Source organism: Durio zibethinus, chromosome 9 (assembly GCF_047325235.1).
Source record: "Durio zibethinus cultivar Kanyao isolate XHJ-2024 chromosome 9, ASM4732523v1, whole genome shotgun sequence".
Taxonomy (NCBI): domain Eukaryota; kingdom Viridiplantae; phylum Streptophyta; class Magnoliopsida; order Malvales; family Malvaceae; genus Durio; species Durio zibethinus.
In genome coordinates, this window is record NC_143170.1 from 6584813 (window position 1) to 6873170 (window position 288358).

Sequence of the window (288358 nt, forward strand, 5' to 3'; positions counted from 1 at the left end):
GTAAACAGAGGGTGAACATGGTTTATAGGGTATGAGAGTGGTTGTAGAGACCTGGTGAGGGGATTGGACAGGGGTGGATGGTATGATGGCTAGGGCAAGGGCGTGGGTGATCGGTGGTGCCATGCACGGCACCTATTGGCACCAGCCTCTATGTTTTTGTTTTTTTTTGTTTGAGCTTTTCTGTTTATCTTTCTCTTTTTAAAAAAAAAATAATTTTTATTAATTTTTAATAATTAATTGATTTTTAATTTAAATTAAATCAATTTTATTGTTATTAGTATTAAAATCATTATTATTATTAAAAAAAAGACCAGACAAAATCAGTGTCTACAGCTACCACACTTTGCACATTACTGAGAATCAGAAATAGGGCAAAGACAAGGATAACAATTTTGTTCGAAAGCAAATCATGGATTTCTAAAAAAATTTTCTTTTTTTTGTGCTTTTTGTTTTGTTGTTTTGTTGTTGTTTTTTTTTTTTTTTACTACAAGTCGAGTGAGAAAGCAAATAACCAAGACGATACCACGAGTTGATAAATAAAGAATCGATCGAGATAACACCGCAAGTTAAGAAGTAAAGAAAATGATCGGGACAACATCGTGAGTCGAGAAATAACAAGATCAGGATTGAACCATGAGGCAAGAAAAAAAAGAGACTAGGATTAAACCTTAAGTTAGAGAAATAATAAAGATCGAGACTAAACCGTGACTTAAAAGTAAAGAGATCGTGATTGAACCATGAGTTAAGAAAAATAAAGAGACTGGGATTAAATCGTAAGTTAGAAAAATAATAAAGATCGGGATTAAACAATGACTTAAAAGTAAAGAGATCGGGATTGAACCATGAGTCAAGAAAAATAAAGAGACTGGGATTAAACCGTAAGTTAGAGAAAGAAAGAGATCGAGATTAAACCGTGACTTAAAAGTAAAGAGATCAAGATTGAATCAGGAGTCAAAAAAATAAAGAGACCGAGATTAAACCATAAGTCAGAGAAGTAGTGAGGATCGAAATTAAATCGCGAGTCAAAGATTAAAAATGACTGAGACTAAATGACAAATCAAAACAATAAAAGCGACTGGGATTAAATCACAAGTTAGGAAACTATAAAAATGATCGGGATTGAATCACGAGTCAAAGATTAACGATGACTAGGATTGAATTGCAAGTCATAAAAATAAAAAAGACTGGGATTAATTCGTAGGTCAGGGAAACTATAGAAATGACTGGGATTGAACCACGAGTCCAAGATTAACGATGACTGGGGGTGAATCGCAAGTCAGAAAAATAAAAGAAACTGGGATTAAATCACAAATCAGGGAAACTATAAAAATTTTCTAAATTAAACCAAGAGCCAAATATTGATGATGACTGGGACTGAATCGTAAGTCAAAAAGATAAAAGAGACTAGGATTAAACTACAAGTGAAAAACTATAGAAATGACTGGGATTAAACCATGAGCCAAATATTAATGATGACTGGGACTGAGCCACAAGTCAGAAAGATAAAAGAGACTGGGATTAAACCTTAAGTCGAAAACTATAAAAATGACCGGGATTGAACCATGAGTCAAAGATTAGTGACAACTGGGGCTAAACCGTAAGTCAAAAAAATAAAAGAGACTGAGATTAAATCGTAAGTCAAAAACTATAGAAATGATCGGGATTAAATCATGAGCCAAATATTATTGATAACTGGGATTGAACTGTAAGTTAGAGAAATAAAAAAAGACTGGGATTAAACTGTAAGTCAAAAACTATAAAAATGATCGGGATTGAACCACGAGTCAAAAAAATAAATAAGATTGAGCTGTGAGTTTAAGGGGATTAGTTATCTTATAGATTGACAGTTTTGATTTTAAAGATTCTACAAACATACCATCTTCAAGATCATCATCTTTATTTTGAAAAAGAAAAATATTGATTCTCCCTGATGTCTCATAAAGAAACCTTCTATGCAACTTATCAAGAGGTATGTAATGCATGCAATGATTATGATGAATGAAAAGACAAAGATGCCGTCAACGAATTATATCATGCATTTTCATCCAAACTTTAAAAGCTGCTTCCAGTAATCTCATCCATTTAAATTTTTTAATTTTTGACCAAAAATCTCTGTCTTATGACGGACCCATTTGGCTTTTAGTTGCTCTAAAATCTTTTATTTTTATTCTTTATCCCTTTTCTCTTCTTTGTTTTTGATAATAAATCAATTTCATTTCATTCTTTCTGCCCCAATATTACTATTTCTGTCATCTTCATATTGCATTCTTTTTTCGAGTGATGCATTGGTCTATTATGAACTTTATCAATCATTATCTTAATTTTAAATGACAAATGCAATGATTTCATATTCAAAGTTAGGTGTGAAAAATGGTTAGTAATGGGGTATTTTTGATTTAGAAAGATAAGCCTTTCGAGACGTAAAGAATAGTTAACTTAAAGTATTTTAAAAATCAAATGTCAATTCTCTAGATAATGAATATTTGAATGACCTCGACCTACTCAAGCTAGGTCTTTTCCAAAAACTCATTACATTTGTGATCTTGTCACGTTTGATTTCATATAACCAATCCTTAACCAAAATCTACGGCTAATGAGAATTTGCCCCTAAAAGTCATCCTTCTTAATTTTGGCGACGATTCATCCATTTGGTGCCACTCTTTCGTTCTTTGAAAGACTTTCTCCTAGCTTCATCTTCATTTAAGATGCCTTTTTAGGTTTTTAGCTTAAATGACCCTCTTTTGGTTCAAATCACCCTTTTCGGGTTTTCAATCTAAATCACTTCCCTTTTTTTTCTTTTTTTTTTAAGTAAAATATTTCTTAACAGTGTTCAAATTTATAGGATTTGATAATTCATCACCGTCCATTTCTACAAGGATCAGAGCTCCACCAGAGAAGGCTTTTTTTACAAAATATGGATATTCCTAATTGGGCATCCATTTTCCTCTATTGTCATGCTGATATGGCAAAATCCTTTTCAAAACCAATTCACCTTCATGAAAGCATCAAGGTTGTATATTTTTATGATGTGCTCGCATGATTCTTTTTTGATACATTTGTCCATAACTGAGTGCTAAGAGCCTCTTCTCTTCAATAAGATTCAGTTGCTCGAAATGATCTCGAACCCATTCTGTTTCATCTAGTTTTACCTTCATCAACACTCTTAAAGAAGGAATTTTTCACTTCAATTGATAGTACAACCTTTATCCCATATACTAGCAAAAACGGGGTACCCCGTGAAGGTTTGAATTGATGTTCTATAGGCAAGTAAAGCAAAAGATAACTTTTCATACCAGTCCTTATATGTGTCAGTCATTTTTTCCAATATTCTCTTAATGTTTTTATTCACAACTTTCATCGTACCATTCATTTTTGAACGATATGATACTGAATGATGATGTTTTATCTTGAACTGTGCACATAATTCTTTCATCATTTTATTGTTTAATTTGCTAGCATTATCTAAGATGATCTTTTTTGGGAGCTCATACCGGTATATTATCTCTCTTTTTATAAATCTACACACCACTGATCTTGTAATACTAGCATACGAAGCTGCTTCCACCCATTTTATAAAGTAATCGATTATCACAAAGATAAATCGATGCTTATTTAAAGCTTTTAGGGGTTATGGGTCCGATCACATCCATTTTTCATATGGAGAAAGGCCATGGTGGTGCTAAGACGTGCAATGGGATTGGAAGAGAATGAATTTTATCTGTATAAATTTGGTATTTATGGTATTTTCTAGCATAACTGATGCAATCATTTTTCATTATAGACCAGTAGTAACTAGCTCTCATAATTTGTTTAGCCATCATATGTCCATTAGCATATGTGCCATAAATTTCTTCGTGTACTTCTTCAAGTATCTTTCTTGCTTCCACAACATCGATGCACCTTAAGAAAATTTGGTCTCGACTTTTTTTATACAAGATTTTTTTATCAAGCATAAAACCTGCTGCTAATCTTCGAATGATCCTCTTATCATTTTTTGAAGCCTACTCTGGGTAGTTTTGACACTTGATATATTGTACAATATCATAGTACCATGATTGTTGATCTACTTCTTCTTCCACATTTGAACAATGGGCTGGTGAAATTTTCATTTGTATTGTGGTAGGCTAAATTCTTGTACTATCATTTAACTTGAACATTGCTACCAAAGTAGCCAAGGCATCAGCAATCTGATTTTTTTTCGAGAAACATGTTGAAATTGGATCTCTTTAACATGTTTCATCAAGCTAGTTATGTGCTTTTGATATAACACTAATTTTGGGTCCATAGTCTCCCATTCACCTTTTAGTTGATAAATTACCAAGGTTGAATTCCCATATACTTCTAGTGTTTCAATTTTCTTTTCAATGGCCATTTGTAACCCTATGACAAATGTTTCATATTCAGTAACATTGTATGTATATTTAAAATCCAGCCTTGCAATACAGGAGTAGTAATTTTCTTCTAGGGATATTAGCACTACCCCAATGCCATGCCTTATTATATTGGATGTCCTGTCAAAAAAAATTTTCCACACTTTTCTTATAGGTTTTTCATCTTCATCTTGTAAGATTACCATCAAATCTTTATTTGAAAACTCAAAGTTTATAGGTTCATAATCTTCTATAGTTGATCAGCAAGAAAATTAGTAATTATATTTTTTTATGGATTTTTGTGTCACATACACAATATCATATTCTGAGAGCATGACCTGCCATCTTGTTATCCTGCTCGATAAAGATGATTTCTCAAAAATGTACTTGAAGGGATCCAATTTTGATATTAGCCAAGCTGTGTGATAGAGCATGTATTATTTGAGTCTACAAGTAATATAAGCTAGGGCACAACACATTCTTTTTATTTGGGGGTACTTGGTCTATACTCCATAAACTTTTTAGTCAAATAGTAATGGCATGCTCTTTCTTGCCAACTTTATCTTTTTGCCCTAATACACATCCCAGTGATCTTTCTTGGACCATTAGATATAAAATCAATGGCCTTCCTCCAACTGGTGGTACTAATATTAGTAGGCTTGTCAAATACTCTTTAATCATTTCTAATGCATTTTGGCATTCTTCATCCTATTCACCAGGATTATTTTTATAAAGTAACCTGAATATTGGATCATATTTTGAAATAAATTAAGCTATGAAGCGAGAAATATAATTCAATCATCCAAAAAAACCTATCACTTTTTTTTACGTACTTTGTGTTGATAACTCTTGAATGGCTCAAATTTTATCAGGGTCTACTTTTATACCTCTTTTACTAACTATAAACTCTAACAATTTTTTAAATTTAACACTAAAAGTGCATTTGGTTGGATTCAGCTTGAGCTGGTATCTCCGTAATCTTTCAAAGAGCTTTCTAAGATTAACAACATGATTTTCACTCTTCAGAGACTTAGCTATCATATCATCAACATATACCTCTATCTCCTTATGCATCATATCGTAAAAAAGAGTAACCATTACCCTTTGATATGTGGCACGAGCAATCTTTAGCCCAAAGGGCATTACTTTATAGCGAAATATCCCCTACATTGTCACAAATGTAGTTTTTTTCATATCTTCACGAGTCATTTTGATCTGATTATAGTCGAAAAGCCCATCCATGAATGAAAAAGTAAAGTGCTTAGCAGTGTTATCCACAAGGGTATCAATATAGGGTAATGAAAAATTATCCTTTGGGCTAGCCCTATTTAAATCTCGAAAGTCCATGCACATTCTAACTTTTCCATCTTTCTTAGGAACTGGGACTATATTAGCTACCTATTCAAAGTACTTGGCTACTTCTAAGAAACCAATGTCAAATTATTTTTTTACTTCTTTTTTTATCTTTAGTAATATTTCTGGCTTCATGCGTCTCAACTTTTATTGTACTAGTCAACACTCTGGTTTTAAAGGCAACCTATGCTCAACTAACTCTGTGCTAAATCCAGGCATATCCTAGTAAGATTATACAAATATATCCACATACTTTTGTAGCAAATTCACCAACTTTTACTTCTCAATTAGTGATAATGAAGTATCGATCCTAACTTCTTTCTTATTCTCACCATCTCTCAAATTTAATGGGTCAGTTGATTCCTGGTGGGGTTCTATAATTTTTTCCTCTTGCTCCATCCATTTCAATAGATCATGAGGCAAATCATAGTCTTCTGAATCAATATCGTTATCATGCTCGCTAATGTGAATCAAATTTTCAAAATCAAACCCAGTATTATTGCCTTGGTAATCCATAATGTTTATTATTAGAAAACCTAAAAATGAGTATAATCACAAAAAATATATATTGATCTTGGCAAGGGCAGAAATAATGGCAATAAAAAAAAAATAAAAATAAAAAATAGGGAACATGGTATAAGTGAAATGCACTGCATCCATCATTTTATTAAGACAATGAAACTAAGCCCATATATTTAACCTCCACATGCTTTTGGGCAGAAGCAATTAAAATTTTCAAGTTAAAAGGTTTAAGGACAACAAAATGGTATACCATTTTCGAGCCTCTTAACCTACAAAAGAATCTTTTCATCCTGCATCACTCTTTTAACTGTTTCAACTTGAAATCGAGAGAAAGCTTCTTTCAATCCTATTACCGATTCCTTTTGTTCAACCTTCATTGACCAAGGATAGACATGCCTGGCTGAACGAAAGGTTTCATACAAATAAGAGAACACATTTTTCTATCAATTGAATCTTATCCTTTGAGGCATGCCATTCTCTTTTCTTTTTTCTCTAGCATTATGTTCTTTTCATAAGCAGCTATAGGCTTATAGCCTAACCCTCATTTTTTTTTTATTTTTAATCGAGCATAGTGCTCTTGCGATTCCTTATAGAGCTTTTTCTAAACCCTGCCCGACTCGTTAACCCTTACCAGCAGTCTATTTGATCATTATATTTGTAGCTTTAGATAATTGAGAGATCGGTATGTTTGACCCTTCTCTAACATAAGTAACGTTTGCTACTTCAAAAGCTCTGAATAAACATTCGATAGCTTCTTCTGCCGCCTCAACATAAAAGGTAGTTAAGGTCTTTGTTACTAATAAATCCTCCTTACCATCCACACAGACTTGTTTTCCTTTCATGATAAAATTTACCTTCTGGTGTAAAGATAAAAGTATAGCTTCGATCGTGTGAATCCAAGGTCTTTTCAGTAGACAACTATATGCAAAAGTTATGTTTATTACTTGAAATATGATATTGAAGGTACAAAGATCGATCTGTAATGGGATCTTTATATCACCAATTACCTCTTTTCACACTTCATCAAATGCTCTTACAATCATATGGTTATTTCACATGTGAGAAGGGTCCATCGAAAGCTTTGACAATGTCATCAGAGGTATAACATTAATAGACGATCCATTGTCAATCAGCATTTTGGCCATAGAGTGGGACTTGCACTTGACAATAATATGTAAAACCTTAACACTACCACATCCTTCTAGAGGTATTTTGTCATCATTAGAGGCTATAATATTTCCAACCATGTGATCTACCTTTTCAACAGAAATGTTATATTTGACATAAGCTTAGTTGAGCACTTTCAATAAGGCATTCTTATGTGGCTCAAAATTTAATAGTAGTGATAGTAAAGAAATATGAGCTGACAGTTTGTTTAGTTGTTTAACCACATTATATTCACTATGCTTAATGATCTTTAGAAACTCACAAACTTTTTTTTACACCGATTTGTTAATCTGCATTTTGAGCTTACCATCGACTGAGAATCTTAGCTTTCTCTTATGCCTTCTTCTTTTATCTTACATTTCCCTTTCCTAGCCCTTTTGATATTTTAAGAGTGTAAATTAGACTATTTCGGGTCATTTTTCCTACTCCCGTTATATTGGTAGTATTTTTTATACTTAAATTATTCGAGGTCACATCAGGCCCTCACATCACCATATCATAATCATATCTCTATGGGATTATTTTGTCGGTCTGATAAAGGAATGGACTAGGGACATAAATGATCATTGATGTCCTGAAAGAAATTATGGTTTTCTCAGTTAGGCGCTTTGATTTCTCATCATAATAAACAGTGAGAGGTTTTGCTATAAAAGGTTTGCCAGGATGCTCGTCACCCATTGTATTCATACTGTTTTTATCACATTCATCAAGCTCTGTAGTCTTCGTTTAAAGACCTTATAACTTTGGGTCGAATGTCTAACTGATCTTCTGTGGTACTTACAAAAATGATCAAAATTTTCATGACTTTCATTGTTATTCCAAGATAGCAATTGAATCATGCCTGTATCACATAAACAGTCATACACCCGTTCAAAAGGGATCTTTACTTCTTTCACGCATCTTTTAACCTTCATTTTTTTTTAAATTTACTGTTTTCTTTTTAGGCCCTTCAATTTTATCATTTTTAACAGCGTTTTTTATCATTTCTCCCTAAATTACCATGTCAGAAGAGTTTTTCGTGGCTTTTTCCAATAACCTGTCATAGTACGGGGCTTTCAGTATGTTGACAAATAGCACAGTTATCTTTTTTTAGTCAATGGTGGTTGGACTTGGGCTACTGCATCTCTCCATCGATGTGCATATTCCTTAAAGCTTTTTTTTAATTTTTTCTTCATATTTTGTAATGACAACCTATCAGAGGTTGTATCGAGGACATGCTTATATTGAGCAATAAAAGTTTTGGCTAACTTTTTCCATGAATGAATTTTGCTTCGATCTAACTGCATATACCATCTTGCTATTGATCCAGTTAAACTTTTTAAAAATAGTGTATCAAGAGTTTATCATTTTGAGTATGGCCCATCATATTTCGACAGAACATGGTAAATGAGCAGAAGGGCATTTTGTTCCATCGTATTTCTCAAAATTTGAGGTTTTCAATTTAGGTGAAACAACAAAGTCAGGTACTAGGCTCAGCTCATTAGTGTCACCAACTCCATAAATATCATTTTTTTATTACTTTGAGCCTTTCTTCAAGTTGATCATACTTGTTTCGTATTTTTGAGTTTGTAATAAGCTCTGACATTTCACGAGACTTTTTTTTATTCAACAAGGTCATCAAGATTTGGTACTATGATGGGATTGATTGGGATGGGTCTCGAATTAGTATTCAAGCAAGTCAATTGTTGTGTTGCTGAATGATTGATATAAGGGTATGGTTGCACACTTTGTGGCTATACGTGTATACCCCGAGAAGCTTGAACTTAAGCTTGAGCTGGGGTAAATCCTTGATGGTATAATGGCTCTTTCATATTAACCTTTTCCCATGTCCTTGACGCGACAGCAACTCCTTTTCCTTTCATTGAACCTAACAACAATTGTCTTAATTCAGCTATTTGTGCTTTGATACTTTATTGTATTTCTATCACTCTTTCTCGTATCTTCTCATGTGTCCTTTCGACCCTTTCAAATCTGGTTATATTCTCTTCTTCCATAGCTCAAGTTTGAAAACGAGTATTATATTTATACGAAATTGATTAATTTCAATTTCTCGATATTGCTATCCTTGAACCGTAGTTTATTAACTATGAATTAGATCGCATGATATAATATCGTTAATATTGTTGTTAGTATTTATTTTTATTAAAATGCATGCATGAAATGAATGAAATACAAATTGAGGTATTGTCTTGGATCAATCGAAACAAAAAGATACTTTCATTAATCATGGGAGTCTTTATACATTATCCGATCATCTTTGCATTAAAACCATAAAAATAGTTGATTTGAGAAAATTACTCCTCAGCTTCATATAAAAAGTTTAATAATCTCATACTGTGGCCTTGGTTTAGTACAATCTCTCGTTCTAGTGCTTCTACTTTTTCGACCATGTTGCTTGCTTTTTGAACAGCCTTGTAGATTTGAGTAGTTAAATGTTTGACGTATTACTGTCTCCCTAAACTTTTCACTCTCCACATCTCTCAAGCATCCATTTTTATGTTGTAAGTGCGAACCCAATAATCGTTTCTCTCTTGCCATTCAGCCAAAATATTATCTATGTGACTCTGATTGCTTGTTAATTAAAGCTTCAAGCTCGTTAATTCCTGCTCTTAAGCTTTTTTCTCATTTTACAAATTGGAGTTCCTATTATGTTCCTTTTTAGTTTGATTTTTAGCTTTTCACTTTCTTTTTGGTACCTTGTTACCTTTTCAGAAGCTCCTAAAAGTTTTTCTTTCCATTTATGCTATTCTTTGGTGAGTGCAGAGATCACTTCTTTGTTCTCTTAAGCTTTATTCTTTCAATACTCCATCATATCTTTTAGTTCTTCCACATCCTTCTTGGATCCCTTCAAAGGTCTATGTCCAATCTTAATTTCTTATTTTCTTGATGCAAATTTTACAGATCTTCTTTTAATACATTTTGTTTCTTGGTCAATTTTTATACTACATCATTTTTTATCATCAAATCATGTCTCAATTGGTTAACTTGATCCATCATGGCCATCTTCTATTTCTCTAACTTTTTCCTTTCAATCTCAAATTCTCATTAGGCAATTTCAAAAGTTGACAATACCAATATTGAAATAAGACTTGGTAACTTTTATTGAAACATCTGCTGGTAGAGGCCTAATTTCATTAACCTTTTTCATTCTCTATGTAAGGTAACCTTTTGTAACATTATCTGTAAATCTAACTGGGCCCATTCGATTGACTTGCTTTCATGCTTTGATGATTTCATGAACCTTTTTCACGTAATTAGGTGCCTCATAATCAAACTCGAGTAAATTGAGTCTGAGTCATAGGAATGAACTATCGTGAGTCATATTATCTTTAAACCATAAGAGTTGTATAACTCACTGCCCCTCATATTTCTAACAAATGTACCTATGACTCATCTTCATAACTATACAAGATGGTCATAGGAAGCATCCATGGTGCCTTTCATGTTACATCCTCACTAATGAGTTTAAAAAAAAAATGACATCCATTGACCTTTTGTGTAATCCCTTCTCCATTCCTTGGCAACAAACTCCTTAATGGGAATGAAATGAATGGAGAATGGTCGAAACAATATCTTTTCTTTTCTTTAAAAATGACATTTGAACCAAACAAAAAGCAACTGAGCATATCCTATAAATCATCTTTTACCCTTTTTTCGACGAAAATTAAGTGATCTAACAGTCTCTGCTAAAATAGTTGGTGAAGAGTTTATACCTTTATCCAATTGCTTAAAAAAGTCAACCACTGATGCTTCTATATGTCCTAACACCTTAGGAAATATCATCAATCCATACACGACCAAAGCAAATACATCCAACCCCTGATTAGTATCAATATATTTTTTATATACTCAAGCAAAAAAGCTAATGGAATAGTCTCAACCCCATTTTTTTCTTTCTTATGCTTGTCTATCTCTTCAACCTCTACTTGCATGATCTTAGCTAACTTCTTTCTATATTCGATAGTCTTATGCTCCTTCCAATAGATCTTATCTTGATGGATAAATTCTATCTGGAGTAAAAAAAAAAATTCTTTAATCGTGGGGGCTAAGTCTTCTTGGTTAAACACAAAGCATCGATAAGATGGATCTCAAAATTGTATTACAGCTCTTATTAATTGTTCATCAATCTTTACCGACCTAAACAGTGCCACATCTCCGTATTTCTTAGTAAAAGATTCATTTCTTTCTGTTTACCACTATTTCTAAATAGCTTGCAATTCTGATATATCATTTTGACTGAAATCTATATGCACTGACTGTGGCAGCACCGATATATGATCATCTACTAAACAGTCTCTTTCTTTTTCTTGAGTACTTTTTGATTGGTTCTTGACCTCTAAGTAGCTCTTACACATGGATGACATCCCTTAAGTTTTTTTGAAAGTTTTTTTTGCTGAAAATTGGTCCAAAACAATACCCTCTAAGAAATATGGTACCTATATGATGCATGCAACAAAATTGAAGACAATAAAAGAATTAAATAAATCAATAATGTAAATAAAAAAATAAATGAACAAGTATAATATACGACATAATAAAATATACATAGTATCCTAGTTTAGGTAATTTTCTCGTAAAAGGGACAACATGGCTTTATCCTAAAGTTGGACCTTACGGCTCACTATATGCTGGGTTAAGATTTATGTGTCTAAAGGTTCCCAGACTATTCCTTAGATCATCATCCATTATAGACTAGTAAGGCTCTCTGATCCTCACCTATTATAGGCTACTAACAAAATGGGTTCAATCTGAGTGAAAGTGTTTCGCTAGCAAATGCGAAGGTTATTACCTCTCAAGAGCGTAGCTACTTCACTTCCTCCTAAAAAGAATAGAGCCTGGGTTTAGAGCTCATGCATGAATATGCAAAATATATGCAAAGTGATATATTAATCAACATAACATAAATAAAGTATAACATAAATCTAAAATAAAGTAAAAACTAACATATGCTTCATTTTGTTCATCAACCTCTATATTTTTGAAAAATAAAATAAAAGAATTAAATTAAATACTAAATAAAACCAAATAAATCCAACCATTGTCAATAGCGCATAATTAAAATTTTGGCCTGACTCTCAACTAATTTAGTCCTCGTGGAGTCGTCAAGCTACCGTAACGATTTTGGAACCGCCAGACGTAAAGTGTTTTATAATAAAAAAAATAAAAGAGAGTCGTCACCAATCTTTATTAGGGTGTAATTGACCACCCAAAAGTTTATCTTTTTAATAAAACTATAAAAGTATGTTTAAAGTTTATCAAAAAGATAAAATTTGATCTTGAAAATTTTGGTTAAGTCCGGGAGTCATTACGTGTGGGGAAGGATTAGCACCCCCACAACGCCCATAAATTGGTACCATTTAATTACACATTATTTTTGGTGTTGGATAAAGATGGTTTCAATTTGAAATTTAACACTAATTTCTTTCACTTAAAAAAAATAAATTTTGGTTAAAATTCTTTTTTAGGAATATTTAAGAAATTTTTAAGTTAAAAAATTATCTTAAAATTCTTCAACATCTAGGCAAAATTTAAAATAACTCTTTTCGCCTAAGATTAAAATAAAATACTCCTTAAAATAAAAATAACACTCTTTGTGAAAAATAATTGTTGGTGACTCTCCAACATCTAGGCAAAATACCAAAAATTATTTTCTTTAAAATGCTATTTTTGTTTTATTTTATAATATCATAATTTTAAAAGTAAGTAAATTAAAAAATATTTTTGTGCAAAAGAGTAAATGATGGTATTATCAGATAGCAAATAACAATTAAAGAAAAAAAATGAAAACAAGTGCAAACAGTAACAAATAAATGTATGTAAGCCAATAAATGCTATGTATGATAATGAAGTGCAAATTTGAAATTAGATTCTTAAATATAATGAGACCACATAGACTCACATCATCTAGGCGAAGCTTTGGTGCAACTATTTATATTTAAGATCTCATTATACCATTATACTTTTTATATATAAATCCCATTATTAATACGAATTAAGAATACGTGTTAAAAAACTTAATGAAATAAAGTTTCCTAAATACCCCATCATCTAGGCGGCATTTGGGAACAAATTACTTCAAATGAGATTTTCACCCATGTCCTTAGGATTTTCAGAATGGATTTAGGGTTTTAGAGGTTTTGGAGTTTGAACAGTCTTTTCAGTGACGGTTCGGAGTTATGTACCAAATTTGGAATTTTTGGATTTGAATTTTGAGGTTTTTGGATTTTAGGGTTTGACATTTTTGATTTTAGGGTTAGGTTTTCGAGTTTCAGATTTTGGGGTTTAAGATTTTTATTTTAGAGTTTAGAGGGTTTAGGGTTTTGATTTTGAAGATTGAAGGTTCGAGATTTTGATTTTAGGGTTTGAAGGTTTAGGGTTTCGACTTTAGGGTTTGAGGTTTGGGATTTCAATTTTGGGGTTCGAAGATTTAGGGTTTGGGGTTTTAATTTTTTGAATTTTAAAACGCGAATATCTCTAACAATCTTCAACATCTAAGCAGACTTTCGGAGCAAGTTCGATTTTGATGAATTTTAAAAATATTATACTTTATACATATTTTAATGAAGATTTATTATTATTATTATTATCAATTTTTTTATTTTATTAATCTTATTATTATTGTTATATATTTTTAATAATATAATTTTTCAACATCAAGGCGAAATTATATTTTTGGGGTATGTTTTTATTCCCTCCAACATTTAGGTAAGGAAAATAAAAATATTTTATTCTTGTTATTATTCTTTTAAATTATTATTATTTTTTTTTAGCATTTTAAAATTTTTTTAGTTATTATCTTGTTTTGTTTCATTTTATTATTAATAAAAATAATAAAATAATTATTCTAATAAATTTAAAAATTTATCATGCATAAATATAAAAAAAATTACTCAAAATAACAAAAATAATAATATAAAAAATTCAAAAAAAAATTTTTTTTACTTGAACCGGACCGGTCAACAATGATTCGATTGGACCGCAAAAGGGTTTAGTTTGGCGTGTGGTTCGATTGAGCTGGATAAGGAGCGGTTTGGTCCGATCTGGTCAAATCGATTCAAAGCTGAATGAGGGGTCGGGTTGACGAGTCGGATGCATAGACCCTGGGTCAGGTTCGAGTTGACGCACTGATCTCCTTAGCTAAAATGACGTCATTTTAGGCCTTTCTCTAAACGACATCGTTTTGAGTTTTAGCCCTCTATAAAAGCAAAAAAAAAAAAAAAATTTGCTTCATTTTTCTCTCCTCTCTCTCTCTCTAGCTTTCCTTTTCTTCAGAGCCTTTTTCTCTAAACTGTCGGACGGTGACTATCCGTCCTTTCGACCACCGTCTTCGATCGTTAGTCACCGATCGTCGACGATCGAAAAGTCGTAAAAGGTCCAAAAAAATTTTTGTATTCTTCTGAGCTTCAATCCAGCCTTCCTTTCGTTAGAAACTGCCCAGATCGATGTAGATCGACGTTTGAAAATTTTTGTTTTTTTTTCTTTTGTAAAATGAAGATTGATATTTTTTTTTGTTCTTGCAGGGAGCATCAGCACTAAGGTTCCTCCCTATGGGGAGGACTGTGTTGTGATTCTGTTGTCTTTTCTTCTTTTTTTTTTTTTGTATTTGGGTTTTGGGTATGGGTATATGTATTTGATTGCATTTGGAAGTGTTTGGTGTAAGGGATATAGGGTGTGATTGGGACTAGTAGGTTTTCTAATAGTGGCCGAACTGGCCATTTCTCTATGACAGGTCTGGGGCTTTAAAAGGGTTGGTCGAGGGGTTTTTGGTAAACAGAGGGTGAACAGGGTTTGCAAGGTATGGGAGTGGTTGTAGAGGCCTGGTGAAGGGACTGGACAGGGGTGGGTGGTATGATGGCTACGGTAGAGGCGTGGGTGACCAGTGGTGCCGTGCACGGCACCTACTGGCACTAGCCTCTATGTTTTTGTTTTTTTTCGTTTAAACTTTTATGTTTGTCTTTCTCTTTTAAAAAAAATAATTTTTATTAATTTTTAATAATTAATTAATTTTTAATTTTAATTAAATCAATTTTATTGTTATTAGTATTAAAATCATTATTATTATTAAAAAAAAAGACCGGACAAAATCGGAGTCTACAACTTACTTTTTTCTAAAAATATTTTCTCAAAATGATTTTTTTTTTTTTTTACTTTATAAGTAGCCCTGATTTTTGTTGTCTTCATTTTAATTCTTTAAATTCTTATATATTCATCAATAAATTTTTAGAGTAATATATTTTAAATTAATATTTTAAACAATGATATTATAAAAAGATGCTAAATTTAAATAGTTATACTAATTACTAAGTACTAACCTTTGAATTGAACATCTCTCTCAAACTTTACTTTTGCCTTGTTATTTCTTCTAACTATAAGGAATGAGTGGCAAATCGGATAAGAGTAGGATGAAATATTTGCTTCATTTGTGTATATTTTTTCATCAAATTAACAGTCCAAATATGATTGTATATAAAATAAGTCATTTTTTTTACATCATCCAAAACCTTTGCCACATTTTTTTTGCCAATATCTTTAAGTCACAAGTCCAAACAATGAGCTAAACATGTTGTCTAATGCAAATGTTTTCTCTTTTCCATTAGTCTTTTTCTTGCAGCCTTAAGTATTGTCTTATTGTTAGTGACTATTGGAATAATGTATTTTTTTCTCAATTTCTTTCACAGTTTCATCCAATAATCTGTAGTAAAAGTTAGCATCTCTATTATGAACACTTGAGACATTTATAGATTTTCAAAAAATGATACTTTTACTACAGTAAACAAGGAAATTAATGATATGTATTTGATTCAAACTGTTGGTCCAACCATCACACATCAAAGTGACACCCAATTCATTTCAATGAGCTTTTAATCCATGAATCCATTCATGATTTTGTTGATACACAAACTCTAAATACACATTTAAGACCTCATAATGTGTTAGAAGTTTTACATATTGGCCAACTTCTACTGCCACAGAAATCAAATTATGCAATCATAGCGAGTTTGCTAATTGAAAATGAAGTCAATCATATATCAAAAATTTTGATACTGATTTATCCATTTTTCTTCTTAATATCTTTAAAAATGAATGAATTATTTTTAGTTGTCTTGAACTCTTACTTCCATCCAATTCAAGAATAGCTATTCTTAATGAAAATTTAGACTCATTTGGAGTTAATTTCTTTGTTCTTTCTTCAAAATATTCAGCAACTGAACAATGAGAGCTTCATACATCTTCATATATGTTACTCCAACCACTAGTTTTTTATATGAATTTTTTTCTTCTATACCACTCATGTTGTGATTGGATACTATCTCGCATTGCTTGTTTAGTAGTAGTGTCTTCATCAATAAATCCTTCATAATTATCTTTTCCACTTAGCTGTGATAAAAATTTATCTTTTCTCTTTTTGTTGTCAACTTTTGTTAATTTACTTTCTTAAAGGAGTTTCATCATACTTTTTTTAGTATATCTATTAACAATATAGTTAAAAAAAAGGGAAAAAAATTAGTTGTACATGCTTATGTTGTGATTGGATACTATCTCGCATGGCTTGTCTAGTAGTAGTGTCTTCATCAATAAATCCTTCATAATTATCTTTCCCTCTTAGCTGTGATAAAAATTTATCTTTTCTCTTTTTGTTGTCAACTTTTTTTAATTTACTTTCTTAAAGGAGTTTTATCATACTTTCTTTTAGTATATCTATTACTAATATAGTTAAGAAAAATGAAAAAAATTAGTTGCACATGCTTATGTAATTTTATAATTTTTATTGAGAAATTAACAATAATATTTTCAAAAGAATTATGAAAACAAAACATACCAGTAACATTAAGGCATGGTGCAACATTGTCAGTTTTATGAGCAATGTGTTCTTTGAAACGTGTCATTCCTATTTTTACAACTTTACCACAAAGTTTGCATGAAATATTTTCTTTTGTATTTGGGACAGATGTTTCAAAATGCCAACTTATATTATCACTTGGCACGCTCTTTACTCTTTTACTTAGGAACTCTTCACGTTGTGGCATATTTACTATTTTGGATAAAAACAAAATAAACTTATATTTAGAAATATTAATGTAATTTATTTCATCATTAAAAATTAAATTTACGTTAAATTTTTTTTATTTTTAGTTTTTAATCTTAAGAGTAATAGGTCATAAAATGCTAAATTTATTAAGTAATTTAATCTTTTTGATATACTAATTGATATAAAAAATTTTTATCACAAATTACTTTCAATAATTATGTAATAAATAGAATCCTCAATAATTATATAAAAATAACAAGAATTAATTTAATAGCAAAAGAATGGGCAACAATATAAATACTAAAACAACAAACAAAATTATTAAATTTCAAATACAAAATCATAAATTAATAAAAAAAAATCAATATATAATATTAATTTTAATTATTTTTCATCTAACTTATACAAAAAAAAAATTATCCAAAATTTTCATGTAAAACCTCTATATATATCATATTAAATTATTAATCTCTTAATTTTTTTAAATTTAAATCATCAATCCCTCTAATTAGATTTTATCTAATAAATTTCAAAAATTAAAAATTTTTAAACTTATATTTTAATAAAATTGATTACAAAATTAAATAAAAAAAACCCACCCTACCCACCCCATCCTTTCCCTTCCCTCCCCTCCCCTTTTGTCCCACTCCACCCACATGTTCCCAAATTTTCCCCAAATTTTGGCTACCTAATTCCCTCATCAAATCTTCTTTTGTTTTTCATGCCTCAGGCGTTTTCTTCTTTTCCCTTTTTTCTTTGCATTTTTCACTCTCTCTCGCAAACTCTTATCACTATCACATGTCTAGTACTTACAGACTACCTCCCTCATCTTTTTTAAATTCTCACAAAGATAGATATTTTTTTATAAAAATTTTATAAAAAATAATAATTTAACTTTCTCTTCTTATTTTCTTTGATCTTAATTGTTGATTGAAGACTTGAAGTTGATTTGAATTTAGGTAATTTACGGATTGAGCTAGAATTGCTGTCAATTGAATAGTTGACAAATAATTTGATACTATTTTTTAACTTTTTTTAGATTAATTTTCAAACTAAGGCTCTGAGTTATTTATTTTTGCTTTTGCTTTTACTTTTTTAATCTTGTTACTTTATTTTAATTCTTAGCAATGTTGAAATTTTTTTTTTTTTATAACTTGAATCGATGAAGAGAAAAATAAAGATAACAATAATAACGAACCGTTATTATTATTATTCTCTATTATGCTATTTTGTAATAGCTGTTATGCACCATTTCGAATACGAATAAATTTCTCAATCGTATTTTTTTTAATTATGATGACAAATGATAATACCATCGTAATTTTATAGTCGGTATAACCACTATTTGATTCTTAGCTTTCATGGTTCAGTTTTTTGAGTTTCTCTCTCCCTTTCTCTCTCTTACTTTTCAATTCTATGTTCGCTGTGCTTACCATGCGCATTGAAATCGCCCTGTTCTGTTCATTCCAATATTCAGGCTTTAGTTGCATAGAAAGATAGAGGCAAACTCTTTTGAAGCCGAAACAAAGTTTTGCTTATCTATTACACTTGAATTTTAAGCCTCGTACCAGTATTAAGAGTTGCAATGGGATGAGTAACGAGTTCAACCAGTTTGAACTACTTTGGATACAAGTCTTTAACTTTTCCACTCATCAGGTTCACTTTTACTACTTCTTGATCAAGTCGATGGTGGGTTTTGCTCCCCCCTTTAATTAATGAGTTAATTACATTTATGGCATCTTAAAAATATATAAATTAATATCTTGAAATCTTAAAAATAAAATTTATAATTTATATCTTAAAATTTTAAATAATATATAATTTTAATTCAATTTTTAACAGTAATATTTTTAAAATAAAATAATCATAGATTACCAAAATAATTCAATGTTAACAAATTCCAAGATGCTTGTGGGGCATTCCCATGTCCACACCTCACATCTCATCGCAATGGTGTTACAGGCCTACTTGAGCTAATTTGTGAGCAGCTATATTTGTCCCCTTCTAACATGTCCCCACTCTAAATGAACAAAAAGTCTTCTCTTTTTGTCTAATATCTACAATGATGTTTCCTATGGCCGACAGATTTTCCTTTTATGATTGGACGCTAATACTATTAATTTAACTAGTTTATATAATATTTAATTAATATAATTTTATTATATATATTATTTATTAAATAAAAATATTAAATATTTTATAAAAACAGCATATAAATATTTCTTGATAAATATAATTGACAGATTCTAAATAATTTTTAGGATTCAAAGAAAAATATATTTTTAAGAATCTTTTTATTGAAAAAAAAATAAAAATATGTGTGATCAATTTGATAATATTTATTAAATATCATATATATATATAAATTTGTATATTTAACAAAATTAAAATTTGAGTTAATATAATATGAATTTTAAAATTTTAATATATAAATTATACATTTTATAAAATTTTAGATGTAAATTATATATTTTATTTTTTTAAAAATCAATTTATATAAATTTTTTTCAGAATTCAATTTCTAAAGTTAAAATTAATTCTTAATTAATTGTTGGCACTTTCGAGGCGAGGAAAGGCTTCCGTTTTGAACGGGAGAATCTTGAAAAGGATGACAACAAAAGCCCACCGTTTTCAAAAGGATGACATACCCAAATTTTGAAAGAATTGCTGCAATACAAATAATACGTTGTCAACAACAAATTGATTTAATGGTAAGATTGTCTAGTATTTTATCGTAAGTGAATTTTGAATTCTGACTCTTCTCAATATGAAAATCATTTGTAATCTACATTTTAGTATGAGAATCAAATAACTCATCTCTCCTCAACTTCTCTTTTAAAAAAAAAATTATTAAGGGTAATTTGATTCGAAAAATTTTAAATTTTGAAAAAAAATATGATATCCAAATTTTTTTTTCATTTTCAAAATATTTTATATTTAGATCCACTTATTTAATTGAGGGAACTTACATATATTAATTTTTAAATAATTATCATAATTTTTTTGATATTTATGATGTGAACTTTTTATTAGTTTTTATTAATAAAAATATCCAAACAACAAATTATACTTTTTATAGTAAAAGAAGATAAATATTTTATTTGATTACTATTTTTATTTATAAAGTATATCAATAAAAAAATATTAAAGATTATTTAAGATATTTTTTATTGAAAAACACCTTAAATAATCTCTTTTATTTTTTTAAAAAAGATTATTTAGGGATTTTTTGTCTAAAAATATCTTAAATAATCACTTAAAATTTTTTAAAGGGTATTATTTTAGGTATTTTTGACTAAAAATATTTTAAATAATACATTTCAATTTTTTGAATCGTATTAGTTAAAGTGTTTTTAACTAAAAACGCCTTAAATAATTTATTTTATTAGTTATAAGATTTAAAATATAAAATATAAAAAAATCATAGTAGCCAATTAGTTAAAACATATAGCTATTAATCATAAAGTCATAAGTTTGACTCCTCTTCTAATGCTTTAATTTTTTTGAAGGAGATTATTTAATGAGTTTTTGATCTAAAAATACTTTAAATTATCTTTTAAAAATTTTTTAAGGGCATTATTTAAAGTGTTTTTGATAAAAAATATCTTAAATAATTTTTTTATTATTTATAAAATTTAAAAGATAAAATATAAAATATAAAAAAATAGAGTAGCTCAGTTGATTAGAATATATAGTTATTAATAATAGGATCGTAGGTTTGACCATTCCTTCTAACCTTAATTTTAAGGGATTACTTATAAGATGTTTTTTGGATTATTTAAAACGTTTTTTGCCAAAAAAAACACCTTAAATAATATTGATCAATTTTTTAGAAAATTATTTCAGGTGTTTTCTAGCAAAAAAATGTTTTAAATAATCTTGTTCAATTTTTTTACAAATTATTTAAAGAGTTTTTCATGCCAAAAGTCAATAATTGCAATATAAAAAAAAATTTAGTAGTAGAAACATACAACCGACTTGCAGTCATTTTCAAACATATTATTCAAAATAATAACAATTATTTCATAATTTTTTATTCAAATCAAATTTAAAAATAACATAACTTTTTCTTTCAAAATCTTATAATATCATAAAGAGAGATAAGTTTTTTATTTTGAGACTTTAGATATTATTAAAAATTAATCACTTTCTTTCAAAATCAAATTATCTTAAATTAAACGTTAAAATTAAATATCTAACAAAAAAATTTTGAAAAAAAAAATATTTCTCTAAACCAAACTTCTCCTAAAAGCAAAGCTTATGGTCCATGATCTAATCTAGATTTGGTCATTTCTTTGAAAAGAAATTTTCAGTGTCAATAGAACTTTAGATATTGATGATAAGGTTTAATTTTTTTTTTAAAATAGCAATAGTTATAAAGGTTATTGTCTCATTAAATTATAAAAAATATGTATTATGGTAAATTTTAAAAATATCTATTTTAATATTTAAATTATAAATATATTAATAAATTAATAATTAATTTTAACATAATTAATCTTAAATAATAATAGATAAATAATTTTTTAATATTATATTAATTAATAAATTTATAATATAAATATTATATTAAAATTTTTTAAATTTAAATATTATATTTAATTTAATATTCACATCATTAACATTAGTTACAAACTTGGAACTGTACGATTAGAGTGATGATTTGACTGCCACCTGTTTTTCAATGGGGGGTAAAAAGATAGAAAAAAAGTCAATCAAGTGGCCGAAATGCTCGTCAAGTTAACATTTGTTATCCTAATATTTTCAATTATATTTAGATAATGATATAAAAATAATATAAAAATATTATATATATATATGTATTAAAAATATATATTTTATATTTATTTGTGCATGAATTTTATCGTCACATAATTTATGTTTTATATATATTAATACGTTTAAATATATAATATAATATAAATAATATATTTAATTTAATTTTATTATATTAATACACGTTTGACATATTTTATATGTTTAACATCTTTAACATATTTAACATATTTTTATATTTATTTTAATTTAATATAAATATATAAAAATTATTTTAATTTTTAAAATTTAATTATAATACTTAATTAGTTATTTAATATCATATAAAAATTATTTTAAATATTTAATTATAATACTCATTTAATAATTATTATAAAATTATTTTTTATATTAATAATATAAATATAATATTAATATTAATATTAATATTAGTCATATATATTATTATTTTATTTTTTAATCTTTAATAATTTATCATTTTAAATTTGATACTAAAAATTAATATAATTATGTAATATATATTAAAATTTAAATGTATATATTATATACATATTAAATGGGTATTTTTTATTTTTTTAATATATAAATATTTTTATATTATTAATATATTAAGTTTATTAAATTGTAAATAATTAATAATTTATAATTATTTATTAATTTAATTGTGTTCTTTTATATATATTTATGTTAATTATATTTATTTTTAAATATCTATATTAGTTATACCTATTTATATTTATTTATATCGTGTTTAAAATTAATTATATACATATTAATTATGTTATGACATATATAATACATAAAATAAATATATCATATTTATATTTAAAATTTAAATATATTTTATAATTTATATCATATCCGTATTCATTTGTATTATTACAAATGTCAAACATAACACGAGATGCAGAAACATGAATTGCCATTTGATAATCGACAAAAATTGGCCATGTGGCCAGAAACCGTAAATAATAAGCATCCACTTGAAGCCTGAGTGAAGATTGTGACTACTCGTACACAAATTTCACTCTTTATAAAGGCCATTGATCCTCAAAATTCATTTCATTTTCATATTTGCTCAATCTTCACATTATTTTTCACAGTAAAATGGCTCAGGTGATTTTCTCTTTGCTCTTTATGATTCTGCTAAGCACTATTTATTTTCATGTTGATGTTATTCTTCTTCCTTTTTCACCCTATTTTATGTCTCATGTCTACTGTTTTAGCAGAAGGTGGTCCTGAAAGTTCTAACCATGACTGATGACAAGACCAAGCAAAAAGCCATAGAAGCTGTTGCAGATATCTATGGTATATTTATGATTTACCATATACTAATTTGCTTACACTATAAAGATTTGTGAGTTTAATCTTTGTCAAAATTCAGATCTTGATTGTCTTTGAAATCTCAAGAGTAATGGGGAGTTGCTCTTAACTTCTTAATCTAATAATAAAACCGTTTGGATCTCTGGTTGCCTTTTATGCATACTATAAAAAATCAGAGCAAATAGACAATTTTTTTGGCAAGTTCGTTAATGTGAAAATTATGGGTGATAGGAGTTGATTCAATCGCGGCGGATCTAAAGGATCAGAAGCTGACAGTGGTAGGACAGATGGATGCAGTGGCAGTGGTGAAGAAGTTGAAGAAAGTAGGCAAAGTTGACATAGTATCAGTTGGACCTGCTAAAGAAGCGAAGAAAGAAGATAAGACAAAGGAAAAGAAAGAACAGAAGAAAGAGGAAAAGAAAGAGGAAAAGAAAGATGAAAAGAAGGAACAGAAAAAATAAAAATAAAAAAAACCCATCTTCTAAGGTTAAAGAAATAAGGTTTTGAGAGATGGAGGAGGCCAGGTTCCTGTCTGCAGAAGAGTTAAATTCAAGCATGAGCAATGTGAAAGGGGTTTTGGTTTAGAGAAGTTAGCGTGTCATCTTAGCAGACTGTAATTAGATGGTTGATATTTAGATAGATTATGTAATTTTTATGTAAAATTAATTTATGCAGTTTGAGTTACGAGAGATTTGCCGGTTTTGTTTTGTTATTGAACAAAGAATTCTGTTGCCGAATGCTTGAAAGATTAAAGAATATACCTTAAGAAAATCCTTAAAACAAATTGAAGTTACAAAGAAGTTACTTTGGGTTGTTGAGTGTTCCTTCCTCCCCAATAGCTCAATCCAAAAAGAAAAAAAAAAAAAAAAAAGGGGTCATTTTCAATCGTGGAAAAAGGGTGCATTGCACGTCGCAGTCAAAACACGCAAATCGTCCTTCTCTAGGAAGGAATTAAAAAGAGCACGATTAGTCTAGTGCAACATTCTCTCAGTCCTAGTCCTCTTATTCATAAAAGCGAAAGCCTCGATTATATACCGTATTAAGCTCTTACTGCGTAACCGGCGCTCAAAGAGATTTTCCAAGTAAAAGGCAAACAAAATTTTGCAACCATTAATTTTAAACTTATAGTTATTATGAAACTTATAAGAGAATAAAATAGAGCAAAAAAGGTGGATTGATGAGGATTCACGATTCATATGTTCACTTTTTTATGCATGCTATCTACTTACATAATCTACCATCCCCATTTGAACTAAACATAAAGTTAAAGAGATTAAGCTTTAGATAAGTAGTTATTATTTTCCCAGGATATTCATGTTTTTAACATTAAAATATACATAATAGAATGGAAAACTGCTTACTGTGTTCGCTTGTGTTGTTATCATTCCTAGTCTGACGAGAGAGCGCATGTCAAACCTGTTTAAAAAATATAGAGCTAAGAGGTGCCAGAGGTAACATTCCAAAATACACTTCGATCGGCAAGTCAATTAAGTTTTTGAGTGAGAGGGAAGAAGCAAAGAAGGAAGAATAAAGTGTAAAGTAAAAATGTACGTCTGATTTTATTCTTCCTTTTTTGCTTTGTAAATAGTGATGTGATTAGCTGAACATATGACTACACGTTTTGAAGCCATGTGTGAGTTGTGTTTATCTTATTTGAAAATAGCGAAGTGTGAGTTGTGATTATTTGAAGCCATGTGTGAGCACCGATGATGTGGCAGTCAAATGCTAATGACGTTACCACCAAGGTATAACAACAGCCTGCAATGTCGTTCTCGTAAAATGAGTGACAGTGATGACTCTGGTTTTCAAACCAAGGAAGAAAGATATCTGCTTCCTATCCAATCCTGTAAAGTAATAAATCATCATCCCAAAGAAACAATGACATGCCTTTACTACAGGAGAAATTGAGACATCGAAAACCCAAACTTAGCTACATACTCTAGAATGAACACGTCTTATTATTGTTGTCACTCTGGGCCTCAGCAGAGTGAAAAAGACCAAAAAGAATGACCAGCTCAAAGGAGATCAATGATATAAAAGGCTATTCCTTGTAAAAGCTAGCTATATGAACCTTTGAGCAGGTTCCTTGTAATCTTACCAAATCCCTGGAAGTCAACTACAACGAGGTATCTTCCATCTTCTCCAAATCAAAGCTTGGGACTACACGAGGATAGAGCATTGAACTTGAGGATGGCCAAATATCGCAATGTAGATGCTTGCACAAAGGCATCAAGCGCTTTTATGTAATCTAAGGGAAACAAAGTCAAAAAGCAGTTAATGTGGTAGGAGCCTGAAGGCCCCCATTCTGTTCAACCTAACCGCACATTTCTTCTTCCTTGTTGCAATACCTAAAGCCAAAAGAATAAAACCTTATTCAAGTGAGACGTTTTACACTTGTAATGAAGGATGGTGATGAAATATCATCGCCAAATTGAGGCCAACATCCTCCCCCAGGGATCAATGGCAATGTTCCATGTAACCCTACAAAAACAAAAAAAAAAACACTCAATACTAGCTGGAGATGTCATCCTATCTTCTGTCAAGTCATTTAAGATTTTCCCCTAGAAGACGGCAGCCTTGTAAGTCTAGAGACACTACAAAGATTATGAATGGGATGAAAAACCTTGCAGGCTGCTTTTGAGTTGATCCACAATGACCACAAATCTGAGATGCAAAAATAGGAACAACATAGGCTAAAATTCCTCAGTCATGCATGGAATATTTGATATCTGCATGTCAAGAAAATAGAAGAGCATAATTATTATTTAATCGCCCTCCAATGAAAACAACATTCTCTATGTTCTCAATGAAAAACAGCCTTTCTTCTTTTTCAGTTTCAGACAATATCTGAGAGAATTAAGAGACTTGACTATGAACAACATGATAATGAACAAAGTTGTGCATGTCTACATATGACTCAGATACAGATCTTGACAAGGGAGGAGCAAATAAAAGTAAAGAAGGAACATCTAGGCATATCTTCTGAAAATGCCGGCCTAAAGAAAAGGAAGCCATAATTAACAAAGAAATAACTTAGAAACTGTATAACTTTACCGCATTAGAGTTCTTTGAAAGAAATCAAATCTTACAATTGATGAATCATAAGTCACATTTCTTAGTTGGGAATTGAAGGTCTCAAGATTAGCAAACTGAACCTCTTTAATTCTTCAGAAACATCAACTTCACTGTCACTGAAACTCTCCCAGAAAAATCAAGCTCCACTGCAATACTGCCATTGTCACCTTCATGTGACCACTGCCCAGCTCACCACCAATGGCACTACCATCACCAGCCAACAGCTCACTTTCTTTTGACTCTTGGGAAGAGAAAACGCTGCTTATCTCCTGTTAGGAGAGACTGTATTTTTAGAGGAAACACAGTACGTCAGTCTACTTAAAGAAACTTCAACTCCTATATTTTCCATTTCATGCTTTTCAGAACTAACAAACAATTATTACTGATGTCTAATCCTCCAAGGCAATACCTAAGCTAGCACAACCCTTAATGGCACAAGGACTCCATTCACCATTAATTTTTAAAATGCCTAATCCCTGGCTCAAACAGGTGGCCAAGATGAGGTAAAGTTATAGGTTACAACATAGAAAGTAAAAGTATAGAACAATAAAAGAAAAGGGGAAAAGAGCACGAATCAAAAGAAAAGAAAAGAAAAGCAAAGCCAAGAGCAGATTAGGCAGATACATAGAGTATGTTGGCAGCATCTAGGATAGTTTTTACATTTTAGTGAAAATACAAAACTGAAAATTTCAACTCTCAATCCAGATCCTAGATTCTCACAATTTACAGTTCAGTAAATTAGATTTGAACAAGAAGTCAACTATCTTTAATTATTCATTCCATAAGAGACTTTTAAGAAAATTTGATTGCACACTGAAGCCAACTGAACCGGGGGGGGGGGGGGGGGGAAGGAGAGGGGGAGTTAAATCTCATTGATTAAGAAGGGAAAAGATGGATTAATTTAGCTTTCTATTGAGTATCATTGTTTCAGACAAATTAATAACAAAATATGAGACGGGAAAGAAGAATGTGCGTACTTTCCTTTCTACTCCCTTGACATCAATCACAAACAGCATGTACGCGGTGCTGGCATAGCTGAACCAATGAGTATAATGGCAATTAAGTTACAATAAACAATATTTATATCCTACAATCTACTACCTAGCATCTTCTGTATCTCTTGATTTTTGAGAGCAGATGAACATATTGCCCCTTCTCAACCATTTTTCTTATTACTTCATGAGCTTCAGAAAGCCTTCCAGCACTCCGCAAATGACTCACTAGGGTACTGTACACAACAAAATTTGGGTTACATCCTCTAGCTTCCATTTCTTCAAGCATGAAGCGTGCCTCCTCAAACTTTCCTGCCATACAATAACCACGAATCATCGAATTGTACGTAAATACATTTGGAAGTTGTCCATTGGCAATCATCTCATCAAACATTTCTTGAGCTTTATCAAGCTCCCCGGCCACAATGAATCCCGTAATGATTACGGTGTAGCAAACCACATCTGGCATGCATCCATTCTTTATCATTTCATCAAAAAAGTACCTGCAAGCATCCAGGTTTCCAGCATGACTCAAGCCATCCATCAATGTTGTGAAATGAAGAACACCTGGGTTTAATCCCACTTCTTTCATGTGATTCAATAGATTAAGTGCTGCAAGTGGTTTATCCCCTTTGCCAAGAACATGCAGAAGGATGTTATATGTATAAAAATCAGGGGAAAATCCGCATCTACCCATTTCATCAAGTAATCTGTGAAATTGATCTAACTTCCCCAATCTGTATTTTGCACACAAAAGAATATTATAAGTTAGAGTATCTGGGGCAAAACCATTAGCTAACATTTGTTGGTACACCCACTCAATCAACTTGTACTGGTTCACAGCAAGAAGTGTATGCAGAATGGCATCGTATGAATGCTTAAACGGCCTATAATTGAATGTCTTTGACTTGATGAACCTCTCCACAACTTTCCTAGCTAAGCCTGCCTCTCCACATGTGCATATCAAAATGTTAAACGTCCTCGCTGTTGTTGGGAAGCCATTCTCGATCATCTCATCTACTACTCTCCACATTGCCTTGTATTCCTCACATTCTGCGAATACCTTCATTATCAAATGATACGAGTTTGCAGTGTGCCTATAAGTTTCTTGCTGACCAGACCACACGAAAAACTTGTACCCTAGTTTTGCACATCTGGACTTATTCGCATAATTTATGTTCTTCAAAATTCCCACAAGAACTTCTCTCACGAGAAACCCGGAGACCCTCATCTGCATTTCACTAAGAGCAGCTTTTGCATCAAATTCCGGCCCATCTTGTTGTAAAATCTCAAGAATTTTCCTAGCATCATCCCTTCCACTGTCGAAAAATCCTTGCCTCGTTGAAAAACGGTCCTCAGGGCCGCTTCCATAACCCCCAAAATCATCGTGATTTTCATCGAAAACAGAGTCAAAACTGGAACCCTTCCACATTCTCTTCAAGGGTTCCTCCAAATAATATAACTCACTAACAATTTTATCCCTATCAAAACTACTATTACATAATTTTCTGGATAAAACAATAATATAACAAGATTTATAAACAATTCTTGTACCAAATAGAGCTATAGAGTTCATTTTTAGCACCAAGTAAGCAATGGGACACCCCCATTATTTTTGAATCTTCAAAATACCCAACAAATCCAAGAAATGCACAAGCAGATTGGGATATCCAAACAGGGAAAGCTCGGAAAACGTTGTGCTCTCGCGTTGAGAAATACCCATTAAGCTGAAAATATCCAGTTGCATGATAGCTGTCTATTGGGAAAGGAAATGTTCATTGATCGATACAGTTTCGTTGTGAACAATAGAAATAGGTAATTGAAGAGAGAGGACTCACCTGGGATTAAGCTAGTTGATTGGGAGTTTGTAGACTTTTAGTTCGAGCTGGTTAAAGTCTTGCCCCCAGGGGTTTTGCAGCTTTTGCTGGTGTAAAGAACAGAGGAGAAGTGCTAGGGATTAAGGAGTGTAACCAGGGTTTACTATGAAACGGCGCGTTTTTATGCAATTACTACTAAAAATTGATTTCTCGCACTCTTTTTTTTTTGTTCAATAAGTTATTAAATCCCTCTTCTAAAATAAAGAAAATAAAATAGATTTACTGTAAATTTGAGAGGATGAAGAAAGGTGTACTTCTAATTATTTTACTGATTATTATTCCATTTACTTAGGTGAAGTGCAAAAATTATACAAATAATAAATATATAATTTTGACACATATTTACTTAATTGAATGAAATATTAAGATTAAATGATAAACATTACTAAAATTCTTCCTATGTTAGATATGATTGGGGAAGATTATTTGAACTTAAAACTACACTTCTTTTTCGTAGAAAAGCCATGGTTGATCAAACAAGTCAATCAAGAATTTAATCGCACCCTCAATTGCTATGGCAAATTGTGCCCAACTGTACTGCACGGCAAGAATCATCCGTTTGGATTTCACTGAGAGGTAAAAATAATCCCCGTTGGCCACTGGTCATTTTTATTACAGTGGCTCACCGAGCAATTCATTATGTTTTTTTACTTTTTTTTATCCTTTAGCTTTTATTATAAATACAAACATATCCTTTCATTTTAATTTTGTCCGTTTTTATTTAAAATTTTTAAATAATTTTTAATTTAATATAAAAATATTATTAGATATATTATTATTAATTATTAATTATTATTAATATAATTATTATTTATTATAAAAATAATTTTTAATTTTTATTAATATTAATAATTTAAATTTGTTATTATATATATTTTAATATAATATTCTTAAAAATAATTTTTTCTTACTACAATTCATCTTACTGTTACTATTATTTTATATTAAATATATATATTTCATCATTGATTTTAATTTTATCATTATAGTAATTAATCTCATGTTTATTACTGTTTTTAATTTTACTACAATAAATCTCATCGCTCATCCAAATAGACTTTTAATATAATAATCATTAAGTTAATGTTTGAGTAGAAAAGGTTTCAAGATACTCTTTAGGTTTCCCTCTAATGCTTACTTGTGTTCTTGAATGATATTTGCTTAAAGTTTCACTCCTCTTTGTTACTTTTAACTTGTATATCAACGATAATGCCTTACCTTATAAAAAAAATAAAAAAAGACAAATCCATACTATCTTTAATTCGATTTGGACCTAGTACTGATTTAGAGTTTAATTATGATGGTCTAGGCTCAAGATCGAAACTTTAAAGCACATAGCTCAATATTTCTTGGGTAGTGTCCTCAAAACTCTTGAGCCTTATTAGATCCAAATTTTGTTGGAAAAAAGTTAGGACTCCAACCAAACGGATTGTTGAAATTAGCATTAAAATAAGATAGTTGCTATTTGCATCCCAAAATCTTCTCAACACAACCCTTACTTTTGACAGTTCATTTTTTATTCAACACATTTCAAACTTTAAATTCAAATTTACTAAAAACTCAAACACCCCATCTCATTTCCCTCATATCCTAAACCAAAAACCCTAAAAGATTAAGCCCTAATCAAGCCACATTCAAAGAAAATTTCACCCATTCAAAGTTACAAAGCTTAGCATAAGAGTTAAATCGTTTGTTCTTTTTACTTTTTTATTTGATTTCGTAAGATTTAAGATTTTAAAACTTTAGGTGCGATTCAAAAATTCCAAAAATGAATTTTTGCAAGTTATTTGAAGTTTTCTAAAATGGATGCTCGGAAGCTTTTAAGAATTTTTTAAAGTTATTTGAGATTTCCAAAAATGGATATCTAAAAGCCTTTAAGAACTTTTGAAAATCCATTTCTGAAAACCATTAAGAAATTCTATAGATCCATGTTCTAAAGTTCTTAAAGGTTTTCAAAAATGGATATTCGAAAACCTTCAAAAACTTTCGAAAATTCATTTTTAGAAATCCCTTACAAATGTATGAAAACCCACAATACTTTGATATTATATACATGTGTTATTATGTAATCGTTAGTCATGTATGTTTGCTTTTATGTTATCATTTAATATTTGTAAAAATAGATATGACACAAATGGAAGGAGCAGACATTAATCGAGGTAGTGGACATGCTACAATCGATATTCGAAAGCATTCGACTGCCTTTAAGAAAAGACGGACAAGCTAATGATTATGTACATGAGTAGGTTATTGATCCCACAGAGCAGTCGGATGTTGATTTGGCAAAGCAGCCCATAGAGCAATAGGATGTTTATCCCACAGAGTTGGTTATTCATCCCCTAGAGCCATTTCCTAGAGGGTCGATGGGTACTTTTTGCTTTCAAGCTTTCGAAACTCATATTGCAGCACAAATATGGAATGGCTAGGCAATAAATTAAATAAGATTAATGATTGATGCTTACTTTTGCTACTTACTTAATGTACTTAAAATTATTAATTAGTTTTTATTTGTTGTTGTTTTTATAATAGCCAATTATCTTAAAAGTAATTAATCATGGGGGCAAAGTTACAACATTGGCCTCTAGATACTTCTTAGCAATGTATTACTCATCACATTGTTGAGTCAGGATTGTTACATTTGATCAATTACACCTATCATATGTCCAACAATAAGATAGTGTTAACATTTGTTGAGCAGTGGCAGTCGGAGACAAATACCTTTTACCTATCATTCAATGAGATGACGATCACATTGGATGATATATATGCGATTCTCCACATACCTGTTAGGGGGGGCGATGCTATCAGTTTAAAAGTTGACGACAGATGAGGCGAAGGTGTTATTGGTGAGGTTGCTTAGAGTCTCAGATGATGTGGCATCCACTAAGATGAAGATTTCTCATGGTCAATCTATCAAGCTATAATGGTTACAGAATACATTTAGAAGTGTTACCGATAGTGCTTTTGATTGAGATGTGAAGTACGCTACCAAAGCTTTCTTACTCTTTCTCTTAGGATGCATGCTTTTTGTCAACAAGAGAAGAAATAAATTATCGGTGTGGTATTTACATTTATTTAGCAACTTGAGCACCATCAGTACATATACTTAGGGGGCATCTTGCCTAACGTATTTATTTAGGCAATTTGGCATAACAAGCAGAGCTTAGGTTCATCAAATTGCTAGTTATATTACATTTATTTATGTCTATTAATTACATTAGTTTAATGATTTATATATTAATTATATTTGTTTATATTACATTTCTTCATGTATCTAGATTATATAATTTATGTTTCTTTAATATAAATATTGGCCTAGATTTATGATCACTTTTCTATGCTTAATCCAGTAGCTAACAATGAATATTTTGATGATCAGCCTTATGCTCAGTGGTGGAAGCCATGTACATATTCTAATTCACTACAACAACTACAAGAGCAGCTAGATGACTTACCATCAGCTTGAATGTGTTAGAATCTTTATGAAATGCAACAAAACATCACCCTTTACTGGAGATTTTTTATTTTTTTGTATGTATAATGTGCGAGGCTATCATTAAGCCATATCATCTGGAGAAGGTATTAGGATAGTTCGAATATGTATAGACCATTCCTCTAACTCTTCTAACTCTGTGTGGAGCTGACTGTGGTGCGACCTCCAATATGTATGAGGTGGCGCATAACTTTTTGCATAAATTATGGGATTGATGATACATACATGTTTTGCCTATCGATCATTAAATGTGTAGATCTGCTACACCAAACAAGTCTTCATCGATTTATTATGCTTGGTATGCATTAGTTTCTCATTAGTACATTCAGAATCCAATGCATAAATCTAAATTTTAGTATATCCCGATAGCCCGATTGTTAGTAGTTATTCTAGGGATACAGTAAGTTATAACTTTGGTACTAATTACTTATACAATATACCCAATTACATGTTTTGAATATTGATTTTCCTTATTAAAATTTTGTAAGTGAGCTTACAAGCATTAGCAGTTCTTCGGACCACTATTTTTTATGGTCTACATTAGGGACTTGATGTATGAAGAAATTCAATTTTGAAAGCACATGACATTTTGTTTGGGTCGCATACATCAATTGCCAAACTATCTTTGATTCTAGTGTTTGATCCCACTTTCTCCTGACCTCCAGCCCCGACAGTAGCATGCCTAATTCCTTGCACATCTTATCTTCACCATCGTCAGGAGCATTGCTCGATTCCTTACACTCTTCTTTTATAGCATCAATAATAGCACCACCTGATCCCCAACATCAAATTTAGCCTCTTTTGGTCTATTTGCTCCATCACATCATATATATGTCCAAACTTAAAGACCTAAGGTTTGGGGAGTAGAATTTTATTATTGTAAACCTCAGACGTACATTATGTTATTATAATTATCTTTTCATATGATTACTTCCCCTACCATTATTGTTTATTTATGTAGGCATATATGATATTTGACATACAACATATGCATTAAAGAAGTTATTAAATATAAAAATATAAGATATCAAATAAAACATCTTAATAAATACAAAATATTCATTTAAAGTCATTAATCAATTTTAATTGTTTCTTAGGTGGCTACATCAGAGTTTTTGCTAAATAATAACTTAAAATCCTCTATACACACAATATATAGAGCCTCTCATCCTCCAGCACATTCATATCTAAACCTCCATCAGTTGCATGCAATTAAAAGTATTGGTGAAAATGGCTTTATAAACTCCTGCACAAAATAAATAGATATAATAAATATCAAGATATGATATGTATCAATTATAATGTGATTATAAATAATAAGAATGATAAATATCAAATCTAATAAATGGTACCTACATAAAATGATAATTATTTACAAATCCAATTGTAATGACTATATGCTCTAATGGTGCAGGCGGTACAGATCTAATCAAGAGATAGGTCAAGTACTGTCTCAAACTAATGTGAACTAATATGACATTATATCGTGAGACAATCAAATGACCCATATTAGGGAAGGTCGTCCACTTATTGTATAAGGCATAAGTGTCGAAACACAATAATTTTTTACCAATTTCTCAACATGCTCAATGGATTCATATAATTTTACATATTCACCTCGATATTGAATCAGTGCATCAATTAAATTTGTCGCACTTGTATCTAACCATCTATACCCAATCTAAGCAATCCAGTAGTAGAATGAAGATCATAATGTTCATTTGCCACAACATCAACGATGGTCTATATTTATGGATGTAACTCCACTAGAAAACGAGATAAATATTGCATTTTTTGTTTACCATGCTAACACTTAACACGAAGTTTATTTATTTGTGTCATCATTTTCACTAAATTAGCAGTGGCCGGTGGTGATTTATTATTTTGTGCAGATAACACAATCTTCCATTTTGATGGGTCACGTTGCGTAGATTTATTTATTTTAATTGCTTTGCAACCTTTTGTCTTAACAATCTCTAGTGGTGGAATCAAAGCATTTGTTAATGAATCACCTAGTTATCTTAACTTTCTTTTCATGGTTAATTTACCAAACTCATCCCATTTGTTCAAGTGTTGTATGATTCACTCAACCTTCAACGCAGTGGTCAACTTTTTTAATATGACATCTGCTTGTTTCTTTATTAAATCTAACTTTTTCTAATAAAGATACATTTTGACTAAAGAAATTGGACTTTTTACCTTTGTGTGCTCTGTAATCTCAAGAGCATAAGATAATCCATATGTCTATCGTATAACATAACCATAAAGAAGACTTATAACTATGCTCGACAATTGTAATATTTTTCTAAAAAAAAACCTTTATCTTTGTATGTTACAACTCAGTAAGGCCATTAATTATACTCCATGGTGATTCAAAATCTCCTTGGAATGATCTAAGATGTTTTTTCAATTTCGAATACACACTTTCAACCTTATATGAATTAATAATGATATATTAGAATTGAAGTCTTGTTATGAATTATGCAAATATAAATAATCTTAATAAAAAATTATATCAAATCATACTTATTTATTGTAACATTTTTAAAGTGCATTACTTTATCCGTCCAAGCAGCAACAAATCTCTTCTTATGTTTTGTCAACCATTACTTTTTGACATACTTAATTGCATCTCGATAAGTCTAGTAATCAATCTCCAATAAACTTAGATGCCTTTCATACTCATCATGGGTAGAAAAGAACACAATGACACTTTAACTTGATATGAATTCTTTCCACTTCTTTTTCATTAAAAAAATTTCTTATAGTTCACAAGCACATTTTTTTATATATGAAATCTACACAAAAGACTTGTTGTGCTCGAAAACACAATATGTATTGCATTCATCAATGTTAAATCTCTATCAATAATAATGACATTAGGAAATGTAACAAGAAGCATTAAACTTATTAATCTTAATAGTGCTCAATTGTAGTTGACATAGCGCTCGGCCTCATGAACATAAATGCAACAGAAAATGTCATCTCAGTGAAAGTCATACTAATAATCTCTCGCAAAGAAAGACGATATCTATATGTTTATATGTATAATCCATAATTAGGACACTTAGAAAGGCATGCAACAAATCTATACAAATAAGGTGAGCCCAAAACAAGTTTCTTACATTTAACTTATTAATCATATGCTACTTCACATATTTACAATCAGACAACTATTTCATGAGTTGTTGCATTTATGATCTACCAACTTTCTCAACATATTTGTTTCTTTGATGTTCATTAGATATAGTCTTTATAGTGCTAACATTCTTTTCATCATGTTATTTTTTGGTCAATAATATATTTTTTGGTTTGACCATACTGTTTGACATATCAGCCACTATTATTTTTTATTAGATAATCAACCCATAAATGAATATCCCTCTAATTGTTTTGTTAGTAAATGATTGTGAAATCCACATACTACCTTCACACCTCGCTTATCATTGCTTGTCAATTTAAACTCAAATAACTAAAATGAGCAATCACAGTTCTTTGTTCCTATTCTCTTATATTGCATTTCTTCTACATTTGTCTTATACTTTTGCTATCTATATTTTCTACTATATTCACATGCAAATCTGATTCTAGCTTTTTTGCCTAGACCTTCTAAATAAGAGTTTTTAATCACTACCACAAAGCTAATATATTTTTCTATCTATCTTGCCCAAGAAATCAATACTTCCTTATTACAAAACAAGTGCACACTAATTTGAATTGTCGCATTTTACATCTATGTAAACTAACATTAAATCACAAATCTTTATGCCTCTTAAAGTTTACTTCACAAACATAATATTAACTTTTCAGTAGTAAATGAAGAATTACAATTGTAGTTGGTATTTAAATTCTTTGGTTTATTCCACTCTATTAATGCATTTTAAAAATTATTTTGCATGTTAATCAAACAAAATTAGAATTCTAGAAAGAAATTTACTTCTGGAAATGCATTTTCAGGCTATCACATTGCTTTTCAAAAATAAATTTTTGATAGATTGAAAAAAATTATGGAAATGAATTTTCAATAACTTTTCTTTATTTCCAAAAATCAATTTTTGGTAAATAGCTTGTTTTTTCGAAAATGAATTTTTGATAAATACTGAGCCATTCCAGATATGTATATTTAGCTACATTCACATTCTTTTAGAAATTCATTTTCGATAAAGCCTATCCGAAGATATAATGATAATTTCATAAATCAATTTTTGGAAACTGAATGTATTTTTCAAAAAAGTATTTTTGGGATGTTCAAAATTTTAAATTTAGGGATAAAATCAACTTAACGGATCGTCATTCCCCTAATCTTTATTGTTGTAATCATTTCTCTCAAGTTCACTTTCCATTTTGACAGTATACAAGATATTATAAATTTTGATTATCAATTTTGACAACAATCTTGTTGCTTACCGAGAAGAAAAAGAAGAAAAAAAAGTTGTGCTAGGAAGAAAGGAAAAAAAAATATAAGAAGAAAAGTTGCATTAGGAGCAAATATGTAATTGATTAATGGGTATTTAAGTCATTTATTAAAAGTTAAATTTGGAATATAATTTTTGGAGTGTATTGAAAAAAAGTTGAGGTACAAATAGTACCACTTTTAAAATAAAAAAAATTAAAACTTTACTATTTTTCTTAAGATAAATTTTTATGTTTTATTGCACTTAAATAAGTTTTTAATTTTAAATAAATTCTTAATCTTTAATTTGTATTTATAAATTCTTAACATAAATTAATTTTTTATTTAAAAAATAGTTTATTTGAATATAAATAAAAAAAATAAAAATTTATTTAAGTCTAATAAAATATAAATACTTATTCTAAAACATGAAATACTTCAAAAACTTTTTTAATATTTTAATCTTTGAAACTAATTAAAAAAAAACCTAATTTTTCTTTGGACGTTAAACAAAGAGACCATGATAGCCTTTGTTAGGTGTTAAGTGTATACAATACACTTTATAGAAATGAGATGTATGTTGGGAAATAAGCATGCACAGTACCCACACACACAAATAATAAATTTCTCCCAAAATAAGAATAAGAATGCACAAATATATTTATTTCAGTTTAATCTAAAATCGTCTACTTTAAATTCAATCCACTAACAAATAAATCTTTACAACTAAGACTTTTGAAATGAAAAAAGTCATTAAAAAACTCTTTACTTAAAACCTAACCCAAAACCAATTACATAATTTTAATAACCTACTCACTTAGCTATTCTCTTCGTATATAACTATTTGGGATTATTAAACTAAAAATAAAATATCTTATCTATAAGGGTGAAACTCTTTTACACCTTTACTAAACTCTCAATATCGGATACAAGACAAACTCTCAACTTTTATAACTCCACTCAACTTTCGATATGGGATTAAAAGATTTAAGATAAACTTCAACAAATCCTCCATTGACTTGAATTTCCAAACATTTTAATCGTATTTATAAAGTTGACACACTTATCCTTCTTTTTTTGCTTTTATTACAGGAATTCCAATAACTAAACCTCCATTAAGCATGTACAAGTTATAGACACCTTATTTGGTTCAGGCCCAAACCAATTAGGCCCAAATTGGTCAAACCCAAAATCAACCCTAGCCCAATTATAAGATTTTTTTTTTTACATTTTATTTTTGTTGCATTTATCTATGTATATATATGTTTATTTATTTATCTATTTTTATCTATTTTAATTATTTATCTTTGTTTATCATTTTTATGGTTGATTTATCTTATTATCCATTACAAAAAAGAGGAAAATAATTAAAAATCAAGGGTTGATTATGATTGGTTATTGAATTTTCATCTCCAAAAGATAATTCATTTTACAAAAAGATTTTCGTCAGGACAAGGTGTTAACCCAATATAGATTGTTTTTTGAAGAATCCAGGATCAATTGAAATATTGATCACATTTGGACTCTCCTTTATAAAAAATCTATAATCAATAGAACAAGGGGGAAAAAAATTATGGACAGCAATACAAGGATCACAAACAAAAAATTAGCAGAGAAAGATAGCAAACCAACAAAAAAGCACACGTAAGAAAAAATAATTTGATGACAGATTTTTCTTTCTGGTAGAAAAGTATTTTTGGAAATTTGAGGTTGTGAAAATTTGATTAGGTTTAGATAGTGTTTTGGGGAATTCCAGAAGCTAGAGAAACTTGAATTATCATTTTTTTGTGAATTTTTTGGAATTTTTTGAAATTTTTTGAAATTTTCATCTTTTGGTGAATTTTCTAATGGTTTATGAATTTTTCGATCAACTTTCCAGTGGGTTTTCAAAAAAAAAACCCAGTTTTCGACATCATTTCCAAAATTCGATGGGTTTTTCCATAAATCGACTAGATTTTGACTGAAAATCCAGATTCAAACAAGCTTTTTTTACAAAAACTTACCTTTATTTAACCAATGTTCTTTATTCTTCTTGAGAAAGGAATAGAGAAAAGTGGATGAAGAGAGAAAGTAAAAGTGAATTTTGAAAAGAAAAATAAGATTTTGGCTTTATATACTTGGTTAAGACAGCACCGTTTAGACTATTTTAAAAGAGAGTAGGATCCGTGCATTTTCTAAGTGGGTGACCTGACCCTTAGAGTAACTCAGACTTACGAGCCATCCCCTTTGTGTCGTGGCTAAGTGGAGTCAAGCCGATACTTGAGTTGTCCCAACTAGATTGCCTTTCTACCTCTGCGCTCCTTAAGCTGCCAAGCTGAGCTAATCTCTTTTGGTTTTTTTTTTTTTTAATTTTATTCTTTTTTTAATGGTTAGTTTATTTATTTATTTTAAAAATATTTTTCATGATTAATTTTAGGAAAAAATAGAAAATTAATTATAAAAAATAAAATAAAACTATAATAAATTTTGAGAATAAATAATAATTATCCAATAATGAAGTTTTTAGAAATTGCAAATGACTAATTTTTAAGAAATTTCTAGGTAAGAAATTTTTTTTTAAATTTAACCCAAATGGAGAAAAAATTTAGATAAAGTTTCAATAACAATAATTAGTATTTATTTTCTGAAAATAAAAAAACTCTAAATAAATTTAATAAAATTCTTGGAAATGAATTAATAATTATCTCAATGATGAGATTTCTAAAAATTTTAAATAGTAAATTTTTTAAGAAATCTCTAGATAAGGAACTTCTTTAAATTTAACCTAAATGGTGGAATAATTTAGATGAAATTTCAATAAAAGTAATTATATTCTTTTCCAAATAAAAATTAAAAATATAACTTAGAACTTTTTCTGAAAATATTTGAAAATTGTTTAAGGATGAAATCTCAAAGAAAATCATAGATGGTTGAACTTTTATGAAATTTCTAGGTAAAGGTTTTTTCTTCTAAATTCAACTTAAATGGTAGAAGAATTTAGGTGAGACTTCAACAAAAAAACAATTGTTATATTATTTTCTTTCTAAAGAAACAAATGACAAAACACAAGGGTTTAAATTCTAAGAAAGATATTTCTAAATTTAACCTAAATGGTGAAAAACTTAGAAATGAAACCTGTAAAATAAAAAAATAAATTTCAAGGATGAAATTCTTAATAATTGCAAATTGATGGTTATCTATGAGATTTTAAGGTGACAAAATATTTCTAATTTTGGCCTAAATTGTGGAAGAATTATATATTTTTTCAATAAAACAAAAATTTAACCAAAAAATATAAAAAAAATTTTCGATGATAGAGCCTCTTTAAGAAAACAAATGGAATTCTTGAATACTCTTAAGGTGATTAAGTATTTTTAGGATTTCTACTAGATTGATGAAAAAATCTTAGAAGTTATTTTCAATATTTAAACATTAAAATAAAATATCATTAGAACCAAGATGATTGTTAGAATAATTTCAAATTGAATGGTAACATCTTAGGATGGGTGTTGTAGAGGTGCTATAATTTTTTTCACACGTAACCGAACTTTCAAACTTAGTTCTGAAATGCATACCAGAACCTATTCTTTTAGAGATCCTTAGTCAAGCTTAGGATATCCTTAAAAGGATGGATTCACTTAAGTGACCAATCACACTTTAATAAAAGATTGGTGGTGATTTTTTAGGTTATGTCTAGTGATAAGTCTATGAATTTATATGTTACGACTCAAGTGATTTTTGATCCTATTCTCTTGTAGAATCATACTACCATTTTTATACACTTTGCACCAATCATTTCGTCCATAACATGTATATCCATAAAAAGCTAACTCACCCAAAGCAATCTAATTGTAGCTACAACTTGGAACATACCTTATATGGAATAGTCTTAACAACATTATTGTAAAATCTAAGGTGAACAGTTTTAATTCCTTGAATCTACACCTTTTCATTATTGACAACCATAATATCCTCATACTTCTCATTTTCTTTCAACTCCACAAAGTAACTCATATCATTATAGATATGGACAGTAGCTGTTAAATCTAAAACACAACCTTTATCGCCCTTCAAAGTCTGAGTCTCATCCAAATAAATCATTAAAAAGATATTATCATCATCAAACACAATAGTAGTAGTATTACTTTTTTTATCTGATTTTTTCTAACCATTTGTCCTTTTGAAAGTAGCCATATCCTTTATTAGCTTTTTATAGCGTACTTAGATATGTCTTTTTTTACCATAGTAATAACATTTTACATCACTGCAATCTCTGTCTCTTGACTTGAATCTCTCTCTTGATCTATCAACCTTTTCTTAAGTTTTTTCTCGATCAAAACCCTCTACAACTAATGCACTTTTTTCAAGTGATGAGTTATATGTTCCCATAAACATTTCGTTCCCATGCAATAAGATAATTACTTCATCTAATTTCAAAGTAGACTTACCCACCAACAAAGTTTAAACTAGATCTCTATAAGACTTGGGTAAAGATGATAATAGAATTAAAACATTTTCTGTATCTTTTAACTCATCAATAGAAATGGTCAATAATTGAGAAACTAACATATTAAACTCATTTAAGTGAGTATGATGATTCATACCTTTTTTCATCTTTAAAGAATACAAATCCATCTTTAAATATAATCTGTTAGTCAATGACTTCGATACGTAGATACCTTAAAGTTTATCTCACAAATTCTTTGAAGTACTCTCAGTCAATACACTGTACTTTATCTCTGAGGCTACGGTCAATCTAATAGTACTAACAATATTCTTTTGAATTCTATTTCAATTACCATTAGACATTCCTTCAAGCTTACTACTCTTTAATGTCTGATCTAACTTTTGTTGTACTTACAAATCTTGAATTGTACTTTTTTATAGCATAAAATTACTCTTTTCATCAAATAAAGAAATATCAAATTTAGGCATACTAGATATTCCTTCAAACATTTTAAAATACTCACATTGTTTTCACAATCTCTTGACCTTGTCTCTTTTCATGTCTCAAACCTCTGCTCTGATACCACTTGTTGAGAAATAAATACACATAGCACTTATACACACAAATAATAAAGTAAGCTCAAAATAAGAATAAGAATATATAAATATATTTATTTCGGCCTATCTTAAAATAACCTACTTCAAACCTAATCTACTAACAAATAAATATTTACAACTGAAAATTTTAGAATAAGAAAAGTCACTAAAAACTCCTTATTCAAAACTTAACCCAAAATCTAATTGTACTATTTTAATAGCCCTTTTACTTCATTATTCTCTTGATGTCTAACTATTTGAGATTATCAAACTAAAAATAAAACATCTTATTTATAAAAGTGAATCTTTCTATACTTTTACTAAGCTCCTAATATGAGATACAAGATAAACTCTTACCCTAATGTGAGATACAAGATAAACTCTTAACTCCTATAACTTCACTCAACTTTTAATGTGAAATTAAGAGATTTAAGGTAAACATTAACAATGTAAGCTTTAAGAAGTCTTGGTTCAAATTTGCATCCAAATATGGTAGTAAAATTTTATGTTTTAAAGTTAAAATCCAACTACTTTTGAAGATGAGATTTTCAAAATGAGCTATTTTATTAGAATGAATGCATGGTTAAATTTTTGTTGAAAAATAAAGAACAAGTGAGATTTTATAAAATCAAACATCAGTTAATTAAAGTGATTTTGTGATGACATTTGTAACACATGTATATATGTTAATTTCAAAATTTTGAAATCAAAATCAACCCATTAGGTTTTGGAATTCAGTTCCAAATTAGCATCATCGATTTCTACATGCATTTTTCTCCTAAAACGTTTGCTTTCATCTTTCATCTCTTTTTAAACCAGGTTCATATCAACTTTAAATCCAAAATATACCCCAAGACATTATTATCTCTATTATCAGTTAAGATTTTAAATTTTATGAGTTCAATTAATATTATAACACATAATATATTAAAAAATAATTAAAAGTATATATCAATTTTTTAATTCATTTATAAAATAAAAAAAGTTCACTAATAGTGTAAAAAAAATCTTTATACTTTTGTTATTTTTTATAATGTTTTTGTCCATTGAAAATTCAATTACACTGTACAAATTCTTTCCATAATCAAAGTTAATAAAGAAAGGAATGTCAATCTTACCCATACCTAATGAAAAATCTGACTTTTTACCTAAATGAGGATGAAGATGGGTATTGTGTTAAAGGTATGGAGATAGAAATAGGTATTATGTTATGGGTATGAGAATGTGGATGGGTATGATTTTAAATTTTTATTAGATACAGGATAAGAACGGATAATATAATACATGCCCCATACTTGTACCCTACATATATATTTATATATATATTTAGTAAATAAATTTTTTATTAAATAATCTAAATTATTATTTTAGATTAATTAGAATTAATATATTTTATTGAAAAATATATATATATATACATATTTATAAAAAATTACTTAAATATACAACATAAAAATTAAAAAATTAAAAAAATAAATTTTGGTTTTTATTTTGTTTAAAAGCTATGGTTATGGGTTATAACAATTAAGATTTGTAATGACAATCTTATTATGACCATGAGTGATTTCATCACAAATATTAGATTTTTTGGGACGAAATTTTCCTATGACACTATTGTAATAAGTAATTGTGACATATTGTTATGTGGTCACTAATATAATTGTAATTGTGATAGTTTAAACTTTTTCACAATTAAATCGTTACTATAAGTATGTTCTTGTGACATAAAATTATTTGTCACTGTAGAATTGTCACTGGTAAAATGCACAAATTGGTGGCAATTTATTTTTAGCAAGTAATATACTAGTGATGACATATAAAGTGGTTACTACTATTAGATATTATTGTGACAAAAAAATAGTTTGTCACATAATACTCTACTTTTTGTTTTGAAAATTTTTGTTACCATTAAACATAACATATTATTGTCAACTCTATGCAATTACAATTACAAATTTATTACAATGAAAATTGAAATTGTCACTATTAAAAAAATTATAATGACTAGAAATTAACTTTGCCACAATTTATATTAATAATTTAATAAATTAATTTTTTATTACAATAACAATTTGTATATTATTAAATTTATTTTTTATTGTAATAACAATTGTAAAAAGCTTTTAAATATAAATATATTCAAACTACTAATATTGAAAATTCATCACTAATGTTAGCATATTAATAGATATTTACAAAACATAACATAAATTTGATACAATATTAAAAGAAAATATAAAAAAAATCAAGATTTATAATCAATAAAAAATTTATACTTAAACAAAAGTCTCAAACTGAAATTAAAAAAATAAATTATAAATAGTTATTCCAATGAGTTGGTGTTTGATTTTTTTCTTAAATTTAATGGGCTCAGTTTAAACAATGTCTAATATGGTCATTTAACTTTAAAAAAAGGCAAAGCAAAAGTAAAAGTTTGACTAAAACAGAAAAATACTCAAACGTGAATCTATCCTTTTAATAAGTTTAAGAATTCTACAAAGAATTAAAAAAACAGTACAACTTTACCTTGAATATTTACTGAGCCTTGCAATCGGTTATGACTTAAAGACTTTAGATTTGAAAGGGCGGGAAGGAATATAATTACTCTCGAAGAGATTATCAATTAAAGCAAGTATGTATTTTTAAATTAATTCAATGAATTCAATGACCTATTGAAATCGAATTAGTTTGATTTAATTGATTTATTCGATTTTAATTGAATTCCCTTTATACTTGATGATGAAAGTTAAACCAAAAAAATTAAAATGCTATGATCATTGTGGTCAAGTTACATTAAAGATCTCCAAATCACCTAATGTGGTCATTGCAAAAAATTTGTTCATAATATACTAATTTCTTTTCATGTTGAAATTATAATATTGTATCTTAATAGGAGTCTAATAAAAATAATTTAATTAATTGATGATAGTTTTCATAAATGGATAATAATAATAATAATAATAATAATAATAATAATAATAATAATAATAATCCATAATTGTTTAAATAATAATAAAAACTAAGTTTCATTATGTTAATATATAAGATTTAAAAAAATAAATTCAAAGGTAAATAAGAGTTATAAAGTTTTCTAATATTGTCAAATATTATCATGTTAATATGTAATGCAATGATAATTTTAAATATAAGAACATAAGATAAAATATAAAAATAGTTTGATTAATAAATATAAAACTCCTATTTATTTTAAATGCAATTATACAATTATAAATACGAAACAATATAATGCAAAACCAAACTATATAAAGTACATGGTTTTAATTATTTGCATAAAATCATAAATCAATTGGGTAAATAAAATGGTCATTTGATTTATTAATTTACTTATAAAAAAGTTAAATTACTTATATATATATATATATGATAATAAGCTATTTAAAAAATGATTATTGCTCCTATTTTATTGTAATTATTAATTTATTATTTGCTTTTAATAGAATTTTAAAAATTGAGAAAATATGTGAAAAAAATTAAAATATTTTAATCTGATAACAACAAAGTTAAAATAATACATGTTTTTAATAGATTCAAAAGGAGAGATATATATTTTTCATATACAATCATGACATTTTTTTTAAAGTAATGTTCATTATCAAAAAATAAGCTTATAGCAACCTGAATTTGCTCATCTGTTATTCTTTTTCTATTTATTTTCTAAACCCTTATTAGGTTGTTCTAGCACATTTCTAAACGTGTTTTATGTTAGAAACTTTAAGAAAACAAAAATAGTAAGAAAGAAAAAAATATGATTTTGAGGCATGAAGAATATTATCTTAAAGGTAATTATGCCTATATGATACAACAAAGCCTTAAAACTCTCTAAATCAAAAGTAGTGAAATTGATTAGGCAGAAAGATCTATTTATAATAAATAAACAATCACCAATCAAGCCAATTCAAAAAGTCATGACATTCTATATAGTCATATTTTATTGTTTAAATAAACTTTATTTAAATAATCATGTTTTCTTGTTCAGATATGTTTATTTGTACCATCATATTTTTTACAATTCAAATATATTTATTCAGAATCAGTAATATTCTACAATAAATAAATAATAATAATAATAATAATAAATTTAAAAATTAAATATATTTGTCAAATAAGCCCAAGTACTCCAACTGCTCAAATACCTATATTTGATTTTTAAAATTATTTGACCCACTAGAAAAACTTCTAGTAAGCCCATATGACTTCGCCGACTCTAACAATTTGCTCAATTACTTGAATAACATAAGTAATTTTTTTTAAACCACATATAAATGATCTTTCTACTTAATATGAGATACACCATATTCTAAATTACCAACAATCTCCCACTAGTTTGAAATGTTGGTGTTTAATCTTTAACCTTTCACACAAATAAATATTATGAATACAAGAAGGTATTTTTCAATTTAAACCTTTAATTAGTGTATATACCTTGGAATTCTAACAAAGTTAATAGTGTCCGTAAATTAAACCTCAACTCATAGTGTTAAAATTGAATATATAACACACATAATACTTATTTAATATTCTGTCAAAGGTTTATAACTACTTTAGCACTATTATAGCCATATGCTTATCCTTATTCATAAATATTTACAAGAAAGTTTTCAATTTTCTTATTGAAGTGATACCACTTCTATGTTTATATAGGTGAAGTTTCTTATTTATGTCTTCATTGCTATAGACATTTAATTATAAACTCCATTGAGAGTTCAATCTCATCCTCCATTTGCACAATGGCTTAAACTAGTATTCTAAATATTTAGAATAGGTTGACTAGTGTTTACAAACACATAACAATAACATGTTGTTACCTGTTAAGCTTTGCAATTAGAGGTTACTAATTCAAAGTGAGGTTCCCATTATTAGTGTCTAAAAGGAATTTTAAACCCATTCCACTTGTGGTGCTTCTTACCAAATTTCTAAGTAGCGCTTTGATAAAAGAATCTACTAAGTTGTTAGCAGATTTAACATATATTATGGTAATTACCCCATTTTTTTATCAATTTTTTGATATAATCATGTTTTAGACTATTATGTCTAGATTTTTCATTATAAATTTTACTATAAGCTATAGACATAGTAGCTTCACTATCATAATATAAGGAAAGGGCTATCGTTGGTTGTGGCCACAACTCTATATCTATTAAAAAAATTTTTAGCTATCAACTTTTTTGCCTACTGCAGCTAAAGCTATAAATTTAGATTCCATAGTTGAATGTGAAATGCAAGTTTGTTTCTTGGATGCCCAACTAATTGTACCACTTTCAAGGGTAAACATCCATCCTAAAGTGGATTCATTGTCATTTATACTAGTGATCCAACTTGCATCTGAATATCTTTCCAAAACAGTTGGATCTCTGGAATAAAATAAGCCAAAATCTTTAGTTTTTTTAAGGTAACCTAGAACTCTTCCTATGACTATCTAGTGATTTATACTAGGCTTACTTGTATATCTTGATAACTTACAAATAGCAAAAGCTATATCTAGCCTAGTATAATGCATAATATACATAATACTTTCAATAGCACTAGCATATTCAAGCTGTACAATTACATAACCTTAATTTTTTGTTAATTTTATACTTGTATCATATGGAGTATTGGCTTCTTTTATATTAAGATACTTAAACTTATTAAGTAGTTTCTCAATATAATGACTTTGATTAAGTACAAAATCCTTGTTATATCTCTTAACTTTAATTCCTAAAATGGTATCAACTTCATTTAAATATTTCATTTTGAAGTTAAAAATCAGATACTTTTTGGTTTCACTTATGCCAATCATATTAGTACTAAAAATTAGCATATCATCCTTATAGAGATATATTATAACTCCATATTCTTTAGTAAATTTTGAGTAAATGCACTTACCTACTCTATTATGTTTAAAACCATTGGCTACTATGGTTGAATCAAACTTTTCATGCCATTGTTTAGGAGCTTGCTTTAGCCCATGAAGTGACTTAATTAATTTACAAACTTTATTCTCATTACCTAAAAGAATAAAACCTTCTGGTTGTTCCATGTATACTTCTTCCTTTAAGTCACCATTTAAAAAAGCTGTCTTAACATCCATTTGATGCACATGTAATTTATAAATGGAAGCCAAAGCTATAAAAACTCTAATGGATGTTATTCTAGCTATTGGAGCATATGTATCAAAATAATTTATCCCTTCTTTTTGTTTAAAATATTTTGCAACTAATCTTACTTTAAAGGTTTGTACATAAACATCTATATTATATATCTTTCTGAACACCTATTTACATCTATAAGTTTAGAACCTGAAGGTAAATCTACCAAGACCCATGTATTATTAGACATGATTGAGTCTATTTTATCATTAATAACTTCTTTTCAAAAAACAACATCTCTTGAAGTCATAGCTTTATTAAATATTTTAGGGTTTTCATCTACATTTAATAGAACTGGTGTTTTATTAAGCACTTTGGTTTTATTTCCTTCTACTATGATACTATAGAATCTGGAGAAACAAAATCAGAAGGCAAAAGATTCTCTTTTCTAGTTCTTTTGCTTCTTCTAAGTTAAACATAATCATTACTTTCTTTTCTTTTATTTTCAATCATAGGAATCATTTCAATTTGTTTCTCTATATCAATTTCAGTATCACATATAAAGTTATTTTCAAAAAATTTTACACGAATAGATTCGACAATAACATTAGTATTTAAATCAAGAAGTCTATATACTTTTGAATTCTGTACATAACTAACAAAAATACTTTTAATACCTCTAGGTCTTAATTTTGATTTATGAAAATAAGGTATTTTATAAAAGGCAATGCACCTTCACACTTTAAAATAATCCAAATTTGGTTTTCTACCATAATTCCAAAGTTTATATGGTGTCTTTAAGAATTTTTTTGAAAGAATTGTATTATGTATATGGCATGCTGTTAAAAGTGCTTATCTCTATAGATTTAGAGGTAGTTTAGCATTTAACAACATACTATTTACCATACAATCAAGGCTCTATTTTTTCTTTCGGCTAAACCATTTTGCTGGGGTGCATAAAGGGCTATCTTTTGATGAATAATTTTATTATCTTCACAAAAAAGAGAAAATGAATCTGAACAATATTCGCCATCCCTATCAATTCAGAGAATTTTGATTTTTTTCTCCTTTTGATTTTCAACAACTAATTTATATTCTTTGAATTTATCAAAAGTTTTATCTTTTGTTATCATTAGATACATAAAAGTATAACAAGAACTATCATCTATAAATGTTATAAAATACCTTTTTCCTCTCCTTGTTAATAAACCATTTAACTCACAAATATCAGAATGTATGAGTTTTAATAATTCTGTATTTTTTTCAATTTTAGGAAAATATTTCTTAGTCATTTTTGCTTTGACACAGATTGCACATTTATTGTCATGATTTTTCTGGTATATTATATAGCCATGCTTAGTCATATGATTCATATATTGATAATTTAAATATCATAATCTAGCGTGCTATAAAGAAGAAGAATGTTCAATAATATAAGCAGAAACATTATTTATTTCATCAATGCTTTGTTTAAACATACCATCATTGGAATATCTTTTTTTAACGAATACACCATTTTTGGACACTATAACTTTATCATACTCTAATACAATCTTAAAGCCTTTCTTACATAGTAAATTTACATATACAAGGTTCTTTCTAATCTCAAGAACATGAAAAACATTAAATAAAGTTAGTTTTTGTCCTAAGGTAAATTTCAATTCAACCGTTTCTTTTCCAATCACTTTGGTAGGAACATGATTTCCCATAAGGATGTTTTCTAGTCTCTTGCATTCTTTATAAGTTTTGAATCGCTTTTTATTGTTGCAAACATGAATTGTTACACCAGAATCTAGCCACCAATCAGATGACTTATTTGCAATAGCCATATTAACTTCGATGATCATTCCAATTTGCATGTCAATCACTATTGTAACAAGTTCATTAATTTCTTGTTGAACCAAATTTGCCTTGTTTTTAGAATTAGAACCAATTTTAATTCTGACAGTTTTAAATATGCAATCTTTAATCAAATGTCCTTTTCTTTCCACAATGGAAACATATTTTATTCTTGTTAAATTTGGATTTCTTAAATCCATTCTTCTTGACTTTAAAATTATTTTGAAATTTATCAGAAGACTTGTGAGTTTTTCCAAAATTTTGTCCACTCACATAATTCACATTGGAACATTTAAGAAAGAGTGCATCTCTTGCACGATTTTTCGCTTCAACTGTATATGAGTATGAAATTCTTCAATAGTGAAAGTATCTGTTGAATGCATAACTTTTTTCCTATATCCATTCCAAGAAAGATGAGGTTTTGACAAAATAGCTTCAACTTGAAGTGAATCAGGAACCTTAATTTCTAGCCCACTTAACTTAAAAACCAACATTTGTAACTCGTGCACTTGGTTAATGATTGGTTTATCATCAGTTATTGAAAATTCAAAGTATTTCAAAGCCAAAAACTCATTCATACCTTTTTTTTTGTTCATGTATTTGTGTTCAAAAGCAGTCCATATCTTTTTTGGTGTTTTCATATTTCTGTATTGGTCATATAGACGGTCAGATAATGAATTCAAAATATAACATTGGCAGATTAGTTCATCTTTTTCACGTTTTCTTCTCGTTGCCTTAATAGCATTAGAATCTTCAAGAGTTAGTTTTGAAATTGGTTCCAAATTTAAATCAAGTACATAAAACATCTTCAATGCACTCAATAGAAAAACCATTTTATCCGTCCACCTAGTTTAGTTCTATTAAAACAATCAAGTCTGATTACATCTTTATTTTGAAAATAAATCTTCATGTTTGATTTCAAATCCATAGCAGTAGTATGGACAACAGTAGATATAGTATCCATAAATTACTTTTAAATTGTTAGAAAATTTAAGAAAACAGAAATAATAAGAAAGAAGAAAATATGACTTTGAGTTATGTTTATAGATACAATAAAAACCTTAAAACTCTTTAAATCAGAAGTAGTAAAATTAATCAGACAAAAAGATTCATTTATAGTAAACGAATAATCATCAATCAAGTCAATTCAAAAAGTCATAACATTTAGTATAATCATGTTTTATTATTTAAATAAATTTTATTTAAACAGTAATATTTTTTTGTTCAGATATATTTTTCGTACCACCATATTTTTCACTGTTCAAATATGTTTATTTAGAATCAATAATATTCTGAAATAAATAAAATAATAATAATAATAATAATAAAAAGATTTAAAAATTAAATATATTTATCTAATAAGCTCAAATACCCAAATATCTATTTTTGACTTTTAAAATTATTTAACCCATTAAAATTTTTTTATAAAATTCATATGACTTAACTCATTCTAATATTTTACTCAATTACTTAAATAATATAAGTAATTTTTTAAAATAATATATAAATTATCTTTTTACTTAATATAAAATGGATCACATTTTAAACCATCAATACTTCATACTCTGCAACTCAGGCCTCTCTTACTCTAGCGATTCGGCCCGGTCTCACCAAAATGACCCGACGTGAGCATCGGGACCTTGTCCATGATACGAATTGCCGTCTTTCCAATTTGCGATGTGCCTCCTCCTCTCCTGCGGTACTTCCACTCCATGCTTCTACGTCACCACGTAATCCCTCTCTCCACGATTAGCTCCTTCTACCCGGAGCATTAGAAATCCCCTTTTGCTCACCGGCCTTGGGACACGGGCTCACTCCAATTCAAATTCATGTTGGGCGGGGCCCCGCCCAGCCCATGGGAAGATTTTCAGTCCAATCGCAAGATCCTCGCTGTAATCGGCATATGCCTCTACCCTTCTTCACCAGATCTCGTTCTCGTCATCGATCAATTCAATGCCGCCTGCAAAGGTTACTCCTCTGCTGTCGTTCAACGCTGCTTCGCCTTTTGTCCTGGCGATTCTCAAGTGAGTTCTCAAAATTAGGGTTTTTCTGTACTTAAATTTAATCAAATGCTAATGCCGCCTGCAAAGGTTACTCCTCTGCTCTCGTTCAACGCTGCTTCGCCTTTTGTCCTAGCGATTCTCAAGTGAGTTCTCAGAATTAGGGTTTTTCTTTACTTAAATTTAATCAGATGCTGACATGCTGCTAATTATTATTATTATTAGTTCGAACAATTAGTAATTGGCTGAAAAAATGTTGTGACTTTTGTTTCTGAAACTTTTTATTTACTCCTTGTTTATTCCAATAAACTAAGCAAAAATCGAGCTTTTTGTGAATTACGTGGTCCGATTATTTTATTTTCTGCTATAGCTGGAAGATGGTAAGAAAGAGAGAACTTGGTTTTGTTTCATCTTGCAGACCGTTCGACACAGGATTTTCACTTGCAGAGTCTAACGTAGGCCTAAATCGCAGTGTATAAAGTAGGTTGAGAAATATGTTAATGTCTCATCTGATGCTTGTTCTTTTTCTATTTATTTTCTCTGTTGAAAGCATAGAGTTCAGACAATGTTTTCATATCTTTTTGTCCTCTTAAATTCTTAAATGAAAATAAGTTAAGTGTTTAAAATTAGACAAAATATGGTTGAGGGGAACAAGGAAATGCAGGAACAGATTATGTATTGGCTTTGACTCTTGAGAACTTCCTTGAGCCCCGCTCGCAAACACTTGTGTTCAAGGCTGGTATGACCAAGTCAATCCACTATGCTCGCATGTTGATTAGGCAAAGGCATATCAGGTAAAGGTTTACTTTTTCTCTTATTACACAATTGGTGACCGTTTATTTTCATATTTTGTTGGACAAGTGAAATAGTAGATATAGTTGTCAATGTATTTGGACTTGAAGGTAGTTGTGCTTGTAATTACTGTGTTGATGTTTTGACATTTAGGTTGTACTTAGAAGAGGTGCAATTATTATCTTTTACTGCACATGGTGTATCTGTTAATTATATATTGTTATTGTTTTATTCAATCATGATCATTTCCACGTTTGCCAGCCAACAAGGAATTTATGTGATTGACTGCAACTAGTTTTCTGACAAATTGCTTAGCTAGTTGATGATGTGCCAATTTGCCTTCTGGTTTGCAAGTTGTTGTGATTTATTGCCTTGTGCTTTGTTGCCTTTGCATATTCCTGTATGTGATTTTTGGTTTGCAACTTCTTGTCTGAAAGATGTTATAGATGCTCTGAATGTTGTCATTGATAGGGTTGGGAGGGAGGTTGTCAACATCCCATCCTTCATGGTGAGGGTTGACTTACAAAAACGTATCAAATTCTCTCTAACAAGTCCATTTAGAGGTGGCCGCCCTGGAAGAGTGAAGAGAAAGAAGAAGAGAGCAGCCGCCAAAAAGGCTGCTGGTGAAGATGGTGATGAAGAGGAAGACAAGTAAACCTAAGGCTACTATCACTACTAGGAACCTTTAAAAAGGCTATGTGGAACTTACCATTTCCTCCATTATTAGACATGGTTTGAGTTTTGTTTCCAGACCTTTATTGTAGTGGATCTTAGTATGTGTTTTTCATTTGTTATTATGTTTTTTCCTAGATTAGAAGTTAATTGAGTATTAATTGTGTTGTTCTAAGATTAAAATATTTTAATTGACTTTGTTTCTATCTCTCAAAAAAAAAAAAAAGTGACTACATTTTTATGTCACTATAATCATATTTTATTTTGAAACTTTTTAGTGATTATTATTTTGTGATTACAAGTGCAATTTTTTGTAATAAGAAATAATTTTAATATTTGTGACATAATTTATTTAACATTATTTTGATGAACACTAGTAAGGAAAAATTTGTCACTAATAAAAGTAATTTAAGTGACGATAGTTTTGTAACGATTGCAATACCTTTAGAGTCAATATTATCATCACAAGAAAATCATATTATTGTGATAACTCTTTTTGTCACTATTTTAAATTTTTTTAGAGTAAAAAAAAATTGTTATAATAAATTGAGCTATTGTGACAATTTGTTTTAGTTACACGTTCCAATACTTTTAGAGTTAGAATTTATGTAAAAAAATAAATCTATTGCAATGACTTAATAAATGTTGTCACTAATACAATATTGACAGAGTTATTTGTAATGATAAGTGATGACTTTAAAATTGGTCACTATAAATTTGAGTGATTAAATTTTATATTTTTGGTAATAAATTTTTTTTCTTCACTAAAAATATTTTTTTTGTAGTAAAAAATTACTCATATTCATTAAATACTCGTAGAAATAAAAATGAAGATAAATTTAAAATATTTATTAGATATGAGTACAAAAATAATATAATATAAAATTTTTTTTTAAAAAAAATGCTCTTTCTTATATTATACCTACTGACATCCTTAAACAAAGACACTAAACATGCTTATCCAAATGCAATATCCAACACCAACAACTCATCTTACTATAAATTTATAAATATATCTGAGGGAGAAATTGGCGGTGCTATGAGTTCTGGTAGACATTGAAGATTTGCAAAGAATAGGTCAATTTTCATCTAAAATGAAAAGAGAGAAAGAACAATCTGTAATAATCTTTATATGTTTTTGAAATGAAAGCAATCAGTATGTTGAAATCATAGAAAGAAATGGAAAATCTGTTTGATAAGTTACTATCTAAAGTTCACTGAACTTGGACATATACAATAAATTGTAGCCTTCTTCCATCTTAAAATTTTCATTTATTCTTTTCAAAATTCAAATATGCAGCCTCTAAAGTCTATACTAAATTTTGAAATTTAATTCTTAAGTATTTTTAAAGACAAAAAGATTTTATATTTAAGATACAATAAATTTTGAAATTAATATAATATGTTAAGATTTTATATTTAAAGATTATCAATATATAAATGTTATACATAATTAGTGCATCATAAATTATTATGTTACAACTTAACAAATTTAAAAAGAGTTGAATGGAGAAAAAATTAAAAATGTATATATTTTAAAATTTAATATTATAATATTTTAAATTTATTTATAAATGAGATAACGATTTGTGATGCATTGATGAAAGGTAATATTTATATACTAATCGTAAATCATAAATTTATATATATTAATAAATCGTTTCTTTTAACTTTTCATTACAAATTTTTTTTCTTATTTCTTGAAACAATAAATTTTTAATACAAAAATGATAATAATATAAAATAAAAAATTACTCAAGTTGAATATGGAACATTTTAAAATCTCAAACTATTAATAAATTAGTTTGTGACTCGTACGATATACGAATTAATTTTATTTATTAATTAAAATATTTTAAATTTGTGAAGTTATTAATTAAAATTTATTACAACAAACAAATTGAAAAGACTAAATTAAAATATCTATCAATAATTAAACATTAATTCACAATAAAATATTTATGTAATCAATAGATAAAAAAAATTACTTTGGATCCAAAAAGAAATTTCTTTGGAATATAGTTGATTCCCACTTTTAAATTTATGTGATTCCAAAGCCAATAATTAATGTAATACTCAAGTTACAAAACAGTAAAAAATAATATTTATTGACTAAGCAAAACTTACTATCATTACCTTTATGAAAAATAATATTTTGTGGCTTAATATTCATATGCATAATTCATGTTATCACTTCTTTTACTTAAGAAAAAATGTGTCAATATAAAAGTTGAAAAAATAAATATTTAAAAATTTAAATATAGTAGCAATAATAATTATAATAAACATTATAATAAACATAACCTTGCATGTTAAAAACCATTATTGAGAAATTTCATATGTCCAAAAAACAAGTAGTAAGATTAATGACTAACCAATTATTTGACACATAAATAGAATCTTTGCATAAAGCAAAATTTTTACAAAGTTAAACTCAACACATAATACAAAAAATCTAATGAATGAAATACATATATATTATCTATAAACGATATAAAACCAATTTCTTTATTCAATGATTTTTTCTTGGCATATATATATACCTCCAAATTTTGTTTTAATGTTTGAAAATCTTGATCTTGATAAAAAAAAAAGTAATTAAAATAATTAAAAAGTGAAGCAAATAAAAAAAAAGAGTTAAAAATAAATGATAATGTTAGAAAATAAAATTAACTCAAAAAAATTGACTTAACTTAACTTAATTGTAATATTGATCAAACCATTAAAAAATAATTTGAATAAAAATAATATATTTGTAGGATTATTAGATGTGGAAATACATACTTCATAGTTAACCTATAATTAATGCAAGTTCAATCAAGGAAATATTAAAAGATTTTGAAAATATAAAGGATATAATAAGTAAATTTAATTTGTTTGAATTTTGTTAAAAAAATACCAAATATTAAAAAATTATGAGGAAATCTATGAATATATTCAAAATTTCAAATTTAAAAAAGATATAAGTATATTATTGAAAAATTTTATTTTAAAAGAAATATATCAAAATTATATTTAATTTATATGCTTTACATATAATTAATCTAAATATTTAAAGTAATATACATAGGAAAAAGTGAAAAAGTTAGTAAAACTATAATGATTTAATTAAAAAATATTTTATATTTAAAAGTTAGCCTTTGAATTTTGGATTTAATATATATTGATGACACAAGTTAGTTGAGATTTTTTGTGATTTAAATTAAGTTAAAATTTATATAAAATTGAAATATTGGATAACTTTAATTTTTAAAATTTTAAAATTATTTGGTAAATAATTAAAATTAAAGAATTATCTTATGTAAAGATTGTACATGTAAGTGATCATGTAAAAATGCTTATTTGATTGTATTTTTAAAACTATCTTATGTGTTATCAAAATATATTATACACATAGGATTACACGTTAGCAAATTTTATAAGGTATTTTTGTAAGTATATTATAATATTATATATGATTGATTTTTCATTTAAATTTTGATAAATTTTAATCCATAAATATATTTAAATAATAATTTTATCTATAAATAATATCTAATTAGATAATAATATTTAAATTTTGATGTTTTATACCTTTATCCTCCAAAAAAAAATCTAATCAGATAATTATTTGATAACTCTATATTCAAAAATTTTCATAAAAGTGACCAATATGACTTATTAGAGTTTAAAAGTTATTTAACACAGACTTTATTTTTATTGTTATTTAGTTTGCACTGTGATTTCATCTATATAAATAAATAAAAGCAAATTTATTGAGTTTATTTTCTTATTTGTTTTTAAATCATAATAAAAAATATGTTAACTTAAGTGGGTTCTAATTAAATTTATTATGAATTGAGAAATAAAAAAAATGTTACAGCTAATTTGAAAAAAAAAATCCTATTTGATGGAGTGAATAGTATATTTAGTAAAATAGTACCTATCATAAAAGAAAAAATATGTTAGTTCCTATAATAAGAATAAATTAATAAAAATAGAGATTAAATTAATAATAAAAAAATACGTTTAACTCATATGCTTTATGGAATATTATGAAAGCTATATAACTAAAAACTACCAACAATGAGGGTTTTTTTGAAATTATTCAAGTATTTATATATTTTTTCAAATATTTTCATAAAATAATAATATTAAAAGCTTATGATAAATATTAATATTAATATTAATTTAATTTTTATTCAAATATATTTAAATCTATTTTTTAAAATTGGTGGATTGTTTATTAAAATTATCTTTATCTATAACTAATATATTTAAAAGTTAGAGATAATGCAATGATTATTTATAAAAAATATTAAAGATGTTGAATAATATTTTTAAAATTTTTGATAAATTTAAATAATCATTTTAAGTGCAAATAAATTTAAAAAATTAAATTATTTAAAAATTAATTTTAAATTGAGATGAGATAATGTATAAGAAAAAAACTTTTATTAAAATTTAAATTGATTTTTGATTAAATTTTAAAATTTTAGATAATTTAATAATTTTTATAAATAATTTAAAATTAATAAACATTTTATATGTCATAATAAAATTTTTTTAAAATTATCTTCTGTGTAAAAAAAAAAACTATTTACATAAATATTCATCTCAATAAATACTATCATGTAATATCGAACACCCAAAGCTAGAGGACTAGACTCGAAGTGCATACAAGTACAACAAAAGAACGCCACCAATCAATTGATCAACGAGGCGGTAAACCAGTGCGACATGGATCTCCATCAAACGGTCGTTTTCTCCCGACAACTGGAGATGTAAGCCAATTAGCCAAAGCTCAAAATGAAAAAAGGTCTTTCCTTTCATATTTTGGACTTGTATTTTTATCAAAGCTGTGCAGTTTTTGCTTCATTCTATCGTTTAAAACGGCCAAGAAGAAAAAGAAAAACGGAGAGTGAGCGAACATGGCGATAGGAGTTAAAGCATCGCATTTGACGGTTGTGCCTCAAGCGCTTGCAGTTGCTGGTGCTGTTATGGTATTGGTTTGGTGCATACACTTCAGAGGTGGATTAGCTTGGGAATCTTCAAACAAAAGTCTCATCTTTAATGTAGGTTTTTTGTCTTTCTTTCTTCTCTCTGTTTCTCTTGGGGTTGCATAAAATATTTGTTTACTTTTCTTGTGTTTTTATCAACTCAATTATGGCTTCCAGTAGAATTTTGTTTGATTTCTGGGATTTTGTTTCTCCTTTCGGATTAAATAATTTGGGACTTTGGGTGATTTTGTTCATTCAACCCCAGTTCATATCTATCAGTCGATGGTCCTTTGGCTGTTTGTTACAGTGGACGAATGGAATACAACTCTGCCCTTGCCAAATTATTCGTAGAATCTTAATCGTTGAGCACTTACTAATGAAGGAGAATTTAGGGCTTTGCTGTTTACCATATGGCACTAGGCAAGTTGTTTGATTCTTTGAATTTCATATATGATCATCCCCTTTTTTGTTGCTATGGTATTGGATGCCTCACAATTGTGAATTGACTTGAACGCATAATTTTTTCTGTAATTACCTTCATCAGTCTGTAAAGTCTTTAATAAATTATAATAGAGAAATAATTACAACAAAAAAGAGATCATATCTGTATGGCCTCTCACTGGTAGAGCTCTATTCATTTGATTCCCTACAAAGGAACGGTACTGCTACTCAAATTCTGTTCTGTAGCCAAAATGTAGCCAACCCAAAACATGGTAGCTACAGAAAGTTAGATTTCATATTCATAGAGGCCAGTTGCTCCTTTAGCCATCACCAAACAACTTGGAAGTTTCTTGTTGGCGCACCGATTGGGGGATGGACCATGGGGCTAGGTCAATATGCCATTTTTGTGGCAAAATTTTATGCTGCGTGGCCATTTTTCATCCCTGCAAACCAGGCTAAAACTATGCATATTAAACTAGTCTGACCCACCCATGTGTTTCTCATGAGGAAAAGACCTACCTACCCTTCTTTATAACTAAAAAATTCAATCATCTAGTAACTACATCTTCATCCCATCATTATTATTGTTTTCCTTTTTGGCATTTTCGGTATAAAAATATCAAAAACCTTTCAAGAACTTCACAAGACATTAATATACTACAACGTTTGACCTGGTTTCTGAAAATATCTTTAAAATGGATAATGTTTATAGGAACAAGGAGGATGAGAGACTTAAACATATTCAAATTAAAACTTATGCATAAATTTATAATTTCGGATTTAATTTTTTAATGAGAGACTTGGACATATTCATCGAAACTTGGATTCGAACCAAGCCATTCCCTCCCCATCCCCAAATCCTGTGGACAAAAAAAAAAAAAAAACTGCCTCTTTCATGTTGAATGCTCCATGAATTTCAGACATTTAAATGTTGCTTCCTTATGTTCAGTTCAACACCATCAATACCCTTCTCATCATGATATGTGGAATAGTTTACCCTCCTTAATAAGGAAGCAATAGGTGAAACAATATTTCAGGCAGTCCGTATTGCTTTGCTAATGTGCTTAAATCCACTAACCATTTAATATTTCTGTAGATACATCCTGTATTGATGTTGATTGGCTTCATTATCTTGGGCGGTGAAGGTAATCCAACTCACCTATTCCGTGATACAAATAGCTTGCTTCTGAATTTTGTTTTCTGGATTGAGTAACAATTCTGAGCTACAATGATCTGAACAACATACAAAATGCAGCCATTATGAGCTACAAGGCATTGCCTCTGAAGAAGGAAGTGAAGAAAGTCATACATCTTGTGCTCCATACCATTGCACTAATTCTGGGCATTATTGGGATCTATACGGCATTCAAGTATCATAATGAGAGTTCAATAACCAATCTCTACAGCTTGCATTCTTGGCTTGGGATTGGAATCATTGTCCTTTATGGCATTCAAGTAATACAATCTCTTGATTAATATATTAACTTGTTTAAACTATATATTTTGGCTTATCACTTATGCTAATTCCTGAAAACGTTTGAAATGTTTGAGCTATTGGGCTTGCCTCTCAAGAATGGAGTGGTGTGGGTCTATTGGCTAATTCACAAGACACCTGGGCAACAGGATTTTCCTTGTTTTCGTTTGGATCTACACAACATGGATTTTTAAGCATGATGAACACATTTGCTCTCTTATAGATAATGATTTTGAAATGGAAACTCTAATTTGCAGTGGATATATGGCTTTCTTGTATTCTACTACCCTGGAGGATCGACCGGATTAAAAAGCGAATCCCATCCTTGGCACGTACTGTTAGGTCTGTTTGTATACAGCTTGGCTGTTGGCAACGCCGCCCTAGGGCTCCTGGAGAAGCTTACATTCCTTGAGAGCTCAGGCCTTGCCAAAAATGGTGCTGAGGCCTACCTTGTAAACTTCACAGCTATTGTCACAATATTATATGGAGCCTTCGTAATATTTACAGTTTTTTCCCGGCCTACTCAAGATGACTCCAGCTACAAGGCTATATAAATCTATGTAGTGATGAATGGATACATCTATTATCTGTATTTTTAGACATGAAATTGTAAATAATTAATATAATAGTGGCAATTTATTGGACCAATGTTATGATTTTATCTATATATGAATGGGCTTTACAAACTTTATGTCACCCTATTATCAGTGGATTAAAGTTTTGTCTTTTTTTTTTAATGATTGAGATATAGTTTACTGGATAATCACATCTTTCACCAAAAAAAAAAAAAAAAAATCGTTGTCCTGGATGAACAATAAAAAAACAAAATGATTGACTTTTTAACTCACCGTATGAATTAGGATCGACTAAAATAACAAAAAAAAAACTTTTAAACTTTTTTTTGTTTTTATTTTTATTTAAAAATTACAAAATAATATTATTAATTTATTATAATAAATAATTTTATTACTATATAATAAATTAATAACTAAATAAAATTTGTTATTATATTATGAATTAATAAATAAACAAAAGTATTATTATATAATAAACTATTATTTTTATTAATTTTTAATTATTTAATAAAAAATTTATTATTTGTCATAAAAATAATTTAATGATTTTTAATGATTTATTTATTTTATAAATATTAAATACTTTAAAATTTTTATCTAATATCCTTAATGATCATTCTTTTAATCATAATTTACCTCACTGTTATCATTAAATTTGCATCCAAGCATATAACTCACTATTAATTTTAATATCATCAAAACCAATCTTAGTACCCATCCAAATAGTTAGGGATGTCAATGAATAAGGTAAATGGCGTATAGAGTATTCTTTATCCCTGTATTTTATATTATATCTATATCTATACTTATATCTAATGAGTATTTCAAATCTATCTCATCCCTAAGGATAGATCTAGGATTTATACTCAATAGGGCAAATTTATTACATTAACTATCAATAATATAATGTTATATTTACATTGTGAACTATTACTTTATTCAATTTTTTTTTTTAAACATTTATATATCTTTTAATATTTCAAAAGACTCATCAATGGTGGATTGAGGAATTTTTTCAAGTGTCCATTATAATATGTATAAAAATCTACCAATGAATTTATCAATTTTGTTGATGAAAAGGGTGTCAGTGAAAAAATTCCGGGATGTCAATAGAAAATTTTCTTTAAATTTTCTTTTTTTTTTTTTTAAATTTTGAGATATCCATGAAAAATTTTTAAAGGTGTCCAATTGAAAATTTCCTTTCAAACTTTCATAATTTCTAATTTTTGGGATATTCATGGACATCCTAATGTAAAAGGTGTATCCACCACCAAGACTCATACTTGAGTATTTCTTTTACAATTAATAAGGTCTAAAAAAAATAAAAATTTTGGATTTGTTTTTAGTAATTTTACTAATTTTTTTATATTTTAATGGGGTAAAAATATACAAATCATTAAAATTTTGGACACCTTGCTAATGGTGAAAATTAATTTAGGTTTTCAGTGGGGCAGTTGTCCTTATTGCCCCCATCCTAAATCCATTTCTGTACATCCTTACAAGTATTTAATAAGTAGGGTAATCTTTATACTCATAATTTTTTTTAAAATAAAAATAAAATTATATTTTTTTAATTTTTATCTTATATACTTAAGTAATTTTTATAAATATATATTAATATATATTCTTTAATAAAAATATATTAATTCTAATTAATCTAAAATAATAAGTTATATTATTTAATAAAAATATATTTACTAAATATATAAAAATATATATGTAAAATATAAGTAAGGAAAAGTATTATATTACCTGTCTTTATTATCGTACTCAATAAAAAAAAAATTTACAGAAAAAGAATTCATTTCTCCATAAAAATTTAAAGTTATACTCATTTATATTCACAATATAATGCATACTTATCTCTATTTGAGTAAAAAGTTGAGTTCTTCATTAAATATGAGCAAAATTGACTTCCCTACAAATAGATCCTTTATCACTTTTCTTAAATATGTTTTTATACTTTTAATTTATTCAAACAAACTTTTTAATTTTAATTTGTGTCCAAAACACTTTTATTACAAAAAGAATGTTGATTCATTTTATAGTCAATACTAGGAGTGTTCATAATTCGATTTTAATCGAATTAACTGACAGATCCAATTTAAATTGATTAATTAGTTGCTCACCAAATTAATTTCAGTCGATTAACAAAAATGATTTTAGAAGAATTTTGATTTTCAGTTAATTCGGTTTGAAAACCGAATTAATCGAACTAACTGAAATTTTAACATAAATATAAGATAATCTAAATATAAAAGGAAAAATACATGAAATAGATCACTTAATTTAATAACTTGTTAGAACTTTTAATATAATACTTTAGTATTTGAATATTTAATTGAATAATTTTATTTAATTTATTTAAAATATGAGAAATTAAGAGTTTAAAATATAATTTAATTTAAATGTATTTATTATTCGATTAATAAAAAAATAACCAAATTAACTGAATTAAATTCGATTGGTTAATTTTTAAAATTCATAAATTCGATTCGATTATCAAAAATAAAATAATATAATTCAATTAATTCAATTTTAAATAATTCGATTTAGTAATATACAAATTAATTCAATTTTTAATTCGATTTAGTAATTCAATTTTTATACTCTTGTCAATACCAATTGGATTTTTTTTATAAACAAAAAGTTAACGTGGTTTGCTAACGTGGATAAAAACTAAAATTTTTTTAAAAATTACTTTTTATTTTAAATTTCAGGCCACGTCGTTAGATCATGTCAACTTTCATGTAAATAAAAATAAATCTAGTTGGTATTAACAATAACAAAGGCCAACTATTCATTTGAAATAAAATATAATTTGAGTATAAATTGAAAATTAATGATTTATTTAGATATAAATTGAAGTTTTTTTTTTTTAAAATTTGGTGTATGAATATGATTACGAGAGATTACATGCCATTAAAAGTAATGGCAACATCATTGAGGGAAACAACTGTTGACAACATTACAGAGCCTTCTGGCGAGGAAATGGTAGAACTTCATCAGAGTATAAAAAAAGTTAAAAGGCAAACATGAAACATTACAAAATGTCTGTGAAGGGAAATCAACAAAAAGACAGAAAATATCATACAAGGACTCAGTTCTTGGTGGAGGTTACGGAGCCTATGATACCATTGAAGAGCAGTCTAACTGTGAGGAAATGGAGGTGGTTTCAGAAGAAGAGCAAGATGCCCCCGAAGAATTGGAAGAAGGAGGGGAGTTAAGAATCTTCCTCAACGCAGATGAAAAGAGAAGAATCAGAGAAAGGTGGGCGTTGTCCCTTATTGTGAAGGTCTTTAGGAAAACTGTTAGGTATATATACCTAACAATGAAAATCAATCTATTATAGAAACTCCAAAAGAGTCAGGACTTTTTCTTTCTGAAGTTCTAAAACGCTGAAGATTATAACTATGTCTTAAAAGGAGGACTGTGGTTCATAAAAGGGCATTTCCTGACCTTTAAAAGATGGGAGTCATACTTTGAAGCTTCTGAAGCCTCGTTCTCCTTAGTAGCAGTTGGATTAAGATTACCTGAGCTTTCAGTAGAGTATTTCGACCTCGAAATCCTGAAGAAAATAGATAGGCATATTGGGGTTCCTTTTAGAGTGGATGAACACATTCTCGTTGGCGAAAGGGGCAGGTATGCTAGAATCTATGTTCAAATGAGCCTGGAAAAACCCCTACCTAAGTATATTAGAGTGGAAGAAAGGAAACAAGCTATTGTCTACTAGAGTTTTGGCACGCTATGTTTTCACTGCGGCAGGCTAGGCTATTAAAAAGACTTCTGTCCTAATAACATTAGCATAAGCAACACCCAGCTGGTTTGCAAAGATCAAGAGCACTCAAGGCAGGCGGAGACAAGTGATACTAGTCAAAAAATCGACGATGAAGGGTTTGGCCCATGGATGATTGTACAAAGAATGAGACAACGTAACAAACTAGGTTCTAAAGATCCAAAGGACATTGCTCTTAACCAAAGGACCAAAACAACCCAATACCAGGGATCTATGCATAATCATGGATGCCCTCAAAACAAGTAAAGAAGTGAGGATAGAGCATTCTGACAAAGAGAAAAGAAACAGTACCTTGGAAAAAAGTACCAACAATGAGGAAATAAGGGACAAAGGGAAAGAATTTTTGATTTCCAATACTAGTAAAATTTCAATGTCTGTAAACAACCTGAGCAACAACAGATGGGTGGTTAGAGCCAACAAGGAGAAAGGAGAGCCTTCCTTGTGCGCAAACACGAGCCACGCTATCCTAAAACCAAACATGAAATGACATATGAACAAGTAAAGACTCTTGATAAGGTAAGGAGAGTGGATATAAATCCAACACAAACCTTTTCCATGCAACCAACAGCAAAGGATTCTGATGTACCAAGGCTGTATGCAAACACATAATTGGCACATAGTCTAAAACATGCCTTGAGGGCCCAAGCTATACCTACTTTCGTGCAAAAATAAGCTTATTTAAACATTTGTAATGCATTCCTTAGGCCAAAACCGACTCAGGAAAAATTAGAGCCTTACGTCAATCAAAAATCAAGAAAAGAAGTCAACCGAGTTCGAATGGATTAGAGAAGAAAAGAAGTTCATCTGTAATACCCTAGCCCAAATAATAATTGGGCTAGACTAATACTAAAGCCCATCAGTTTATTAAGATATTATTTAGTAAAAGAAAAATGGTTGAAGTATTAGATGAAAGAAAACCTAACTATCGTGAAACAGAAAGGAAATAGAGTTCTTTTTCCTCATCTTCTTTAGAGTTAGAGAATATGAAAAATCAAGTTGGAGATTCACAATCAGAGGCTACAATCAAGTTAATCCCTTAAAGGTGAGTACATGCCCTCTTTTTATTTAAAAAGAAATATCAAGTTGATTGCTATTATTTGAAGTTGAAGTTTTGAGAGCAAAACCATGAAAAATCATGAATTCTTTCATTAATCTTCATGATCTATTTGGGTGAATTACTGGGCTTTGTTTATTTCATGTTCTTAAGATTTATTGATGATTATTGAATGGAGTTTGAAGGCTGAAAGTAAAGATTTGAGTTTTTAAAGATTGAAGGAGAAATTCTATTTTTGGATGAGATGTTATGATTTATAATAATGAATTAAAATAGAATTTTGTATTAATGGATAGATTATTGCTGTGATTATTATATATCATTGGAAAGCATGTTGAATCTAGTTTCTAATGAAACAAACGAAAGTCAAATATGAGTTTTCTATGAAGAGTTGTCTAATTTTAACTTAAGGATAAGTAGGCTGTAAGACAACAACATCAGGGTTGAATTACGAAATTCTTCTTAATTTGTATACAAGGATTTACAGATTAAGCCATATATGTTTAGAAAGCTTATTGAGTCTACTTTCCAATGAAATAAGTGAAATTGAAGTTGGAGCTTTTTATGAATAAATATATAATTTTTATTAGAAGGTATACAGGCTGTTTAGCAGCAGTATATGACGTGGATTTCAAAAATTGTTATAATTAATCTACAAGGAATTACGATGTGTGCCATATATGGTTAGAAAGCTTATTAAGTCTAGTTTCTAACGCATTAAAGAGGTCATAATTCTGATTTGGATATGTTGAGATATAACTGTTTTAATAAAAAGAGGTCAGGTTGCCAGTATTAATTAGTTAACCCTTTGTGTAACTTAGTTGATTTTTCTATAAATGGTCTCAAAAAGGGTTGATTAAATTCTGATATGTTGAAATGATCTTGGATAGGTCATTAATTATTTTGGGAGAAAAACTAAGTGGTGGAATCGAATGGAGGTAAGCAGAATCTCACACACTTTGCTTGTTTTCAAATCTATGTATATATATATATGTTTTTAAATGAATGAATGCTTTTATTTCTTTATTTTCGATATATAAAAATAGGATCATGCATATGATTATTTTGTGTTTCTCTATGTAAATGATGGATCATGCTTATGAATGAAATGAGAAAATGATTTATGATTAAAGAATGATTTTGTGATGGCTGCGTTTTTACATCCTTGGGAAGTGGGATCATCGACACCAAAACTAGTTCTACGACCCTGGCTAACGGGTAATAGTAGTTAGCAAAGACATGATCATATGACCCTAGCTAACGGGTAATAGTAGTTAGTGTAAGCCCTAGTTAATGGGTTATAATAGTTAGCAATGATCATGAGAATGAAATTGTCGATATGGCCAATGTCACGGGTTATAGCAATGACCGTAGCTAACGATAAATGAATGATAATGATGATTTATGATGATTTTAATGATTGATCCATGATTTGATTATGATATTTGAATGATAGCGTATTTTACGATGATTTATGAAGTGACATATTTTTACATTGATTTATAAATTTATGAAATATTTGACAAAACGATGATCTTGAAATGTTTTGATATTATGATTTGATGAATGTTTTGAATGATCTATATGATGTGTAAGAAAACGATGATTGATCTGATAAGATGTGTGAGCCTATACTTACTGAGCTGTGATTTGCTCATTCTTTTTTTTTTTACTTTTTCTTTACAGATGACTAAGTGATAAGTTTGGTTAGTCTTGTGTGAAGTTAGAAGATGAAATGAAAAAGATTACTTAGTCGTCGGAGAATATGTTGGTCAATGAGAGCTTAATAGATAGTTTTGTATTTTATATGGTTTGTATTTGGATATATAAAGATATATCATCAATTGGATTAAAGATATGAATTTTACTTGGTATATTGTTTTATTGAAGAATTTTAGAATGTTTAAGAAAGAAAACTTCATATTACTTTAAGATTTTCTTCAAGGTAATATGACCGTGTTATGTCTTGATCTCGGGGTGTGACATCATCAGAAGAGGTTTGTCACTTAACACTTTCGACAGATGAGAGAGCCTGTTTTCTTTAAAACAAGTAGCAAATGACATCCCCTAACTCTATTCAGTTTTCAGTTGGGATTAGGAATTCAGCCTTTCATTTTCGGAGCCCAGAACCCCAACGCAGGGATGGTCTGGGAAAAGGCTTAGGAGGTTCATTTCTCCTCGGGATAGAAGGCGAAGTCAGGCAAGAAAGGAAGGTAGAGAGCTTAGTAGGAAAATCGATATCAATTATGCCTCTTTTCATCTACCCATAATCGATACTGACCTTGGAAGAATCAAACTCAAAACTATTTCAGACCTTCTCATGGACTGAAAAAAAGGTTGAACCCCCCTATGGATTTTGTTCATACAAGAAGCTCAACTCACAAATTGACCTCTGGAGATCATGTTGAAAAGCACACAACAGATGGCGATGAAAATAAAGAACAGCCCGAACATAAAATAATTTCACATCTGTGCCAGCTCCTTCATTTTGCTAGGGGAGAAAACTCTCATGCACAAGTTAGAAGTTTACCTGAAAATAAGGAAAGTGAATCAAGGATGGGACCTGAGGGAAGAACAATTTGCCTCTTACTTTCAGAGGCTATTGGTGAGCCACCAAAACTCCCTAATTCAGCCAATGTCGTTACTATTATGGAATTGTAGGGGTGCACGAAACCCCAATTTTGTTCGCACAGCCAGGGAATTGATTCGCATGCATGGTCCTGAGATCATGATCATAACAGAAACTAAGGCCAGAGGAGAGGATGTCAGACATATCATAGATCGGCTTCCTTTTGATGCGTGAAAAGATAATGTTACCATTGGATATAAGGGTAGAACATAGCTATTATGGAGGTCTAACCCAGTAGAACTCAATGACATTTGTGCCATGGAACAGCAAATCCATGCGACTGTTCGGGTATAATCTTCAAACTTTACTTGGCTTTTATTTGCTATTTATGTTTATCCAAGTTCTTAAGAAAGATTGTTACTTTGGGATAATCTTATGTTACTAGGTTCACACAATAACTTACCTTGGTTCTCACTAGGAGATTTTAATAAAGTTTTAAGTTTTGAAGATAAGATATGAGGGAACCTCCTTTCCTTCTCTAAAAATCAAGCATTCCATGAATGCCCCAATGCTTGTTAACTCTCCGATCTTGGCTTTGTTGGCCCGAGATTCGCATGGTCTAATTGTAGGAACATCATTGAACTAATCCAAGAAAGAATAGACATGACCTTTGCAAACCCTCAATGAAAACTTCTTTTCCCAGAAAAAAAGGTACATCATTTGCCTTGAACACATTCAGACCATTGTCCAGTGTTTCTTATTTGCAAAGGTAAATCTTCTAAGATTGGCCCTAAACTGTTTCATTTTTAAAAGATGTGGACGAACCACTCTGACTTCCTTCAAGTGGTCTAAAAGAGTTGGAACTGTACCTGACATTTTCTTACTAAAACTGTGGAAGTGGTTAAAGAGGATATGGCAAACTGGAATAAGAACACCTTCAGCAATGTTTTTCGAAAGAAAAGAAAACTCTTTGCTTGTCTGGTAGGAATCCAAAAAGCTCTCGAAAGGGCCCAAAATCAGTTCTTTCTAGACCTTCATAAACAGTTAAGAGAGGAGTACAACAGAACCCTCAAGGGCAAAGAGGATTTGTAAGCCCTAAAGTCGAGAATCAATTGGATCATTGATGGCGAAAGGAATACCTGAATCTTTCACATTTCAGCCATTGAAAGAAAAAGATTTACTAGAATCCTCGAACTTGAAAACTCAATGGGAGAATGGATTGCCGAGCTGAAGAAGATTTGCAATATAGTGTAGCTTTATTTCACGAACCTATTTACCACGTCCCACGTCACTTGTGCATGGGCCATGTATGAGGGATCCAGACACATTACTCCTATCCCTAACCATGTACACCCCGAACTTACAATGCCAGTGACAGAAATTGAAATCCAAAAGGTGTTGTGGTTGTTCATGGATTTCAAAGCCTCGGGCCTTGACGGATTGCAAGCTTTCTTCTATATGAGATATTGGAACATTGTTAGAGACAAAGTATGTAGTACCATAATCAGGGCATTCCAAGAAGTCGCCCTGCCTGAGGATTTAAATGGAATACTGATTTCACTCATCCCTAAATGTTAGAGCCTGACCTATATCAAGCAATTTCGTCGTATCAGCTTATGCAACCCACCCTATACGATCATTACCAAGATTATTGTCCAACGACTTGGACCTCTCTTGGACAAAATTATATCTTCTTACCAAACAAGCTTCATCTCGAGCAAAAATAGATGCAATAATGTCATCATCATTCAAGAGTTTATACATTCTTTCATGAAGAAAAAGGGAAAAAAAGGGTTTATGGAAATGAAACTTGATCTTGAAAAGGCATGCGACCAAATAGAATGGGAATGGAATATCCAAGTGGACGATGTGTTAAGTCAACCTGTAGTGTAAGATTAAAGGTTCAACTTGGATGCAGTGAGTATATGTGTTCTAACACCAGTATTAAAGGTTCGACTTGGATGCAGTTAAGTATATATTGTTGCAGTTGAAATATCCAAATGGGCGCCTGTAACAGAAATGAAATACCCGATGTGTTAAGTCAACCTGTAGTGTAAGCTTGAAAGAGCACTGAGACAACCTAGGTACCCCGGTTGAGTGCTGTGCCCTAACCTAAAAGCATATTAACCCAAATCATATTAGCTAAAAGCACATTAGAGATGTGAGGTTGTCTGACCCAAAGGAACTTGATTAGAACTCATAATAAATGAATGGGAGAGATTGTTGGTACCCAGGTGGAGTGTTGTGCCCTAACCTAAAAGCATATTAGCCAAAAGCACATTAGAGATGTGAGGTTGTCTGGCTCAAAGGAACTTGATTAGAACTCATAATAAATGAATGGGAGAGATTGTTGAGATATTAGGATATGGTTTATATATGAGTAAAGAATCTTACATCATTAAAAAATCTAAATGTGAGGTTGTCTAGCCTAAAAGAACTTGATTAGAACTCATAATAAATGAATGGGAGAGATCGTTGGGATATTGAGATATGGTTCATATATGAGTAAAGAATCTCACATAATTAAAAAATCTAAATGAGATGTTTATATAAGGACCTAAGAACCTAATAGCTTAAGCTTTTGGGCTCAAATGATATCCAACATGTATGTATAGGCTCTCTATATGCTCCAATGAGCTCCAAGTATGGTTTATCTTCCCAACAAGATAAGAAGAACTGTTATCCCCGAATCTCTTCATTATGTACATGGAGTTCTTTAGCCTTAGAATTTTTGAAACGTACAAGGACAAAAAATGGTACCTTTATAAAGCCTTACGATTGGGCTTTTCTTTCTCCTATATCATTTTTAAGGATGATATCATCCTTTTTGGAAGAGCCGATAAGAAAACTACTTCAACCATGAAGACCATCTCGACTAGTTTGGTAGTAAGTCAGGGTAAAAAATCAATTTGACCAAGTCTAGAATTTTTTTCTCGCCTAACACAAACACATAAAAAAAAAAGACATTATGAATAGGTTAAAGATCAAGGAAATAATGGAGCTGGGTAAATACTTAGGTTTTTCTCTTCATAAAACCATAGTAAAGAAACAGGACTACACTTTCATTGTTGATAAGATTAGAGCCAAGTTGGTTGGCTGGAAAACAAGCCTTCGTTCCTCTGAGGGTAGGCTTATTCTTATAAATTCTATCATAAAATCTATCCCTTCATACTATATATAGTGTAGTGCTCTCCCTATTAGCATATACAATGAGCTTGACAAACTTAATAGGAATTTTCTTTGGGGAGACACAGATCAAAAGAAAAAAGTACACTTTTTCAATTGGCAAGAGGTCACAATATGCAAAAAAGATAAGAGTTTAGGAGTGAAAAAAGTGAAAACAAGGAATCAAGCACTTCTAGCCAAATTGGTTTGGCATTTTTTACATGAACAAGAAACTACCTGGCCAAAGACATTTCAGGTTAAGTACCTTCAAGAAGGTAAATTCAAAAGGTCACGATCCTCGACTTCAGTGACATGGAAAGCAATGAAAAATGTAGGTGAAATTGTGGAAAAGGGATTAGGTTGGATTATAAGAGATGGCTCAAACACTAGTTTTTGGCATAATAACTAGACGGGGTTAGGTAACATCAGGGCACTTGTCCATGGTTCTTTCAATGCAAAAAAGGATATGATAAAAGTTAAACATTTTTTGAACCTCTTTTGCAATTCCCTAGCTAACCTAATATCCTTCCAACTACCCTCTAATATCCTTGATGCCATAAAGGTTGTTCCAAGTCAACTTATAGAACAACAGAAAGATTTCATCTATTAGACTAAGTCAAAGAGTAGCCAATTTACCACCCATTTGGCCTATGTATGATCAAAGAGGCATCTAATGAGCTAAAAAATATGGAATAAGAATGGATATGAAAATTTAAAATCTTATGCAAGCTTTAGTTTTTTGTCTGAGAATGTATGCATAGGGTTCTCTATACTCGAGCATTCTTATATAGATAAAGGCTAAACCTTCAAGATGTTTGTGCCTTCTGGAACCTCCACTTTAAAAGCACTGAACACATTTTCATGCAGTGCTAACAGGTTAGAAACATTTGGGATAGCTTAAGGGATATGGGAGGTTCTTGTTTAAGATTGAACGTTGTGGTGGGGGAGTAGATCAAGAGAAATGCTATTAACAATCAAGGAGTCTCTCATAAAAGAATCTTTTAAGGTGTGATATTAATACATACCATCTGGGAAATATGGAATGAAAGGAACAACCTTGTATTTAAAGGTAATTAGAGCGGGAAAAACATCACAAGACAAGCTATGGATAGCGTTGGGGAATACTTTGCTATGAACCAAAAGGAAGTTAGGGCGATTAGAAACTTTTTTATTCCTATTCACTGAAATCCTCTTAAAAAAAGTTGGTTTAAATTGAACACTGATGGATCTATGCTTGGAAACCCAAGTAAAGCTAGTACTGAAGTGGTTATTAGGGATCATAAAGGGCAGTGGATTGGGGGATCCTCTTATTTCATTAAGGTTGGGACTAACATTATCGTTGAAATATAGGCCTTTAGGGATGGGTTATTATTTGCTAAAAACCTTAACCTCAGGAATCTTGAAATTGAGCTTGATGCATTTGTTGTTATTTCTATGATTAAAAGCCAAATGGTGCCTAACCTTATGTTTCAACCTCTTATTTTTTATTGCATGCAGCTTTTGAAAGAGCTTTACAACCAAAAGATCCTTCATGTGTTTAGGAAAGGCAATAGGTGTGCTGATGCACTGGCCATGTATGGTAGCAGTAAACTATGTAATAGTTATTTAGGCAATGATACCACTTTTGTTTCTTTTATTGCTTTAGTAGAACCTCCAAACTTTATGCTTGATTTACTGCATAAGGATACAGTTAGTGTTAGGCTAGAAGCAATAATTACAATAATGTAAAAGTAATATATCACAATAAACCAACAGTAATAGATAACAATCAATAATAAAAAACACAAAAAAATAAAACACACTAAAATTTACATGAAAAATCTTTCAGTGTAAAGAGAAAAAATCACAAATTACTAGAAAAATTTTCACTATCAAATAAAAGATATACAAAGTTCTTCTCTATCTAAAACTAGAGCTAATCAATAACTAGAGAGACAATTAGAGACTCTCATTAAATAAGCGACTAATATACTTTGCATTTATTCCTAGAGAGCTTCAAACTCGATCTTTATCATTCAGAATATAAAACTTTGACTCATAAATCTGCTAACAAAATTTCAGCTCAATCAGACCACGAATCAACTTTTGTTCAAACAACTCTCTCTTTTCCCTTTTCTTTTAATTTTTTTGACTTTTTTTTCTTTTCTTAGTTTGCGACATCACCTTAAAATAGCCCCATCTCTTTTTATTAAGTAGCTAGAGCTTTATTTAAAAAGAAAGACCAAGGCCCATGACCTTTGATCGGTCTAAAACCAATTACATGGGGCTGGATCTCACTTTTCTAACAATCTTCCCCTCTAGCCTCATTAAGAGGAGATTCATCACTATAGCAATTTTTTTTAGAATTTACCTTGGCCAAGAAACCCATTCCGACCAAGTTACTACATAACTCAAGCTTCACTTTAATAAGTATCTTAGTCAACATATCTACTACATTATCATCAGTATAAATTTTCTTCAACAACATCTATTATTCTTCAATCACTAAACATAACTAGTGATATATAACATCAATGTACTACGTTTTAGCTTGGTACATGACATTTTTACACAAATTTAAAGCACCCTGGCTATTACAAAACACCACATACTCTTTCTGATTCAATCCCAATTAAAAAAATATTTCATCTAAAGTATTTCTTTACCTGCTTCAGTTGCTGTAATATACTCAGCTTTTGTAGTTGACAAAACAATACACTTTTGTAACATAGACTGCTAAGACATAGCTTTTTCTGTAAAAATAAACAAATACCCTGAAGTAGATTTTTTACTATTAAGATCATCTGCCATATCAGCATCAGTAAACCCTTCTAGAATTGATTGTGAAACTTCATAACTCGAGCACATTTTTGAAGTGTCCCTCAAATATCTAAAAATTTATTTCACTGCTTTTTAGTAAATTTTTCTCGGATTATAAAGAAATTTGCTCACTACACCAGTTGCATGAACAATGTTAGGCCATGTGCAAAGCATAAAGATACATCAAAGAATCGACTGTAGAAGAATAAAAAATACTAGACATAGCTAGTTGCTTTTTCTTAATCACTTGACAAGATTTTTTACTCAAATGAAAATGATTAACAAGTGGACTACTAACTGATTTATCATATTGTATGTTGAATCTACTAAGCACTTGTTCAACATATTTTTTCTATGACAACCATAATTTTTTAGCTCTCCTATCTCGGATACTATCCATATCGAAAATTTGTTTTGTTGAACCTAAATTCTTCATGTCAAAGGACTTAGACAATTATTATTTCAACCTGCAAACCATACCAACATCTTATTCTACAATCAACATATCATCAATAATAATAAAAAAAATAATGAAATTACTATTATAAAATTTTTTGACATACACACTATGATCTACTGTCGTTCTTTTATAGCTGTGACTCACTATAAAAAAATTAAACTTTTTGTACTATTATCACGGAGCTTATTTCAAGCTATACAAGTTTTTTTTAGTTTACAAATTAAGTGCTCTTTCCTTTTTACTTCAAAACCCTCAGACTTATTCATATAAATATCCTCCTACAAGTCACCATACAAGAATGCAGTCTTGACATCAAGTTGTTCAAGCTCAAGATTTAAACTAGCTACTAATCCTAATACCACTTGAATGGAACTCATCTTCACAACTTGAGAGAAAATTTCATCAAAATCGATGACTGATTTTTAAAAAAAATCTTTCACCACCAATCAAGCTTTGAACCTTACTAGCTTGTCACCATTCTTTTTTAACTTGAACAATAATTTATTTTTCAAAGGCCTCTTTCCTTTTGAAAGTTTAATAAGATCATATGTATCATTTTTTCCTAATGACTCCATCTTTTTTTATTGCTTTTAATCAGTGCTCTCTATCTGAAATAGTCTACACATCTTGAAAGCTCTCTAGCTCCCCCTCACTAGTAACTAAAATAAAATATAAACTTGAATACCTAGTAGATGGCTTGTGCTCTTTAGTATATCTCTTAGGTTAAGACTTTATATCACCTAATGCCGAATATAGCTTTCTTTACTCAACACTCGCTAGTGGAAAAGGCTGCCCATCCTGTTCAACACTCTCAGGTAAAAAAATTGCTTTCCCTACTCAAAACTAATTGCATCTAGGTCATCACTAACTATGGCTGGCTCATTCATATCTCCAAGTTCTGTTTCTTGCTCATTTTCACCATTTGTGGTTTTTTTTTTGTGTAACCCATATTGGTGTTGAAATATCATGCTTAACAGTAACCTGTATAGTTTTTTCATTTTTTTAAAGATTTGTTATGATTTTTTTTTCATGAAAAATCACATCTCTACTTTTAACTATTTTTCTCTTCATTGGATCCCATACCCTATAGCCAAATTTTTTATCATCATATCTTATAAATACACACTATATGGCTTTATTGTCAAGCTTTAACCTTTGCTCTTTTGACACATGTATGAATATTTTACACCAAAAAACTTTTAAGTGAGAGCATAAAGTATATTTCCTTGTTTACACTCTTTCTAGAATGTTAAAGCTTAAAGGAATTGATGGTGATCTTTTAAGCAAATGATAAGCTATGTTGACTGCTCACCTTAAAATGGCTTTGGTAATTTTGCTATCCTCAACATACATCTGACTTTTTCTAAAATGGTGAGATTCATCCTTTTAGCTACACCATTATGTTGCTATGTTCTAGGTTTTGTCATCTCATGCTTGATCCCATGCTTTAAATAGTACTTTTCAAAGTCTTTGGATGCGTATTCCCTACCATTATCAATTCGAATACATTTTAAAAGTAACCTTGTCATCCTTTCTACCATGGCATACAATTTTTTTAAATACTACAATACTTGGTTTTTATTTTTCAATATATACACCAAAATCTTATGTGAAGCATCATCAATAAAAGTAACAAAATACTTGCTATCTTCTAATGACTTAACTTCAATGGGATCACATATGTCAAACTAAATCAATTCCAATCTATTTTTTTCTCTGAGAACTCTTACTAAAAGAAACTTTACGATGCTTACCAAACAAATAATGATCACATGAATCGAGAGACATACCTTTGGTCAAGGGAATAAGAGATTATCTTGCCAAAATTTGTAACTCCTTCTCACTCATATGTGCCAGCCTCTTGTGCCACAAGTTTGCTGAAGCATCATCTTCAACAACATTCATCTAGATACTATTTAATTGTATCTATGTCTTATACATTGTGTAGCATCATTTTCCCTTTGTAACTACCATAGATCTTTTAAAAAACTTCCACTGTTCATTCTTTTGTCAACTCTCATATCCTTCTTTATCAAGGACATTAACAGCAAGTTCATTTTCATATTTGAAATATATCTAACATCCCTTAAAGTCAACATGCAGTCAGTACTAGTTTATACAACAATATCATCAATCCTAACAATCTACGACACACTCTTATTTCTCATTTTGGTGCAATCAAAGTCTTATGCTTTGTAAACAACTTTTTTTTAGAAACACAATGATATGTCGCTCCTACGTCAATTATCCACTCAATGTTGGGATCACCAATATGATTACAATCACCATGTGTATAAATCAAAGTAACTGAATCACTATCTAAATTCAATGCTATAACATTGCCATCATCTGAACTTTTACCTTTCTCATCTTTTCGCTCTTACTTCAAAATTTTAGAGTATCATTTTATATGACCTACTTTACCTCAATGAAAGCACTTCACTTTATCTTTAGACTTGAATCAATGTTTAGACTTACTACGACCTTTCGAGTTCTGACTTCTGTCAATGTTTCTACCCCTATTTTCTATGATCAATGCTTGATTCCCAGGGTCTGAATCTTTTCACTTTGCTTCTTCATTAAGCATATTATCTTTTACCATCTTCAATGTCACATTGTAATTAGGAGTTAAATTAAAAATAGTCACAACTAGAGTATTTCAGCTATCTGGTAATGAACATAAAAGAAATAATGTCTTTATTTCATCATCTATCTTAAGCTCTATAGTAGTTATCTGATTAAACATATCTTGAAAATCACTCAAATGCTCTGTAATCAATTGTTCATCCTTACACTATAAAGTTGCAAGCTTTTTAACAAGCATAACTTTATTCATACTCATTTTTCTCTCATATAATACTGTCAATTTTTTTCAAATAGTGTCGACATTTATCTCCTACGCTATATGATGAAACACGTTAATATCATCCTATTTTTTTATTATAGCCAATGTCTTTCTACCTAACTTCTTTTAGCTTTTATGTTCATATCTGTTGGTTTAACCGAATTACCTAATATCGACTCATACAAATCTTTACAGTATAAATGATTTTTCATCATAGGCTTTTAAATTGAATAATTTGATGTTGTCAATTTTATCATAAAAATTGTATCACCCTCTATGATCTCAAACAGAATTTACTTCTATCTTGGACTACTTCTGTATCGATGTCTCAAAATTTACTATGATACTACTTGTTAGGGAGATAAATCATACTCGGAGCCTATAGCAACACACTAGAGAGTTCATACATATATGTTAGATACCACTTGAACCTAAAAGCATAAGGTATTAGGTTCTTATATCTTTCATGCATATATAAGACATCTCATTCAGATTTTTTGATGATGTACGATTTTTTACTCACATGTGAACGATATCCCAACAATCTCTCCCGTTCACTTGTGAGTTTTAATCAAGTCTCACATCGATTCTCTTGTGGAATAAGTCCTATCAACACCTCATTTGAGCCAAGCAAACTCCTCATTTTGGGCCAGGTAACCTCACTTTTCTAGTGCACTTTTGGGCTAGGGCACGACACTCAACCTAGTAACCTAGGTTGTCTCAATGCTTCTTCAAGCTTACACTCTAGGTTGACTCAACACATTGCTATTTTGGTATTTCACTTTTGCATATTATCATAGACTCACTGCATCCAAGTCAAACCTTTTAATACCGACGTTTGAGCACATGGAGTTGATAGATGTGGCAAACCTCTAATCTATCAATAATCTCCCTTCCAGTAACACCACTGGGACTCGAACCCACCGTAACCTTGGCTTGATACCATTTGTTGGGCCTAAGGCAATAATCACAACAATGTAGAAGTAATATATCACAGTAAATCCGTAGCAATAAACAATAATCAATAATAAAAAACGTAAAAAAAAATAAAGTACACCAAGATTTATGTGAAAAACCTTCCAATATAGAGGAAAAAAATCACGGACTATTAAAAAAATCTCCACTATCAAATAATGAATATAAAAAGTTCTTCTCTAGCTAAAACTAGAGTTAATCAACAACTAAAGAAATAATTGAAAAAATTTCACCAAATAGGTGACTCAATAAATACATCATAGATTTATTCCTAGAGAGTTTCAAACTCAATTTTCATCGTTCAGAATGTAAAACTCTTAATCATAAATCTACTGATAAAATTTCAGTTCAATCGAACTACAAATAAACTTTTATTCAATTAACTCTATTTTCTATCTTTTCTCTCTATTTTTCTAACTTTTCTTCTTTCTTTTTTTGATTTGCAACATTACCTTAAAATAGTCTTACATTACCTTATAATAGTCTTACATCTTTTTATTAAGTAATTATGGTTTTATGTTAAAAAAAAAAAACTAAAACCCATGATCTTTGATTGGTCTAAATCTAATTACATTAAGTTGAATTTTACTTTCCTAGCAGTTGGAACCATTGTGTACGGTTATTTATCTTAATGCTAGTTGCCTCCCTGTTCGTACCAATATATATATATATATATATATATATATATATATATGATTATGAGATAAATGCAGAGAAACTGAAGCAACTGAAAAATAAGGAAGCTTAAGTAGGGAAGAAGGTGAAAAAAAAAAAAAAAAAAAGCACCGATTCAGATTGGAGCTCAACGTGATAAAGGTGAAGTTGCCATAGATGACGACAAGGCTGGAAAATATCTTGCCACTGCTACTCTCCCAAAGACCTGTGTTTTGGTAAACGTAAAGATTAATTTATTTTCGTAGATCAAATAAAATTAAAAAATTTCACCAAAGAGAGAGACGAAATTATCATATTGGGTTTAACTAATGTAAACAAGCAGCAAAATAACTAAATAAATTCATTTGGTTATTTATTTATTTATTATTATTATTATATGATTCAGCACTGCCTCATCAACATTTTATTTTAGTTTAGTACATGGACATATACGTGAGCAATGCCCAAAAGTGATTATGGGCTTTCTCAATCACAATGGGTTAGCAATGCAAATACGCTTGGTTTCCATTCAAAACTTGCATCGGTATATATTTGGCATCTGGCAAAAGAACAAGTGACTGCCGTTTTAAATTTTTTTTTTTTTGTTAATTTTTTATCAGACATAATATATAAGTTGTTAAAGTAATTTTTTTTGGTAATTAATTAAGATTTTACTAAAATTTGAGATTTGATTCAAATTGTTCACTCACTTCTTTAAAAGATAAATTTTTATAAGATTATGTTTGTTTCGCTAAAGTTAACTTTTAGAAAATATTTTTTGAAAAATATTTATATTTTCTAAAAAAATAAAATTTTTTTATTATTTGAATGAATTAATAAAAAATATTTGTTACTATTTGGTTGTTTCTGAAAAAATATTTTTTAAAAATAATATTGATATAACTATTAAAATATTAAAAATTATTTATTATTGAAATTATCAATATTCAAGAATAATTATATTTTAATAATAATAATATTTAATACTAAAATATTATATTACTATAAAATACATAAAATAGAACTTTTTTTATTTCTACATTAATATTTAAAATATTTAAAATAGTATTACTATTCTTGAAATATTATTTTTTAATATTAAAATAGTAATATTTATTACTAAAATATTTATACTATTAAAGTATTTATATTTTATATGGAAAGTATCTATTATTAAATCATAACAAAAATATTTTTTATTTATATTTATTATATGTACCTTAATAAGTAAAAATATAAAATTATATATTTTAAACTAAAAATAATAAGAAATTATTAAAAATATTAAAAATAATATTATTATATTATTTAACATTAATTATTAAAATAATAAAATTATTATTATATAATTATTATTTATTATTAAAATAATAATATAAAACTATTTATTATTGAAATACTAAAAATATTTATGTTTAATTATATACAAAATAAAAATATTTAAAATTGAAATATCAAAATATTTTAATGTTAACATTTTAATTTTTAATTAAAATTAAATAAAATACTTTTTTAATATAATAATATTTTAAGTCGAATCGAATTAAGTTCTAGTTTAAAACATTATGTTCAAAGTTTTATTTGAGTAAAATTATAAAAATATTTAAACTTAAAATATTAAAAGACTTTTAATGTTAATATTTTAATTTTTTAAAAATATTAAATAAAAATATTATTTATAAATATAATAATATTTTGGGTTAGGTTAAATTAAGTTTACGTTCAAAAAAATCATGTATAAGATCCGACTCAAGTAAAATTATACTTAAATAAATTGATAAATAATTTTACTTATAAACAATTTTTTTAAAAAAATTATCTTTCTTTTTTTCAAAAAAATAAAATAATTTTTAGAAAAATTACTTTTGTTTTGTTGATCAATAATTATTTTTTGTTGATCAATTAATTTTTTATTAAATAAATAATTAAAAATATAAAAATTATTTTTTAAAAATATATTTTTACAAAATAAATAGAGCCTAAAATTTAAATTCAATCTTCAATGCTTGTAATTCTTATTCTTTTATATTTAAGTTTTGATTTCTCTTTATAAATAAAACTAAAGTTTTATCATAAAGGAAAGAATGAAAAAAATTTCATCTAATTATTAGAATTCACAATTACATTTATTATTTAGCAATTCAAACGTTAGATTAATTTTCTTTTATCTTTCCCAATATAAAAGATGCAATTAAAATTTTAGTTGAACCTTGGCCAAGAAAGAAAAATCCCTCGTCTGCAGAATATACGTAGAAGAAAATAAATATCATAATAGTAATAAAAAAAGAGTGGTACAGATTATATAGTGCCAAAATTGGATGACAACATCAAGATGTCAGACTGACAGCAGTTGATTGGGACACATTGCGGTTTTTATGGACATTTATGGACCACGTATCCAAATTGACGTCCCAGATTGTGAATCTAAAGCTGAGAATCTTTAAGTATCAAAGAGACAACCCCGTGTCACTTTTTGATTTGATTGTTAATTCACTCTTACGACTGCCAAAACACTTTAGCCTCATTCCACCCAAATCCCCCCCTTTTTTTTTTCCCGTAACACTTTTAAAATTTAATTTAACCTTGAAAATTTCTCTAAAGTAAAAAAAAAAAAAAACCGAACAAACAATCAAAGCTCTTTAGGTCATCATGCATACTTTTTCTTTTGCTCAGCTCAGATCATGCATTTTTCACAAAGAAAATGAATTAATAAAAATATAAATTTATTTAATATTTTTTACTTTTTAAATATTTAAAATTATTAAATTTTAAATTTTAATAATTAAAATTAAAAATTTAACACCCTACCAACAAATAACCACACGATAGTTGACATTTTTTTATCTTAAATTCATTAGACATACAATAGGTATAACTAAATACTTTGTTGAAAAACAAAAAGGTTTTTATTTATCAAATGAATTTTAAGTCGTAGATGAAAAAAAAAAAAAGAATTTCATAAATTTTTTTGAAATGAAAATTCAATTAATTTATATCTTAGATAAACAAACATAATTTTCCTCAATCATTCCAAAAAAAAAAAAAAACCGTCTTATGCTATTACTCCAAAGAAAAAAAAATTAATATGTTATTCTTTTGCAAAAAATGTCTTAATGTTATTGGCAACTGGATATAATTGATGATGCAAAAAAAAAAAAAAAACATTTGACAAGGAATGGAATCTGAAGCTTATGGACAGCAATGGAAATAATTGATGATTATATCATATTCGAAAATTTATAAATAAATAATTAATGAATTCAGATAATAAATTTATTTTTTGTAGTGAATTCAATTAAATTTTGGGTAATATCTTTTAGTTACTTGATATTCTAATTCATTTAAAATTTTTAATGAATAATATTGGATATTTGAATTCGTTATTTGTTTATATATGCAAAATATATAAAAAAAAAATATTTGTAAAACGGTTGGAACCTTAAGAAAGAATCTTTATTTGTTATTAATTAAGAGTGAAATTAAATTTTTATTTATTTATGTTTTGATAAAAAATTAAATAAACAAATACTTTAAAGGATTTGGATACTTAACAAATAGTGATTATTTAATTAGATACAAATTCAAATAATAATGCTAAATTTAACCAGATAATTAAATAGATTCAGATATCATAAAAATTAAATGAATTTAAATACAAATATCTCAAAAATAAAGACTATCCACCCGTTAACATTTCCTAATAACAAGTTTGCAACTCGTACAACGCATGCACAATTTAGTTTATCTATTTAATTATATGTATATACACACAAATTAGTATTATTTATAAAGTTATATCAAAGTCTCCAATCTTTATAATATATATAAAATTTATATATATAACCGACATTTCATAAAAAAAATAAAACTTTTTAAAGGAGAATTAGATATATTTTATTTTGAAAATAATCAATCATAACAATTTTTTTTCTTTTAATGATTCTAATATATATATATATATATATAGACATCCCATCACTATTATGATCCAACTCAAAATCATAAAAAGAAATAAAAATAGATGTGTATCAAAATACAACAAATATTATTGAATGGTAAATTACATCATAAAATAAATATTCACATACCTTCACTCATGTGTTCTAACTCAAATTGCTAAACAAAATATTAAAACAATTAGCAAATGTCTATCAAAAAAATAATTGAAAAAACTATTACTTAAGATTAATAAATAAATAGCTTTGAATGTAAAGCTGCAAATAGTATTATTATTGGACAGTAATTAGGATGTATATATATATATATATATATATATATATATCTAAATTGATAAGTGTTTTTTTTTTATTTAAAAAAGTGATATGTGTGTTTTTAAATTTTAAAAGAACCAAATAGTAAAGGATTATATAAAAATTTATAAACATAAATATTATATTTGAAAATTTTCAAATTTAGATATCTCTATTGATTTAATTTGCATTTTTTAAGTTCAAAATTATATATTTCAACTGAATTTTGATTTTAAAAAAGCTAGCATCGGAGTTTCATGTTTTCATGTAATCAACTTGTAATCCTTTTTTCTTTTTTGTTTTATCCCCCATCTAATTTTATCTTGAAATTTAATTAATTTAATTAGGATAAATTTAAGTATTTTTAAAATTTAAGTTTAAAGATTTGTTATTTTCTTTTAATTTTAATTACATAATAATTTTATGTATCATTTTATGTGTCAAAATTATAAATTATCTACTAAAAGTACATATGACCATATTTATCATAATTAGATCGGACCATCAATCTAATCAGATGAACCAGTGAATCGATATTAAAATTGGTCTAATTTTGTAATTAGATCAATTTTACAGTTAAATCATTTTAAACCATTGTGAATCTACGGTTTATATAATAGACCAATAAATCAGATGATTTTTCTTTTGAACTAGATTGATTCAATACCAATTAATAAGTTTAGGTAAAATATGAAAAAAGCCCTTCAAGTATTCAAAATAATCTAATTAAATCCTTATATTATTATTTCATCTAAATAAGCCTCCCAATTTTTATTTTTTATTATCAAAACCCTTGTAATTTTATATTAATAATATGTTGGCATATTTTGAAACATGTAGATAATGACATTGCAAAAAAAAAAAAAAATTTACACATGTGTAAAAATAAGCAATTTTCAAAAAAAGGTGATCTAATAAAAATTTTATTAATTGATATCATAATTAAAAATAATTACAAAAATAATAAATATTAAATTAATAAAAAATAAAATGTTAATAAAAATGATTTATTATTTAACCATAATAAAAAATAATTAATAAAATAAAATGTATATACTTAAAATTAATTAAAAAAATCTACATTCATATAAAAATATAAAAATGATTTTAAATTTCTTTTACTAATTTGCATATAAATATAAATATTTCCTTTTTATTAATTTTATATATAAATATTTTTTTATTACATAAAGATTAATTATTATATATTAATAAATAATATTTATATTTTAATAAATAATAATTTATAATTTATTATATTTATTAAAATATAAATATTATTTCTAATTATTAAAATATAAAACATGATTTTAGTAAAATGTTAAATAATTTTATTTCTAACTATTAATTAATTGTTCTATGAATTTATATTTTAAAATTTATAATTTATGATATACTTTAAATTTTATAATTTTATGGTAGAATTATTAAATTATAATTTGAGTTAAAAGTTTGAATTTTAAAATTTTAAAATATTTATATATTTTATAATATATTTTACTAAATCGATAATTGATTCCATTAATCTGATAATTAAATTATTAATATGATAACCTGAAACTTAGTTCAATATTCAATCGGTTATAATAACTATGCATATGACATATGTTAATTATATATATATATATAAATAATTAAGATATGTTTTTTGCGGCGCAATATTAGACATTGGAATGCGTGGTGGCCACCGTCCACGCGGGAGGGTGTTTTCATGGATTAGCCCACGAACACTTTGGAATTACACCCTAATTAGCAGTAATTGCCCTTTTTAGGAGGTCCAGCCCTTGCCTTTCCTTGTTCGTTGTCATTGTCATAGCTCTTACTTTAGATATATTAGGCATCTTTTTCTATTGAAAAGTCGGCCTTTTAACTATAGTTTTAATAAATTTGTTAGGGTATATAATAGTCAAAAGATATAATAAATTTTTTTCTCTTAAAGTTTTTATCAGATAATTTTAATTATTTATCAGGTAAGTTTTATATGATTAATATCATTTCAATTCGATCTTATCTTAATTATTCTCATTTTATATTTTTTAACTTATTTATAAATATAAAGATTCAGGTATCATGAACCCAAGTTCATTTAATTCATCTTTCTCTCTTTTTTTACTTTATCACTTCTTTTTTTACTTTATTTTTATTGACTTATGTATAGGAGTGTAAACATAAAGAACACTTTCTGCATTTGTTTCTAACTATATATTTTTTTTGTATTTACAAGAATAATATCAGGTTAGAGCTCGACACCAACATTTGGTGTGTCAGGTAAGGGATAGCATTTTCATTTTACCCGTATAAAACAATGTCACCAAAAAAACGAACCCAAGAAGAAAAAAAGGCAGCCACCTTGATTGGAATAAAAACTTATCAAAGTCAACATTCTGTCTACCCAACTCAATCATTAACAGGGCCAACCATGAAGCAATTTCAAGCCCTAACTGAGTAAATACAACCTTCAGACAAATGCTGTAAACTATAACCCTATTACAAGTTTTCAAAATGCCAAACTTAGTCACACCAGGCCAAAAAACCGTTGTTGGGTGACCGAGCTACGAAAAGGGAAAAGATTTTTTGGCCTCCACAGAAGAAAAACACACAAACCCAACTTCTTATTACCCCAGCTATAATTCTACACATGCCACAACCTAAAAGTTTAAACAAACAGACTATGAACTTCAATCGAATAGAGATTTAGAAGCTCAGATACAAGCCATGGAGAAAGAGCTAAAAACAAAAATAGTAACATTTGAGGATGAGTTCAAGTTTCTAGAGACTTCACCCTTTATTGAAGAGATTGACAGAGCCATGCCTCCTAAGGGATTTAAAATGCCAATGTTAGAGATATATGACGGTAGTTCTGACTCCTTTGATCATTTAAAACTTTATAGAACTAACATGATGATACAGTGGGCAAACGAGGCTCTAATGTGTAAAGGTTTAGTCACTACAGTGAAAGGCACAACTTGATCTTGGTATAGTAGTTTGGAGCCAAGGTTGATCACTACATTTAAGAAGCTCAATCACTCATTCTTGTCCAAATTTGTAAGTAGCCAAAGAGCTAAAAAAATGACCTTGAGCTTGATGTCGAGTCACTAAGGGTGGAATGAAACTCTAAAAATCTATGTCATGTGTTTTAACGAAGAAGCTCTATAGGTTAAAGACCTATAACATACGACCGTTGTTGCCACATTGACTAGTGAACTCAATGATAATAAGTAGTACTTAAAGTTGACATTGTCATTGGAACTATCCAAAACTCTTATCGATGTCCTGCTAATAGCAGATAAATACATCAATGTTGAAGCTACAATGAAAACAAACCAAGGTGAGAGAGGCTCATCCTCTCTCATTGATAGCCAAGGTGAGAGAGATTCATCCCCCTTTATCGATCATAAAAAAGGTAAAAAATTCTATGATCCTCCCTCAAGAAGAAGACAACACAAGGCTAAAAGCTCAAGTGAAAAAATAAGCTAAACTGCACTGAATACCTATCATGAGAGGATTTTGATGCAAATCAAAAGAAATTTTGACCTCAGATGGCCTAAGCTGTTGAGACAGAACACGATGTGAGATTTGACAAAAAAAATATTTTTCACCATGACATCGACTATAATACCAAAAAATGTGTCAACCTAAAAAATAAGATTAAAGCTCTGATAAAGCGATGTCAGTTGAAAATATTTGTAGGATAAAGAAGACAAGACTACTTTAAAAAAAATTACAAAAATGACCATAGAGCACCCACTCGGGGTAGAGAGAGAAAATCAAATCATGAAAGAAGGGATACCTAAGAAGAACTGTCAAATTAGAAAAAAAGTAGAGCTAACAATAGCAAGCTAATCACCAAGGTGATTAACGTGATCACAAGAGGTAGCTCCACTTCGACGAAAATGAAGTTTAATCTAGTTATGGTAATGGTAGTAGACACTTTAACTAAAAAAAGAAAAAAAGACAAGAGAAATGACCCGATCTCATTCAACTCGAAAGATTTGAAGGGGATCCAACATCCACATGATGATGTCATAATGATCATAGCCTTGGTATATAACTATGTGGTTAAAAAAAATCCTATTTGACAATGGAAGTTTGATCAACATTACGTACTATGGTTGTTTCAAGAAAATAGAGATTGACGAAGATTAGTTGAGGTCGATCACCACCACATTAGTGTGGTTTGAAAATGAAAATGTGCCAGTAAGAGAAACTATCAAGCTCTTAATCTCCCTAGGGATAGAGTCAAAGACGATTACCTTGATCGTGGAGTTCATGGTAGTAGATATCTCATCTGCTTATAATATGATATTAGACAAACCTAACCAGTTTATTATTTAGATATCCTCTCTGCCTATAATATGATATTAGATAGACTAACCAATCTGTTATATGGCTTATAGGCTCAACTCCATACTTGAAAGTGAAATTTTCAACACCTGTAAAGGTTAAAGAAGTTCAGGAAGATCAGTCCATTGCATGGTAATGTTACGTCACAACAATGAAGGGTAAGACATGAAGCAGACAGGCAGCTCGATCGATACCGAGGTGGAAGGCAAAAAGGAATTAACATAGAGAACTGACAAAAAATAGGAAACCGCCAACAAGAGTATAGAACATAAGACCAATCTGAGAAAAATGAGCTCTTAAGCCGCTCTGAACTTCTAAACTCCGCAAAAGTTTAATTTTGTTCTATTTTTTTAATTTTAAAGCAATAGTAGAAACAACCGAGCTCCTAAGCTGGTGTGAAATTTTTTATGTTACTTAACCCAAGCTAACATGTCGGCTAAAATACAACATTAAATGAATAGCATACTTCACTTCTACTAATATGTTCAATAAGTTGTTTGATATAATAATCATCACGTCGAGATCTGTTTTTCTAGAAAATGATCCTGACCTAATGGAATAAAAAAAGATAATCTATCAAAGGCCAAACTTAAATGCAAATCGACTCAAGCCAACTGAAGACCTCATGACATTTTATTCTAAAACAACATTCCTAAAAAATACTTGCAAATCAGAGCCAAGCTTCAACATAAAAACCAACAAAATTAAAGAGTTAAAAAAGTTATCGAGTAAAAATTCCATAATTATATAAGTTTTTATTATTTTATTAATTTAAATTTTATTAAAAGAAAATTAGATAACTATCAACACAAATTTTCATCTAATTGAGCATTAAATTTTTATGAAAATAAATATTTAAAAATTCAATTAAATAAAAATAAAAATCTCAATATTCAATTGATCTAAAATAAAAATTTTTAAATTTAATTAATATAATAAAATATTAAAAATAAAATAATTATTCAATTTTTATTCAATTTTTTTTACTCTTTTGCCTTTTTAATATAACCCTTTTTTAGACTTATCAACTTTTTTTTAAAGCATATCGACTTATATTTTTATTCTAAAGAAGTGATCAAATAAAACAAAATGAATATAACAAATTATAAAAGCACATTAATTTGTTATTATATATCTTCATTAAATAACTTAAATAAAGATAGTTCATTATTTCAATATATATATATATATATATATACAATAGTTCATAGCAGTGATATCAAAGAAACAGAAATGGATAGAGTATTCTTCATTCATATCTTTACTTTTTTTTTTCTTACATTATACTTTTCTCGTATTCATAGTCACTCTTGGATAAAAATATCCATTTTATTTTCTCTAGGATTTAATAGTAGATAACTCTTTGTATCTGTGGTTCTTTAGAAAAATAAGATTCCATAAAAATTCAAGAAAAATATTTCTTTTAATAATTTCAATAAATACAAAAACGAAAACTAGGAATTCATTCAAAAATTAAAATAAAATCCAAAAATCATACTAAAATATGATTTATTGGCTTTTTAATCGTATTGCGCAAGACTTTAATGAACATTAATTTTTTAGGTTTTCTAAAAAAGATGGAAACAGTTGGATTTTTAAGATTGAACTTCATGTTATTTGAATGGTGTTGAGGACATCATGGAAAGAGGTATTCAAAGATTGACTATTGAATCGGATTCGATGCTAATAGCGAAAAAATTACTAGTCAAAAACCCATTGCATCACATTATTTATCAGTGTCAGTAGTTTCTTCACAGATATTGGAATTTTAAGATCATTGATATCTTTAGAAGTAAGTTTTGGTGCTGATTACATGATTAACTAGGCTTTTAGTGGGAATTGTGTACATTATATTTTAGCTGACCCTCTCTCTAGGTGTTATGAACTTTATGCAAGAAGATATTTTAAAAGCGGCAAGATCTAGAGCCTTCAAAATGTAAGTGGTCTAATCATACCTTTTGTACCAAAAAAAGAATGTGTAGATAAATCTAAACCTGATCTTGGAGAATGAATTTTTGATGCAACTGCAAACCAAGTGCTCTAAATTTGTTTCGAGTAAAAAAAAGAAACTGATTTCTTTTCCCCTTTATGGTTGAATTACACCATAAAATTAAGAGATAATTTCATAAATATATCATGTGATTAAGGTTAAAATAAAAATGCTCATGAAATTCAAAACGTGACACTTAACTACTTTATGATTTGTTATATTATTTTTTTATCCAAATTTGTTACTTTTTTTTATTTTTTTTTATTTTTTTCGTTTGAATTCATACTCTCTCTAAAAATTTATATTCTGTCTTTAAAAATTTATTCTCTCTCTAAAATCATACCAATTCTCTCTTTAAACCTAAACAAATCCATAAAACAGTAAATTTCAAATCACCAAAACCTTCACACCACTATCATATTTAATTGAATTCATACTCTTTCTCTAAATATTTATACTCTCTCTTTAAAAAACTCATTATTTCTCTCTAAAAATTCATACTCTTTGCTTTAACCATCCACAACCATTACCCTAGCTGCTCAATGCCACCACCAATTCAACCTAAACTACACAAAAATTAATAGCACATATCTCTACCAAGCCTTTACATCCAACACCTAATCACCACTATCGTCCAATCAAAACATAAAACCAATATCTAAACCCCACTGGCTATAAAGTCTACCTTCGTCTAGTAACCAAAGCCTAAAACTGTCTAGCAACTAACGCAAACATATTTTGTTTAGGCAAACACAATAAAAAATTTAAAAATCCATTTGGTTGAAAACTAAAGAGATCAAACCATTTTTAGAAATAGCTTTCAGGTAGACACTATAATTGGTGGACGATTGACAGTGGTGATTGATGGTAGTTGACAACGATTGCAATGGTAGAGGTATGCCAAATTCTGAAGAAGCATTGAATTAGTTAAGGATGAAGTTTGGTGTGATGTGAACTTCTAATAGTGGAAGTGGTGTGGAGATTTTGACGATTTGAAAGTTATTATTTGTAAATTAGTCTGAATTTAAAAAGAGAATTAGTTTGGTTTTAGAGAAAGAAAGTATGAATTTAGATGAAGAAAAAGGGAAAAAAATAAAGAAACGAAAAAGTAATGGTTTTGAGTAAAAAATAATAAAACAAATTATAGAGTAGTTAAGTATCACATTTTAAACTTCATGGGCACTTTCATTTCGATTTTAACTTTAGAGAATATTTCTAAAGTTTATCCTAAAAATAATAATACTTTTAATTGATCATTGCAAAATAGGGATGTAATCGATCGAGATCAAGTTGATATAGTATTAAACTCGAGCTTAAGCTCGATTCAAAATTCGAGGCTCAAAATTTTGTTCAAACTCAATTGAGTTTTAATTTTTTTATTCAAGTTTGACTCAAGATAAAAATCGAGCTATTCGTGCTCATTTGATTAAGCTCAATTAACTCATAAAAATAAATTTAACTTTTATATTCAATAAAATTTTGATTTTTTATACTCAAGTTTGAGCTCGAATTTGAAATATTTTATTAATTAAAATAATTAAAATATAAAACTTGATTAGATTTGTAAGCTATTCGAATGTGGTATAAAAATATTTAAATTCAATTCAATCGATAAATTTAACTATTCGAATTTGAGTTTAATTCAATAATAATTGAGTCAAATTTAAATTTTATTTTAATTGAACCTAAAATTTTATAAATACTAATATATCATTTATATTCTTGATATAGAATTGAACCTAATCTCCTTTTAGTTCAATGATTTGGTCTAACAACTCCGGTGAAACGATTGTGACACAAATTGTTGTTGGAGAAACTTCTCTTTGCACCTTATATCATAAAAAAATCCTAAATCAGGACAAATATTTGCACCAGCACGTTAAAAATCTTGGGTTCATTTCTGACAAATTCAAAACTTAAGGCTGAATAAACGAGTTTTTAAGCTTAAGTATCTTTCAATTAAAAAACCAATAACAAAAGGAGATTTTTTTTTAACTTTCGGCCGCAATTTTCACCTTTCAATGATTCGATCGAATGAACAGCAAAAACCAGAGGAATCGTTTTTTTTTTTAAGATAATTTTGGCTTTGGGTGTTTGGACAAAAAGATAGTTACACGTACATCTCAACGCCTGCTTGGGTCACTCTCTGCCAAAGCACAATAGACCACTTGTACCTTACCATCCAGCTCAGCTCAGTCAATCGAAGAAGCTACAGTTACACTCTCATCCAACCCCAACTATAATATCTCAGCTAATCGACCCATTGGCTCTCTCTCTCTTCTGTTTCAACTCGCCCTGTTTTCTGCTAAGGATTCTTGTTAGCACAAACACATGGCAGAGGAAGAATCCAAGAAGGTTAAAACCGAGACCCCCTCGGAGCTTCCGGCCTCGCTGCCTGCTCCCGAACCGGCCGCAGCCCCCCAAGATGTTGCCGAGGAAAAATCCATAATCCCACCTCTTGCTACTGAAGAAAAGCCTGCTGAGCCGACAGAACTCCCTGCAGTCGAAAGTATACAACTTTCTTTTTCCCTTTTCAGTTTTCTTTTTTTTTTCTTTGGTTTAGCTTGCCGTTTATCTCTTTGTTTTTTTTCTTGTGTCAATTTAATATTTTTATTTGTATTGTTTTTTTCCTTTTAATTTAATTTTGGTGTTTATGGCAGAGACGGTGGAATCGACTGAGGAGAAAAGCAAGGAGGGTTCTGTTCATCGAGGTAATCTCTCAGTCTTACGTTTATCAAAATCTTCGTTTTTATTAATAATGACCCAATAAATGTAATTAATATGATTAATTGAAAATGTTCCCTACTGGTTTGTTTGTCCAGATGTTGTTCTTGCTAGAGTTGCGACAGAGAAGCGAAATTCACTAATCAAAGCTTGGGAAGAAAGTGAAAAAAGCAAAGCTGAGAACAAGTATGAACTTCTTCACTTGGGTCTTTATTTAACTTCTATATTTTCTTTTTTTTGAAAATATAAGGAAACTTCATAGTATGAATTTTTGCATAACATGCAAACACAATTAAGCTTTTTTAACTGCTTTTGGTTTAGATTTTGTGGTTGCGATGCTCTAGATGATGTCCTTTACTTTAAAAAAAAAAAAAAAGCCAATTGAACTTGGAGCTTGGGTCTTTTATTTAATTCAGTTAGGCTTTTATGTTACTGAACTTCGAGCTTATTGAAATTGTTGAGCAGAGCTCAGAAAAAGCTTTCTTCTATTGAGGCTTGGGAGAATAGCAAGAAAGCAGCTATGGAAGCTGAGCTGAAAAAAATTGAGGTATTAATTCAGTTTTTTTTAAGAAAAGAGTTTGATATGTAATTTGAAGCAGAATAGTTATTAATAACATGACTATTAAATTTTACATGAGCAGCAAAAATTAGAGAAGCAAAAGGCCGAATATGTGGAAAAAATGAAAAACAAGGTAGCCTTAATCCACAAGGAAGCAGAAGAGAAGAAGGCAATTGTTGAAGCTAAGCGGGGGGAAGATCTTCTCAAGGCAGAGGAGATGGCTGCAAAGTACCGTGCCACCGGAACTACGCCGAAGAAGATCCTTGGTTGTTTCTGAGGATAAAATTCTTCAAAAAGTCTGGATTAGAAAATTGGGTCATTGTATATTTCTTTTGAGAGGTCATGTTAATTTTAGATGTGTTTGTCTGGTTTATATGGTGCGGCATTGGCCATTTTTCATTATTCTCTGTTTGCGTGTGTGTATATCGGAAGAAATTACTTATTGAATTTGTAAGAAACAAGTTTAATGTAATAATGTTGACTCGTGAAGATTATAGAATGAAGTAAATTATTTAAGTTTCATATTGTTCTTGCATAGCTGAAAGTCCAGAACGCAGCAACCTGGCAACTTCTAGTTTGTGACTTGAATGCTGCAATTGAAAATTTTAGCTCCTTTAGGACTAGGCGTAGGAAGTGGCATTTATGAAATCCCTGTTCCAAAGTAGGATGCTCTTACATAAGTTGAATAAAGTATGTTAAGCCTCTCCAAAAATCTTCCTAGGCCAAAAATACATAAGAATATATAGCTTCACATTCTATTCTTTGGACAGAATTTCCCAGATACAGCTCTTTTAAGCACATAGCCTTGTTCTTGTATACTGGATTATTGAACAAAAAACATCTTCAGCCATTAATTACTGACTGGTAGACCACAAAACTCGAAATTCTTTTATCTTCCCTACTTGGTTCCTATTTTAGGCTCTTTTTGATTTATGAGAAGTTGTGGGCAAGCAAACTTAGAATGAAGCAACCAGCTATATCCAAGTTTTAATCTCCTTTTAACCGTTTAACCGTACCTTCTCAAAGATCAAAAAAAAAAAAAATTAAATTTCGAATTGATTCTTGCAACCACCTTAAAAATGAGTTCAAATCCTGATATTTAAAATCTCTCTCCCTCCCTATTCTGAAGCGGTCTCCTATATATATATATATATAAAATCCCAGATCAGTATCACTAGCTAGGTTAGATCTAACAGCAGTTTCATTGCTGTATATGATGAATCCAAAAATTCATTGGAGTTGATGGAGTCTGAATAAGCTAATGCGTCTAAACCTGGGCTACAGCTATCAACTTGTTCATGGGTGCCAGAACCACAAGTAATGGTGGGTCTTTCTTCACATTTGACGTATGAACTTGATTCAAATTTTGTGGATGAAGATATTTGGGTCTTTGGGACATAGGGCTTTCACTTCTTTCTTAGGATGCTTAGCAGTGTTTCGGAAATTTTCTCCCACATCAGAATTCCATAACATAAGAAAGATGTCACAGTCAGTTTTTACCTGTTGATGAGGAATACATCATTGAGGATTCCATTGACAAGCGGCCCTCTGCCTCAAGCTAGACGCTTTTCCATTGAACAGTGTGGCGGGTTGAAGGTGACTCGGATTTAATAATGCTTGATTCATAGGTGGAAATTGGACAGGAAGGTCTGCGGTATATTGCCTGTGGAAAGGAGACGCTTTATAAGATGGGTGTTCCAGAAGTTCTTGATCTCATTGTCTGTCCTTCCTGGCAGATTAGATGCTATAGCAGTGCACCTGGAATGTGGTAAATTCGGTACATTTACTCATTTTCATCCTTCTTTTGAGTAGGGCTAAGTTCTAAAATATATTAGGTCAGCTTTGAAATCATGCTCACCTGGGGTTCTTATCTAAAATATGGTCAGCAATTTTCTTTATATGAGAATGGCCGTTATTTAACAGGAATGTGTGGACTAAGGAAAAGTCCCTCAGAGTCGGTTTATCAAAATATAATTAAACGAACATGGTTCAAGCTTGCAGCTTGCCAGATGATAACTTTCCTTGCTAATTGGCCCTCATAAAAATGGATTCCAGTGGGGGTTAGAGCAATTAGAGTCCAGTTACAAACGTTAATTAGAAGTGTGTGAAAATTGCAGTTATTCTTATAGGCATGCTCTGATAGACAGCATTGATCAAACTTAAAAGAGGAGCCCTACATGTATTTATAGCTTGCAGATGCGTCGAAAAATAAAATTTACATAAAAAACCAAAAACAAATAGCAAAAAGTAAAAAACAACATTTTACCAAACAAAATCACAAAATTTATGAGATATTCGTTAAATTATTTACTACTATTTTACTTGACCTTTTCCCTTTTTACCATAAGCTATACATATGGTCGTGAATGGAATCTGCTTCATCGTATTGTCCTATTCTCCCTATCCAAGAAAACTAGCTTTCCATTATTTGCAGGATCTTCTAAAGGAGTTTGACAAGTTTGATTATGGTCTCATTGAGAAAGTTACAAGATCATCTAGCTTTATTAGATTCGGTAATATCGCCATGAACTGGTTTATAGCTTATATTTTTAATAATTTTGAAACAGTTATAATATTTGATTGTTAATAAAGCAGAGGAAACATAGGGAGGATATAATTTAAGAAAGTCATTGTATCAATATATTGCTCCCAAGTTTCCATTTTTCCTTCCAACGTTAATCAAGGAGGGAACATATAAAGGGAGGAAACGTTAATCATTGCTGTTGCTGCTTCAGTTATTTTATGGGCTAGCCTAATCCTTACAGACGACTTCTTAATATCAACTTTGTACAATTCCTAAAATCAGGACTTGGTAGATTTGAGCATAAAGCCATGGTGCCAAAAGGAGCAAAGAAGCTTTATTCACCGCAACAACTTAAAGTATCCACGGCATGAAGCCTGCAATTGCATGAAAAAACATTATGATCATGTATGTTATATATACGTTTCGTGTAGTAAGTTTCCCATTTATTTTGAAACAGTAAAAAGGGCGGCACATTGATCTTGGTTCCTTGATCAATTTCTAAATCCAAGTTTTCAATCAAGCTAGAATGCTAGTTTGCTTGCATTACATGCTGTAGCTGACCCTTTCACAATGCGCCCTCCCCCCCACCCCCCCCTGGCGCTAGAAAGTGAACCACAAAGCCTAGGTCTTTGGCCAAACTCATTGACTTTTGGGTGAATTATTGTACTACTATTTGAGCTTCTTCGGAACGACAAAGAGAGCCTCCTTGGCCTAATGGAAATCAATAAACGTGTAGATGAGGTAAAGCAAAGTTTGGCTCCTTCAACATACCTACACCAGCTGGCAAAAATGGCAGTGGTGCTCCCATTGAATTTATCTAGAAAGTCATTGGAAACCAAAAATTCTCTACTCTTCTGAAAGATGATTAAGTAATATAATACGATAGATGGTACTAAGCTGTAACTATTTTTTTTTCATATTAAAATCCTTATGAAAAAAAAGTCAACCAAATGATTCAGCAACCAGAGATGGAAACAGGAAGTCGAGAAATATAAAAGTAATCCTGTTACCAGAGAAGCGATATCAAATACAACCTGTTGGAATCTGTACTTTGACGCAACTTCATGGAAGAATAACACAAGTCCAAATTGATATTTAAAAAAAATATATTCTTTTTGAATTTAATATAATATGAACATTATTGATTTTAAGGAAAAAAAAAATCAATATGATTTACTTGACTTGTGCTTTTATTTTTCAAAAAAAAAAAATTCTTGAGCTCTAATATTTTTTTTAAGAAATTAAATTTTGAAAAAAATATAAAGTGAAGAAAACACTTTCATATTAAGCCAAAAAGAAAGTCCAAGAAATTTACTTTGCAAATTTTATTTTTAGACTTATATTTTAAGTCAAAAATATATTTTCAAAATCTATTTAATTTTTATTTTAAATATTTGGCCTTAAATAATTGTGAAATGAACATTTCAAACTTGAGAAAACTGTGGAAAGAAAGAAAAGTGAACAAATATATCTTAAATATTCCTTTCAAGTCATTAATAAATCATTAATACGTTAGAGAACATAATATGAGATGTAGGGGATCATTTCCCTCTTTATAAGATTAAATCCCATATACGGGTAAACGCATATTTTGCTTTAAGGAATCGATCCCTTTGGGGTTTCTGCAACGGTCATTTTTTGCAGGGAAAGGTAGTTTTTTACTTCAAACCTTTTCCAACTCACTCCAAACTCATTTTGAACATTAAAGAGGCACTCGAACACAGTTGTGAAGTAAGAGAACAAACACCAGAAATACATATCTTTATTTTCTCAATGATTCAAGAGAACCCAATTATTTGAGAGTTCAATTTGTTTTCAAAAACACATATAAACTATTAGAATTTGTGAACGATACAGAAGTGAGGTATCTCTTGAAAGTAGCTTATTTCAAAAGTTTCCATGGAACGATGCCCTTATATGTACATTACATCATCGTTGATATTGAAATCATGACATATGTCGTCCCCAGATATAGAAACAACAAACTCATTTCCTGAAATCTGCGTTTCGAACTTGAATTGTGAGCTAAACATTTCATTTACTGATGCATTGCTTAGTCCATCATGAAAATCACTTCCAAATGCTCCCTCATTTGATAAATATGCATTCATGAAGGGATCCTGGAAGTTTGAACTTGAACCATGATTAAGTCCATCTGAGGAAGCCACTGGCTTACCTGAATTCGAGAAGCTTCCACCTTCTTGATCTAGCGATAGCCACTCTGCGAATAAAAGCTTTGGTAGTGAGCTTCTATGTGGCTCTTTAGCGAAGTCAAAATGCTGTGGAACAGCTTGATCAGTAGTCATTGACGATTTTTCAATGTGCTGGAAGGATTCATAGCTTGGAATTTGGTCTGTGAGATTTTGTGGAGACACAGTAGATTCTGTATTTTCAGAGCTTGAGTTGGTGTATCGAGTCCTCGTCTGAGCTTCCATTTCTTCAAATTTTGCCACTCTCTTCTTCAGATAGGAATGCCAGTAGTTCTTTATCTCATTGTCAGTTCTTCCAGGCAAATTTTTTGCAATTAGGGACCACCTGGTCAACAAAAAATAGATCATCCTCGTTAGTTCATCGTAAATCAAAGGATAATTTTTCATTATAGGAAAGGTTAAAAAAACTGAATACAGTCGGGTGTAGCAGTAAATGCAACAGCCTTCTTGCTTACTTGTTGCCTAACAAATGGTGAAGGGCCAGGATTGTTTCCTCCTCTTGCGGCGTAAACATCCCTCGCTTTAATCCTGGTCTCAAGTAATTAATCCACCTTAATCTGCAGCTCTTCCCATTCCTCTGCAAACCTGGAAGTGAAGTATTTACAAGTTTACAACTCATCAGAACAAACCAGGGTAAACTGTTGAGAGACTATTTTAGTCATTTGAAAAGGAAATCATTATCAATCTCCTTCACTTTCTTTTTCTTTTCTCACACACAATAAAAGAATCAATCGCTTTCCTTTAACCGAAGGCAAGATTTTATCACAAACTCATTGTTGCTGACTCGAGTAACGACAACAAAAATTCTTGAATGTTTTAGGCAGACAGGGAAACCAACGTACAAAAATCTTTATTCCACATCACATAAGTTACTTTGTAAGAACAACCCCTTTTTTTTTCCTCAATGGTTAGAAGAAAAGTAAAATAAAGAACAACTTGGTCCTGAAACATGGCATGATCTTACATTGAATCACTGTATTGCCATTTGCCAGTGTCGGTTTGTCACTGGTAAAAAAACTCATTTCAGGACAAGCATGAATTAGATAAATTAGTCCCAAAGCAAAGAAAAACAGGTGCATTTTAATGAAACAGCATACACAACCCTTTAAGAGAATGAAATCCATAATGTAGTTGGATACAAATAAATTCCAGAAAAATTAAAAGGGACTCAATAACAATCAATATAAAAAAGGGTTAATCTTTTAATGCCATTTCCTTTGTTGAAGCTAAAAATTAATTAAAGGGTGTAAAAGAACCTGACAAGGAGTGAAGAAAGAAAAAGAGTAATGAACTGACCTGCATTGATGGGAACAGAGCTCCAGCAACCATGGCCATGTTGGAGGACATAGTTTCTGAGCTTTAGGTCTTCTTCAGGTGACCATAACCCCTTCCTGTGCTTAGCTTTTGGCTTGTCAGCTGACTTGCAACCCATTTTTTGCCTGAGAGAGGCAGTGCCCGCCTTGTTACACGTTAAAAAGTTGGCTTATGAAAGAGAAATAAAGAGAGAGAGAGAGAAAGAGAGAGAGAGAGCCAAAAGCAATGAGGTTAAGGGCAGTTTAGAGGAGAAGAGGCAAAAGCAATAAATAGCCAATCCGAAAAGGTTTTACGAGTATTAAAGCAAAGATTAGTTGTAAGATTACTAGTTTTGGAAATGAAAAAGAAATTAATTCTACTAGTATTAGTACTTAATTATGAGCTGTGAAGTTTATCGCTGTCGAGTGTCAAATAAAGAATTCTTTATCCATTTTTTTTTTTTTTAAGTTTTTCATTGTGGAAGAAAGAGTAAACCTATAATAGTGCGTTTGATCAGATAATTGTAAAATTTGGAAAAAAATTTAAAATAAGGTATTTTGTAATTTTAAAATATTAGTATTTGTAATTATTTTGTTTAGATAAGTGTTTCTTAGAAAGGAAATTTGATGAGATAAAAAAAATAATTATAAAAGAAAATTAATTATATTAAAGATAAAAAATACATATGTACAAATAAAATATGCAACATGGATTCATTAGACTTTTAAAAAATGTAAATATTATTAATAATGCAAAAATAAAATATATATATTAAAATTTAAAGTTAAATAAAATTATATTTATTTCTTTTTTGTATTTTATGATGAGTTTTGTGCAATAAAGAGATGAATGATTTAGAAGACTCTTGACAAACCACTTATTTAATTAGAGTTTCAAGAGAGAATTTGAGCACCTCAAATTTTCTCCTGATATTTCACATAAATTTTGAAATGCCTTTTTATTTTTACTCAAATAAATAAATTTATTTTTTAATTTTTAAAAACCTTCATTGAAATAAAAGTCTCTTTTTCAAATACCACATTCAAACACACCAAAGTTTAAGAAATGTCAATGTTACCCTGTGTTCGTTCTAAAGCAATATTACTTTGTATAATCTTATTGACTTTGTAATACCTAACCTACAAAGTCTTTAATTAACGAATAAAAAAAAACTAATTATAAGCAGTCTTTGGACCATTTATTCTATAGCTAGTAAAATTAGTAGAAATATATAGTTCAATGTTCTTTTTCTTTGTTTGGCAGTACATAGCAGTGGTAGATACAATGGGAAATTAAAATGTCTATAGATATCTTCAAAGATTGAAAAAAAAAATTAAAGAAAATTTTTTTTAATACTTTTAATTTTTTTTAAAATTTTTTTATCAATAAAATTAATAAATTTATTAACAATTTTTTATTTATATTATAAACAAATAAATAAATCTTATGTCCGACTGATACGAATTTTTCATTCTTATATCTTCAAACAAGCAAGCATAATTTCTTTATACTTTGATTCAAAGACTTTATAATTTATTAAAAAAAAATTCATTTTTCAAACAAATAGACAGTTTTATTCAAATAATTAAACGCATATCATCAATAAGTGATTAATTTAATTTGTTAAGATCATTTTTTTCAATGAAAAAATTTTGAGTTTGAATCTTGTCGATGATCATTTCGAATGCATAATCTGCAATCACCTGTCTTAAGTTGTAAGATATGACACATCTTACTTTGACTTAAAAAATTAAACAGTCCATCTACCCAAATTTTTTTTACCTAAAAAGATGACATATCTTACCCTAATCTAAAAAATTAAACAATCTATTTACCCTAAATTTTTTTTACCTAAAAAAATAAAACGCGTACCAAATGCTTTGTTACATTATTTCAGAAAATCTGATGGTCGGGATTTTGGGTATAAAGATCAATTACTGCTTTATTTCTTTGGGACAGATGAACATTTTGCAATCATTAATAAATCATTGCCCTTTATGGACCGTTCACTCTTTTTATAGTTCATTAAGTTTTAATTTCTAATAATGAAATTGCTGCATATTCATAGCTTTTTGACAGATTTGTATACGTACGTTTTCAACTTGGAAGAAATATATTATTTAAATGAATAAAAAATTAAATTGTCGTAGCCCATGGATTAACATATTCTAGAATATCATTTATAGTTCATATTAATAATTTGGCTATGTCAACTTGAAGCTCCTATTTATCCTTAATAATTCACAAAATAAATTAAGCTTTTCTTCTCCTACTAACTAATCCCTATTATTTTATAATTAAAATTTAGGATCTAAGATTTTTATCTTCTCATATCTTAATACAAATAAAAGAAAAAAAAAAACTTAATTCAAAATCAAACCCTTAATATTTTTTCAAACGTTTTTAACCACTAAATCAAATACTCGAGACGGATCCAAGATTTTTAACTTCTCATATCTCTTACAAAAAATGTACTGTCCAACAAGCTTTTTCTATTACATGCACGTGCCAAAATGGAAGGGGTTGATAAAGTTGATTGAAGTTTGTTGCCGAACTTTAGAGAGCCTGTATTTCATGAAATATAAACATGCATTGCCTTAAATACAATGATATTGTTGCCGACAATCCTTAATTATTTCAAACTAAAATATATAGGTTATGTTATTTATTAAGTTGAAAACGAGATCCAAATTTTATTTTTTGAGAAAAAAAAATCATACATAATCATTAATGAATAAAATCCTACAGGTACATATAGATTAAAATCATACATATTTTTATACTTTAATGTTTATACCAGTAATATATTAACACATTGATTCAATTAGGTGCCACATCAACATTTCTCTCTTCTAAAAAGTATTTAATTAAAGAATTTATAATTTAATCAGTTATTGCTAAAGTAAAATGAACTAGTTGCGTAAATTAAAAATTTGAGATCCAAATACTTTATTTTTGTTTTTACGGTAAAAAAAAACCTTTTTCATAACTGAACCAAACACGACATTGTATTTGATTAGTGTAATTTACATGTTTGTTAAAAGGCTGCTATAAATGATTAATTTTATAATTTTTTGTAGCTTAATTATTAAATAAAATTTGCGATTAGCCAGATGTTGTTATACATATTTCTTTTGGCTCTTTTGTTCCGAGAACAAATGAAACAATTAGTTTGGTCCGATTCCATGGGCAACCAATGATTTTGTATCTGATGCGACTTTTACCTTGATAAAATTCGCGATAAATTTGTTAGGTGTTGATGGCTGACACTTTGTAACAAATTTGTTTCCATTTACGCAACTCGATGAAGTTTCTGACAAATGTGTTCATATGATGGGAAAACAAGGACAGATTTTTTGCCCGTTTGTTTTTGTTTGGTTTGATAATTTTGTCTGAAGCTGTAAATACATAAAGTATAGGAAAAAAAATTCTAACTAAACAATGTGATGGAAATACAATTTTAAGTGTACACACGTAAAAGAATATTTTAAGGCTCCATTTATGAGCGTGATGGACATCTTCTTTCGTATTGAAATTTGCATTTTATTATTAAATTTGGAGTTTAAGATTGCTGATTAGTCTGAGTTAGAAAGACCGACCTTTTTTCTTTGGCTTACAAATCAAGTAATAGAAAAAACCGTATTTTAAAAAAAAGAAAAAAACCAAATCCTAAAAATTGATTTAAAAGATTCTTTATTAAAATTTTGATTAAGTTGTTATCACATGAAAGCAACATATTTTGTTAGGATCATGATTGAAGCATAATTCCAAAAAAAAAAAAGGATCGAACATTCAGATTCGGAGATTTTTAATCTCTTTAATTATTTTTTCCATAAAATCATTAACGAAGTCTACCCAACTTGTTGTCCCATTAAACATGAGAGCTTTCACTCTTTCTCTAATTTTCCCTTAACTATGTTGGTTTTCATGCAAATTTATCGCAATTTTGATGAATATTATTAATTGATTTTTATATATATATATAGGCTATACTTATACCCAGTAACGCATGTTTGCTTAAGAAGCATTTCACTTATAAATTTTTATTACAATTTTATATAATTAATCAATTATAATAAAAAAAATTATATAAATATTCATCACTTAAAAATATGAATTTTACAGAATTTTTAATGAATCATACACAATCTTAAATTATAAATGATTAATTATATTATAATAATTATAGATAATATGTTCTGATTTACTGTGGCTAAATTAATGAAATCCCGTCGTTTTTCATGCAGTCAAGTGATCAACCTTTCCTGGCAGATGCCTTGTCGTGCTAACTTACGCAATTGCTTAAGTCAGCTTTCTGCTACCAAACTTTACATTAAAAAAAAAATAAAAATCACAACCAATGACGAAACCTGAGAAAGCCTCTCAACTTTAACCTACCTCTCTAGAGTTAGTTTTCTATTTACGAGATGACAATTTGTCAAAATAGTGGTTTTCAACAAGTAGTTCTCATAATCTGATTTGCGCGAGGGGAGAATCAAGTGTTGGCACGTTGCATTTTTTAGTTTGATATAAACATATTTGGAGCTACTTTTATTGGAGGGAAAAAATTTGTGGTCTATGCGGCTGTTCACTTGCTCGTACACATTACCAATTTTAATGGAAGGTAAATTACATACGCGGTTCTCTAATTTTAGATCCCATGTTTTTTTTTTTTTTGGTTCATAAATTTAAAAGATTAATTTGTTTGTCCTTAAACTTCTAGAATTATAATGAATAGACCTTTTTTTAACTTTATCATGTTATAACATTGCAAGTAATATGTCAATTGACGTATTATTTTATTTTGGATATAAAAGAAAATTTTAATTTGTTTTAAATAATTTGAAGTTTGTGGGTTCCTTTTAGGGCTATTTTTTATATTTCAAAATTGAAATTAAAGTTATTTTTATAATTACATTTTTTTAAAAAATTTTGAGCAAAAGAGGAAGGAACGTTTATAAAGAGAAAAAAAAAATGGAAACAAAGAAGAAGAGACAGAGGAGAGGATCAATGAAATCCAACATTTGAGGCAATTCCATCGCTCTATATTGGAAGAGGACTGGATTAGCCCTAACAGTATGGGAGGGAATCCCATTGATTTTGTTTATTAAAACTTAAATATAATAATCGAGTAGAGTAATTTCTAATTATCTTTTTGTCTTAAAATAACTAGTCACCCAATTTTTGGAATGACTGCTGATTTTGATCAATAATCATTCAATGGTGAGTAAAACTTTCACTATTGCCGCCCTTGCTATAAGACTAAAAATTTAATATAATTAATTAATAAGATTACTTTTAAAAATTAATATTTAATTAATTTAAATTTTAAATTTTAATACTTCCAATTCTTTCTGGTATCCCAACCTCTTTAATAATAAAACAATGTTCCACTCAAATTGAATTTAAGTAATTCCAGACCCCCAACCACTTGGGAAAATAAGCCAAGTAATCAACCAATGAAGATGCCTCCATCGAACAAACTGAACAGTTTCTCACAGTTCCTCGCACATCTATATTATATGAAAATTATACAATTTTCACCAGGATACAGATAATAGGAGCTTCGGTATTTTTCATTCCATCACAAAGGAACCATCCGTACCTGCGGTCCCTTTGCCCATAATTCCAATCTGTCGAGTAGAAATAATACACTCCAAAATCCAACAAACTAATTTACCTGTTTCATAACCGACATCAAGCATAAACTTCTCATTTATGGGACTCAAATACATGATTGCATTGTAAGCCCGTTTGATGAACAATCATCAACCAAGATACATAAACATCGCTAGTCATAACTAATGATCCACCTTACAAATTACACTGGGAGCAAAACAGCTCTACATCTAAACAATCACACATCCATAACCAAGATATAACAACCCATTAAACCCCACAACAATAGCTTGTTAAACATTCTTAAAGAATATAAACCATTAAATTAAACCATCTAAGTTGGGACACTAGCGTGGCTACGGACCCATACAAGATACGACTCTGATTAGTAATGACTCTAAACTTATATATAAGCTGAAAAAATGGTTTGTAATCAAATTAAAGTGCAAGAGTTTACCATAGTGTCAACGTTTCAGTCATCTTAATCAACTTAGGAAACCCAAGTAACACAAAAGTCTCTCATTAAATACCACCAGCTCCAGCTCTTGAAGCCAAGCAATATTCTTACGATGTAGCTGTCTGGAAGCAAGCAGTAAGGTTGGCACTCTTTACATCCATGCCAAAGTCATGTAGTAATCATGTTGAATTGGAATCTAGAAAGCTGCTGAGGAATGGTTGATATGACTGGTCCATATCTCTGTTCGACATTTAAGTGCTGTTGTCAGATGGAAGAACCAGATGGCCAATAAAGCTAAAAATTATTATTTTTTCAAAAGAAAAAGTAGAAACATGGTACATATAAGCCACAAAACTATAGTTTACCATTTCATTAAAATGCAGGAAATTAGCAGTAGAAATCCAGATGAAAGGAAAAGGGAGACCTAAATAACTGGGGTAATATAGTCGGCTGATAAGAGCAGAAATAATTTCAGAGAAGAAACATATGATCTGACAAGGGTAATTTGCCACAGACACAGTTCATTCTCCATTTCCTCTTTATCAAGCTTTTGAAATCTTGAATTCCAAACACATATTTATTAACTCAAATACAAAAAAAAAAAAAAAAAGAAAAAAAAAGAAGGAAGAGAAAAGCACAAAACTCAAATTATAAATCAAGTTGAAGAATGGATTAAGTGTAGGTAGACTCCCTACCTGAACATTATCATAAAGCTCAAACAACGGCACAGCAAGAAGTTTCAAATTCTTTGGTACTGCAAAGTACTCTTTCTCAGACAAGTGAACAAGGAAAAGCTTCTTGCACTCCTGCAATATTGATAATAGAGGAGGTTAAGAAAGGATAGCATAGCTCATAAAAGCCATGTGAAGTAACACAAAGACCAAGAACAACAGAAAATTACCTTGGGTTTTGTGATATGGGGAGGACAATATGGATACATTATGGTCTCAAAGTTGGGCCTCCACCAGATGGCCACACACTCACCAATCTGCAACAAGATAACAAGGAACAGAACTAAGCATTAAAAGAAATTGTTTCCAAACTATCTCTCTGCAAAGTTCAAAGGAAATTGTGAGGAAAACCTGTCCTCCTCATCCAAGTAAGATAATTACAACAAATCTGTACCTGCCAGTCTGGCACAAGAGCAGGTGAATTAGCTCCAAGCTTGCTGGTCAGCTTCCTTTTTAAACCCTCAATCTCTGAAGCAAAAAAGAAGAGCATAGGGGTTACAAGCAACATAGAATCTCCAAAATAGTACAGCAGAAAAGATGTATGGAGAAACATCAGCATTATGATGTAGGAGTAAAAAAGTTAAAAAGAAGATACCGTTCTCTCCAGGCTTCAGGCGACCACCAGGAAGTTTGCAGAATGTGTTCCCAATTTGCAGAAGAAGAATGTGAGGATGATTATGTTCTTGGACCTGAATGAGAAGACAGTATAAGCAATTTAAGAATAAGCATTAAAGCGATCATCTTAGAACCCAAATTATTGTAACCTTCACAAAGATAATAGTAACTGGTAAGTTATAGATAAAAGAGAAAGCAGCAAAAGTACAACACAAACTCAAAATGGCAAAAAGAATGCTAATTCCTTTAGATATTACCATTGTCGATCCTATACATATAAAGTCTTGTGCCTCTAAGAAGGAACCCTTCATTAATTAGGACGTAATTCCTCTTTTCTTGAAGAACAATTTCCTATTTACATATGTAAGACAAAGTTGTAAATTTCTGCCAGGTAGACTATTGTGGTCATAAGTAAACACCTTACAAGCTATAGACCTCTAAGATGCAAAAGCATCCCTTTGTATCATAAAATATGTGCAATGCACAGAAATGTTGACTGCTGATGCTTAAGTATGAATCGGGCTATGATATTGGAGCAGCATTGGTAAAAACGAAAAGCTGATAAACCATAACGACCCTTTTCCTTGTTTGTTAAACAAATAATACACAACCTTATAGATAGAAGAAGTAACGGCCTTAAATTGATAAGTAAGAGTTAAGGACGTGTTTGGTAGACAAGATTATGATAGGATAAGATAATATTATGAATAGGATTAGACTAAATAATGCCATCCTATCTTGTGTTTGATGTGTGCATGGATTATGACAAGATAATTTATTTGTTGGTCAAAATTATCCTTCCTCAAAGTTTATACAATGTAAATTATTAATGTAATTTTTAATGGTATAATAGGAAATATAAGATCAATCCTAGGGGAGGATTGAATCATCCTATACCAAGAGGATGATTAATCCTCCTTGTAATCTTATCTCTTTCTTTAGATACAAACCAAACATAATATAAAATGATTATCATCTTACCTGTCCATCATCCTATGCACCAAACATTACCTAAAGGTTTTACGCACATTTGAAAGACCTTTTTCTTTCTGAATGGAGTCAAGTTATTATTTAACCAATTACTGAACAAGTAAACCTTTAGCATTTTACATCTCTGAATATAGTAGTTTCAAATTCCTAGAAGCCATAATGTTAAAGTTACTATCTCATAATAAATTCAAACTTTACAGGGTATTCTAATTTTTCCTCCTCAGAAAAATGATGAAGCATCACATCCCCAATAAAATGCATTTATCATCTCATAATAAAGAAAGATATTGTTATGAAAAAAATTAAATATTACTAGAGCATTAAGTCTTTCTGACGTTTCAATGCAATGAATCTTTTACAAAAAAAAAAAAAAAGATTGTTACTAGTCAAATTTAAAGAAAGCAGGCCACATAGGATTATCATTTGAATAATTGAAAATAAAAACATTAAAACATGACTACGGTGTGTAGAAAAGAAAGCTAGGAGTGAAAAATATTACTATAAGTTTTCACAAAAGAGAATGAAGAATAAACATAACATTATGGCAGCATGGCAAACCAGAAGCAAATTAACATACCAGTAAAATTGCTTCAACACTAGTCCTCATGCCCTCTTTCATATAACTGCAACTCGCAGTCAAAAGAAGCAATTACAAACTTGTGCTTATATAAAGTAAAGTTTCAACATGCCAATATTCAAAGTAAACTTATTCCATCCCCATTTAAATCTTCAATGAGAACTTTTAGGCTTTGCTTGGTAGGAAAGATGGAAAGGGATGATAAAGAAAATTTATTAATCTAACATTTAAGATATAAAGTAAAAAGAATGGTTATGAATTTTAACCATCAGATTAACAAGTTTTACATCCTCACCTCTTTCCATCCTTCATACCAAGCAAAAGATTAGTTTAGATCCCGAATTTGCTTTCTTGGGTTTTTCTTTGGGGGTTTGGAAAAGGAAAAAAAGAATATTCATCGAAGCTCAAAATTAATCAATAATAGAAAAAATGTAGAAAGTTTTCCTTAATCTAAAACATGAGAAACACAATTCAAGCTCAGTTCAAATATCTATTACTTCGATCAGTAATTTCGTTTTGCTCTACAAATTCCCCTCAGTTCCCAATATGGTATAAGAAAGTGTAGAAACTACGGTTTCGAATCTTAGATCATCGACCGAACTAAGTCGAACAGTTCAGAATAAGCAATTCAAAATGAACTCTTTTTCTTTTTTTTTTTTCTTGTTTCTGAAACCGAATAACACAGAGGAAAAGCGAATCTAAACCGCATAAAAAAAAAAAAAAAAAAAAACACAACTCTAGCTCGGCATTCTGGAAAATGAAAAGGTGAATTAGGGTTTATTTAGGGTTTTTAAAAAACCTACAAAACATGTAATTAAACAAGAGAATAAAAAGGAAAAAGTGATTAAATTACTTGACTTTCATGCGAGCAAGGCGATCCGCCACGGACGTGTCCTTCTCCATCTTCGGCTCTTTGGTGCCAAAGGTGTAGCTCGACAGTGGATAAGTGTTCACCACCGATGACGTTACCATCTCTCTCCTCCCCCAAGATTCTCGTAAATCGTATAAGCTTGAACTGTATTAGATTATCGAAACGTTTAAAACTTTCTCTTTCCAGCGGCAAAACGGTTTCTTTATATTGTCTGGGTACAGAGGAGGGAGAGCGGAGAAAATACACAGGTAGGCAAAAAGGCAAAATGACAAAATGAAAAAACTAGAACTAATAGGGTAAATGATATATTAGTATTTTTAAGTTATTTGCGTTCGATTTAATTAAAATTCGAATTCGATTTAATAATTGTTAAGTTGAGCACGAACTTGAGTAGTTCGACTTATCGAATGAACCGAATTTGAGTATGTTAATACTCGGTTCGAATAACTTGTGAATTTTTTTATTATTTTTTTATTATTATTTTATTTATAAAATTATCATCTTACCCTTAACCTAAAAAATCCTAAAATTATGTTTTCTTCTTTCCCCTTTCTCCTGTCTCCCTCATCTTACATGGCACATGGCGTCTTTCTTTCTCCCTCTTTTTCAATATTTTGAAGTTAGTTTCCATAATTAACTCAAATTCAAGACAAATCAAAGCTGAAAAATCTGAGATAAATCAAAGTTGGAGCAAGCTACTACCTTTTTGCATAACTACAAAAGGTTTTTTCATTGTAAGTGAACTTTACAGATGCAGCCATGGTTCTTTCTTGTGTCTGATTATGTAGTCATCCATGTAATTTCGTATAAAAAAATGACGATGATAAAGTCTTTGAACATGATCCATTTCCTCTATTTGTCCTATAGTTCTCAACAGTCTTGACCAGAGTTTGTCCTCTGTTTGTCCACATTTTATTGAATATTTTATAGCATGATTAAACATGACTTTGGCTCATCATGTCTGTATACATTTACCTCCAAAGAGTCAGTGGACAAGGCATTGGCAAGTGTGGTGTGGAGCCATTATCATGCTTTGAGATCTTACTTTGCCAGGTATGAAGCCATTATCAGAGTTATTAAGTTGTTCTTCATCTCTCTTTTTTAGCTTAGTCTCATTAGCTACCCTAAATTTCTCTTCATTCACTTTATTTACGGAGGGGCATACCAAAAAAAAGAAAAGCGTTATCGGCTTGGATTGGAGTCGATGACTTTTTGTTGCCTATTTTTGATTTTAAAGTCTCGCAAAAGACTAGGACTGACATATCAACTACCAAACAAAAATTATATGACTGTCACTTAAGTTACAGACTCCAACCCTTCGTTCACGTTGCTTTACTTTAAACTTTATCTATGATTTTATTTTGGATGGGATCTCTTTAGAAAAGTACATAATTTTTCATACTTAAAGCTGTACAGGTGTCCATGCGAGATACCTTAACTAAGGCCTGAAAAGTGAGATAAAGTAAGAAAGAAAATGAAGATAAAGTAAGAAAGAAAACGAAGAGAAAGAGAAAGAAAAAGTGGTTCATATGATGTTGGGTACTTAAGTTAAGCTACTTCTTTTTGGTTGTTGATTAGATTTTGTTTTAGTGTTGTTTATTTCAGTTGCCTTCACTATTAAGGCCTATCAAAGCCAACAAAAAAGAAAAAAAAATTGAAGATAGTGGTTGTTTTAGAGTTTGGTTTTTCAACTTTAAGGGAATAAATGATGAGGTTTCATCACCGGGTTAATTGTGTTGCTTTTCGTAGTTTTTTTTACCTTGTTTGTTTACTCCATTTAGCCATACTTCCCCTTTTACACTTTTCGTATGTTCCTATATACTTTTGTGTTTTGCAAAAAAGTCTTTTTTTTTCTTCAATGAAAAATGGGTTCTCAGTTTTTAAAATTATTAAAAATTATTTTTTAAAAAATATTATATAAATCAATTAACTTAAAATTTAAATTCATATTTATTATAGGTTATAATTATTCAAAGAGTAAATGCTGGGTTAGTTTTCCAGGATTTCTATGCTTATAGATTATGTATATTGCTTGCGATTCCCATATATGGTTATCATTTACTGTTAAATTTCATACTCTTTCAATAACTTGTTTCTTGCAACTTGTTTTCATGTTTTTCACAAAAAAATTTACCGCACATGTTTCTAACAATTTGTTTGACATCATTATTTGATCCCAAAATTGAATTATTATTTTGATTTGTCTTTTTTTTTGTTATAGAGAACTCAACATGTCATCAACTACACCGAATATCTCCTCTGTACCAGTTCAACCGATAACAAATTCTTTTGCTAGCCAAATTATGTCAGATGATGGTAATGATTCAATGAATGAGACTTTACATATCACTGATGGCAACATAGATAAAACATCAGTCATCGATATCAATTATAGAGAATGTGATGATGCTGACCCTGAAGAGTGTGAGAAAGGTAATGAGAAAAAAAGGTAAAATACATCTACTGTTTGGTTGGAGTTCAAAAAAGTTACTCTTCCTGATGGTTTTAAAAAAGAAAAGTATGTCCCTTTGCAAGAAAAAGTTAACAATAAATGCAAGTAAAAGTACAACTTAATTTAAAAAGCACTTGATAACTTGTGTTAAGCGAAAATTTTTTTAGAATTAACAACAAATGATCAACTTTCAGCCAGTAGACACATGTGGTGATGTACAAATAGTACCTGCTCTCACAGATGACAAGTTTGATATGGCAAAGATGAGAGAGGTAGCTACACATTGGATATTCATGCACGAGCATCTTTTTTCGATTATAGAAGAGAAAGGTTTTAACATAATACAAAAATGTAGGATGCCTGAATGGAAAAAAATATCACGCAATACTATTAAAAATGATTACATGCAAGTGTATGAAGTAAAAAAGAAGAAGTTGAAGGCACTGTTGAAGACTGTTAGTAAGATTAGTTTGATGATTGATTTGTAAAAATCAAGTAATCAAAAGATTGAGTATATGGTTCTTACAGCACATTTTATAGATTCTAATTGGAGATTACAAAAGCGTGTTATTAGCTTTGTTCACATACCTCATTCTTATCGCGGTGTTGAGATTGCTGATTTTATTTCTAAGTGTCTAAAGGAATGGGAAATTGAAAACAAGGTGTTTACAATTTTTGTGGATAATGCTTCAAGCAATGATGGGGCTATTACATTTTTAAAGACATTTTTTCAAGAAATAGAAGGTTGCTTTATGGGAGAAAATTATTTCATGTTCGGTGTTATGCACACATCTTAAATCTCATAGTTTAAAATGGTCTTTCTGAGATTAAGAATGTGATTGGTGATATTTATGAAAGTGTTAGTTTTATTAATCAGAATGAGGCAAGACTTAACTCATTTTCTGACATAGTACAGCAATTATAGTTACCTAATAGGAAACTCATTCTCGATTGTAAAACACGTTAAAATTTAACATTCGAGATGTTGTCTACTGTAATCAAATTCAAAGAAGTGTTTCCAAGACTCAAAGAATGAGAATCTCATTATTAATGTTGTCTAAGTCATGAAGATTGGGAAAATGTAGAAAAAGTTTATGAAATTTTAAAAGCTTTTAATTTAACCACTAAAATCATCTCTGGAAGTGATTATCCGACTTCAAACTTATTTCTGAATGAAGTTTATCGTGTGAAAGTGTTGTTGGATAAAAGGATGAATGATGAAAATGAATTTGTTTAAGCAATGGTTGGTAAGATGAAGAGTAAATTTGATAAGTATTGGGGAAAATGTAATTTGTTAATAGCTATAGTAGCTATCTTGGATCCAAGGTGCAAAATGAGGGTGGTTGAGTTTTATTTTCCTCGAATGTACCTTAATAAAAAAGCAAGAGAAAGTATTACTAGAGTCTGAGGTGCTCTTTATGAGATTTATGAAGAATATGTTCGTGAGTATCAATTTGGCAATGAGCATAGTGCTAAAACTCAAGTACATGATAGTGGTATTAGTGGTATGAATATAGAAGCTTCTTCTTCTGGTTGGTCTGAATTTACAAATTATGTAAAATCAGTTGAAACTACTCAACCACAACAATCTAATCTAGATGTCTACCTAGCTGAAGGCTGCTTTATTTATAAAGGAGATTTCACTAAGTTTGATGTTTTAAAATGGTGAAAAACGTGCACTTTGAAGTACTGTATTTTATCTAAGATGGCTCAAGATATATTTGTTATTCCTATTACTACAATGGCTTCAGAAGCTATTTGTAGTGCGAGAGGTAGAGTTATTGATACTTATCATGCTTCTTTAGCTCCTGACACAGTGCAAGCATTACTTTGTGAAGAAGATTGGTGTCAGAATTTTCATGTAGTGAAGAAAAATAACAAAGTGAGTTTTTTTATTATTATTATTTTGTTATTGGGTGATTATCATTGTTTTAATCTAATTTTTAACTATTATTTTCTTTTACTTTATCTATATAGAAAGAGAAGTAATCAATTGAGATTGCACTCAAAATCCCCTAAAAGAAGGATATCTAATGTCTTCTATACATGTATGAAATATTATTGCTAAATATCTTTAATTTATCACAACATTACTAAAGAAAAATAGGTGGTAGCTCGTCCAGATTGAGCTTTTTGCATTATAATTTACGAATCGTAGGTTGACTAATGACAGAAACTCATTTAAGGCAATTGACAAGACATTGTCTATATTTTTTGCTTTGATTATAAGGCAATTGACAAGATACAATACATGTTGATGTTAATGTTAAAATTTTAAAGTTATTGATCATTGCAATGATATCGCAATTTTTTTTTACATGGGTGCTTCTACTATTATTCTTATTGTTAATTATAATTTGTTTGTTTTGTAATTATTCTTTTATGTAAGTTTGTTGAAAAACAATATGAGCCTAATATTCATTTGAAGATATAATATTGTAAAGGCAGCATATGTATTATTGTTGGTTTGTTGTAACTTATTTCTGAACTTATTTGCTTGGATATTTAATCTCTTTCAATTAAGACTTTAGTTTCTAAGTTTCATTATGTCTTTTATTTGTATGTTGTATTTGAATAATTTGATGAGACTTTTATTTGCTTAGATTTGGCTGTTGTGTAAGTTTTTATTATTGTTGTTGTTGTTGTTGTTGTTGCTATTATTATTGTTATTATTTTAAAAATATAATATTTATTAGGTTTGATAAAAAATAGTTGTAAAAGATCTCGAGCTTGAGTTTGAGCTCAAGCTCGAGCACCAATAATCGAGCATTTGTCGAATATATGAATTGAGCTTTATTGAGCGAGCTCGATTTTGATCATGAATCGAGCTCGAGCTAAGAAAATGAAACTCGATCGAATTCGAGCCTGAGTATTGAACCACGAGTTAGGAGTCGAGCTTGAGCTTTTCACTGTATGTACTCAATTCAACTCGATTACACCCCTAGCTCAAACGAAGCTGACGAGTGCAAATTTAGTATTTTTTGTAATATTTGTTTTTTTTAAAGAAAAAATTCGATAATAGATAAGTTACTCAGTTCCCCAGATCAAGAGCCAGGATAAAATATGTCGTACCTAACAATTTAAGACATATGACTACAGGTCATACCCACCGACAACACTCGAATCCAAGACCTTTTCATAAAAAAAAATAATATGAACTGATTGAACCAACCATTTGTTGATATATTTGTTTTTATCAAAATATAAATAAACAACAACATTGTAATATCAAACATCATTGACATTAGACCAAAAAAAAAAAAAGATACCGTATAAATTTTTACAAAAATCATAAATTAATTTGATAAAAATTAAAGGTATATTTTAAATTTGTTGGTGATACTAAGCAAAAAAAAAAAAAAAAAAACAGACACCTCGAAAATTTTAACAAAAATTATAAATTGATTTGATAAAAATTAAAAGTATGTTTTAAATTTGATGTATTAATGTAAATTGTGAATGATAGTTTATTTTATATAAGTTAAAAACCGAGTAAAAGGCCCAATGCGATTTCAATTTTTGGGCTGGGCCGATCAGTCTTGTATAAGGAGTAAATAAAAAAAATTTTATCTTCCATTCGATAACGTAATGGTATCCTAAACAATTGCATGAAAATAATCCCAGTAGCTTTGGTTGTAGGGTGTGAGTTGTGAGGCTAGCATCTGAATGGATGCATTATTTATGAATGACGGGGAATTCACAAAATAACACACAATAGAACACAAACGTTAAACAGCAGAGCAACATCTTTGGCATATTACAACAAAAAACATGCATAAGAGTTGTCTATCCACTGAGTGCTTCATGGCTCGTTCAGTGAATGTCATCTCGAATGCTGGCAAGAAAAAGTCTAAGCTCTCTTGCTTTCCTTGCATGTTCTGGTGATCTCTCAGTTTCAGAGTCACTCAAATCGATTACACTAATGTCTTGACCATTCATTTGAGTAAATCTGGAAATATTCTGGGAGTGCACCTGTGGAGAGGGGCTCGAAAGATCAATAACTTCATGCTTTAGGGCAGTTGCACCAATTTGTATGCATGACATTGCAGCTTTGCTGTCAGCATTGCCTTCTGACTCCAAAATAACCGGGGGATCTTGGTTTATGAAATTAACCTCAGTTGCTATGGTCATTTTGTCAGATATAACTTTTCTTGAAGCAATGGGACTGGACTTGCACCCTAACTCGATGTCAAGCAACAGATCTTGGAGTTTCAGATCTATTTCAGCCACAGAACAATTTTTCTCTGATTTCTTTGGCCTTGATTTACGGTGATTTTTCTTCTCTAGAGCTCTTCTATCATCAAACTCTCTAATTTTTTCAGGACAAGCACTGTGGAAAACAGGAAATGAATCATTTATTCAGAGTATACATTGATTTCAACCATGGTTTTGTTCTTATATACATACATATATATATATATATATATATATATATACACTTTTATCTTCCTAAGTATCAACTTGTCATCACTAGATACAGGTAAGCAAATGATAATGGCAACATACCTCTCTATGAGATCTGCTGAAACTACAGAGGTTTTAATTCCAACGAACTCTTCCCATGACACCTCAAAACATTCTCTCCCATGAACTTTTCTGCGCTTAATAATTGCTGATACAGGACACTTAACTGGAACCTGTAATGGGAAAGCTTACCAATAGTCTAGGATTTAAAGATCAGCCTTGACACTATCAAACAGGAATTTCAATGGAGAATTAAATATAATCTCACATATTTTCATGGTGAATAAAGAGATTATGATGCATATTCTGGTTACAGGTAATCACATTGAAACAATCTATCTAAATTACTTCATATATGAGTCCAGTCTATTTCCTTAACTAGAATCCAAAATGATTTAATGGTAGTCTAATCATTTCTTAAACCATCATTTATTAGCGCTGCTTGTGGTTCTCATCAAAAGGATGGTTTTAGCTTTTAAAAGTGCATTGGAGAGCACAACGATCTGTTGACATTATTAGCAACTCTAAGCAAACTCTCTCAATAATAACACTTTCAAAATGACACTAGCAATTACTTTTTCACAACATGAATGACCAATAAGGGTCCTTCAGAAGCAATAAGTCTTTCAAAAGCAGCAAGTCAAACAAGAATTTCAATTTGCAGATGTTCAGGAATGAATTTGTATAAGGATGTTAGATGGCAGTAGTACCTGCTTCAATGGAATGTTAACACCTAATTGAGATGAAGTTGATCGTAAATTGGCAAACCGTCGCAAATCTCTTTCAGCAATCTTTGGAAGGATGTATTCATCTGAGCCATTGATACACTATGAGCAGTGTAAAATGCATGCTTCCAACTTCCAAGTGCATGGTTGTAGTGATGAACATATAGCAAAAATTGCATGGACAAGGACATGATTACCTGTGCATGTTGGTAAATTTTGGAACAAAGGATACCTGTTTTTTCAGGAGGCCACTCAAAGAACTGAGCACATATCAGTTGAAGTTGCTGATGCTGAAATGGATGCTGCACAAGAACCCTACAAGAATAAAGCAGTTAAAAAAACTTCACAGCCTGGCTTCTAAAAAGCAAGAATTGGTGACTACGCCCAATCCCAACTATCAGTCATCATAGGCTCTAAATTCTCCTAAATCTCTGAAACTATTTTCATTAAAGATTTATCCTTGACTATCACAATATTTAGAAAAGGTCTGTATGCACAGTAAACCCAGAATCTTTTTTTAATCAAACAAACAAAAACAAGGCTTTAGGACATAGTCAACAAACACAATTCTTTTCTAGGAAAAAGTCAGACACCCTTAATGCTATAAAGAGGTACTCCATCCATAATTAAATCAAACATGCATATGTCCATGAGAGAACACATGTCAATATCAACTTCGTTTCATCCTTTTCATATGCATATACATTTTTTAAGAGGCGGAGGGGGCTAGAGAAAAGAATACAAAGAGAGATACAAAAAGTTTAAAAAAAGAAGAAGAAAAGTTAGATAAAAAAATATAGTAAAACTGTTTTTTCTACCGAGTGCCTTGTGTTGGTACAAGATTATACAAAGAGAAATTATCTATATAACTTTACCTATGGACTACATCAGAGTCTGCCGAGTAGCACTTGGGCTTCATATATGCTTCCACCACTTGCAAAGACTGATTATCTCCTTGCGAATTCTTATTGCCTCCTATCATGATCATTTAAAAAGGTTAGCTGTATCAGTTTGAGCATATGTCAATCTACTCACGTCGAGCTTAAAGTTCAATAATACTCAACCAACATTCTTCTAAATAGTAATCTCAATCAATATATGACAAACTATGTCAAGTGCTATTGTTTCCTATAAAAGAGAAAAAACCTTTTGAAATACAAGGATAAATTTACTAGTTGGACTAAAGGTACTTTATAGAATTCATCTCACAATATGATAAGCATTTTGCTGATTCCAGTACTATTTACAAATGGTTCTTCCTTTCTAGCTCAATCATTTTGTCTAGGGAACCTTAACTTGATAAAATTTGGAAAACCAGATGCACAAGCTAGTAATATCCAAATCTGTAATGGTGGAGGGTTTCTTCATTCACCATTCATGTTCACTTCATGACACAATGTGGTTGCCTTGTCATTGCACTTGACTCGACCCTGTTTCATTGAATTTTTTTTCTTCCTTGTAAAAGACAGTCCTTCCGATGCAATTTTTTGAAGAATATCATTGTCTCCAACTGATTTAATAATCTGGCATGCTGTCTCCTATATCAGCAATGAAGGTGAGTCTCATGTTCAATAAGCATTTTTAAAAGAAGCAAAAAAAAACCCACCAGGATATTAGGAGCATTTTGATACTGAAACATACCGGACCCAAACCATGAACACCCTGAGAGTAATCACTGCCAAGAAAAAGGGCCAAAGAAATCTGAAAATCCCAAAATTTTGAGTTACCAAACAGTAGAATTAACTATTAGATGATTGAAGCAAAGATAAAAATTACCAAGGAGTTCCTTCCAAATCCAAGTTTTTGCTCTATATCATCCATTTCATAACAAATAACATGGCCTCCTTCCCCTAATTCAAAATATAAAAGGGCAAGATTTATATTTTTACAAAACAATACCATAAAAAAACTCAAAAGGTAAAATAATACCCACACACTTACCGAGGCAAATGTCTCTGTACACTGTCCGTGCGCCAAAAAGGAAGATATCTGAATCAGAAGAGAAACACCCATCCTGATGATAGCAAAGTAACTTCATGAAGGGAAGGCATCTTCGAACTTTGAGTGCATTACATAGTATTCCAATTGTACTCTCTAAGAAAAAAAGAACTACTTACACATAAGGATTCTAAGTTTAATAATGCGCATTGTGCTTCAGCTTCCTCAATCCTGAATTTCAGGGAAGAAAAAGAGATGGAAGAATTATCCCTGGATTCATTTTCAAAAGATAGTGAACCACATAAAATATCGGAAATTACCCATCTAGGCAGGGAATACCAAGTGCTAATCCAAGGGATTTTGCTTCTTTGATCATGCAAGAGAATTCAGATCCCATATTCCTTCTAAGTGAGGGCAACTTTTGTGAATTTGTCCCATTCTGAGCAGCCTGCCTTAAACAACTAACTTAAGTTCCTCAAAAGGTAACTTTCCCAAGAAATTGTAGCAACAGAAAGAAATTAGAGAAGAAATATGGAACAGAGTGAAATATAACATACCTGATTCTCTATCTCAATTCCTGAGTATAACCGCCGCCTGTATGTAGATAATTTGATGGCAGGAATTGAACCATCTGACAGACGCAAAAGAATGTATTAAAATGTTACCATAAATCTACAAGACTACAACTAAAAAATGAAAACACTCAGCAAATTTTGATAAAGCATGACAAGTTCGAAAATTTATGGTCTTGTAATTCATTTGGCCACTGTCTCCGCAAATAAATGCAACAGTCACCAAATTGAATCGTCGAAATAACAAATTCAAAATCGTCAGCAAAATCCTATTTCAGGAAAAACCCCAACTTTAGAAATCCTTTAGTAAGCTGCCATTTACACAAAATCTCCAACTTGGAAAGAAAACCCATATCCTATATCACTTGAATCAAAGACTGAAGATCAAAGGAATTTACCGGTGACAAAAATAAGGCTGCAATTCAAGGAAATGAGAGCCCTTAGGCGGTGAAAGAGACCCTTGAGGTAAAGCTTATCTTTCATGGGACAGTGAGATCTGTTAACATTTTGAAGCTGCACCATCCAACAGGACAGATCTACACATACCCTTTGGTTCTGGAGATAATGAAGAGGCAAAGTTTTCTTGCATGATTCCAAAATATCCCACAAATTCTTCACCCCCATTTTTCCCTCTGCTTCTCCTTTCCCGTTTGGGAGTTGGGAAATTGAAATAGCCACAGAAAGCGCGAGATATACTGTTCATGAGCCGAGCTATTAACTCGACCCGTAATCTGACTCGTTAAGCCCAGGCTTGGGCTAACGTTTTGAGTCCAAGCCTGGCAGAACATAGAGATATTATTTTATTATTTATTATTTATTTTTATTGGTAGAGGATAAGAGATGGAGATGGAAGAATTATAACTGTCAAACTCATTCTAAATCTTCTTCCCCACTAATTGTTGAAGACATTTTATAATTTAATTTAATTTCAAAGTAATATATACTTTTTCTGGACTCTTAACGCTGAAAACTTATGTCTTTTTCATACTTTTAGTTATTATATAAAACTGGAAATTATTGAAAACAAATTTCCAATGAAAAACAAAGCTCATGAATCCCAAGATTATCTTTGTCTTAAGGTAACTGTCTCTCTTTTTTTCATATATATATGTTTAGATATAGTTGTTTTTGAGAGTGTGAGGTGAAAGTTAGATCAATATGGATCTTTTCTTTAAGGGGTAATTAAAGATGGAAGATCTACTTAAAATTGAAGGAACCTAGATTTGTTGAAGCATGAAAACTTGATTTTGTTAATAGTGAATTTTTTTTCTCTTTTAATTGCAGAGGTTGGTTCTTCCTTTGGCGTCTTTGTACTGAAATTGTTGAATATAGATCTTGTAGATGAAATTTTTACTGTTGAGAATGAGTTTTCTGTCTTGCGTAGAGTGAACAAGATAGATGTTGTTATAACGACGGACTTGAAGCTAGGAATTGAAGTGGAATGCGGTAATTAGGAGTATCAGAATATCAAATAGTATCTGTTTTGTTGGTATGGTTTCTGTAGGGTTTTATTATTGACTGTCGCTTGTTCAATGTTGTTGACGTGATATAGAACAAGTCCGTGTGAAAATACTTTCACCCTTTCTGCGTGTAAGGTCTTTACTTATAGATTGGCTTAAAACAATGAAATTTCCGAGTTAAAAGTTAGAGAATTTAACCATTTTTTTTTTTACATTACTATGTTTAATGTATTCAATATTTATTACTACTCAATGTCATTCAATTTGTAACCTTTGGTACATGCCGTCGACCAATTTCAGGTTTTTGATGTGCTAGGTAATTCCCCTTTTAGCTAGAGTCATAAATTCCATGGAATGGCTTCTTGCTAATGTTATAATTTAACAATATAAAGTATCTTGATGTTGCTGGATGAAATACAAGATGATGCTGGTGAGAGACTTGAATCTTGAAATTCCTATGATATATAGGTTTTAAGTTGAAAAGGTGGGAAAAAATGCAGTGAGGGGATAGGATGTAAATTATAAATTTTATCGAGCCTAATGGTAGGCAGTGGGCTAAAAATGTGAAGAGATAATAGGTAGACATTTGTAGCATGGAGATTCTTGATTCCTTAGATCAAGATCCATTGTCTGAGAGAGATCATGGAGGGTAATGTGATATATTAGCTGTTTGGTTATGTAGATTTCTTGGTATTGCACGGCGGTTGTATGTAAATCACACCGGAGGTTAACTTCTGTTTTCAATTTATGTTAAGAAACGAGATTTGTCATTAGCATGACAGTTGTAAAATGGTGAATGTTAAAAGTGGCTTGAAAGTTAGAAGCTAGACAAAAAGCTGGATTAATCGGGATCTAGGAGGGTATATTATCAATAATGTACATGTAGCAAAGGTGGTTGATCTATTTATGCTAATACAGAAAGCGAATATGCGGTATATTTATGAATTCCTTCAATTGTGTTGCCAAAATTGGATAATTTTATATTTTTTCGAGGCAACAGTAATTTTAAATTATTTAGACATTGACAACTTGTTGTCCATTTTCCCACATGAGTCCAATTGATTGATAACCTCCTAAGTTTGGCTGAAAGGCAAGGAACATGATTTTTTTTTGAAGCACAGTATGGTCAGGGCCTCACTTGATGGTGTAGTTATATACTTGCATGCTTGTACTTGTGTAGATAAAACACATTCTCTTGTGTATGTATTCTGCTTTCTTACATAGTAGGAAGAGTTTTGGACCAAATTTTTATTCATGGTTGTGACATGTGCATGCCTGTTTAATTGCATTTTGATTCTTCTCATATTATCATTGCTAGGCATCTTTGAATGGAAATCAAGGACCAACGGTATATTTTTTTAGTACATGGACCAACGATATTTACTTCCCTTTTTTCCTCACCATATGGATTATGGAATTTATTGCCCGCAATGCCAGCTAGGAGTATCTTTTTGGACTTTGAATTCATTTTATAAAAACACCAAGAGAGTGAGTTTTCATGCTTCCAAGCACAATCTTTTATTTTTCCTTGGTTTTCAATACGGAATGTCGCCTTGATTATTCTCTGAGGACAAGATGTAAACTTCTATCTGCTGAATGCTGATTCATCATATAATTGTCAATACAAGTTATATATATAACGGACTGAACCTTCTATATATAGTCCACGTCTTTGTAGGCTTGATGATGCTGTGAAACTCCTTGGAAATATTAGAAAACTTGGTTGAATGGAAGAAAGTCACTCTGTAGCAAGGAGATGGTAGGACTTTGGAACAGATATGTTGGTGAAGATCTTCTAGTCTTTTGACATCTTTAAGTTAACATGCATTGTTCTTGTCTGCAGTTCATGGAGTATGGCCTGTTGTGATCCTCTGTTAAAGGAAAACACTCAGCGATCAAGTCAAATTTTATCAAAATTCCATTGCAGCCTAATGTACCTTTGGATGCTAGTTCTGACAGGACATTGACCCGTTTGTTGTAAGATATCTTTGAGTCTCGGCTAGGGAAACGTAATGGCCTTGATTTGTCACTTTAATCCTTATGTGAGCAACGATCAATTGACCAATACTGCTTAAAGGTAATTTTCGTGAATTTTACTTATTTAGAATATTCTCAAGCTGGTGTTACCAATCTCAACAGTAAAACCTCTTTCTTTGTCTAGAGTTGATGATGATCTCTGTGAAATAAAAACATATTATGATACTTCATCTTAATGTTTGAAGGGCGCCTGCTAACAACGATTATTTGTTACCTATATCATGAGCATATCTAATGCTTTTCTTTGAGTTTCAATATCAATTACCATGGTGTTTTCTTGTATTAGTATCTTATGTCATGTTTAATGCATAAGATTATTAATAGGATAAAATAATAATTATTTTATACTATATCCTCATTTAGATTCTACCGCACTTCTGGTACGGTGCAATTAAGTTCATCGTACCTTCAGTTGAATCCAAACACTAATTTCAGTGAGATCAAGTCAACATAAATTTTTCATTAATTTTTTTTTAAAATCCCAACCACAGTAATATTTTTTAATTACAGTTACAATAATTTTTATTATTGTTTTTAATCTCATCGCAGTCAATCTCACCATCCATCCAAATAGAACCTATATTTGATTTGTATCTAAAAAAAGAAATAAGACTAATCATCCTCTTGACATAGGATGATTTAATCTTCCCAAAGTGGAGAAGATTATTTTTAAATAATCCATAAACTTATATGTCCTATATTTTATGTCTTTCAAAATTATATCAATAATTTAAATTTTTTTAATCTTTTTAAAAGGATAATCTTGACCAATAAATAAATTATCCTATCATAATCTTTACATACATAACAGAGATCAAGATGTTTAGATGAATATGTTGTAAGCCAAGAAGAAACAAAATAAAAAATAAAGAGATTAGAGAAAAATTACAAATAATCTAAATTGAACAAAAAATGAGAGAGGATCGTTTGCGATAATTTGAACATGTAAAATGTAAGCCTAGCTATGCACCGGTTTGGAGAATTGAGTGTCTAGATCTATGAAAGATCAAAACATCTAGAGGTAAATTACAAAATATATGAAAGCAAGTAATAAAAAAAAAATGATATGATGATTAAAGAATTAGATGAAAATGTGATTATTGATAGAAATGAGTTGCACAAGAAGATACAAACTACAACCTAACTTTCTCTTATTTAGTTTTTCATACAGTCAACCCCAGAGTATGGGATATATGGCTTAGTGTGTTGTTGTAATCCTTGCATACATAAAAAATAAGATAGTATAGCATTATTTAATTTAATGCTAATCATAATATCATCTTATCCTATCTTGCCATAATCTTATGCACTAAACACATCCTTAGCTTCTTTAAAAATGCATTTGATAATGGTATTGATGAATGGTATTGTATATATCAGTGTCTTTTCTTGCCATTAAACTGATCAAATTGCACCTTGATTTCCTGTGTCTGCGCGTGTGTTTTTTTATTTTGGGGGAGAGGGGGGGGGGGGGGGGGATTCTCCTCACAAGTATATGCTGTTTTGGTGCATGCATTGGAATGTGATCTTGTTTTTCTTTACTGCAGTTGCCCCCGCCTCAGACGCCTTGTTAGGCCGGCTTGGAACATAATAAAGAAAACTGGAATATGCAAAGCTATTCACATCTGGCGGGATCTTGAGTCGCTTACAATGCCTAGCATATCAAACCCTCCATATCTCATGGAAGAAATTGCCAATAATTGCAAGAATTTTAGTGAACTCAAGGTAATGGGACCTTTTGACAATTTCTTTGCCGCTAAGATAATAACGTATCTACCAAAGATAAAGGTTTTGAGTCTCCGCTGCTCAATGCTTGTGAAGGATGTCCTGATCTCCATCTTGGATGACTTACAAAACCTAGAAGTGCTTAACATATCTCATTGCCTTCCGATAAAAATACCACCTCCTCCTACCCCAAGAATAATTATAAGGGAGCTCGATCAGTCTATTCTTGAGAAGGCATCTCGGTTACGTGAATTCGTAACATGCATGAAAGACTCTTGCATCATGTATCAGCGGATGAGAAATGATGAAGGGCTTATGAGGTGGTACAAGTATGAAGAAGGGCTTTGGAAAACTATGAGGTGAGCTCACTTTTCCTTTGATTTGAGCCTTTTGAATTTGAATTTTAGATGGTCAGATATCTACAACTTGATAAGCTCATTCTCTATTCTTAAAGTGTAGCTCTTGTGCACATTACTTGGAGCGTCCAATATCAAAATATTATTGGGGTTGGGTTAGAACCTTAGCTATTGTACCATTTTTCCCCCATTATTTCTTTGGTTGATGTATTCCTTCTATGCTGTAAACAAAAAAAGAGGTTGTTGAGTGAAGATAGTTGAAAACTGTCTTTATCGTGCATTATGTTTCTTCAAAACATTCAACCTCCCAGTGGCTAGTTTAGATGATCTGCTCCCCTTTGAGACAGGCATCTGCCTTATTACTTACTGTATATATGGTCAATTGTCCAATTTTTTTTCTATTCACAGATGATAGAATCTTTTTTAGGTAGATTTAGAAATGGAAAAGGAAAACATTAATCAATAATTCTTATGTCATGGATTTTTATTCTTAGCTGCACAAGAACCTTGTTTTTTCTATTTATTTGTTGGTTTATTGTGTTATGATATTTATTTCTTAGTTTAAACCTGGGAGTTCTTGTAATTCGCCTAAAAAATTTTTGGACCTTTGGGATTTGCGATACTTGGATCAATTGGTTTCCCTCAGTGTTGAGTTCAGATCCAAAAGATTAAGGAACTGCATATTGTCGATTGAGATGTGTGATATCTATGGACTCCACAAAGATGCATAAAGATAGAAAATAGCTAAACTTCTAACATAAACACATGTTGGTACTTAATGTAAGCAATTGGCTCATGTCAATACATGCTGCGGCTCTTTGTGTCATTGTGTGTGGTAGTTAATAAGTTTAACTCTTTAAGACAGGAAAAAACTGAAGATGATGGTCATTTTTAGATCAGCTGTCTGAATATGAAACACTCAGTCTTCTAAAAATAATTGTTAAAATAGAATAGTACAATGGTATTCCTTTGATATAGCTAGTTTAACCAAATATGAATCTGGTCCAAAATGGTGGGAAAGAATTCAAGATTCTAACTTTTAAGGATTAGGTTTTTTGTCATATTGCTTTTGTGGCTCATTTGATTGATCTCCTGGTACCTTGATTTATTTATCTATTTACTTTTTCTTTATAGTTCTTTGAATTTCAATCTAAAAGAGTTGTTCAACTTTGAAACTTTCGAAACTTGACTATCATGTCTGATAACTTTGCCAAACATCAAATTTCAAATATATTAAAGTCAGTGCTGAGAACATCACAGCTGAAACAGCTTTTTATGTTTGAAACAGATGATAGCACCGATTTTTGCTTTGCCTTTTCATATCTTCTTTCTATCCTTTGACTCATAATCCCTCTAAAAAGTATGAGTTTATAAATACATCTATAAAGATTAGGATTAAAAAAATTTTAAATTTAATTCAGTTGATTCATTTAATTATTTTTAAAAATAACATCTAATACTTTTAAAATTCAAATTTCAGTCCTTAGCAATTTTTTTTTTTAAATTATGAGTGTATTTTCTTTAAAAAAAAAATAAAGGTCAAGAGTGAAGTCATGCTTTCTTAAAGGTTCTTAACTAGCCTTTCCCTAGTTTAAACCTAACCCTGATTATCAGAATTGATCAGGAGGAGTCCCCAACTATTTGGTGGCTCCCTGCATGTGTTTTGACTGAGCTGTGGTTCCTTTTCTTTTCGGCTTTTGTCAAATTTCATTCCTAAAATCGTATAATATTGAACCATATTATCTCATTTGTCAACTATGAATACTTGATCATAGGCAATTGGGTTAAAAATTTTCTTGAATTAAAATTTAATAATTATTCAAATTTTTATTTATTTTTTTTATAATCAATTATATTATCAAATATTTATTTTTATCAATTAAGTTTTTGTTAAAAAATATGATTAACTGTTTTTTTAATCGAAAAGTTTAATTGAATGAAAATATATGTATAAAAATTTAATTAAGTAAAAATAACTGATTAAGATTTTAATTAATTCAAAATAAAAAATATTAGATTTGATTAATTATAATAAAATATTATAAATTTAAATAATTATTAAATTTTTATTTAAAAATTTTTGTCCTTGTACTTTGATTGTAATATGCAATCATAAGAATTTAAAAAGAAAAAACAAAATGAATAGAAAATAACTTAACCATAGATGTGGACTACCCACCATTCCAAGGACTATTAGGTAATTTAATTGATTAAAAAAAATCAAGAAAAAATGTATCAATACATCATTTTGTATTTAAAAATTAAAACTAACAACCAAAATATCTCCCATAAATCAATTTATAAAATTAAAAAAAAATCAAATTCATAATATAATTCATACCAATAAATCAGATTGAGATTTTACTGATTTAATCAATTTAATAAACTAATTAAAATCTTTTATAAAAAAATAAAGTATTTAAAATCTAATATAGTATACTTGATAATTTAATAAATTAATATGTACTTGCCTAATTTTTTTATTAAAAAAAAAAAAAAAAGAATTTGCAGGAGAAACGGAGTATAAAATGTACAGGCGGATAACTCCATTTGTACGAGCATAATAGCCGTCTGCTCCAATTTTAAGACCAAAAGACTCTGACTCTGAGTTTGAGACAAAAAATCGCCAGAGAAGAAAAAGAATTTAAGCGATGGCTTTGCAGCTATGGGAGACTTTGAAGGCCGCTATAACGGCGTACACGGGTCTATCTCCGGCCACTTTCTTTACTGTTCTTGCTCTGTTGTGGGCCATTTACTATGTAGTAACGGGTCTATTTGGATCGTCCGATGATCATTACCAACGGACAAGGGCTTTGCAGGAGCAGACGGAGCCGCTTCCACCTCCGGTTCAGCTCGGCGAGATTTCCGAGGAGGAACTTAAGCAATATGATGGGTCGGATTCCAAGAAGCCACTCCTCATGGCAATCAAGGGCCAGATCTATGATGTTTCTCAAAGCAGGTTTAAATATGCTACTTTTTCTTTTCTTTTGGCTTTAGATTTTGGGTTTTTTTTCTTCTTGGGGGTCAACCGGTTTGTTGGAAAATCAGCTTTGACATAGTAGCTTTATGGGTATGAAATTTTTGGGGCTTTTATTTATTTTGTGAGATGCTGCTTTTGAGGTTTTCTAGAAATGATTAATTTTTTTCTTCTATATTATTTCTCGCTTTAATTCATTCATGAACTTTAAAGCTTTCTTGGTTGCAGATTTTTGCTGCGCTGCTGGTTTCTTTTAACTTTCAGTTCATGGAAATTACTTTCCGATTTCAAGATTTTCTTTTTGTCAGATATGACCTATATGTAATGTGTCGGGAACACTTTAGTATCACCTTTTCAAGTGATCTATAACATAATTTGTGGTGAAATTCTTTATGATTGTAGAATTTGCAAGAGGCATCGTTAATCATATATGTGCAAGAATTATGCATTAAATGAATGAGAAAGTTCTTAGCTGTTCCCTGAATTTAATATTTCTTGCAGAATGTTTTATGGACCTGGTGGACCTTACGCATTGTTTGCTGGAAAGGATGCTAGCAGAGCTCTTGCAAAGATGTCTTTTGAAGAAAAAGATTTAACTGGTGACATCTCTGGCCTTGGTCCATTCGAATTGGATGCTTTGCAGGATTGGGAGTACAAGTTCATGAGCAAGTATGTTAAGGTTGGAACCATCAAGAAGACAGTTCCAGTAAACGAAGGGGATGGCGGTGGTGAAGCCTCAGGTGCTACAGAAACTGATGCTAAGCCAGCTGAAGATGGTCCATCACAAGGTGTAGTTGCGGGAACAGAGGAAAAATCCTCTGGTGCTGATGCTAAGGAGGAGTGATATGATTGGGCTTAGTTGTCGCCGTTTCGATGGGGTGATCACTCTTTCTACTGAAGATGCCGGAAGATATTTCCTTTTGTTGTTTGAATTAATGCATTATGTGAATCTTATTCCATATATAAGCTTACGTTGTGCGGATACTCTTTTAGCAAACTTTCTTCAATATTTAGTTCATCAAAAATAAGTTGGGATGTTAAAACTTTGGGGATTCACTGTTGATGTATGCGGCCAGGAATTACTTTGTTCAACAAAATTACTATGTGCTGTAGTTGCATTAGAAGCTATTAAAAGAGGTCCTCCCCTTTCTCTCAATGCATGATAAATTTGTTCAACCAGGGATTACAGTCTTTGAGGTGCCTGCTAAATGCTGATACAGGAATGGTGAGTTTTTGAGTTCCAAGCTTTTGGATGCAAGCCAAGTGGGGCTAATTTTTTACTCGTTGTGCTTATGCATTTTATGCGGTAGAGCAAGAGTCTAGCTTAAAAGTAGGAGGCCAAAAGTGGTTTCTTGATTTTTTTTTTTTTTTGAAGGCGTTGGCAAATAGCTCGAATCGTGGAGACAAATATGTCAGAATAGAACTGCGGACAGTGAGAATCCATTCGATCATCCAATGATCTTCATGATGGTCATATTACAGATCCAAAAAACTTCCGGATCCAATCTACTGGAAAATCTGAAAAGCATTTGGTTTCGAACATTAAACTCAACTCTAACCAGGCCCAGCGGCCTGCACCTGTCCTCTGCACTTTTATGGCTGGAGGGCATTTGAGAGCTAAGAAAATGACCTCACTACATTCCAATTCATTCATTAACTGCTCGAGAGCTGCTAAACCAAAATGAATTTGTTTGGCTCAAACAAACCATGCCGAATTTTTATAATTCTGCTTTTCCCAATTATATCAGTCGAACGCTGGGATCTTATCAGCCCTTAACTAACCATGGACTTCTTTCCAGTATTGACTTAACCTTTACCGGATCTGAATTTGACGAATTATGAATTTACTTCTACATTCCAAAGCTGGTAGTTTGGCTTTTAACGTAATGTGTCACGTACAAAGCCAACGATTTACTGATATTTAATTCTTTAAAACATTTAACATGCTCTGGAGTTCGATAGGTAGATGACTAGAGGCTGAGTTGACTGTATTATTTTAGTTTTGCATGACTAGTTCCTAAATTTTTATGGACAGATTAGGTTTTAGTTGTCAATCATGCTAGCATGTATGCCAAAGCTGGCATGGGCCGTAAACAGTAACTGTATGGATGCACAGGAAATTTATAAGCGAGTCATGAACTAGGATTACTTGGCAAAACTTTTAACCGATGTGCGAAAAGTGGCTTACTGTGATCCAAGAAGCCCCGATAGGTCTTAGGGCAGCTTCCACTGTGGTAGGTACCTTCAACCTTGGTCGCAACCATTTTCACATTCTGAACCTGTCTCTCAAGCCTTTGAATCATAACAGGTGGTTAAAAACTGGAGAATATCCCCCCCACCATATTGGAGAATAGATAAAATTAGCTCCTGAAACCTCAGCAAGACTGCTTGCTGATGATAGAGATTCGTAGCCCACACAAGATATCAATTTGATGCTATACATTATAGGATCAGTGGATAGTGCATCTTAATCTAAAAGCTCCTGTTACTCAGGTCCCTCTAGCCAAGGAACAGAGTAGTTACAATGAAGGGCTAAGGTGAAAGGACAGGTGATTAAGCTATAAATTTCACTTTTTGAGGCTGGCAGTTGAGAAGAGCATTGAGCCATTGGCATATCCAATCAAGTGTACAATTTATACAATGCCTGATCTGATCCCTTAAAGACGACTAACCTCTCATTGAAGCCCATGTTATCAAATCTGTCCGGTCATGCCACTTTTGAAAATGATAGGTGGCACGTTCAATCAATCTTGCCAGGAACCTTATTTTGCGTTCCAGCATTTTACAACAAATTATCACAGAAACTTATGAAGTCTTGCTGGATTCATTAACACATGCCGACTTAAACTTACCTGTAGCTGAAGTTCATATCTAATATCAAGCTCCACCAAATTCTTGGCTCTTTGTTTAAATTCATCCCATTTGAGGCAAGATTGATTAATCCATTATGAGAGGTAGGCTTAATAATGATTGGAATATGGGCATTCATGTCATTCTAAATACTAGGAGTGATTATTAAGAACTGGTTGCTCGTTACCATTATATATAGACTTCAAACCTAGAAATCCAACTCAGAAGGTGCTGTTTTCCTAGGACTCCTTTTCCTGTCATTTCAGAGCATGAGAACTCTTATTCCTTTTCTTCCACTTCTGATTTTCGCAATTATGCTAGTAACAATCCATCTTTCTAGTTATCGGCAAGTCACCTTGGCTTCATACCTGGAAACTCAAAAAAAGTTAAGAACCAAGTTTTCCCTTTCATTTATAGAGCATTGTTCTGCTAGTTCCCCTTCTGTTTCTGAAAATCAGAAGTACAGGGCAGTTCACAGTGTTTCGCATCAACTTGTACCCGGAGGACCAAACCCACTGCACAACTGATCAGAATTCTATTTATGTTCATATGCAATCTTCCAGGAATGTGTGTTCTCTTCTCTTTTGAAGGCAGAGAGATACAGTTGGTTCTAGGAAAGAAGGAATAGAAAGTAAGGGATTTTCGCTTGGAAAGTATCTTCCCCATTTAGATCTGGAAGCAGATTCTTTCTACACTGGAACCAAAATGATCGTTTTAATTAGTTTGTGTGTTGAAAAGCATGTTTCAATGTTCATGAAATAAAATAAGCATAGGCAAAAAAAAAAAAAACTATTGAATTTGCCACGATAAGTTTGCATTTGTAGTTGGCTGTTCACTTTGTCAGGTGTATAAAATCATTTGTACCTGTGCAATATTAGAAGTAGTTCTTTTGTGACGTTTTCAGCTGGAGTAATGTATTTGAAGGCTTTTTATTGAGTATCCATGAATTTCGTTAATCTTTGCAGTAAATCAAGTTAAGCAATATGATCCTTTAATTGTATAGGCATGAACAACAAAGCTGACTGACAAAAGAATAAAAAAATCCGAGTTTTCTTCTTCACACCGATGCACATGTTAGAAGTCAATAATAGATTCCCACCAATAGAACACAAATTAATAAGCAAAAGTCAAGTATTGTTTTCCTTCGGATAAGCAATAAAAAATTTTAAAAAAAAGTTGGACTAAGCAATTTATAACCTAATAAATATGCTATGAAAAATGAAGATAGTGAGACCAACAGTATGGGACTTAAAAATCAAATCCAACAGAACGGTGCACAAGGAAATATATGATTATTATAGAGTAGAAGGGAAACTAAGAACTGATAAAATTCAGTTGCTGATTGATTTTTAATGTAAGATATATAAAAATTTATGAGTTTGACATGTAAACATTCCAACGTTTAACTCACCTCGTTTAAGCTGTTTTAAGTCCACTTCTCTGAAATTTTGCAACAAATCAATAACAACTACCAACTTCCTGCTTCACCCTGTTTGCTCAAGATCAATAACCGAATCAGGATTTCAATTTGAGGGGATGACAATCTTATATCCCCATTCGCCCCTAGTTCCGTCCATGTTCAATATTTCAGAGCAACCCCAAAGCCCAATACTTCCAAATTCTCAAACATATAGCGGGTCAAATATGGGAGTGGAGTCCTTTGTTAATTTGATTTTAGACTTTAATCAATGCAAGAAGATAACATAAGTAATCAGGCAGCCTTAAAAGTCAAATGCTCGAGACAAAGTAAGCTTAAAAACAATTGGAACTCGTCAAATCTCAAAGTATTCTTCCCTGACGTCATTTCCACGTTTTTGTTAACAGAGTAGCTTGCCCGCTGATAACACCATTTTGGCTATAAACATACAGGACGCATAATTTTTCTTTCTTTACTTTTGGTCTTCACCTATCTTATTCTCCAAGATGCCTTACTGGCTCAGGCAATCTGTTTTGGAACTTTGCTATATTGTCTTTCTCCCGATGGAAAATGATAGAATCATAAAATACTATCGTATTTGGTTTTTCTCAACAAACACATACAACAGTAACAGGAGATGCATGAACATTGGCAAATGCATATATAATGATAAAAGCTCCAAATTGCTTTATTGTCAACATGTTTTTTAAACAAAAAGAAAACTCTAATAAAAGAATTTAGCAGTTCGTTAGCATAAACAATACACAAGTGGTACCCTGGTAGGGACTTCTTCCAGAAGTCAACCTTTGACATTTTGGAGATATATACAGAAGATACGAGTGCATCAAAGGTATTATGGAGAATTCTGAATTTTTAGTCCTTGAAATGTTAAAGTTTTGCTCGTCACATGTCAGCTGAATCCTTTATATATAGACTTCTAGGCTACCAACACAGACAAACAAGAAAAACACCTTTGTTTCCTCTGCCATTAGATTCTCTTCTTCTTTTCTCTTTCCCCACCATGAGAGCTCAAAGCTCTCTATTCATTTTTCTTACTTTTTTTGTTATCCTAGGATTTATTCGAGTCACCAGTTGCCGATATATCAACCAAGCAACCAGTAAAGAAATTGATCAAAGATTGAGAGACAAGTATTCTCCCATATTCCTAAGAAGCTTTTCTGCCATCCATAGCCTTGGGAAGCCTGGAACCAGCAAAATGATCAGCTTACTGCACGCAGTTTCACATCGACTTGTCCCTGGTGGACCAAACCCACTTCATAATTGATTGTGTCTGGTTGTAACAAAATTCCATTTCTTCTCCAAGATAATAGAGATACAGAACAGGGCCTTTCTTACCATTTTCAGTTTAAGAGCTAGGTTTTCTGTTGATCAGAGTTTGTTATCCTTTTGAACTTAAAACTATATGTGCCTGAGTTTATACATAAATATAGGCGTCAAATTAGCTGCCATCTCATGACACGGCGTAATTCGGTATGATATAGGTTGTGCAAGCATGATCCATTGCTATAATCACAGGCCATATTAAGTATGATTTATATACTTGTATCATATTGGGTTAGACATTTTAAGTCTATTGAACTAACAAGGCATGACTTATTAAGGATTAGTGTCAGCATGTGTGGCACATGAGCTGACATAGCACGACTTATTAACACTAATATATTGTATTGCGTTTGCTCATAAATGTTACAAATGAATTTTGTTTATTGGTCCTTAGTTGTATTTCATATTATTCTTATCATATGATGACATTTTTTTGCCTTTTTGATACTTTATGTTTGTAATTTATAAAAATTAAATTGTATCATTAAATATTCTTATAAAGTATTTAAACTATTAGTAGATAAAGTTATAATTTTTCCTTTTGATTTATCATTTTAAAAGAATTATGAAATGTATATTTTTTAAAGATTAATTATGAAAAAATAAAAAATAAGCCAGACCACATTATAGGAATAAATCATCATTTGGTGAAAATGAAAAATAAAAAAAATAATATGATTTATATATTTTTAAAAATTTAGAGATATAATATTAGTATTTATTAATTTTCACATATTATTTTGATAAAATTTTTAACTTTTGTATATAAATATACATATTTTATCAAATTATATGAATTATGCACTACACGTATTAATTTTATATATTAATTTTTAAATATAATTAAAAAATGTTAAAATTTTAAAAAACTATTAATAAAATTGTACTTGAATTGATATAGTACAAAAAAAATACATACTAAGCATGACATGATCCATAAGAATTATAATTATATATTTGTTTAATCATACTCTTAATCTTTAAGAATCATATAAATACAACATATTAAATAATAATAATAGATTGATCCAACTTATTAACATATAAATTAATGTTTTAATAAATCATGTCAATGCAGCATGATTCATTTGATAGCTCCATAACGAAGTGCAGCAGGTTTCTATAGACCTATGAACATTTCCTCAGTCTGATTCTTCATGGATGTCATATCACCAGTTATGCTTAGATAAATACAAATTAGCTAATTTTCTTGACTCTCAAATTATTTTCCTCTAAATTTCTGTGTGCCTTACGACACGTTTCCTTGCCGTCAACGAATTTGATCTTTTACTCTTTAGAAGGAATGAGTTTGGGCCCTTTAACAACATTGCAGTTGACTTGAAAGCACATTTAGAAATGTTAGTGGATTAGAAGATGCTGAATCATAAACCCTAAACTCAAAATTGATCAAATGGGAAAAAGTTTTATGGCACTAGGGTAATCTCATATCTTGGCAGTTTCCGAATCTTATAAACTTTTGCTTTTCTTTACCATGCTGTTTCAATCTTTCGAACTTCTTAGTTTGGATTCCTAAATTCATATGTGTTTGTGTTTATTTTAAATTTTTATGTATTTAATATTATAAGTTTTTGTTATATTTATGTTAATTTCTATTTAAACTTTTTATTTATTTAATATTGTAAGAAATATTTTAAAATTTTTATTAAAAGTATTTTTACATATAGAAAACATTACCTTTATATTAAATAACAAATTTTAAGTAAATATATTATATAATAAATTTGTCCCCCATCGAAGAAAAATCTTGAATCCATCTATGCAAATACAAAATTATAAATCTATGATAGTCTAAACTTGAAACACCCAAAATGTAGACATGATTAATTTGACCATGCATATTTGATAATTTCATGCGAATAAAGAATAATTTTAATAAAAGTTAATTTGAATTAAAACTGTTTAATCTACTCAATAGCCTAACTTTAACTGTGAAAATAACTCTAAATTAATTGAGGAGAGAGAGTCAAAGAGTAAATTTTCTTCAATTCTAAGAACACTCCCTTCTAATTCTAATTATGATTAAGCTTTCAAGAATCAAAACTTTAAATCAATTAAATATAAAATCAAAAAATTACCTTAAGTATAAAATAAAAAAATTTTGAAACTTGATAAATATTGAATAAGATCACACCATCACGTGTAAATCGAAAATAAAATAATTTATCACATGATAATTTTTTTAAAAAATATGAAGTAAGAATAACAAAGTAAATGTTTAATTTTGATATCATATTAAATATTTAATCTAAACTAATTAATAAATAAGTAAAAAAATTTAACGTAATTATAAAACAATAAAAAAAACTTAAAATTTAACTGATTAGAATAATTTAACAGATATAAATGAAGTAAGATGCATTTGACAATTCAAATTTTCATTGAATTGAAAGATGATTTGAAGCTTTAATTGATCTTATTCAATGTAAAACTTAGTCAAAGATTTTCCTTAAACATCCTTTGAGCTCGAATAGTTTTTTTTTTTTTCTTTTTCTTATAATAAATTCAAGTTGAATCTTCTTAAGGAAACTAGGCTAAGGATAGTTAAGAGATTAGGCAAGATCTGGGTTTTGGGCCCACATCCTTTACACATTTTCAATCATAGGAGTCCATTGGGGCAAAGAGGCCCATCTTCAACTGAAGTACTGGACACATCACTGACTCGGTAGATAGACACCGATAAGAGTGCGAAAGTACTAGACGACAAACTCACGACTCCCAAATCTATGCGGAGAAATCATTCCCTACTTTCAAACCACACGATAAAAAAAAATTCAAAGTGTGTCAACGGCCTTCGTAATTCTGATCGGACGATATTGGACCAATCTCATCCCGTTTTCTCCACCAAATCACTTCCCTGCCTGCCATCATTGATTGTGGATACACCATTATCATTATGAATATCCATAAATAAGTTCGTATTTGACGACAACAGGGACAGTTTGGTCCAAAGATTACAACCCAACGAAGCGACTGTCACGTAATCTTAACGCTTCACCACTTCACATTTGACTGCATTTGACAGGTAAAAAATTTTAAGATAAGAAGAGAACTGAAGGAATATGCTGTTTCCTGCTAATACAAAACCGTAGGGTAGGAGAGGACACGTTTCAAACATATCTCCAATTAAACACAGGAAGTTCGGCAACACGTGGTTTCTGAGGAAACCCTTTTGTCTGAATTTACACTTTCACATTTTTTTTTTTAATTTTTTTTGAGGCTTTTGACTCTCATTGAGGCACAAACATAATAAAGAGAAACACCCATTTATTCATTTTTTCCTTCTTCTTCTTTCCCTTGTTGCCGGAAGTTGTTAGCGTGAGGTTGAGACTTGTTAAAAAAATGGAGGACCAGCAAAGTGATGACTGGCTACCACCTGGATGGAAAGTGGAGGCGAGACAGAGAAGGAGTGGTAAAAAAGATAAGGTAAGTGTAAATTGGTTATTTCAGTTAATAAAAAAATCCCAGTTTCAAAATTCTACCTATTTCTAGCTGTTTTGTTTGATATTGAGGTCTTAGCTTTAGGAATGTAAGATCCTTGGTTTGTTTTACCTAAGTTTACTTCTGGGACTTGAATTTTGTGTTTCTGTCTTTTTTTCTTTTTTGCTTCATTAGTAGTTGGTATTATTATTTTGTGTTATAAGTTTATAGCATGAAAAAGATAAGATCTTTAACTTCAACTGTAAATTTCTTCCTGATTTGACCATTGTAAATGCTGTATTTAACACCTTCAATAATAATAATAATAATAATAATAATAATAATAATAATAATAATAATAATAATAATTATTATTATTATTATTATTATTATTATTATTATTATTATTATTATTATTTAGTTTTCCCTCTTTTTTTGTGGATAGGTTAGATAAGAACGGTTTTCCTTCTCTGCTTGAGCGCTTGTATAAAGTAACAACTATTTTATGCATTTGGTTGTAATTGTTGGAGCCTTGGAGGGTTTATGATGCAGGAATTATTGGTTAATGGAGAGGTTTAGTGGATGCTAACTTGTTTCATTTTTAAGGAAACAAATGCTTCTGTTCTGGATAACTTGTGTAAAGCTTTAGGTGGACTGTGAATTTCTTGAACTTATTGAAAATCAAATTTGTGAGAGATTAGGTTTTGATAGAAAATCAAATCATTAGAAAGTAAATGTGTGCACCATCGTCATATCACTCACATAATATACTGATTGTTATATATCACATAATATACTGATTGATAAACTAAAATAGTAACTAGAACAATGTTGAATTGGAAGAGTTTTGAGAAGGAAAAAACTGATTTTCACGATCTTGGAGATATAGAAGTCAACTGTAAAAGGTGTCCTTCTAGTGCCCTTCTGCATTGCGCATGCTTGATGATAGATCTCCAATGACATGCGGGATGCCTTGTGAGAAGAATTTTTATTAGAGTTCTGAGATGCATTTAACTGCCCTTTATCCATTTATCTTCGTCTTTATCTGGAGCAGAGGATGCTTTTCTATAATCTACCTTTCTCTTTCTTCCTGTAAGATAATAGGAGATCAAACAATATTGTGTTCAAGTGAGGGGTAAATACTTGTATATGTTATGCTTCCTTTTCATAATCTTTATTTGCTGCCAGTTTCTTCAGTATAACACATTGGATCCACCTGCATACATCAATATTCTTCTCTGTATTCAATTGTCTTGTACATGTTTATTTGTTTTGGCATAGCAGTACTTCTGAATTATTTCTCTTCTTGATTTCTGAATACTAGTTGAGAGTTATGGTGGATGCATCAAACAAATAAAACATCTTATTGGCAACAACTCTTAATGCAAGATGATCCATTCAAAGCTTACATGACATTTGGGCTTATTGCAGTGTTACTATGCTCCCTGTGGTGAACTTAGATTCTTTTCCAGGGCAGAGGTGTCTCGCTATCTTGACAATTGTGGTTCTAAAACAGAAGAGAAGGAAAAAGGCTCTGGCAAGCAATCTTCAAAAAATGTCTGCTGATGAATCTGCACTTTGCCTTTTGTTTATAACTTCATATGTAGATTTTTGCCAAAATTTGTTGTATAAACAAGAAAATTTTTTATTGTTCAAGCAATATAGATTACGGTTGAGAAGGCTGCAGCAGAAGGGTTACCTCCAGGATGGACTAAGGAAGTGAGGATAACAAAGAGGGCAAATAGAGTCAGAAAAGATCCAGTATTAAAACCTTTTTTTTTCTTATATTTGTCTACATGCTTTCTAAGAAATATTACCGGTATTTTATTGTGAACATCCTTGTCCTGTGACTCCTGTCATAGTCATGAACATTGATTGGTGTTGGTCGGCGATCTTTCAGTTATTGTTGCTTTGAAATTGATTACTTGCCTTGCCTATTAGCTTTTGGTCACTGCTACATTAAGTGATATTTAATTTCTGCAGTTTTACACTGATCCTGTGAGTGGATATGTATTTCGTTCCATGAAGGATGCACTTCGTTATGTTGAAACTGGGGAGCTTGGAAGGCTTGCATTCAAGCCTAAGGACAAAGGCAGCAATGATGAGGACTTTGAAGATGATAATATCTGTGTATGTATAATCATGTTTGGTTTCTCCAAGTTTCTATATTTGCATTTCTCAGTTAATTCTATATAAAACTTTGCTCATCTATAGTCCCTCTATTTTTTAATTTTCCTGTTTATACTTATCAGTCAATTGGATTTATCAGTCAATTGGATTTATCAGCAGTACTCTTTTACGTTTGGTTATTTTCAACTATACTCTAGCCCAAGTCTTAGGATGATGGAAATTTGTATTGAAATGCACACTCTGCCTTTAGAAAATTGGGATAAACATAATGATGCCACTCCTGTGAACGGTTAATGATTTACATGTATTGGCTACAACCTGCTGTAAATAGTTGCAGTAAGAAATCTGTGAGACAAGTTCTTGCATTTCACCCAGCGTATGAAGTTGAAAATCAAGTTAATATTTTGTCTTATTACGGGTTTTCCTAAAATTGAAATTCTCTTGGAGCCATTGGTTTGTACCTTTCTCTTGATGATTGGATTATGCTTTGGGTGTGTATGTCTGGAATCGATGTATATGTATATGGATGTTTGTGTGTAATTATATACATTTTTGGTGATTTCTTTTGTACATCTTGGATGCATATGCTTACACATATTTAGAGCCTAAATTATGTGACTATGAGAAATTATGATTCAGCAAGGCTTCTAAACCTTGAAAGCACCTAGACTTGAAGTTAGTCCACAAGTACACTAGAGACATTAAAGCTTTTCATGGTTGAATTTCTTTATTCTTAGACTGCTTCTTCACCTTCTTGTCAATCATTTCTGTTGAAGTAGTGGGGCTAATGCTCCTTAATAAGAGCATACAGTTATCAAGAAACCAGCTTGTGCTGCTTGAATGTTGCCTCTTTGTCTCTTTGAAATGATAATGATTGTCAGAATCCAGTTGCAGACTTGCAGAAATACGTCAACAGTCAAAATGGATGACATGTTAAAATGAGATGGACTAGTTTTTCATCAGATCCTTTTCATCTGGTCAATCTTTATTTTAGGATTCTGCAGAAGTCCATGTATCCAAAACTTTGGTACCATCATACAATGCCACTTAAGTTGACATCTGATGTAGATATATATAACCCTTCAAGTTCAAGACTGAAATAACCAATCACTTCAAAGATTTGCCTTATCTATTGAATGGTGTCACCCTAAATTAGTGCTTGTAGCAGCATTTATATCTCTTTCCTCAAGAAATTGTTCTCAGGTGGCCTATCTGGATATGAATTATGTAAAAAAAAAAAAAAATGACCTGTTCTTGATATTTTTTCCTCCGTCCTTTAGGAGCCTGCAATTGTCGAGGGACAGAAGGTAGCTGTGAATGGAACAACTGATGAAACTGAGAAACAGAGTGCAGAACAGGTTTCAAATTTGAGTGGGAGAATAAAGGAAGAAGAGATGCTTACTTCTGCCAGTACAGGAGGACAGACATCCCTCTCTAAACGCACTCCTGATCAGCATAAAGGTTTAAATTTATGATCACCTGAAACTCTGGTTAATGTCATTGTTATTCTTTCCCAATAATTGATGTTTCTCTTCATTTTTCATTTTGCTTTATCTCTTATCTTATCATTTTTAGGGAGGTGGATCCAGAGTTCTATGGTATTGTTCTAATGAGATATGATCCGAAATTCTGAACAAGTTGATATGGAACATTTGGTGAACATATAATTGAACAAGATATATTGTTTAATCTTTGGTAATAGATTGTTTGATGTTGAAAGTTGGGGTGTTGTATTCAACTGATATGCTTATTGATGACATTGGATAGAGTAATGCATCTGATCTAATTTCTCTTTCATGCAACCGCTGGAGTAGGTGCTGAATTGAGCAGCTTGATCCTGTCAGAAGCTAAAGGCTCTGAGCAAATAGGAGTAAAAGATTCTAAAGAAGGTGTGCATGCTTCAGGCAATGTAGTCGGAGTTCTCTTAGATAAACAGTCTAGAGAAAATGGAATGACAAAGGATGAAACTGAAAAAACCCAAGAGGGAAGGGGCAAGACCAAGCTTAAAAAAGCCCTTAATATTCCTCGACGAGCTTCCAAGCGACTTGCTGGTGTTGCACTTGATCCAACACCAGAAATAAAAACTACTAGAGCTCGCCGATCTTCAATTAAGCAATTAAGTGAAATAGTACCTGATGCAGCTGAGAATTCTTTCCCTGTTAGCTGTATCCATAGGGCCTCCAAACAGCCTGATCAACTTGAGTCTGCTCTGGAAACAAGCTTCGCCTTTGATGCTTCTAAGAGTAAAGAACTGATACTGGCACCAAATAACATTCTTTCTCCTTGGGACATGCTAGCAGTGAACAGTCATGTTGGAAATTTAGAAACAAAAGATGATGAAGATAAAGGTGTTTTGCCTCTGGGGAATGCTGCTAATCCAGGAGTACATTCTGGAAAGGTTGAACGTGATAAAGCTAGTGACGTGCTAGGATCCCTTGTTGATATGCCTCTTGCAGATTTATGGACAGATCCATGCATTGCGTTTGCCATTCAAACGCTCACTGGAATACCCTGTGATACTCCAAAAATCTCTGAGTCAAACAGTAGTAAAGTTCCAGGGGTTCTGGCTACTCCAGAAGTTCATGCTGAAAGGGATGAAAATGGATATAGGAGTGTTGAAAAACATGATTGTGGTATCAATATGCCTATAGCAGACCCGGCTATTCAGAAAGAACATGCTGGAAAGGTTGAAAAAGGCCAGAAGACTGATGAGACACTTTGGCCATCCCTTGATATGCCGATGGCAGATATATGGGCAGACCCTTGCATCGAATTTGCAATAAAAACTCTCACTGGGGCAATTCCCGTTGAGTACGATCTGGAGAATCAGGATTATTTTAAGCAGCAACCGAGCTCTTCACTGACCCAATCCAGTAATCACTTTACCCTGCCAGATGTTGGTATAGATAACTTCTCCCAAACTGATTTCTTATGCCAGCAATATGATGTCACAGAGAAATCTATGTCTAAAGAACATGCTATTATAAATCCTATATTTAATTGTACTCATAGTCGCAGTGGAGGGAGGCCATGAATGCTGAAGGCTATCATCATCTTCTGTGTATAGTTCAGGAAACTTGCTAGAATTTAGAATAGACTACTAACCTTGTAACATTTCCTTCTATGTTTCATTGTTTCACATTGCAGTATAATTGTTGTTTCCCACTTGGGTACACATAGTTGTAGAATGAGGTTTGCATCGTTAAGCCCACTAGTTAGCTTGGCAGTAAGACATTTTGTGGAATTTGTAGTTAGATACTAAACTGTAGTGCCAATGTATGACTGCTCTGCTTTCTTGATTATCATTTTTTCCCCTTCCTAATTGGTGTTTAATTGCCACTTCTACCCATGAAATGTGGTAAATATTTCTTCAAACCTTTAAATTTCATCAAATTTATTTGAAACTTGTAATCTAAATTTGCTTAACAAAGCCAAAACTATTCTTTTTACTGGCAAAGCCAAACCTAAGGTTTAATTTTTTTTAATGTATAATTGTAAGTTATAAAATGAGAGTGTTTTTTTTTTTTTTATTCATTCATAAATTTTGTTATACCCAATTTATTATTCTAATTTGAGATTTTCCGTGATGGTTCTAAGTTTTAAACATTAAATGCAAGAAACCTTTTAAATCCACAATAAACAAACCAAATCGTTAGAAAAAAACACATGCACACACACAACTTGAAATCTGATACTCAAACAACGTCGTTTCAATCGTAAAATCGGTGCAGACAAAACGTGTTTCCTTATTTTCTGTCGAAGCGTCCTCCAACTTAAGACCCGCGACATTCGGGTTGTTGCTTTTCGCTATCAAATTGAAATTCGTCGAAGTAAATGTTCCCTAATTCTCTTGTGAAGAGAGGAATTTTCAATGAATCCGATCATAATTATTACTAACTCATCGCTGTCGTTTTTGCAGATAAAGTGAAAAAAAGAATGCAGATCCAGGTAAAATGTAGCTGTGGAGCAGAGAACTGCCCTGAATGGGCAATAATCGAATTGCAAGGCGTGGTTGAAGTGCAGCCTTCCTTCCAAGATTCTCTCCAAAACCTACGAATCGGACAGCTTTGCCGCCCTTCTTCCCAGGTTCTTTCTTTTTTTTTTTTAGATTATTACTGTAATAGTACTAATTAAAAATCTCATTGACAGACAGACCCTTATGTTAAATAAATCCGCAGGAGAATTACACTTTCACGGTCGGGTATCATGAATTAACAGGCTCAAAAGTGGCCCTGAAGAAGCCCATGTTGGTTCTCAAGAAAATCAAGTGCATGGGCACCGACCAAAGTGATGAGGCTACTTCTTCATCAAGGGTGGAGCTCGATGTTGTTGGAATAATTCGCCACAAGATTTTGTTCAAGAACAGGCCCAAGGCCTTGATTTCTGGTTAGCTATTTGAACATTTTCGTTTTAAACTTGCCGAATAATTTCTGAAAATTTTAAACTTTTAACCATTTGGAGTTTTTGAGGTGGAAACAAAAACCATGAAAATGACATAGAGAACCTAATCAAGCATGGATGTTTTTTGTGTTCTTTTGCTGGAGAAGTCTGTCTAACATCTCCTCACTTTGTTTGTCGATTTGAACAGGACCACAGCCTGTCGTTAAGGGAAAGGCTAATGCTGCAGCAGCTGCTACACAAAGCAATCAGTATGAAATCCAATGACGGTATTTTGGACAATTAGAGCAGTTTAGTTTTGTAAGAGGTGAATCAATTTGTGGGGTAATTCGAATTGTATCTAACTCTAACTTTCTAAAAGTCAGCTAAATTATGTTCCTTGGTGCTTCTATGTTATGAAATGCTGTCTTTTGCCCCTTGATATTGTTGGATGTAATTTTCTTGTTTGGCAAATGGTGTTTGGAGGTTAAAATGATGCTTGAGAGGGAGCTGTTTGAAGTTAGCCTTGAAGAGTTTTATGAGAGAACAAATAACGGTATTGCCAAAAAGTGAGCGAATGATTACCAACAAAATAATTTGCTCTAATGAGTTGGTTAATGGTTCACTCACTCCTAGGTTCACTGGTTACCTTAGTTACTTAGCATTGCCCCTTGATCGTCACGGTCAATACTCATCTGTGCTTTGGCATCTAAATAATGTGCTTACTCCCTACTGCGTGCAAAAACAGTTCAACCAAGACCCATTTGGATGAATGAGAACTCCTTTCAAATTGAATTCTTTTCTCGTATAAAATAGCATCTTTTACAATTAGTATGAATGAGAATTAAGAAGCCATTTCAATGGCAAGAACTTGCAAGACTCATTAAGTATAATCTGAATTTCACACATCATTAAAACAATAGAAAAAAGCATAACTTGGCAGAGGATGGAAAAAATTGATTAACTTTTAATCAATATAAAATCCAATGTCAACCCTGATTTATTTACAGAAGATACAAAAACAGGGCAAAGCAACTGCAACTTGGTATCTTTCCCTTTAAGCTCTAAGTAGGACCGGTTACACCTGCTCGAATTCTCAACGTCTCAGTTCTTTTGCTTCTCTCCATTACTTCAACCAACCACTCCACAGCTTCTTTAATCCCCATCCTGCAGTTAAAAAAAACAAAAATCTTATATGTTTATATCTTCTGTAAACTTAAGGTAAACTTGAAAGTTATAATGACAGGCAGACAAATGGAGCCCAAACTTGACGAACACAAGATTTTCATGAATAAAACTTACCCATCAAAAGCAGAAACAGCCTCAAACATGTAAGCCCTTTCATCCAATTTTTTAAGATCCAGATATTGGGCAAGTTCTTCAGCTGATACAGCTTCAGAGAGATCCTGCAATGAAGCACAAGTGTTAAAAACAGTGACTACAGTCCACTCAAATTCAAAACAGGAGATAGAAGAAAATCTTGACCATACCGTTTCTCATAAAGAATAAAAGGAAAGCAGATATAACAGTTACAAAGCTCAAGATCTTTCCATTTTGTGGAACACTTTTTCCTTTGCCCCCTTCTTTCTAAATGCTAAATAAAGTTCATTCAGGCTGACATGAAACCAGATATTTCCAAGTCCAAAAGGCATAAAAATGCCACAGGTAAGGTACTAAATGCAGAAATAAACAAGAATGATTTTAAGGAGAGATATATAATATGCAGCAAGGATTTTTCATTCATGTTTTGAAGAAAAAGGGAAGAATTTTCACTGTCAAATAAAAATATAAGTAACTAGGATTTTGGGGATTTGGGATTGGGACTAACGGTACCTGCTTGTTTGCTAATATCAGGAGAGGGGCTCCCTGCAGATCCTCATGTCTAAGAACTTTCTCTAGATACAAAATAGAAGGTATTACTAATATAATACCCTGGCACTATAACAGCATAAGCCCCATATCATTAAACAACTAGGCATTACTTACCAAGTGCAGATTTTGAATCTTCAAAACGTGAAGGACAAGCAGCATCCACTACGAATATCACAGCATGCGCCTCTTCATAGTATTTCTCCCAAATTGAGCGAAGACCAGGCTAGGAAAGATAGGAAAAAAAAGTCACATTTGGGCTTGCTTTGAATGTATGTTTTTTGCATAACATTACAGTTAAAACTACAAAATCAAATGCTAAGGCTTTAGCATCAAACATTGCAACTGTATATTGTCAGTTTAACTCCCTTATATACATCTCAATAATAGTGGAACAAGGTGCTTTGAGTTTGAGAAGTTCTATTAAAAACACATTGCAGCAAAATAAGTGAACAGACCGAAAGCTTTCAATTGCACAAAAGTTAGAAATAGCATTCAAAGAGCATAAGTTATATGTGCATTCAAATCACCATAGTAAATAATTAAAGAAATATCTTCTGTTTTTGCGTTTGTGTGTGTCTGTATGCATTCCAGTTCCACTTACCTGGCCTCCCAGGTCCCAGAATACAAGTTTCGTATTTGACACTTCAATCCGACCAATATTAAGTCCCACAGTTGGAACAATTCGATCAGGTGGTAGGCCTTCCAAGTTTGAGTATACGGTCTTCAACTTCTCTAACAAAGTCTAATTTACAAATAACAAAAGAGATTAGTGCTGAAACTTTTAGCAAATAGTTCAATATAGATGAAGTCTACACAGTCAGTAATTATCTGTCAGGGCCCAATAGAAGATTGATTTTAAAACCCAAGAGATAAGTTTAGAGACATTACTGTTTTCCCAGCCTTGTCGATTCCAAGAATGAGTACATGAAACTCTGTCTTACTAAATAGGTACTTCCAAAATCCATAAAAGAGTGAGAACATCTCTGCCTTTTTTACTCTTATCAATTATTTGTTCCTACCGACCTTCAAAACTAAAAATAACTGTCTCTTGTTGTCATAATTTACAGTCCCGACTCCTGAAAATAGAAGTGAGTCAATATTACAAGGCAAACAAGAAGAATTAATTAAAAGATAAAAGCTAGCAGAGTCAGATACAAATAACCCAGCCAAGTTAAGTCATCGACAGATTGTTCAATGTCCTAGTTTTCATTGCTCAAGTTATTTCAGCAACAACTCTTATAATCTAAGTCATCGATAACTTGTCCGGAAAACATTTCAGAAGCATTCTATTCAGCGAATTATCAGCAAAAAACAACTTTTCCTTTTACAGTTTTTCCTACTATTCAATCAAACTTCTCAAGATGCCACTAACATTCAACATTCACTGTTTCCTTCCAAAAGATTAACATGCCAAATCTAACAGAATTAACAATTAAGATGCCACGAATGAATCTCTTCAAAAATTTAAACTTTAAATTTGTAAGGAAATCAAAATTAAAATTGACAATAACTATGAATGAACTGGATCCAATTGAGCACTGGAAAGATAAGCCTGAGATCTCATCTCATAGAACAAAAAGAAAACCAAAAGTTGAAATATGAATTCAGTATAGCAGATGCGTAGATTAGAAGAAAATTAACAGCTTTGCAAGATTTAAAAAAAAAAAAATCAATGACGAGAACTACCGGATCAAAAGTGAAAAAAGTTGTCAAATATTTAGGTATAAGAAAAAAGAAAGAACGAAGAGCTTAGATCCAAAGAAAGTCACAGTAAAGCAAAAAAAATTTCCAAGAAATATGACAAAAAATCCTTACTTTCGACGGAAACAATCGCAGGATTCTGACTACTCCTGCCGTTAAGCCCTTTAAAAAATGAGAGCTGCTGCTGCTTCTAATTGGCAACGAAATCCCCTTTATGTTTTTCCTTGACAATTTTTGGCTGCCTGGGTGCCTCAACATTCATATTCCAGTGTTGCCCTTGGGCCATGTCAATGGACCACAAGTCGCTTTCTTGGCAAGATCTAGGGCGATCGTTAAAACTTATGACTCTGACGTCAATGTAAAAGTCAAACAAACAGAAGGTGGCGGTAACTCCATTGCATACGAATTCAACCCGTAATTGGGGTAAAAGGGTAGAATCGGGAAAACGAAATAATAAAATGTCAAGAAACGAGAAAAATAGTAAGGCTGACCCCAAAAACAACATTTTCGCGGAACTTTGCTACTCGAGAGGAGCGATCGAAAGGTACAAATTTCTCTCGCAAATTCCTTTTTCCTTTTTTTTGACGTGTAATTTAAATTCTTTCGGTGGAAAGAGAAAGAAATGGATATCTTTTTTGGATTGTTGATGATTGTTGGAGTTAATTTGACCGTTTTCTTGTATTTATTCCTGCATTTTCTCATCAACCAAACTGAGTTATATAGGCTTATCCTTGGATTGAATTAATGGATTGGATTTAGTTATTTCTATATGGTTCATTCAATGGATTATTGCTTCGTTTTTATCCTGGGGTTTCGCCCTTCGCTTCACTGCCCTTCTGATTCTAGGTTTAATTACTTGCATATTGTTTTAATTAGGGATTTTTAGTTTATTAGTTGTGTAATCTATGCTTTCACTTTCGGTTTCATTCTCTTTTTTTCTTGACTCATAGAATAGGTCATTGGCTTAGGCACGGTCCATTTTGCTTGTAGGTATATTCTGCCTGTCCTTGTTTTCATCATTTTGGATTGTAATAACGGTAAACCTCAAATCATTGGGCTTATTAGGGTTTCCAATCGGGAATTGAGAGTCCCTGCAACTCAACAAAGCTAGTTAGAGTAGCTGATGAATATAGCCCTAGGATAATCAGATTTCTTTGCTGCCAGTAATTCTCACGATGAAGCTGCTGTCGGGAAGTTTTTTAGTTTATGTCAGGACAATTCTGTGTTATTTCTTCCTCTCATGGATACTATTAGCATTTTCTGTTATTGGGTTTGACATAATTTTCTCCTGAGTTTATCTAGTTATGCTTTTGACACAATTTGGTGTTATATCCTCTGCTCTTTACTAGTACCTAATTTCTCAATTTGTGTTTTTATCAAGTCCAAACATTGTTTTCCTTTCAACTCATTCAGGTTTGATTCTTTCTTCACTACTCTTATGTTTTGCATAAATAACAGCCTAGACAAGCTTGATTATAGCATGAATCAGTCATATCACTCTGTAGTAGATATCTGCATAATAGTTTACATGCTTTGTTTTCCATATATTAAAGTTTTGAGTAGTGATTATTATAACATTTCAGTGGATCAGGTTTATTGGAAGCTTGCTGTTGGCACTCGGGAGTTTTCCAGATGAAGTAATTCCTGATATCTTCTCATAATCTTTTCTTTCCTTTCCTTTTTTTTTTCTTCTGGAAGGATATGGATGGGATGTATGGTTGATTGGTGGTTAACTTGTAGATATTTAAATTGTTTTTCTCATTATTCTTGATATCATATGATAGGAAGTTATTGCTATGTTTGATGCATTTTCTTGCATTTTTTACAACCCCAATGTCTTCAGCTGCAGTTCTTAGCCTGTATTCTCCTTATTTAGGTTTCAGCTAAGTAGTTCTAGATATTGCTTTCTTTAGTATATTGACCATGCATATTGTTCATTTTAACGGAGAATGGATTGTTCAAATTACTTAATACATAAGGAATTTCTACATTTAAGAAAAGGCTCTTGAAAGTATTAGTTAATGGTTTGATATAACTGTAGCTGAGCCTATTGCCCCAGAAAAAAATGGGGTAAATGTTCCCATTTTAGTTATATATATGTTGTACTAAGTGGCAATGCACTATGTAGATGTAACTCTTTAACGAGGAAGGATATGGTAAACTCAGCTAGAAATCAGTGTCTTATCACTACCTTGATTAGGCTATGGCTGGAGTTCCAGTTTCTTGACTCGAGTGGTCAAGTATTAGCTGTTTTTCAGTTTATTCTCATTTTGCATTATATTTGCTTGTTTTTCTGCTTCCATTTTTATTCCAATATAGATTGTTGCTGAAGAAAGATTTGTAGTTTTTTATAGTTACTAGTTGTGCTTTGGATCTAATAATTCTTTGTTGGGGTAACAGTAGGCGTGTAAGATGGGATGAGGAAAATCTTGGGGAAATTGAAGCAAATAAACCTGTAAGGCAGAAAATAACTGAACCCAAGACGCCGTACCACCCCATGATTGATGATGATGGTATACTCATGATTTTCTTTCTGCAGAAGCTTATTCTTTTATGTTTGGATATGTGTGTGCATATTAGAGAATGGTGTTGGTCTAGTTTTGCTTTCACTTTATTTCTGCTTTTGGTGGGAATTTTTTCTGAAAATTGGGTTACATTTCTTACCATAAAATCTGAATTTTGGTTGTAGGGTCTTTGTCTCCAGCAAGACGTAGTTTCAACGATTATATTGGTGATGCCATGGATGCAGAAGAATTACGTTGTGCTTTGAAGGATGTCTCTTCCTCTAGTAGAAAAACAACTGGGCGCTCTGGTGGCTGGGCATCTTCTGAGGATGAGGCTGATCCTATGGATCACAAAGAAGAAGGTTTTTTTACAATCATTGCTTTTAAGTTGTCTTTTCTCCATAGCATATTGAAAAATGTTTTACTTTAAGTTGGTTAGCATGTCTAATGACTGCTTTATCATTCAAGGGTTAAAAGTGAGCGAAAATCATTGTCAGTGCAAATGATATAAGGTTTGCTCTAGTAGACAGCCTTTTGATGGGTAAAATACTTTCTTGTTTTTCCTAGTGAAATTCATCATCTCAAGAACTTTTTTCTTCTTTTGGGAGGAAGTGTGGGAGGCTGATTGTTTTAAATGGTCAGGCTTTACCTGCTGTTGTGTCTAGAAAGATTCATGATGTGAACATTATCGTTACGAGGGTTATAGATTCTAAACATATGCTTTCATGCACTGCTTGGAACTTTCCATCATTTCTTGTGCCATTTCTCTTAGTTCCGATCATTTGTATGATTCTTTTGGTGTTCTCTAATGCATTTGAACTTACTGAGAAAGTAAACAGAAATAAATGACATGTCTTAAATTTCATGTTATACCCAGTTCCGAACAATTATGAAGATTCAACACCTTACATTAAATGGCCAAAAAAAAAACCTTTCATTACGCTCCACCATCCCAATGTATCTTGGGTCTTTTAGGTCATCAATAGTTTACAATTTATTATCTTGTGTACAATCTGTGGTTGATGGTTTTGGTCTGTTCCATTTTGTCAGATTCTGAAACAGATCGGAATGGTATGAGTTTTAAGGAGCAACGAAAAGCACACTATGATGAGTTTTTGAAGGTAAAGGAACTGCGACGAAAGGGTTCTTTCCTTGAGGAAGAAGATGAAGATTTGGAGGGTGATTCATCTTCATCGTTAAGCTCTGCTGTCAAAGAAATAGGCATAGAGGAAGGTACTGCCCCTTTGCCTCGAAGTCCTGCTAATGGATTGTAGAAGTCATCCGACCAGTCTGAGACCTGAAGCTGACTCTTTTGACATCCTTCTGTGGTAGTTTGGTGTAAAAAAAAAAAAAAAACCACTTTGGGTTCTGTATTTTTCCATATTTGATTTCACCTGTACATAATTTTCCATAATTTGGCATGTTTATGTGAAGTCTTGCGCACCCTAACTTTTGCTCCTTGCAAATGAGCAAAATGGCAAGGTTTGGATATATATTCCGCTTTCCTCCCAGTAATTTGTTATTTGTATTGTATTTATTTTGTATTAAATGTGTTGAATATTTGAAAAAAATAAAATTTTATATCATAATTCAGTTTTGATATATCAAATAAAAAAATATCTTTTTTATTTTAATCAAATTTATTTATAAATTTTATTAAAATTTTAAATTATATAATTTAAATATTTTTTTTATATTGTATCATATTTAAAATTATGGACATTTTCTTATGGAGCCAAAAAAAAAGGGTAGCTGGCTGCCCCCACCAGCACCCACGCCCCACGAACTGGGTTTTTTTTTTTTTCATAAAATTGTTATGAAAAAGAATTCTTATGGACATTTGCTTATGGAGCCACAAGCGACTATTTTATTCCCAAAAGAATTAAATATACAGCCTCCTCTGTTTTAGATATTTTAAATATTTTAAAGGCTAAAATAACCCCCCCAAAAAACCCCTTAAAGAGAACAATAAACGCCGCTTTGCAGACCTTTTCTGGCCTCCCACAGCAATAAAGCATTAGTTTGGATTCTTCTGTCGGCGCGGTGCTATGTGATTAAGTTTATTATATTATTAATTATATTCAAATATTAATTTTAATAAAATTTATTTAATATAAAATTTTTGTTAATTTTTTTTAATTATAATTATAATAATTTTTTTAATTATAATTATAATAATAATTATTTTTAATATTATAAAATCAATTCCATCGTTTATCAAAATAGAGTCCAAGTATACAGAAAAATACTTGTGAAAAGACAAATTAAAATGTGACTAATAACAATTTCAGACAATTAATAATGTATTTTTTTAATACAATAATTAAGAATGTATTAATTGTCTGTCCCTAATTAAAATTTACTATTAAATTGGCAATTATTATTCGATACAGTGAATTACTATACAATTTTCTGGCAAAAAGAAAAATAGTATACAATTTGTTTGATTTTAGACTTCATACTTGGTTCTTTGATAAACCATTTATCATCAAGCCAATATGGGATTAAATAAAACGCTAAGGCTGAAAATATGAAAATTTATCATAAACTTATATTTGATGCATATGTATAATTTATACCTTATCAATCCCAATAGAAAACCCGATAAATAATAACAATATCTTTATTATAAGTAGTATGTCTCAGAAATTCTACAATTAAGCTTCCATTGCTATTGAGGTTGCTCCTGCAGCTTGTTGCTTCTTTCACAAAGCCTAAAGAGGAGGGATGCTTTGTTCATTCCTGAAGAAATTTTCGGGATCAATTATTGTCTTTACATGCACCAATCTATCGAAGTTGTTTTTAAAATATTTGAGACCCCAAATACGGGCATGGCCGTAGCTTTTGTCTTTGTTATTAGTCCCAATATCAAGATCTCTGTAATTAACATATGCTTCTCGTGGAGATTTTGAGACGTATGGGGTCATGTATTTGTAAACTTTCCTCATCCAACCTATGAACCTTACTGAGTTTATATTTTGTTTTCCTTCCCAATCCAACACGTATAAGATGCTGTAGATGTTGCCAGCCCTGTGAGGATATGGAGTTTCAGTCTCAAGAATCTGATCCATTTTCCCTCCACAAGCTACCAACACCGCAACTGCAGATTTTGCTTCTTTCTCGTAAAACTTGGGCCACAACCCTTCAAACGCGGTTTCAGGAATAGGCTGTTTTACAAAGTCAGATTTTGCTTTGAAGAACAAATTGGAAAGAGGAGATTTGTGACTCCTCAGAAGTAAAATTTTCAATGGTGCTCCTTTTGGATATTGGGCAAAGAAGAGATTAGACTCAACCCAACTCATTTCCAGGCAATCTTCTTTCACCACTCCAAGTTCAGGGAATCTCTCTTGCATCAAAGGAATAAGCTTATCAATGCCTCCAAGAAACATGGTACTAAAAAATGCTTGAATTGTCATCTTCTCATCTTGAGCACTTGAGTTCACCCTCGATATTGTGATGCTCATGTGTATTTCTTCCGGAAGCTTGTGTGCAATATATTGCCAATGATGAATAAGCTTAGTCGCATTTTGTTCCAATGTTTTGCGGACTGTAAAAACAGTAACATTTGCCGGAACTGGAACTAATTTTATTTTCCATGTAAGGACAATCCCGAAACTACCCCCACCCCCTCCTCTAATAGCCCAGAACAAATCTTCTCCCATGGATTTTCTATCAAGAATTCTCCCATTAACATCAATTACATGAGCGTCAATTACATTATCTGCAGCAAGACCATATTTCCGAAACAGTAAGCCATAGCCTCCTCCACTGAAATGCCCACCAATACCCACAGTGAGGCCAATACCAGCTGGGAAGGCAAGAGTTCTACTTCTTTGAGCAATTTCATAGTACAATTCACCAATAGTTGCACCGGATTCAACCCATGCAGTTTGTTTTTCAACGTTAACGTCAATTGATCGAAGATTGACCAAATCAATCACGATAAATGGAACTTTGGATGTATAAGAAAGACCCTCAAAGTCATGACCACCACTTCGAGTTCTGATTTGCAGTCCATGTTTTCTTGAACAATAAATTGTTGCTTGGATGTGGGATGCGTCCAGTGGTGTTACAATTGCCAAAGGTGTAGGGGTAGATGGTGTGGAGAACCTGAGATTTTGAGCAGCAGACTTCAAAACTGAGAAGAACGAAGAATTATTTGGCGTGTAAATGACTTTTGCAATAGAAGAGTGGTTCTTAAAATGAAAGGAGAGGCAATGAAGAAATTCCTCTGGAGGATGATGAGCTGAAGTGCTCCATGACAACAAGAGGAGAATAACAAGAAGAAATGGAAACATTGGTAATTAAAGTGAGAAAATCTCGTTTCTGGATGACTGGATTGTGTGCATTGAAATGTGTTTCAGTAGTTGCATTATTAATAATTGCCTTCATTTGAAAACTAGTACAAATGTATTTGAAGAAGCAACCACCACGTAGGCCCCAAACCGGTTGTCTCATTGGACATTTTATATTAAAGCCGAAAGCAAGCTGGCTTGAATTATGGACTAAATATAAACGCTCCATTTCTTGCCGCAGGCTTCTTTGACCTTTCTGTAACAAAAATTAACAGTTTGTCTGTCTGACGAAGAGCTAAACTACTGTAGCTGAACTCTCAATCACCCTCGAGCATCTATAAACGGCCAATATTTTAAGTTTCATCTATAGATAACTCCTTTACTATTTTTCAGTTGTTAGAAATTATATATATATATATATATATATGTACTTAAATGAGAAATCCATGATGAGCTTGAGTACTCAGGAAGGCAATGAAGACAATTCAATTAGACAAAATTTTTTTTTTAACTGTCACTTAGGCTCTCGTTGATACTGCGGGTTCCCGTATTTTTTTTATAACAAAATTAGTGAAAAGAGATTTTTTTTTTATATGTATTTCAAGATTATGTCAGACAGCAAGTTTTGAAAAAGACAATTCCCTTAATAAGTGCCTAAAGAGATGTGTACAAGCTTAAAATTTAATTTAATTGATTAATATAATAATTTTTAAATAATAACATTCAATAAGTTAAATTTTTTTCTAATCTACTTTGTAAAAATGTCAACCTTCAAAATGATCTAAAGACTTTTTTTATGGAAGGATTAGGCAAAGACTTATCTAACCTAACTGAAGTTTATTCTCGTTATAAAATTGGATTGATGCATGGAAAATTTCCACGTTGACTATGAAACGAGGACATAATTCACACATATATATATACATTTAATATTCTTTAATTATTATGGTCACTTTCTGCTGATTTCTACTTAAATTAAACTTGCGTGTTTGCAAATCAGCATTTTCTGTAAGCTTAGATTTTTCACCATTAATTTTCAGTTTGCTTCTTCATCTTGTTAATTTGTGATAGGTATTCAAGAAGGGACGGCTAGCTTGTGGCTTAGCCTACAAGGTCTATGGTTGACTTGGACTTTGACTCCGGCTTTAATATTGCATTCAAAGAAAAAATATCTTTTACTATTCTGCGTTTGAAATATAGTATCGTCTATTTCTAAACAAAAAAATACATCTATAATAAATAGGAAAATGTTGGTAGTACGTAATAAACAAAATATTTCTTCTTACATTGTATTTTCTATATTTCTCTTACACTTTCATATTTACGAAAAGTTTGACGAAAATATCAAAGAAAATGAGATAATGAAAAAAAAAAGTACAAGGCTACCTCCATTAATTACTATAATTAATAATATACGTATCATTAATTAACTAAGTTTACACCGTTAAACAAAATATGAAGTGTATGGTCAAAGAATTTTAATTGAATGGTCACCTTTTAGGTAGTGTTTAGTAGGATAATCACTTAAAAAATTATAATAATTTATGTACGGTAATTAAATTATCATATTTGATAATCACTTAATGATTTTATGTAATAATGATCTTGAATCATCGTGTGATAGTGATCTGGAATCATCAAGTGATTAGATCACTATCTCAGTGTGTGATCTAATTTCTATCTAAAAGGATGAAAAACTTTTATCATTGATGAAATGAACAATAATTAATATTATCCATCTAGTATATAAATTAAAAACTTACATCTTTTTAAAATTAGTTGTTCTTATTTTATATTATAATTTTTATATTTTTAAACTAATATTTATTATAGTAAATTCAAAAATATTTTGTGTGATTTTTTTATTTTTTTTAAATTTATTTATTATATAATTATTGGATTTTAAAATATTAATTTTATTTTTTAATTTAAATATTTTTTAACATAATTTATACTAAAAAAATTAGTTTACGGTCAATAAATATATTTTAATTTAATAATTTAATTATATTTATGAAGTAAATATTAATATTTTATATACAAATTATTATCTTTAAATAATATAAAATTACTAATTTGTACAACTATTATAACAAGCATGATAATTTTGATATTTTTAAATAAAATAATATTTGATTTTTAATAATAACAAATACAGTGATATTTATTGTGCCAGAAATGCTAAGAAAGAAACCCAGGAACCCTTTATTGTGCAATATTTAATTGTATTGGATTAATGCCCTTTTCCAGAAGCTTTATTGCCGAGGTCACTCTACCGAGCTTTTTACTTCCTTGAAGAAATAAGAGGAGGGATACTCTGTTCGTGCCTGAAGAAATTATCTGGATCAATCATCGTCTTCACACGCACCAATCTATCGAAGTTATTCTTGAAATATTTCCGACCCCAAACACTTGCTTGTGCATAACTTGTATAATTACCCTTTTTGTTTGTTCCAATGTCAAGATCTCTATAATTAATATACGCCTCTCGTGGAGATTTTGAAACAAAAGAGCTCATGTAACTATAAAGGGTTCTAATCCAACTTATGTACCGTTCAGAGTTTATGTTGTCTTCTTCTTGCCAACCCACGCTATATAAGATTTTGTACAGGTTGCCAGCTCTGTGAGGAAATGGAGTTGCAGTCTCTGGAATCTCATCCATTATCCCCCCATAAGCAAAAAATCCAACAATAGCATATTCTACCTCTGCCTCAGAAAGTCTTGACCATAAACCCCTCAATCCAATCTCAGGGATAGGCTCCTTCACATAGTCAGATTTCGCTTTGTAGGAGGGCCTAGTAAGAGGACTCCTAAAAGTCCTGTCAAGCAAAATCTCCAAAGATTCATTTTGAATTTGGCCAAAATAAAGAATAGATTCAATCCAGCTCATCTCAATGCAATCTTCTTTTACTAGTCCAAGCTCAGGAAATCTCTCTTGCATTAATGAAACAAGCTCATCAGTGCCACCAAGAAATAATGAACTGAAGGAAGCTAGAATTGTTTTCTTCCCATCTTGACTAGAATTCACCGTATTTAGACTAACAGCGGAGTAGATTCCATCAGGAAGCTCATGTGCAATATATTGCCAACGATGAATAAGTTTGATTGCATTTTGTTCGAGGGTCTTGGTAACAGTGAATGCTGTTACAGTTGCCGGAACAGAAACCAAATTTAGTTTCCATGCGAGGACAATTCCAAAGCTACCGCCTCCACCTCCTCGAATTGCCCAAAACAAATCTTCCCCCATGGATTTTCGATCAAGAATTCTTCCGTTTACATCAATGAGTTGAGCATCAACTATGTTATCAACAGCAAGACCGTATTTTCGAAACAATAAGCCATAACCTCCTCCGGTGAAGTATCCACCAGTACCCACAGTGTGGCAAGTACCAGCTGGAAAGGCAAGAGTTCCACTTCTTTCAGCAATCCTGTAATAAAGCTCACCAAGGACTGCACCAGATTGCACCCATGCAACTTTATTTTCCACATCAACATCAACTGATCTAAAGTTGACCAAGTCAATGACGATAAATGGAACTTTAGAAACATAAGAAAGACCTTCAAAATCATGACCACCACTTCTGGTTCTAATTTGGAGCCCATGTCTTCTTGAGCAATAAATTGTTGCTTGAATATGGGATGTGCTCAATGGTGTTACAATGACCAAAGGTTTGGGGGTATCTCGTGTGGAGAACCTAAGGTTTCGGATGGTAGACTCCAACACAGATGAATATGAAGAATTAATAGGTGTGTAGATTACTTTAGAAATGGTAGAAGAGTCATTTGAACGAAGGGAAAGGCAACGAAGAAAATCGTCATGAGGCGAAGTTGCCCATGACAATGAGAAGAGAGCAGCAAAAACAAGAGGCAACATTGAAAAGTGAGGAGACTTCATTTCCTAAGCTGATTTTGTGCGTACAAAATAGATTGAGAGATTCCTTATTTATAGTGTGGTTTGCAGAGAGCAATTAACGTTTCATGTTTGTCAAAATATGTGAACTAACCTCTAGATGACATGAAGACTTGTCTTAATTTGTTTTCCTTTTGTCTTCGTAACTGCAGTCAATCAGAAGACTTGATCAAACCAATAATTTAAACTTGAACACGCGATTTCGTCCTTGACTATTATTCAAGGGTTATACATATATGCATATGTAATAACTTCTTCAAATTGCATATCAGGCAATTTGTGCTGATTCTTTCTAAGAATTTTTTATATTAATTACATGTTAAAATCAACAATAATGCATCTAACATGGACTTTCAGATCGCAAATGATAACATAAAATATATATGGGATAAAATTCCAGAAGCCATCAATTAAGATGGCGGTGGCCAGGGTAGCTTTCAGAAGCCATCAATTAAGAATGCGGCGGGCAGGGCCAGCTACCTTGCCTGTCGTTATAACGTACAAATCTACAATTAATTTTTCTAATGGACAATTGTTTTTTTTTATTTTTTTTATTTTGACAATTGTTTTTTTTTTTTTTTAAATTCTAAAACAAACCATGAGATTTTAATATCCATAATCCGTTAATTAATATATATTGTCATTTTACTTGTGTAATTTTATATGGTTTTGGCCTGAGCATTGAGGATTATAAACTAGCAAATTTTCGTCCTCACTCCTTTGTATTTCAAATATATCGATTATTCCAAATATATCGTACAAACACAGCATTTCTAGGCGCACGATTAGGAAAAGCTCTCGGCTCACGATAGCAGGACTTTCTTGAGTGGAGGATTTCCTCGCGTAAGCCATCAATTCTGGTGCAAAATTTCATCATTACGAGCTAGTGTCATTTAATTTCTTCCATTCCAGTAGTGATTTCTTTGGTTCGGGAATAAATTTGGTGATTTGGTTTTTCATTGAACTTAATTTGGGGTATTGAGAGAGTAGCGATCGGCGATGTCCAAGAAACCATCTCTTGCTTCACAATCCTCTTCTTTTGAGAATTCTGGTAAGGATCAATGTAATACTAAGATTAACAATGAGGATTGCGTGGTTGTTGGGCTGAATGCAGAGAAGATTGTCGATCTGTAAGGTAGTGAAAGGAGATCGCAAATGGATTGGAGGAATCTATTTGCAGCCCCAGTGGATCAAGCGTTGGAGTACTTTCCCCCTCAACAGACAGATGGCAGAATAACTGTAAAACCTCCTGATGATGTCTTCGAGGAAGGTATCCATCAATGGCGAAGCTCGCTGGTAGCTCAGTTTATTGGAAGGATGCCAAATTTCAGTTTGTTTCAAAAGATGGTTAATGTTTTATGGGGGAAAAGTGGTTTAATTGAGATCAAGCCTGCTGGAACGAATCTGTTTGTCATTTAATTCCCAAACGAGGAAGTTAGGGATTGGGTGATAGAACATGGGCCATGGCATATCCAGAACAAACCACTGATTGTTCGAAAATGGGAGCCAGGAATGCGATCATTAGAGTTTAACATGGAAATGCTGCCAGTATGGGTGCAATTGGGCAATATACCACTTGAGCTCTATACGAAAAAGGGACTTAGCTATATAGCGAGTGCCCTAGGTAAACCATTATATATGGATTCGATCACTGCAAATAAGCAGAGACTGGCATATGCAAAGATTTGTATTGAGATGAAGGCAAGTACGGAAGTGCCAAAGTTCATTGAAGTGGAAAGGAGGGATGGATCAATTATGTCTGTTTCAGTTGAAATCCCATGGATGCCACAGAAATGCAAGCACTGTTGTGTATTTGGGCAGAATGATAAAACTTGTACAAAGAAAGTAAAGATAGAAGCAATGGTCTGGGTAACTAAGGATAAGGGTAATACGGCTATGCAGGAGGCAAAGTTGACTGAAGTGGTTGAGATACAACCAGATAGAGCCATAAAGGAGACTATGATTCCGATTGCACTCTCAACTGTTAGATCAGGTTCTGTTAATAGATTCTCGATCCTAGAAGCTGTGTAGGAATCAGAATTGGTAGTGGATGAAGGTAATGTACATCAGAGATCAAAAAATGAGGCTGAATAGATAATTCCATACTCACCAAAGAAACAGAGAGCAGCAGCTGCAGGTGTCGCTGATTTAATGAAGGCCCTTAAAAGCAAGAAGAACGTGCGGAAAAACTAAGAAATAAATCGGTGTGAAAATTGAATGTATGTTGAAAAATTGTTTATTAAGAATTATACAAGAATCTTAGGTTTATATACAACTAACTAGGGGTTAAACTAGAAAACTAAATTTTCTTAAAAAACTAATCCTATAATTGAAGGATTGTTTATCCTAATTTTAGGGATACAATTACTTAATTCTAGAGATACAAATATAAATATACAGATTACAAGATTACAACCAGCTGTAAATAAGTGTTTTCTCACACTCTCCCTCAAGCCGGTGAATATGTGTTTTTCATTCTCAGCTTAAAAATAATTTCTTGAAATGTTACACTACTGAGACTTTAGTCAACACATCTGCAAGTTGACCCTTGGTTGATACATAAGGTGTACAAATCAACCCACCGTCTAGTTTCTCTTTTATGAAATGTCTGTCTACTTCAATGTGTTTTGTTCTATCATATTGCACAGGATTATGTGCAATGCTTATTGCAAACTTGTTATCATAGTAGAGTCTCATTGGTCCATCCCACTTGATCTTCAAGTCTTCTAGGATAATCTTTAACCATAGTAGTTCACAAATTCCTTGAGCCATTGCTCTAAACTCTGCTTCAGCACTTGATCTTGCCACCACATTCTGCTTTTTACTCCTTCAAGTCACAAGATTACCACCTAAGAAAGTGCAGTAGCTTGAGGTGGATCTTTTATCAGTTATTGAACCTGCATAATCAGCATCTGTATATGCTTCTAGAACTAACCCCGAATTTTTTTTAAATAAGATACCTCTCCCAAGATTGGCCTTCAAATAGTACAATATATGGTAGACAGCGTGTAGGTGCACTTCTTTAGAACTATGCATAAATTGACTTATCACGCTCACAGCATATTCTATATCAGGTTTAGTATGTGAGAGATAAATGAGTCTTCCAACTAATCTTTGGTACATCTCTCTATTTACAGCAGCATCTTCATTAGTTCTCTAATTTTATGATTAGGATCTATAGGGGTATTTACAGGTTTACATGCAAGCTTCCCAGTTTCCTTCAAAAGATCCATCACATATTTCTGTTGTGAGATGAAAATACCATGTCGTGAGTGAGCTACTTCAATTTTTAGGAAGTATTTCAATCTCTCTAGCTCTTTTATCTCAAATTCTCTAGCCAAACACTGTTTTAGAGATTCTCTTTCTTTTTCATCATCTCCAGTTACAATTATATCATCAACATACACTAATAGAATTGTGACTCTCCCTGAATCAGAGTGCTTGATAAACAATGTGTGATCTCCTTGACTCTGTTTATATCGCATTGCTAGCATCACTTTGGCAAATCTTTCAAACCAAGCTCTAGGAGACTGTTTAAGGTCATATAAAGCTTTTTTCAGCCTGCATACCTTGTTTGCTTCTAGATGACCTTAAAATCCCGGTGGAACCTTCATATATATTTCTTCTTCCAAATCACCATGTAGAAAAGCATTCTTTACATCAAATTGTTGAAGCTGTCAATTGTAATTTGCAGCCAATGATAACAAAATCCTAACTGTATTCATTTTGGCAACTTGAGCAAAAGTTTCCTGGTAATCTACTCCATAGGTTTGAGTGTAGCCCTTAGCCACTAACCTGGCTTTATACCTTTTAATAATACCATCTGCCTTGTATTTTACAATGAAAACCCATTTACACCCCATTGAATTTTTTTCTTTAGGTAACTCTATCAGTTCTCATGTCTGATTTTTCTTTAAGGCCTCAATTTCTATTTTCATGGCTTACCTCCATTTCTCACTGGATAATGTAGTTGAAACAAAAATAGTGTTTAGGCTCACAAGAAAATTTTTGTGGGATGGTGAGAATTTTTCAAATGACACAAAATTAGAGATTGGGTATAGTAGATGCTTGGTACATTTTTTGGTTCCTTTCTTAATGGTAATAGGCAGATCATAATCACTAGTTATAGTTTTAGGAGATTCATGCTCATTTTGAGAAACAGAGTAAAAAATTATAGTTACCTCATTTCCAGAGTTAAGATCAAGTTCTTGGACTGGCACTGGTTCAGGATTTGAAACTTTTCTTCTTGAGTACACCTGTAATTCTTTCATAGAATCAAGAATAATATTATCTTTTGTCACATCTTTCGAATTTGAAATGGGTTCAGACTCAAATTCAGTATTTGACTTGGGCTCAGTAGAAACAGGTTTCGACTCAGAAGAATTAATGGGTGTAAATGTTGAAAAAGGGAGCAAATCAAGCAAAAAGAAGTCTTTATCCTTATCTTCCATGAATGAAGTCTCCCCATGAAGATAAGGTTGAGTAAAAATTAGTTTATTTTCTTCAAAAGTGACATCTGCAGACACATAAAATTTATTGGTAAGAGGATGATAGCACTTATATCCTTTTTGAGTTGAAGAATACCCCACAAAAATACACTTAATCGCTCTTGGATCCAATTTTCCTCTGTTATGACCGTGAACATGAACAAATAATGTACAACCAAATATCCTATGTGTGAGATTGTTTGTGGTATTGAGGTTGGGATAAAATTGTGAGAGTAGTTCCATAGGAGTTTTAAATCTCAAAACTCTTAAAGATAACCTATTTATAATATGTGTGGCAGTGAGAACAGCTTTCCCCTAATAAAATTTAGGTACATTTGCTTGAAAAAAAAAAAGCTCGGGTTGTGGCTAGTAAATGGCTATTTTTCTTCTCTGTCACTCCATTCTATTGTGGAGTATTAACACAAGATGACTCATGGATAATCTCTTCTTTTTGAAAATAGTAGATAGACTCTGATTGAAGTAGTCTCTTGTATTATCAGACCTAAATCTCTTGATTCTCATTCCAAATTGATTTTGGATCATGTTTTGAAAGCTTACAAACACATTATTCACATCTGATTTGGATTTAAGTAAAAAAACCCAAGAGACCCTAGTACAATCATCTATGAATGAAACAAACCATCTCGCACCAGAAATATTAAGAATTGTAGAGGGAGCCTAAATGTCACTACGAATCAAGTAAAAGGGAGTAGAACTTCTTTTGTTACTAATTGGAAAATGCACGTCTATGCTTTGCAAGTTCACAAATATTACAATGAAAATCTTCGACATTTAATCCTTTGAACAAAGAAGGAAACATGTTTCTCAAGGTTCTAAAAGAAAGATATCCAAGACGAAAATGATAAAGCCAGATTTTGTCTTTATTGAAAGATTTTTCAGAAAAAAATGATAAAGGTAAACTATTCTTGATACTATTTGTGTTATTTGATGTCTCAAGATAGTATAGTCCATCCTTCTCCTTAGCAAGTCCAATCATCTTTCCTGAGCTCTGGTCCTGAAATTCACAATAAAAGGGATAAAAAGTTACTTTGTAATTCATATCTCTGGTAAGTTTTTGTATAGATATCAGATTAATAGACAATCTAGGAACATGAAGAATATTTTTTAAAACAAACGAGAGATTATTTAAACATCTCCTAATCCTACCACTGTGATAAGTGAACCATCTGCAACAATAATTTTCTTATTACTAGGACACAGGTTATATGTACTAAACTTTTGTAAGGAATGTGTCATATGGTCTGTGGCTCCTGAGTCAATGACCCAAGAACTCGTAATAGGCTTAGCCGAGACATTTAATCCATGAGAATCGGAAGCTTTACCTGAACTAGAAACCTTACCCAAAGAGCATACTACAGTAGGCTTTTCAAGGATTTTCAATAAGTTTTTCAACTTTTCAATCTCTTTCCTGTCGAACTCTCCTTGTTTCTGAGACATTTGTAGTACTCTAGTAATTTTTTCAGTTAACATTTTCTCAAATTGGGTGGTAGTGATATCTTTTTTTGAAAAGGTTTGGCAATGAAGGCCTAAACAGAATTCGACAATGAATGCCTAAAAAAGTCAGCAATGAAGGCTGAAAATTTTGCTTCCCAAGAAGAGCCTAAAGCTCTGATACCATGTAGAAAAACTAAGAAATAAATCAGTGTGAAAACTGAATGTATGTTGAAAAATTGCTTATTGAGAATTATACAAGAATCTTAGGTTTATATACAACTAACTAGGGATTAAATTAAGAAACTAAATCTTCCTAAAAAACTAATCCTATAATTAAGGGATTGTCTATCCTAATTTTAGGGATACAAATACTTAATTCTAGAGATACAAATATAAATATACAGATTACAAGATTACAACCAGCTATAAATAAGTGTTTTTCCATAGAAAGGTCCAATTGATAAGGGGAAGAAGGCTAAGGCGGGAACCACTGCCTCTGAAGGTAAGCCTAGTTGTTCTTCAACATGAAGAATACTAGAGGATTTAATGATCCTTGAAAACAAAAAAGTGTAGTAGATAGAATAAATAGAATAAGGGCAGATATTGTGTGTTTATTAGAAACTAGAATAAAGCATCATAAAATGCAGCCTGTGCTGGAAAAGCATTTTCGTGGTTGGTGTATTCTTCACAATTATGCAGCACCTCCAAACGGAAGGATATGGTTATTATGGTGAGATCATGTGCAAGTAGACCCATTAGAGTTTTCTGAGCAAAGTATAACTTGTGTGTTACAATATGAAATCAGGAAAGTTTATTTTTCTGCCATTTATGGGAGTAACGACGGTGTTCAAAGAAAGAATCTGTGGTTGAACTTAACTCACATCAGTGTTATATTGCAAGACGACCCTTGGATTTTGGCTGGGGATTTTAACATTACAGTCCATCCCTCTGAAAGCTCAGATTATAATAGAGATCAATCAGCAAACTCAGAGATGAAGGATTTTCAGAATTGCTTAACTCAACTAGGCTTGTTTGATCATGCTTATGTTGGACCTCAATTTACTTGGTCTAACCATCAGTTAGAAAGTTACTTAGCAAGGAAGTTGGATAGAGTATTGATAAACGACTCTTGGCTTTTAGCTCTCCTATAGTCGCATGTTGAGTTCTTAGCTCCAGACGTATCTGATCACTGTGCTGCACTTGTCAAACTCAGCATGACAATTCAATCCCCTCCAAAGCCTTTCAAGTTTTTTAACTATTGGACAGGGAATCCGGAGTTCAAGTTAATTGTGGAAAGATCATGGGAGGACCCTATTAAAGGTAGCCCAATGCTAATATTGCATGAGAAATTAAATAGGTTGAAACTGGAGCTCAGGAAGTTCAATATTCAAAACTATGGAAATTTGTCTAGTCGAGTGCAGACAAAGAGGAAAGAGCTAGAACTATGCAAGAAGCCATTCCAGCTCAAAACCCACCAAAAGAACTGGTTGTGATTGAGAGAAGGCTGTATGAAGAACTCAAGGACCTGATGAAAGCTGAAGAGAGTTATTATAGGCAGAAATCAAGAATAAGATGGCCGCAAGAAGGTGATCAAAACATAAAATTTTTCCATAATTTGGTAGCAGCAAAGCATAAAAAGAATACCATACGAGTCTTAATGGATTCAGAAGGGAAGAGATTGGATACGTTTGACCAAATTTCACAGGAAGCAACTCTTTCTTTCAGAAGTTAATTGGAACGGTGGATCAAAATGTTACAAGATGCACACGAGTTTTTGGCAGAGTCCAAGGGACCTTATCTGCAAAAGCTCAAGATTTTCTCATACAACCAGTAACTAAAGAGGAAATTCAGAAGACAATGTTCTCATTGAATGGTGAGAAATCCCTAGGACCTGATGGTTTTAATGCTCATTTCTTCAAACAAACTTGGAGCATTATCGAAGATGATGTTACTAAGGCTATAGAGCATTTTTTTTTCAATCTGGGAATATGCTACCTGCTTTCAACTCTACAATAGTAGCATTGGTTCCTAAATGCACCAATCCTAATAGTATAAGGGATTACAGACCGATTTCTTGCTGCACCACAATCTACAAATGTATCGCTAGGATTCTAGCTAACCGATTAAAGGAAACTCTGCCTGGGATGATAAGTTGTAATCAAAGTGCATTATAGAAGGTAGAAGCATCATAGATGATGTATTGCTAGCTCAAGAAATGGTTCGAGGATACGGCATATCCACTTTATCTCCAAGATGTGCAATCAAGATTGATCTTCAGAAGGCTTTTGATTCAGTGGACTGGAGCTTCATACTCTTAGTCTTGTATGCCATGAAGTTACCGAATCAGTTTATAGGATGGATAAGAAGTTGCATTACTACTTCTTTCCTCTCCTTATCAATTAATGGTGGACTTGTAGGCTATTTTAAAGGAGCAAGGGGAGTGCGACAGGGAGATCCACTTTCCCCGGACTTGTTTGATCTAGCTATTAATGTTTTGTCCAGACTATTGGATGCTGCTACCATAGATGGTGTCTTTGATTATCATCCTCAATGCAAAAGAATTAAAAGCATTTTATCCTATGTCTGGCCTACAATTGAACTGTGAGAAAAGTGAGCTCTATCAGGCAGGGGTTAGCAGGGAAGAACTTGCCAGAATCTACCAAGCTTCTCGGTTTAAGATTGGTACGTTACTAGTCACGTACCTTGGGGTCCCATTGGTGTCTAGAAGGCTCACAGAGAAAGACTGCGCACCCTTAGTTGACAAGATAACAGCAAGGATTAACAGCTGGGCGACAAGACACCTATCATATGCTGGCAGGTTACAACTAGTACAGTCAGTGCCTTTTAGCATGCAGAGCTATTGGTGTAGGCATTTCATCCTCCCAAAACATGTGCTGAAGAGGATAAACAAGTTATGTTCTGGTTTCTTTTGGAAAGGAAAAGAAGTATCAGCAAAAGGAGCTAGAGTAAGTTGGAAGGCAATATGCTATCCTAAGTCTGAGGGAGGGCTTGGAGTTAAAGATATCTTGACCTGGAATCTAGCTTGTGTCTTGCAAAAGATCTGGTCGATAATTGCAAAAGCTGGTTCTTTATGGATCGCTTGGATTGAAGCTTATGAATTGAAGGGAAAGACCATATGGCAAGTAGCTGTCAAGCAAACTAGTAGTTGGAATTGGAGGAAATTGCTTCAAATAAGGCAGATCGCGCAAAATTTCATCAAAAATGAAAACGGAGTGGAGGTATGGCCATTTCCAAAAAGACATTATGACACTGTCATGGTATGGGAAAAGATCAGACCACAACAACAGAAAGTGGAATGGCAGAAACTAATATGGTTCAAGTATCACATCCCAAAACATTTACTAATAACATGGATTGTGATTTTAAATAGGCTTCCAGTGAATGATAGGTTGCGGTCATGGGGAATGAGAATTGATAGTAGATGCAACTTATGCCACAATAAAGATGAAACAGGAGATCATGTTTACTTCGAGTGTGTCTATTGAAAAGAAGTTTGGCAAAATTTCATTCAGCTATGCGACATTGACAGAAGAGTGGGAGTTGGGATACAGAACTGAGCTGGGTAGAAAACAGATTAAAAGGGAAAGCTTTGATCTCAATTCTATTAAGAATTGCCTGGAATGCATGTATATATTTCATATGAGGGGAAAGGAATCAGAGGATATTCAAGCAAAGGGAGATGACAACTGCACAAATGGTGGATAAAGTCAAGGAAACTATAAGATACAGGCTGCATGGATTGAAACATATTACAGGAGATGTGGTAAACAATAAACTTAGTGAAGATTGGAATCTGAATGTAGAATTTCTAGAATAATCTATTAATGAATTGTTTTTTTTTTGTTTGTTAAGTTGTAGAACAGTTATATTGTAGCAGATTTTTGCTGTTTTTGGATGAATTAAAATTCAGTTTATCCAAAAAAAAAAAGGTGAGAGAATAATGATAAATTTATCAAGATTTTTATAATCTCTTATTCAAAAATAAAAAATTTATCAAAATTTTTAATAAAACTAATTATCTATAAAATATATCAAAATTTAATGAAAAATTTTCAAAATTTACATAATTTTATCAAATAATATCTTTTAATTTGTTGATTTGAATTTTTATTTAATCATTTTTAATAAAAATTTCATAAATTTTAATTTGAAAATTTTATCTAAGTATTCCCTTTTTTTTTGGCTATAAATTTGGGACCGTAGATTTCGGAAGATGACGTCCTTCATGGCGATTCAGCTGAATCTCTTCCAAGAGTTACAGAGTTTCGTAGATTAACGCGTTTAAATCAACAACAATACTTTATCTAATCTAGGGCTTAAATCACAGATGATGATGAAAAATATATAGGATCCATACAATTCCAAAACCCGTCTCGGGAATGCAACGGCCAGCTACCTGGTTTGTCGCATGAGAGGTGCCAACCAATTTGATATTAAGGTTTAATTTTAATATTATTGTTGAAAATAAATTTTATGTTTAAAATTCGTTTTTAATTCAATTTTAATGTTAAATAACAAACATTTATTTTTTAATTTAAAATTTTGATTTTGTAATCTAAATAAAAAAGCTACCATACTTTTGTAATGAAAAATATTTTGGGATAAAAAATTATTATATTATTATATATTTTTAATATTTTATTATTGTATATATTTTTAATTATTTTAATTACTCATAATTTTTTTATAATAATACTTAATATTTAAAAATTTTAGCTACATTTTTTTAACGCATTTTTTTAATTAAAATTTTTCGTATTTACAATAACAATGCTAAACTAATATTCAATCAAGAGAAGGTTTCAAAATGGCAATTAATTTTCTAGTGGACAAAATTTATTTATTTTTTATTTTGACAATTGTGCTTTTTTTATTCTAAAACACGTCATGAGATTTTAAATATATCCATAGTTGTGTAATTGATCTTTCTTATATATATATATATATATATATATATATTTGTTGTTTTAACCCAATCATAGAAGATACTAGGCTACAGAAAATTCCCATCCTCTATATTTCCAAAATGTCATTGATTATTGTTAAAAAAATAATAATAACTATGATGAATGAGAGAAAAATGATATACTAATTAAAATTTTAAATTTAGATGAATTGAATGATAAATATTTAAAAGTATATTATTTTAATAATTATGATAATTAGATGTCATTATTTTATTTTTAAAATTTAATAAATATAATTAAAATAAAATATAATTTTATAATTTTAATTTCGTGTAATAAAATATCAAAACTTTTTTTTTTTTTAATTTTAACGCATATTTGAATATTATCCATAAACCCCTTTATTTAAGCAACGTCAATGTACGTATACAATGATGCTATAGACATATATCTATTAATCATTATCATTATTTATCATGGAATATATAGGATTTAATTCTTGCATCACTTTCCTTTGAATTCATAAATAAAAACAAATCATGTGTTTAAAATTGCTGACGTCTGCTATTTGTATTTGGTGGAGTCAATAACTTTAATCACTTAGCTTATTTCAACATAATGTTTAACAACCAAAGAACATTTATATATTCTGAGAATGTTGTGCTAACGAAAATGAAATAAACATTAACTGCTTTTATTTTTTAGGATGCGACATATAGCAAACTTTCTTCTTCTACCAAGATGAAAGAGGAATGATGCCTTGTTCATGCTTGAAGAAATTCTGAGGATCAACCAATGTCTTCACATGCACTAGTCTATTAAAGTTAATTATTAAAATATTTAAAACCCCAAATGCTAGCCTGTTCATAACTTGTGTTGCCTAAATCCCTGTAGTTGACATATGCTTCTCGTGGAGATTGAGAAACATAAGCCGTCAGGTGATGATAAAATTTCCTGATCCAATTTAGGTACTTTTCAAATTCCGAATTTTCCTCTTTTGCTCGGCCAAGAGTGTATATGATTTTGTACATGTTGCCAGCTCTATGTGGGAACAGAGTTGCAGTCTCTGATATCTCATCCATTTTTCCCCCATAAAGTACCAAAAGAAATAAGGCATATTTTCCTTCCTCTTCGTAGAACTTTGGCCACATCCCTTCCAATACAATTTTTGGAATAGGTTTCTTCACATAACCGGATTTTACCCAATAAGCCAATTGATCTTTTTATATAATCAAATACCTTAATTGATTTTTTGCAAATTTATAAAAGATTAAGGCGTTTGTTTAATTAATCTTTCATATAAAATTTATAAAAAGAATCAATTAAGGCGTGTATATAGCCAATTTATTTCTTTAATGTTTTCTTTCTCTTCTTCTATTTTCACTTAAAACGAAACTTAAAATTATCAATTTTGGAATGAAATCAGCAATTCCAACTTATCCATTTTAAAATAAAGATAACTTATTTATGATGTTTAAATGATTAAATAGATTTATAATTTATAATCTATATTTTTTCATAAACTCGTGACAAATAAAAATGGTTTATAATTTAGATTTATGTGACTTTCGGATTTGTATACTGAAAATTTTCTAAAACCTTTCCAATATTCAAATTTAGAAGATTTTGAAAGTTTTTGAATATGCAAATATAAAAACTTTAGAATTTATGGTTTGAGAATTGGTAATTGAGATTTACAAGTGTTTGGATTTACATTTTCAAAAAATTAAAAAAGTTTTTAAAATGCATAACCAGCCGGATACACATTTTTGAATGGTACTTATAGGGATAAGAAAAAATTCAACAAAATAAAAAATTAATTCGAAACTATATTATTAGGTTTGATTCAGGTCAATTTTTTTATTCGATTAAGATTAAGTTTAGATGTTATATATATTTATATTAGGTTTGGATGAAATTTCAAATGAAAAGTAAAAATTAAAAAAAAATCAAATTGAATTGAATTATATATATTTTAAAATTTTTATAAAATAAAAATAATTATTTTATATATAAATCTATTTAAATATATTAAAAATTATATTAAAATAATATATAAAAATAAAAAAAATTAAAAATCGATAAATAGAACCAGTAAAATTTTATTAGAATCAGATTGTACGAAAGTTATATTTGAGTTCATATTAAAATTCAAAATTTTTTAATTTTATGCATATTTTCAAGTATATATTTTGAAAAATCTTTAAATTTTTCGGATATATATTTAGGATGTACTGTAAACAAAAAAAATGGGATTAAAGGATAATTTATCAAAATTAATTAAATAATATTATTTGAGATATTTTTAAAATAAAAATACTGAATGTATAAAAAAAATTAAGGTCAAATAGAAACTCCCTTAGTTTTTGTTTTGCCAAAGGATTGAGACAGAAACAGTAAAAAATCTTGGACATAGGAGATTGGATAAGGTTTGTGTGTAGTCACCGATAGTAAAGTCTTTTTTCTTTTCATGCTGATTTTGGAAAAGATAAAACATCTGTCAATTGACAAGCGTAAACAACCCAAGCAATATGTAACTGCTCCATCGTTTTTCATCAATCACCAAAAATAACCAGAAATCTCCTCAACTTTAACCACCACACAACCAGTCACAATTAGAATCGACACATAAATTTCCCATCCAATGAGATCGTAACTATGTAAGTTGAAAGCTATACACGTTGTTCATTCTTATCCATGTGACAGGACTGGGACTGCATTTTCATGTCCATGAATGAATGGACAACGTGCACATAAAAGTAGATTATATAGTTCAACAAATAAAGTTCAAGCCGGGATGGATAATATTATCATTGTCTTACTTTGAGACTATAAGCTTCAAACTTTTTAGGAACTTTGACCCAAAATAATATGGACAGGGAGAGAACATGCAATAATTCTAAATGAAGCAAATGTAGCATCTGGAATATGGAGGAATGGTCACCCAATAATGTATAGTTACTTATACATGAAACTAAATATCCAGGTTAGGCCCTGAAGAGGTGGAAGTATGAAAGATGAAAGGAACCAAAAATATTATATTCTAAAAGAAAGATAATCAAGATGTTTTTCTCATGTCTCATGGCATCATTACATTGGAATAAAAACTTTTGAACAGCAAAGAACATATGCAACAGATAAAGGATTGACAAGGAACAAGAGCAAGCATTTTGAATACCATACCACATGGAAAGTAAATATGGGCTCCTTGTAACATTGCCTCCAAGCTTCAAAATTTCTTTACATCAGAGTTCAGCAATGGACTACATCCAAGAGAATTGAAATGCACTGAGAATATGTAATGAAACTGGGACAGGGAAATTACATCCTACAGAAGGGAAGAGAGAAAGAAAAGGAAGTGCACCGTAAAGGCAATTTAAAACAAGATGGGTTAATAAATAAGGTAAAAGACTGCATAGGATCTCAATATTAAATGCTTTCTTTGTATATTCCACAACATTTCAACTCCTAAGGTCGTTCCCATGCTCTGCAAATGTAGCTGCAAATTCACATTACAGTTCTTGCAAAAAGTGAGTTGCATCTGAAGTTGGACGAAGTTATTAAAGTCTGTTGACCAGGCCATAATGTTTCTACGACCTCAGAAAGTGAACTCTTAAAATATCTGCAAAAACCTCATTCTCCAAAATATGTCATCACATGGTATCATCAATACTTTCTATATGAATCAGTTAAACTTGGTCGGTAAGCTGCTTCTTCATTTTCTTCTTTAAAGCCTTCTCAAAGTCACAGCTTAACAATGATAAAACCTGGTTCAGCAGTAATTTTACACCAGACTCCTTTACAATTGCAAATCTCGGTTTAATTCTCTCATCTAAGCTGTAGCCAAAACATTGAGGGAATTTAACCAGCTCTGACTTTGCATAATCCATGGTTAAAAAGAATCCCATTTTGGTATCAAGTTATCTACCAAGCTAAAAGTATATAATACTCCATATCTTGAAATCATAGTTCCAACTTCCTCCACATTGTATCCTTTATCAAGAAAAAATTCAGTTACAGGCTTCAAATTTGCCTCAATGCTAAAACCAAATGTCTGTGGACATCGCAGTAGAAGAAGAGCAACATCAGCACCCAATGACTGAAAGTACTTAGCTGTAGGCTGTAGCTTGTACTCCATACCATAACTTATTATATTTGGACAGCGTGTTAGAATCTTACCAACATTCTCTGATGGAAGGCCCATTTCATAGAGGAAATCTACAATTGTCTTAACCATTTGCCTGCTATAAGTGAGAAGTGCAGGAAACCGCCAAACCGGTATATAACTTTTGCCCAACGTTTCTTGTCCACACCCAAATTTTCTAACAATGTCATGGTGGGTATAAGATTTTCAGAGAGACTTATTCCACACAGTTGTGACCTTTTACTGAGAATGATGGGAATGTTAGACTTTGGTACACCAAGTTCAATAAGGAACTCAATGACAGGTTTGATTTCCCCTCTAGACTGTAGTAGGCAAAAGATGGGAATCTGTGTGTAATTAACTTGATCTTCTCAAAATCCATGCCAAGCTCCATGACGTAGACAACTTGAGGATTGAGCTTCCCCGCTGGGACTGTCTCACTAACACGAGTGACAGCTTTTAACTTTTTCTTATAATCAAGGACTGAATCTAGAGGAGATACCTGTTTTACAGTTTTATCTATAACTGGTGGGTTGGGAAATTTTTCAACCACATCTGCCAGCATTCTTCCACGCTCTTCAAGGAGAGATTCAAGGTAAGGGATAAGAGCATCCCAGATCTCAAGAGTTGTGAGCTCTCTTCCTGCAATGTCAAGTAGAAATTTGTCAGCAGTTTAATCAATTAGAATTGAAAATGCTGATGTGGAGAAATAGACAGTAACAAAGCAATCGAACCTACAAGATACCGAGATTTATGAACAGAATAAAGCTTTGACACAAGGTGGTCAATAAAAAGGTCTGATTTGTTGATTATTCTTGCACTAACTGCATTGTTTAGACCCTGCTTCTTAAAGAACAAGGTTAAAACAACCTTGGCTTCTTCTTTTTCTGTTGCTACCAGGGTTGAAGGAACCATTCTTAAGATAAAAGATTCATCTACCTCAGAATCAGCTATCATTATACAAAAGTCAGCATTTGTGTCCCATAGAGAAAGAGAAGCGGAAAAGATGTTGACACAGTCTCCAAAGAAAATTCGTTACCAAACTTTGCTTTGCAAAAGAATAGTTTCTCAGGAAAATGAATTCCATTCTTGTAAGAAAAATAAAGTAAATTCTCTCTTTAGCATACTGTCTTTGCCAAGTAAATGAAATGCAATTTAGTCATGCATTCTGGCGGCATCACAAATTCACTAAATAATCAGCCATTGTATCTTAGGAACCCTGTATTCCATTTTAAGCTACATTTTTCTAGTAAAGAACACCCAAATTCTCCATTTTTCATATTATCTCATCTATAGACCCATCCTGCGGTCTGATTTTTTGAATCACTTGCTCAGCTCTAAGGTTTCTGCATTAACTGGAACAGGAAATCTTAGCTCTGTGATCCCATGCTTGACTAAATGTCCAACTCTAACATCTAAACCTCTTTGGGGTTTGATCTCAAAACAGTAAATCAAATCGAACATTTGATAAAGAAAACAAACCACAACGTCCAAATCTTAATTTGAGACTGAAACCTGATACCTAATAAGCGTCTAAAATTGTTTTTCCTCTCTCCTCACCCTTAATTACTCCGTCTCTTCTTGTCAGCACCAACTTACTAACAGATACAAATTCTTAAAGTGTGAAAATTTATAAACATTCAATACACCATCTGCAATATTTCTTAAAATGTAATATATGCGTACTTCCAATCATCTTGTTCTAGTGACTCACATCCACTTATCAAAATTCATACCCTTGAGTGCCATTAGGAATTCAAGAGGAATGAAAGGTCAACTCAACAATTCAGCATTTTTACACAAAACAAATACTCATTTTCCAACTAAATAAGTATAAAAAAAAAAAAGCTGATTTTGAAACAATATTAAAAACCCAGAAGCCTTCCTAAGTTTGAACAACAAAGGCACGCAAAGTTTTCTTTTCCTATTCATTTGCTTCCAGCAAATCAAAAACCCAAATAAGATTTGTTTCATGGTTCTCTTTTTTAACAATTTATTCCTCCCAGGTTTTGGCTTGTTTATGAAAAAGCATCTAACTTCTTGACACCCTTTTGTCTAACATTACAAATAAAAACAAAAAAAAGAATTTCTTTCGGTTTATTATCTAGTAACATGTGAAAGGAAATGGTGGAGTGTTAAGGAAAAGCAAGCACCTGGTTATGGTAAGGGTCCTCTTGAAAGTGAAAAGAGGTCCAATGATGGCGGGATTGCACAAATAGCTCTCATTTTTAGCGTTCAAGTTCCAAACTCAAAAGATTTTCTATGGTCTTTTTTTTAGATATAAAAGAAAAAGAAAAGATGAACATTTTTGCCAAATATTCGGCTCGTGAAATCGCTGCCACAACTTGTAAGAATAATACGATGTCGTTTCGGTTTTTCTTCTTCATTTTTCTTTTTCTTTTGGCACATAAAAGAAATTGTTGTGTATAGTGATATTTCAACAGTTTCCCTACAAACAAGGAAAAGTTTAAGGCAAGATAAATTAGAGTTGTGACAGTATTGGATTTGGCATGGATTACTATCATTGCTCTTACACTGGATGGTAATCTAATTCCACTCGCTTTCAAGTTCATTTTATCTCCCTGGTTTCTACTGACATGATAGCACACATAAGAATAATTATAAACAAAATGTAGAGAAAGAGAGACAAGGATAAGAAAAGAAAGAAATAGAAGTAACTAATGGATAAAAAGACAAGGTGCATGATGCTCAAATATTGACAAAATTTCCCATTATAAGATGAAGCTGAGCATAATTACTATACCATAAACTAAGATTTCATCATGTATATACATAAATGTCAATTCTTGAACAGAGTCCACTGCCTCCCTAGACAAGTTTAGCTGAAAATCAAAGAGTAAGAGACAGGAAGGTAGCTGCTCTTCATTACACCTTATAATGCTGAATTTGCTTCTTTGCTTGAACGATATTCCTGTTCTACCTGACAATTTTTTTTTAAGAGATGCCTTCCTCTCTAGACAAATCATACTGCTTCATTCATTCCCTAATTTTGAATTATTTCTCAAAATAAGTCATCAATGGGATCAGTCATAGTCTCCGAAAGACAGTGGGTGCCACAAGGTTCACTGCTTCGTTCCAATGATCCCTAAATAACCCTGTCAGGACGCAAAAAGCTACACATCCTTGTATAGCAACTGATATTTTGTTATTCTCACTGGAAGAAGGGAGCAATTAACTGTCAGCTTGCCTTTCATGGCTCCCTGAAATATATATTCCCTGCAATATTGGAAGTTCAAAGCTGCAACATAAATATCAATACCCAAGTATATCCATCATGAACAGAAAAAAAAAATTGATGCACATAATTTTCATGAATTCTTCTACACTCTTGTAATAGAATTAAATGTGGCCATTTCTAACAAAGAACAAACCAGATACTCATGTGTCATAGATCATTAAAAATTAGATAACATACCTCTACAACATCTATGAAGTCCTGCTTCTCATGGAATACACCCACCCATATAGTGTGATCTGCAGTCCTGAATTTCAGGTAAACAATATCAACACAAAGCATAAGAAACCTGATATCCAAACTGAAGCCCAAGATTAAGTGCTCACCGAGCTATGCAATTAGTTCTAGCAAGTGAAAATGAAAAATATAAGGAATGGCACTCATCAAATTGTATTAAACTCAAATCTAATGCACAAGTTGAGGAGAAAAAGATGGCAACTATGGAACTAAATTTGGACCTAAAACCTGAAAATGTATTTGTTTGATTATCACGGTAACCTTATTGCGGTGCAGTTGAGAGCCTTTTTTTTGCCTCCAAATCCCGTTGGGATGTCATTAATCTCACCATTCCTCTAGTTGTACATTGGGCCTCGTAAGGTGCAGTAGGAAATCACAACCTTCTACTGCAAATTTTCAACTATAATGCCCTTGTTATTCTTTTTTTATTTTCTAAATCATTCTAACATAATTTTTTTTTTTTTGTTTTAAATTTAATTTTGTTCATTTTTGTTTGTGTCGAGCTCTAATGTGGGGGTGTTCCTGGAAGAATTGAAGAGAAAAACGATTAGAAGCAAAGGCAAAGAGTCTTCTTTGCATTTGTACTTCAATGCACAAGTCAGAGGTCAAAAGGAGAGTAATATAGGGAATTAGGAGTAGATGAAATTTGCCTTACTGATGCCTAGAAATTCGCATTTATAAATATGAGGTAGGGGACCATTGGGTAACAATAACGACGTGGTCGAGTTGACATAGCACTGAGTGTGTTAGGGCCAGGTCGGCATAAATGTCCAAATTACCCTTAGCTATCTATTGAGGGCTCCTAATAAAGAAAAAAACTACTAACCCTTTTGACCATCAAATGCCCATAGTATTCTATCCCTTCACCTAGCAGTTTAAATATCAAACTGCTGAGTGTGTAGTTGATACATTTCATGCAAGCTAGGTAGACGAAAGAGGATGATGTGAAATTTGATCTTTTACAACTGATGTCATCATGAAGGCCTGTATTGGGGGATAATTATCTTTAAGGTAAAGTCCAACTTGGTGGGAGACCAATCTTGGGCGTGTCCTTTGGGCTGAGTGCATAGCCAGCTTAAGGGTTGTCGAAGTGTCAATTATTTAGGATAATCCAAGATTAGGATAAGAGTTGATCTAGTCGATGTAGGACTTGAGTTTTTTTAGGACTTTGGATTCGAGTATTCGTTCTGAACTCTAGTGGCAAACCAAGCACTGGTCTGTCAAGTTGGTTTGGGTTGGGGAATTTGCTCGACTTGTTTTAGGGTCACATCCGATCTGACCTGAGGAGCCATCTTATCTGCACTGTTTGATGGCATTAAATGAGAAGAAAGGTAGATGGAACGAAAAAAAATCTAAAATCTAAAATGGAAAGATGAAAAAATGTCTTTCTATCTACACTCTAACATGTAACGTAGTATGGGCTGTTCATTTGATCTAAGGCACAATTATATAAAAGGTTGTTGGGGCTTTTGTTTTTCATCTTTTTGCTTTTATTGCTTTCAATCCAACTTAAATTTTTCATCCTCAAAAGCTTTATGGCCTTATAATCATTCTTTTTTTAATCCATTTTTTCTATTTTCTTTGGTATGTATTTTCCATTATATCTTTTAGTTGTAGCTTTGGAGAAGTCGGGAGTTTTAAAATAGAACCTATGAGGGTTCAGCTCAGGCAAGATGACGATGATGACCTAATTTTGCCAGTAATATGAGTTCATGATTGTTAGAGGATAGCCTACTAGTTTAACTCGATGTCTAAAGAAGGGTAGCAATGAAATGATGACGATGCTCAAACAAAAGAAGAATGGGTCCTAAACAAGGGGACCTATGTGCTCAGATAGATTTTGAACTAGAGAATCCACCTTCTTTCCCTGTCTCTTGAGTTGGTTTATCTTTTATGATCGACCTTTCTTCATTTTCGGTTATTTCTTTTTCCGAGGTCCAGTCTCATAAGTTTTCTTCTACTTTTATTCTTCCATCAATAAATGCTTCTGTTATCACTTCCATTCCCTCATAGTTAACTCTCGTTGAGATTACTTCTTCTCTCGATAGGTCTTTACCTCTCATTTTTTCTTCCAAGGTGATAATGCTTTCAGTCACGATTCTATCTCAGAACCCATTTCGACTCGGGAATGAAAGTTTTTTTGTGATGACGATTCTAACGATAATGAGGGTTTTGAGAAAAAAAAAAAGAATGGAATACCTTAGTTAGAAAAAGTGATGACAATAAGAAGAATCTTGCAAGGCATGATAAGTTGGTTGAGGTTCTCGTATATACTTTTTGTTACCTCGGTATGATTCTTAAGGATGTGATAAGGGAACTAAAAGGTAGGGCTAAACCTAAAAACTATCTTAACATGTGTTCAGCTCATCATATTCGTGTTTTGGTGACGACCTTCCATTTTTTCAGAAAAGGGTATAGCATATTAATGTTGAGCTCCTCAGATCAAGTCACCAATAAACTGAAGCCACATTGGCTCTATGTATATTAAGATTCATTAGTGGTTGATTTGAGGTTTTCACTTCATTCTTTATTTGTTTCAATTTTTAATTCTTATAATTTAACTATTGCTTAACTCACTCCTAACTTTATATGGCACATAATAGGTTTTATCATTCTTTGTCAACATTTAGATATTTTTCTTAATCTTTTTCTATTTAGAAAAATTTTTTCCATTAAAAGGCACCCCAACGATAAGAGATGGTATTACATAACAACTTGACCAATAAAAAATTACTAGTTGATTACTTGAGCTCCATCAAAATTAAAAGTTGTTCTTCTTTTTCCTTCAAAAGCAAAAAATAAATAAAGATAGTGAGATCGAGGTCAAGATTACGATCGAGGTTGAGGCATGAGAGATAATAATTGAGCCTGATATTTTTATGGATGCGTCAATAGCTCTCTCCATCCTGGATTTATTAAATTAGAAAAAAATAATATAGTATACCTATAGAGGGTGTTCGTCATTGATGCCAACGAGCTGACTTCCTCTAAAGTAATAAATGAGACAAAATACTAAGGTAGGTATTAGGTAACCTTGTAAGATTTTATTTTGACCTAGTTTTTATCTAACTAGTAGTTCGATTTTGCAAATATGTCTTACCAACAAGGATTCTAACTTTTCCTTATTCAAGCATGAATAAAGCCCAAGGTAAGAAGATTTTGCTTAAAACCCCTTTTTTGTGGAAGAAATAAAATCATTAACCCTGTAGTGGGTAAATCGTCGAGCTCTTCAACGCAGCATTCCCCTATCGGTAGAAAGATGAAGTTAATAGCTCATTGGGAGCTTTCTTTGATGACACTCTTCTTACCAAAAAATTGAGGATTGAAGTCTCCTCTTCTACCCTGGAGAATCCCGAAAGAAGGATATTAAAGCTCAACTCAAAGAAAATTTACACAAGCCTAGAGTCTACTCTCACTAACAATCCCATGGAGAACTTCGACATTATAAGAAAATTTTACAAAGTCGTAGTCTCTTTACTTAGTGAGCATTGTTGAACTCCAATTCAACCTTTTAAGTGTTCCTCATTTTTATTTTTACTTAAGTCAGAGCTCATCTTATGCAGTTTAACAAAAACTTTCATCTCAACCCCTTAACAATACCAGTCAAGCCTTACATCAAGTCTACCTCGTTATGGCTTACTTGCTTAAGGCTAAAAAAGACATGACTATTTTGAGTAAAGAGCATAAAATGAGCTTAGATGCTTTAGGCAACATCAAGTTCAACTTCAATGTGTCCTAAAAAAAAGAAGCCGAGCTAAGGAAGAGAAATGACTAGCTAATAACCAAACTGGAAGCCATCCTAATTGAGAAAGCTTTGGCTGATTCTATGAGAGAGTAGGCTGAGCTGAAGCTTAATGATACTCAAGCTGAGATAGCAAGGCTGAGGTCAGAGTTAGAGGCTAGAGAAAAAGAGAAAGAAGAACTAAAAAAAAAAGCTATTGAAGACTTTAAGGCCTTCAACAAATTCCTCTAGCTCTAAATGGAGTTTTCTAAGGACAATGTGCTTGGTGCCTTCGAGTTAGCCAAAGACGAAGTGCAATTCAAATTTGTCGACCTCAACCTCGATCTCTCTAATATTGATATCAATAATATCAAATCAATGCCTCTTTTGAATTAGCCCGAAAAAGAGGATGAAGATGAAGATGGGGCATTAAATGCCAAGCTTGAAGCTGCTTTGGGGGTTGAAGTTGAGGAGGCTTAGGTTGAGGTTATTGCTACTGCTCCTGCTTATGATGGTACTATTGCTGCTATTGCTACTGTTGATATTGCTGACATATAGCTTTTTTTTCTTTTTAACTTTTTTTTTTAACTTTTTGTAAATTTTTGTTTAGAAATACTAATCTACAAGGTCATTTTTTATTAAGACCTCAAATATAAATTATTTGCTAACAATATTTTGTACTGATCATATAATTCAATAAAAAATCAAATATATTTTGTTCAAGTTTCAATTCAAATTGGTTTTATTTTTTCTTTTAATCAAACAAGTTTAAGCTCATTCAATCATCGTAACACAAGTTCTGTGGATTTACCTTGAATCATTAAAAAAAAATTAGCTAGAATTTGATTTGATTAAAATTGATTTGGCCAAGCTTAGTTAAGTGAACTGGAGATTTACCTAATTACCCAAGAATATCTCAAATTAAATTAACTTAAAAATCCATCTAAGTCCCACCTCGAATTTTGTTAAGTCAATTAGGGTGTGATCCTAAAGTTAACATAAGCACCATCGGATGAACATAATTTGTTTTGACATCATTAATTTTTGGGTTACAAGTGCGAGTTCAGTTTAGTCTGAGCTATTAGTAATAAACTTTTAACTTATTCACGTTTCACATCCTTGGGTAATGTTACCATTCATATCCTATAGCTTGTAAGTCGAATAACGGATGACCTCATTGGCTACATATGATCCTTTTTAGGTCAAGACTAATTTAACACCTCGGTCATTCACTCTTGAAGCTTCAATTTTTCTAAGCACTAGGTAACCTTTCTTGATGTTCTTATATTGGACCCTTTTGTTATAATAATTGGACACCCTTTGTTGATAAGCTACTATCAATGTTAGGGATATATCTCTTTGTTCTTCAATAAAGTTTAGTCAACCTTTAGAGCTTTCTCATTTTTTTTTCTAAGCCTAATTTGACTCTTAAGCTCGAAAGCTGATCTCGACAGGTACCACGACCTTTATTTCAAATGTCAGATGAAACTGGGTTTCACCATTGGTATCTTAATGATCATCTTTAGGGCCCATAATACCACTGGTAGTTTATTAGTTCACTTTCTCTTTGTTTTATCTAATATCTTATTTAAAGCTTCTAACATTGTATTGTTCATGGCTTTGGCTTGTCCATTGAACTGAAGATAGGCGACTAATATGAATCTCAGGTCGATGTGAAAGTTTAAACACCATTCCTTGAACCTCAAGTTTTCAAATTGTTTACCATTATCAGTTATTACAGGCCAAGGTAGGTTGAATCTATAAACTATGTTCTTTCACACAAATTTCTCTACTTAGGCTTCTATCGTAGTGACCAAAGCCTTAGCTTTGAGCTATTTCATAAAGTAGTCTACTGTTACTAAGATAAATTTCCTCTAATTCATGGCTGTGTTGAATGGTCCAAGGACATCTATTTCTTTCTGCATGAAGGGCTACGGGCTAATGATAGGAATGAGCTTGATCGAGGGGAGATGTTACATGTGATTGAACCTCTAATATTTATCATATCTTTTAATCGGTTTAGTCATATCCCTTTTGATGGTAAGCCAATAGTAGCCCTACCTAAGCACTTTATAGGCTAATAGTTAGGGTCTGAGATGGTTTTCATATATTTTTTCATGGATTTCTCGCAAGTTGTAGTCTATTTTTTCTTCATCAACATATCTTAGATAAAGGCAAGCTAAAATATTTTTTGAATAATTTTTCATTGATCATCGTGTATCGAAAAACTTTCTTCATCAATGCTTTAGCTCAGAACCTATATTCAGGCAATATTTTCATGGTCAGGTATGTTTTGATCGAGGTCATTCAAGTTTTTTTTTCTGATTTGTCCTATGAGCTTTTTCTTGATGCTTTTTTATATGAATTCTTTCACCATGACTTAATCTAAACTTTCTGTAGTTATTCTTGAAGCCAACTTAGATAAGAAATCTACTAACAAGTTTTTGAAACTCGATATCTTTTTTACCTTGACCTTCTTAAAACTGACTATCAAGGCTAATGCTTTATCTAGATATTTTTGAATCCTTTCTTTTTGAGCTTTAAACTTTTTGTTTATCTGACCGACCACTAATTGAAAATCATTATACATGGTTATACATTGAACATTTAGTTTAACTGTCAATATTAAACTAGCTATTAATGCCTTATTTTTCACCTTATTATTAGATACCCTGAATCTAAATTTTAAGGCATATTAATATTGTAATCCTTCTGAGTTGATCAAAATAAGGTCAGCTCTTTCATTATGGTTCGTGGTCGATCTATCGACAAAAAGCTTCCACCTCTCTTTGTTTGGAGTTTTTTTTCTTTCTCAGGTTATCTTTTAGGATAGGCCGAGGTAAACTCTATAACGAAACATGCTATCACTTAAGATTTCAAGGTCAACCTAAGTAGTATATGTGGGTCAAATTTGATGAGCTCCCATTTGATTAATCTTTCAGATAATTCTAGCTTCTATAAGACCTATCTCAGTAGTTGATCTATCAGTACATAAATTGCATAAGCTTGAAAATACGACTTAAGCTTTCTAGCCGAAGTGATAATCACGTAAGCTAATTTTTCTATACCAATATAGTATGTTTCTGGCCCTGTCAACACCTTACACATAAAATAAATCGATTTTTGCTTCTCTTATTCTTCTCGAACCAAGATAGAGCTGATGGCCTGATCTATAGTGGCCATATATAAGTATAAGATTTTGTTAGACCTAGGCTTGGACAAGATAGGTAGAGAATATAAGAACTTTTTGAGTTTTTCAAAGGCTTTTTGGCATTAAAGGGTCCACCTAAAGTTAGAAATGTTTATAAAAATTTTAAAGAATAATAGACATCGTTTTGTTGACCTAAACATAAACATGTTTAGGGTGACTATTCTTTTAATTAGTTTTTGTACATTTTTTATTGAGGTAGGTGCTTTGATGTTTAGGATTGCCTAAACCTTTTTTGGGTTCACCTCTATCCCCTTCTTATTAATCATGTAACTAAAGAACTTTTCATACGTAACTTCAAAAGCATATTTGCTCTGGTTAAGCCTCATATTATACTTTTTTAAGATGTTAAAAGTACCTTTAAGATCTTCTAAATGCTCATCCAAACTTTTACTTTTAACTATCATGTCATCCACATATGTTACAGCTAATCTAATGTTTAAAGACCTTGTTAACCAACTTTGATAGGTCATCCCTGTATTTTTTTAATCCGAATGGCATCACCTTGTAATAGTAAAAGTCATTCTTGGTAATAAAAGTTATTTTTTCTTATCGTCTTTCAGTATTTTGATTTAGTTATAACTAGAGTAGGCATCCATAAAGCTAAAAATGCCATGTTTGGTGCTATCATCCACTAGTCGATCTATGCTAGGGAGAAAAAAACTATCTTTTGGGTATGCTTTGTTCGATAGGTAAAGTCAATACACATCTTTCATTTTTCATTGTGTTTTTTAATCATGGCCACATTAGCTATCCATCAGGGTAATAAACCTCCCTGATGTAGCTTGCTTGTAATAATTTGTCAACCTCATCCTTGATAGCCTTTTATTTTTTCAAGGTAAAGGTTCTCTTTGTTTGTAAAACTAATTTTACATTGGGGTTAGTGTGCAGCCTATGAACCATTATCTAGGTATCAATTCTAAGCATATTGGACAGTGTCTAAGTGAGGAGGTCAATGTTATTTTTCAGAAGTTGAATTAATTGATCTTTATGCTGGAGTTTCATTTTGATCTATATATATTTTTCAGGAATATTATCCCATAATTGTATAGTTATAAGATCATCTGCCAGTTTAGCTCGATTTTCATCTGACTTAGGTTTTTGATCAATTATCTCTTTTTATTTGGTTAAGTTGGGATCATTTTTTGTGAAGACAAATCCCGACGTAATGATTAGTATGTTATTGGTAAGTTGTTGAAATTATGATTGAATTGGTATATATTTTTCATTTCAAACTATATTTTGGCCGGTGTATTAGCTCAATTCAAATGACATGTAATTGTTTGTATTGGCTTGAGAGCTCGATTATCTTTGGAATTACTTCAAATTTTCAAAAAATGAAACAGAATATGTCTTTTCATTTGAGCTTAAAAGCTTGGAGCAACTTAAAAGCGCACTTCTGTTAGGTCAGTCTTACGTTATATGTTCTTGCTCTTGCTTTCTTACTTTTTTTTTATTTCTTTGCTTACTTTTCTTTAGTGTTCTCAATCTCGATTGAACTATTAGTCTTTTTCCCAGTCCTCTTTTTCATTATGATGACATAACACTATCGTGCATTAGAATGGTCTCCCTTTAACTCTTCAACTCTTTGAGGTGTTAGAAATTTTACTTTCAGATGGAGAGTCGAGCCTATGAACCTCATAATAGATTGGCTTGGTCGACCTAATATCATATTGTAGGTAGATAAGACGTTCATAACCATGAACTTTATGACAAAGATGACCGATTTAGGTTTTGTGCTTAGAGAGATCGATAATTTAATAGTTCTTTTTATTGGTACTTGTTAGTTTCCAAATCCCACTAAGGTTGTAGTGATCATTGTAATTGATCTTCACTGATTTTCATTTTTTTATAGTGTCGTAGTACATGACGTTGGTAGAGCTCTTGTTGTCAAACATGATCCCTTTGACTATGTAATTATATACCATGACTGTGATTATTATAGCATCATCATGTAGGTATTGAATCATTTCTAAATCTTTTGAGCTGAATGAGATCGATTCATCTTTTTAATTTTTTTTTCTTTGTCGAAGTACCTATAGCCACAATCATCTTAGGCTGAACTTTCTTTTGGTCGAGGTTTAGCTTCCTTCAGTTATTACATTAATTACTCCAACAATCGACCTATTGTTATCAGTTCGACCTTTTTCTTACCTTGACTAATCTTTTCAGACTTTTGTCCATTTGTTTTTTTCTAGCTTACCTTCTTTGCCTAGGTGGGCTTTCTTCAATCTTGTCTAGAATCTGATATGACTTGGGTTTGTTTTCGCTATTTCATAAATCTTTTCAGTTGACCTTTTCTAGTTAGAGCTTTAATCTCATTTTTTAGATTGACACAATTTTTAATATTATGGCCTATGTCCTTATGGAAGGCACATCTTTTAGTCAAATCCCTTTTCGTGATTTACCTTAGTGGCGTTGGTAATTTGAGCTTTGGGTTTCTCGCAATTTGCATCAAAATCCTCTTTTAAGAGGTATTCAGTGCTATGCAATTTATTTCTTCATTAGAGCTTCTAACCCTATGTTGTCTCCCTCTTAAGGGAGAATTATAGAAATCTTTACTTTTTTTACAATTAATGAAGGGGGATGAGCCTTTTTCACCTCGGTTACTAATGAGGGAAGATGAGCCTCTTTCACTTCGATTGTTTCTCATTATAGCTTTGGCATTTATGTACTTTTTAACTATGAGTAAGACGTCGGCCAGAGTCTTAGGTGGCTCTAGTAATAAGGTCAACTTTAGATGATACTTTTTGTTATTGAGTCCACTTATTAGGGTAGCTGCAATGGTCGTTTTGCTCCAAGTCTTTTACCCACAGAGCTTTCATATTAAAACAAGCGACATAACTTTTTAAAGATTCATTGCGACCTTGGTGAATCGACATTTAGCTTAAAGTTGTCTCTTTTGTTGTTCGACTACTTACAAATTAGGACAAGAATGAGTGACTGAGTTCTTTAAATGTTGTGATTGACCTCAATTCCAGATTGTTATATCATGATCGAGCTACACCCTTAAGGGTGATAGCAAGGCCCTTACACATCAAAGCTTCATCTGTGCCCTACATCATCATGTTAGTTCTATAAAGTTTTAGATGATCGAAAAGGTCAGAAGTACCATCATAAGTTTCTAAGGTCGGTATTTTGAACCTCTTAGGAGGCATGGTTCTGTCAATCTCTTCGATAAAAAGGTGAGGTTTCCAAGAATTTGAGTTCATCCTCGAATACCATTATTTTTGCTTTCAACTCTTTCTTTATGGTCTGTATTTGAGCTTTCAGGTCTTTTTTTTTTATTGGTGTTCAAGATTTGTTTGTTTGAATTTTTGGGTTGTGGCATGTGTCATGTTATAGCTAAGGTAATGGCAAGCTGGGGCATTATGCTCTTTTTTTTTTTAGGCCGAGTAAGCTTCCATCTCTTCATAACTTAACTGTCTTTTCGCATCCTGTTGACCAGGGTAACTAGGTCAAGCACTTTCGAAGCTTATAATGGGGTTATGGTCTATAGCATTTGTTTAAAGGCTTGAATTTGCTCGATCAGAACCTAGAATTATTCCATGGTTGGATCAGCATGTGGTGGGGCATGTTGGTCTAAGTGTTAGTTATTGTGTGTTTTTGCCTGGTCAAAGCTTAGAATTGTTCCATGGTCAGATCGACTTGTGGTGGGGCAAATCGATCTGAATGTTAGTTGTTGTGTGTTTATGTCCCAATCGGAATGACTATTTTTCCTTTTTCTAAAGTTTTCTTCCTAGGTGGCATTATTTCGTGCTCAACTAGTGAGTGGGAAAGTCCCCTACCTAGCATGCCAAATGCTTATGTCGAGCTCCAATGTAAAGGTGTTCTTGGAAAAACAGAAAAGAAAAGCAATTAGAGGTAAAGACAGTAAATGTTCCTTACATTTGCACTACAACACATAAGTCAAAATAAGTGAAGTTGAAATGAAAGTAATATAAAGAATTAAAGGTAGATGGAACTTGCCTTAGTGTTGCCTAGATGTTCGTATTTATAACTAAGAGGTATAGGATCCTTGGCGGACAATAACGACAAGGCTGAGCTAACATGGCACTAAATGTATTAGGTCGGTACAAATGTCCGAATTACCTCTGACTATCTGCTGAGGGCTCCTAATAAGGAAAAAGACCATTATACTCTTTTAACCACCAAATACCCTCAACAATTTTGTTATATGATTTATATTTATCTTTAAGATTAATATCATTTGTAATGGTAACAAGTACTATATTCCAAATGTTAAATATTTTGAAGTATTTTTGTATTTTTAATATTTGAAATTCTAATTTTTTAATATAAAATAATATGCATAAATTTTTTTTAATTTTATTTGATATAAAAATAATTAAAGTAAAATTTAATTAATTATTAACTCATAAATTTTGAAAATATACTAAAAATTTTCTTATTTACAAAATTTAATCTAATGTCTTTAATGATCCTTTTCTTCTTCACTACATTTCACCTCACTGCTGTTGCTACATTTGCATCCAAATATATATCTTTACCATTGATTTTAATTTTACCTCTATCATAATTAATTTCACCAATATTGCTGTTTAAATCCCTATGCCCATCTACATTGATCCTAAATTAACTCACACCTCGCAAGTAAAATTTCATAAACTCAAAGCCTCCTAACAAAAGCAAATTCCTGTTCAAATCTTTGCTTTAGTTTTTCCTTTAATGTAGGGAAAAAAGATAAACATTCCTTATAGTTATTTTTATCTAATGCCATTTTTCGAATGGTCAAGCAGTTTTATGTTACAATGCTTCTGCTAATGCGCTTTGCTTTAGAATGGACACTTTGAAGGCAATTATATTTTCAAATAATGCCATAGAGAAATCCTCTTTTACTGAGAAAGCATCTTATTCTTCAATTCATTCTGTAAGACTTTTGTTTCTACACTCAAGACATAGGCCAATTCAGCAGCATTTTGCTCAAGGAATCATCAAAAAGATGCAAAGATGATTTCCCAGGAAATCCTCGATGCCTTCAACAGACTGTTTATACTCCTTTCCCATTCCTGGCAACAGAAAATGTTGTAAATATTCCCAAAAAAAAAAAAAAAAATCAGATTTCAAACATACATTCCAAACAGCTTTCATCTAAACTTTTGAGAAGTTTTTAACTCTTTAAGAATTTGAATAACAAAATTAACAATTCTTAAAAGAGAGAATTCTCATGCAATTTATAGGCACCATCAACAGGCCAGATTCATTCTACATAACCTTTGCAAATCTATAGCTGCACTTAAGGCTACATTGTTATTTGTCAACATGGGCAATGCCTAACGAGTCAGGAACCCAAGAGCAAGGGCTTTCTTAACCAGTACTGCTGAAACCTCTGCCTCGCATACTCCAGGTAATCAAAATCTATCTTGTTTACATGACCCTGTACACACCAATCAGAGAATTAGTCCACAAAATCTCTCACAGGAAAGTTAATGGAAAGCAATGAAAGGAAGTTGGAAACACCTACCGAGATGATTCCCCATAAGCCCCAAAGCAGATGATTAGCAAGAGTGTATTTCTCTGCATCCATAAGTAGCTGCTCCACTTCGGCGTCACTGGGTTCATTTCCTGCATGCAATCAAGGAAAAAAGGTATGTTAGAACTGATCAACATAGAAATTTTCAAGACATGACTCATATGTACCATCATATGGGTAAAGGCTTGTTAGATATATTCAAGCCTGAAGTTAAGTTTGACAAGAAAACTAAACCGGATTAATTCAACCCCATTGCTCTTCTTTTATCCAAAGTCATTAAATAAAGAAGACCATATTCCCAATAACCCCAAGATGACAACTGAAAAGCCTAAAAGGAAACTGAATTTCCTTATTGAATGAAGTTTGATAGATAGATGCATGGAAAAACCCCACATAATTACAGACAAAAGACAGAAAGCCTAGGGATGACACTTTCACTTTATGATTTAGTTGCCTTTAAAAATACTTCAGTCTAGTAATGAGACTTTCATTTAAACAAATAACATACTTCACTAGAGTAGTCAGACTATTTTTATGCTAGGTTCTAGCCAAATACTCTTCCATACAGTACACAGAATGATAACTAACCTGAAGATGCCAGATATGCACAGATGAATCTTCGGCGCTCCTCCATATCTGTTGTCCAAATGCAGAAAGAATAGGTATGATTAGATCTAAATATGCTCAATGATTTTGAAGCCAATTAACATGGGATGCTTAAAAATTACAACAGATACTCACCAGGGTATATGCTGTAGTCCAAAATATGGGGAGTCTCAGAATGATAATTTGCTGCCATCTCACAGAAGTGATTTGCAAGATCATAAGCAACAGGATTGTAGCTTGCATACTCATAGTCCTGCAAAAAGGGATAAATAATTCCTTATAACATGCATAATCAGCACAAAATTTCATTTATCTATCCTGCAAATGTCATTTTTACTCACATCATGGAAGTTAGCCACAAATGTATGCCAAAATATGTGAAATATTTGCACCAAAGACCATGTCGTAAGCAATGCAAAAGAGAAAGTATCAGAAAAATAGTATGAAAAAAGCACGCAAATTTCAGGAAAACATGGAAAGTTCATCAAACAATAATTTTCCTTCCTGCATTCCCTATTTCAGAGAATAGATAACATACTTAGTGTTTGTAGATGATATGTAAAGAGTGTAAAGTCATGGAAACAAAACATGGCCCATTAAATATCCCCACACAGTCAAAGCCTCAAAATTTTTGAAATCCTTATCTAATATATGGGCTTTTTAAGAGATAAATAGGAATCTCAGGAAATAGGCTGACCCAGTCCCTTGGCTTCTCATCTTTTGCTTTTCTCTTTGTTTCATATACTCAGTGCAGTTAAAGCTTCAGCTGCAACTTGTTTCATATACTCAGTGCAGTTAAAGCTTCAGCTGTCACCATACAGACCTCATCTGCAATTTCAGTTTACAAAAATCAAGAAATAAACAAGATTTTATGATATATAGTAACTTGTTATTTTGAACTAGAATAAGACTTCACTAAGTGATAAAACATGAAGTTAATAAATCAGATAAACAGCTCAATTGACTAATTCCAATTTGGCTGACCATTAGTCTACTCTCTGAGCAGTCCACAGATGAAATAATATTGCCATTAAATCAAGCAGAACAATTTCCACAAAAATGCACATATATTACTTAGTAGTTGTCCAGTCTTATTACTGTTTTCTACAAGAAGAATAAAATGACCGAGATCCATTTATTGAAATGTTGACTACTAACTTAAAGAGTGCAAGAGTTTTTGGTTGAATAAAACAACTTTCTGATATGTTGATTGGAGGAATAGTAGTAAATGCATGTTTAACAATTATTTAGAAGGAAAAGGTGATGGTTATAACTTCAATCAACATGCGCATTTAGCAGTCTCCCCTTTCACAGGCCAAAAGAAAGAAAAGCGAGAAAGTTGATGCCAGAGAAAATGCTAAACTCTAGAACTGAAAGCACTGTATAGAAGCCATACTTGCAAGCAACTAATAATATCTAAAGAGAAAACTTACGATTAATGTAATTGCTCTTGTCTCTTCATCCATCATTATGTTACCGTATTGCAAATCATTGTGACAAAACCCAATCTCTTGATAGCCCTGTGTTAACTCTTTTTCTAGGATGCTGATTTCCTCTCCCAGAATATCCAAGCCAAATTCTTTTGCAGCTTCTGGGGAACTGATTTTTTTTGCCTGACTAAGCCAGGTCCTGGTATGAAGCAAAAAGGGATCATATACTTTCAACTCAAAATATAAAAGCAATAACGTCACATATGGATAATAGTACCTCAATCGCTCCCAGAGAAGTACATCCTTTGGACCAGGCATGCCAAGATTGTTGAACTCTCTCAATTTAGCTGCTACAAGAGCAGATATTCCAGGGTCACGGAGGTCAGCAGCAGAGAGCGTCTGGTAAATAAAAAAAAAAAAGTAAAGTGAAAGGGGCAAGCATATAAAAACAAGAGACAATAGCATTAGATTCTTAGCCTTATGTTCCAAAAGATTTGGCTTGAAGCCCAAAGCAAAAATACCCAAAATTAGTTACTTGAATCTAGTAGTCATTGGATGCTAAAATAGATTATCATAGCTCACCCCATGTTTGTGAATAAGAAACTAAACAAATTAATAGTTGATGTTACAAAAATTTGCATATCATTTACAGATTGAGGAAGAAGCGGGAGACCTTTCATTAAGTAACAACTGGAGGGCACAAGGAATTTTGGGTTATGCCAGTTAATTCCTTTTCCAGAGGTACTTGTTTGATTATGTTCATAGGCATGAACAAAGAACTGAGGATAATTTCTTAGTAAATCAGGCAGCTTCATGATCTAGTCTTCTTCTAATGGTTCTAGACAAATGCTCAACTTTTGAAGATCATTAAGCAAAGAAAGCATCAACTCATAAAGCATCATCTATGAACTGTAGTTAAGATGTGGTTATTCTATACTATACTATTAACATTAAAAAAAAGGTTCTATAACCCGGGGTATTGCTAAAATTAGACATCATAAAGATAAAAGTTAAGTTTTCACAGAAAACTTCACATACCCGGGCATGAATGAACTCCTCAATCCTTCCATCTGGAAACCGCCCAAGAAGCCTAGGTCCTTGACCGTGCTTGGACATGCACTCAAAGGTCCTAATCTCATCATCCCTATTGAAAAACACTTCCACACCTTCACCATAAATCCGGACCAACACTTTCTGATGAAGATCAGCATGTTTTGTAGGCCAGTTTATCTGAAAAACCTCGTTAGTCATAGCTCCCTTAAGTGGAATCACATGAAATTCTTCCATATCTTGTATCATATCTCCCCATTCGGATGCCACTGCTTTCAAAACTTTCTTCAGTTCTTCTGGTGCAGAACTTGGAATGAACCTATTTTTCTTTATAGCCATTTGTGTATCAGTAGACTAACCTTGACCTGTAATCAAAGACCCCAGAAAAGGTTACTCCTTCGAGAGACAACTTCATAAAATTGAGATAACAAGCAATTCAACCAGGAAAGAATACAGAATTTTCCTAGAAAGAACAGAACAGAACTCAGCCCAAAATAATAATAATAATAATAATAATAAATAAATAAAAGCTATAAGGATCCTACCCTCTCAAAATGGTTATACTTTTAAGTTCTAGCAATTCCAAATCTTCCAATATATTCATAAAAAGTAGTTCTTACCAACCAACCTCAGAATATCAACACCATGCATGTACCAAAAACACAAAAATCGAAGAAACAATTCGCGGAAACCTTCAAGATTTTGAGATAACAATACTCCCCAGAAAAGAAAAATTAAATAAAAGCTAAAACGATCAAAGCTTCTCAAAAAGATTACAGTTTAATCAATTTCAAATCTTTAAATATCTTCGGAGTTTATTTTAATCAACACCATGCATGTAGTAGTAACTCAATAATCAAAGAACCCATTTCAGAAAAAAAAACTACAAAAATTCGAGAAAACCGGCAAAGAACATAGAATTCACCCAGAAAGAAACATAACAGAGCTCACCAGAGAGAGACTGTATCCAAGATAGTTGCAAGCTGAGACACCAACTTTCTTTTTTCTTATTGTGAAGTGTAAATCCAAGAATCTTTGAAGAAAACAAAAAAAAAAAAAAAGGAGAGAAAGGCCCAAAGAAATGAAAACTATGATTGATTTGTATGCTTTTATTGAAAGGGACAAGAAGCAAATGCCGTTTACTTTTTCTTCGCTGGTGAAATGAGCTCTCCCGCGAAATATAGGTAGCACTGATAAGTTATATAGGGAGGGGGACCGTGTGTGACACTGTCTGTCACACCTTGAAACGCGTAAAAATGAGACAGACCAATAATTAATGGACACGTAGAAACTACTCCCAGCTGGAGTTTGAGTTTGATCGCTCTTTTCTTCTTCTTGTTTGTTCGTATGCTGATTTTTGGAATGAGAGTCTTTAGCGGTTGCCTTTGCCAGTTTGCAACTCAAAGTCTTCCAATTTGCAACTCAATTCCAATTTTCAACCAAGTTAACTCAAAGTCTTCCAGCCTATTAAAACTTGACATCTGGATTTGGATTCCATTCTTTTTGCGCTGTTTATTCTTTTCCACCGTTTGAAAACTTACCTCACTAAAAACATATTACATTTTTACTTCTAAAATTTATATTATTTATACATACTGTCAGTATTTTTATTTTTTTTAAATTCCTAATATTTTAATATGCAATCTAAAAATTATGGAGATAAAGATAAAAAGAAGAACAAAAAAAAAAAATCACATAAATGACCAAGGCCTGATTGACTTTTAAAAGGTTTCGTATCGATGACCAATAACTGGATAGTTTCTATGCAGTAATAAAAAAAAATAATAATTTTGGACCGTTTCTATTTGAGATACGGAATGCGTGGTTCTTAGTTTTCAGTTTTGACACAATTTGTGTTGACATTGAGTGTGCCTGTGTACGGTTACGGTCAGCATTGTCGGCAGTTATCCGGATATAAGAAATTTAAAGTTTAATTTATAATGATATTTAAAAAAAAAAAAACGACATCAAATAAGTTTCCAGTTTAATATTTTTAATTTTTAGTAAAAAAATCAAAATATATGAAATTGAAAAGATTTTTGCAAGTGTCTTAATCATTACGGCACTTGAGATTATCAAACATGTTTAAAACCCAAAAAGCAATAAATTCCATTCATTTCCGGCGACGAACCCACTTAGCTTTATGATGATAATTCATATTTTTTTAAAAAAAATAATAATTTATGATTCACGAACTAATGGCTTAGATTTTAGTCTTAATACATAATATTGTAGGACATATTCTTTCGTAAGGCTTGGCTCTTCCTCAGCAACAAAATAATGTTGTCTTCAACCTTTCTTTTGTTGAATAAAAATAAAAATTAATAAAAAAATTCATACCTGAGACTGTTTGATAAGAATTAAAAGTGTTTATGGATAATTAAGGTCTGACTGGATTGACATATTTAAAATTTTTCTTGTGGTTGGATTTGGTTGATAAAAAATCTGTTTATGTTCGTTTAATTTAAATTTAATATTTATCATATTAGAAATATTTTAATTTTTAAATATATTTTATAATTAAAATAAAATAAAAATATTCTTACAAGTCAAATTGAATTGGAACTTGAAAATCTTGTTCAAAATTTGATTCATCTGAACAATTCCAATAAGAATGAGAGGAGAAGGAAGGAAAGATAGTAAATGAAAAAAAAAAGAGATTTCTTTTGATGGGAGGAAAATGGAGGATTCGAAACTTTCTTTTCCTTTCAAATTTTTTAATCCAACTTTCTCTTTCAGATTTAGTCTTTTTTTTTTAATTGAAATGAATCATTTTATTTACAATTTTATTCATAATTTTTTTTTATTTTTTATTTTTGTATTAAATTAAAAAAAAAAACAATTTGCCTTCATTTTTTCACTTCCCTATATTTTTTTTACATTCCTTTCCCAAGCATGATTTAGGAGACAAGAATATAACAAGTACAATATATATATATATATACACATTTTAATAACATATTTTCCCCTTTATTACCTTTTCTTTTGATGAGGTTGAATTATTAGTCGATATCAAGAAATTAATAAGTAAATTTATTCAAAGTCATACGTCGGATTTTGGACAAACACTTTTAAATTTAAATTTTTAGAAATATTTTATTATTATATATTTTTATTTAAATTTAAAATTTATTTAAAAATTAATAAAAAAATATTTTAATATTTTAATAATAAATATAAATTAAATAAAATAGACAAGTGAAGAAAGCTCTACAAGTGTTAATCAACCTCGACAACTCTGTAAATAAGCAATTTTTATTTTTCGTGGGTATATGGAGGATAATCTAAAATAAGACATAATGATATTATATGAAAAATAAGAAAAAATATATAAAATAATATAAGTTAAAATTTTAATAAAAATTATATATAAATTTAATAAAAATAAAAAAAATTTTGTGTTTTTATTATCAATGTAAATTTTTATATAAAACTTTTAATTTTATATAAAATACGATATAATTACATATATTATTAATATTTTATATAATATAAATATATAAATTTTTAAATCTACTTATTAAATTTGAGTAATATACACTTATAAAAACAACAACTTTTTTAATGTATAAATAAGTCTCTCCTCTCTCATCTTTAGGTCGAATCAATTTAAAATTTAAAATTTATAACTTATAATTATTTTTTTATTCTCAATCTCACGTGTATTAAAATTTTCGGGAGATTAATTTTCAGTTTAGAGATAAAATTTTTCTAACCAAACTACATGTGACTTGTTATATATCTGAAGGAGCAAAATAAATGTATAAAAAAAAAAAAAACAAATTTTCTTCTCTCAAAAGTCAAACTTGAAGTGATGTCTTGTCAATAAATTAAGGAGTTTTTCAATTATTGTTTTGGCAGATAAAGGGAACTTTTGTTATTATTCAAAGTTATCCCTCCATCTAAGAGACACACAGGTATGCGGTCATCATTTCTTGTACAACTTCTGAATAGATAAAAGAAACATTCCCACGTTTGTATCAGAAAAGTAATGAACGAGTACGTTTTCTCATTACATAAAATTTTTAAAAACATGCATTTTAAATGTCATCATGATAAAATTCTTGTAAAATGTCTCAAATTACAATTTGAATATGTGAGGATTACTTCATGTGTCAACATCTTAGCATATTGGATACATTCAAGTTGTACAATGATTTTAGTGTCTCACAATCTTTTTAAAACACTTGATGATTAAATTAGTTAAAAGCCCAAAAATGATTTTAGTGTCTCACAATCTTTTTAAGACACTTGATGATTAAATTAGTTAAAAGCCCAAAAGGCTATAGAATCCATCCACCTTGGATGGCTCATGGTCACGGTTGAATAAAGTTTCCACCGTAGAATTTTTTTTCTAGTTTCTTTTCATTCTTTTGCACATAGTGCTACCTTTTGCTATTTTGTGCTCTATTTGTGGCTTAGAATTTTATGATATAGGGAGAGCGAAGGAAAAAAAGAGAGAAAGAGGGGAAATAGGGGCACTTATTAAAAAATAAAAAATAACAAAAATTTCAAAAATTATAATAAAATTTTTTAAAAATCTCAATTAAAAAAGTAACTAAAAATCTATATCAACAAAAAAAATGGAAAAATATTTGACAATTTATTAAAGTGAACTATTGAATCAACTAAAAATGAAAAAAAATATAAATATTATTAAAATATATTTAAATAAAAAATTTTGCTTGAACTTGTAATTAAAAACGTGAAGAATTGGAGTTTTAAATTAGACTTTGTCAATTAAAGTGACATTGACCATTTTATTCTTCTTAACTTAATTGCATGTATATTTTTAACTTTTTTTGTTTAAATAAGATATTCAAATCATATTTTTGGAATAAAAAAAATACTAATCAATTGAGCAACATGCTCTAATGTTATTTTATTTGGGGTAAATGCTCAATTTAGAATCTAATATTTGAATTTTTTTCAATTAAAGATATTATTTTTAATTTGATTCAATGTAAAATTAAATGTTTTCGAGTTAATTCAATATAAGATTCCATCACTACAGTATGATATATGCACATTAAGCTAAAGTGATTTTTTTTCTTACTATAAAAGTTAAAAGAAAATGTTTTACTTATTTTTTGCATTTCTGTTTCTCTATCTAATAAAAAAAGAAAGAGCATCCCTCTCTAAAAATCAAGTTGCCTAAATCCTAGTCGTCACCATTATCCTGGTCATTGTCTAGTCACCACTAGCCACTATCGACCTCCACTGGCTCGTCACCTTTCAACCCCAAAATTTCACTAGGTGCTTTTCTCAACCTCCTCTTTTTAGACCCGTGCTTGATTTTATTTGAAACATCTTCGAATCACCCAGATCTGGACCTACAGTCATGGCATAGAACTTCAAAATACTCTATTTTTTCATCGACCAAACACCTTTTCCTCCTAATGTGTTTTTCCAAGTCGAAACTCCCTCTTCACAAAAAATCTAAACCTAAAATAACCTAAAGTACTAAAAACCCAAAACTGTCTCTCTTATTTCGTTGCTTTTTTTTTTTTGTTTTTATTGCTTTTGGTGTTGCTATTCTCCTTTTAGGGATGAGTTTTTTTATGGATTTTTTTTATTTTTTTGGTTGTTAGGTAAAAAGGGTTTTTTTTTTTTGATCTTTTATAACTCTTTGTTTGCAATCAAATGGATCTCATGGCAACATACCTTCAATTATATGTTGTTAGTAGTTTCTTCAAATATTCTATCTTTTTCTAAATAAGAAGAAAAATGACATTGTGATTAAAGAGAAGTTTGGAGCATTTTGAAAGTATGAAAAAGAAAAAAATGTAGAGAGAAAAACATAATGAAAAATAAGACGGTTTGAAGCAAAAGAGGTGAGATTTTTTGGAGGTTGAAATTGTATGTCTTATTTGTAGATTTTGGCATTTTCAATTGTTTGTTGAAAAATTCACATAGATAACATGAATGAGAAAGTTAAGATGGATCGGTGGGTAAACTTTTGGCTCATTCTAAGGATAAAAGGTGATGATCGACAGTGATTACAATGGTGATTGAACATTGATTTCTAGGTTTATGAGGGGCTATCAATTTCAGGTCACATTTAAAACATTTTTAATTAAAAAAATAAAAGAATTTAATGATAAAATGACTTAACAATGTGTGCAAGTCATTGCCGTTAAGTAATCTTGATTTGAACATATTAAAAAATGATTGGTCCTACATTGATCTAAATTAAAATTAATATCCTTAATTGAGAAAATATCAAAATGTTAAATTTTTAATTGAGCATTTAACCTTCTATTTGCCACTTAAACTTAATAATAATATTAAGAACTTTGTTACATTTAATTGTCTAGTCAATGAAATCATTCCACATTTGTCAAATTAGCATAAATTCAATTAATATGTCAAATGCTAAGGAAGATCATTATCTAAGCTCGTCGCTACTATATGGGTTTGTTCCTGAATTGCTCGCTTATTCGGACTTTTTCATCCGTAGAGATAGTTAGCCCAACTATTTCTACTAACATTTCATCAATACGTCATTTCATGATAATTTAATTTATCTCTAATTTGTTTAGAATCATTAAATATGGTACACGTTCACTCATATGGATCTTTCTTGAGCTTTACATGAAATTCCCATCAATTGTCATCTATTCCAGTATATCAACACCCCGTTTCTCATATATAGAGTAAAATGATATCTAAATATACTATTAAGAACTTTTCATCTTTAGACTTCCTTAACATTCTTTGTAACTCATTTTCTTTCTTTTGAATTATAGTACTTTGGACTAATTTGGGTATTGGAGCACGCTTATTAAAAATACACTTTAATCATATTGTTTTACTACAAATCCGAACCAATTTCAACTCACTTTTACTTGACACACTCTCAACAAACACCAGCTAATTAATCTTCCCTTTACTTTCAATTACAAAATTGCAATGAACAAAAATAAGCTAAATCAATGTATTTAACTAGAGTATTCAAGGGCAATAACAAATTGGATTTAAGCACCTAATTGACATGTGTATGTATTTTTATTGAAGAATTGAATTGAAATTTTTTTTCTAAAAATATACTAAAATAAAAAAAGTATAACTCTATAAAGTTACCCAATGAACTATAGTTGTTTTTGAATTTGAATGTATGATAAAGTGACATGCACAAAACTGAGCTAAAAAAGTAAAACATAATTTCAATCAATATATGAGTTAAAACAGCTAGGAGCTTAAAGTAAAAATAATTGGTTAATTAAGTTAAAAAAAATTTTATGATAAAAGTGTATGAGTTGAATTTGAAATTTAATTTAATTAATTTATATAATTATTTTCAATTTAATTAGGACTCCATCACTGCAGTGTGATACACGTATGTTAAACTAGAGTGATTTTTTTTTACTATAAAAGCTAAAAGAAAAATTTTTACTTATTTTTTACATTTATATTTCTTTCCCTAATAGAAAAAGAGAAAGCACCTCTCTCTTTAAAAATCAAGCTGCCCAGATTCTTGTCATCACCATTGTGTTTACCGTCATTTAGTCACTGTTGGCCATTATCGATTATTATTGGTCGCTTACTTTTCAATCCAAAAATTATACCAAATGCTTTCATCGACTTTTTTTTCTTTTAGATCCGTGCTTGGTTTTGCTCGAAACATCTTTGAACCGCCTAGATCTGGACTCAAAGTCATGGCTTAAAATTTCAAATACCATCTTTTTTCGTTGGCCAAACACTTTCTCCTTTTAATATTTATTTTTTCAAGCCAAAACTCCCTTTTTCATAAAATATCTAGAGAAAAAATAATTTAAAGCACTCAAAACCCAAAACTGCCTCTCCTTTTTCATTATTATTATTTTTTATTATTGTTTCTATTGCTTTTGGTGCTATTGTTCCTTTTTTAAAGATGTGCTTTTAGTGTTTTTTTTTTCATGCTTTTGGTTGTTAGTAGAAAGGGTTTTGGTTTTTTTTTTTTTTGGTCTTTGTCGCTCTTCATCTACAATCAAATAGGTTTCATGGCAATATACCTTCAACTTTATGTCATCATTAGTTTCTTCAAATATTCGATCTTTCTTTGAATAAGAAAAAAAATGGCTCCGTGATTAAGGAGAAGTTTGGAGCATTTTGAAAGTGCAAAAAGGAAAGAAATGTGAAGGAGAAAAACATAATGAAAAATAGGATCGTTTGGAGCAAGGAAGGTGGGATTTTTTTAGGGTTGAAATTACGAGTCTTTTTTTTTTTTTGTAGATTTATGCATTTTCAAGTGCTTGTTAAAAAATCCACATAAATAACATCAACAAGAAAGTAAGATAGATCGGTGGATGAATTTTGGGCTCATTTTGAGGATGAAGGTCAATAATCGATGGTGGTTACAGTGATGGCCAATCATTGATTTCTAGGTTTATGGGAGTTTGTTGGTTTCAGGTCACATTTAAAAGCATTTTTAATTAAGAAAAAACAAAAAAAATTAATGATAAAATAAACTTAGCGGTGCATGCAAATCACTATCGTTAAGTAATCTTGATTTGAATACATTAAAAAATGATTAGTCTTACATTGATCTAAATTAAAATTGATATCCTTAATTAAAAAAATATCGAAACGCTAGATTCTTAATTGAGTATTTAACCTTCTATTTGCAAGTAAACTTAATAATAATATTATGGCTTTGTTACATTTAATTGTCTAGTCAATAAAATCAAATTCCACACTTGTCAAATCAACATAAATTCGATTATTATATCAAATACTAAGGCAGGTCATCATCTAAGCTACTCGCCACTATATGAGTTTGTTTTTGAGTTGCTCACCTATTAGGACTTTTTCATCTATAGAGACAGTTAGCCCAACTATTTCTACTAACGTCTTATCAATACGTCATCTCACGATAATTTAACTTATCTTTAAATTGTTTGGAATCATTAAATACAGCACATGCTCCCTTATATGGACCCTCTTTGAGCTCTAAATGAAATTCTCATCAACTGTCATCTATTTCAGTTATATCAATATCCCATGTCTTATATATAAAGTAAAAGAAAATCTAGATATACTATTATGAACTCTTCATCCTTAAGCTTCCTTAACATTCTTTGCAACTCATTTTCTTTTTCTGAATCCTAGTACTTTGGATTAATTTGAGTATTGAAGTACACTCCCAAAAAATAAATTTTGATACCCTTTTAATTATATTGTCTTACTACAGATCCATATTTGTTTCAACTCACTTTCACTTGAAACACCATCAATAAACACCAAACAATTAATCTTCTCTTTATTTTTCACTTACAAAGTTGCAATGAACAAAAAAAAGCTGAATTAGTGTATTTAACTAGAGTATTTAAGTGCAATAACAATTTGGATCTAAGCACCTAATTGACATGTGTATGTATTTTTATTGAAAGAATTGAATTGAAAATTTTTACCTAAAAATGTACTAAAATAAAAAAAAAATCTGCAAAGTTACCTAAGAAACTAGAGATGTTTTGAAATTTGAATGTATGATAAAGTGACATGCATAAAATTGAGCTAAATAAACTCAAAGATAGTTTCAATCAATAAATGAGCTAAAATAGGTAGGAGCCTAGAGTAAAAATAATTGGTAAATTAAATCAAATAATTTTTTTTTATGATAAAAGGAGTATGAGTTGAATATGAAATTTAATTTAATTAATATATACAATTATTTTTTTAAGAAATAAATATCTAACAATTTAAAATTCAAAATTTAATATTTGAGATTTATGCATTTATTTTCAAACTATGACTCTTTAAAAAAAAAGAAAGTCAATTTACTTAGTTTGGGACAACTAAATTTACGCTCCATCGGGAGTGTGACTATGGGCTTGAAGAAATAATCCACTGCCACTTTTTTTTTTTACCAATATCGCTACTACTTCTTATCTCTAAGTTTAGTACTTTATCAAAAAACAAAATTAGAATATTGTAAATTTCATTTTTACCCTCTCCAATACTGCCGCTACTTCTTACCTCTCAGTTTAGTACTTTATCAAAAAATAAAATTACAATATTTTAAAATTTCATTTTTACCCTCAATACAACAAATATATTACCAACAGAACAAGGGTGGTTCCGTAAATTCATTCCTTTTGAAAAACCTTAAACCCCAGTACTAGGAAACCTTGATCAGTTGCTTCCTTTCTCCCTCGTTGCCCATTCCGAAGAAGAAAGCATCCGATCCATCCTTAGCTCTCTTGTTGAAAGTTGTAGAATTGTAGCAACTGAAGCTGATGGATCCTCAAACGGTGTCGTCCAATGTGTCAACTTCTCAGAAAATCTCACCTGGTTGGTCTTGTCTTTCCTTTTACCTATCTTCCAGTTTTAAATTGTTCGGTTTCTTTTTCTTTTTCCCTTTTGATCCTAATTGATCATTGGTAAATTTGAATCCTTTTAGAGTACCAAATCATGGAGTTTTTTTTTTCTGTTTTTTAAATTGTTTCATTTTTCAGTATTTGTTTGGTTATTTATATTCAATTTGAAGCTAATTGTTATTTTGCTTGTTTTGAAACAAATGCTGTTGTTTTACAGATGGATTGAGATATAAGAAATGTGGTACTCAGAAGGAAGGAAAGAGGTTGTTGGGTTCAGTTCGTGTAGGAGATGAAAACCCGTTTGATTTTTTTCGTGTTTTTTATGGTAATCTCAATCTATAATTACATTTGTACTCTTCGATCTGTTGTTCTACTCATTTTTAATGCTTGAGATTCATCAATGGTGATTACTTACTGTTTGATCGAGCGACTTAGAACGAGTGATAATTAGTGATCTTTCAGACTTGGGTTATAACTTATAATTAGGAATGTAAAGAAAAGCTGTTGAAGAGGTTTGAAAGTTGAAACATGAAATGAATTCAAATGTAATTTTGTTTTAAGCTAATTTGAGCTGGGGAATGTTTTTTATTATTGAAATGCTTGTTATAAAACTTTCTTCCCACTGACAGAAGAAGTTAGATAAAGTGATTAAACTCACTTGCATTTAGTGCAGATATACCTCAAAAAAGAGTTATGGGATTGAAATTCAAGTGCAATAGAATTTTGATCAGGAAACTTTCTGATCTTAGAGGGATGGTTGGATATACCCTTAATGGAACAGAAAAAAAACATGGTTCCATTTCATCTATGGACCGCTATATTTGCAGGATTACAGTAATGAATAAAAACATTTCTAAGAACCTTAAACATTATCCTAGGTCGTTGCAACTCCAATGGTTTAAAGTTTGGATTTGAGGTTTTTGTCAGGTTATATTTATACTAAGGAAATGGAAATGACCACATTTAATACAACACTGCATATTGAAATTAGTTAGCTGCTTATAATGCTTTTGGGAAGTCTACATGAAAGAAGTAATCAAACAAAAGTTATTTGTCATGCTAATAATTTAGAGTTGTTTGCTCATTTTAGCTTAAAGTTATCTCTTGGGAACTCTAATGTAAAAGAAGTAACCAAACAAAAAAATTTTCCCATTCTTTGTTTTGCTAATAAGTTAAAGTAGTTTGCTTATTTTACATGATAATTCAGCTTCTTGGTAGCTAGTTGCTTCTAAGGTGGTTGACCTGCTTCCATAAGAATATATGTTTTTTTGAGAAATCATTTACAAATCATTTTTTTGTTTGGGTTTCAATGTAAAACTAGAGCTTGTATTTTTTCCACTTGCAATATTTTTCTTCAAATTTTTGTCACTATCTTGTTTTCTATTTTTGAGAATTCACTGCTTGCTTGTTATACATATTGAGCAAGTATTCTGAATTCCTTCTATGGTATTGAATCTGGTCCCTACATTTCCAGTTTTTCCCTAAGATCCTGAACAGGTGTGAGAAATGTCCTTATTAGGTTTCTGATAAATATCTCTTTTATTAAACTTTAGCATGGTCGGAAGCAGATCTTTCTAAAGATTTGTTATGCATTGTGCAGAGAGTGTAATAGCTGGAGCTACTGCTGGTGTTGTTGTGGAAGCAACTCTATACCCAATTGATACAATAAAAACCCGACTGCAGGTGAGTTGACTTGATGGTTCTGTTTTTAATAATTGCCGTATGCTGAGATAAATCCTCTTTCATATTTTCAAACTAGCTACAACTTTTGAAAAAAGAAATTGCATCTTAACGCCTTTTTTTTTTTTTTTTTTAGGTTGGTTCTAATGGAAAACACAATATCTTATTTTCATAAGTTTAGATCTGTCACATTAATGTATGTTGATTATGAAATTACAGGGATGGTAGTCCTGAGACTATTTCTACCACATGTGCCTGATTTATCCTATAAACTATTCTATAACACCTTAATCTATCCTAAAAGTCTTATAGCACTATTGCTTTGCGGTTAAATACATTTCTTACTTAAGAATTTAGAATGATGAAGATTGAAGCACCATTTCATTCACATTTAATGTTTAGTTCATAAAGATCTTTTGTTTGACTACCTATTCCTCTTAATCAAGCTTTTACCTTACTGTAATTGTTTTTCCTCTGGAAAGAAATTATATAGAAAATAAATTAAGGGCAGAAGACACAAAAGATGTTCTTATTTAAGGACTTTTCTCCCACAATTCTTTCGCCTTAATTTCCTATCAGCCTCCCTCCAATGTAGTCTTTAACTTTTGGCATAATTATTTGTGGGAAAACATTTAGTTACAAGTGGTTGTATTTTGTAATCTGTAATTTGCTGATTGTAATCTGTATATATCTGTATCCCTAAAATTGAGAATTTGTATCTCTAGAATTAAGGACAGAATATCAGGATAGACAATTCCTTGATTATAGGGATTAGATTTAGGAATATTTAGTTTCCTAGTTTACTCTCTAGCTAGTTGTATTTAAATCTATGGTGTTTGTATGATTCAATACACAAGTTTTTCAATATACTCTCATTTTTCCACATGGTATCAGAGCTTTAGACTCTTCTTGGGAAGAAAATTTCTCAGCCTTCATTGCTGAATTTTTTTTTTTTGGCCTTCATAGCCAAATTTTGTTAAGTCTGTCATACTTTTATTTTGTTCCTTTTTGGCCTTCATTGCCTATACTTGTTTCAGTCCTGAGAAAGGTAATCATGTCAGAAATAGCAGAATCTGCCGCTACTACTCGATTTGGAGAAGTAACAACTGGTCAAACCACAACGGAATTACAGAATATCCAAGCTGCATACAGGTTGAATGGAAAGAATTACTTGAAGTGGTCTCAGTTGGTTCAAACCTTTCTAAAAGGGAAAGGAAAATTGAGCCATCTTCTTGGCACTGGTCCTGAGAAAGGAGATCCAAAATTTGAGGCTTGGGATGAAGAGGATTCTATGGTTATGTCATGGCTGTGGAATTCTATGACGCCAGATATTAGTGACACTTGTATGTTTTTGTCCACGGCCAAAGACATTTGGGAATCAATTCGTCAAACCTATTCCAAAGTTAAAGATGCTGCTCAAGTCTATGAAGTCAAGATCAAGACTGCAGCTCTCAAACAAGGGAATAAGTCAGTCACAGAGTATGCTATTCTTCTTAAAAATCTTTGGCAAGAGATGGATCACTACCGGTGCATAGAAATGAAGTGCAGTGAAGATGCAACAACTTTGAAGAAATTTATTGAAAAAGATCGAGTCTATGATTTTCTTGCTGGACTGAATGTTGAGTTTGATCAAGTCAGAGTTCAAATTCTGGGAAAACAGGATCTGCCTTCTTTAAATGAAGTGATATCCATGGTTAGAGCAGAAGAGAGCAGAAGAGGAGTGATGCTTGACAGTGTGCATGTAGAAGGATCTGCTATGGTCTCTAATGGTGGGAAGAACCAAAGCTTAGAACAATTACCAGTCAGTGAGAATGGGAAAGGTGATTCGGCTAAAACTTCAAATCGCGACAATCTTTGGTGCACCTATTGCAAGAAGCCAAGGCACACCAGAGATCGTTGCTGGAAACTACATGGAAAACCTTCAACTTCAAGCAAAGAATGGGGTTATAAAGGAGGACAGCCAAGAAATCAAGGACAAGCTCACATGACTGCAATGGAGTCAAACCAGGAGAAGTCTCAGGAACAAAGAGAGTTGGATAAAAAAGAGATTGAGAAACTGAGAAGCCTATTGGGAACTCTTGAAAAGGCTACTGGTGTATGCTCCTTGGCACACTCAGGTAAGGACTCTGGTGCAGGTAAAGTCTCTAATTCTCATGGATTAAATGTCTCAGATAAGTCCATTAAGAGTTCTTGGGTCATTGACTCAGGAGCCACAGACCACATGACACATTGTTCACAAAAGTTTAGTACATATACCCTATGTCCTGGTACTAAGAAAATTACTGTTGCAGATGGTTCACTTACTACAGTGGCAGGATTAGGAGATGTTCAAATTAATCCCTCATTCATTCTTAAAAATGTTCTTCATGTTCCTAGATTGTCTACTAATCTGATATCTATACAAAGACTTACTAGAGACATGAACTGCAATGTGACTTTTTATCCCTCTTACTGTGAATTTCAGGACCAGGGTTCGGGGAAGAGGATTGGACTTGCTAAGGAGAAGGATGGACTATACTATCTTGAGACATCCAACAACATAAGTAATATCAAGAATAGTTTACCTTTGTCATTTCTTTCTGAACAATCTTCCAATAAAGACAAAATCTGGCTTTATCATTTTCGTTTTGGACACCCTTTTTTTGGAACTTTGAAAAACATGTTTCCTTCCTTGTTCAAAGGATTAAACGTTGAAGAGTTTCATTGTGATGTTTGTGAACTTGCAAAACACAGACGTGTATCTTTTTCAATTAGCAACAAAAGAAGTTCTACTCCCTTTTACTTGATTCATAGTGACATTTGGGGTCCCTCTACAGTTCCTAATATTTCTGGGGCAAGATGGTTTGTGTCATTCATAGATGATTGTACCAGGGTTTCTTGGGTTTTTTTACTTAAATCCAAATCAGATGTGAATAGTGTGTTTTTTAGCTTCCAAAACATGATCCAAAATCAATTTGGAGTGAAAATCAAGAGATTTAGGTCTGATAATGCAAGAGACTATTTCAACCAGAGTCTATCCACCTATTTCCAAAATGAGGGGATTATCCATGAGTCATCTTGTGTTAATACTCCACAGCAAAATGGAGTGGCAGAGAGAAAAAACAGCCACTTACTAGCCACAACCCGAGCCTTCCTTTTTCAAGCAAATGTGCCCAAATCTTACTGGGGGGAAGCTGTTCTCACTGCTACACACATTATAAATAGGTTACCTTCAAGGGTTTTGGGATTTAAAACTCCTATGGAACTACTCTCACAATTCTATCCCAACCTTAATACCACAAACAACCTCACACCTAGGATATTCGGTTGTACATCATTTGTTCATGTTCACAGTCATAATAGGGGAAAGTTGGATCCGAGAGCAATTAGGTGTATTTTTGTGGGGTATTCATCAACTCAGAAAGGGTATAAGTGCTATCATCCTCCTACCAAAAAGTTTTATGTGTCTGCAGATGTCACTTTTGAAGAAAGTAAACCATTTTTTACTCAACCTTATCTTCAGGGGGAGACATCATTTATAGAAGATAAGGATAAAGACTTCTTTTTGCTTGACTTGTCATCCTCCTCCAAAACAGTTTCACCCATTAATTCTTTTGAGCCTAAACCCATTTCTTCAGAGTCCAAGTCAAACACTGATTCTAAATTTGAACCCATTCCAAACACAGAAGTTGTGACTAAAGATAATACTATTCTTGATTCTGTGAAAGAATTACAGGTGTACTCAAGAAAGAAAGTTCCAGCTCCTGAACCGATGCAAATCCAAGAACCTGATCCTAACTCTGGAAATGAGGTAATTACAGTCTCTGATTCTATTTCTCAAAATGAGCATGAGTCTCTTAAAATTAGTGATTATGATCTACCTATTGCCACTAGGAAAGGAACTAGAGAATGTACTAAACATCCATTATACCCAATCTCTAATTTTGTGTCATTTGAAAAGTTTTCACCATCTCATAAAAATTTTCTTGTGAGCCTAGACACTATTTCTATTCCAACTACATTATCTGAGGCATTATCCAATGAGAAATGGAGGCAGGCGATGAAAACAGAAATGGAGGCCTTAGAGAAAAATAAGACATGGGAACTGGTAGAGTTGCCTGCAGGAAAACATCCAGTTGGGTGTAAATGGGTTTTCACTGTAAAGTATAAGGCAGATGGTACTATCGAAAGATACAAGGCCAGGCTGGTGGCTAAGGGCTACACTCAAACTTATGGAGTGGATTATCAAGAAACTTTTGCTCCAGTTGCCAAGATGAATACAGTTAGAATTTTATTATCCTTGGCGGCAAATTACAATTGGCAGCTTCAACAATTTGATGTAAAGAATGCTTTTTTACATGGTGATTTGGAAGAAGAAATATATATGAAAGTTCCACCAGGATTTGGGGGTCATCTAGAAGTACAAAAAGTATGCAAGCTGAAAAAGGCTTTATATGGCCTTAAACAGTCTCCTAGGGCCTGGTTCGGGAGATTTGCCAAAGTGATGCTAGGAATGAAATATAAACAGAGTCAAGGGGATCACACACTGTTTATCAAGCACTCAGATTCAGGAAAGGTCACAATTCTATTAGTATATGTTGATGATATAATTGTAACTGGAGATGATGAAAAAGAAAGAGAGTCTCTAAAACAGTGTTTGGCCAGAGAATTCGAGATAAAAGAGCTAGGGAGATTGAAGTACTTCCTAGGAATTGAAGTAGCCCACTCACGTCATGGTATTTTTATCTCACAACAGAAATATGTGATGGATCTGTTGAAGGAAACTGGGAAGCTCGCATGTAAACCTGCAAGTACCCCTATAGATCCTAATCATAAGCTTGGAGAAGCTAATGAAGATACTGCTGTAGATAGGGAGATGTACCAGAGATTAGTTGGAAGACTTATTTATCTCTCACATACTAGACCTGACATAGCATATGCTGTGAGTGTGATAAGTCAATTTATGCATAGCCCTAAAGAAGTACACCTACAGGCTGTCTACCGTGTACTACACTATTTGAAGGCTAATCCTGGGAGAGGTATCTTGTTTAAAAGAAATTCAGGGTTGGTACTAGAGGCATATACAGATGCTGATTATGCAGGTTCAGTAACTGACAGAAGATCTACCTCAGGCTACTGCACTTTTCTAGGTGGTAATCTTGTAACTTGGAGGAGTAAAAAACAGAATGTGGTGGCAAGATCAAGTGCTGAAGCAGAGTTTAGGGCAATGGCTCAAGGAATTTGTGAATTACTATGGTTAAAGATTATTCTAGAAGACTTAAAGATCAAATGGGATGGACCAATGAGACTTTACTGTGATAATAAATCTGCAATAAGCATTGCACACAATCCTGTGCAACATGACAGAACAAAACACATTGAAGTAGACCGGCACTTCATAAAAGAAAAGCTAGACAGTGGATTGATTTGCACCCCATATGTATCAACCAAGGGTCAACTTGCAGATGTGTTGACTAAAGGCCTCAACAGTGCGACATTTCAGGAAATTATTTCCAAGCTGGGAATGGAAAACACCTATTCACCAGCTTGAGGGGGAGTGTGGGAAAACATTTAGTTACAAGTGGTTGTATTTTGTAATCTGTAATTTGCTGATTGTAATCTGTATATATCTGTATCCCTAAAATTGAGAATTTGTATCTCTAGAATTAAGGACAGAATATCAGGATAGACAATTCCTTGATTATAGGGATTAGATTTAGGAATATTTAGTTTCCTAGTTTACTCTCTAGCTAGTTGTATTTAAATCATGGTGTTTGTATGATTCAATACACAAGTTTTTCAATATACTCTCATTTTTCCACATTATTTAATGTTTTACTTACAAGATCTGTTTCTTCTTTGAATCTCTATGATTAGTGCTCATAATCCACTGTTCTCATTTTAGGCAGCCCGTGGTGGAGGGAAAATTATTTTAAAGGGTCTTTATTCTGGATTGGGTGGAAACCTTGCTGGGGTTTTGCCGTGAGTATGCAATTGAAAATTTTTATAATCCATCTTATTTCATCCATGAAAACAAAGGTTTATATTCTTTCACATATGGTATGTTCTTTCTATTAAAGTGTAGTTCCGAGAATTTTCTTGTGAAACTAACTAAAATTTGTGCCAGGTAACTTCATCTGAACAAACCCTTATATTACAATTCCAGAAGTCTATTTTTTCCTAATTGATTCACCTCTTTTGCACCCTCAATTTGCAATTCTTATTAGCTCTCAATTGTTCTCAAGAATTTCTTTTTGGTTGATTGGCATTTGGGCTGATGGACCTTTTTATCCACAGGGCTTCAGCTATATTTCTTGGTGTTTATGAACCTGCAAAGCAGAAATTGTTAAAGGCATTCCCTGAAAACCTGAGTGCTTTTGCTCATTTGGTAAGTTTTCTTATTAACAAGTAGCAAATTGGTGGATGGGTTCCAATAAAATTTGCTTCAATGACTTTGCAGTTCTAAATTGTTTATGGTTCCTCTCAGCTATATTTCTTTTGGCTTTTAGATTTTTGAAGATAAAAATAATTTATAGAGCTCTTCTTCATTTTCAAAATTTTCCCTTCTAAATCCTTTTAATTGTCATGCCGTGAATAAACTCACTAGATAGGTATACACCTGAATGGGGTTCATTATTCTTTCTCATACACAAATTGAGAGTTGGAAATATCAGAACAGAAAGAGATTCAGAGATTGGGCATCATGGGCTCAATTTGTTAGTCCAATATCTGAACCTGCTGATAAAATATGTAGTAGACTTTTACCTAACCTTCATGAATTGGTCTGCCTAGTACCAACATATTCTGTCTAGTTGCTTGTTAACGGTGGTATGGAATGTGATAACTCTATAATACCCAATATCAGACCCTTTTTATTAAAGATAGAGAGTATTATCATGTTTTGATCTACTGATGGTGGCTTTCTTTCTATATAAATTGGTTTTAAGAGTTTATTCAGACTGCAGGTGCTCTAGGAGGTGCTGCTTCTTCCCTTGTTCGAGTGCCAACAGAGGTAATTAGGTTCACTTATTTCTCATCATTCACTTCTCTCTCTCCTCTATCACTTGCTTGTGCTCATTGGACATTTTACAGGTTGTTAAGCAAAGGATGCAAACTGGGCAATTTTCTTCTGCCACTGCTGCTGTACGCCATATTGTTGCTAAAGAGGGTTTTAAAGGTCTATATGCGGTATGGAAACTTATTTCTCATTTGACTCTTCATTCTTGAGATTCAACCCAAAATGTCAGTCTTATAGTTTCTGCTGTGCAATCTTGTCTTAGTAGAAAAGAGAAGGCTGTGATGTTGCATTTCGATTATGAACAGTATTTTGAAAGAGTTGTCTGATATTGTATTTTGGATCATTACAATCATCAGTTTCCGAAATTGTATGTGTTTTTTATGCATGTGATTGTTGCTTGGTGGCAGCTAGTGGTTATTGTGTATATGAATGCAATTTTCTGTGGGATTATCTTGGTGGATATGTCCTAACCTCTCTTTCTGAAATTGTAGGGGTATGGATCCTTCTTATTGAGAGATTTGCCCTTTGATGCCATCCAGTTTTGCATCTACGAACAACTCCGGATAGGATATAAACGTGGAGTAAGCACCATGTTTCTTACTCTTTGACATTCATATAGAAAGTGCTTGCTTCTAAATCTCAATCAGTCAATACAATAGATTAAAATGTTTGCAACTGCATCCCAAATTAATTGATTTTCCATTATTGTGTAACCGAGGACAAAGCCTCTCCATACAGCAAGGGTAAGGGCGCTCAGTTTTGATCCTATCCAGAGATTGTCCTCAAGAACTGTGCGATCTCTTTATTTTATAACAGAGGAAACCTCATTGAGTTAGAAGACACTGAAATATTACTCTTAGAACTTCAGCAACTTCATTTTACTCATTTATATACTGTTTTCAATCATTATGTTGCTGATCAACATTGTCTAGTTTATATCATATAAAGAGAACCCAAATAAGCATCCTCACTTTGCCATTTTTCATTTGTGGTAAACCAGGAAACTATTGTGAAATAAATTCTATTTGCCTTTTTATACAGGCACAAAGAGACCTGAATGATCCTGAGAATGCCATACTTGGTGCTTTTGCTGGTAAATGAGTCTTGTTAGAAGTTTCAGATTTCTATTATTTATATCTTAAATTTGGTCTTACATTTATAGTTAGTAATAGACTATTAGCCTATTACTATTGCCAGCTAGGTGTATATTTGATCATAATTCCTGAAAACCTACTGTTATTATTTTCTTATCACAAGAATTATGATGCAAAAGGGATAGAAATCCTCAAAGAGTTCCAATCAGATAATGGTGCAAGACAGAGTATTTTACCTATAGGAGTTTGGACAAGTTCTTAATCCTTTTGCCCTGTTTAAGATTTCATTCTTGTCTGGAGAAAAAAATGGTGCTTTGCATATCAATGGAGAACCCATTTTGTAGTACTTCTGTTCCTTATAAGAGTCATGGGAGTCATAAATACTTTCATAATGTTTCCTATATGCCCATCATAACTGATAACTTCCATGTACATCTTGTACTGTACATATGTACAATGGTTTGCAGTCTGCTTCCATGATAAATCTCCTAAGTCTAACATATTCATCTTCAGGGGCTATAACTGGAGCTGTAACAACTCCTCTTGATGTGATAAAAACTCGATTAATGGTCCAGGTCAATGTCCTTCTTATTTGGTGAAAGGCATTAATTTTCTTTTTTCTTCTCCTTCAAATCTCTAACTTTCTTTATATTCTTTGCAGGGGTCAGCAAAGCAGTACAAAGGGATTTTTGACTGTGTAAGGACTATAATGAAAGAAGAAGGAAGTCATGCTCTTTTGAAGGTTTGAACATTTATTATCCCTGTGTTTGTTGAACATTATTTTAATTGTTTATCTTTCCTTATACTTTTATCTCTTCCTGCTATGATCAAAGAATATTTTGGCCCTTTTCTTAACCTGGCAAAAGATCATGACATTTTAGCAGATTGTTCCAATGCGCTCCTTTTGTTAACAAAACCGAGAAAGATGTGGTCAAAATTTTCCCTAATCCTTGCTAGCTTGAAACTGTCAGATAAAAGGTCGTGGAAATATAATTGTCATGGCAATGGAACTTGTGAATGTAGATAGATTTCAACGTCTAATTGAAGATTGCAGCAGATTCACCTTTTTTATTTTTATTTTTTTTCCCATTGTTTGTTCAGGGCATTGGACCAAGGGTATTGTGGATAGGTCTTGGTGGCTCAATTTTCTTCGGTGTTCTTGAAAAGACAAAGCAATTGCTTGCGGAACGGCACCCAGAAAATCAGAAGTCATTTTCTCTCAAGCAAAACTAACTTTTATTGATAGACCAGATATTACTTTCCTTTGCACAGATAACTGGTATCTTGTTAAATTTCTCTAGTTTTTATCTGTTACTTCAGAGTATGTTTTAGTTAAATTTCTTGAAGCTATTCAGTGACTCTTTATTTTCTGCTTTTGTCTTGTTGAGGTATTCCCTAAGCTTGAGGGAGCTCTCTGTTGTTTTTGAATGACAAAGTGAGCCTCTTGCATTAGTCCCACATGAGATCTTTCTTTCGACAAATAATTTTCAATATGACTGTCACAAATTTTCCTATTATGTTTTGCAAGGATTGTTGAAGTGTGGGTTGATTAGTGAATACCGGATTTTTAATTAAAGAAGAATTGGAAAGTGTGAATACTTCAGGGATGGTTCAAGTAACTAACAAAAAGAGTATGTGTTTCTCTTTATGTAGTCTGAGTTCAAATTAGCTTGTTGGAAAGAAAATAATTTTTCACGAAGAAATAAATTTGCTTCAATTAGCTTAAGGAGATATGCACCGACTAAATCCAAGAATCATTTACCGCTTAATTAAAAAAAAATTAGATACCGTGGCCTGTAGGTGTTAAAGTAAACCAACACCAAGCCGAAAAGACCAGCCACCAGCCAATCCATCCCTAATCAAAACCTTGCATGTCCAAAAACACCACTTCTCAAACTCAACGTAGTAAAAATTTCAATTCCAATTACACTTAGATCGGAGCATCAGCCACTTTATATGAGGTATAAAAACTATGATAAGATATAATAAAATAATATTATGAATAAAATAAAATTAAATGATATCATCTTATTTTATGTTTAATATATACAAGAATTAAGATAAAATAATTTATTTATTGATCAAAATTATTTTTTCTTAAAATTTATACTATTTTAATTATTGATATAATTTTTAAGGGTATAATAAGATATATAAGTTCAATATCATAAATTAAAAATAATCTTTTTCACTTGAAATGATTGAATTATCTTATACTCAAAAGATAATTTATCCTCCTTATAATCTTATTCCTTTCTTTAAATATAAATCAAACATACTATAGAGTAATTATCATCCTATCCTATTCATCATCTTATGTACTAACATAACCTTACTACTTATTACTAAAAAAAAATGCTTAAGCGTTAATTTCATGTTTTACCTTATATTTTGTTACATTAACTATATATAAAAAAACTCGCGAGAGACTTATATTAATAATAATATGAATACTATGAATAAATAAAATATATTTAATTAACATTAATTACAATCATATAGATGTTGTGAATGATATATTAATATTAACATATGTTAAAATAGGTAAAAGAATATGTAAATATTTCAAAATTTTAAAATAATTCAAATTAAAATATTTATCCTACAATAACGTTCAGGTAAATATTTTTAGTATCTTAATGAAAAATGATAGAGTCTAAAAATATATTGATCCAGGCCAATAAAAAGATAAAAGATTGGTCTAAATAATTTGAATGAAACATAAAATATTTGTTCTTAAAACTTACGTTATTTACACACATGGTTTTTACTCTATTAAATGTGGACAATTTAGCACTACCCTTTTTTTTTTTTTGGGGGGGGGGGGGGGGGGGGGGAAGTATAACAATATCTAATTATTGAGCCTATATTAGTTAAAAGAAAAAAGTATTGAGCCTATATTGACAAAAGAAAAAATTATGGAGCCTACAAAATTATACGTTCAACTTTACGCAATAAATATGTAACATTATACAGTAAAAAAAAAAAAAAAAGCAGCTCCCAACTTACGGGATTAAAATGTAATGATATAGAAATTTATTAGTAAAGCGATGAAAGTTCAATTTGTTAAGTAAAAGCTAAACAATAATTTTTTTTTATACATAAAAGAGATTACAATAAAGTGATTAATAATAAATGTTAAACTCCAGTAACTTATATAATTAAATGAGGATGGTAAGTGTACCTAATTTTTTTCTGTTTTCTCTGTTAGGAAAATGGGGTCCAGTCCCATGTAAGTGGTTTTGGACCATATAAAGGCCATGGGCCTTGATCTTTTATTTTACACAGAGCCCTAGCTACTTAATAAAAAAGAGGTGGGGTTGTTTAAGGTGTGTGTCGACAATCAAGCAGAAAAAGAAGAAAAGTCAGAAAAAGCAGAGAGAGAAAAAGGAGAAGGTAGAGTTAGTTAAACGGAAGTCGATCCGTGGTCCGATTGAGTTGGAACCTTGTCAGGAGGTTTATGATTCAGAGTTATATATTCTGAACGGTGAAGATCGGGTTTGAAGCTCTCTAGGAACAAATCCAGGGTGTATTTGTTGAGTCACTTATTTGGTGAGATTTCTCCAATTGTTTCTCTAGTTGTTGATTAGCTCTAGTTTTAGCTAGAGAAGAACTTTGTATAACTATTATTTGATAGTGAAGATTTTTCTGGTGGCCCGTGGTTTTTCCCTCTACACTGGAGGGTTTTTCACGTAAATCTTGGTGTGCTTTATTTTTCCTGCGCATTTGATTATTGATTGTTGTCTATTGCTTCTGTATTGTTGTGATTATTGCTTCAGGCGCAACAAGTGGTATCAAAGCGAGAGTTATTTTGAGACATCGATACAGAAGCAACCTAGGATAGAAGTAAATTCTGTTTGAGATCATGGAGGGTGATACATGTTCCATGATAAAATTGACAGCATCAAATTATTCAATTTGGAAGCCTATGATGGAGGATCATCTATACTGCAAAGATTTGTATGAGCCAGTATTGGGTGATTCGGCTAAACCAGCAGATATGAAAGATGAAAGCTGGAAGAAGCTAGGTAGAAAGACGTTGGCTACAATCAGAAAATGGGTTGATATCAGCGTGTTCCATCATGTAGCGCAGGAATCAGATGCTCACATTGTTTGGAAAAAATTGGCAGCATTGTATGAGAGAAAAACATGTATGAATAAAGTTATGCTTGTTAAAAAGATTGCAACTTTACAGTACAGGGATGGACGATCTGTTACAGAGCACTTGAGTGATTTTCAAGATATATTTAATCGGATGACTACTATGGAACTTAAGATGGATGATGAAATGAAGGCATTATTTCTTTTGGGTTCATTGCCAGACAGCTGGAATACTCTAGTTGTGACTGTTCTTAATTCAGCTCCTGATTATAAGGTGACATTGGAGATGGTAAAGGACAGTATGCTTAATGAAGAAGCGAGGCGAAAAGATGTAGACCCTGAGAATCAAGCTCTGGTCACAGAGAACAGAGGTAGAAACATCGACAGAGGTCAGGACTTAAAAGGCCGTGGTAAGTCTAAACATAGATCCAAGTCTAGAGGTAAAGTGAAGTGTTTCCATTGTGGTAAGGTGGGTCATATAAAACGAAACTGTAGAATCTTGAAGCAAGAGCGAAAAAATGAGAAAGGCAAGAGTTCAGATGATGGCAATGTTGCAGCAGTGAATTCAGATAGTGATTCAGTTACTTTGATTTGTACACATGATGATTGTAATCATGTTAGTGATCCCGGCATTGAGTGGATAGTTGACACAGGAGCGGCATATCATTGTGTTCCTAAGAGAGAGTTGTTTACAACTTACAAAGCAGGAGACTTTGGTTGTACCAAGATGGAAAACAAGAGTGTGTCGCAGATTGTTGGGATTGGTGATATTATTGTACAAACTAGTATAGGCTGCATGTTGACTTTGAGGGATGTCAGACACATTCCAGATATGAGAATGAACTTGCTTGCTATTAATGTCCTTGATAAGGAGGGATATGAAAGCCGACAAAATAATGGACAGTGGAAGCTTCTCAAAGGATCTATGGTAGTTACAAGGGGAAAACTATGCTGCACAATGTATAAGACATGGATGCAATTGAACGATAACCAGGTAAATACCGTTGAAAATGATGCTTCAGCAAACTTGTGGCACAGGAGGCTGGCACACATGAGTGAAAAAGGGTTACAGGTTTTAGCAAGGCACTCTCTCATTCCCTTGACCAAAGGTATGTCTCTCGATTCATGTGATTATTGTTTGTTTGGTAAGCATCATAGAGTTTTTTTTCGTAAAAGTTCTCAGAGAAAAGAAAATAGATTGGAATTAATTTATTCTGACGTATGTGGTCCCATTGAGGTTGAGTCATTAGGTGGTAGCAGATATTTTGTTACTTTTATTGATGATGCTTCACGTAAAACTTGAGTGTATATGTTGAAATACAAAAGTCAGGTACTGCAGTATTTTTAAAAATTTCATGCCATGGTTAAAAGGATGACAGGGTTACCCTTGAAGTGTATTCGAACTGATAATGGTGGGGAATACACATCTAAAGGCTTTGAAGAATATTGCTCAAAGCATGGGATCAGGCATGAGAGGACAGAACCTGAAACACCGCAGCATAATGGTATAGCTGAAAGAATGAATCGCACCATTGTGGAAAAAGTCAGATGTATGTTGAGAATGGTAAAATTACCAAAGCCATTCTGGGGTGAAGCAGTCAACACAACTTGTTATTTACTTAACAGGTCACCATCAGTTCCTTTGGGCTTTGACATTCCAGAAAGAGTGTGGACAGGAAAAGATGCTTGATACTCTCACTTGAAAATTTTTGGGTGTAAAGCATTCATGCATGTGCCGAAAGAGCAGAGATCAAAGCTTGACAGTAAAGCTACACAGTGTGTGTTTGTAGGATATGGTGATGAGAAATTTGGCTACAGGGTATGGGATCCAGTAAAGAGAAAGACAGTCAGAAGCAGAGATGTGGTCTTTCATGAAAAAGAAACCATAACAGACCTTGAGAAAAATGAGAAGACTACACGAGTTACTGTTGAGTGTGATGTTTCAACACCGACAGGGATTTCACAGGAAAGAGCCACAGATGGTGAAAATGAGCCAGAAACAGAACTTGGGGATATGGATGAGCCAGCTACAGTTGGTGATGAGCCAGATGCTATTAGTTTTGAGCAGGGGGAGCAATCTTCTCTACCTGAGAGTGTTGAGCAGGGGGAGCTACCTTCGGCGTTAAGTGATGTAGAGTCTCAGCCTAGGAGATCTACTAGAGAGCGCAGGCCATCTACCAGGTATCCAAGTTCAGATTTTATTTTAGTTACCAGTGAAGGGGAGCAAAAAAGCTTTCAAGATGTGCAGGCTACTCCGGATAGAGAGCACTGGTTAAAAGCAATGAAAGAAAAGATGGAGTCATTGCGAAAGAATGGTACTTATGATCTTGTTAAACTTCCAACAGGGAAGAGGCCATTAAAGAATAAATGGGTGTTCAAGTTGAAAAAGGATGGTGACAAACTAGTGAGGTACAAAGCTCGATTGGTAGTAAAAGGTTTTTCTCAGAAACCAGGCATCGATTTTGATGAGATTTTTGCTCTAGTTGTAAAAACGAGTTCTATTCTAGTGGTACTTGGATTGGCAGCTAGTTTGAATCTTGAGCTTGAGCAACTTGATGTTAAAACTGCATTTTTGCATGGTGATTTGCAGGAGGACATTTATATGAATTAGCCTGAGGGTTTTGAAGTGAAAGGGAAAGAGCACTTAGTTTGCAAATTAAAGAAAAGCTTGTATGGCTTGAAACAAGCTCCGCGACAGTGGTACAAAAAGTTTGATTCTTTTATGGTGAGTCATAGCTATAAAAGAACAGCAGCGGATTCTTGTGTGTATATTAAACAATTCCCTAATGGTAACTTCATTATCCTATTATTACATGTTGATGATATGTTGATTGTAGGACAAGATACTAGTATGGTTTGCAGGTTGAAAGAACAATTGTCTAAGTCCTTTGATATGAAGGATTTAGGTCCAGCAAAACAGATTCTTGGTATGGACATTATCCGAGATAGGAGAGCTGGAAAGCTGTGGTTGTCACAGGAAAAGTATGTTGAACGAGTGCTTGGTAGATTCAACATGCAACATGCTAAATCAGTTAGCAGTTCACTTGCCAACCATTTTCATCTAAGTAAGAAATCTTGTCCAGTGTCTAAGAAAGAGCAACTAGCTATGTCTAGTATTCTTTATTCTTCTGCAGTCGGTTCTTTAATGTATCTTATGGTTTGTACAAGGCCTGACATTGCTTATGCAGTTGGTGTAGTGAGCAGATTTCTTTCTAATCCAGGAAAGGTTCACTGGGAAGCAGTGAAATGGATTTTTAGATATTTGAGGGGTACCTCAAAAATGTGCTTGACTTATGGAGTTTCACAACCAATTTTAGAAGGGTTTACTGATGCTGACATGGCAGGCGATCTTGATGGTAGGAAATCTACTTCAGGGTATTTGTTCACTTTTGCAGGAGGAGCTGTATCTTGGCAGTCTAAGTTGCAGAAGTGTGTTGCTTTGTCAACTACAGAAGCTGAGTATATTGCAGCAACTGAAGCATGTAAAGAAATGCTTTGGATGAAACGTTTTCTTTTTGAATTGGGGTTGAATCAAAAAGAATATGTGGTATTTTGTAATAGTCAGAGTGCTTTAGATTTGAGTAAGAATACCATGTACCATGCTAGAACAAAGCACATTGATGTTAGATATCATTGGTTACGTTCAGTGATTGAAGAACAGCAGATGCTATTGAAGAAAGTCCATACTGATAAAAATGTGGCAGATATGTTGACTAAGATACTTCTCAGGGAAAAGCTTGAGCTTTGCAGTAACTTGGCCGGAATGAGTTCCCTGGCCAAGGTAAGTTCCAAATGAAATTGCTATGGTGATGAATCTCCTTCTAATGGGACTGGAGGGGAAGATTGTTAGGAAAATGGGGTCCAGTCCCATGTAAGTGGTTTTGGACCAAGTAAAGGCCATGGGCCTTGATCTTTTATTTTACACAGAGCCCTAGCTACTTAATAAAAAAGAGGTGGGGTTGTTTAAGGTGTGTGTCGACAACCAAGCAGAAAAAGAAGAAAAGCCAGGAAAAGCAGAGAGAGAAAAAGGAGAAGGGAGAGTTGGTTAAATGGAAGTCGATCCGTGGTCCGATTGAGTTGGAACCTTGTCAGGAGGTTTATGATTCAGAGTTATACATTCTGAACGGTGAAGATCGGGTTTGAAGCTCTCTAGGAACAAATCCAGGGTGTATTTGTTGAGTCACTTATTTGGTGAGATTTCTCCAATTGTTTCTCTAGTTGTTGATTAGCTCTAGTTTTAGCTAGAGAAGAACTTTGTATAACTATTATTTGATAGTGAAGATTTTTCTGGTGGCCCGCGGTTTTTCCCTCTACACTGGAGGGTTTTTCACGTAAATCTTGGTGTGCTTTATTTTTCCTACGCATTTGATTATTGATTGTTGTCTATTGCTTCTGTATTGTTGTGATTATTGCTTCAGACGCAACATTCTCACCCGGAAGAATATATATATATATATATATATATAAAGGTTTAAGTTAGGAAGAACAAAGTATTGAAATGTGGTTAGGCATCGGGGGCATTACAAAATAAATTTACAAGAGGGCCATGCAAAAATAGAGGATTCTTCCCCCTAACTTCTCTTTTGTGATTAAACTAATTATATTAACCCTCAAACCAACTTTCCTAGAAGATTTCGGAGTCAACTATGTTTAATTTCTCATTTGTTTAAAAGCATATATACCTCGTACTACTATAGCTAAAAAGTTTCATATTATTTTTTGAGAAATTATCAAATACATTGATGATAGTAAATTTTTTTAATTTTACAAGTAGGATTAAAATTATGACATGTCCCTTATATGTTTAAAAAAATTAATTAAAAGAAAAAAGTGAGATAAGTGTTTTCATTTTAACTTCATTTGTGGAGTTAAAAAATTTTATTATTAGTGTACTAAATAATTCTTCTTATTTTTTTAATTTGGTATCCTTAAGTTTCGTTTGAGTTTAATTTTTTAAAAATATTTTAAATATGCATATTTTTATATTGACCCTGTTGTATTTAAGGTTTTATTTTTACAAAAACCGGATCCAAATTTACAAGGAGATCGAATCCCTTATTAACTACTAGACAAACCTCTTGTAGGTAGAAAGTTTCATGTTATTATCTACCATGCACATTTATATATTTTTACTTGGAGTCATTGATTTGTTTATATATATATATATATATATTGTTTTTTACTTCTTTCGTCTTTATATAAACAATTAAACCGCGTTTGAAAGTCCAAAAGGTCTTGTAAAATTTAATAATCAAAGTTTGTTTTTCATTTTAAACGTGATCCTAATTAATCAGTAGCAGAAGCAGCATTGCTAGTTTGCTACCACCATATAAAGCAGCTATACATCTTTCTGCCTTTGACACGTAGGGTTAAGCTTAGGAGTGACTACAAAGAAAAAAGAGGGAAAACATGGGTAAGATTACAAGCTTCAAGCGTACAATTTTTCTAAGTTGTTCCATGATACTTAATCTGATATTTGTTAGCCTGTACTTCCATGGCCAATCGGAGCAAAGTTGGACTAAAAATGCTGCTGCAGAAGCTGAAGCTGTGGCATCCATCTCATGTTCAGGACATGGAAGAGCTTTCTTGGATGGATCAATTATGGCTGGAAAACCTGTTTGTGAGTGTAATGCCTGCTATGGAGGCCCTGACTGCTCTGAATTCTTCGCGGCATGTATCGCCGACGCTGATAGGTAATTTGGCTACTCTTTCTATTGCAGAGAATGTGAACTTAGAGTTATCAGTATTTGAGAATCTTGCACCAAAAAAGCGATTGAGGTTTGACTCATTTGTTTTGCAGTGGAGATCCTATGTTTTTGGAGCCCTTTTGGCGAAAGCATGCAGCCAGTACCACCATTGTACTTCCTAGATGGCATCGGATGAGCTACGAATTTAACGATGGTTATCTCATTTCAAAAAAGGTGGAGACCCAAATTCGGAAACTTTACGCAGTCGTTGGAAATGCAGTCACTGACGGAAGATTCATTATTTTTGGTGCCGGTGCTACCCAGCTTCTTCATGCAGCAGTGCATTCCTTCTCCACTAATGATCCATCTTCACCTTCAAGAGTCGTAGCCTCAACCCCATACTATCCTGTAGGTTTGAGGCCCCAATTAATACTTCAAGATTTCATAGCTTTTGCTGATGCGTTTTAAATTGTAATCCTCAGGTGATTCAATTGGCAATTATAACAGGTTTACAGGGAACAAACTGAGTTTTTCAATTCTGAGGATTATATGTTCGGAGGAGATACTTCGTTGTACAAGAACAAAAGAGATTCTCAAGGGGATTTTATCGAGCTTGTGACTTCTCCAAACAATCCTGATGGCAAATTGAATAAGGCAGTTCTTCAAGGCCCATCTGTCAAGACAATCCTTGATCTTGCTTACCATTGGCCACATTATACACCAATCCCAGCTCCAGCAGATGAAGATCTCATGATTTTCTCTCTCTCCACGCTTACCGGACATGGCGGAAGCAGATCCGGGTAAGAATTTTTTTTCTATCCTTCTGATGATTATAAACATTAGAAATTCTCAATTATAAGTTACCTTTCTTTTCTTTTTTTTTTTGCAGATGGACAATAATAAAAGATGAGGCTGTGTATCAAAGGATGTTAACATATATGAGTCTAAGCACCTATGGTGTTCCTCGAGAGACTCAGCTAAAAGTTCTGAAGCTGCTAAAAGTAGCCGCTGAAAAGGAAGTAAAGGAAATGTTCCACTTCGGATACAAAACAATGAGGAACTGTCGGAGAAAGTTGAGCAAAACTATGTCCATTTCCAAACGATTTTCAATCCAGGAACTAGAGCCTCAGCGCTGTTCTTTCTCCCAAAAGGTCAGAACACCTTCTCCAGGTAATCATTAACTCTTTTACCATCACATATGACCAAAGAAAACATCACAAAAAATTGAAAAACAAATTTTTCCTCTACACATTTTATCTAAAATTAATAAATCTTCGATAATTTTTATTTATATTATAAATGTGAACTCTGAAAAAAATTCTAAATCCGCTACTATAAGCACGAGAACTTGTAATCTCAACAACTAGCTTGTTTTCAATGGCAGCTTTTGAATGGCTGAAGTGTGACAGAGAAAAGGATAAAGACTGCAACGCCGTGCTAGCTCAACTCTGTCAATGTAACCGGACGTGATGGTAGCTTGTTCGGCGCTGAAAGCAGATATGTACGGCTTAGCCTGGTGAAGAGTGAAGAGGACTTCGTTTTGCTGCTGAAAAGGATGCAAATGTTGGTATCTCTAGAAAATGATACAAGTAGCAAAATCATTCAACAAAATGCAGGTGTGACAAGTCTGCCTTTGCCGCGGGTGAATGATAGCTATAACTGGGATCTTGTTACTCGGGAATACCACCTTGAAGAACTGGCAACTCATCTTCTTGATGGGGCTATACATTTAGCAGTTAAACCAGGGAATTTTTATTATGTTGCTGTAATTTGTAAAGAGGTGGAGGATATTCGAGATCATGAGTCTCCAGTTTAAATATAGGTATATATCATTCATTATTGGTAGATTCTTTAATGGCAGGAACCAGGTAACATTTGTTGTTGTTGTTGTTTTTTTTTGTTTTTTTTAACTACAATGGAGTAGAAAGAAATTGTGATTTGAATTCCAATATTATATCATCTTTTAAGGTAGCTATGTGAACTAACGAGTTCACCAAGAAACATTTGTTGATATCACTAAAGGACATTAATACTTAAATTAACATATTTTTTTTTACGGATTTTTCTTACTCTGGATTATATTGAATCAATTTCCTTTTGGGTGCAATGCAATGAAAAAGGAAAAAAACTAAAGTTTAAAAAACCTCAGCAGTGAACAGTAAATACATACATCTTAAACAAATAGAGAATCTATGTTTGATAGCAATCACGACTAAGCCTGTATCGAAGAAACCCTCTATTGTAAACATATTCATGAACGTGTTCAAAATCTTTCAATTGATAATACTGATTTTATTGAAATTAAAATTTGTTATTTGGCTTTCAATTCGCTGTAGTGGACAATTAAAATGGGAATATTACTCTACATATTGTGTGACTTTTTTAAATTTCGTAAGTTATGAGTATTATGATGTTCATTTAATAATTAATTACTAATTAATTAATTTTTGTAAATATATCTTAATGAATTAATGGATACAGGTAAACTTTCTTGCTCTGTTTATGAAGTTTAAAACTTCAACTGCATATAGGAGAATTTTAATTTCAATTGTCATATTAAAAGGAATCAATTCAAAATTAATTAAGAAAAAAAAAAGAGAAACTCTTTGGTAAGAACTAAGAAGATATTGGGTGGAGATTAATTTCTGGATAAACAAATTTGATCTTTGTTTGAGAGTAAATTGCACAAGACATTGAAAAAGTACTTTTGTGCAATATTTTATTTTCATATTGCACATTTTATTTTTTTAATAGTTTTACTTATTGATATTCAAACTCTCTCTTTTGTTACGGTGTTTTGAAATGTATTTGTAGATTAATCCATGGGATATGCATATTTTAATCCAACCTAAGGAGAGATAAATGCATATTCATGTTGAAAATGAGTTGTAGTGCTAAATATATTTAAGTTTTTTGAGTAATTAATCGTTCAAATCTACAATCTTTTACATTTGAAAACATTAGAGGAACAATCAATTTCTTGCGACCTTTGCCTTGAATCAACCAAAACACAGCACGGGTTCAAGTTAGTCAATAAGTTGGACTGAAGAAACCTGGCTATTCACTGTTGTTACAGCCTGCATTCAAGTTAATTACTTAGTTCAGGCAATCAAGTAATTAGCAAATGAGATTTAAATAAAAAAAAAAACGTTAATTACAGTTTTGGTATTTGAATTCTGAAAAAAATATATAAATTGATATTTTAAAAAATAAAATGTACAAATTGCATCATAAACTTTCAAATAATTAAAAATTTGCATCTCAACCTTTCAAGTTATATACCGTATTAATAAAAACTCTAACATTATTAAACATACAAACTTATATATGCAGTATTTAACAAATATTATCAACTTAAACGTTCAACCACGTTCTATTGTCGGGGAAGGATTTTTGGCATATGTTACATGGTAGGTGAGATGGAGCCGCCATTGGCATGGAGTTGCCAAAAGAGTTGTTATGCTTTTTCCGTTTCACTGCTAGCTTCACGTTTGTTTTCCCTTTCCTCTTCTGCTTTCAGGTACTGCTGCCCTCTTTTTTCTTTTTTTTTTTTTTTCTTTTTTTTTGCGTTTTCTGCCTCACGTTTTCTTCTGCCTGTTTCTTTTCTGCGTTCTTCTACTGTCTGTTCTTCTCTGCTTTCAGTTTTTTTTTTTTTTTTTTAATTTTTGGTTTCACGTTCTGGTGCTCATTTTTTTTTTTGCCCAGTTTCATGCTTGCCGTTCTTCACGTCTGGTCCAGCTGCCCCTCATTTTTGTTCCTCCTCCCACATCCTTCTGATGCTTGTTTCTCTTCCCTTCCTGCCGTTTCTTGTTTGTGCTGCCACTGGTTCTTTTTCTCTCTTCCTAGCAGCCCATCCGGAATGCCCCACGTCCCAGGCCATTTCGTTTGTGGCTGTTCTTCACGTCCCGTGCATGGCCCCATTTTCTGCTGCTTCATGTTCCCTCTTCATGCAGTTTAACAAATTTTTAGGCTGCCCTCTCCCTTGCACACGCCCCACGTTCCCTCAAAAAAAATTTTTTAGGCAACCCTCTCCCTTGCACGTCCCAAATTTCTCCTATCACATCTTCATTAGTTTTTCATGCAACCGTTTTTCCTTGCCTTTCACGCGTTCATGCAGCAAGCTTAAGCCCATTTCCTTTCACGTGTTCATGCAACAAGCTTAAGCCGAAATGGCCATAGCTTAAGTTTTACAAAGAAAGTTACGGGCCTGGAGTTTATAATTGGGCCTAACTTTGCGGTCTGGATTTTTGTTGGTTGTTTTTACTTATTTTGGACTTGGTTTGAGTTTTTTTTTGTTTTAGTTTAATTGCATTTGGACTCTAATAACTTTACTTGAGCCAAGCTTTTTTTATATCTATTCTTTATATACATTTTTATTTTTTTATTTTTTTTTATATTTAACGGTCAACAATGAGTCATTGATGGATGATTCTTTCATTAGGCTTTTTATTTCGTTATTTCAGGTGTTATACAACTCAATGTGGGTCATAGTAAAATTTATTGTATTTAAAAATGGATCATGTAATTAGTTCAAAAAGTGAGAATTGACACTTAATTACAAAAACAAGCTAGAATTAAACGATAAAAAATCTTGAATAAAATTAAGTGTTTACAATAATTAGATGTCAAGTTGTGTTCCCACTCCCAAGTAGCTTCTGCTTTTGGTAAGTGCTTCCACTATATGAGTAGTTGGTTGAGGGTAGTACCATTGTGTTGCACTTTTTTGTCTTAAGAACCTTTTATGGTGTGAGAGCAGGTTACTCATTCACAGCAAGGTCTCGCAGCGGGTAAGAGAGCGGTGATGGTTGGCCACTAGTCCAATTCAACGCAGGATATGGAATGGACCACAATATTTTTTTACAAGTTTTTGGTGTCTTATGGACAATAGAATGTTGGTGACAGGGTTGTAGTTTCACATACACCCAGTCTCTATCATTGAAAATTCATTCCATTTTGTGGTAGTTAGCTTGCATTTTCATACAGTTTTGGGCTCTTTCAAGATTAGCTTTCAGTCATTTTAGGATATTTTAACGCTCAACCAGTCTATCACCAAGATAAGCTATGTTGGAGCTACTAGAAATGTAAGAAGCAATTGTTGGCAGAGGTATGCATAAATGGCTTCAAATGGAGTCATTCGAATTGAGGAATGGTATGAGGTATTGTACTACCATTCTACCCAGTGTAAAATGTGAACTTAGTGTTGAGGTTACTCATTGACAAAACATCGTAAATAAGCCTCTAGGCAGCGATTGAGGACATTACTAATTCTCATTTCAGTGCCTTGAAGTTTGAATAATTTCCTCCAGAAGGCACTTGTGAAAGAAAGGTCTCTATCGCTGACTATAGAACAAGGAATAGCAAGGAGTTTGCCAATTTCCTTAGCAAATATCTCTACCAATTGAGGAGCTATGACTAAGAAGGGTAGAAGAACAAAGTGCACATATTTGGACAATCGATACCACCCTGATGGTGGATTTGCCTTGCACTGTTGGCAGATTAGTGATAAAATCATGGCAATGTCCTGCCAAATGTGAGATGGGATAGGCAAGAGTTCTAACAAGCCGCTTTGCTTGGAGGTTAAATATTTTGCTTACCGGCATACTTGACAAGTTTTGATAAAATCCTAAACTGTTGTACGCATATCTGTCTAAAAAGTTGGTGGATAATCGAGCCAATGTTTTAGATACTTTCACATGCCCTTCTATGAGTAAGGAGTGAAATTCTTTAAGTAATGTTTGTTGATTAACAATTCACCCAGCATACCATAGAAGGCCATTCGCAATAGAAAACTCTGAAAATGACTTGTTGTCTATCAGAACAATAGCCATCATAGATTTACCTTCCTCAGTACAAGGGTAATATTGATGTACTTGGTCCAAGAAAGAAAAAAGGGGTCCAGAGATAACATTGTGACTTGCATGGATGGAAAAGCATCGTGACAAGGCATCGGCTGCTTTATTCCATTTGCCTGGCTGATATCAAATGGTGTACTGGAACCCAAGAAGTTTAGCAAGCCATTTTTGTTGTTCTAGCATTTGAATGGTTTAGGACATAAGCCTTTTGAGGCTTTGTTGGTTCGTGATTATATAACAAATGGACTGCTAAGTATTAGTGCCATTTATGGACGGCTACAATGATAGCAAACATTTCTCGAGCATAGGTAAAATCTACTTGCATATGTGGCCCCATTTTTTTGCTAAAGAATGCAATTGAATGATCATTTTGAGAGAGTACTGCACCAATGGCTGCATTGGAGGCATCAGTCTCAAGAGTGAATAGGTGGGAGAAATCAAGAAGAGCCAGAACAAGAAGATTGGTCATAGCAGACTTGAAGGCTGTCAAAGCTGAAGAAGATATAGGGGACCAATCAAAGTGGTCTTTTTTGAGCTAGTGAGCGATGCATCAATGTCAACTTAATGGCGCACAAATTTGCCATAGTATCTAGTGAGACTAAGGAAACCACGTAGAACTTTGAGGGTTGAGGGACCAATCCATTATAGTTGCAATTTTGAAAGGATCGACTTGAACACCCTGGCTACTAATAATATAGCCTAAATAATAAAAAAAGGTGCAACCAAAAAAACATTTACTCAGCTTGGCATAGAGTTGGTTCTCTTATAAAATCTATAAGAATTGAGATAGGTGGCAAAGATGATCATCCCAGTTATGGTTGTAAACTAGGATATTGTTAAAGAAAATCAACACGTATCATCGTAATAAAGGTCAAAACAAATGAGCCTGGAGATTGGATGGAGCATTAGTCAAGCCAAACGGCATGACAAAAAATTTAAAATGTCCATTGATTGTGCAAAAGGCTATTTTATAGATGTCTTCAGGGGCCATTCTAATTTGATGATAGCCTGCTCGAAGATCAATTTTGGAGAAAACAATAGTGCTATATAATTCATCAAGTAACTCATCACCTATAGCAATAGGAAAATGATTTTTAACTGTTACTACATTAAGGGCATGATTATCAACACAAAATTGCCATGAGCCATCTTTTTTGCAGATTAACAAGATTGGAGAAGAAAATAGACTGGTATTAGGTTGAATGGTTCTTTCATGTAACATGTTATGTATAGGTGTTTCCATACATAAAATGTTTTTTCTCCAACTTCGCCAATACATTTGGTGATATGTTTTTTGGCCACTTTGATGCCCAAGTCTTCTTCACATGCATCCTCTTCATCACCATATCTCTAGTTTCCTCTAACATACTTATAATAGGCTTACATCATGCATTAACTATCCAACCATTAAAAGCCTCAGCAAGATTATTGTCCATTGCATCACATTTTGCATTAGTTCTAAAATATGCCTTAGACTAATGTTCGATAGGAACTTCCAATGCATCATTAACAGATCCTGATCCCATGGCTTCTAATTTTTTTTTCTACTAATCATCAAAATCTTCAACATATATTGCCCTCACTATGTTCCAAAGTGGAATCTTTCTATTCTCAACCTTCCATTTTTTCTGCCACTTGGCATAAATGTGTCATGCACACATTCAATGCTCTACCAATGGATTGACTTTTTTAACCACTAGTTTCGGTCCCTACAACAAATATGTTAGTCTTGAATTGATCCTTATTTTGAAATGATGAACATTAAGCTAAATAAGCTTGATCAAGATTTTGAAAAAGATTTATTTAGTACATGTTCTTAAGTTTTATTATTTTGGTACTAAATAAATAAAATGATTTTTAAAATTTAAACAAACCTTGCTTTATTTTTTTTTATTTCTCAAATCGAAACTATTTTTAAATATTATTTATTTAAGCTTAAATGAAAATCTAGTTGTTGTTTTTAAAGTGAACTTATTTATTTTGGACTCAACACAAATTTGATAATATTGGTTTTGAGAAATAGATTAACTTAAGAAAGTTATTTTACAAGAACAAACTTTTCTAACATTGAATTTATTTTATTTTTCTGTATTAATTCACAAAGTTTTAATATTTAAATTTTATATGGTTGGAAAGCTCTTTGAGTCTACTTTCTAATGAATTAAACAAAACCTAAATCTAAATTTTCTAAGAAAAAGTTTTAAATTTTTACTAGACACTATGTAGGTGTTTAAAATCTGCATAAGGGGTAGTTTTGAAAATTCACTATAATTCGAATACAATGAATTCGATGATGAATTTTTTATAGATAGAAATATCTTTAAGTCTAAGTTATAAATCTTCAAACAATTTTTGATTTGTAGTTGTACAACTTAAGATATGATCAAATTAGTGAGTAGAGTGTAAAATAGGAGACAACTAGTAGCACTGTTCTTCTAGAATCATTTAGTATGCAAAATCTGATGACCCAATCAATCAGGTACTAAAACCAATTGATCCTCTCAGCTGTAATGGTGAAAAATAGAGTGAAATTTAAGAACCAATCGATCCTTTCATCCCAAACAAGCTCCAACGACCAGAAGAAAATCATGTGTTTCCATTTCCTAAGCTTCTCCAATAGCTAGTTCCTCAATTCCTCTATAAATTGGGTATTTCAACACACCAAGAAGGTTGAAGAAACAACAGAGCAAACATCAACAAGTCATATTTTTATTCTCTTAAAGAAATCAAGAGTTTTAGAGCAAAAATTCCTTATTTGTTGTATCCAAGCCATCTTTGTTGTATTAATTCATCAATATCCTTGTACATCATTAGGAAAACACTTAGCCTTTGAAAGGTATTCTAGATTACATTTCAATTAAGTGATTTTGTAATCAAAAGATGAGGTATCCTCTTGTACTTGTGAGATTGAGAGGTTGTAACTTAGCTTAGAAAGTTAAAAATGTTAGGTTACTATCTATGCCTTAAGAGAAAGATAGAGTTGTACTCTTTTCTTTAATTAGTGGATTGAGGCTTTGGTGAGGACAATTAAGATAGAAAACGAAGGTACCTAGAGGAGAATGACTGAACCTCTATAAATTTTTATATTTAATTTCTCTATCCCTACACTTTTTATATTTATTATTGTTTATATTTGTTTTTAGGCTTCTTAATTGTTGTTGTTTGCATCATATTTTTCATTAAGGAGTTAATTGTTTTAATTCTTCTTTCAATTGTTTTGAAATTATTATTTGGGAAATATTTGAAAAAATCCAATTCACTCATTATTTTGGATCACCATTTCACCTAAAAAACTGATAATTGTTACCAATGCTTTGGTCTCTTTTTATAGGTTTAACCACATTAGGTAAAGATCTTATGATTTAATTTATGTTCTAAAATGGTGAGATAATCCTCAAAGCTCCCATGTTCGATAAATATGAATTTTGTCAATGGAGAATGTGGATAAATGTGTTCATAATGGGTTAAGATTTTAGAGCTTGAAATGTAATTGAAAAAGGGTTTGAAATTCCTTCAAATGATGCAAACTATTTGAATCAAGTGATGGATAATGCCAAGACCAAGTGCTTACTCTATAGAGCTCTTGACTCTCACAACTTTAATTTGGTCTCAAACTGCTCCACTTCAAATGAGATATGGCAGTAGTTGGATAAGCTACATGAAAGATAAATTTTTGATCAAAATGCATCATGTCTCTGGCTCTTGAAGAGTCTAAAGTAACTTTTAATTTAATTGACAAATTCATATACTTTTGATAAATTGTAAGATGCCTTTGATGAATTAGTTATGGAATTTGAGTCAATGAGAATGAAATACAAGAAAATGATTTCAAAATTGAATGTTGAAAATGGTTTCTTGATAAATACAAATAATGATTTGGAAAAAAATGATAAATTAAAAATGAATTTTAAAGCTTGTCAAAAGAGAAGTAAAATGCTAGAAAAAGAGAATTTAGAATTGAGAAAGAAATTTGAAGTTTTGATGAATGAAAAACAAGAGCTTTTAAATAAGAGTTTAAGTAATAAAATGATTAAATGCAATTTTCATCATTTTTATGGTCATACTACATATACTTGTCCTATAAAGAGAAAAGTTTTGTTTAGAATTAGGCAAGTATGGGTTCTAAAAGGAATTAGAGACTTGGTTACTAACTCTCAAGGACCCAAAATAATTTAGGTATAAAAAATGAAGTGAAGAATCTCTTATAGGTGTGCTAGAGTAAAAAGCTATAATGTGCTTTTGAAGAATGGAACTCTAGACGTATAATAAAGAAGGGTAACCTTTAAACTTTTATAAATTTGAAATTGATTGCCTATTCTTGATTGCACATGGAGTGCTAAATTGTTATATATATGCTTGTTGAATGTGATTTTAATTGTTAATTAGTTGAGATATGTTTATACTTATTTTGAGGACCATTTGTGTATAGGTGTTACTTTAAATGGTTGATATTGATGTATACGTTTAGACTATGTGATTTATGTGCTTAATTTTTTTTTTTATATTTAGACACAAATTTAGGGGGAGCATTCAAAACTTAATGACTTTGAATTTGTATGTTTTGCTTTGAAAATGATTTATGCTAAAGTCAAGCCTTTAAAATACGAAATTTGGTTTTAGTAAGTCTTTTAAGTGTAAAATAAATTGAAATATCTTGTATTCAATATTTTAAACTCGCTTAAACAAAGAAACTTAATAACTTGTATTGGTTTTAATTTTTCATAGTATTACATGTAAGTTTCAAAGGTTTTTGGAGTTTAAAATATCAAATTTTGTTTTTGAACATTTTTTGGCATAAAAACCATTTGAACATTTTCAAATTGTGATATAAAACTTTTCTAAATGGTTTGAAAAACTTAAAATATATTTTTAATATTTTTGCCCATCTTAGTAGCATTTTTCAAGGAAATATGGGATTTAAGAGTTGACTTTTTGATTTCCTTGTTTCTAAGGCCAAATAACCACTTGAACACCTTTGTTCTATCATTTGAAACTTGTTGGAATGGTTCAAGATGGTTAAAAACGAACATGACTAGTTATGAGGATTTTCAAGATCTTTTTCAAGCAAAACTGAGTTTCAAAATGTCAAAAATCAAAATATAGGACATATTAAGCTTTGAATGATTTATCCTATTTTGTTTTGCATAAATAAATTTGCATACATGAGTTTGGTGCTACAAAATTGATTTTCATGGTCTTAAATCATTTTGTGTAGTATATATTGATGTTTGAATAGTATAAGGCCTAAAGAGCTTTTTGAGAAATTTGTTCATATTGCACATGTTTTGTGACTCAAACAAGTTTTCTTATTTATGAAAAATGTTTACAAACTTATTCCAAAGTCTTTTGAATGAAAGTGACAAAGATTTAATGTTTCAAGGTGTTTTTGGCAGTATTCAAACATAAATAGGGTTTGGATCATTGAAAATTTGAAATAAATGCATTTGTTGAATATTTGTGCTTTTATCGTATTTCTTTGATCATTTCAAACTTGTTTGAAATGGTTTTAATGCATAAACTTTGTTTATACATATTTCATACTTGAGTTGCAAAAAGGGGTAAAGTTAGAACATTTGAAAATCATGTCAAAATTTTCTTCAAAATGTTTTTTGATCCAAATATCTTATTTCATAAGTCTAAAATAATGTTTTTAACATGTTTAAATTTTATTTTTGACTAAAAATATCAAAATCTCAGATTCAAAATAAAAAATCTATAAGCTTTTACTATTCTATTGCTCTAGCAAAAAAAAAAAAATCGATTGATTGATTTTTTAGTCAAAAGCAAAATGAACTTGGAAAACACAATGGATGGATCACCCTACAAAGGGGATCGATCACCCCATTAACAAGACCAATCCCCTCATAGAGGCAATCAATCCATTCTAGCAAATGCTACCAATTTGAATTTTGGTTATTCAAATGGGTTGGAATCACATGTGCCAAGCTTATGTTATACCCCTTTGACTTTATGATTTTTGACTTTTGACCTTTGAGTTTTAATTTTGACTTTGATATTGAATTTTTCAATAATTAAAAAAAATTGGAATTAAAAAGGGCATGCATATGAATATTTATTTGATTATATTTTTAAATGCTACCTTGGATCAAGTATTTATTTTAAAATTGGGAATTTACTTTCAATACTTGGATTTATTATTTCTCATATTTGAAATTTAATTTTATTACTTTCATAAATCTCATGTGCACATATGGATGAAATTAATTTTTGATGCAATGCTCATTGGTCAAAATGCTTGATTTGAAAATGCTTAAATTGTTTATTTCTTAATTTTTTAAATAGTTTTGAAATATGCTTATTTTATACTTGTCATAACGTATCGATCTGGATACTCGATCATTAGACGTAAAAATTTAAAATCGTAAAAACATAGAAAGTTACCATCAATCTTTTTTAAGGTATAAATGGCCATCCAAAAATTTTTTCTTTTGAGTAAAAAGGGTTTAAAGTTTATTTAAAAAATAATTTTGGTATATGAAAATAGAATTGGGTTCAAAAGTCAGTTATGTATGAGAAATGATTAACATAGCGCCCAAAAAATTAGTACTAATTAATCATATGCTACTTATAAGTTTGGATAAAAAATGATTTTTTATGAAATTTAATTATAATTTCCTTCATTTTTAAGACATAAAATCAATTAAAAACCTTTACTTAAAAATACTATAAAAATCTCTAAATTAAATAAATATCTCGAAATTTCCAATATAAAAGTAGAATTTAAAGATAATCATTTTTGTCTAAAATTTGCCATAACATTTCATTTAAAATAAAAAGAATATTATTTGAAAATGATAATTATTGGTGACTCTCCAACATCTAAGCAGAGCACCAAAAATTTTATTCCTTGGAATTTTATTTTAAATTTATTTATTTATTTACTTTTGAAATGAATTTTTTGAAGAACTTTTTATGTAGTAAAAACAAAGAATGATATAATTAATATTAAACATTAATAATTAAAATAAGCATATATATGCATAATGAGTGTAAACATTAATCTAAAAATGAGATATATGCAAATGATGACAAAATGTGATTATAGGAATCGAATTTTTAAATATAAAAAGATCACCTAGACTCTCCAACTTTTAGGCAAAGTTTGGTGCTATTTTTTATATTTAAAATCATATTTTTATTTTTATGATTTATTTAATTTTATTATTTTAAAGTTACAAAATTATATGAAAATTTTTAATAAAAACAAAATTTTCTAAATACCCCATCATCTAGGCAGTATTCAGGAATAAATTACTTCACAAAAGATTTTCATACAAATCTTTAAAAGTTTAGAATAATTTGAAGCTTCGGAACTTTAGGGCTTAGGTTTTCATTTTGGGTTTAAGATTTCACCTAGATTTGGGGTTTCACCTAGGATTTTATTTAAGAGTTTCATTTAGGGTTTTCATTAGGGTCTCGGGTTTCACATTAAGAATTTGGGTTTTATTTTAGAGTTTAAGATTTCACAAAAGACTTCAAGGTTTCGTTTAAGGTTTAAGTTTCGCATAGGTTTTAAAGTCTCGTTTTAGGGTTTTTTAGGGTTTCACTTAAGGTTTTACCTAAGGTTTTACTCAAGCTTTCAGAAATTTACAAATTTCTTCAATTTTTAGGCAGATTTTGAAGCAAGCTTATTTTCTATAATTTTTCTAAAAAAAATTGAATTTTTATTAAAAAAATATTTTTTTATTTATACCTTTATTATTATTTATTAGTTACTTATTTTTATTTTTATATTCCTAATATTCTTAAGTTTGTTTTAAAAATCAAATTTCCTTAAATAAGATTTAATTCCCCAACAATTAGGTAGAATTAAATTTTCTTAAAACCCAAATTTGAAATTCCTTCAATATCTAGACATGGCTTTCAAAATTTATTTTGTTATATTTTTATTTATATCCTTTTTTTATTAAAATTTTATTATCATTACTTATTAATATTTTATTATTTTATTTCTATTGTTAACAACATACAAGAAATGTATATGGTATGAAATATGCATGAATATAATCTTTATGGAGAACAAACAAGCTATAAAACCAAATCTAGCAAGCAAGAATAAATCATGCATATTTATTTCATCTTCACCAACAAATCATGTGCACAATAAAAGGCAACAAACATGGATATAGGATGAAGCTTGTTAAAGTGGTACAATCTTATATCTTGTAGTCTTATATTTAAGTTAAGTCATTCCACTTACTGTCAATTGATAGTAAATTAGATACTGATGTGGGCTTGTTAAGGTTGGTTATCATATATCTAATATATTTCAAAATTTTCGTAGTCTTATATTGGGCCCCTCCACTTACTGTCAGTTGATTTTGAGTTAGATACTTAATATGGTATCAGGCCAGGATTTTCATTGTATTACCCTTTCTAAATTTGTCATGCAGAACGCTTTTTTTTATTTTTGCCTACACATGATAAAGGCTTGTTAAAGTGATACTATCCCACATCCTATAATCTTGTATTCAAGTTGGGTCCCTCTACTTATTACCAACTGGTAGTAAGTTGGATGCTTAACAAAGCTTCCACACCTTTATAAACCACTAATAACCCACATGAAAGTAAGTTTAATAAACAAGAAAATAGATGAAAATGGAAGCATGGACAACAACCCCATAACCATGGGATACTACCAACATAAGAAACTAAAGGTTTTGAACTTAACCAGTACAACAAAAGGTGTAACAAGTTTAAGGTAAAAAGGAACCTTTTTCTTTTCCGTAATTTTCTGACCTTTAACCAAAACCTCCTATGGTGGCCTAAAGAAATGCATTTTTCTTTTATTGACCTTTTCCTTCTTTACTTAGTGAGCACAAAAGTTCTATATAGAAAAATAACCAGCAATTTCATGCGCATGGGAAGCATACAAGCTATTTCATGCATAAAAATTATTTAAAAAGAATAAAAGTAAAATTACTATTTATTATTTACCAAAAGCGATCCTTATGTAGAGTAAATGAGCTAAAAACCCAAGAAAGATGGAAGCCTTAGTTTTCTATGATTGCCTTTTCAGATTTTTTCTTTTTTTTTTGTACTGTCATTTCCTATTTTTTATGGTTTATTCAGGGATTTAAATTGCAGTTGCGGTCATGTTTTTGGTCACGTTTGTTTATCATAGTTACAGACATAATAGTTGCTATCACAGTCATTGCGGTCACAAAATTTTTTTAATTTTACACAATTTATTATAAAACACATTAATTATACTTATGATAATAAAAATTCCTTTCTAATAATTTTTAAAGTAATTTATATCTCACTAGGATCATTTATTTATATAAAAAAAATTCATAATTTATGTCATCATAGTAAAATATTCATATTTAGAAAAGTACTCATTCTTACCTATGAATTTTTACCAATATTAATAACTAATAAAATAAAATATATTAAGTGTCAAGGATCCATATATACTAATATTACATTGGGAGTAAATTATGGTCTTTTGTATTAAAGAATTTTCTTATTAAAAATTTTTAATAGAATCATTACTTAGATTTTTTTAGAAATTTATCATCAAAGATTCACATTTACTTTATTTATTAATAATATAATACTTCATTTATAAATATTTCATAATAAAATTTTTTTACCAATAATACATTCATTCATAATTTATTTATTTTGGTAAATATTTTTAAAAATATTATTATCATGAACTAAAAATAAATATACAAATAAAAACTTATTAAGGTCTTAATGTGAAGTCTAAAGGATCCAAAAATCCATAAATCAAATAGCTTGTCAACTATTGGGCCAAAATTTAGTATGCAAGGCCAAGATCTATCCAATTCTTTCCCTTTTTTTTTTTTTTGCCCTTTAATCCCAAAACTTACCATTTAGTTCATGAATAAAAAATCATAAAACCTTAACCATTTGTTCTTTCTTTTATCTTTCTTCTCTCAACAGTAGCACCATTCTTTTTTTCCCTCTAAACTCGAAACTCTAGATCCAACCTCCAAGTTCCTTCCACTAGTAATGCTCCGTTCACCATCCAACTCCAAACATAGTCTCTTTTCTTTTCCTTTTTCTTTCATCTTCTTTCTTTCCTCCTAAAACCTATACGCTTCAATCGCCTATCTTTTTCTCGCTTTAAAAATAGAAAGCACGAACCTCCTAGTCGTATCCTTCTCACCTTAGGCCCTAGTATCAGTGAACGAACTTTACTTTTTTCAATATGGATCTCACATTATAACTCACTAGTTTATAACACAGTTTTTGCAAAAATTTCAGAAATAAAAAAGAAATTTTAAGTTAAATTGCAATGCTTACCTTTAATTAGTTGGTTATGCTTATCTTAATTTAGTGTTTGAGTTTGATTGAGACTATATTTATTTTGTTTTTTGGGTTTTTCTTAGATGAAAACCTTTTATTTACTCAGGCATAATGGTTTTGTTTTCATTTTTCTATAAATTTTTTGGATGAAAATAGGAGTAGCAGGCAATAACGGATCGTTATTATCATCATTGACTGTTACACCGCTTTTCACATTCGCGACAAGCCATAATCATCGTGATCAGCATTTTCATCTATTTTTTCTTTAATAGTAGTGCCGAATGGCAGCATTACTACAAAATAATAGTCGTTAAACGACTACCACGCTGCTATTTAAATCCTTAGGTTTATTCTCTGCGCTTGTTGTTACTAATTTTTTCTGCTTTGTTTCGTTTCTCAGGTTGCTACCCAGGTGTTCATGTTCTTCGTCTGCTCTGTTTCAATTTTTGTTCATTTTTTGCTTCACCCGTGGTTTAATTCTTCCTTTCCTCTCTTGTTTTGCTTTCCCTACTACCTACGTTTGCTACAGGTTTTATTTTTTTGCTACTTTTTTATGCCGCAACTCCCCTCATTTACTGCCCGTTTCTGGCTTCCACACTACCAGTTTTCTTTTTGTTTGGGTTGCTATTCACCTTTTTTTCTACTTGAGTTTTTGCAATTTTTGGTTTACTTTTTTTTCATTACCCTCTTCACGTATGCTCCTTTTCCTTTTTTCTTTTTCGTTTGGTCCCCCTTTTCTTCTTGGTTTTTCTTTTTTTCCCACTCTTTGCTTCCTCCTTTTCGCTTTTTCCTGCTCACCTCTCCTTCTTCTTTTTTGTGTCTTTTTAGTTTTTCCTTTGGTTTCGTTTCTACTTGCTTTATGTTGTTACTGGTGTGCGTTTCTACTAAGCTTTCTTCTTTCTTGCTTTTTCCTGCTACCATTTTCAAATGCCGTCATACTGCTGGCCATGGCCCAGGCCATTTCGTTTGTGGTTGCTCTTGCACATTCGTGCATGGCTCCTATGCCACGCCCCACATTCTCCCTTCATGGCCCCACATTCTTCACATCATGCACTTCATACCTCTTCCATGTCTTCATCGATTTTTCTTTTCAGTTTGTTTTTCTTCTTCATGTGTTAACCTCCCATGTACATGCATAATTGTTACTGTTCCATTTTAATTATATTTACCTCCAATATGGGGCCAAACCGAATGCCCCATTTGTAATGTACTTGGGCCTTCAACAAAGGCCCAATGTTTAGTGCCTTATTTCATTTTATTCTCGCCTTTTTTTATGGCTTTTAATTTTTTTGGGTCAAGCTCTTTTTGGTTGTTTTGATTTTTATATTTTTATTATTAATTATTAATTATTTATAGCAAACAATGAGTCATTAATGGATTTTTTTCATAAAAAAGAAAATTTTTATTTGATTTTTTATTGAATTATTTTAGGTATTTATTTAGGCCAATGCAATAGGTTTCACTACAAAGCTCACATCGGGCCTTATCCCACAATATTTAAAGTGGATGTATAATGGGTTCAAAAAATTATGGTCAAGGTCAAATTAAAAAACTAAGTTCGAGTTAAAATGATAAAATATTTGGAACAAAATTAAGATGCTACAATGCTTAATTAACTTATTTTTTAATTTTTATTTTTAAATTTAATGCATGATAAACTATTTGATTTTAAATTAAATATATTATTGGTTTATCTATTTTTCTTGACAGTAGAAAAGATGATTATGCAGTTCTGAGATCAGCCACGGTAATTGGCCGTGAAGGTGGTGTGTTTGGTGCTGAAGAGCGTTATCTCCGCCTTAGCACGATCAGAAGCCAAGATGATTTTGATCTACTGATAGACCATTTCGACAAATTAGTTTCAGAAGAAGTTGATGCCAAAAACATGTGAAGAACGCCATCAATGAAAGTTGTCAACAGAATTCCAGTACGTGTAATATAGAAATACTTTGCCATTACCCTGCTTTATATATCTAGACAAAGGTCATGTTTACTCACCTCAACTACTGGTAGAGATACAAAATGCATTTGACTTTCTATCCAACAAAGTAAATTTTTACCTGATCATATTATCCAAAAACCAAGAAAATAAGACAAAAAAAGCTAATTTATTTTTCATTCAAAAACAATAAAACAAAATGAGTCAGTTGCCCTTGCACATGAAAGGCTTATTGGCTTCTTGTATCAACATGTTAGTTAGTAAAGCTGAAGGTGATCAAAGAGATTGTGGTACCATCATAAGTCTTCAATGTAGGCATTTTGAATCCCTTTGGTGGTAAAGCTCAATCAATGTCTTTTATCAATAGAGAAGTTTCCAAGAACTTAAACTCCTCATCAAAGGTGAAGGCTTTATTCTTTAATTCTTTCTCTATTACCTTTATTTGAGCTTTCAAGTTTTTATTAGATTGTGGTTTCAAGGTGGCTTGTTTAGATTTTTGAATAGGGGTGCATGTTCGAGTGTTTATAGGGTAATAGCTTTGGCGTGTTTCATCTTTTTCAAGGATTGATGAGGCTACACTGTCATCATAGGTTGGCAATTTCTATGTTGGTGGATTCTTAGGGTTGTGGAGTTTGGTCGTTTTGAAGTTTGAAGGGTAGTTAGATTTTGTATCATCTTTTTCAATGATTGTAGTTGTTATGTAAAAGCTTTAAATTATTCCATTATTGGAGCCATTTATGCAAATCAGTTAGGGTTTTATTGGTAAACATCTCATTTTGTTCGAAAAATTTTCAAAACGAAAATGGGCTTCGATTGTGCATTTGGCCTTAACACGAAAATTTTAGGCCCAAGGATTAAAAGTTCAAAAATTTCAATGTTGATTTTTAATTTTAATTTTGATTTTAATTTTTTATTTTAGTTTTGATTATATTTTTAATTTTAATGTTATTTTAGTCAAAAGTTAGCAAAAACAAATAAAAAATAGAAGTAAAAAAACCTAGAGAAGAAAAACATAGGATTGGTTTTTGCCCAACCTTGGATTGGATTCTAATTTTGGATTCTATCTCAGATTCTAAAATTTATTAATTACTCAATTATGGAAAAACTTAGGCTTTAATTTATTGAAGAAAGAAAGGATCTAGAAGAATAAAATGTTGAAAATATTTAGTAAGATCCAATGAAGTTATTAGCAAGTTGTAGTTAAATTTATTTGGGTTTCGGTTTTGGGTTCTTAAAATTGCTTAATGATTGATCTATTTTAATATTTAGGTTTTTTGTTGATTTTGGAAAATTTCAGTGTTTCTGGGAATTCAGAGTTGTTTGGAATTTTTTAGATTATGGGGGATTCTTTTCAAATTTCTAGGTTTTTCTAATATTTTTTGGGTTTAGATTTAAATTTTTAAGAATTTCTAGTATTTTTTTTGGCTATTTTTGGGTTTTGTTTGAAGTTTTCAACAGATTTTGGGTGGTCGAAGAAATTAACAATGGCTGGATTATGGGTTTTTAGGCAATTTTGGGTTTTCTTTGAAATTTTCAGTGACCAGTTGAATTTTTTAACGTTGAAATTTGGATTTTTGGCCAACCGATTGAGTTTCATGATGGAATTCTAGAGCGAAGTTGGAGAGAATTGATTTTAAAGAGAGAAGATGAAGGTGGAATCTATGAAACACTAAAGTTTTATGGCTTTTATACATGATCGAAACGGTGTGGTTTTAAAAAACCCCTTTGACCCGCGTGACAGCCCTACTTATATCGCACGGTTTTTCTTTTTTTATTTATTTTTTAATTTTGATTTTATTTTTTATTTTCCTATTTATGTTTTTATCTATTTTCTTTTTTTTTCATATTTTTATTTTCTTTTTTATTTTTTAATTGCATGATTGGATTAAAGAATGAGGAAAAAAAAAGAAAGATTGTTAAAATTATTTATTATTTGCTTGATTTTTTTATTTTTGCATGATTATATATTTAATTACATTATTAGCATGATTATATTTGCATGATATCTTACATTACTACTTGATATTTTGCATGATTAATATATTTGCATGGAAATTAATATTTTTGCATGATGTATTGCATGATATTATTGAACGATAATTTCTATATGATATTTTTTATATTATTTATTATATATTTTGCATGATTGCATGATTTGATTTTTGATAGAATTTTTGTATGACCATGTTAGTGTAAATAAATAAAATGATTGGAATTGATTTATTTGTATTATATAAAATCATCTTTAATTAATGTTTAGGTAAGATAACATATAATTAATGTGGTACCCATTTTGGGCGTAATAAAGTGCTAATAACTTTTTCGCACGTAACTAACTTTCGAACTTAGTTCTGTTGATATAGATCAAAATCTATTCTTTTTAGGGATTCTTAGTTTACACTTAAGATAAACTTAAAAAAGACAGATTCACATAGGTGACCAATCATACTTAGGTAAAAAATATTGGTGACAACTCCATAGTTTTTGTGTCTAATGGGTAGGTTCTCGAGCCTAAACATTATAATAGTTTGGTGACTCCACTGAAGACATTAGAGAGTCCAGCCATTAGTTAGTTGTGTATTATATTAAGCCTTACTTTAATGGTTTTTATTTTGTGATTTTGTGCACTAACCCTTTTGTTTATTTTGTAACTTATGATTTTTTTTATGTTACTAATTTATCTTATTATTTTGTAGGTTTTGATCTGATTATTTAGGTTAGCATGTCCCTTTACACACACCACATTTGCATTCATGCATAAGCTCTAGACTTGAGTTTTGTCCCTTAAAAGGGAGTAAAATACCTACAATTTCGTGAAATTTTATGTCTTTGAATGGGCTAACAAAATACTCCCACTCAAAAACCTTTTTTGCTTATAGCCTATAATGGGTGAAGATTGATGTACCTTACTAGTTTACAATAGACAATGATGTAAGAAACAATTTAAAAGCATTTAGATTCAGACCTTTGAACCTAACATATACAAAAAACCCTAATGATCCTAAGTTAGAGCCTGACCCTGTGTTAGAAAATCCTAAATATGACACATTATGGGACATTATAAATTTATATATTGTTTCTTGTATATATGATGTGGTTACTAACCCTTTTATTTTACTATATATGTATAATCATTAGATTTATCATAATGAGTGATTGCTACAAAATAATTTTAACAAAAAAAAATCTTAATTACATGCATGAAGAGCCTAGCAAAGTCCTTTATTGGCTTGAAAAAGAAGCTCGAAGAGTTGAAGCTTGCAAAAAAAATACTTAAAAAGAAATTTCAAACACTCAAACAAGAAAGGGAAGAATAGAAAAATATGTTTGCTAACATTAACACCACATAGTCATCCACCATTCATGAGTTAGCCCAACTTCTAAAAGAAAATAGACAATTGCAAGAAAAGGTGCAAAAAAGTGAAAAAGCACTCTTTGAGGCATAAAGGCACATCCAAATGTTGAATGGGATCATGGTCAAAATTAGAACACAAATGGGGGCTGTGAATAAAAACTGTGAGCAAGCAAATGAGGTATATGTAAGAAAGTATGACCAATTAGAGTACCTGTTTAACGAAATCACTATGGCTACTTACAAAGCCAAAGATATGGTAGAAAATATTGAAGAATGAAAGACAAGGGTGCCACCAGTAAAAGCACATAGCTAAGAACTACTAGATTTCCTTAATGAAGTTCAAAGTCAATATCGATAAATTAGGGATTTCTTTCCACAATGAGCTTTAGACTTTTTATGGATGTGATATTGGATTTAGTTAGAAATAAATTTTAATTCAATAAAGATTTTTCTTGTTAACAATTGTTATGTCTTTAATCCTCATTATTTCATTCATGCATTCATGCACTTATTCTTATGCATAATTGAATAGTTTTATAAACATCACTCTAAATATACACCTTAATTGTGATAAATCATGGTTTAAGGATAGCTTAATCTTTAAATAATCTAAGGCAATACAACACTAGATATTAAGCAAGGATTATGGAAGAATAAAACATTATTCACTTTCAAAAGCTAGAAAAGGCATACAAAAAAATTGAAGGGACAGTTGGAAACTATTATCAAATTGTTGAAAAACATGAACAAAAGAAAGAAAGCAGTGAAAGAGGTGATGATACAAAATGAAACCAATCCATTGTATCCCTTTGGCTTTGGTGCATACATTACACAATCGTCTTAAGGGGTCTAACACCAATTGTCATTCACTGTAAGTTATCTTATATGCATATTGATATCACTTTAATTGTTGCTCTTATTGCTCTTGTTCTTGATGTCAAAACATATGATCCAACCTAAGTTACAAATCTTAATGACCCAAAGGAGTAAAAAAAATTGAAGATATGCCTAGTAGAAGCCAGAAAGAGCTCTAGTTTTTAAAAAATAGATTTCATAAAAGAGAGGCTTAGAGCCATTGAAAGGATAGATTTCTACAAGTCAATAGATGCTGCTAGATTATGTTTGGTTCCTGATGTCATGATTCCATAAAAGTTCAAGGTGTTTGAGTTTGAGAAGTATGATGGGACCAAGAATCTTGTTACCACATGTGACTATGTATTGTCACAAAATGGCTATATACGCACATAATAAGAAGTTATTCATCCATTTTTTTCAAAATAATATCATTGAATTTGCTACAAGGTGGTATGTCCAATTGGATAGGTCTTGTGTTCATGGTTTGAGGGAATTAGCAAGGGCTTTTATCCCCCAATATAAACACATCATAGATTTGACACTAGACTATTTGCCTTTACAAAGTATGAAAAAGAAAGATACTGAAAGCTTTAAAGAATATGCTTAGAGATTAAGATATGGTGCTATCCAAGTTTAACCACCGCTCATTGAAAAAGAGACTACAATGCTATTTTTTAATACTCTTAAAGCTCCATACTATGAGAAGATGATTGACAATACCATAAAAAATTTTACTGATATAATTTTTAGAGAGATAATTGAGAATACTATAAAATATGAAAACTTAAATGTGGTGATACTACTAATACAAATAAAAAGGTTACACCAAAGAAGAAAGAAGAAAATGCACAAGCTATAATTTGAGGGACAATAGGTTGAAAACTTCACTCTATGTTATCATTATCTGATGTACCAACTCTATTACCCAACCATAAACATTACCCCCAAGTCCTTATCAACCAACTTTTCAGCCACTTATATATATGCCTAACCCTACCATTACTCTAGTTATGAGATCAAACAACCAATCAAGGGTTTGATGAGACCTTGACATAACTAAGAAAGAGCCTATATTGATCCAATTTTTATGACATATACTGAGTTATTCTCGAAGCTTGTTAAAAATCACATGGTAGCACTTGTTAAACTGAAACCTCTAAAATCGCTTTATCCCAAATTGTACGATGCCAGTGTCATTGATGATTATCATAATGGGAATATAAGCCATTCTATAGAAAGTTGTCTTGCCTTCAAGCACAAGGTACAAAGTTTGATTAAGGCAGATGTGATGAGTTTCGATCAACTAAATGGATTGAACATTGGTAAAAACCTTTTGCCTAACCACACAAGGGCATAATTATGGGAATGATAAGGAAAGCTAGAGTTAACTGGAAGTGTTTGTCATTTTAAGATTTCTTTAAGATAATGCTAATGTTTTTTTTATGTACTAGGATTTCATTTTATTTTTTATCATGTTAATAAAAGTGAAAAATATGATGTATTTTTATGACATTTTCTCTCTCTCATGTGAATTACCATTATATGTTTTTACCTTTTTATATCTTTTCCTATATCCATTTTATATTTTAAATAATAAATATTCAAATAGTAATGACAATGATTCAGGGTTTAATTTTGAAAGCACCATTCATGTTGATATGATTGATAAGTTGAGACTCTTAATTTATTGAGATTACTAAAAAAAAGATAAATTTGATAAGAAATTTCACTCATTAAAAGATGAAAGTGATACAGTATGTGATTTTTTATAATGATTCATTCATAAGTTTGCTTTTAGTCAATAAATGTTCTTCATGAAGAATATTCATATTTAAGATAAAAAATGATTATTTTTCTTCTACCTTTCACTTTTGTGTGCTTAGGTCTTCAATTTTGAATATTCAATTTAAGATAAAAAAAATGAATATTCAATTTTGAATAAGTAGTACATGAAAAATAAGGGTTATTTATACTTATAGGGTGAAAGCGTTAGGTCTAGGTGACCCAAGCTTTAAGTAACAGAGTTAGGATTGATATTGCTAGCCCGATCTAGTCTGACAGTCAACAACCCAATCGGGGGAATAACAAGTCAACATTCTTATGTGCCTTTAGATGACAAATTGAGGTAGTTAAGGTAACGTGGTCCCCAAACTTCAAGTCGATTTGACACATTAGTTCAGATCAAAATGACAAAATTGCTCTTACTTGATTGATAACTCAAACTCTAAGGTAAAATGTCTATTTTACACTTAAAGACCATAAAATGTCCCTAACAGATATATTAGCGGCATGCTTATTATGAGTTTAAGATTTGATTATTTAGACAGAAGAATTTACTAGAAATTAGATTGAGATGAATCCGATCAACAAGATAAATTTACGATTTCCACAAATGGTTTAGAAACAAAGATCAAAATAATGTTTAGGACCCTAATCCTCAAGTTGGACCTACCCAAGATGAGTTTTTAGGCAGAAGTAACAATATATCATTTGGCATTGAAGATGGGCCCTTATCTTAAGTGGATAAAATCTCATTGGTGAGGTTATATTGTTTCAATAAACTTTTACAATTACAACATAAAAATTAAAGAGAAAAAATGTGAAAAAAATAATTAAATTAGTAAAAATTTAATGCTTCACTTGTAAAGTTTAAATTTTATTTCTTTTATCAACAGTCACTTTTAGTAGACTATCTTTAAATCAAAAGTAAGTTCTCATTAAAATTTACTAATGCTCTTATCCTAAAATGAAATAATCTCTTTCTACTTAAATATTTTTATTAAAAAAATATAGCTTTTCATGATTATAAAATACCTTTTTATTGCGTGAACGAATTATTAGGCAAGTAAAATTAAAATTTTTTTATTAGATAATACATTAATATATAAGAGGCAAAACTATGTAAAGAATTGGTACTAATTAAAGTACTATTTCACGAGCCATGCTCATAAAGCAAGAGAATCCAACAACAAAAGAAATTCTTATGTAAGAAAATTTCTAATTTTAGCCAAGGACATGCTGGATGAAAATGCCCTGATGAAAATCAATATTAAAGAATTATTTTCTGACTCGTGTGATATTGAGATTAATTTTATCTATTTAAATATATATATATACATAAATAAACATTATTTAATTTACATATATAATGTATATATAAAATACATATAATAGTTTGGATTAATTTGTTAAAAGTGAGATAGTTATGAAAGAATGTAAATGTTAATTAAATTATCAATTATTAAAATTAAAAATATAGCAATAGTAATAGTAATAACTATATGCTTTTTTTCATTTGCATTGTCCAATTTTTTTAAAAAAAATAGAAATAATACAAACATGTTACATAAAATTTTCAAAAAATTTCATTTGCCCAAAAGAATAAAAAATATTATGATTCATGATTTATCAATTGTGTAACACTTGAGCAAGAATATCCACAAGTTAAAAATCAACTTAGAGCAAAAAAAAATATAGATAGGAATTCAATATTGTTAAAGGAAACAATAGAAAGATGTTACAACTTAACTAAAAGGTGTAATAAAGAAGAAATTTGAGAATTGTAGATTAATATATTTATCTTTACATGATTAATTTGACACAAAGGTAAAAACAAAAACAACTTAGAAAGTATATTAGGACCTTAATTTAATGAGAAAATTATAGTTATCTATAATTTTCATTAAAAATAAGGGATTGTTAATAAATTATAAGTGATAAGATAAAAATTTTAAATTAATAGATGTACGTGATTTTAAATTGACAAAGAATATCTTTTATTTTAAATTAAAAAATAATTACTAATATTTGTAATGAATTTTACTACTGCTTGAGAAATAATAATTTAAAAGATGTCTTATATATTATTTAAATTAATATAAAACTATTATATAATTGAAAGAATTGGATAAGTGTATTTATAAATTTTAAAAGCATTTAAAAATTAAATAATCAAATGAAAATATTTAAATGATATGAAAAGCTTACAATTATCTAGTGAAAAAAATACAAATTTAAAGTAGCTTATTGTTCGTTTAAAAAAAAAACCATATCATATATCTAGCTAATGTTTTCTTTTAACTTAAGAAAATCATAAATTTGGCAGCAATATATATGAAAATTGTATCATTCTCTTAATCAAGAATTTCCATAAAAAAGAATTAAAAAAATCTACTTCTTTCCCTATTGTAACATGTTTATATAGAAAAAAAAGTTATGTCCAATTTATGTAGATAATTACTTTAATGAACTTTCATAAAAAAAAATGTTTTACCTCATCACTTATATCCTTAATATAATTTCCTTTTCAACCTAAATCACAACTATAAAAAAGAAGACATTAAGAAGAAAAGGAATGGGTGAATGAAAATGAAAAGAAGTGAAATTTGAAAGTACAAAAATAAATTAGTAAAATAAAAGGTTACAAGACTAGGCTATCTGAGATACATTAGTGTCGATTTACTACACTCATGAAAAAGTTATAATAAGTGACCTATATTTAGTAAATATTAGGTCAAAGTTACAAACCTTTCCACATGACTTACTAAAAACATAAAAAGTAAAAAAAAAAAAAAAAGTGAATGATAATATCACAAATCACATGTCAGGATAAAAGTATTGAGCTCAATTAATGAAAAAAAAAAACTTTTAAAGAATCAAAATTTTGAATTTGTTAAGAGGTGTGATAAAGCATCCATGATTAAAACATCTTAAAAATTCATGCATCTTATATGCAAAACTTTTTTTTTTTTAAATCCCCTTACGCCTCAAAGTAAGAGTAAATAGACAAATGACAATGAAAAATGATTAAATTAATACATAAGGAAAAAAGTTATGTTATTTAAGATAATAAAATTCATTTGTTTTAAAGAAAAAAAAAAGCAATCAAAGTACCTATAATCTATAACTATATACAATAATTGTCCCTTATTACATTTTGATTTAATAGCTCAGCAATGTAATAAAAACTGATTGAATGGTTAATTTTAGAATGAAAGATGATTTTTTAGTTTAAAGAGTCCCTTCTTTTGTCTTTGGTATTCATGTCAATAATGCCATTGAAAGGCCATTTGTCAATTAAGTTTATACTACCTATTTATACATGAAGACCATGTGTGCCTATTTCATGCTATCTGCTTATGCATGAAGGCCATGTGTCTGCCAACTTTTCTAAAGTTAGAGTAGCTAATATCAACCATTTCAAGAAAAGGAAAACAATTCCCAATCTCAATTAAATCAGAGTTTTTCAAAAACCCAATCTTAGCTCGATCTCTCTTTTTCTTTCTCTCTCAGATCTCATTGATTCACAAATGAACCTTACAATTCCACCTAAGCTTTCTTCAATTTCTAATTCCATATCTCAGATCTATCTCATTTGATTCTAAATTTTAGATCATTTTCTTTACCATTTCTCTTTTTTTTTTTCAGCTTTCTGTGATGTTATTGGTTTTCATTGGTAGATGCATGGTCATTCTTACAAATAAGACAAAAATACCTAAGGTTGACATGTTCGGTGAGTTATATTAAAATTCTTGCTTCATGTTCATTTTAGCACTTGCTAAATTGAAAGTTAAATTTGTTACTTTGTTGAAGGTTTTGGAGGAAATTTTAGTTTATAACGATAAAGACTGAAGACTTTGAGTTGAATATTTTGCTACATTTGGTAAATAACTTAGTTAGTGATGGTTGTCTAGATCTATTAGCTATTTTGAATTTTTGATCCTTTAAACCTTTGTTTGGTTGTATAGTTTTCCATTGATTATTTCGTTTTAACTCTATCCTATTGCAACAACAGAAAAATAGGAAAAATGTAAGGTAAGAATTCTTTTCTTCTCCAAGTTTTCTTATTCGTGTCCCTTTTTTGATACAAAGGTACTTTTAAGCTAAAGAATGCCTAATAAACCGAAATGAACTTCTGCAAATTCTGAGTTAACTGTATTATTCATCAGTGTTTCAATTAGTATTGATGTTATTGTAAAGGTGGCTATGATATAGAAAAAAGATCTAGAAAATAAGCAAAATCATCACAAAAGTAAATGGTTATTTAAAAATACAATTCTGACATTGGCATAGGTGCTTTCTTTTTATTAATCTTTTTATTTTTTTTCTTTTTAATTGTTTGTTTAAAATTATTTAATTTTGTTCAAATTTCAGTAAGGTGTATATTTTTCATGTTCTGATTAGTTTTTATGTTGTTTCCTATCATACTTTCTTTGACTACTACTTTGGTTATTACCACTTGGTAAGTTTCATTTGCTTTGGTAAATTTAGACTATTGTATGCCTTATGCTATAGAACCGAACCATCCTCATAGTGCCTTGCTACCTGGTTATTTTAATAAGGAGTGTTTATTCATGTTCTGATTAGTTTTTATGCTATTTCATATCATGTTTTCTTCGACTACTAGTTTGGTTATTACCACTTGATAAGTTTCATTTGCATTGGTAATTTAGATTGTTGTATGCCTTATGCTACGAAAGATTGTTTCACTTATAAACTACGTTCAAGTAAGTAAAGCTTTTGTTTTTTACTTTTACATTTTTAGACTTCTTGGAAATTTATTGATACATTTCTTCTATGTTATTGGAGACGCATTCAATAACATGGAAATCTGGATAAGCAAGTGTAATGGAGGCTTGGTGTAATTGCAGATGATATTATTGATTTGTTTCTGCTTAGAAATATGCATTTAATAATTATGGACAAACACCTTGCCGATTGTTTGGTTTGCGAGCTTAACTTTCTCCCCTCTGTCAATCACCTCAACATCATCCGCCTTCTCCACATTTTACAAGTTTGTTTGTATCTTTGGTTTTTTCTTTTTTTTGGATTGCAATAATTGGTTGGTTATGATTTTCAAGTGTTTTTTGGAATACCCATTTGATATATCTCTTGAATTGGACTGTTTGATGTATTAACAAATTTAATTTCTTTGTGTTAACTTACAAGTTTGGTTACTTAATTTCATGCATGTGTTTGTTCATTTACATTTGTAGCAATTATTAGGGAATGGGGAATTTAATATTCAATATTCAATCATTTGAAGTCTCGAATATTAATGATAATTTGCATTTAGATGAAATTGAAGAAATATGCTACTACTTTCTCTTATCCTCTAAATCTTAAATGTTAAAGTCAAGTACTAAATGCTATTGATTTAGAATTTGTTGCTTATTTCATATCTATTTTGCTACTTTGATTTCTACAAAAGATGCAACTTGTTTTCTTTGATTCTCAATTTGAAAGTTATTTGTTCCTAGTCCTTGAATTATGTGCTGAAAGAAATCTAGCCTCTTACATTTGGCATCATGGAAGAGTTTAAGAGTAATTAGTAAGGAGATTTATACAGCAACTCGATAGCTACTCTTTCTTATCTAGGTAATAGGCTAAAAGCAAGGCTTCTTCATTTAAGATTACATTTTGAGTGTGTCATTTGTTTCCTTAATGTAGGAAATGGTTTGAAAGTTTTGCAGTCTCACCATATCATTCACAAAAACCTGAAACCAGAGGTATGAAAAACAATATCTTTAGCATGTTTACTCTAAAATATCTTTAGTATATTGTTCTTTTAATTAAATAAAAATTTTATATATTTCAAATGTTCAATTATGCTAAATAAAAAAACTCATAACGAAGCACGAATATCATATTAGTGTCATTAAATTCAAAGTTCACCAACAAGCGTAAAATCACAGTGGCCATAAAAGGTATATATGAATAATTAATTAAGCGACTAAATTAAAAAAAAAAAAAAAAAAAGCTCACAAACTAATCTTAAATAAATACCCTTATATCTATAACTACTAAACAAACGTCTATCATAACTAATCTACATAGCTAGTGAAATCTAAATCAAATATGATAAACTTTTTAAATTCAAATTTGTATTAGAATTTAATCTAAAATAGATAATAAGGTAATATTTTTTTGAAAAAATAGAATAATATTGTGTTTTATCATATGTGTTATTATAAGATTATGCAAATCAGATAATATAAAAAGACTATTTAAATTTTAAATTTTGTAGATACGTACATTGGAAAAAAGCAAGCTTTGAGATAAATTTTATCTAATTTGAACTAAATTTTTTGCCAATAATTCGAAAATTATTTACGTAGTTATACAAATAAACAAAATTTATTGAGTAATTTTTTATATGTCAAAAGAAAAACTTTAAAAGATAATTTATGACTATATTTGAAAATTTTAAATTTTAAATTATATATTTTTAAATTTTTAGGAAATTTATTTAATTTAAAAAGATAATATATCGAAATTAATTTTTGTTGTCAACAATTTGAAAGTTATTAAAGTAGATATCTACATAAGCAAACTTTTTGACTAATTTCTTTGTGTCAAATAGAAAGGTTATCCACATACACGTCCATTTAAGCAAAATTTATTAAATACCTTTATATTCTATAATATAATATTATATATAATTTGAAGATGCTTTAATTGAAAATGAATTTTTCGAAAACAATATATTTTTTTGGATAAGCATAAAAAATCAAAGTTTATTTGTGTTGTTTTCAAATACAAATTAAAGAAAAGGTAGGGTCAAAATGAATCGAATCTTCATTTCAAAGAAAATTCTAGGAGCAAACTTTCAAACCACTCATATTAATTAATTTTGATTTTTTATATTTTCAATGACAAAGAAATTACTTAAAATTTTAAACTCCATTTGATACAAAATTAAAAAAATAAATATTTTAATTTAATAATCATATATAATATAATATTATATTATAGTATATGTAAAAACTTTTGCATGCATAGGTGCATGGTTTATCTTTTCGACATAAAAAATTTTTAAAATTTTTTTTAAAAAAATAATAACATATAAGATATTTCTTGATTTTAAGATATTTATAAAATATATATTTAAAAATTATTTAATTATCTAAAAATTTTAAATTTAAGTGAAATATTAATTCAATTATTTTGAAGTCACTAGTAACAAAATCTAATTTAAATATATTATTTTAAAAAAATGCATTTTCAAATAATCTAAATATATATCTTTTACAATTTAAAGTTTTCAAATACAATGATATATTATCTTTTAAAATAGGTTTTCTAATAATATAAATATATATCTTTTTAAAATTAAAAATATCAAATGTAGTGATATTATAAAATGAATTTCTTAATAATTTAAATATATGTTATTTTAAATTTAAAATTTTAAAATATAATTTTTATTTTTAGAGATTTCATAGTTGCCATTTATTATTTGATTATTTTTAAATTAAAAAAATCAAATATCATATACATTAGAAGATAATTTATTCCTTAATGATACTTTCAATTGTTAATTCTATTTCTCTTTTTTTTTTTCAATCTTTATACTTGCAAAGAAATAGTTTTTTAACATATGAGAGACATAATTTTTTATTATATTTTGTACATTCTTTGCGTCCATATATTAAAAAGTTAAAATCAATGGTTTTTTGTTTTTGATTTTTTTTTTGTTTTTGAAATTTTTATAAAATCTTTGAATGTTTTGTTTGTTTAAGAGTGTATGCAAATTCTTTGACAATTCATAATTGTTGAAGCAAAGAAAAAAAATATATATCTAGCATAATAATGACTTATCTAAAATATTTTGACAATTGAAGGTAAAAAAATATTGATTTAATTATTTAGACATTATTTGTTGGTTTTATTTATTTATATAAAAAATATTGTATAAGTTTACTTTTAATTATTGATTTTGTTGTGCTTTCTTTTTTAAAAAATTATAAATAAAGGCAAATGATTAAAATATAGTACTATTTCTAACGTAATTATTTTATATAAAAGTAAAATCATATTTATTTATTTGAAATTAATTTTTTATAATTCAATTCTTTATAGTATTATTAGCTTTTTAAGCGAAAAGTAGTTAAAAGCAAACAACAAAATTTTTTACGTTTGAAATTGATTATAAAATTTTGTAAATGAGAATTGACAACTTTTCATTGAAACCTTTTTATAACAAAATTTTAAAATAATTTTGTAAAATTTAATATTTTTACTTAAAATTTAAAACTATTTCATTTTTGCTTTGAAGTAACACAATTTTGTATTAAACGTAAAGTTTAAAAGAAGTATAAAAATTAATTTGGTAAATTTTATAGATATAGAAGATTAATAAATTACTAAAACTCATGCAAAAATTGTATATGCGAGTAAGCTCTCACATTATTATTTAAACATTTAAAATCATTATTTTTTCAAAGAATAAAATCTAAGATATGATTTGAAATTGTATAGCTCAAGATATGATCAAATTAGTGAGTATAGTGCAAAATAAACTAATTGCACTGTTCATCTAGAACAATTCAGTATGCAAAATCCAACTGACCCAATCAATTGGTTACGAAAACCAATTGATCCCTTCAGCTTCAACATTCAAAAATTGAGTGAAATTCAAGAATCAATCGATCTCTTCATCCTAAACAAGCTCCAATGGCTAGTTTCAAAAGAGAAAATCATGTGTTTTTTTTTTCTAAGTTGCTCTAATGGCTAGTTCCTCAATTCTTTTATAAATTAAGCATTCCAACACACTAAAAAAATTGAAGGAACAAGAAAGCAAGCATCAACAAGTCATATTTTTATTCTCTCAAAGAAATTAAAAGTTTTAAAGATAAAATTCCATATTTGTTGTATCCAAGCCATCTTTATTGTATTAATTCATGAATACCCTTGTACTCAATTAGGAAAACATTTAGCCTTTGAGAGGTGTTTTAGTTTGCATTTCAATCGAGTGACTTTGTAATCAATAGATGATGTATCCTCTTATATTTGTGAGATTAAGAGGTTGTTACTTAGCCTAAAAAGTAAAAAATGTTAGGTTGCTATCTAAGCCTTAGGAAAAAGATAAAGTTTTAATATTTCTTCAATTAGTGGATTGAAACCTAAGTGAGAACAAATAAGAGAAAGAACATAGGTACCTTGAGAAAAAAGATCGAACCTCTATAAATCTTTATGTTTTATCTTCTATCCCTACACTAATTATTTATATTTGTTTCTAGGCTTATTAATTGTTGTTGTTTGCATCATATTTTTCATTAAGGAGCTTATTATTTTAATTCTTCATTCAATTGACTTTTGGGAAGTATTTGGAGAAATCCAATTTACCCTTTTTTGTATCACTATCTCACCTAAAAAACTAACATATTTAAATTCAAATCAAAACCAATTTGAAATTGAAAATTTTGTATAAATTTTAAATTCAAATATATTAAATCATAATTTATTTTTTTCTTTCTAAATTTAATCACAATTTTAAATATATATACTTAATAAAATTTTATTTTTTGCCAAATAATTTTATTTAATAAATTATTTAAATTCAAATTAAAATCTATCAACGACTGAAAATTTAGCATAAATTTAAATTCAAATATATTAAATCTTAATTTATCATATTTTCAATTTAATCATGTTTCATATATGTGTGTGTGTGTGCTTAATAAACTATTATCTACTAAAATTAGAATTTGAGAAGAAAAATAAAGATATAAGAGAAACCATCCCATTCAAGCCAAGATTATTTTAATTGTTATTATTAGAATTAGAAATTGAAGAAGATAAATTTCTTTTTATTTGACTATTATGGTTTATTAGTTTTGATAGAAATTAACAAAGGTTAAAAAGAAACAAAAGCCAAGTTACACTCATGAACAAATAAGTCCATTTTCAACCTTTATTACTCATCCAAATATGGTTTATATTGAAATTAATAATTAAACAAAAGAAAATAAACTGGAATTTGAATTTACAATATATTAGGACTTATTTAGAACTTATATGGTAGTTGACTCTAAGTTAATGAATTATTAACTAGAAAACATGTATTACTAAAGTAATAAAAGCTTGCATGTTTATATGGAAAGATAACACATTTGAATGTTACTAAAGAAGTCAAATAAAAGTATTTTTTATTTTTGGGAACAAATATAATGTTTTATTTATGTTCTAATTTAAATATTTTAATATTATATATTTGGTTAATTTATTTTTTTTCAGTCCATTACTTTTTTTTTTAATTTTGTTTAGATTGATTATAATTAATTTTTCATATTATTTTTTTGTTTCATTCATTTCTTTAATGTTTTTATTTTTTGTTAATTCATTACTATATTTGCTTTTATTATTGTATGTTTTTAATATTGACAAATTAATATGTAAACTTGTATTCTCCATTTCCTTTTGCAACACTTTCTTATTATTAATTTTCTTTGTTTGCAATGGATGGTACCTACAAAAAATACTCTATCAATTATGTTAAAAATGATTAAAAATAAATAACATTCAAAAAATGATATGTTTTTAAGCATATCATAAAAATTCATTGTTTTTCTTTTATCTAAAAAAAAACTTTACTTTGTTGACATAGAAATAATTGTTAGGCCAATATATTTATGAAAAACTTACTTGAAGTATGTTAAAAATAAGAACTATTAAAAACCAAATAGTTATGACCAAATTAATAATTGTGATTTGCTGATAAATCAAATATATATATATAAGAAATTATAAAATATTATGATTCAATAGTTTAAGAATATTCTACTAATATAAAAAATTTTCACAATTTAATCAAATGATATATATATATATATATATATATTCATGTCAACTTTATCATAAAAACAATTATTAATCTTAACTATTTAAAAACTTATTCTTGATTTTTTATCAATAAAAAAGAACTGATTGCAAAAATTTTAGTGTTTGGAAAATGAATTGAAGAAAATATTTTTTTATGACAAAGAAAGGATTTTTATAATTCTTGAAATTTTACAAATTTTAGACTTTTTTTAGATAAACGTTATCATTTATAATATATTATATGTAGATTATCATTTAATTATAGCTTAGCATCTAATATATATATATATATATATATATATATATTATAACATATAAGGATATATGATAAAAATTGCTTATGTGGATGTCAAGGTGGATAGTATCTGTTAATGACACATAGGATAATGTTTATATTATTTTATTTATCAAATAAATTTCTTTAATAAATTATTTAAATTTAATATTTTATTTAATTATTTAAATTCAAATCAAAATCTATATGAGATTGAAAATTTTGCATAAATTTTGGATTCAAATATATTAAATCATAATTTATCTTTTCATTTTAAATTTAATTACAATTCTAAATATATATACTTAATAAAATTTTATTTTTTGCCAAATAATTCTATTTAATAAATTATTTAAATGTAATATTTTTAGATAATTATTTAAATTCAAATCAAAATCTATCAAAGATTGAAAATTTAGCATAAAATTTAAATTTAAATATATTAAATCTTAATTTATTATATTTTCAATTTAATCATGATTTCATATATATATATATATATGTGTGTGTGTGTGTGTGTGTGTGCTTAATAAATTATTATATATTGAAATTAGAATTTGAGAACAAAAATTAAGAGTATAAGAGAAACCATCCCACTGAAGTCAGGATTATTTTATTTATTATTATTAGAATTAGAAATTGAAGAAGATAATTTTTTTTTTATTTGACGATTATAGTTTATTGGTTTAGACAAAAATTGACAGAAGTTAGAAAGAAGTAAAAGCCAAGTTATATTTATGAACAAATAAGTCCATTTTTTACCTTTATTACTCTTCAAAATATTTTATATTGAAATTAATAATTAAGCAAAAGAAAATAAACTGGAATTTGAATTGGTTAGATATTATGACTTATTTAGAACTTATATGGTGGTTGATTCTAAGTTAATGAATTATTAACTAGAAAGCATGTATTATTAAAGTAATAAGAGTTTGCATCTTTATAAGAAAAGATGATGAATGTTGCAAAAAAAAAAGAAGATAGATAAACGTATGTTTTTGTTTTGGGGAAAAAATATAATGCTTTATTTATGTTCTAATTCTAATATTTTTATATAATATATTTGGTTAATTTATTTGTTTCTTTTTATTCCATTACTTTTTTTTAAAATTTTGTTTAGATTGATTATAATTAAATTTTCGTATTATATTTTTTTGTTTTATTCATTTCTTTAATATTTTTATTTTATGTTAATTCATTAATATATTTGCTCTTATTATTATTATTATTTTTATCTCGATAAATTAATATATAAATTTATATTATCCATTTTTTTTCACAACGTTTTATTATTATTATTATTATTTTGTTTATAATAGATGGTACCCATAAAAAACACTCTACCAATTATGTTAAAAATGATTAAAAATAAATAATATTTTAAAATATACATATGATATGTTTTGACGCATAACATAAAAAATCATTGTTTACCTTTTATTTTAAAAAAATATAACTTTATTTTGTTGACATAGAAATAATTGTTAAGTCAATATATTTTTGAAATAATTACTTGAAATATGTCAAAAATAAGAATTAATAAAAATCAAATGATGTTCAATCAAATATATATATATATATATAATTATAAACTATTATGATTCAATAGTTTAGGAATATTCTACTAATATAAAATATTTTTCACAATTTAATCAAATGATATATATATATATATATTCATGTCAACTTTATCATAAAAAGAATTATTAATCTTAACTATTTAAAAATTGATTCTTGATTTCTTACGAAACAAGAAAGAAGCGATTGTAAAAATTTTAGTGTTTAGCAAGTGAATTGAAGAAATTTTTTTTGTGGAAAAGAAAGGATTTTTGTAATTCTTGAAAGTTTACAAAAGCTTAAACTTCTTTTAAATAAAGAGTGTCATTTATAATATATATGTGTAGATTGTCATTTAATTGTAGTTTAGCATTTATAAATATATGGTTATATATTGGATCAATAAGAATTTGTATTTTTTATTAAGATAATAAAAAAATTAAAATTAATTATAAAAAATTTAATAAAATATCTCCTACATTGCATTGTTCGAATTAAAAAAGCTAGTTGAACTATATAATAATATATTATTTTGTAGTTTAATCATTAAATTAAAATTATTTTATTATTGTTATTTTATCATTTTCTTTTCTTACGAAGTAACAATATGCATATTTTAAAGTTACCAACTGCAAGTATCTACCACAATGTGCTTTGTCTATCATGTCAAAGTGAATATTTATAATATTTTCCTACTTAATTACTTATTAAATTAGATTAAGCTATGCTACAAAATGATGTGTAAAATATATACTTTAAAGATAAATATATTTTTATTTAAATATATTTAGTTAAAGTAATGATGTGGTTTCTCTTTTGATATTCATCCAAATTCACATATAAATTGCAGAGGTGGATTTGTTTTTCAAAAATCTCATAGGTGCAACTAAAAGTAGATTTAAAATTTTTATATATTTTCAATAATTTTTTATTCTATATTTTTTAGTCTCACCTTAATTTTGATCTCTCAATTCCTCTTATATTTCAATTTCCGTTATTTAACCATGTTAAATATTTTTCGTATTAAAAGCTGAGTTAAAGAATTTTTTAAAAAGCAGAAATATTGATTAAAAAACAAAGGCAAAGATGAGGATGTTCATAATAATAAGACAAAAGGAAACTGATGGTGTGAAATTGTGATGGGGTACGTTGGGATTGTTACACTGCTGCGCCTTGCTTTGGAAGTTTCTTAAAGAGGAACCCAAAAAAAAAAAAAAATCTATGGGTGGTATAGCATCGGATTATATTTGATTTATTTTTTAATAATATATATAATATTATAAAATTATAAAATTTAATTAGATTGAAATTGATTTTTTAAATTGATTTGATTTTAATCAAATTTTATTGATTTGATTTTATTTATCAATTTTTAAATTTAATTTTTTAAATTTGTATTACTTTAATATAAATTTAATATATTTAAGTAAATTTAGACATAAAATAATTATTTTATTTTATAAAAATTTAAAAATATATAAAAATTAATAAGAATATATAATAAGATTCAAATATTTTTATTTTTTTATGTTTGGATTTAAAATTTAATTTAAACTTAATAAAAATATTTAATATCAAATTTTAAATCAAACCAAATTAAATTTTTTTAATTTTAATTAAATAGTATAATTTTGAATTCATATTTATTTTTTCCTCCCTTATAAAAGAAGATAGAAAAAAAAAAGAGATTTGAAAAAAATAAAAATATATATAAATGCTCACTTGATATTTATGTATTTAAAATATCATATCAATTTATATCGTTGGAAAAATTTATACGCCAGTAATTTAATGATATTTTGTAATTTTGTATTATTTACATTTCTAAAAAAAGTTAAATTTATTTAAATTACAACACACGAATTATATTTTTATTTTCGTTTAAGTACAAAAATTGATTATATAGTTTTTGATGTTATTAAAATTGAATTTTCTTAAATATTTATTGTTTAATTTATCTAAATAAAATTTACATAAATATTTTATAAATTATATCAACCGATCAACAAAATTTTCACAAAATATAAAGTAATTTTTGTTGTAATAAAAAACATTTTATAATTTACATTATATAAAACAAAAGATCGAAATTTTATTAAATAAAATTTAAATATTTATTTAGATATTATTCTCTTTTATAAGAACATACTTGCGTTAAAATGAATTAGTTGACAATTAATTGATGATTTCCGACGACGATGTTACCATTTGATATAAAATTCTTAATTTAATTAGACAAGGATTTTTTTTCAAAGAAAAATAAAGATTAAATATGCCACGTGAGCACAAGAGGGTCAGCTTACGTGGGGTCTTGAAAGTGCTGTACAAGTGTAGAAAACAATTAGAAAGACATCTCTTTTTGTCGCAGTGTTTGACCACTACAGTGTTACAAGGAGAGGATACATCCGTAAATTGGATTGGCTTTTGGATCTAACTAAAAAAATATCAAACCCACGAAAGGGATGACAGTCAGCAATATTATAAAAGCTACCCTCATCAGATTCTTTGTTCATCAATCATCCCCAAAATATCTTTCTTTTCCATCGAATTTTATTCCTTTTAGTCCCCCAGATATTTTCACTTTGCTTGCCCCACCCAACTTTACTCGCTCGCCTACTCCTCAACTGCCATACGCGCCTTTAAATCTCTCACTACTTCCTTGAAATGGAAAGTCACGAGTGCCTATTTCTTAATCGAATTATGTAAAAGCAAGCATAGTTTTTTTTGTGAAAAATATGTAACCATTTTAAAACAACATTAAAATCAGGTAGAGCACTTGCATAAGCTCGTGATTGTTGGAATTTCATTCCCTTGTATTCCCCATGAGAAAACAAATATGTTGAAAAAACATGAATAAATTTAAGTTAATATTATGAATGATTTCAAAATTATAATAAAATATTTAAATTATAAATTTATTAATTAATATAATTTAATTTAATTAATAAATTTATAATTTAAATATTATATTAAAAATAATTTATTTTATTTAAGAAACATTGTAGCATTAATTTTATCAAGACTATTTTGAACTGGTGTCGATGAAAAGCAGCGAGTATACTATTTGGGTACTCTCCCCAACCTTCATTTTGTTATTGGATGGTCTTTATGAAGTTGCGCCCGTCGAAAGGAAAACCAACCCCACTGCAGCCGCACTCTATTTAAAACACTGAAACACCCCGCCTCTTCAAGAAGATCGCTTCGGAAAATTGCCTACATCTCGAAAAACAAGAGCGAAAAAACAGAGCAGAAAAACAAGATCGGCATTTAAAGAAAAATTTTAAAAAATAAAGCCACCTGCCAAGGCACCAACTGTTTGTTTCTCGGGAATCTGAGAGAGAGAACAAAAACAAAGAAAGAAAATTTGTCTCTGCGGGTTGCTTTGAAGCAGGTCGGCATGGACTCGCATGTGCCCAGAAACCGAAATGAGTCATGGACGGATGAGAAGCATGTGCACTTTTTGAACTCCATGGAGGCGTGGTTCGTCCGTACAATGCTTGAGAACAACGATCGCTATAATCTCCGTCTCGACCGTCACTTGCCAGACAGCTCTGACTCGACTCTTGATTGCAAATACAATATTCAGACAAGAAAAAAGCATGCCACTTCAGGTAATCTAACATTCTTGTAATCGGCCTTGCTTTGGTCTTGTTCATGGTGCATTTTAGCAACATCCTTTGGAGATTTCATGGTTTTGTTTCTAGCTATGTTGATCGTGGTTACATCTTCCATGTTTTTAGCATAACACAAGCGCTTTTCTTTAATCTGTAGACCTTGATTGCTTAATGCTTTAATGTTTTGTTTTAGTGCCAAAACCTGGAAGATTTTTTTTAGCATCTCGGGAACTGTTGCGAGTAAAAGCCGTAAAATATTGACTCGTGAATTCTTTTTTTTTTCTTTTTAACGTTTAAAATTCCTTTAAAATGCGTTTTTAACCAGCCTTCCAAACACCATCCAAAGAATATATAAAATGTCGAATATGCCTGGAGATATTTGTTGCATGAGTCAGTTGGTGACACACCTTTATGGTTCTTTTCCACTCTTTTTTTGAACATTTTTAATTGTTCTTTGTTCTGGGCCATTTTTTGGATGCCCCGCAGTAGATTTTATTGTCTCAACTAGAAGCAACGTGACGGGTAGGCCTGATAAAAGATCAAGGAGAACATCATCTCATGATTCATCACAAGATCAGGTTGGTCACTCTATCACCACATATAGAATTTACACTGATCTTTTTCATAATAATCATATGATTGAAAATTAAGGGTTATGGACCCAGTTAGCTGGCCTGGCTAGTCCCCATCTTTACGACAGATTGTCCGAACTGTTTCTGACATTGATAAATTTTGGTCTTAGCAAATATGGTTCAGTTTTATTTCTTGTTAATGGATTGCATAGGTGGGGTTCGATCACTTGATCTTTTTTCTATAATCAAAGTCCCCATATTTAATGACTAAAGAGTTCTATTTGGGCCATCTCAGGTGGTCCCACAGATTGAAAACAGAACAGGAGATAACCATGAGAAAGACCTTACCCGTGAACCAATTGCATCCACGGCGCCAGCAAACTGATGATATAAAGATTATTCTTTGTTTTTGTACTTTTAATTATTAATTTGTTTGCTTTAAGTGTAGGTTTTTTTTTTTTGCTTTAAGTGTAGTGTTTTTAGTAGAAGCAGAGTGATTTGTGAGCGTGTGCTATGAAAAATTGCTGAATTATGCCTTGCTAATGGGTATGTGTGCTTTCAGCGCCACAACGTTTCTAACTGTACTTCAGCTTCCAGGATTATGACATCGCTCTTGATTTTCACTGGGCTATAAAAAAACCTTTTTAGTCATGCATTTCGGCTAGCTGATTCATGGAAGAAGATATTTTTATGATGTATATCTGGAGCAGGATCTTTTTGCTCTCAAAACGATCTACTCATAATATTTTTATATCTAGTGTTTCATTTGTTTATTATAAACTAGAATAGTTGAGTGAAAAGCAGATGGCGACGGTGACAAAGAAAGGAGGAGATTTTAATCTTTGATCTCTCAGGCACGCCTTATCCTGATGATAGACTTGGTTGCTTAATCTTTTCACCAAATGTTACCTTGCTGGCACAGATAATAAGGCCTATCAGATAAAGGTAAAAAGACAATCTTACCCTGTCTGTTGCAAGCAACTGGTGCATACAATGGTATTGGCTAACTGGACATAAGTGGAAATTAAGAAACGTCAATGAATGTTTGCAGATCTCAAAAACAGAAATTATAAGACGACAGATTACCAAATATGATGCTTGCGTTTGAATGGTTGGGGTTTTTTTTTACTTTCTAATGACTTTTTTTAAGTATAATAGTTTGTTTTTATTTTTATTATTTTTTTTGATAAAAAAAAAAAGGACAGCTTACTGCTTATTGCAGAGAAGAATATTTCAAACGAAAAGTAGAAAGTCGTGAAGATATTTTAGCTCTAGCTAGAGCTACAATCGATCAAATGCCTTAAATGTAGGAGGAAGAAAGGACCACTTTCATTTCATATTCATGTACTTATCACTTGCGTTTGATCCCCATGAGATAGGGAGAGAGATATTTGCATTTAGACTTTAATTAATTTGTACCCATTATTACAGCTAATTAAATGAGAGAAAAATATAGATGTAACTGTTTTATGATAAAACTTTTATCTACTTTATATATATTTTTTCTCATAAATGTCAAACTGCTGCCCATCACTTCATTCAATTTCAAGTGATACTTTTTATTTTAGTGCTATATGTAGCTGGACTAAAAATATCCTATTATCACTGACACCGAATGCTTCTTCTATAAAGTTTATGTTTGATTTTTGTTATCAATTTTTTTTTAATAAATAATGTATAAATTTAATATAATTTTTTATTATGAAGTTTACTATCCGTCTTGGCTCTAAACAGGGAAAGCTTCCCCTCAAAATAAAATTTTTTCACTAAAAAATAAAAAAATAAATATTTTATTATCTTAAATTTAAATTTAATTAATTCATCTGATTATTTTTAAGAGATTATATTTAATAAATTTAAAATTTAAATGTTAAAATCTATAATTTTTTTAATAATAATAAAGAAAAAAACAAAATCACTAACTATACCATAGATTATTAAAATTTCAATTGTATAAATAGTTTACAATAAATTTAGCCCAGCTAGCCTTCATTGTTAGCCTCATTATTATTCCCTACAATAGGGGCTTTTTAGCCCCACCAACTTAAATTTGTTAATTTAAGGAACGAATTCTATTCCTATATATTGTTTATCTCCACCTGCTAATCTTTATTACTCCGATAATATTGTGTATTCCAAAATGCTGATATTTTATCAAGCAATTAGCTGGATGGCATAATTAAAAAAAAAAAAAATACTGATTTCCATTCATCTTCTTTTCTTGTGTCAGAAGCTAAGCCCAATAATTGGCAAAATACAAACTATAGTATCATTGCGGTCTTGGTGAAACAATTAATATAAGCATCAAATTAACTGCATTATTATTTCGCTCCCTGAACTTGTTAGCCATAGTGATTCTAGATAATATTGGAGCATATATATATAAGATTTAGCATTCTTGAGAAGAGATTAAAGTCTAAAAAAAAGGGAAAAAAAAAAAGAAAAAGATTGTCTATCAGATTCATGGCTAGAGTTGAAGCGAGTTTCAAGACACGCCAAATGGAAAAACTTAGCATCATGTAACAAGGATCTTTGATCAGACTGAGCAGACAGTAGCAAGAGGCATTTTGAAATAGTTGTAGTTCTAATCATTTTTCTTATTGAAAAAATTCTATGTTAAGTCAGAAAATTTTAAGTTTATAAAACTATAAAATATATTATTTCGTTATTTTATTAAAAAATTAATATAATAACAATGAGATATTATTTCAATTTAGGATTTGGTCATTTACGAATTTTATAAGTTGAGTTTCATTTCATTTTTATTTTATTACTATTTATTTTTTTCTAAAAAACAAAATAAATTATGTGTTTAGATATAAAATTAAATAGTTTTTTATCATTAGATATAAAATTAAACATTTTTTTAATTATATGTATTAAAAGAAATTACAATATAATTAAATGAATTTTTAATATACATCAAGAAAAGAAACCAATAAGCAAATTAAATTAACAATCAACCAATTAATATATAATTTTTAACAAAAATTAACACTTGATGGAACTTGAATCTAGAAACTTACATGTTGGAAAGCTTCCTTTTTACTATTGAGACAAGATTTAATTAGCAAGTAAATAATATTTTCAAATAAATAAAAGTTAAAAATTAATCTATATGATAATATATTTCAAAATGGATCACATTTCATAGTTTAATCTAATATTCTTATTAATGATCAAATTGCATTGAATAAAAAATTTATAATCATATATATAATATAATATAAATATAAATATAGTACATTTTAAGAAAAAAATTTACCATTTTTTAAGATTTTTATTAATTTTAGTGGGTCAATATTAGTAAGATTATACAAAAATTTATTAAAACACCTATTTTAAGTTATGATTTTGGATAATTGACTGGATTCAATTGATCCCATATTTTCTATGTGGCTATGCCATTACTTGTGAAATCAAATCATCAAAAAAATTTTATAAGGGGTGAAAATTTCTTTTTTAGTCATGGATTTCTGCAGCAAATAACGTTTAAGAGATTGCTTGCTTTTAATTTGAGAACAAGAGGAAAGAAATAGAAAAGATTCTAAGTGGTGTTCTTCATTTATCTTTTCTGACATTTCTATTTATAGAAAATTTGATCAAAAGTTGTAATTCTTCAATTGTTTTGATTTGTATTAATTTATCTTTTCATTGAGTTCATATTATTTAAAACTTAAGTGTCATTTACAACAGTATACGGTGAAAAAATTAAAACTCATTTAAAATGAAACTAGCCATTATAGCCAAAAGCAGCCAAATTTGAACTAGTGCGTTCAAATCTTCCTTTATATTTTGTTCCATATCACTTTTTCAAGTCACGGCATTTGAACGTCCATTCAATTAAAGGCATCCAAATGCCTTAGTATAATATCATACCAAAGGTCTTTTCCAGACATGGCATTTACATATGATTAATCGAGCATTCAAATGCCTCATTTTCAGACATCGCATTCGAATATTATTTGTCGAGCATAGAATATCATAAGATAAAATTGAAACAGACGTTATTTTTCACATAAAATTCAAAACCTCATGCATGAGCATTCAAATGTCCTTCTTTAATCGATTTTTTATATCTAAATATATATATATATATATATATATATATATTTGGTTTGGAACCTTTCCAAAACTATTATATTTCATCAATTAATATTCATTCTTTCATTGTATTTTGAAAATATTCTAACAATACCAATAATATTACAATTCCTCAACCTTAAAATCCGAATAGTGTCACTTTCAGAATGTGAGAAGTATCAGGGGGAATAATACTGCTTCTGTGAAAATTTTCTTAGAGCACATATCCATTAATTCCTAGTTCTTTTTAGTACTTGTTATGAACAAAATCCGTAGAGTAATTGAAGAGTGTTGAATCCTATAATTATAACTCCATTTTTCTCAGTTAGAAAATATATGCATCTATCACTTACCACTAAATCAAATCCTCAAAAGAGATTTTTTTTTTTTTTTTTTTTTATGTTGAACAATAATAATGTTAGGGAAGCACTCCACCTTCTAAATAGGAAGTAAGGAAAAAATTATGATCAATTCCTTAGCCCATTTTTACAAACCCATGCAAAGAAACACGAAAAGTTGAAAACAGGAGGAAATTCAATAATAAAAATGTTGGACTCTAGTAAGGTGTAAACGAAATGAGTTTTTGATGAACTATTTATGAATATGTTTAGTTTTTATTTGTTTTTATTTGTTTATTAAGCTTAACAAACGATATTGAACAATATTTTTTTATTCATTTATTAAATAATTGAATAGAATAAAGGTCTATTTGATTCATTTATATTTATAAATAAACTCATTTAAAATTCATTTAAAGCTCTTTAATTTATTATTCATTTGTTGTTTGTTTGCTGTTCATTTATAAAATTACTAATAAAATTACATTTTTATCCTATACTCTAATCCTATTTTAAAGTTTATTTATATTTGTTTCGATTCGTTTATATTTGTTTAGAGTTTGTTTGTTTAAATTTGTTTGGTTATAGTTTGTTTATTATTCATGAATATATTCTTTATACTGTTCGTGAATATATTCATTTAATGTTCATGAACGAGCTCATTTAACTTAATTGAACCGAATACAAATCGAACACAACCAACCTACTATTTAAACTAACTGAACATAAATGATCAAAGCAATTATCTTAACAAATACAAACAAAACACGAATACCTCTAAAAATAAATGAACAAATCATAGATATACATACATTCATTTATTCATATTCGATTCATTTACAGCCCTAGACTCAAGGGCCCAATAGGTGACATTTGCTATTTCATTTTCATTTTCTAAATTAGATTCTTTTATGAATTAAATTAGATTATATTCTCTCATCCCTTTTTCTCGCCCTTATATTTGTTTGGACTTAGAATTAGAGATATTGATCTTACGCATACTTAATGGGGAACTCGATATTTTACCTGAATGGGGATAAGGATAGGTATTACATTGTAGAGATGGGAATGAGTATGATTTTAAATTTTTATTAGGTACAGGGATGGGAATGGGAAATATAGCACCCATCTTGTACCCGTACCTGTACCCTACATATATATTTTTATATATTTAGTATATAGATTTTTTATTAAGTAATATAAATTATTATTTTAGATTAATTAAAATTAATTTATTTTTATTGAAAAAATATATTAATATATATTTATAAAAAATTACCCAAATATACAAGATAAAAATAACAAAAGCTAAAAAATTTTAATTTTTAGTTTTTATTTTAAAGCTATGGGTATAGGGATTACCTATACCTATTAAATACCCCGAGGATAGGGATATGGATAAATTTAAAATATCTATTGGATATGAGTATAGGAGGGGAACAATATGAAAATTTGAGGATTGGGATAGGGAATACCCTACTAGTTGACGTCCCTACTTAGAATTCAAAATTAGAAATATCCCTTTATATTTTAAAAATGACACGAAAAATCAAATGCTTACTTACACTCATTTCAAAAACTCAAAAGCTTTCAAAAATATTAAGTTTCCTTTAAATATTAATGTTGTTAGGGGTATTTTTGGATCCAAAGGGCAAATTGGTCTTTTTTTTCCTTAAAGATCGTCAGCAGACAGCTAGGATTATTTTTTACTTTTGAACCAACCTGACATGTATAGTACCACGTCAGTTCAATTACTTCACTATTTTATCCTATAGAGCCATCACCTTCCACCTATAAATAAAATCATCCATGTACTATCAATCTAATCTAACTTTTTCCTTTACTTTCCTACTTTCTTTTTTTTTTCGACCTCCTCTAGTCAACCTCTTATTTGATCATTAGAGCACAAACATAAGGAACACTCCATGTCTTTGCTCTTAACCACTATCTTTCTCTCTTGTGATTTCAAGGTCTTGGCCCTTAACTCGAAAATCGACACAAACATTTGGCACTCCAGATAGAGATATATTTTTTAGTCGAGTTAAACATTATGCCATCTAGAAAAATAGCCAACAAGAAAGAAGAACCAACCGTCCCAATTAGGATCGAAACCCACAATAGCCAACCTACGGATTGACCTACATTAGTATAAGCAGAACTAACTATGAGGCAATTGCAAGCCTTGACCGAACAAATCCAAGCCCTAAAACAAATGGTCCAAAGCATAATCCCACCCTAAACCTTAAAAGTACCAGACCTGGTCACCCTTGGTAGACAAACAATACAAAGACAACTGAGTTATGAAGAGGTCGAGGCTTTATCAGCCTTTAGGGATGAGGAACATGCTGTTCCAACTACTCATTATCATTATCCCAGCCATAATTTTACCCATGCAATCACACAAAAATCCAAACAAAATGACTTATAACACCAATCGAACAGAGATCTAGAGGCTAGACTGCAGGCCATGGAGAATGAGCTAAAAAAAAAAGCTATCATTTTTAAGGATGAGTTGAAGTTCCTAAAAACCTCGCCCTTTATCGAGGAGATCGATAGGACTATGCCCTCAAAAGGATTCAAAATGCCAAACTTGGAGACTTATGATGGTACCTCTGATCCCTTTGATCATTTGAAACTTTATAGAATTAACATAATGATGCAAGGTGTAGATGATGCCCTGATGTGTAAAGGATTGGTAACAACCTTTAAAGAGGTAGCTTTGTCTTGGTATTATAACTTTAAATCAAGTTCGATCACCACATTCAAAGAGCTTAGCCACTTATTTTTGTCAAGATTTGTTAACACTAGAAAAACTAAAAAATCTATCTTAAGCTTAATGTTAATCTATCAAGGTAGAAATGAGTTTTTAAAATACTACGTTATCTATTTTAACGTAAAAGTTCTACAAGTGAAGGATCTAGAGTAAACAATCGCAATAACCATCATCACTAGTGGACTTAACAACAAAGAGTACTACCTGAAACTCACACTCTCTTTTGAACTACCAAAGATATTGGTTGATGTGCTTTTTGTAGTGGATAAATACATCAACACTGAAGCTATAATGAAAAATCAAGGTGAGAGAGGCTCATCCCCTTTCTTCAACTGAAAAAAAAAAGACAAAGGGATCTACGATCCTCCCTCAAGAGGGAAACAACAAAAGTGTAGACATTGAATACGTCTGGTCTTTAAGTTGGGCCTCGGTTTTAAAATCAAACTCGAGTTTGCTAGTTTTGTTTCATTCTTCATTTATTTTTATTTTTTTATTTTGATATCTATTTAATTTTATAATTTAGTATTAAAATAAAATATTAATTAGATATTAATAATATTATTCAATTAATTAAATAAAAAATATAAAAAAGTAAAAAACAAGGGGGATAGTGCTAGTGGGTGCTGTGCACGACCCCACTGGCCACTTACTCCACTTACCATCGCCATGGGGCTAGCCCTATAAAGAATGCATTTTTTTCGATTCTTTCTCCACGTACAAACCCCGACACTGATAGAACCCACACCCAAGCAACCATCTTCCCAAAACCCTTCAGTCTTGTTTCCCTACACTAGACCCCAAACAAGCTACAACCTAAAGGAGGACCCATTTTTTTGCCTCTACGGACATCAGCACCAAGCATTAAAACGACACCTTTTATCCTTACACCAGTACATCCAATCCTATAGCACCCCTACAACCCACAAAGCCCTAGCATCCATTCCACCAACCTAGCATGCATAACCTCTAAAACTTTAATAGCCTCTCTTGTCGCCCGGCCAACACCTAGCATTACCTCTTTCCACCAACACTAAGCTCTAGCCTTACAACTAAATCCATCACAACCGATTTGCACTAAGCACCAGTAAATCCCAATTTAACCTAACCCTTTTCCATATAAACAAAAGCACTGCCAAAACATTCTACCATACTTGAGTCAAACACATCTCCACACACACCTTCAGCTTCCACATGCATGCTGCTAACATCTTAACCCCTACATGAACCTATACCCAAATACCTAAAAAAAACCACCATAAACACTCTATTCAGCCGGGCACAACAAAAAAAAAATAAAAACAAATACACATAATCCTCCATTGAGGGAGGAAGCCAGCGTCAAGCCTCATTGCAAAAAAATCAAAAGCAAAGAATAAAAATTAGTCTCTTTAAAAAAAAAAAAGAGAGAAGAAGACGATGATGCTGTAAAGAAGTGAATGGCAGTGGTGTCTTTTAGATAATTAGGACTAGTGAAAGATAAGATCAAAAAGGGAAAAACATTATTAAAGATCAGAAGGATCTGAAAGTGAGATCGTAACTTTTAGCAGTTTGAAGTTTTGGGTTTTAGGCTTAGATTTATAAATGTGGAGGCTTATTTGTGGAAAAGTGAGCCTAAATCTGATAAAAGGGTAAAAAGTGAAACGTTTAGGCATTTTTTGGAAGCTAAATGATGTCGGTCAAAGGTTCGAGGTGACATGGTATGACAGTGCTAGTGGTGGTGTACTGTTAGAAGCTAAGTTATAAGAAGGGACTTTGCTTTTTTGTTCAGAGGAAATGAATTTTTTTTTATACGAAGGAAAGTTAAATGAAGTAAAAAAAATAATTAATATTTATAGTGGTTAAAAAAAATAAAAACAATGTCGTTTCACGCAAGGGAAGATCCACGCATAGACTCAGATCTGACCCGGGGTCCGTGTATCCAACCTGTGACTTGTTCCCTACTGACTGGTCCAACTAAACTAGTTTGAACCACCCCTGACTTGCTTGGACCGACGTTGACCTCCCTAAGCTAGCGTTGAATGAAACATTGACCGATCCGATTCAGATAAAAATAATTTTTTGAATTTTTTTTAATATTATTTTTGTTATTTTGAATTTTATCATTAATATTTATGCATTTTAAAATGTTTTAAATGTGTTAGAATAAATTTTTGTTGTTTTTATAATAATAATTAGTAAAAATGAAAGCATAAAAATAAAAATAAACAATGAAATATATAGTTAAAAATTTTTATAATTTTGTTAAAATTTGAAATAAACCTTATAAAATAATAATAATAATAATAATAATAATAATAATAATAATAATAATAATAATAATAATAATAATAATAATAATAATAATAATAATAAATGGTTTCTAACATTTGATAATTTTTTTAAATTAAAAAAAAGAAAAATAACCAAAAAATTTAATAAAATTAATAAAAATAGTAAAAATAATAATTAATAAAAACGATAAAAAATTAGTAAAAATGTAAGAAAAGAAAATTTTTATCCAATGATGAAATTTAAGGATACTTCGAGTAAAGATACCTACGAAATCTCTAGGTAAGAAAATTTCATTAAATACTACTAACATATTGAAGTATTAATAAAAAGTTTTCAATACAATTAAAATTTTCTCTTTTTGTTATACAATAAAAATAAAAAATTAACGAAAATTACTAATAAGACAAATAAAAATGAAGGAAAAGAAAATTTTGCCTGATGATGGGATTATAAGGCATTCTGAGTAGTAAGGTTTTACGAAATCTCTAAGTGAGGAGATTTTTTTAAATATTACCAGTGTATTGAAATATTTACAAAAATTTTTCAACATGATAAAATTTCTCTTTTCTTCCAAAACAATAATAATTAAAAAACTAATAAAATTTCTAAAAGTAAAATAAAAGGTGTACATCAACATATTATCATTCACATTGTATGCATATTTTTACAAAAAGTAATTCAAGCTTTCGATGATCGAATTTTAAGGTATTTTAAAAAGTGATGCCTAAAAAATCTAAGTGAAAAAGAGTTCTTCTTATGTTACCAATGTACCAAAATATTTTAAAAATTATTTCAAATAAAGGGTTTTAATTTATTTTTCTCGAATAATAAAAAGATAATAAAAAAATCAAATTTCAATAAATATAGGAAGTCAAGGAAATCATTCTTAAACACCAAAACTAAGATTGTTTTTATCAGGATTAATGGATAATATGTAATTAATTGGTACCGTTTTAAACGTGCTAATCCTTTCCCATATGTAATCGACTCCCAAGCCCAGACCGTTTCACAAACCCTAAAATTATCTTTTTAATAAATTTTAAAATTTTATTAAAATAATAATTTTTAATAGGTGGCCAATCGCACCTAACCAAAAAAGATTAGTGACAACTCTATTTTTTATTTTTTATTTTCATTTTCAAATTCATCGGACAACTCCAAAACTGTTACAACAATTTAGTGACTCTGCTAGGGATCTTTTTTTTTTTTTTTTAAAGTTAGGGTAAATTTAACTATGTATTATCCTTTATTTTTTCTTAAATAGGTTTAATCGGTATTTAATTTTAATTTTCTAGATTTTAATTTTATTTCTTTTTCAATAAAAAAAAACCAAAAGCAAAAAAGGAAAAGGAAAATTTTCACTTGCATTTTTTATTATGCTTTTTGTTCATGTCTTGTTTTATTTTTTTATAAATTAGGACACATTTGCACACACGATAACACGTTGCATTTTATGCATGAGCTTTATACTCGGACTTTGTCCCTTATAAAATGAAGTAAAGTACTTATACTCTCGTGAGGTGATAACCGCCACAATGACAAGCAAAATACTTCCATTCAAATTGAACATTTTTTCGTTTGTAACCTATAATGGGTAAGAATTAAGGTACCTTACTAGTTTTGTGTGGACACTAGTGAGAAATAATTTGAGAACTTTTAGAAGAATAAATCTTTGCTCAACATATAGTGAACTTTAGAGACAAGCTTTTGATAAAGTGTTGCCACCCTTTTTGTAGACATAACCCAACTATGCATTAAAATTATGAAAAAAAATAAGAAATAGATAATAAAATAAAAGCATTTTCTTTTTTAAAAAAAAATTCTTTTGACATATAGTTCGTTCATATGGTGGTTATACAAAAGTTGCATTTTCATAAAATATTTTAGAATAAAATAAAAAATTTTTAGCCTTGTAGACACCCAATTGGGTCCGGGCCCAGATCAATTGGGCCTGGCCCAAACGGGTAAGGCCCAATTCAATCTTGTATTTTTTTTTCTTCTTTTGTATTTTATTATTATTATTATTATGTATATATTTATTTATTTTTTTATTAGATTAGATTTATATGTATATAGTTGTATATTTATTATTATTATTATTTTTTTGTAATATATACTTGGGTTTATCTTATTTTATTATTATTATTATTATTATTATTATTTTTAATTATCTGTTCTGATTTTTTCTGATTATCAGATATATATATATATATATTTTTTAAATATCTTTTGATTTATCTGATTATTATCTAGTATTTTTTTATTTTTGATTTTGGAGGGCTAAGATTGAAGCTGAAGAATCCTACTGGGAGTGGGGATTCAATCTAAAGAGTCCAATTGGATTCAAAGACTGAATCCCCGTCCAAGGAGGAGTTGGGATTGATCAGAAACTCCTGATCAATCCCTATAAAAGGCACCCCCTGGAACAGTTCAAGAACACACAGAAAACAGTAAGCAAAGCTACTGATTTGAGAGAAAAGGAGGCGTATAGGAAGCTAGGAAAAGTTTAGGAGTGGTCTGGGAGTGAGAAAAAAATTTTAGAAAATTTTTGGCGAAAAATTTTTCTGGAAATTCTGGGAAATTTCCAGAATCCGGCGAAAATTCCGGCGAAATTTGAATTTTCCGGCAACAATTCCGGCGAACTTTGAAGTTTCCGGCGACCAACCCAGTTTTCGGCGAAAAATCCCAGAAACCGGCGATATTCCGGCCAACTTCCGGCGAAATTTCCAGATTCCGGCCAAATTTCCCAGAATCCGGCACCGGTGTTCTTCGGTTTTTAGAGAGAAGGGAGAGAAAAGGGAAGGAAGAGAGAGAGGGGAGAGGAGCGTTCTGCCGAAAAACGAAGGGGATTGCCTTTTATACCCTCCCAAAACGACGTCGTTTTGGCTTTAAGTTAATCAGAGGATCCGCGCGTTTTGCCGAAAACCCGACCCGACCCGGGCGTCGACCCGCTTTCTGACCCGCGCGTGCCCAGCCCCCCCTCCGAGCCGAGCCGAGCCGAGCCGGTCTTCCCGAGCCGCTTCTCCGAGCCGTTTTCTCTTCCTTGAGCCGAGCCGAGCCGAGCCACGATCCGAGCCGCTCCAGGTTTTTTTTTTTTTTTTTTTTTTTTTTTTTTTTTTTTTTGAATTTTTTTTTGAATTTTTTTATTTGACTTTGATTTTGATCTTGATTTTTTTTAATTAATCCGACGACGGAGCCTCTACAAGTAAAAACAGTAGTTTTTCTTGCATACTCTTGAGGTGAGGGAATTTTCTCAATTTTCTGCTAAAAGTATTAGAGTCAATTGAGAATAATTTCCGATAATTAATTACTTGGCTGATTTTGATTTTCTTTAATTAATCCGACGACGGAGCCTCTGCGAGTGAAACAGTAGTTTTTCTTGCATACTCTTGAGGTGAGGGAATTTTCTCAATTTTCTGCTAAAAGTATTAGAGTTAATTGAGAATAATTTCCAATAATTAATTGGATGATTTTGATTTTTCTTTAAATAATCCGACGACGGAGCCCCTGCAAGTGAAACAGTAGTTTTTCTTGCATACTCCTGAGGTGAGGGAATTTTCTCAATTTTCTGCTAAAAGTATTAGAGTCAATTGAGAATCATTTCCAACAACTAATTACTTGGTAAAATTTTAAGGCTTTTGGATAACACAAATTTAAGCTGGTACCATCTTTTGATGGGCGTTGTGAGGGTGCTACAACCTTCCTCACACGTAACCGAACTCCCGAACCCTGTTCTGGTTAACAGACCCGAACCTATTCTTTTAGGGACCCTTAAGTTTAGGTGTTCCCTAAAAGGACAGATTCTTTAGGTGGCCAATCGCACCTAGATAAAAAAGATTGGTGGCGACTCCCTAAAGTCAATGTCTGGCGATAGATCCCCGGATCTAGACGTTATGACAGCTTGGCGACTCCGCTGGGGACTTTGAGAGTCAGGCCAGCAAATAATTTGTGTTATCCAAAAGCTTAATAAAATTGAACCTTGTTGTATATATGTGTATTATTCATTCATGTTTTATTTACCTTGTTAATTATGTCATTCATGTGCATGTGCATAACATGAGCTCTACACCCGAGCTCCGTCCCTCTAGGAGGGAGTAAAGTACCTATTGCTTTCGTGAGGTCTAATGCCTCCGCAGTGGCTAGCGAAATACTCCCACTCAAATTGAACCTTTTCCGCTTGTAGCCTGTAATGGGTGAGGATTAGGGTGCCTTACTAGTCTGTGATGGACAAGGATGTAAGGAACAATTTGAGGACCTTTAGACTTTGACTCTAAAACCGCATGTAGTGAACCTTAAGAGTGCCTACACCTAGGATAGAGCCCTTTCTACCCAATGATAGATATACCCTGAAACTAGGACACAAAAAGGGTGTTTATCTAATCATTTTGATTGCTTAACTTTGTGTATTATTTTTATCATATGTAACATTATGCATCAGCATCACTTTCATTTCATTCATGAAACTAACTATGTTGTTTGTCTGATTGTATGCATCCGCATTACTTTCATGACCATGTTTTAACACAATCATTTGCATTCATTTCATACTAGATTTCATTCAGAAAAATGTACATTTCATTTGTGTATCAAAGCATCATACATAAGGCACAGCATAACATTTCTAATCATAAGTATGGTACTCAAGGATCAAGGATAGCTCCATCTAGTGAGAACCCTGCCCATCCATACAACACAAGATCCAGAACAAGACAAATGGAGGAGGAAAATTCTCATAGATTCGAAAAGCTAGAAAAAGCTCAGGAGAAGATTGAAAGTGAACTAAGCAAGATTCTGGAGGCTCTAAATAACATGAATAAGGGGAAAGGAGTTGCAGAAAATACAAGCCAGCAAGATGTGGCTGACCCTCTGTACCCTCCGGGTTTTGGCCCACCTCAAGCCCAGTCTGCTCAAGAGGGCCCGCCACAACATTTCACATATCCTGGAATGCCATCAGCTTTCAACCCGGGGCAGTATAATAGCTATGTAAATCCTGTCTTCGCTGAAAAAGCAGCAGAACCAATTCCTGATCTAGATGACTTAAAAGAGAAGGAGAAGGAAAAAATGAAGGCGGAAGCTGAAGAAAGTTCCAAGATTAGCATGCTAGAGCAAAGGCTAAGAGCTGTGGAAGGATTTAGCCTTTATGGGTCAGTTGATGCCGCTGGGCTCTGCCTAGTTCCTGATGTGGTTATTCCCTATAAGTTCAAAGTACCAAAATTTGAAAAATATGATGGTACCAAGTGCCCCAAGACCCACATCACCATGTATTGCAGGAAGATGGCAGCTCATGCTCATGATGAAAAACTCTTGATGCATGTTTTCCAGGATAGCCTTACAGGCTCAGCGGCCAGATGGTATGTTCAGCTGGATAGGACTCGCATTCGCTCTTGGAGCGATATGGCACATGACTTTATCAACCAATATCGACATATCATCGATTTGGCTCCTGATCGTTTGTCTTTGCAGAATCTAGAGAAAAAGTCAAACGAGTCTTTTAAAGAGTACGCCCAGAGATGGAGAGATATGGCTTCACAAGTACAACCTCCCCTGACAGAAAAAGAGACCACAGTGCTGTTTGTTAGCACTTTGAAACCTCCCTATTATGAAAAGATGATAGGAAATGCGACAAAGAATTTTGCTGACATGGTGATCTCTGGAGAAATTATTGAAAGTGCCATAAAAAATGGCAAGTTGAAAGGAGGAGAAACCAAGAAGGCATCAGAAAAGAAAGAAGCTGAAGCTCAAGCTGTGAGCTTTGATAGACAACAATTCAGGGGTTATCAACCCTATCCATCCCAAGGCTACTCTCCATACTATCCCGCTGTGAATAATGCCTCATCCTACCCATACCAGCTAGCTCCACAACCATCTTATTCATCCACTTACCGCCTTAACATTCAAGCCCCTGTAAGAACCCAGATTCGCCCAGCAAGTGGCTCGCGAGAACAACGAACTACTCGAGAAAAACCTGTATTTGATCCAATCCCTATGACTTATACAGAGTTATATCGAGAACTCTATAATAGCCACTTAATTGCCCCCAGCCATGTGGAACCACTTAAACCACCCTATCCAAAGTGGTATGATCCTACAGCCCACTGCGACTATCACTATGGAATTACTGGCCATTCTACTGAAAATTGCACTGCTTTAAAGTATAAGGTGCAACGGTTGATCAATGATGGAATGGTAAGTTTTGATCAAGGAAAAGCAACAACATCCAATGTTAGCGTACTGAGTGAAAGTCAAGAACAGAAAGGATCTGAAGAGTCACAATGAATTGAGGGGCAAGATGTCAATGGAGGGGGCTAATTTTTAAGAATGGAGATAAGACAGGTTGAAAGTTTTTTTTGTCATTTTAGGATCTCTTTTCAAATAATGTTAGATTTCTTTTTTGCAATAGGACTTCACTTGTTATCATTTTAATAAAGGCAAGTCAATGCATTTCATTACATTTTTCTCTTTCATTTGACCATTATTCCATACCCTACTACCTTTCATAACTTCACATTCCCATTCTTAAATTTCAGATGATGAATATTTAGATAATGATAACAATAATTCTGGGATTTAATTTTGAGAACTCATCCATGCTAATATGAAGAGACGATTTGAGCAAAAATAGGCTGTTACCGGAGGTGAAAGAGATATGTCTTGAAGATGTGTAATCTTTTATACAGATTCATGAGCTTTGTTCAATAGATGATGTTCAAGAAAGGTATTCACAATTGAGATGAAAAATGGCCATCTTTCTTTTACCATTGGAAAAACTATTTATTGCTACCCCTTTGAGCCAATCATGATTTTTTTTCTTGAAGAACCCCAACCAAGGATCACCCTCTACACTGGAGGGTAATTTTTGAAAAAAAAAAAAAAAAAAAAAAAAAAAAAAAAAAACACCACAAAAGGTCTCAAAGATGGAAAGAGAAAGAAAAGCAAAAGAAAAATAAATGCCACACATGATTTGGGGCAAAGTAATGAGAATCTTTTGTGTGAGGAAAAGAAAAAAGCAGTGAAATGATGTAGGGCAAAATGCCAAGTTGTATCAAATGATCCTTTGGTTTTGAACCTTTTTAATATATATTTTGAGCCTATTATATCCATTTCTTTTATGACCCCTCACCTTGGCCTACGTTACAACCTTGAAAAGTCCATTTGGATCAAGTGTGAATACTCAACTTGAATGATCATATGTTAAGCGAAGGCATGCTCATGAAGAAGAAATGGAATCATGCTCTAAAGTTTGATGTATGAAGGATATCAACAATAGATGAAAAATGAGGAAAAAAAAGATGATGAAAAAAAAAAAGAAAAAAAAAAAAAAAAAAAAAAAGAAAGAAGAAAAAATGAAAAAATGAAAAAAAGATATTCAAATTGAAAACCTGAAAATGTGATTTTGGTAGAAAGAGATCCAGGTCAAATGGCTCACATGAATGGAAGACATCTGAAGACCCCTCAAAGACTGGGGTAAAGTTTGCCAGGCTCAAGATGACTTCAACAGTAAATGGAATGAGTTTTTGAAAATGAATCCTAGATCAATGTTGAGAATTGTTTGAATATTCATCATTTGGACATACCATCCATCCCAATGACATGTATCCAATTCATTTCCTTGCCCATTGGTTCTGTACCAAAATAGATCTTCATTGATTATCTTTACCATAATTCACCTTGCATTCTCTTATTGTTTCACCCCTAGAATGAATTGAGAAAATGCTTGATTGCATTGTATTTGTCAAGATTTGAAATGATAATAAATGAATGAATATGTGCTTAAAAGGGTCTTGCATTCATTTGAAAAGAAATCTAAGGTGATGAAGAAATGGTAGAGACCTAAAAGAGATGATTTGAAAAGATATATGATGTGATGGGGCAAATCTTGAAAAGCGATACAACCAAGTGATGAGTACAAGGATGAATTGGTCGAATGGTGGGAACAATCAGTGGACAGAGTTTATTTTGGAATGGTTGATGCTGAGACAAAGACCCAGTGATGGTGGATGAAATTTGTTTTGAAATTTGCTAGTGCTGAGAAATTCATGGAATGATGGTCAAGGGATGATCGATTGATGAAGCTTATTCCAAAGTATTGAGAAACTGAACAAGGAAGAATGTGAGTGGAAAAGATAAATTGAGAGCTACACTGGTTCGATCTTAGAAGAGCAGTGCAATTGGATCCTTGAGGAATCAAAGGGCTTGACACCCAAGAAAAAAGAGCTAGAGAAACTTGAGTACCATACATTGAATAGAAATTAATTGGCCATCATTTGCATAGCATGCATTGAAATTCATATGCATTTGCACAGCATACACTACTTTCAGGAGAATATAGTGTATAAATTCAAGAAGCAGGGGTGTTCCAACATCCCACATGGAGAAGACAGATATAAAAAGACTTTGCAAGTTTGAGAAGAAACTTGTCAGGTAAGTTCCTAATCCTCGAAATAGGATGTCTCTTGGTATCAGGGTTGATTTATAAGACCTTTGGGCATAATCTCCTGAAATCCCTTCAAACACAACTTTCAACTCCTTCGGACATGATTGTCTAGGAGTATTTACTTTCCAAAGTTCGTTGCCTCTGTTTAGAGGAGCAATTTATTTTTCCAAAGTCGTGGTACCTCTGTTGAGAGGAGCAATTTACTTTTCAAAGTCGTGGTGCCTCTGTTTAGAGGAGCAATTTACTTTTCAAAGTTCGTTGCCTCTGTTGAGAGGAGCAATTTACTTTTCAAAGTCGTGGTACCTCTGTTGAGAGGAGCAATTTACTTTTCAAAGTCGTGGTGCCTCTGTTTAGAGGAGCAATTTACTTTTCAAAGTTCGTTGCCTCTGTTGAGAGGAGCAATTTACTTTTCAAAGTCGTGGTGCCTCTGTTGAGAGGAGCAATTTACTTTTCAAAGTTGTGGTGCCTCTGTTGAGAGGAGCAATTTAATTTTCCAAAGTCGTGGTACCTCTGTTGAGAGGAGCAATTTACTTTCCAAAGTGGTGGTACCTCTGTTGAGAGGAGCAATTTACTTTTCAAAGTCGTGGTGCCTCTGTTGAGAGGAGCAATTTACTTTCCAAAGTCCGTTGCCTCTGTTTAGAGGAGCAATTTACTTTCAAAAGTCGTTGAGTCTCTGTTTAGAGGAGCTTCGGCAAAAAAAAAAAAAAAAAAAAAAAAAAAAAACAAAAAAAACAAAAAAAACAAAAAAACAAAAAAACAAAAAAACAAAAAACAAAAAAAACAAAAAAACAAAAAAATAAAAACAAAAAAAAATCAAAAATAAAAAAAATCAAAAATAAAAATGTTGAGTTGAGTCTTGATTGGGTGTCTACGTCTTTGCGCAATTTCTGTTTCACAGAAAATGTGCAAAGAGGGGCAGCTGTAGACACCCAATTGGGTCCGGGCCCAGATCAATTGGGCCTGGCCCAAACGGGTAAGGCCCAATTCAATCTTGTATTTTTTTTTCTTCTTTTGTATTTTATTATTATTATTATTATGTATATATTTATTTATTTTTTTATTAGATTAGATTTATATGTATATAGTTGTATATTTATTATTATTATTATTTTTTTGTAATATATACTTGGGTTTATCTTATTTTATTATTATTATTATTATTATTATTATTTTTAATTATCTGTTCTGATTTTTTCTGATTATCAGATATATATATATATATATATTTTTTAAATATCTTTTGATTTATCTGATTATTATCTAGTATTTTTTTATTTTTGATTTTGGAGGGCTAAGATTGAAGCTGAAGAATCCTACTGGGAGTGGGGATTCAATCTAAAGAGTCCAATTGGATTCAAAGACTGAATCCCCGTCCAAGGAGGAGTTGGGATTGATCAGAAACTCCTGATCAATCCCTATAAAAGGCACCCCCTGGAACAGTTCAAGAACACACAGAAAACAGTAAGCAAAGCTACTGATTTGAGAGAAAAGGAGGCGTATAGGAAGCTAGGAAAAGTTTAGGAGTGGTCTGGGAGTGAGAAAAAAATTTTAGAAAATTTTTGGCGAAAAATTTTTCTGGAAATTCTGGGAAATTTCCAGAATCCGGCGAAAATTCCGGCGAAATTTGAATTTTCCGGCAACAATTCCGGCGAACTTTGAAGTTTCCGGCGACCAACCCAGTTTCCGGCGAAAAATCCCAGAAACCGGCGATATTCCGGCCAACTTCCGGCGAAATTTCCAGATTCCGGCCAAATTTCCCAGAATCCGGCACCGGTGTTCTTCGGTTTTTAGAGAGAAGGGAGAGAAAAGGGAAGGAAGAGAGAGAGGGGAGAGGAGCGTTCTGCCGAAAAACGAAGGGGATTGCCTTTTATACCCTCCCAAAACGACGTCGTTTTGGCTTTAAGTTAATCAGAGGATCCGCGCGTTTTGCCGAAAACCCGACTCGACCCGGGCGTCGACCCGCTTTCTGACCCGCGCGTGCCCAGCCCCCCCTCCGAGCCGAGCCGAGCCGAGCCGGTCTTCCCGAGCCGCTTCTCCGAGCCGTTTTCTCTTCCTTGAGCCGAGCCGAGCCGAGCCACGATCCGAGCCGCTCCAGGTTTTTTTTTTTTTTTTTTTTTTTTTTTTTTTTTTTTTTGAATTTTTTTTTGAATTTTTTTATTTGACTTTGATTTTGATCTTGATTTTTTTTAATTAATCCGACGACGGAGCCTCTACAAGTAAAAACAGTAGTTTTTCTTGCATACTCTTGAGGTGAGGGAATTTTCTCAATTTTCTGCTAAAAGTATTAGAGTCAATTGAGAATAATTTCCGATAATTAATTACTTGGCTGATTTTGATTTTCTTTAATTAATCCGACGACGGAGCCTCTGCGAGTGAAACAGTAGTTTTTCTTGCATACTCTTGAGGTGAGGGAATTTTCTCAATTTTCTGCTAAAAGTATTAGAGTTAATTGAGAATAATTTCCAATAATTAATTGGATGATTTTGATTTTTCTTTAAATAATCCGACGACGGAGCCCCTGCAAGTGAAACAGTAGTTTTTCTTGCATACTCCTGAGGTGAGGGAATTTTCTCAATTTTTTGCTAAAAGTATTAGAGTCAATTGAGAATCATTTCCAACAACTAATTACTTGGTAAAATTTTAAGGCTTTTGGATAACACAAATTTAAGCTGGTACCATCTTTTGATGGGCGTTGTGAGGGTGCTACAACCTTCCTCACACGTAACCGAACTCCCGAACCCTGTTCTGGTTAACAGACCCGAACCTATTCTTTTAGGGACCCTTAAGTTTAGGTGTTCCCTAAAAGGACAGATTCTTTAGGTGGCCAATCGCACCTAGATAAAAAAGATTGGTGGCGACTCCCTAAAGTCAATGTCTGGCGATAGATCCCCGGATCTAGACGTTATGACAAGCCTTATTCAACAAGTATAAAAAATTTTTTTCCAAAAAAATTAAAGGTTTTTCTTAATTTTCGAATCTTAATTATTCTATGCGATAAAAAATGTGTTTTTCCTTTTAAAAAAATTTAAATTAAATTTGAATGCTGTTTCATTTTTGGCATTTTCATTTGATCTTTTTGCATATATTTTTATCATTTAAAAATATAATGATAAGATAATACATGTACCCCATCCCATGCGCATTATAATAAGATATATATGCATTCCATCTCATTCATATCAATAGATTGTACATGCATCCAATGCACATCTTAACAAGTAGTGCATGCATTCCATCTCATTACATATCTTAAGGCAATATCTATCTCATTAAGCCAACACAACACATGAATTGCATTCCATATAGACATATATCATGCACATGATAGGTCCGTGCATTTCATACAAGTATATTGCATTAGTCATAAGTATACATCTCATCATTCATGTAAATATGTCTTTGCATTTCATGCATATAGATTCATAAATGGTAGGGTTTTATAGAACATGCATTGCATCTTATATCCCACCATCCCTGTAACAGAACACTATATTCCTTGCATACATATTCATAGATAATGAAATTTTTATTATTTGGGGCCTTATACATATAAAAATCCATTACCTTAGGCATATTTGCATTTCATGATATTTTTTACATCCTCATCATATTCATGCATTCATAAACATGCTATGTGTGTCATATAAGTTAAAAATTATTTTTGTGGCATTCATTCAATAAGGGTAATAAGATAAAATTCTTGGTCTAAGTCCCGAAATAAAATGTCTATCTTGGTGAAAATCAAAATGACAAAAATGAGAGACCAATTAGAAGTAATAATTAGTGTATTGAGTTGAATCAAGAGAAACTTTGGCTTGAGTTTTAGAAGATGAAGTAATAGATGGCTCAATTGATATAAATGGTTAAAGGTAGTAGTGGGGTTAAGTTTGTTACTTTTTAAGAATCGTTGTCACTTGGAATTCCATTAAATCAAAATCAACTAGCGCTTATTAGTTCCAACACTTTTCTCAACCATACTAAGGCATTGGGTGATTTGAACAGTGACTAAAGTTTGGATGAGCTCAAAAGAGGAACGCATGAATTAGCTACATAAATGATTGAACTCAAAAGTTTGATTTTCAAGATAAAGTCACATAGCTTTAAACAATCATCACCAATAATCCCAAGTCTAAACCCGTACTTAAGTCTTTCTCCTGACTATTTTCGACCTCCTTTCCAAACATCTAGGATTGGGTCCCTAAATTTCATGCAATCTTCGAGAATTTTACACTTGAATCTACGTTCACCACATTACATTTCACAACCACTTGTTCAGCATGCTATCCTATCACCACCTTTTAGCCCAATTTTCAACCTAAAGTTTCCTAATTCACTCCAAGACTAACTATACCATCATTTTTCCAACAAAAAAAATCAGTTATAGAACAAAAAAAACTCTCGTAACACCAAAGAAAAAATCTTTATTGATCTAATATCCATATCTTATATAGATTTATACCTATTACTCTAAAAAAACTATCTCATTGCCCTTGTCCCTATTAAATCCCTCAAACTACTTTATCCTAAATGGTATAACCCCAATGTTTGATGTGAATACCATCTTGGCATCACAAGCCATTCTTTGAAAGATTGCTTATCTTTAAAATATAAAGTATAGAGACTGATGAAAATCAAATATTTACGTTTTGACATCGAAATAAAGCTAGTGATTTATAAAAATCCTTCATCAGTCTATGCTGAAATAGCAATCAGTGCTGTAGATAGTAGTCAAACTCGCCAAGATAATGAATAAAAGTAAAAACCTTAAAGTAAAAGGTCATCCTCCCTAGCACTCATAGTCAATTACCTTTGGATTTCTTAGGCAATGGCAATGGGGAGTAAGAGCTAGTTTAGCACTTTTTGGCTTTAGTCCTAGAATAGTTTATGATGTATAAACTTGAAACTTTTGAGAATGAATGAAACTTTTGAATTTTCTATGAATGGATGCCTCTATTTACATTAATAATGGTACGTCTAAAAGAGCTTATGAAAAAGAAAAATGGTTTTAAATATGTTTTCACTGAACTTTTGAGGCGGAAGGAATGCCTTTAGATAACCCAGCCTAAATATAAGTTGAAACACAAGCTCATCTTCAACAATAATAATAAATTTTGACTTGTATATCATTCACCATTTGTTTGAATTCATTTTTTTTCATTCTAGCTAAGGACAAAGAATGATTATTATGAATATACTTTCATCAAACCTTCAAAGCAAAAAGATATTCTTGAAAGTTTTAATAATAGAATTCATGTTATGCATTTTTTACTTCTGGTAATAAGTAAAAGATTCAAAGATAGTGCATCATAAGAAATAAAATCAATTAAATCTGTGCACTTATAACACTCGAGCCCATACCAGAATCATGGAAAATGAAGGTGTAAGTCAGACAAACAGAGTGAAAAAAACTCAATGAGAGATCAAGGAAACAGTTATGGGAATGCAACAAAATATGGATAAAAAGTTGGTAGATTCAATCAGATGTTAGTAGGGTTGACAAAAAGAAAATGAACTATTGAAACACGTAAGATGAAAGTGGAAATAGTTGTTAAAACATCATTGTATCCATTTGGGTTCACATATGTTCAAGATCCCTATATGCTGTAAGCACTTCCAGCAATTCATCGACCTTATACTAGCACTTATACCAAGTTATCCTTAGTTTAGATAAATACCAATCTCGAACCTACTTTTTACGACTCCATTACTGTGCCTAATACGGATGATCTAAAAGAATTGAAGAAATTGAAAACGGTGCCAAATCCATCAGGAGATATAGTGATGAACAATATGTATAACTTATTGGAAGAGAGACTAATGGTAATTGAAGGCTATGATGTATATGAGAGTGTTGATACTAGTGAACTTAGTCTAGTGCCTAATATTGTCATTCCTTCAAAATTTAAAGCCTCATTTTTTAAAAGTATAATGGAATGAAATGTCCTTCAACTCACATTATCATGTACTATAAAAAAATGACAGTCCACACTTATGATGATAAATTGTTAATCTATTACTTTTAAGATAATCTCATCAGATCTACAACAAGATGATATGCTCAGTTAGATTAAAATAAGATTTGCTTCTAGATTGATTTAACTAGGATTTTTCTAGCAAAATATAACCATGTTGAAGATATGACACCAGATAGATTGTCCTTACAGAACATAAAGAAAAAATCAATTGAAACTTTTAAAAAACATGCACACAAATGGAAAGACATACCAACCTAAGTACAACCACCCTTGTTAGAGAAAAAAATCATTGTTTTGTTTGTCAATTTCATGAACACTCCCCATTACGAAAGAATGATAAAAAATATCTTCAAAAATTTTACTAACATAGCAATTTTTGTGAAATTATAGAAAATACAATCAAGAATGACAATATTAAGTTGAAAGATGCAAGGGACGTTGAAGAAAGAAGTATATCAAAAAAGAATAAAGGAAAAGTGTAAGCAGTCACAATGGAAAGGCATCTACCTAAGAACTTCATCCCATACAACCCATATCCTCTTAATTAACTCTATTACCTTGTCACAGGTAATATCTCTCAAAGCCTATATCTTTGCCTACTAAACTAGCATTTGTGTGTTCTAGCAAATTCTTATCCTCAAATGACCATTCACAATCTTGAACCCATCACCCAACCAACAATGAACCAAAAAAGACTAATGAATGATAAAAAACTGTCAATCCCTATTTCTAACATTTTTCCTTTACTAATAGAAGGTTTGTATCTCACTTTTATACCTTCAAAAACAACACCAAATCCATTAACAAGGAGTTTTAATCCTAATGGCAAGTGTGATTATTATATAGGGATAATTGGCCACTTGGCTGAAAAATGTAGACAATTGAAGGGAAATGTTAAGAATCTTATTAAGAATGGGTATTCTGACTCTAAAGTTGATAGAATAATGAAAATTGACTCTATCTAATTACAAAATGTGAGTAGTTGAGATGAGGAAGAAGGTTTCGAGTTTTGAAAAATCAGGATAGGATAATTTTTTTTTAACCTTTGACCTTTTGTGTGTGACATATATATGATATCCTTAAGAGTTATTCAAATTAATCTTGAAAAAAAATGAATGCTGTGAATTTTTCTATGAAATTTTGTTTGTATGCATTTGTTTGAATAAAAGCCCCACATAATTAATTTCTAAAGTCATAAAAGGAAAAATACTTTGAAAAAAAAAAGAGGGAAGAAAAAGAAAAAGAAAAAGTTTTCTTTTGCAATAAAAAATGAAAAGATTCTCAAAAGAAATAACGATTACTATTAGAAAAAGCTTATCAAATGCCTTGACACCTTTTTGAATACTTTTATGTCTTTAATTACTCAAATAATTTGACTTATCAACCATAACTTTTTAGAGAATGTGAGTTAGAATTTATACTTAATAATATTATGACATACAGGGGTGATAATCTTTTCGTTGGCAATGAACGAAAAAGGACAATTTTAAAAATTCATTTTGAATTTAAAAAATCATGTAAAATACTCTTTCAAATGTTCAAATGTAATTCAATGTGTCAAAATTTTACTATAATCATAAACACGAAAAATGCCTAAACTTTTTTTCTTAACCAACCCTTTATTTTACATCTTAAGGCACATAACTAAAAGAAGCAACATTTCTTTTTGTCTCAAACAATTTGTTTTATGCATTAATACCTTTTCTCCTCTTGCCACCAAGAAAATGTCAAACAATTTAGAACCAAATGAGCCTTTTTGACTATGTGATCAAATCTGAAAACATCCCATATAACTTGATTTTCATCATCATAAAAACCT

At 30.9% G+C, this 288358-nt stretch overlaps 19 protein-coding genes, 1 long non-coding RNA gene and 4 pseudogenes across 39 annotated transcripts; 15 read left to right on the forward strand and 9 right to left on the reverse strand.

Annotated features, from left to right (window-relative positions):
* The first annotated feature begins 23181 nt into the window (after positions 1-23181).
* LOC111310007 (heavy metal-associated isoprenylated plant protein 39-like) lies at positions 23182-24243 on the forward strand. The gene is made up of 3 exons (XM_022909088.2): positions 23182-23334; positions 23448-23526; positions 23773-24243. The coding sequence occupies exons 1-3, from the start codon at positions 23326-23328 to the stop codon at positions 24000-24002; spliced, it is 318 nt and encodes a 105-aa protein (XP_022764823.2). The 5' UTR covers positions 23182-23325; the 3' UTR covers positions 24003-24243.
* A 135-nt stretch (positions 24244-24378) lies between these two features.
* Positions 24379-29592, reverse strand: LOC111309983 (pentatricopeptide repeat-containing protein At1g55630-like). Of its 7 annotated transcripts, none has more exons than XM_089765739.1 (5): positions 27594-29592; positions 26697-26898; positions 26165-26270; positions 25640-26022; positions 24379-25385 (listed from the first exon to the last, which is right to left on the reverse strand). In XM_089765739.1, exon 1 carries the CDS (start codon positions 29182-29184, stop codon positions 27718-27720), a length of 1467 nt encoding a protein of 488 aa, XP_089621865.1. In that variant the 5' UTR covers positions 29185-29592; the 3' UTR covers positions 24379-25385; positions 25640-26022; positions 26165-26270; positions 26697-26898; positions 27594-27717. The 7 variants fall into 7 exon arrangements, with proteins under 7 accessions (XP_089621865.1, XP_089621864.1, XP_089621862.1 ...); XM_089765738.1 differs by lacking the exon at positions 24379-25385 and having other exon boundaries at positions 25412-26022; positions 27594-29360; positions 29447-29592; XM_089765736.1 differs by lacking the exon at positions 24379-25385 and having other exon boundaries at positions 25412-26022; positions 27594-29364; positions 29447-29592.
* Positions 29593-51873: 22281 nt separating this feature from the next.
* On the forward strand, positions 51874-54040 carry LOC111286885 (small ribosomal subunit protein uS4y-like). Its single transcript, XM_022877037.2, has 3 exons — positions 51874-52345; positions 52986-53115; positions 53585-54040. Exons 1-3 carry the CDS (start codon positions 52177-52179, stop codon positions 53766-53768), a joined length of 483 nt encoding a protein of 160 aa, XP_022732772.2. The 5' UTR covers positions 51874-52176; the 3' UTR covers positions 53769-54040.
* Positions 54041-58414: 4374 nt separating this feature from the next.
* Positions 58415-61375, forward strand: LOC111316464 (transmembrane ascorbate ferrireductase 1-like). Its single transcript, XM_089765740.1, has 4 exons — positions 58415-58839; positions 60302-60350; positions 60461-60660; positions 60937-61375. Exons 1-4 carry the CDS (start codon positions 58696-58698, stop codon positions 61231-61233), a joined length of 690 nt encoding a protein of 229 aa, XP_089621866.1. The 5' UTR covers positions 58415-58695; the 3' UTR covers positions 61234-61375.
* Positions 61376-65902: 4527 nt separating this feature from the next.
* On the forward strand, positions 65903-67891 carry LOC149516760 (uncharacterized). The gene is made up of 3 exons (XR_016345383.1): positions 65903-66092; positions 66995-67042; positions 67791-67891. It is a non-coding gene; the product is annotated as an uncharacterized LOC149516760 (long non-coding RNA).
* A 24518-nt stretch (positions 67892-92409) lies between these two features.
* Positions 92410-93960, forward strand: LOC111316475 (remorin-like). The gene is made up of 5 exons (XM_022918418.2): positions 92410-92664; positions 92816-92866; positions 92978-93065; positions 93345-93426; positions 93521-93960. The coding sequence occupies exons 1-5, from the start codon at positions 92487-92489 to the stop codon at positions 93713-93715; spliced, it is 594 nt and encodes a 197-aa protein (XP_022774153.1). The 5' UTR covers positions 92410-92486; the 3' UTR covers positions 93716-93960.
* Positions 93961-97705: 3745 nt separating this feature from the next.
* On the reverse strand, positions 97706-99726 carry LOC111316485 (transcription factor LAF1-like). Its single transcript, XM_022918427.2, has 3 exons — positions 99469-99726; positions 98628-98757; positions 97706-98497 (listed from the first exon to the last, which is right to left on the reverse strand). Exons 1-3 carry the CDS (start codon positions 99602-99604, stop codon positions 97876-97878), a joined length of 888 nt encoding a protein of 295 aa, XP_022774162.1. The 5' UTR covers positions 99605-99726; the 3' UTR covers positions 97706-97875.
* A 5414-nt stretch (positions 99727-105140) lies between these two features.
* LOC111310013 (pre-mRNA cleavage factor Im 25 kDa subunit 2) lies at positions 105141-109605 on the reverse strand. 2 transcript variants are annotated; one of them, XM_022909099.2, is made up of 7 exons: positions 109308-109605; positions 108455-108500; positions 106868-106961; positions 106667-106740; positions 106443-106529; positions 106237-106347; positions 105141-105781 (listed from the first exon to the last, which is right to left on the reverse strand). In XM_022909099.2, the coding sequence occupies exons 1-7, from the start codon at positions 109424-109426 to the stop codon at positions 105710-105712; spliced, it is 603 nt and encodes a 200-aa protein (XP_022764834.1). In that variant the 5' UTR covers positions 109427-109605; the 3' UTR covers positions 105141-105709. The 2 variants fall into 2 exon arrangements, with proteins under 2 accessions (XP_022764834.1, XP_089621867.1); XM_089765741.1 differs by having other exon boundaries at positions 105141-105799; positions 109308-109582.
* Positions 109606-115332: 5727 nt separating this feature from the next.
* LOC111310019 (single-stranded DNA endonuclease family protein) lies at positions 115333-120254 on the reverse strand. 2 transcript variants are annotated; one of them, XM_022909110.2, is made up of 13 exons: positions 119875-120254; positions 119462-119535; positions 119225-119352; positions 119084-119135; positions 118908-118980; positions 118743-118816; positions 118608-118667; positions 118339-118504; positions 117842-117941; positions 117199-117281; positions 116952-117052; positions 116284-116414; positions 115333-116107 (listed from the first exon to the last, which is right to left on the reverse strand). In XM_022909110.2, the coding sequence occupies exons 1-13, from the start codon at positions 120098-120100 to the stop codon at positions 115591-115593; spliced, it is 1785 nt and encodes a 594-aa protein (XP_022764845.2). In that variant the 5' UTR covers positions 120101-120254; the 3' UTR covers positions 115333-115590. The 2 variants fall into 2 exon arrangements, with proteins under 2 accessions (XP_022764845.2, XP_022764858.2); XM_022909123.2 differs by lacking the exon at positions 119875-120254 and having other exon boundaries at positions 119225-119356; positions 119462-119514.
* A 2394-nt stretch (positions 120255-122648) lies between these two features.
* Positions 122649-125267, forward strand: LOC111316495 (F-box/LRR-repeat protein At3g48880-like; annotated as a pseudogene).
* A 2341-nt stretch (positions 125268-127608) lies between these two features.
* On the forward strand, positions 127609-129187 carry LOC111310041 (membrane steroid-binding protein 2-like). Its single transcript, XM_022909137.2, has 2 exons — positions 127609-128013; positions 128533-129187. The coding sequence occupies exons 1-2, from the start codon at positions 127706-127708 to the stop codon at positions 128873-128875; spliced, it is 651 nt and encodes a 216-aa protein (XP_022764872.2). The 5' UTR covers positions 127609-127705; the 3' UTR covers positions 128876-129187.
* Positions 129188-136876: 7689 nt separating this feature from the next.
* Positions 136877-142532, forward strand: LOC111310049 (uncharacterized). 5 transcript variants are annotated; one of them, XM_089765742.1, is made up of 6 exons: positions 136877-137086; positions 138512-138637; positions 138746-138841; positions 139064-139210; positions 140491-140671; positions 141025-142532. In XM_089765742.1, the coding sequence occupies exons 1-6, from the start codon at positions 137003-137005 to the stop codon at positions 142242-142244; spliced, it is 1854 nt and encodes a 617-aa protein (XP_089621868.1). In that variant the 5' UTR covers positions 136877-137002; the 3' UTR covers positions 142245-142532. The 5 variants fall into 5 exon arrangements, with proteins under 5 accessions (XP_089621868.1, XP_089621869.1, XP_089621870.1 ...); XM_089765743.1 differs by having other exon boundaries at positions 139109-139210; XM_089765744.1 differs by lacking the exon at positions 138746-138841.
* Positions 142533-142860: 328 nt separating this feature from the next.
* On the forward strand, positions 142861-144029 carry LOC149516761 (uncharacterized). Its single transcript, XM_022909201.2, has 4 exons — positions 142861-143040; positions 143130-143296; positions 143389-143596; positions 143799-144029. The coding sequence occupies exons 2-4, from the start codon at positions 143147-143149 to the stop codon at positions 143873-143875; spliced, it is 435 nt and encodes a 144-aa protein (XP_022764936.2). The 5' UTR covers positions 142861-143040; positions 143130-143146; the 3' UTR covers positions 143876-144029.
* Positions 144030-144523: 494 nt separating this feature from the next.
* On the reverse strand, positions 144524-147424 carry LOC111310129 (uncharacterized). The gene is made up of 7 exons (XM_022909288.2): positions 147275-147424; positions 146348-146535; positions 146061-146201; positions 145574-145682; positions 145421-145482; positions 144890-144993; positions 144524-144754 (listed from the first exon to the last, which is right to left on the reverse strand). Exons 2-7 carry the CDS (start codon positions 146438-146440, stop codon positions 144652-144654), a joined length of 612 nt encoding a protein of 203 aa, XP_022765023.2. The 5' UTR covers positions 146441-146535; positions 147275-147424; the 3' UTR covers positions 144524-144651.
* A 172-nt stretch (positions 147425-147596) lies between these two features.
* LOC111310085 (protein phosphatase inhibitor 2-like) lies at positions 147597-151175 on the forward strand. Of its 5 annotated transcripts, none has more exons than XM_022909236.2 (5): positions 147597-147704; positions 148744-148797; positions 149564-149673; positions 149850-150026; positions 150715-151175. In XM_022909236.2, the coding sequence occupies exons 1-5, from the start codon at positions 147619-147621 to the stop codon at positions 150936-150938; spliced, it is 651 nt and encodes a 216-aa protein (XP_022764971.2). In that variant the 5' UTR covers positions 147597-147618; the 3' UTR covers positions 150939-151175. The 5 variants fall into 5 exon arrangements, with proteins under 5 accessions (XP_022764971.2, XP_022764964.2, XP_022764986.2 ...); XM_022909229.2 differs by having other exon boundaries at positions 147598-147704; positions 149561-149673; XM_022909251.2 differs by having other exon boundaries at positions 147617-147704; positions 148752-148797; positions 149561-149673.
* A 1094-nt stretch (positions 151176-152269) lies between these two features.
* On the reverse strand, positions 152270-154114 carry LOC111316500 (berberine bridge enzyme-like 28). The gene has a single exon (XM_022918449.2). The coding sequence runs from the start codon at positions 153960-153962 to the stop codon at positions 152379-152381; it is 1584 nt and encodes a 527-aa protein (XP_022774184.2). The 5' UTR covers positions 153963-154114; the 3' UTR covers positions 152270-152378.
* Positions 154115-156064: 1950 nt separating this feature from the next.
* LOC111310139 (tetrahydroberberine oxidase pseudogene) lies at positions 156065-157885 on the reverse strand (annotated as a pseudogene). Its single transcript, XR_016345115.1, has one exon. The product of XR_016345115.1 is annotated as a tetrahydroberberine oxidase pseudogene (transcript).
* Positions 157886-164452: 6567 nt separating this feature from the next.
* On the forward strand, positions 164453-167537 carry LOC149516762 (uncharacterized). The gene is made up of 8 exons (XM_089765210.1): positions 164453-164532; positions 164617-164857; positions 164963-165131; positions 165233-165397; positions 165517-165708; positions 165986-166341; positions 166436-167151; positions 167345-167537. The coding sequence occupies exons 1-8, from the start codon at positions 164453-164455 to the stop codon at positions 167535-167537; spliced, it is 2112 nt and encodes a 703-aa protein (XP_089621336.1).
* A 4749-nt stretch (positions 167538-172286) lies between these two features.
* Positions 172287-173840, reverse strand: LOC149516763 (transcription termination factor MTERF5, chloroplastic pseudogene; annotated as a pseudogene).
* Positions 173841-188148: 14308 nt separating this feature from the next.
* Positions 188149-193058, reverse strand: LOC149516764 (putative choline kinase 1). Of its 2 annotated transcripts, XR_016345116.1 has the most exons (9): positions 192837-193058; positions 191874-192250; positions 191113-191234; positions 190839-191034; positions 189541-189658; positions 189388-189435; positions 188791-188891; positions 188541-188703; positions 188149-188335 (listed from the first exon to the last, which is right to left on the reverse strand). XR_016345116.1 is itself a non-coding variant. In XM_089765749.1 (8 exons), the coding sequence occupies exons 2-8, from the start codon at positions 192222-192224 to the stop codon at positions 188608-188610; spliced, it is 1032 nt and encodes a 343-aa protein (XP_089621875.1). In that variant the 5' UTR covers positions 192225-192250; positions 192837-193058; the 3' UTR covers positions 188397-188607. The 2 variants fall into 2 exon arrangements, 1 of the variants encoding a protein (XP_089621875.1); XM_089765749.1 differs by lacking the exon at positions 188149-188335 and having other exon boundaries at positions 188397-188703.
* Positions 193059-201994: 8936 nt separating this feature from the next.
* On the forward strand, positions 201995-213324 carry LOC111299307 (S-adenosylmethionine carrier 1, chloroplastic/mitochondrial-like). Its single transcript, XM_022894422.2, has 12 exons — positions 201995-202157; positions 202401-202508; positions 203784-203866; positions 209748-209824; positions 210140-210230; positions 210801-210854; positions 210935-211030; positions 211352-211441; positions 211902-211953; positions 212468-212529; positions 212616-212696; positions 213056-213324. The coding sequence occupies exons 1-12, from the start codon at positions 202103-202105 to the stop codon at positions 213185-213187; spliced, it is 981 nt and encodes a 326-aa protein (XP_022750157.2). The 5' UTR covers positions 201995-202102; the 3' UTR covers positions 213188-213324.
* On the forward strand, positions 205040-209161 carry LOC149516765 (uncharacterized). The gene is made up of 4 exons (XM_089766165.1): positions 205040-206874; positions 207197-207247; positions 207439-207753; positions 209106-209161. Exons 1-4 carry the CDS (start codon positions 205155-205157, stop codon positions 209159-209161), a joined length of 2142 nt encoding a protein of 713 aa, XP_089622291.1. The 5' UTR covers positions 205040-205154.
* Positions 213325-221464: 8140 nt separating the features above from the next.
* On the forward strand, positions 221465-223622 carry LOC149516766 (tryptophan aminotransferase-related protein 4-like; annotated as a pseudogene).
* A 37875-nt stretch (positions 223623-261497) lies between these two features.
* LOC111316517 (uncharacterized) lies at positions 261498-263316 on the forward strand. 2 transcript variants are annotated; one of them, XM_022918480.2, is made up of 3 exons: positions 261498-262090; positions 262583-262671; positions 262961-263316. In XM_022918480.2, the coding sequence occupies exons 1-3, from the start codon at positions 261877-261879 to the stop codon at positions 263048-263050; spliced, it is 393 nt and encodes a 130-aa protein (XP_022774215.2). In that variant the 5' UTR covers positions 261498-261876; the 3' UTR covers positions 263051-263316. The 2 variants fall into 2 exon arrangements, with proteins under 2 accessions (XP_022774215.2, XP_022774206.2); XM_022918471.2 differs by having other exon boundaries at positions 261502-262090; positions 262580-262671.
* The last annotated feature ends 25042 nt before the right edge of the window (positions 263317-288358 follow it).

Coding starts and splice junctions, on each gene's coding strand:
- LOC111310041 (XM_022909137.2), top strand. CDS start 127,706: ATGGCTTTGCAGCTATGGGAGACTTTGAAGGCCGCTATAACGGCGTAC. Junction 128,014..128,532: donor TATGATGTTTCTCAAAGCAG/GTTTAAATATGC, acceptor TATTTCTTGCAG/AATGTTTTATGGACCTGGTG.
- LOC149516761 (XM_022909201.2), top strand. CDS start 143,147: ATGCAGATCCAGGTAAAATGTAGCTGTGGAGCAGAGAACTGCCCTGAA. Junction 143,297..143,388: donor TTTGCCGCCCTTCTTCCCAG/GTTCTTTCTTTT, acceptor ATAAATCCGCAG/GAGAATTACACTTTCACGGT. Junction 143,597..143,798: donor GCCCAAGGCCTTGATTTCTG/GTTAGCTATTTG, acceptor CGATTTGAACAG/GACCACAGCCTGTCGTTAAG.
- LOC111316464 (XM_089765740.1), top strand. CDS start 58,696: ATGGCGATAGGAGTTAAAGCATCGCATTTGACGGTTGTGCCTCAAGCG. Junction 60,351..60,460: donor CATTATCTTGGGCGGTGAAG/GTAATCCAACTC, acceptor TACAAAATGCAG/CCATTATGAGCTACAAGGCA. Junction 60,661..60,936: donor TTGTCCTTTATGGCATTCAA/GTAATACAATCT, acceptor TCTAATTTGCAG/TGGATATATGGCTTTCTTGT.
- LOC149516762 (XM_089765210.1), top strand. CDS start 164,453: ATGCAGCCTGTGCTGGAAAAGCATTTTCGTGGTTGGTGTATTCTTCAC. Junction 164,533..164,616: donor CCTCCAAACGGAAGGATATG/GTTATTATGGTG, acceptor ATATGAAATCAG/GAAAGTTTATTTTTCTGCCA. Junction 165,132..165,232: donor ATGGGAGGACCCTATTAAAG/GTAGCCCAATGC, acceptor AGTCGAGTGCAG/ACAAAGAGGAAAGAGCTAGA.
- LOC111310019 (XM_022909110.2), bottom strand. CDS start 120,100: ATGGGGGTGAAGAATTTGTGGGATATTTTGGAATCATGCAAGAAAACT. Junction 118,981..119,083: donor TAAACTTAGAATCCTTATGT/GTAAGTAGTTCT, acceptor TGCTATCATCAG/GATGGGTGTTTCTCTTCTGA. Junction 117,942..118,338: donor TCATGAAGTGAACATGAATG/GTGAATGAAGAA, acceptor TGATCATGATAG/GAGGCAATAAGAATTCGCAA.
- LOC111316500 (XM_022918449.2), bottom strand. CDS start 153,962: ATGTTTCCATTTCTTCTTGTTATTCTCCTCTTGTTGTCATGGAGCACT.
- LOC111286885 (XM_022877037.2), top strand. CDS start 52,177: ATGGGAAGATTTTCAGTCCAATCGCAAGATCCTCGCTGTAATCGGCAT. Junction 52,346..52,985: donor TTTGTCCTGGCGATTCTCAA/GTGAGTTCTCAA, acceptor AAGGAAATGCAG/GAACAGATTATGTATTGGCT. Junction 53,116..53,584: donor ATTAGGCAAAGGCATATCAG/GTAAAGGTTTAC, acceptor TGTCATTGATAG/GGTTGGGAGGGAGGTTGTCA.
- LOC111316485 (XM_022918427.2), bottom strand. CDS start 99,604: ATGGGTTGCAAGTCAGCTGACAAGCCAAAAGCTAAGCACAGGAAGGGG. Junction 98,758..99,468: donor CTCTGTTCCCATCAATGCAG/GTCAGTTCATTA, acceptor CTTCACTTCCAG/GTTTGCAGAGGAATGGGAAG. Junction 98,498..98,627: donor CACCATTTGTTAGGCAACAA/GTAAGCAAGAAG, acceptor TTTGTTGACCAG/GTGGTCCCTAATTGCAAAAA.
- LOC111310007 (XM_022909088.2), top strand. Junction 23,527..23,772: donor AGCTGTTGCAGATATCTATG/GTATATTTATGA, acceptor TATGGGTGATAG/GAGTTGATTCAATCGCGGCG.
- LOC111310013 (XM_089765741.1), bottom strand. CDS start 109,426: ATGGTAACGTCATCGGTGGTGAACACTTATCCACTGTCGAGCTACACC. Junction 108,501..109,307: donor CTTGCTCGCATGAAAGTCAA/GTAATTTAATCA, acceptor TGCGAGTTGCAG/TTATATGAAAGAGGGCATGA. Junction 106,962..108,454: donor GTGTTGAAGCAATTTTACTG/GTATGTTAATTT, acceptor CTTCTCATTCAG/GTCCAAGAACATAATCATCC.
- LOC111316475 (XM_022918418.2), top strand. CDS start 92,487: ATGGCAGAGGAAGAATCCAAGAAGGTTAAAACCGAGACCCCCTCGGAG. Junction 92,665..92,815: donor AGAACTCCCTGCAGTCGAAA/GTATACAACTTT, acceptor TGTTTATGGCAG/AGACGGTGGAATCGACTGAG. Junction 93,427..93,520: donor CTGAGCTGAAAAAAATTGAG/GTATTAATTCAG, acceptor TTACATGAGCAG/CAAAAATTAGAGAAGCAAAA.
- LOC111310129 (XM_022909288.2), bottom strand. CDS start 146,440: ATGTTCTCACTCTTTTATGGATTTTGGAAGTACCTATTTAGTAAGACA. Junction 145,683..146,060: donor TCTGGGACCTGGGAGGCCAG/GTAAGTGGAACT, acceptor TATCTTTCCTAG/CCTGGTCTTCGCTCAATTTG. Junction 144,994..145,420: donor TGATATTAGCAAACAAGCAG/GTACCGTTAGTC, acceptor GCTTCATTGCAG/GATCTCTCTGAAGCTGTATC.
- LOC111316517 (XM_022918471.2), top strand. CDS start 261,877: ATGGACTCGCATGTGCCCAGAAACCGAAATGAGTCATGGACGGATGAG. Junction 262,091..262,579: donor AAAAAAGCATGCCACTTCAG/GTAATCTAACAT, acceptor GATGCCCCGCAG/TAGATTTTATTGTCTCAACT. Junction 262,672..262,960: donor ATGATTCATCACAAGATCAG/GTTGGTCACTCT, acceptor GGGCCATCTCAG/GTGGTCCCACAGATTGAAAA.
- LOC149516765 (XM_089766165.1), top strand. CDS start 205,155: ATGGTTATGTCATGGCTGTGGAATTCTATGACGCCAGATATTAGTGAC. Junction 206,875..207,196: donor AAGAGACTATTTCAACCAGA/GTCTATCCACCT, acceptor TCATGTTCACAG/TCATAATAGGGGAAAGTTGG. Junction 207,754..209,105: donor TAGGAAAGGAACTAGAGAAT/GTACTAAACATC, acceptor CTATGGTTAAAG/ATTATTCTAGAAGACTTAAA.
- LOC111299307 (XM_022894422.2), top strand. CDS start 202,103: ATGGATCCTCAAACGGTGTCGTCCAATGTGTCAACTTCTCAGAAAATC. Junction 203,867..209,747: donor CAATAAAAACCCGACTGCAG/GTGAGTTGACTT, acceptor TTCTCATTTTAG/GCAGCCCGTGGTGGAGGGAA. Junction 209,825..210,139: donor AACCTTGCTGGGGTTTTGCC/GTGAGTATGCAA, acceptor TTTTATCCACAG/GGCTTCAGCTATATTTCTTG.
- LOC111310049 (XM_089765742.1), top strand. CDS start 137,003: ATGGAGGACCAGCAAAGTGATGACTGGCTACCACCTGGATGGAAAGTG. Junction 138,638..138,745: donor GCAAGCAATCTTCAAAAAAT/GTCTGCTGATGA, acceptor CAAGCAATATAG/ATTACGGTTGAGAAGGCTGC. Junction 138,842..139,063: donor ATAGAGTCAGAAAAGATCCA/GTATTAAAACCT, acceptor TAATTTCTGCAG/TTTTACACTGATCCTGTGAG.
- LOC111310085 (XM_022909229.2), top strand. CDS start 147,619: ATGTCAAGAAACGAGAAAAATAGTAAGGCTGACCCCAAAAACAACATT. Junction 149,674..149,849: donor CCCCATGATTGATGATGATG/GTATACTCATGA, acceptor TTTTGGTTGTAG/GGTCTTTGTCTCCAGCAAGA. Junction 150,027..150,714: donor TATGGATCACAAAGAAGAAG/GTTTTTTTACAA, acceptor CCATTTTGTCAG/ATTCTGAAACAGATCGGAAT.
- LOC111309983 (XM_089765739.1), bottom strand. CDS start 29,184: ATGAACTCTATAGCTCTATTTGGTACAAGAATTGTTTATAAATCTTGT.
- LOC149516764 (XM_089765749.1), bottom strand. CDS start 192,224: ATGGCTATAAAGAAAAATAGGTTCATTCCAAGTTCTGCACCAGAAGAA. Junction 191,035..191,112: donor CTTCTCTGGGAGCGATTGAG/GTACTATTATCC, acceptor GCTTCATACCAG/GACCTGGCTTAGTCAGGCAA. Junction 189,436..189,540: donor GGACTACAGCATATACCCTG/GTGAGTATCTGT, acceptor TTTGGACAACAG/ATATGGAGGAGCGCCGAAGA.